Source organism: Podarcis muralis, chromosome 5 (assembly GCF_964188315.1).
Source record: "Podarcis muralis chromosome 5, rPodMur119.hap1.1, whole genome shotgun sequence".
Lineage (NCBI taxonomy): Eukaryota > Metazoa > Chordata > Lepidosauria > Squamata > Lacertidae > Podarcis > Podarcis muralis.
The window spans coordinates 29,677,048-29,937,839 of NC_135659.1; the positions used below are offsets into that span (position 1 = coordinate 29,677,048).

At 42.9% G+C, this 260,792-nt stretch overlaps 2 protein-coding genes and 1 long non-coding RNA gene across 7 annotated transcripts; 1 reads left to right on the top strand and 2 right to left on the bottom strand.

Moving 5' to 3' along the window:
• Nucleotides 1-661: 661 nt before the first annotated feature.
• LOC114598335 (uncharacterized) lies at nucleotides 662-9,691 on the bottom strand. The gene is made up of 2 exons (XR_013392767.1): nucleotides 9,103-9,691; nucleotides 662-861 (listed from the first exon to the last, which is right to left on the bottom strand). It is a non-coding gene; the product is annotated as an uncharacterized LOC114598335 (long non-coding RNA).
• A 3,990-nt stretch (nucleotides 9,692-13,681) lies between these two features.
• TGFBR3 (transforming growth factor beta receptor 3) lies at nucleotides 13,682-146,186 on the top strand. Its single transcript, XM_077928476.1, has 17 exons — nucleotides 13,682-13,835; nucleotides 34,198-34,374; nucleotides 65,655-65,839; nucleotides 89,624-89,761; nucleotides 107,590-107,773; nucleotides 111,727-111,895; nucleotides 113,470-113,617; nucleotides 117,967-118,156; nucleotides 119,461-119,771; nucleotides 120,361-120,510; nucleotides 123,059-123,199; nucleotides 124,473-124,643; nucleotides 129,455-129,751; nucleotides 132,668-132,788; nucleotides 137,485-137,526; nucleotides 139,901-140,008; nucleotides 142,892-146,186. The coding sequence occupies exons 2-17, from the start codon at nucleotides 34,314-34,316 to the stop codon at nucleotides 143,008-143,010; spliced, it is 2,535 nt and encodes an 844-aa protein (XP_077784602.1). The 5' UTR covers nucleotides 13,682-13,835; nucleotides 34,198-34,313; the 3' UTR covers nucleotides 143,011-146,186.
• A 67,174-nt stretch (nucleotides 146,187-213,360) lies between these two features.
• Nucleotides 213,361-242,626, bottom strand: CDC7 (cell division cycle 7). Of its 5 annotated transcripts, XM_028732810.2 has the most exons (14): nucleotides 242,477-242,623; nucleotides 241,699-241,790; nucleotides 235,321-235,380; nucleotides 234,415-234,501; nucleotides 230,184-230,267; nucleotides 228,426-228,561; nucleotides 227,206-227,299; nucleotides 226,977-227,119; nucleotides 225,780-226,029; nucleotides 223,989-224,084; nucleotides 221,981-222,153; nucleotides 220,844-220,926; nucleotides 217,631-217,780; nucleotides 213,361-215,163 (listed from the first exon to the last, which is right to left on the bottom strand). In XM_028732810.2, the coding sequence occupies exons 4-14, from the start codon at nucleotides 234,488-234,490 to the stop codon at nucleotides 214,772-214,774; spliced, it is 1,677 nt and encodes a 558-aa protein (XP_028588643.2). In that variant the 5' UTR covers nucleotides 234,491-234,501; nucleotides 235,321-235,380; nucleotides 241,699-241,790; nucleotides 242,477-242,623; the 3' UTR covers nucleotides 213,361-214,771. The 5 variants fall into 5 exon arrangements, with proteins under 5 accessions (XP_028588643.2, XP_077784604.1, XP_028588641.2 ...); XM_077928478.1 differs by lacking the exon at nucleotides 241,699-241,790 and having other exon boundaries at nucleotides 223,989-224,082; nucleotides 225,940-226,029; nucleotides 242,477-242,626; XM_028732808.2 differs by lacking the exon at nucleotides 241,699-241,790 and having other exon boundaries at nucleotides 242,477-242,626.
• Between the last annotated feature and the right edge of the window lie 18,166 nt (nucleotides 242,627-260,792).

The following is a 260,792-nucleotide window of genomic DNA, read 5'->3' on the forward strand; positions in this document are numbered from 1 at the left end:
AGACCACAGCACCACCTGCGTCCCCAGTTGACTACAACCCATGATGACCCTACAAGCCACACTTGTCTATAGCTATTCTCATTGCTTCGTGGAGGCAAGATTCTCCGCAATGTTGGTGCAGCCACTGAAAAGGTCCTGTTTCGTGTCATCATCAACCTCCACTCATCATCTTCCACGCAGGGATACAGAAAGGGTACAATTCAAGCCGGTAAAATTATTTCTGAGTGGCAGCCGTCTACAAACTGTGTCCATGACCAGGACCTGTGTCTTTGCTCCCCACTGCAAAACCCACACTGAGGAATTGAAGGTGTGGAAAATAACAGGCCCTCCTCATGATAAAAACATCCACGACTCATTCATTATGAGAAGAGAAAGAAAGAGATTGTATGCATCCTAAATGAGAGAAATCCTAAATATCAGAGCTAATTCAATGGGGCTTATACCCTGGGAAGCATTTCGGCCCAATGTTTCTCTTAAATTCCTTGTGAGCTAGTTTAACAAAAAACACTTATTAGGAAAATACTTTACGTCTTCCGCAACTGTAATCCTATATCCTAGCCCACTACCAAGAACAAATGAAATTAAACGTCCCCATAGACGTTGAGATATAAAATGTTCTATATAGCAATCATGAACCAAACCAAACAGCACACACAAGAAATAGTCTGACATCAGGCATTTAATAGGTAATAATATGTTACATATTGTATATTGTTGTGCGCTGTGATTCCCCGAAGCCTTTCCCAATGACGCTGAAAGCTGATATGATGCATTCTCAGCAATCTCCCCCTTTAGCGTTGATCATCAGCCTGTTAGAGAAGGAAATCATAATCCCCAGGATGATGAACTCACATAGATTCCCTGGAAAAATAAATATCCAACATAAGGCATCAATCAGCCGAGCAGAACTTTTAACCTTTGACGCATACAACTTGAGGTAGGAACAAATTGCATTAAAATTCGTTCACCAAAGGCGATACAACTCGTTCTCATCATATCTGTTGTAGAGTTGACAGTTTCAGTTAATTATCATTTTGATAAAAACCTGTAGAAGACTGGAGCATGTTTAAAGTTTGGAACAAGTTGGGTGAGGCTTTCGGTGATGAGAGAGCAGGCTTGGAGCATCTTGCAAAAACCTGCTCCCCCCCTGCCAGTGCCACTTCCCAGATCTCTCTCTCTTTTTTTAGACATTAACTACGGTGTCGGGAGAATGGGGATGATTTCATTGAAAGCATTGCAAGGAAGAATGTGTGTCTGCCTGCCTGATGTTGGCTGACCCAAGACTTTTTGCTGCTTGAGGTGAAAGTCAAGATAATAATAATAATAATAATAATAATAATAATAATAATAATAATAATAATAATTTATTTATACCCCACCCATCTGGCTGGGCTTCCCCAGCCACTCTGGGCGGCTTCCAAAAAAATATATTAAAATACTGTGCTACGTCAAACATTAAAAGCTTCCCTAAACAGGGCTGCCTTCAGATGTCTTCTAAAAGTCTGGTAGTTGTTGTTCTCTTTGACATCTGGTGGGAGGGCGCCACTACCGAGAAGGCCCTCTGCCTGGTTCCCTGTAACTTGGCTTCTCGTAGTGAGGGAACCGCCAGAAGGCCCTCGGTGCTGGACCTCAGTGTCCAGGTAGAACGATGGGGGTGGAGACGCTCCTTCAAATATACTGGGCCGAGGCCATTTAGGGCTTTAAAGGTCCGCACCAACACTTTGAATTGTGCTCGGAAATGTACTGGGAGCCAATGTAGGTCTTTCAAGACCGGTGTTATATGGTCTCGGCGGCCGCCCCCAGTCACCAGTCTAGCTGCCGCATTCTGGATTAGTTGTAGTTTCCGGGTCACCTTCAAAGGTAGCCCCACGTAGAGCGCATTGCAGTAGTCCAAGCGGGAGATAACCAGAGCATGCACCACTCTGGCGAGGCAGTCTGCAGGCAGGTAGGGTCTCAGCCTACGTACCAGATGGAGCTGGTAAACAGCTGCCCTGGATACAGATAGTTCTCTCCCTCCGCACGACAGAAACCAACTGAAGTGGCAGCTGAATCTTTCCTCAAAACTGGCTACAAGACAGCATCCTTGGGGGGGGGGGAATAGCTTGGCGGTGGGGCCCCGTGCACATTTGTTTTAGGGGGCGCTGCTCATTTGGCTCCTTACACTACCCTTGCCAGCCCTGTGCCACTTTGTGAGGTTGGGATCCGATCTTAATGTTTTGCCGGGCGAATACTGTAATTCAGATCATATCCCAGCCTCGCAAAGCAGGGCTGGCAGGGCAGCATGAAAAGGGATGCCACAGCCATGCGCCCTTTGATCCCAGCCTCACAAAGCTTCCTTCTCATGCCATCCTGCCAGCCCTGAGCTGCTATGCGAGGTTGCGGTGATCCAAGGGATGTGTCAGCGCGGCCACACTTGGCTTTGTTTGGGGGGTGCATTCTGGCAGCGTTGACAGCAAGGGCTGGGCTGGCATGGAAGGCTCTATTCACCCTCCACCCCCCTCCATGGTGCGTGTGGCCTCCCTGGGCACTGGCAAACTACGCAACACCACCTTAGAGTAGCTGGCCCATTCTCTCGTATTGCGTGTTCCTAAAAGATACATACAGTGGTACCTCAGGTTAAGTACTTAATTCGTTCCGGAGGTCCATTCTTAACCTGAAACTCTTCTTAACCTGAAGCACCACTTTAACTAATGGGGCCTCCTGCTGCTGCTGTGCCACCATAGCACGATTTCTGTTCTCATCCTGAGGCAAAGTTCTTAACCCGAGGTACTATTTCTGGGTTAGCGGAGTCTGTAACCTGAAGCGTATGTAACCCGAGGTACTACTGCAGTAGGATTCAACAAAGGAGGCTCCTAGGCCTGTCAGATCATCCTGCCTCTTGGTTACCTGCCTAGAAGCCGAAAGGAGTAAGGGGAAATTGTGTCTGTGGAAAAACACCACTGACAGACTCCATCAGCAAAGGGTCGGGCATGTGGGAGTTGTAGTCCAACAATGACAACAACTAATAATGATGATGATGATGATTTTTTTGATTTAAATCCCACCCATCTTGCTGGGTTTCCCCAGCCACTCTGGGTGGCTTACAACAATTATAAAAACACAACAAAGCATCAAATGTTAAAAAACAAAATATACTATACGAGCAACAAAAATACCTAATAAATCAATAGAAATCAACAACAACAAACAATAATACACTAGAGGGCCACCGCTTCCCCACCTCTGATTTAAAACAGAAATATAGAAATAAAACAGAAATATCTTACCATGGTTGGGAATACAGTGGTACCTTGGGTTACATACGCTTCAGGTTACATATGCTTCAGGTTACAGACTCCGCTAACCCAGAAATAGTACCTCAGGTTAAGAACTTTGCTTCAGGATGAGAACAGAAATTGTGCTCCGGTGGTGCAGCAGCAGCAGGAGGCCCCATTAGCTAAAGTGGTGCTTCAGGTTAAGAACAGTTTCAGTTAAGAACGGACCTCCGGAATGAATTAAGTACTTAACCCAAGGTACCACTGTACTGCTTGGGTAAACTTATCTGCTTGCACAGTCTGCTTTTCAGGAGCTGCCTGCTTCATTTTCGGCTTCTTCATCCATGGAAAGTAAAGACTCTTACTTTCTTATTTTATTTTATTTTAAATTTTGGTCTTTAGACTGCCCTCCAGCTGGAGCTTGTGTGGGGTGAGGAACCTTTGCTGTACTACAACTCCCATCATCCCTGGCCATTGGCCCTGCTTGCTGGGGCTGATGGAGGTTATGTAGTTCAACAACACCTGGAGGGCCAATTGTTCCCCATGCCTAACCTAGAGATGATGCATTCAATCAGAGAATCATCCTTGGCCAGTCCTTCAAATAGGGACTGTACTCTGTAAAGTAGGAACCTGGTCAACTTGCTTTTTGTTTTAATCTAATTTTTGTCCTCCGTTATCATCCTGTGTGTTATCTTTCATCCTCATTCCTTTCAGTTGTTGCAAAGGTCTCAAATAGTTTACTCTACGGTAGACCCACTGAAATACTTTAATAAGCACTTAACATTTATTTCGCACCCTTCACAGAAATGTCAGCGAGCACTTCACACTTGGAAACAAACCACGTTAAAAATAGCTGAACAAAATGTCTTCATGCCGGGATATATACTTTCACAGTTGACATGAGTGGGACTACTTTAAATAAAGTGGCACATATTATGCATTTAGGTATATTAATGTATGCAGCAATATATTCCGGTTTGATTTTTATTGGGTTTTTTGTTTGATTTCTGTTGTAAACTACCTCAAGAAAAAATATATACTAAAATTGAGCATTTCTGTATTATAAATACTCTGTTGAGCCAGTGCAGTCTTTGTCAATCTGGTCCTGTTCCTCTCCCCCCCCCCCAAGGGTTTTGAACTACAACTCCCATCATCCCCAGACAACCTGTTTAATAGTCAGGGATGATGGGCTTTGTAGTCCAAAACATTTAGAGGGTACCAGGGTGGCAAAGTTTGGGCTGCTGGCTTTGTTTTCGGCTTCTTCATCCGTGGAAAGGTGGAAAAGTGTGCCTCTGTGGCTGTCTCTTGAGTAGTTAAAAAAAAAAAGGTAAAGGACCCCTGGACAGTTAAGTCCAGTCAAAGGCAACTATGGATTTGCGGCTCTCATCTTGCTTTCAGGCTGATGGAGCCAGCGTTTGTCCACAACACAACAGAGAGCTGGAAAGGTTATTATTTTGTCCCTTTGCTGCTTATGCTGAAACATCTAAAGGTCAGGACTAGATGCACACAGACATTCTAGTTTACCATGAGATATGTCACAAAAATCTGCCTTCTTCCACATAGCATACTACTCAGAGAGGCGGGTGGCACTGTAGTCTAAACTACTGAGCCTCTTGGGCTTGCCGATCGGAAGGTTGGCGGTTCGAATCCGCGTGACAGGATGAGCTCCTGTTGCTCTGTCCCAGCTTCTGCCAACCAAGCAATTCAAAAGCACACCAGCGCGAGTAGATAAATAGATACCACTGCGGTGGGAAGGTAGGTGGCATTTCTGTGCGCTCTGGTTTCCGTACGGTGTCCCGTTGCGCCAGAAACGGTTTAGTCATGCTGGCCACATGACCTGGAAAGCTGTCTGTGGGCAAACGCCGGCTCCCTTGACCTGAAAGCGAGATGAGCACTGCAAACCCTTTGACTGGACTTAACCATCCAGGGGTCCTTTACCTTTTAGCTCTACTGATGAAACGGGTGACTTTATATCCCTGATAATAAATAAGCTGGAGTGCTGATTTTTGATGTGATTCATGTGTGCACTCAAAAGACATCAGAGCCGAAGTCATTTGCATGTGGTCAGCAACTTGTCAGATTCCGAGTTCATACAGAACAAAATTATGCAAAGCCCTTTCCTTTATTTCATTGCTTTTTTCTTTCAGGATGAATTCCTCAGGGAGTTTTTCTTTCCCAGGCTGGTGTTGCTCATTTGTGGAACTCATTTGCACCTTTTAAGATCAGTAGCAATGAGAATGTAAATCCATCTCTCCGGCTCTCTTCTTATTGCCCATGCCCCCCCTCCCACTGCTGTCCCAATTTCTTCCAACATCGGCTCTTTGACATTTAATGAAAGGCATTATATAAAAGGAAGGAATTGTTCCGCTGTCATGCTATGAATTCCAGCGAAATAGTGGCATTCTAAAGTATTCTCAGTTAATCTCACTTATGACAGACAGCTTTGTGTGAGAACATGTTCATTAGTTAAAGGTGAACTTGAGAAGTGCACCAGTTTCAAAATGTGCTCAGCTTTCACAATGAGCATTTAATTTGTTTCTTGGGGAGCCTCTTCTGAGTGCATATTTCTCCTCTCAGTGATGTCACTCTCCCGTGCAAATGCCATAAATCAGAACTGATCCTATGCGAAATACCATATCTATATCTATTGCATAGCCTTACTCATTTCAGACGGCAAAAGCATTTTTTTTAAAGGTGAGGAGGTCATGGGAGAGACTCATTCATGCTAAGAAAGAACTATTTCATTCCTAGAATTGAGCTTCAACTGAAAATAAGAATTGAGAATAGTAACAAACTGTACCTTTACTTGAGCAGCTGTTTATACAGTATTATAACAACAATATGTAGCAACTGTCTTATGACAACTGAGTCTGTCAAGCAATTAGATAATTTGTACAGTGGTACCTCGGGTTACATACGCTTCAGGTTCCATACGCTTCAGGTTACAGACTCCGCTAACCCAGAAATAGTGTTTCAGGTTAAGAACTTTGCTTCAGGATGAGAACAGAAATCGTGCAGCAGCGGTGCAACGGCAGCAGGAGGCCCCATTAGCTAAAGTGGTGCTTCTGGTTAAGAACAGTTTCAGGTTAAGAACGGACCTCCAGAACAAATTAAATACTTAACCTGAGGGTACCACTGTAATTGACTAACCACCTGCTTTTTAACTCCTTAATCATTTGCAAAACCACCATTCCAACACATGTATATATATATATATTGGCATATTTATTCACTTGCCTATACAGTATTTATATTTATATTTATACTTATGTTTATATTGGCTACCCAATAACATAGTTTTTATATCATAAAAACAATTGCAGCATAAGAATTTCTGGCAGAGACACGCCTAAAATCAAATTCACCAGATAACTAAAACTGCTGATTTTAAGACTATAGAAGTAAGTCCCAATGGGTTGTGTCCAATAGTACAGCTCAGCTAGTTGTATGGCTTCTGTTAGTGGACCATTAAAGGAAGCAATTTCGGTGATTTCCCCTGCAACCACCCTCCCAATCCCCTAGAGCAGGTTTAAGTGGGATGGGGAATCACCAAAAATTGCTTACTGCCCTGTTCCTGCAAACCATGCCATAAGCTCTCCATAAGAGAGAGGATGCCCTAGCTATGTAAAAGTTTGGTTAGGAAATAGAGCTTTGGAACTTTAATGGTTGTTTTCCATCCCCTTGCAAATAAAGATTCTGGGGCTGTCTCAGACCTGATCACTTTGGCACACACATTAAGGCTGCTGTGCTAAAGTTCACAATCCAGTTTTGATTTCCCAAACATGACTCCCCTTCCAAAGGATTCCAGGAACTGTAGGTTGTTAAAGGTGCTAGGAAGGATAAACTACAGGTTCCAGGATTCTTTGGGGGGGGGGAGTCATGTGCTATAAAAGTACATTAAATGTATGGTGTTTGCAGGACCTTAAATTTGACCCAAAAACGTGTTGATGGCCCTGATATTTAGGAGGCAGGTTTTCACGGAAAACCTAAGAAGGTCCAAGAGGATTAAGTGATAATTCGATGAAGTGACTCATCCACTTTCCAATACCTTCTAGTAGGCGGTGTGGGTTGGGTGCAGGAAGATAACTGTGTGAGAGAGGAAACTAAGAAGATTGCTGTTTGAATGAGACACATCAACAGCAACAAACTGAGTTGAGTAGAGATCTTTGGGTGCCTACTGTGTCTCCCTGGAGATCTGATGCCAGAACAGTGGACTTTAGCTGTCTGTTAGAGTCTGTAAGCCATGTAAGCCTAGGCTCAACCTATATATTGGAAAATAAAAACAAATATTGCATATTCCCAGTAAAGCCTGGATCATTAAGACAAATGGGGCATTGCCCCATCAACATCCATCTCAGCCTGCCCCCCACCTGCCTGATTTTTTTTTACTTGCAACTAGTCTAGGGGGCAAGGGACGCGGGTGGCACTGTGGGTTAAACCACAGAGCCTAGGACTTGCCGATCAGAAGGTCGGCGGTTCGAATCCCCACGACGGGGTGAGCTCCCATTGCTCCTGCCAACCTAGCGGTTCAAAAGCACATCAAAGTGCAAGTAGATAAATAGGTACCGCTGCGGCGGGAAGGTAAACGGCGTTTCTGTGCACTGCTCTGGTTCACCAGAAGCGGCTTAGTCATGCTGGCCACATGACCTGGAAGCTGTACGCCGGCTCCCTTGGCCAATAAAGTGAGATGAGCGCCGCAACCCCAGAGTCGGCCACGACTGGACCTAAAGGTCAGGGGTCCCTTTACCTTTTTAGTCTAGGGGGCAGCACTGCCTGTTACCTTCCTCCTGCTCCTTAGTCCCTTAGCTCCAGGGAAACCCAGCCAGATGGGTGGGGTATAAATAAATTATTATTATTATTATTATTATTATTATTATTATTATTATTCCATGATTTCCAGGCACGTGTCCACTACTTTCCATAGGGAAAATCTGCTGTTTACAGCTGAATGGAACAAACATCAAGAAACAGCGGGTTTCCCCAGGGAAAGCATTTTAAGAAAAGAAAGATGTCTTGGACCTGTGCCTAGAAATCAGAGGGCAAATGCAAGTGTGGATGAGCCCTCTGTGTTGCCCCTTGTAGAACCCAGCAGGCAGGAGGACGAGGATAAAACTTAAATCAGTTGGCTCTATGTGTCATTGGCTCTAGCGCCACCTGCTGTTGGCCTCCTGGCCTGCTGCCCATTCCCAATTGGCACCAGCCATCACTGTGTATTCCAAGAAGCCTCCAGTAACCTGGGGCATCCCAAGTTTCGAATTAATGGAAAAACTTCGAGTTGTGACTTTACTCTCAACAAGCACTTGGATCTTTTCCAGGAATTCTGTGAGTAACAGTTAGGACACAGTATTGGAAGTGAAGTCAATTTCAAGCCAGCAAACTGTGTTCCCGTCCTCTGGGCTCTGTGCCCTGATGCACAAATAAAGCTAATCCCACAAAATTCCCGAAGTGGAGCAGCCACAAACCCCAACTGAATTGAGGCAAGCACAGGTGCCCTTTATTAATTGCTCCAACCAAAAGCTATAGCAGTTTTACAACTCACAAAAGCATGGAATGAAAATATGCCTGGATCATCATTTTTGCATTTTGATCAGAAATCCTTTACAGGATTCTTCTATGGAAGAAAAAGCAATGGTATTGTCATCAGTCTCCATTTAGGCACACACACACACACACACACACACACACACAGAGAGAGAGAGAGAGAGAGGGGGGGGGGAATAGTATTTAAATTCAAATCAGATTTCTGAGTATCATCCAATTTCCTTCAATGGGCTTACCCTCTCGGATTACGGTCCTAGAGGCTAGAAAATATTTAACATTTAAATGTGCAGATACAGCTGCAGCTTACCCTTTTCACTTTAAGTTCAAGGGACGTTCCTCTCCCACACCTCTCTGGTCACACAGAAAGATTATGCATCCTAAAAGTAGCAGAGCAGTGATAAGGCAGAGCAGTGGCACGCTGCAACATGCAGAACGTTCCAGCACGTTTAAAACAGAAAGTTGAGAGAGATTGGCCCCAACTTGTGCCCGACCCTCGTTCTGGCAGCATTCTTGCTTGGGCTTGTTTTATTCACAAATCACACCCTGAGCACATGCCTGCTATATGGTATTCCTTGCCCCAGATTTACCTAAGAGTTTAGAAGTATGAATCTGGGATGATGTTCCCCTGCTGATTCTGCAGAACAGGAGACACGAAATGAATGGAAAATATTGGGATATATGTAAGTGGAACCTGCATCAGTTCTGCTTAGGGTTACAGCCAGTCATGCCTTATTCCTGATAGCAGAGCCTGAGACTCTGAATCTCAGGGTCGTGCGTTCGAGTCCTGCCTTGAGCAAAAGATCCCTGTATTGCAGGGGGTTGGACTAGATGACCCTGGTGGTCCCTTCCAACGCTACGATTCTGCAATTCCATTCCATTTTCACTCCCCTGCTCAGTCACTCACTGGCCACAGTGTACACTCAGTTCTCACTGTGCTTTGTGAGGAGTTCCCCAGCCTAGCTCCCTCCCTAAACTGAAGACAATTTTGTACTCCTTCAAACCTTGGTGTTTCCCCAAGCCTGCTGACACCTTCCCTCTTGTTTGCAGGTGCTGCTGTTTTGGCTACATCAGAATCTCTTCCCCCTGAAATGATCGTTCTGTACAGATATTCCAAAACAAAGCCAAGCCAAATCCAAGCAGCCTGGCTATTCTACCACACTGTCTCTCTCAACATCAGCCATAAATGAAGTTGATCCTGATTCAGAACTAGGGTTGCCATTTTTCAAAAAGTAAAAACCAGGACACCCAGAATGTTGTTGAGCTTTTTTTTTTTATAAAAACGCTAAAAAAACAACCCCACAATTTTTCAACTGACTTGCCTAAGATCCAGGACAAAGCCCCAAAACGCTCAACACTTTTCACTTTTGGGAATATGGCAACCCTAATAAAAGCATTTGGGGGGTTCTGGATTAGAGCAATGGCATGGGGGGGGGTAAGGTTGGATCCCCCCCTTCTGTACCATGGACCTGATCCAAATAAGGTTGGGGAGGCTCTGAATTTAGAAATAAAATTATGTTGGGCAACCCAAACACAGAGCTCCAATGTAACATGTCGTTTGGACCTTACTTCCAAATAAATAGCCACAGGATTGGGCTGTGCATGGCATGCCTGAGACTTTGTGCATTATTACACCGGAAAAAGGCTCTCTGCCCAATCTGGGAGTTCTGCTTGGCAGCTCAAGTTCTAACTGCTAGACGACGTCCGTTCATTTACTCCTTCATTGCTACAAAATAGGAGCAGTGAGTCATTCACTTAAGATGAGTCAGCATAGAATTGATTAGAAACAGGAGCCTCCCCAGGAATTTGGCTTTTATACGTACTTGATTTTGAAACTCGGCAGCAATTGCTGTTCTGAGTTAATTTCCTCCTAAGTGAGATTTTAATGTCATATTCTTCTTCCAGAGCTAGGGCCAGTGTGGTGTCATCGTTAGAGTGTCACACTAGGACATGGGAGACAAAGGCTCAGGGTTCAAATCCCCACTCAGTCAACCAGGTGACCTTAGGCTTGTCATGGCCTCTGCCTAACCTACCTCACAGGGTTGTAGTGAAGATAAAACGGGGAGGAAGAAAACTAGGTTATGCCACCTTGAGCAGTTTTGGAGGAAAGGTGAGATTAAAAAAGTGCAAGGAACAAATGGTCCTGCTCCCGGCATCTGTTCCTTCAAAACTCTGCCTAAGAAAGTGGCCAGGAGTTTCCTGGTCTTGGGGAGGGGATAATGAGAACTGCTTAACGCTGGATAAATTGGGATGCAATAACAACTGGATAAATTAGGGATGCGAGTGGCGCTGTGGGTTAAACCACAGAACCTAGGACTTGCCAAGGTTGGCGGTTCGAAACCCCGCGACGGGGTGAGCTCCCATTGCTCGGACCCAGCTCCTGCCAACCTAGCAGTTCGAAAGCATGTCAAAGTGCAAGTAGATAAATAGGTACCACTCTAGTGGGAAGGTAAACGGCGTTTCCGTGCGCTGCTCTGGTTCGCCAGAAGCGGCTTAGTCATGCTGGCCACATGACCCGGAAGCTGTACGCCGGCTCCCTCGGCCAATAAAGTGAGATGAGCGCCGCAACCCCAAAGCCATCCACGACTGGACCTAATGGTCAGTGGTCCCTTTACCTTTACTTTAACACTGGTTAAATTGGGACACACTGGGTGGCAAGCTTCTATGGCAGAATGCAAAGGAGCACAGCAGGCATGCTTCTGCCATTCAAGTTAGGGCAGGCATGCTTCTGCCATTCAGCATGAGGGCCGCATTCCCTTTGGGACAGCCTTCCGAGGGCCACAACTCAATGGTGGGCAGGGCCAGAGGCCAAAGTGGAAGACCTAGTGTCAATGTTACCTTTGTAATATAGGCTAGTTTCCACACCCCTTCCTACCTTCCAAGCGAATCACATTAACAGATTTCAAGGATGCATTTTCAGCCAATGGGTTTTGAGGGCCAGGGAGAGAGGCTGGGAGGGCAGTATTTAGCCACCTGCCCTGAGGTTTCCCATCCCTGCTTTATTGTACAGGTTGACTGTCAGTATTATATTTAAGTTTATATTATATCAGGGTCCCATTGAATACTTTTGGGTGTAAAAGTTAATGGGTTAGGCATTCTAAGGATTACCTGGAGCACCTGATGGAGAATCTCAGGGCGGGGGGAGCAGGAAATCCTGTCTTCCACCATCCTCTGTCCTATCACTCCACTCCTTTTATCTATTTGTCAATTTAATTGTGTCTTTAGGGATTTGGGCATCATGAGGTTGGGGCTCTGAAAGGGTGGCAAGATGGGAAGAGGTGAGAGACACCGTTTCATGACAAAGGGTTGTGGAAGATTGGATTTATTATGTGGAAAGGTTCCAGGAATATAAGTTGTTGTATTAGATTTAAAATTTAAAAAACTGAATTAAAATAAAGAGAAAAGGCAGAGCGGGGATTTGTAACAGAGAAACAAGGGGATGATTCACTTTGTTCTGTACTGGGAGTAACTAATTGTCCCTATTGCAACTGGAGAAATCTTAACGTGGTGGTGGTGGGGATGCGAAGAATAAATCATGTTTAAATACTTGCAGTCTCGGTTCTGCATTGTCATGTACGATCCAGCTGTTAATGATTTGAATCTTTTGTTGCGTGCAGTTCCTGTCTGGGGGAGTAGCAGTTATGCAACACTGTTAGGATGAAAATCCCATTGAATCCTGCAGGAATGCAGTGTTGACTTTAAAGCTGCAATCCTAAACCGCCTTTCTAGCAAGTTCTCTTGAACTTAAGTGAGGTTTGCTCCTGAATAGACATACATAGGATTGTGCTACACAGGAAGCCACCAAGAACCAGTCTAAAATTCATTGGTCAGGAATGAGTTGGATCGCTGGCGGAATATTTCCTTGGGGGGGGGGAGGGGGAGGGGGCAGTCGGTGCAAAGAGACGAGATTTTTTTTTTTAAAGCTGAAGAAATTTGTTGGTTTCCACAAAGCTCCACAATTTTTGTGGTACCCTAAAAAAAAAAAAAAGCTCCACAATTTTTGTGGTTTCCTTAAATTCTCAACAATTTCAGCAACTCCCCCCCCCCCCAAAAAAAAAATCTCAACAATTTTGTTGGGTTCCTTAAAAGGCAGAAATGACGCCTGGGGGGAATTTCTGAAATGTGGCTCTTTGTCCTGGATCTTAGGCAAGACAATGTGGCGTTTTGGTAAGAAAAAATATATCTCAACAATTTTGGGGGTTTCCTAAAAACAACTTTTGGGGTGATTTTGAGAAGCTTTGAGCCTGCTTTAGGGGGGGGTGACTTCGGGCCTAGGCGGGGTCACCTGTCCTCACCTCCTTCAGTATCCTGGTTTTTACGTTTTGAAATATGGCAACTCTACTCAAACCTGGCAGCGGAATTCTGCACCAGCTGGACATGCCCTGGTGGGGAAAAGGTGCAAATGTTGCAATGACAACTTTCATAAGTTTTTGAGTTGGAGAAAGTGATAAATCCGACTTGTCCGGCGGCGACTTTTAACCTAGAGAGGTTCCCGCTGGGAACGGCTAGGGAAACTGTCCGGATTTAGGAAGACTGAGCTGAAATACATATTGCACAACGTGTTTTTAAACAACCGGGACCGGGAAGAGAGGGAGGGAGTAGCGGAGGAGACGCAGCCCCAAGCCGAAAGACCCGGGTCTTCCCACGTTTCCTTCCGCCACGCGGACCCCATCCCCCCCCCCAAAAAAATAATAATCTGGAGGTCGTGAGGAAACACCACTGAGAGTGTACCATTACCCCGTCCACCCTCCGGGCTCCCCGAAGGGGACTGAATGACCCGCCGAGGCGCGCGAGGGGAGAAAGAGCGAGAGGGGCGTGTCCCCCGCGAGCCCCGCCCCGCCCCTCCGCCCAATGGGAAGCCCTCTCTGCTCTGAGCGGCGGGGCCGCGCGCCACTCCCGTCCGTTCCTCCGGCTCTCCTCAGAGAGGCTTCATCGGAGAGTCTTCTCCGCCGCTTCCTCCGGACTGAAGGGGAGGCAGAGCCGGGAGGAAAGAGGAGAAAAGGGGCATCGCGCTCCGAGAGGAGAACTTCGGTTATTTGCAAGGTAGGAGCCCGGCGTGTGGGGGGTGTTTGTGGGGAGAGTGTGGGGCACGGCTGGGGGGGGGGCAGGGAAGCGGCGCCGCCGTGTGGACGCAAATGCGGGGCAATCCCGGGATAGAGACGTTTTTGAGCCGCGCGGTGTGTCCGCTTCGGCCCACGAACCCGCCTCCTTCAGCCCGTCCCGAAGACCTGAAACCCCTCGGAAGAAGCCGGCTCTTCTCCCTCCCGAGAACAGCATAAGACGAGGAAATCCTCCCGCGAAGAAAAGTCACGTTTTGTGTTTCCACCCTCGCGGGAAACATGTCATGGTAGCAGGGGTGGATTTTTTTTTTAATGGGAACAAAATCGGAAACCCCTCACGAGTGGGGCAGTTTCATATATAGGTTCGTTTCTGAGAGGAGCAAGCGGTTTTGGTTTATGCGAGGCGACTTTTTATGCGCCGAGAGGAGTCGCTTCCTTGGCGCAGGAACTCTTGCAGGATTGGAGATCCGAGGGAGACAACAAACAGCAGCAACAACAACAGAAAGATCGTGCGTCCTAAAAACACACACACGACAACAACAACAACAGAAAGACGGTGCAACCTGAAAAAGAGAGACAATGCACTTTTGAGAGTCAAGAAAATCTTTCATGAAAATAAACCTGTAAGAAAAGACAACAGCGACACACTATTGGATTTAGCTAAAGCCATCGCAAATCCAGTTAGAGATCCGACAAACAAAATGAAATAAAAAGTAAAAACCGGCGTGTGTGTGCGCAACATATCAGATCAGTCAGTCCCCTTGCACAATCTGCAGCATGGTCTTTCATGAAAGCAGCAGGAATACTTTTAAAATAAACTCCTCTGCCCCCCCCCCCAATGTGCATCGACTCAGTGGGAGCTTTTGGGCGAAGTTCACAGTAGGAAATTGTCTGTCTCTGTGATGGAAGTTGATCTTTTACATCATTTCATTTTTTTAAATTTGTCTTTTTGATTCGGTGCAGTTGTGCATTCAGGCACGTGCCCAAAGCAGTTCTTATGGCGTTCTGTGTGTTGTTTACTATTGCGCAACTGCTACTATTATGCTTCTGAGTTTTTGGCTATGATTTCCCTTTTGATTTGTGAAGCATCTGAACTATGCTGCTCTTGCTGTGTTTACATTTTGATAAAAAGTTTCTGGGACCATACTCCCATATAACAGCAATACATCACTGTTTTCAAATGGTGTAGCCAAAACATCTTAGCGTAATGCTGCATTTTCTTTACTTCTTAAAACACCAGTGTTAGGTGAGTTTTGTTCACAGCTTGTTGCAGGGTTTTTGTGTGACCCCAGGAAGGTTTGTAAACTTTGTGTTGTGGGTGTGGACCAGGAATAAATTAAATCAAGTGGATGAATACTATTGAAGAGCTCTGGATGGACGGAAACTTAGGCTGCACACCTACTTGAGAATAAGCCTAGTTGAACTTGCTGGGGCTTGCTTTTGGGTAAACTTGCATAGGATTGGACAATTGGACATGTCTTTTAACTCTCCTGGGAGCAACTCTCCTGGCCTTTAAATGAATGTGGTCAAGAAAGTTACACTCTCAATCTCATGTACACTTACTTGGGAGTAATATCCACTGAATACAGTGAGTTATTTGTAGTAAACTTGCATACAGCTGGGCTGCCAGGCAGTGTCATTCCAGGACGGCAAGAGCAAGTTTGGTTTATGAATTTTCGAGTGTAGGTTTGCCATTTGTGGTTTTGTGGTATTGACTGAATTGGACAGAGCAACAACCAGCATAATATGTCGTTTGGACGAGTTGTACAAAATTATATCCTTTTGATTATTGCTGTTTCATTCTTGTGGCTACATCTTTCAATGCAGAAGGATAACACTTTAAGTTAATACAGCTTTGCATGTCTGGACTGTTTGTATCAAAAGTTTGTAGCCAATGTATGGTTGTTGAGTGTTCTGCATTTAACCAGCTGATTCTTTTAAAAGGCTGTCCCTCACTTTAGCCCATTTCTTTGTCATGAAGTGTGCATAAGAGGGAATCACTGTTTTCCTGTTTAAAACAAAAACAAAACTTAAATTGATTTGACAGTTAGTACTCTTGAATCAGAGTCAAGTAGGTTGTATTATTACTTGACTCCTAAATGTAGGTTCAACAATCATACTTTTTTGCTGCCCCCTTGGGATATTTTGCAACTTCACTGAAGTTGAAGAAGTTTGTAGTTACAGTCAAATCATTACCAACTCTTCCCTGAATGTGAACCAGATCACTATGTTTCAATCATTCTTTGTAGCCTGATTTTAGTGCACAACATCTAAATGCCCTTTACTTTCCTTTATAAAACAAAGCTGAAAAACTCCAGTAGCAAAATTTTCTGTGGTGTTTGGTCCTTGTTGTGCCAGTTAAAAATGCTTAGGAATGGCGTGTGTCAAAGTCATTAACAGAATCATCCCATGTACAGTATGTCTACTCGGAATTAAGTCACATTGTGTTTAATGGGGCTTACTCAGTAAGCCACATTGAACTAAATATGAATCAGTCCTGTGCACACATTAACTGTATGTAAGTCCTCTTGGAAACAATGGGACTGAATTCTGTGTACTGTACTTCAGCAACACACATTGGCACAACTATGTGCATGCCATGATATCCCCTGTTCCTACTTTTTACTATTAAGCAGCATTATTTCCACTCTAACTCTCAACATACATTCATGCAGTGAGGAACAGCAAACCAAGTTTCCTTCTAGTTAAGGTGAGAAGAGTGAGTACATTTCAGCTGTCTGACAGTGAAAACCTGATTCATGGTAGCTGTTCTCACCATGTCACACTTATCCCTACAAAGCAATCCTATTAGCATCTGTTAAATATAATAGTGCAACTCAACAGACCCCTGAACATTCACATCAGCATCAGTGCAGCTGCTTTCAATGCCAAAGTGAATATCATACTGTCACAGTTACTATGCATATCAACTGTGCTGTCCTAGTGTTATTAAAGTCAGTGGGAGTTGACTTTTGAGTAAATGTGCATGGGGTCAGATTGTAAATGTTTGGATGGAAATGATAGTTAGGTTGGTTTTTATGACGCCTAAAGAAAGCAGTGTTCAGTGTGATGCTTAAAGATGGGTAAGGGCTGTAGCTTGGTGATACGACTTTGTGTGTAGAAGGTCCACGTCCAATATATCAGGACTGATCCCTGAAATTTTTATGCTGCTGGTTGTATCTTGTACGCAATTTGTGTCCTCTAAGAAGACAATGCAATCAATGGTATTTATTTATTTTAGTTGGGAGGGATTGTGACTCAGTGGAAGAGCACATAGTGGCCCACTTCCCCAGGTCAGGAAGGCTGGAGCTTGAAGCTATTGCTTCAGCAATGAAGCAGCTCAGATTGGGAGCTTATATATAGACCTGGAGGCTCCACCTCCTTCCTGTCAGGTGCTGATCCACAGAGGAGTTTCCTTGTGCTTCCGCCTCCTGAATAGCCTTACAGATAGCTAGCAAGCTCCTTTGGTAGCCACTCTTAAGAGTTCTTTCATGGCTCATCATCTCATCTGCTCTTGTGGTCACAGGGGAGGTCTGAGAGCACGCCAGGAACCCAGGCAGCTGGTGGGGAGATCTTCAGTCTGGAGTAAGGATTTCCAGGTCCAATGGTTCCTCAGGATCATTGGTGGTATGGAGACATTCTGGAGGGTCCTGCTTCCTTGCTTATCAATTGAGGAGACATTGGGGGTTGAGGTCTGGGCAGGGTTGTATCCTGACTTTGGCTTTGTGCATAAAGAAGGTTTAACATTCGGTCCCTGGCCTCTCCAGTTAACATAATTATTGTAATAATCAGGTAGGTAGTGGCAAAGACCTCCTGCTGCACATTAGGGAGCCTTCTGAAACTTTGTGTCCTCCAGATGTTTGTTGTTGAACTCCAGTTCCCACCAGCCCAGCCAACATGGCCCACGAGCAGGGAATTTAACATTGGGTGGGGGGTGGGGGCTCACCACTGTTAAAATTTAGCATTTACCCCAGAGCTTAGATGGGACTGTGGCAAATCTGCTTTTTAAAAAGCACGCAGATGTGCAGTTTGGGATTGAGAGAAACTCCATTTTTCCCAGAGAAAGCCTGGGAGAAAAGATAAACTTTGCAGCATGCCCTAAAGGTCACTATCCTTGTGCTCTAGTGACCAACTGGGGAATGCAAGTTCAAAGATGAAGATCCTTTGCTACAACTTTCTGTTTTGCAAGGGCTGTAAGGCTGTAAACCTATACCTACTTTCTTTTGTGTAAGCACCATTAAACACAAAGGGGCTTGCTTCTGAGCATACATGCATAGGATTGCACTGTAAGCCAGCAACTTATTGGCTTTAATTTCTCAGCTGCTTTAAGACTGAGGCACCATAATCGTGGAACAGAAGCAATCTTTGCCACAGCAAGGAACTGAATGCCTGGCAACGGACACGTTAAATGGGAGCTAGCCAAAATAAATACTATTGTTTTCCCATAGATATTTTTTGCAATTAAAATGTTAGAGTTTTAAAAAATTTAAAAAGATGTAAAGAACAGCTAACACTGTGAGCTTATTACTATATCTACTGCATATTATCTAAAAGGTATCAAGTGTTATTGGGGGGCAGGGAACTAAATAAAGGCAGCAAACTCATTTTTTTAAAAAATAAAATAGTTAAGTACAGGATTGTGGCTCTGGATGCCTTGATAGAAGAGCAAGGTAGGAGTGCTGAATCCATTATGTTAAAGCAATTATTTCCCCTCTGCTTTGATTCTGAAAATCAACCTAACAACCTATTATAAAATTGCTTTTAATCAAGTAACCAGAGGGGTAATGAGATCTCTATTCAAATATTTTTGATATAGTTCAACAAAGGTCTTGACACCTGGAAAAGCTAAGTTGTGATTGGAAACACAGAAAGCTGCTTTTCACCAGATCAGACTATTTCCCAATCTAGCCTAGCATTGTCTGCTCCCAGCCTTCCTCAATCTGGTGCCTGCTAGATGTTGTTGGACTACAACTCCTATTATCTAAGAGTTGTAGAATGAGAGTTACCGGTAATTCCTTGCACTCATAATAAACACTAGTTACAAGTTGCACACAACCTTATGCTTGTATCAACTGGGAGGGGTTGATCTGACTTCGGCATGATCAAGCCATAGAGTGTAGTGGGCCAGAGGGAGCTTTTGTCTCTCCAACTTCCAAGAGTAGCTCACCTCTTCCTTTCAGAACATGTTTTACGTCTGTGCCTAGTAATAAAGCCAGCACATTTTCCACCAGATTTCTGTGATAGACTCTCAAGACCCTGCTGAATGTAGTTTAAAATTCCACACGATTTTAACTAGTGTTGTAAATCTTGAAAACTACAAATGGTGCTTACTAAAAAAGGACAATAATCTCCAAATGCCACAGTTCTGTTCATCAAGTGTTATTGAACTGACATGATGTTGACTTTAAATGTGGGTATGTGTCACTAGTAATCATTTGTCATGTAGATCTATCCTGACCTCCTACCCTTCCTTGGCTGTTGTTTTGACTATAAAATACTGATGTTCTAGAAAACATAGTTTTTGTGATCTGCTTTGACGATGATTGTTGTTCTCTTTGATTATTTATTTATTATTCTCTGTTATTAGAATGGGAGGGGTACAACACAGTTGTAGATCACATATTTTGCATGTGTAAGATCTCAGGCTTCATCCTGAGAACCTCCAGTTTAAAGTTTCTTAGGTAACAGGTGCTGAGAGACACCTTTGTCTGAAACCTAGAAAGCCCTTGGTAGTCAGAGTAGCCCAGGGGCGAAGAACTTTCTTGTTCTCCAGATGTTATGGACACCAGCTTCCAGCCAATATGGTCAATGGTAAGAGACAATGGGATATGTAGTTTAATATATGGAGGACCACAGACATACCAAACCTGGTCTACACCTTTAAAATGTGCTAGCAAGGCAGTTTGAGGACTGATTCCCTAGAGATTGCACATTAATTCAGGGAACTCCCCCCCCCCCCACACACATATGTTGAGGGTTCTGGGTACAGGCAGGCAGTTATTTCTGAAGAGCACTGGGAACAGCTTCCCCCTTAATTTTGTACAATGACACTAGCGCTGATCCAGCACTTGTAGCTTGATATCTGTAGAAATGGAATGGGAGGGAAGAGAGTCACTGTGGGAAGAAATGCTTGTGCATTCCTATCCTAATTGCAGTTGATTCTTCTAGCCTGGCAAGTCAAGGGGCTGTTGAAACTGAGAAGACTGAATGGCAACGAGATTCTAGTCAGATCAGTTTCACTCTTGGCTTAGGGGAAAAACTGTCCTTGAATGACAGAGCAACGTTTACAGAGGCAGCCTTGCACTGCTTCTTCACTTCTTTAAAAACAGCTGCATGTGTATGAGAGTTTGCAAAAGAATAAAAAATGTGTGTGTGTGTGTGTTGTGTGCAATGGGCAGCATCCCTTTGCAAGAATGGGGGGATTGTGAAAACATTTAGCAGTCCAAAATGCATGGTTGATGGGCAGTGCAAAGGCTGGATTGTGTGAGGAGACAAGGAGAGTGTCATTGTCGCTAAATTGGGTATTCTGGCCTATGTGAAATGTGTTTCAAGTAGCAGCTTTTCCCTTGGAGTTGAGTGGGTTTATATGTGTGGCTTCAGATCATTGTGGGTTAATGCGTGTGTGTCTGTGTGGGCTTGAATATAGCCTACCACCTATGGGGACCACAGATTGGAAAAACATTTGCCTCCCTACCATAGTGCCTCTGTAGTGGCCATCATTCAATGGTATGATGACTTAAGTGCAATTAGCTCTTTTATAGCTTCAGTGGACTGAAAAGCAGCACAATGCTGAAGGCACTTTGGGGATTACCTTTGGATCAGTTTCTTGGTCTCTTTCCATCAAAAATGCCGTTATTTTCTCTTTGGGAGCATCAAGTTTTAAAATCTATGCATTGCAGCCGAAAGCAGTGCGTATCCTCCTAGTGTAGCTGTACGCAAAGTCCCTTATTCATCATTTAGAAGGTTATTGTGCTGAACTTTTTGCGGTATAAGCAAAAAACTCCTAACCTTCAACTATACGTAGACTATTAATGCCAGTTGCAGTTCTTCATATACATTGTGGGAACACTTCATCTCAACAGCATATGTATTTTTTCAAAGGCAAAAGGTTTTCACTCTGATAAACGTCATTTTCAATCGGAAGCATTGAACTAAAGCTTAAGCAGATGGCCCGGACCAGTTTCTCAGTTTCTGCATGCAAGGATGGTTTAGTGATAAGAATTTGAGATTAAATTTGCTATGCCAGACCTTGAAGGAGACCTGTTTAGATTGCAAGAGAATAGCTTATCTGAAGGTCATGATCTGCATCAAGTTAGTTTTCTTTTTTCCTTTCTTTTAAAAATTGCATTTCTGAGAGGCTGTGCCTCACTGTTAAGTCACGACAGAGGAGGTTTTGGCTATGAGTTTACTTTGGCTGATTTCATCGCAGCTGTGTAGATTTAGTGAAGGCTTGATACTGGCTTGATATTTAGTGAAGGCTTTTCCCATTGAAGCCAGTGGCTGTTGGGGTGGTGGTTAGACGGAGACAAGTGAATCACTATGAAGGCAAAGTTCACATATTCAAGATCTGTGTCCAGAGATCTATTCTATAGGACCTTTAGGACAAATGCAGAGCAGCCAGGAGGAGAGGACACAGCTTGCCTATGGGAGTATCCATGTAATACAGGGATGGGGTACCTCAGGAATCCTCTCTTAACTGGACCCTAGCAATTCTTCCCAGGCCACACCCTCCTCTAGCCTTGCTTTGTACTCAAGTATGTTTGCCTGACTGGAATGCGCCCTTAAAGTCTGATAGTGCATCTCACTTTCCTAGATTGAGGATAGAAAAGGATGTGTGACTGCATGTAGAAATTAGTGTATTGTACGAAGGTAGAAATAACATTAATTGTTCCCCCCCCACACACTATCACCTCTGGACTCACCCACCACCTTGCGCTAAAAAGGGTCCCTGCCCCTGATTTAAGCTGATGGTTTAGCCATCAGGGGAAAGCACTAACAGCAGCTAACTTGCTAGTTCAGGGTTATCCAGCCTAGTGTCCTCCAGATAATTTTGCTATTGGCCATGCAAGTTAATGAATGATGAGAGATGTAATCCACAACATTTAAAGGGCACCATGTAGGCTTCTTCTGTGCTAGTTAGTTTAGATCTTAGGCGCTGCGGTTAACTCTGAATGCAGATGCAGATGATGAAGATCCGACTTGGTTGGCCCTTCTCACTGGACCTGCAAGGCAAAAAAGAAAGCTACCGGTACTTCCTCATACTAATAGTTTAGTATTTGTATTCTGAGGCTCTAAGTGCCCTTTTCTCTAATTCTGATTCGCTTATATTTTGTAGAATAACAGCAGCAACAACAAGCTTTCAACATATAGTGGTACCTCGGGTTTTTACTTAATTCGTTCCGGAGGTCTGTTCTTAACCTGAAACTGTTCTTAACCTGAAGCACCACTTTAGCTAATGGGGCCTCCCACTGCTGCCGCGCCGCAGGAGCACAATTTCTGTTCTCATCCTGAAGCAAAGTTCTTAACCCGAGGTACTATTTCTGGGTTAGCGGAGTCTGTAAGCTGAAGCGTATGTAACCTGAAGCGTATGTAACCCGAGGTACCACTGTATATAAAAACATTATAAAACATTAAACATAAACAAACTTCCATATACAGGGCTCCCTTCAGATGTCTTCTAAAGGTTGTACAGTTACTTATCTTCTTGACTTGGGGGGGGGGGAATCACATAACTCCATACTCTCCAACATTTCTCTGATGAAAATAGGGATGTCCGAAAGAAAAGTGGGACATTCCAGGATCAAATTAGAAACCTAGATGGCTTCTGTAAATCCAGGACTGTCCCTGGAAAATAGGGGCACTTGGAGGGTCTGTAAGTTCCGTGGCAAGTTTTTGTTAAAGACGTGCTCATGCAGAGACTTTAGGAGGTCTTCAGCTCCTGTCTTGGGATTCCCCTTCTTTCTTGGATGGCAAGACCTTTCAACCCTCTTTCTGGGCGACCTTTGATATAAGCATCCTCCTCCTTTTCCTTTTCTTGCTGTCAAAGCGCCTGTTTCACTTCCAGGCCTGTAAATGATTAGCTCAAAGCATAGTTAGATGGAGGAGGGACTTCTATGCAGAGGAAGCACCTTTTGACTCATTGTTTTAGAGGTGTTGTGCTGAAAAGGCTTTCCCACATGTGTGGGAGAAGTTTCCTAATTCACTTATGTGCATTTAGCGTCTGGGTTATAACCTGTATTGAAAGTTGGTTCGCTTGATCTTATTGTTGAGCGTCTTCTTCTTAATCACAGAAATAAAGTGCAGTTTTATTTGTTACAGGCATGAAAGGACTATGTTTCGGTTCCATAAACAAACCTCTAACATTTGTGTGTTTTGCAAATGCTAACGTTCAGCACATCTTGCCAATGCTCATGTTCAAAACTAATTCAAGTTGCAAAAAAAAAAAAAAAGAAAGCCCAGCCCAATTCACATGTCTCATCCTCATCTGTGAACTTCCTTTGTGTGAGCCTTTGCACTACTGCCTTTTTATTCCTATAGCAACCTGGCCTCCTTTCTGATTTCAATCTGGTAGAGATTAAAATGGTTTGTTTTCTGATAGGGAGTTTCCCAGTGAAGCTTTATTTAAACAATCTTAGGAGCTTTTATTATCTCTGAAAGCTAATTACATCAACCGTTAGGAGGCAATGCCTTAAAAAGGACCTTTTCACCCCAGGAAGAAAAAGCAGTAAACTGTATCCCGCTGCTATGACTTTGCTGATTTTGTTATTCACAAGGTGATGGATATCCAGATCCTTTGCTGTGTATTCTTATATTCTGAATACAGTATAAGGCATCTGGGATTGGGTGATTAACGAATTTAGGTGTGTACAGCCATGGTCTGAGCCAAATCAAATAAAAGGGTAGTGCAATTTGTAGCAGGCAGGTGTAGTTGGAAATAATGTTGGAAAAGAGGGCGAGCCCCCTCCGTGCCAGCCCTAAATAGGGCAGGCCACGCCCCCCAGCCAGCCAGCTGGTTGGCTGGCTGGGGGGGGGCCTGACCCGACCGGGATTCCCCTGCTCTCGCGGGGGCTGGGACCAGCCCCCGCTCATGTGGGGTGGGCGTGAAGCCCGCAACCCCACCTCCTGGGCAGGCTGGAAGTGGCTTAGTTGGAAATAATGTGAACCTTTTTCTGTTCATGATTTTTAGACAAAACTTCAAGTTGCTTCAGCGAAATAGGAAACAAAGTGTAGAGGGATGTGTGTGTGTATCATTCTTCTTATTGCATTGTATAAAACATTAAAATTAATGAACTCTACCAAGTTAGGGCAATTAATTTCAATAGATCTGTTCTGGTCAGCACTTAGTTGTGTGCAACCCAGTTTCTCTTCTAGCCACCCTTTCATGCAATAGTGGGGCAGCTTGCGCCAAGCCTACATATTTATTTAAATATTTAATGGTATGTTCCCTTTAAGTTGGAGATAATGACTACTAGTTTGCATCTGTTTGCACCAAACCTGACAGCACATCTGTGACAGGCTGTGTCATACTCCTTGCACAGCCTTTGAGGGGCAAGCTGGGGGTGTGGGCATTTGCTGAAAAGATTTTGTAAGGGCAGGGCTACTGAGAGAGTGGCTACAGAGGGTATTGACGTGCCACAGCTAAGAACATGAGTCAGGTTTTCTCCCCACAGCAAAACCATCCCTGAACTGTTATGTAAGGATGTCTATGTAATGTGTTGGAAGAATAGCAATGAGGGAAAGCGGATGTTCCTCCTAGCATTTTGAAATGTCCTAGCTACACATGAAGTTTGCCTTATAGTCTGGCCTTCGAGCTCTCTCTTCTTCAACCAGAAGGTTAGGACTTGCTACCTGACCTGAAGTGAATCAAACCAGTGACTTTAACATCAAACTCATTCCTCTAATGTTTGGATTAAAGGTCAGTCTCAGGTTGAAAAAAGTTGAATATTCCTGTTAGCTCACCAGGTGCCTGGGGCATCTCTAGGGTCTCAGGTAGAAGTCTTTCCCAGCCAGGGGTGGCTCATCCTGTTTTTGCCACTTGAGGCGAAACCGGAATTGTCACCCTGCCCTGCCGCTTCCACTGCTGGTGCTGCTTCCCAGCAAGTTCTTGTGTCCACCACAAGATCTTGTGAGATTTCGCTGAAATCTCGTGGGAAATTAGTGCTGATGCTGGCACCACTTCTCTGCCAGCCATGCAGGCAACAGGGCAGGTAGCAGTGCTCATTGGGGTGCTGCTTCAGGGACTTCCACTGCCTGAGGCAGCGGCTTCATCCTGCCTCATGGTTGGGGCAGGCCTGCTCCCAGCTCTACCACCTGACAACCTTAGGAACCTAGGATGCTGCCTTATATTGCACCATATTATTGGCCAATCTTGCTCATTATTGACTACACCGATTGGAAGCGGACTGGGGTGTTTCCTAGCTCTAACTGGAGACTCCAGAGATTGAACGTGGGGCCTTTTGCATGCTAAATGTGTTCTCTAGCACTGAACTATGGCCCTTCCTCACATGTTAACTGGTAAATTCAGGTGTGCTTGGAGATTATGTGCTCTACCCTTCATATATTGCTTTCAAATAGACTTTTGTTAAACTGTCCTTGGGATGGCTTGTCAAATTAGATTCAAAGTGTGTGTTAGAGAACAAGATGGATTTGGTGGCTGTTTGCAGGCAGTAAAAAGTGAAAGCTGCTTTCCTCTTCAGGATGTGATTATGTATATTTTGTGGCTTCCTGTAATTTGATGGAGCACATAGTAATACATTAAGCAAAAGAAAAGAGCAAAAAAGTTACGAGAGTCACGTGGGAGTAGGAGGGGGCACAACTGTGAGTGACATAACACATCTAATCTTGGCATTTCTCCAATTCCCATAGCCTTTAGCCGAGATTTGTAGAAATGTCCTGATATGCGCAGCAGCAACATGTCAGTAATTCTTAGACGTCAGAGCAACCCATCGGGCAAAACCAAAAACCTATTTTAGCTCCCTAAAAGTGAAATGCTTTTGTAAAGCCAAAGTTCAGTCTTTCTTCCAAGAGCTTATGAATCTGTTTATGTTTTGAGTGATAAGGCTCATGGGCTGATTATTATTACTCCCTGAGAATCTTCCAGTAATATTTGAAAATACTGTTGTTTTATTTCCCTATTATAGGGGTGGGGAATCTGTTTGTCTCTTTGGGCCTGATCCTCATCAGGATCTAGACTTGCAAGCCAAACTTCACAAGTGGGGAGGGTTTCCCATTTGTTAGTCACCTGATATCACAGTAACATCAGGTGATTGAGCACTTTAAAATTCTGAAGTTGGGACTTCAATGTACCACATGCAGCCCACCCAGGAGATTTTGGATGTGTGAGGGACTATCCCATGGGGAACTCCCTTACGCATATGATCAAACAGACTTTGCAAAGAAAAGTCAAAATAGCAAGATTGCTCGGGCTATTTTGCTCCTGAGGCAGAAAATCCCAAAAGTACTGTACCTCTCCCCATCCCTGAGAGCAAAAATAAAACAATAAATTAACTAATAATTTGCTGCCCTTTCATGACACCCCAAAACAGCTGTCTGAAGCAAGTACATTACTATGCCCAATGGTAGGGCCAGCCCTGCAAAATAGCTTTCGAATTTTAATAGTTTCTCTTTGGGGGAAAATAGCTTTTACTTTAAAGGTGATTCACATGTCTGCATTCCCAGTAATAATTGTATTTTGAAATAACTAAGAGTGTCGAATTGGCATGCCAAATGCAATCCCAGTTTGGAGTAGGCAAATCACATTCTGAAGATAATCTGGATTAAATTTCCCAGGTGAGTGCTGGAATTTTAATAGTTTCTCTTTGGGGGAAAATAGCTTTTACTTTAAAGGTGATTCACATGTCTGCATTCCCAGTAATAATTGTATTTTGAAATAACTAAGAGTGTCTAATTGGCATGCCAAATGCAATCCCAGTTTGGAGTAGGCAAATCACATTCTGAAGATAATCTGGATTAAATTTCCCAGGTGAGTGCTGGAACTGGATTGGATGCTGGCTCTGGCATTCAGTGATTATCTCATCATCTGTGAAAAATAGGGCCTGCAGGACAACACTTTTCAGATCAGATACCCATGGCAAGAATGTGTATCGGAAGCTTAACTTTCCTAAACACACTGTGCTGCATTTTTTATTTGGCTTTCTGTTTTAAGAATTTTGCAAATAGGTCAGATGCTGTAGGATCTGAAACTTGTTTCTAAATCTAAAGCACTGTGTAGGGAAGAGGAGATGTACACTGGGATCAAAAGCTAAGCCATTCTTTTTTCTTTGTTTAAAATAATGCCTTCCATAGTCATTTTTACATTTTAAACAACTAAACATTTGCATTCTGCACATGAACTCAAAAAGTTTCTAAGGTCATTGGAGCAATAAATACACTTGAGAACTTTGCTGGACCTCAGCTCTCATAATCTCTGACCATTGGCCATGCTTACTGTGACTGATGGGAGTTGTAGTTCAACCACATGTGGAAGGCCACACATTAGCCACCCCTGCTTTAGATAAAACACTGAACAACTTTATTTTTCCCTTTTAACAGGAACTCGCCTTAGCTGTTGGGTCTTTATACTGAATGTGTGGTGCCAAGGCAGGGGCCTGTTGGTGTAATCCGATCTCCCCCACCCCAGTGTGGCTCCTGCTTGCCATCTAAACATGACTTCTGAATGCCTTATTTCTAAAGGCAAGAGGAAATATTAATGGCAGTGCCACCCTACCATTTAGAACAGTGGGAGAAAGGTCTAGCTCCCCTGTCCCCTTTTGGAGGGTTTCCCATAACCTTGGCCATTTTGGGAAATAGGATGCTGGATTAGATAAATAGGTCCTTGGTTTGATCCAGCAGTGCTCTCTTTGCTTTCTTCTGCCCCTGCCCTCCATGCAATCATCTGAAGCTCTGAGCAGAATTTGTACACGTACAATTGTACATGCACAAGAACCCTGCAAAAAGTAAGGCCTCCCATGTGTATTGTCTCAGTTCAGAGGCCAGGGGTGGGGGCTGCCCCTGTGATTCATCTCCCCCACCTCTTCCCCACACACAGTGTACCCTGCTGGTCATCTGAGCAAGACCGTAGGTCGGGATGCCTTCCAGATGGCCAATGGTCAGAGATGCTGGAAGGCATTTGGATTGGCAACACTTTGGAGGCAAGAAACCTTGTCAGAATCTCTGTATGAAGCAGCTACTTCACTTTGCTGAAAGCTGATTCTATTTTTTAAAAAATAGAAAGGCATTAGAGGGCCATGAGTCAACAATGTCACTTAAGTAATGTCTGTGAGTTCAGCAGAGTGACTTCTAAGAGGAAAGGTTTGCTTTGAAGTAATGTTAAGCTCAGAGGTGGCCAACTGTGATCCTCCACACGTAGTTGGACTGCAATTCCCATCAGCCCCAATTAGCATGGCCAATGACCAGGGATGATGGAAGTTGTAGTCCAACAACATCTGGAGGGTCCACAGTTGCCTACCCCTGGTTTAGCTTGTCATTGAATGCTGGCAGAATGGGAAGAGCCTTGCGTTGTGCTGGATATTTTCTCAGTCGAGGCTGGAGGTCATGAACACTGACAGGAAGCGAGCCTTAGGAACTTGCTGTGATAAGGAGATCAGGAATAGGAAGCTGTTTTTCATGCCACAGAGAAAAAGTTAGACTGAGAAGATGATAGAATGCAAATAGGTGGAAAGCAAAGCAGGGAAATAAGTGGGACGGGAAGGAGATAATACAAGAAACAGATGGTGACATTTGGGGAACGGCACAGAAAGCGGAGAATGAAGGACCCAGTAGGACAGTTATGCCCAGTTCCTGTTAGAAATGACAAAAAAGGTTGTCCGGTCAGTGTGTAATCTGAAGTATATTTATTGTTCTTTTTTGTTTTAGAACATTTGGAGGAATAGGAACAAGTAGCCATAATCACTAGAGGAAGGAAACTGTGAAGGCTTGAGGGACTTCGTTTACGAGAACAGAATATAATATTCACGTTGGTTGGAGCTTGATGACATTCAGAAGGTAGAAAGACTGCCTTTCCGCAAGTTTTTAATGTAAGACAGCACTTGGTGCTGTCTCACCATTTTTCACTTTTTCTGGCTATAGACAAAAGATGAGATTTTCAGCATCATACAACTTTATCTTGAGAATACAGGGAACTGGGGAACCTGAACGCTTGGCTTATAGCAGATTCCTTTAATATATAGTACACAGAAATACAAGGTGCCATTGTAGTCCATGCCGCTGAATGCCATGTAATATGTACTGGATTGAGATACTGACATCTTACTTTTACATCTTAATTTTTGTGGGGTTTTTTGTTGACCATGCTATATTGCAGACTCTCTTTAGGTTTGATGAGAGGAAAGAAATCACTGGGGACTATGAACGGGTCCTCTTGTAGAAATGTTGTGGCATGTGAACAGGTCAGAGATTGGCAGACCTTCTTTATGAGAGCTATGTAACCCTCCAGCGCCCTCTCTTTCCTGTGCAACGAAAGACTGACTTCGGCGGTAATCCTAAACACATTCACAAGTAAAAGCCCCATTGATGCCAACTGCTGCCAGGGTTGTGCCCTTTGCTACCAAGAGACGGAGTTGCTTTATCTCCCATGACCTCTTTTTTGTCCACCACTTCAGCAGGCTCTCTGCACCACAAAGAACAGCATTGCTGGATTATGTACTGACCTTAAGGAAAGAGTGATCTAACCAACGGCTACAATTTTCCTATTCAGGGTGTCCTGTTTAGCGCGTCTGTATCAAGTGATTCTTGGTTCCCGGTTCTCTTCTGTTCATTGTCTGGGCAACTGGTCATGGGTGTCAGTTTTAAAAGCTTTCAAAATGCTTTATTCATGGACTGTAGCATGTATGATAGCTGGCATTTTTGCATTATTCAAGGAACTGTGAAGGTTGCTTTGGTAATTGTGTCTTTGCCATTTCAACAATTCTTTCTTCTTGCATCATGAAGGCCCACCATTCCATGTATCTGATAAAGTGAACTCTAGTCCATGAGACCATTTGCCACATGGGCACTGCAGTCCAAACCCCATTGGCACTTGGCCAGGGGAGGCCTTGGATAGAGCAGATGTATCCTTCCACCCAGATCTGCTCGCCTCTGCCCATGGTTTGAACAGATGGGCATTTGGAAATGGCTCCAATGGAATCACCACAACGCCAACCTGCAGAAAGCCCTGAAACACAGTGTTCCAGGTGCGGGGAGTGGCTGAGCCAGGATCTGTTGGATTCCAATCTGCCCATAGTGCCAATACACTGGGCCCAATCCTGACCGAAGACTGGTGCAGCAATTGGTCTGTCCTTCCACCTCCTGTCTTTGCCAGCGGGTGGATGCTGTGATGACCCTGCTGTTTTCTTTTGCCCTGCAGCAGTCATGATTTGGATTGCACCGTAGATATATAGTTTTTAGAAAGCCTGCATTTTGCTGTAACAAACACAGCTATCTTTATTGAATTGTGTTGTGGCAGTTGGAATGTCGAATTGGAACCCCGAAAATTTCTACTCATAATGAGTCCCGCTGTATGGCCTGAGGCAAGTCACACTCTCTTAGCCTAACCTATCTCAGAGCTATTGCAAGGATAAAATTGGGCGACTCTTTGCTACCATGATCTCCTTAGAAGGAAGGTGGAATATAAATGCATTAAATAAATAAATAGTACTGCTAACCTCAGACACATGTGTTAAAAAAGTTATGTCAACCAAAAGAGTGCAGGAAATAACTTTCTATTTTGACCTAGGAGTTAATTGTCCATGACATTTGCCATCTTGCAACTTTTTATTTTTTATTTTGTGTGTGTGTGTGTGTGGTTAAACTGCAGAGCTTAAAATGAATGCTGAATTTGAGGGAAATGCTCTTAGTTCAAACAGAGCTTAGACTTTTCAGAGTTTCAAGATGAATGCTGCAATATTACTACTATTACTATTACTACTACTACTACTATTACTACTACTACTATTACTACAGCATTCATCTTGAAACTCTGAAAAGTTTTCGCAGCCACTCTGGGTTGACTTACAGCATACCTAAAAACAAAATAAAAACATCAAGGATTAAAAACAAGCAAGAATAGCTTTCATTATAAGTGTGATGCTGGTTGGACCAGTAAGGCGGTGTAGAGATGTATAGAGTTTGCACTCTGGTGAGACCACTATGGATTCACACTTGCCCTTTTCTTTCGTAAGGAATACAGCCTTCCTCATATAATTGAGTTACAGAGCAACTGATGCTTCCTGTTTTCAGCAGAAACGCCGGCTGTGCAGAGTGCTGATTGGTTGGCCTTTGTGGCAATCACAAAGCCTCATCTCTCCTTCCTTCTTGCTGCCAACGTTTTGTGGTTTATTTTTGAACAGCATAAAAACTGGGTAAAAAGCCAGGCGCCTGATTATTATTATTATTATTTACAGCAAGCCAAAAAACCCAGCTGAAGCATGGGGAGGAGACATGAAAATCAGTGCTCGATTAGGAGCCCGATAAGAGTGTGATTTAGGGGACTGGTGAGATTTGAATCTGCCTCATTCAGCAACAGCAACAATATATACTTGCTCCTATAGATAGATACATACATATACACTGTAACATTGCAGATAATTGCTTATGTTTTTCCTACTTGAATACATTTCTTCCTTTTCTAAAACATTATTCCAAAATAGCAACTTTTCCTCTTTTGTTTAAATTTACATTCCCCTTCTGCCTTGCAGGAGTTTTGTAGAGCCAAGATAATGGATGATTACATTCCAGTTTAGGGTCATCACATGCATAGTTCTTTAATTTCAGTGACACTTGTACAGAGACGTTACTGATAGTGTGATATATCACTGCCATGAAACACTTGTGCGTTTTCAGATGAGAATTAAGACATTCCTGCATTGAGTGGTCAATAACATGTTAAGTCCATCCCTTTAAAATGTAAGTGCAGTTGATTCCACACAGAGTTGGAACTTTATTCTGCTGAATAGTTTGATAAATTAGAGGCTTCTCTTCTGGGCTCGTAAACACCTTAAAAAGTCATTGCCAGCTCTCCCTGTAATTTATTATTATTAATCTTTATTAAATTTGTATACCACCCTTCATCCACAAATCTCGGGGTGGTTCATAACATAAAAATGCAATATAAAAAAAATACAAAACACATAATAAAAACATGAGCAAAAACAAATCAATAATTTCCCTCAACAACACATTTAACAGGGTATCAGGTGTCCATCATTCAAAGGCCTGGTTGAAAAGTAACATTTTTGCCTGGCGCCTAAAGGTGTATAATGAAGGCGCCAGATGAACATCCGTGAGGAGAGCATTCCACAAACGGAGCCACGGCAGAAAAAGTCCGTTCTTGTGTTGCCACCCTCTGGACCTCCCGTGGAGGAGGCACATAAAGTATTGCAATTTGTGGCTTATGCCCTGAATGCTTGACACAAGAGAGCCTACATGTAGTATCATAAATCACAGAGCTTTCTTAATATATTGCCTAATGACTGTCTTGGGCAGGAAAAGTAATCTTTTTTTTAAATGCACAGTCCAAAAGAACAATTAATATTAGGGGCTTAGAATTGTTTTCCAGAAACCCACACTGTAAGTTTATGACAGCGCTTTAAAACTTCTTCTATATGTGCATGTATTTGTTTCTGATTTGGTCAGTTGATTGACTTTAAGTCTTGTTATACGGAAGAGGATTTTACGTTTCCAAAGAAGAAGAAGAAGAATCTGGCCACATGTAGCTCACATGTTTTACTTTTGGAAACCCATAGATGAACTTCCAGTAAATCTGCGGTTACACATTGGAATGGATTGTAAAGAACACATTATTTTGTTCCAAAGTCAACAGCAAAGTGTTCTTCTACAGAATACGTGCAGTACTGTGGTTTTAATTTGTGTGTGAGTGTGTAGGAAGGAGAGAGAAAATCTGGAAGCGTCGGTTAACACGTCAGGGAGAAGGCTTGCTTAAAAGCACTTCTTCCTGACTTGTACGCTTTCCATATGCAAAGAGATCTTGGCGCATGTGTGTGTGTGTGTCTATGCAGGAGGAACAGTTTAAAATATGAAACACTCAGACCAATGTTGTTCAGTGTAGCATTCTGTTAACAACAGTGGTCAGCCTCCGGGCATCTGGTGGTCTCTCTGTCTTCCTTTACTCTAGCATGGGGGTAGACAAATTTGCCAAGATACTTTCTAATCACATGGAACCTTACTCTGGAACAACAAAATATGGACTAGCTGTTGGTTATCAACTTGATTGCTTTTCAACACTACAATGGGTGGAAGCCTCATTCACTGCCCATGAATTATAGACACATATGGAACTATACATTTATAAACTATTTAGGGTGGTGGATGGGCAAGATTGTTGAGGCAGTGGTGACTGGTCAGCTTCAAGTGTGGTTGAAGGAAAAGGGTTATCTGGACCCATTTCATTGTGGCTTCAGGCCTATTTTCAGAACCGAAGGAGCCTTGAGACACTTACTGATGACCTGGAATCATAGAATTATAGAGTTGGAAGGAACCCCCAAGCCGTCTAGCTCCTGCAGTGCAGGAATCTCAACCTCAAAGGAAGAAGAGTCCACCACTTCTCATGGGAGTGTGTTCCACTGTCAAACTGTTCCACTGCTAGCTGGGGCTATAATAGGAGTTGAGACCCAGCAACAGCTTCAGGACACCCAAGTGGGTTCCTCATACCCTAGCAGAATGCTCCTCTGCATCTCATAATGGCTTCATCTCATTTTGAGAGGTGGAAACCCTAAGGCAAATCTTGTAAAATGTATTGGAGGGATGTGTGTGTGAAAACCTGAGAAGTACCGATAATTCTGTAAAGCCTCTGTGATTCTCAAGATTTTTGAGGCACCAGCTGCCATCATTGATGGTAGACAAAGTTAGGCAGCTTCTTGGCACACAATCATTTCAAAGTGAGTATAGTCAAGGCCATGACATGGTTTGGTTCGTAAGGAGGAGTTGGCTCAAAGTCTGCTTGAATTGGTCTCTAGTGATTGTGCTAAATTTTGATCAAAGGCTGCCCACCCATGATCAGATTTATTCTGTGAGTTCCAGAAAGATGTGCTTCTAAAAATTAAAAGGGGGGTTCTTGGGATTTTGCATTGGAGGCTCTGGCTTGGAGCCAAATAGAGTGAATGAGTGACTGGAATGCAAAATGAGTGATGGGTTTGGGGTTACACTGGGAGAGAATTAAACCTGTGACTGTAATATAACTCTTTTTTCTTTCATTGTTCCTCAGTATAAAGGCTTTCTTTCTTTTTCTTTTTTTAAGGGTGCTGGCTTTCTCTGTGTTTAGTATTGTGTAGAAAGTCATTTCTCTGTAAGACATGCTTTTACAAGTATTATTTTAAAATTTTTCTTTGCAGGGAACTGAAGACTCTCTATCAAAGCACCTATAGTTGTAACATATTCCCAGAAGGGTGCCCACTAGGCACAAAGAACTACAAAGAAAGTTGATCCGAAGACCCCTGGTGTGGCAAGAATGACTTCAAGTTGTATGATTCCAGTGTTTGCTTTGATGATTGGGTGTTTAGCCTCTGCAGGTAAGTGGCCTCAACGTCAATTTGGGCTTCCAAATGTTGCAAGCACTTGGATTTAATTGCAGGTTGCATTTTTTTGTTAATCGCCGGGAGGCATTTAGTTCAATACCAATGTAAATGTTCCCTGGTGTGACTGCATTAGCAAGAAATAATATTGGGAACCTTGTTATGGTCTACTACTACAGGCAAAACTGTAAATTGTAACAGAATGGGCGTGTTCGTATTATGCCTGTGGGCAGTTGGTGGCTTCCATGGGAAATGTGATATAGAACGATATAGATGTTTGGTCTGATCCAGCAGAACTGCTCTTTTGTACTCAGAATGGTCCATTTCCGCCCATGTGTGCTTGCTGTTCATTAAGATTTGTTGGAGCAACTCCCCTTCACATCCCATTCAACATCTGAGTTGTGTTTGCCTGGGACACAAGAGAGACCTTTCTCTGTAGTAATGCCTAGGCTTGGGAACTCCCTTCCGAGAAACGCCTGCCTTGACCTCTCCCTGATTGTGAGCCACCGGAAGGCCAAGGCATTTCTCCTTAGACGGGTGTTAGATCAGCCAAACTGCTCATGTTTTTAAAGTAATTGCTTTTGAGTTTTTAATCTTTGCTGTCCTGGTACATTTTCATCTTTTTGTTGGCTTTGTGTTGGCCACATTTGCACATAATGCTAAACCAAGATCTAGTGCTAGCTGCACAAACAGGAAGGAGCCTGAGTGAAGCACCAGGCTTGAGAGCTTCTGCCTCCCTTCCTGTGCTGCCTGAAGAACTTTGCTAGTGTTTAGTTTCAGGTTTCATTAATCATGGCTTGTTGTGCTGTGCAAACCAGAGAGTGTCCTTTAAAACAAACACTGGTCAGTTGCAAAGCAAGCCAACTTCCCACCCATGGCCTGATTTTCATGTAACACCAAGGCAAGGTTAATGGAAGCCAAGGTATATAAACCAACAAACCATGGCTCATGAGTGTGGATTTTGTAGTTAATAAACCATGGTTAAGATGCTGGGCCAGGTTTTGACAATCAAATTACATCATGGTTTATAAACCAGGGCATATGCAAACTGGGCCCATGACTTGTTCAAGTAAGCAGATTGTTTGATGTATCACAGTATTTTAATATTCTTTTGGAAGCCGCCCAGAGTGGCTGGGGAAGCCTAGCCAGATGGGCGGGGTATAAATAATAAATATATTATTATTATTATTATTATTATTATTATTATTATTATTTGCGTTAATATGCAATGTTAAGCCAGGAATCTCTGAAAGTAAATGCTAGTAAAGTCCTTCTCCAAGCTGGACAGGAGGAACAGGACGAGGGCAGGGGAGAGCCCTGTGGCTTTGGTCGGGCTCTTTCCTGCTTGCACACATGACACTATACCTTGGTTTTAGAGCAAAACTATGAAAATACATGCCGGCTCAAATACATACCAGCAGCAAGTTCATATGTTTTCTAATCCATGGTGTTCTGAAACTGTTTTTGAAGTCCACAAGTGGTTTTTGTTCTGGCACAAAAGTATAGAGTCCAGCAGGGAAGTGTCCAAGATGTCCAAGATGATGTAGTGGGGAGACAGTGGACAGTGGATGGATGTCTCGTTTAAATATGAGATGTTCTCATTGTGGAAATGGTGACCAGCTGCAGGGAAAGGCATGTCTGACCAATAAAGTGCATTACAAGCTGGCCTCTTCTCTCTCTCTTTTTTTTCATCAATTGCATGGAAAATAATACTCTTTCAAAAATGTGTTTAAACCTTCTGGGACTTTCTCCAGGGTTTAACTTCAACGAAGGCGTCCAGGCAGTGCTTATTTTGATTCGTTAACATGATGTGATGCCTGGATGTTGTAATGATCTTATTTGGTGACAGATAAATATTTAAAAGTAGGCCAAATGTGTCTGAAGGTGATGTGCAGGATATTGATAGTTAACAGCAATACTTAGCATTTTTAACTGCTCAAAGGGCTTTACACACATCATCTCAGTTATCCTTATGGCAACTTTGAAACATTAGCCAGCATTGCTCGCCCCTACTTCAGAGAAGTTGGTGGCTTATCCAATGCTACTAGCTGAGTTCATAACCAAAGTGAGATTTGAATTAAAGTTCTTTTAGGCTGCAATCCCATTCTCACTTATGTAAGCCCATTGAACACAGTCAAGATTACTTCTGAGTAGATATATCTAGGGTTCCAGCCTTAATTATTATTTTCTGCTTGCCATTGCATCAAAAAATGATTTAGTTGGCTCAGGTAGGATCTTACTCGATGATTTTGGAAAACAGAAGTTGCATTTCATCAGCACAAATAAATTAGTGGTTGTTGGGGAAGGGAACGAAGTTCACCTCTTGGATATATCTTGAGCATTATTTTAATGAATTGCTTCCCATGAGACATCCCAAAAGGATTTGCAATATTTGCCCTCTCTAAAACAATCTTGGAGGTTGTGGACCTCGGCTGCCGGGGAGGAGTAATCATTTAACTGGTACAGTTTTTGGTCCTCAGTTTCCCAGCTCATTTACAAAGGTCACCAGTACCTTGAACATAGCCTTACAAGGTGGTTCTTAAGAGGATAAGGGGGAAGGGAAATCCATGCTTGTATGCCATTTTGAGTCCCTTTGAAGAGTGGCATCCTTTAAGACTTTGGCCTCATTCATGCAGCAGTTTATCCAGTTTTCCTGATGTTTCCCTAAGTGCTACCAATCATGCTGGCTCTGCACTATTTCCACCGCCAGAAAAAGCAATGCTTCTGAATACCAGTTGCTGGAAACCACAGGAGGGGAGAGTGCTCTTGTGCTGGGGCCTGCTTGAGGGTTTCCCACACATATCTGGTTGGCCACTGTGAGAACAGGATGCTGGACTAGATGAGCCATTGGCCAGATGCAGCAGGCTCTTGTGTTCTTACATTCTTGTTGCATCATTTCCCCAAATGATTGGTACCAAACAGCCTTCATGTCTTATTAGATAATACTGTATAGTAACAGTATTACTATTATTAAATAGCAACCGTATTACTATGTGCTATTGAATAATACTGAACAGTGGGTTTCCCCCAAACCGGTGGGATAGTGTCCTCCTCTAACACTAATAAGGTTTGTTTCTTTTTAAAATTGTCTGTGTATGAAAGATAATCATATCTGTTATAGCAGGGTTCTTTTAACAACCGATAGTAATGCTTTCCCTTTTTGAAATCTGTTTTCCCTCTTTCATCAATTCTGTTATTTCGTCCTGATAAGGAAACTGTGTCGCATCTCAGTTCTAAAGTCGTGCAACACCATGGTGACGATTGGCATGGAAATGGACAATAAAAATAAACATCCCATCTATGGCTGTGATGTCTTTTTTTTTTTTAGCTTTGCTTTTCTGGGAGGAAAATCCTCATGGGCTTCCTAGAGTGGATTTGCAAAAGAAATTAGAAGTTAAGATAGTAGAAACCCCTTGAACAGCATTGTTAATTGTATCGTGGGAACTGGATGAAGATAAGGAAATGTTCACCCACTTGTTCTCTCTCTCTCCCCCATGCTGAGCATCTTCCAGGTTCAATAAAGCTCAACAATTTATGTCACTGTTTCCTTCATTATATTTAGTCAGATTCCATTGGAAAGTAAAAGATACAAACTTGTTTCCTTTCTTGAGGGGAGAAATAGCATGTGACTGATCTTACATGGTTTACTTAATTTGAACAACTTGTAAAGACTTGAGGTTTGTTTGTTTTATTATTTTTATTTATTAAATTTCCATGCCACCCTTCATCCAAGGATCACAGGACAGTTTGCAATATAAAAATACATAACAAGGTAACAATCAAAAACAATATCTCCCCTTTACTATTTAGGAAATAGTAATGTTTTGCAGGGTGCTGTAAAGAGAGAGGTATATTTTTAACATAAGAAAAAAGCACACACAGAGAGGTTGAAAGGTGATAAAATGAATGGGTCAAATTGTACCAGTTTTGGTACATCGGGTCATCAAATGCAGCAATAGAAATGCTCCAGAGGTAATGAACAAGATGCCCTCCAAACGTTGTTTGACTACAGTTCTCATCATCCCTGACCATTGGGCCTGCTAGTTGGTGCTCATGGGAGTTGTAGTCCAGCTACATCTGAAGGGCACCATATTGGCTGTATCTTATACCTGTATCTTGAAGCAGATCCATAAAAGACGATAACCATCAGACTCTAAGGAACCTGTAGGCTATTGAATCCAGCATTTATAGCTAATCTGCCCACATCACCAAGATTATTTTAACTTCTAATATCTGTAATCACCTGCCTTAAGTATCTTCAGAAGTTGGAAAAGAGGTTTAGAAATGATATAGAGAAGTGTTTGTTTTCCTTGGAAGCTAGACCTCTGTATTTGAAGATTCTTAAGTCTGAGTCCCCATGGTTTTCTGATATTGCTTGCCTGTTCATATGGTTCTTTCACTGGCCTCTTTTAAAGCGTGTATTAAAGATTTCTCTCTCCCCCCCCCCCCAATTTGAGGTTGTTGGTATTGTTTCTGTGTGTCAGAATTGTGCAAGTTATGTCTTGTTTGGCTTTTGTAAAGCTCTGGTTTGCTAGTGGTATATTCTGGGCAAATGGCTCTTGACAAATTCCTCTGTTTTTTCAGAGCTTGCCTGCAGATTTGGTCCCCTGTGGCTTTGATGCAGCAGAGGATGAATAAGAATGCTCACTGAGTAAACATGGAAATTGGGCATTTCATTAAATCTGACACTAGATTGTGCTAGATGAATTCTCAAAAGCATGATACTACAGGGCAGTAGAACATCTACAGTGGGGTATGTTCAGGATTTGGAATTCTGTAGAACTAGGTATTCAGTGTGTATTATTAAGCTATCCAGAGCACCAAGCCAAAAAAGATGTTCTGCATCGCATTCTTAGGTTTTCCTTTTCTACTTTGCTGCTGTTCTTCTGTTCCACTTCCTATACTGTGTGAAGTATGACTTTGTGCCAAAAAGAAATTTTTGCTGAGGTTTCCTTGAGTGCTACTGAAACTCAAGCAAGAGGAGATTTCCAGAGAGGAAATGAGTTGTGAAATGCTACAAGCCTTTGTACTATGTAATTGCCCTCCTTGATAGTTCTGCTAAGTGATACACTTGAAGATGCAAAACGCTCAGGTGCAAATAATGTGTACTTCATTATGTTATTCTGACAAAAAAATCATGGTTTGTTGTTAACTAGCAAAAATAAGAGAGCATGCATTTTTATTCATTTATTGCAGCATATCTCTATGATTTATTTTTTTTTGAGGAAGGGGGAATCAAGGTTAAAAACAAAAATAGGCACCAGTAAAATCTTACCATCAAAATCAAACTCCAAAAGCTCCCCCACAAGTGACAGGAAAGCAGCACAGTGAAAATCAATATAGGGCATGGCAAAAATAGTCGGTTTTCAAATGTCAGCTGAAATAGAAAAGTTTTTTACCTGCCTATGAAAGGGCAGCAGGGGGGGGGGGGGCGTTGACAATCTGCTTCTGAGCTATGCTCAAGATGCTAGCAATAACTTACAAAACCTTAAAACAATTTGGAACCTGGGCATTTCAAGGACTGCTTCTTCTTGTACTGTTCTGTACTGCAGCTTTTTCCAGGGAACGTGAAGCTGCAACACTTGCTTCCTGGAAGATAGAGGGGCCAGATGGTGAGGTCAGCACACTGCAGACACATAGGCAGAAGGCTGGATTAGCTTCACTGGTGCAATTGTGGAATGCTGGATTGTCTCCCCAACTGTGGAATGCTCTCGCCAGAGAGACTCGACAGGCTCCATGTTTTTATCTCTATCTTCCATCCATGCAAGCAAGAGGCATTATCAGAGTTCAAGGACCTATTCCAACCAGGCAAGAACTCTCAGGGAGGCTGCAAAGCAGGGCTGGTAAGGGATATGAACTCAGGGGGAGGTGTGTGTCCCGAGGGGCTGCCTTTGGTCCCCGGGCCTGAGGTTCCCCACCCCTTCCATAGAGTATAACAGAACTCTGGAATATAGCACTATATTTATAAAGTGCCTATTTATAATACAGAAGTTGCAATGCAATTTATCCTATGTAACTTACAAAGCAACCCATCAAGCACCAGGAACCTTAGTCCCACAGGAAAAATTAGACCTGGCAGACAGTTATCCTATTATTGTTTAGGAATCAACAGCGGTTGTTTTCCCCAAGCCACACCCATGACATCAGGTGTGGGACATGTAAAGATGCAGCTGCAAAGGAACATTTGGGAGTCTTAAAGGATGCATCTCATTGTTCCTTGGCAAATGGGCTTTACATTTGGCCCGTTTTAAATTTGGCATCAAATGCAAGCAAGGGATTGGCTTCATTTTGGGAGGCAACAGTGCACATCTTTGCACAAAAGCAAGACCAGTTAAGCTAGATGGACTTCCTCCCAGGCAAGTGGATATAGGACTGAAATATAATAATAATAATAATAATAATAATAATAATAATAATAATAATAACAACAACAACAACAACAACAACAACAACAACAACAACAACAACAATTTCATTTCATGCAGGAGTGCAGAGCCCTTATCCAGAATGAATAAATGTATTCCTTGCTAAAGGCCTATACTTCTTAAAAGAATCAGTACAAGAAAAACAGCCATTATTTCTGGCCAATAATGTTAACAAAAAAATTCTAGCCGATAATGTTAATGATAAAATTAGGTTTTAAATCCACAAATGAAGCAGGCGTTCAGTTTTTGATATTTACAAAAAAATTCTTTTTTTAAAAGAACAGCTGGTATCTGTGCGCTCGATGCCTTTTATACTTGCCGTATAATCAAAACCTTGAGCAGTGACAACAACAATGTTGGCATAGGCAAATATATTCCAGTGGAAAAGTTTATCATATGCAAGGACTGTGGGAGTTCAATAGCATTTTTTAATGAGCACATCAGGACAGCAATTGTTTTTCCAACAGCAGATGCTTCATTTCTAGCCAACACACTTGGGGCTATATTTTTTACACTACTTCATGTGTAACTTCATTCCTCCTGCAGACAGTCCAGCTGTTTGATAGGTGTGTGTATTCCCCTGTGCGGTAGCCAGTGTTTTACAAGCTGTCAGTTACTTGCGTATGTACTGTCACCATGCTGGTCTCTTAAGCATTTGTCCCCCATGCTGTTTGTTGATCACTTTCTAAGCGGAATATCCCATTTTGGTGTAATATTCAGTCAAGGGTTCATGGCTGGGAAAAAAGTATTTTAACAAGTGAAAAGCAAAAGCTCCCATCTCCAATTCTTACCAATATACAAATAGCATCGGTGAGGTTTGTTGAAAACTCCTTCCAGGCCACTTAGCCTTGCCCATTCATAATGTTGATGTAAATGATAAACAGAGGAAATATTGTTGCCACGATGGAAGGGGCTCAGCAGTGGAACACACTTTGGTTTAGCAAGAAGAGAACTTAAGCATGAGCCTGGGTTCAGGTGGCAATTGCAGACCCTCCAAGAGTCCCTATTTTCTAGGGATAGTACTGGATTTACAGAAACCATTCTGGTTTCTGATTTGATCCTGGAATGTCCCACTTTTCCTTAGGATGTCCCAATTTTCATCTCAGAAATGTTGGAAGGTATGTGGACCAGAGGTTCCCCTAGTGCTGCCATACACGCTTGACTGGGAGTGAGCTCTGTTGAACTCAGTGCACTTGGCTTGGGAGCAAAAATGACCAGGGAGGAGTACAGTGATTGCGAGTGAGCTCCTTTGAACTCAGTGCACTTGGCGTCGGAGCACTGAGTTCAGTACAGTGATTGCAAGCTCCAGAGAGTAGCTTACTGTGTTGTGCAAACTAGACCTATAAGGGTAACAGAAGCATAATGTAGAAAGAAAGCACTTAGGGTAGGTTGAAAGCTTCCCCAAAATGCATTTTGTGACTGCATTCACAAAATGTCCAGAGACTGATTTTGCAGAAACATAACTGACTTTCTACTGTGTGTGGCAATGTGAGCAAGCGCAAAGTTTGCGGCTGCATTATAAGGAGAATGGTGGACCAGATAAACCTTGGGATGCTCCAGGAAGGCAATTACCACATTCTCATGTATTGCATGCACTGTCATTTTTATGACGCTCTGTTTACAGTTGACCCTGGTCTTCTGTTTTAATAGGCAAAAGAGAGAAGCGAACCCAGTCTGGAGGTCATAAATGCCATAATATGATATGTATTTGCATTAATGGATGCATGTGTTCCAAGTGAACTGTCCAGATTTGTGTAACTTGCCTGGCAGATAACAAAGTTGAAATGTGTCCCAGTGTCTTTGATTTACAAACACCCCCCCCCCCCGAGCCCAGCTTAAGCTTCATATTAAGGATTCTGATGAGGACTTAGTTGTCTGGGCCATCCATCTGCTTCTGAATAAATGTCAGTGTTAGGACATCTGAGTATTTATTAGTGGAAAATTTCCCAAACAGTTCATCCCGGGGCTGCAGTTATCTCATTTAATTTGGCTTTGAAGAACAATGTTGGAGGTAGTTTGTTTGAAGGTTTGTGTTTGGGTGCTAATGCATTTTAAAGCAGCATTTAATTGTTTTGGGGCTTCCCTTATGGTCTTTGAAAATTCATCTTTTTTTATAAAAAAAAAAGCCTGTGTTTTGTGGTAGTGGTGATTTGATTGGATGCTGCCTCATGCCAGTTGCTGTTTTTGGATTACTACCAACAATTTTCCTCTTTGAAATAATGTTCTCAGCCATATTGTTCTCATGGCTTGTGGCCACCACTGAACTGACCCTCCCTCTGGGAACCTCAGATTTTCACCCTGGCACTTTCAGGGAAATGAATTTGGCATAGTACTTATCAGACCCTAGAAGAGTCGTAATTTGGCATAAACCTGTCTAACGGGAAAAGGACATGCCAAGCAGTCAGTCTTTAGTCTCTAGTGCAGGGGTCTGCAACCCGCGGCTCCGGAGCCGCATGTGGCTCTTTTACACCTTTGCCACGGCTCCGGGGCGGATACTAGCGAGGGGAGGAGGCGCATTGTGTGCCCCGACACTCCCCACTGTGGCGGGCGCTGTACTGGCTGTGACGTCGCATAGGGGTGGTGCGTGCGTTAGTCACGCACCGTCCCGACGTCACCTTCCCGCCAGCTTTCAGATCGCGGCTCCGGAGATATATTTGCTTTAAATATCGCAATGGTTTTGCGGCTCCCAGATTTTTTTTCTTCGGAAACGGGTCCAAGTGGCTCTTTTTGTCTTAAAGGTTGCAGACCCCTGCTCTAGTGAGTGTCAAGCATTTCTGAGTCCAGGTTTATGCTCACAAGTCCAGTTGGGGGAGAGAATGAGAGTCTGCTGGTCCACTCAGGACAAGGGTCAGCTTGTCTCTCTGATAACACATCAGATCTTCCCTCAAGCACTTGGAAGCCTTCACTTCGTTAGAACATCAGCTTTCAGCTCGCTTTGGCTTGTGCCTGGCTTTTATCTCTGTTCTGCCAGATGTTCTACCTTCTGACCTCCTGTTGCTTTGCTCCTGCTTCAGAGCAGGTTCTATTAGCAAGCCACTTTGGACTGGGCTTTCATAAAATAATAATAATAAAATATTTTCAGATAATTTTTTTTTAATGAGCGCCTTCACATAAAATAAAGGACAGGCCCTGTTCTCAGGATCAGTCTCAGATTCTCACAAAGTGCACATCCTTCATCATTTCTCTTATGAAAGTAGGGATGTCCTAAGGAAAAGCCAGACATTCCGGAATCAAATCAGAAACCGGGACAGCTTCTGTAAATCCAGGACTGTCCCTGGAAAATAGGGACACTTGGGGGTGGGGAGGTCTGAGAGTGACAGGAGCTGTGTTAACCCTTTCTGTTGAGGGACACATGGTTTGGAGTTGGGCACAAGAGGGTCATAGCTGGGGCCTTCATTATTATTGTCCTCTCTGCCATCTCTTAAGTTCTTTAACCACTGATATCCGATCTCTTCTCAATCCAGTTACCTTGCAGATTTTTAGAAGGGCTTTACAATTATTATTTTTTTGGCAAAAACAAAGAAAAAGGTAGCCATCTTGCTGTTTTACCTATGTTCTCTTAAAAATGCTTAGGCATGATGTGTTATGTAACTGGTTAAATGAGTATGTTCTCCTCCCATCTTTTTCTGTAGCTCCTGCTACATTTTCCTTTGTCAATGTAAAGGATTCAGAAGTACTGGAAAGAGAGGCTGCTGTATGACGAGAAAAATGGTACCAGCAAACTATTAGCGTTATCTCTTATCTGTGAGCCAGTACAGGAATCAAAACAAGACCATATCAGAAGCCATTTTTCAAAGTATTGATATAATAAATGTTCTGGCCTTTGCAGTAGCAGTGTTTATTACATTCAGTCTTTCTTATTCCAAGGACATGGCTCCATTACAATCTAGCTTTGTGTTCACACTGTAACCCTGTCATGCAGGCTAGGTTGAGAGGCCGTGGTTTGTCAAAGGTTACTCACTAAGTCCTGTGGCTTAAATAGGAATCTGGACCTACCTCTCTCAAGTCCAAACCAATGTAGCCAATATATCTCAACATCTGCAATATGCTGTCTTCTTGATGATTTCCATTTCCATCCATGCCTTATGTTTACAAGATCAAAACTGTACATCTGCAGCAAGAAGCATGCGAGTAAGTCAACACATGAACACCAGACCATCCTTGATTTTATTGGTATGATTTAGAAGAAAAGAATTCTAATGAAATGTTTCTGAGTGCTGCACCGTTTAATGGTGTTGTTAAAATCTTATAGTATGTAGCAAAGGCATAACAGGCCTCCCCTGTTTCTTCTTCTTGTCCATTTTTGAAAGTTTGCAGATCGTACGGTGTCTGCCTGCCAGGAGTAAGTTTATTTCTGCCTATATGTGTCCCACTGCACATGAGCATATATGATGAGTGAGTTGGCCAGAAAACATGACCTCTGCATTCACTTTTCGTTAAAAGTTTTCCAGAAGGTATAAGCTAGGACTCTTGACCTAGACAACGCCACAGTTAGTGTTAGTGAGAACCCTATTGGAGCAGACCGGGATCCTGTCCCCACAGTGCCAACCAGATGCCCATGGGAAACTTGGAGGCAGGATCCGAGTGCAATAACATTCTCTCTGCTTGCGGTTCCCTCGCCCCTGAGTTAGTGTGCTACTGATGGAAGTAGAACATTGTGGCCTTATCCTTCATGTTGTTCAATCCTCTTTTAAAGCCATTCAATATGGTGGCTATCACTGTGGCTTGTAGGAATGAGTTCATTTTGTGATTGTGACCCCTTTCTAGTTTGATGATGATGATGATTTATAGGCCAAGAGAGAAGAGAGAATAAGACTCATAACACTAATTTAGTCCCCCCAAAGATGGAGTACTGTCCTGAATTTACTAGGATGTCCAATCTGCAGCCAAAAGAGATTACTCACTGGAAAAGTCCAACAGGGCAAGGATGAAAACTCGTGCCAAATAACTTTGAGGTGCCACAAAACTTTTTTGTTACATTTCCTCCATACTGTTTCTCTCTCCCGTGCTGCTGGTTGGGGGAGAAGTGGAGTTAAGAGAGAACAATAATTTGATGCTACTCTTTCTTGTGTGTTTCTAAGGTAGCTGGTGAGGACTGTAGGCCGCAACATCCGGGAGGCACCGGGTTGACAAAAGACTACTGCAGGGCAACAATTCCTGGGGAATATTATTATTATGTGACATTCAGATTAAATTAATTCCTTGCTCAGCTTCTCAGAAAACGTCTCTTGAGTGTTGCCATCAGAAACACGTGTCAGATTTGTGGGCACTGCTCCCCTTCCTCCTTGGCTGTGCTTGAACTGCCAGTAAATAGTAATAACTGTGTTGGTGGGGTAGGGGTTTGGGTTGTTTTCGTTTGCTACTACGATACATATTTTTGGGTTCACCTGGGATAGCTCAGTTGGTAGAGCATGAGACTATTAATATCAGGGTTGTGGGTTCAAGCCCCACATTATGCAAAAAGAAAGATTCCTTCATTACAGGGGTTTGGACTAGATGATCCTCATGGTCCCTCCCAACTCTACAATTCTGTGAAACTGTGATTTTAAATTGTAAACCGCCCTGTGATCTCGACTGAAGGGCAGTATAGAAATTTAAGAATGAATGAATGAATGAATGGAACACAGCCAAGTGAACACAGAATGTCCCTAGCCTTTTGATCCAAACTCAGTGTTTGAACAGCATGGCAGATCGGGGAAAGAGCATGCATGAGCTCAAGACCTGCTCCTGATATCATTTTGAGCAGAAGCTGTGAGGGAATAGTGAATAGGTTTCAAAGCACTCTGGGTTTACTTTATGACTTCATCAGTTCATTGTACTGTCCTAACAATGCTGTGTAATGCAAGGGTGGGGGACCTGTGACACACCGGGTGTTGCTGGACTACAGTTTCCATTGTCCATGACTGTTGGCCATGCTGACTGGGACAGATGGGAGCTGGAGTCCAACAAAATTTGGAGGGCTACACATTCTCCACCCTTGGTTTAACAGATAGGCCCTTGCTTAAAGAGGCTAGTTTGGGGGTGGTTGTAAAAAGGGGCAGAATTAATGTTTAGATTTTGTGCTGTGGCTACCTCCCATCCTGATCTCAAATTACTTTCCATTGTCTTCATTGCTGCCATTTAAACAGAGTCCTCATTTCTGCGTATCAAAATTACTTAGGTTGGAGGTTATAAGCAGGATGGGGACAGCAATGTGAGCTAGTAAAAAGAAGAGCTTTATATCTAATGTTAATATTCACCACCGGCATTTTTTGCATGTGAGTGTGGGGCAGATCTCCGCTTCCTGCTGCCAAAGTTAATATATTTGTAAATAATGTAAGTAATGTAAATATCTCCCCATACTGATTTTTCACAGAAATCTGTTCAGAGTCCTGTTTTTATGTCCTGCAATGCCTCTAATTCATTTGTGACTCTAAATGGATGTCAGATGAGACCGTCTTTTAAAAACAATTGGCCCAGTAATCTCTTAGATAATCTCATGGAACATTAAAGCTCAACATTGTAGTTAAAGCACAGCTTTCTAAAATCAACAAGAAAGGACTGTTTTACATGCTGTGAAAAAGGGATTGTTTTGTATTTGGTTTGGATCCCTGTTTCCCGTCCTAATGAGTGAAAATTACCCTTGGCTTTATTAAAGGCAGTGATGTTGGTCAGCTGTTTGTATGAGCTTTTGGCTAGGGATTTTGTAAACTGTACATTTCATTACTATTCTATTTTGTATAGTGTTGATGTGAAAGCTGCCTTGTGTATTTTTTGTGAAAGGTAGTATATAAATTCATGAATTACCTTTAAAAATGCATTATATTTTAGTACATCAGTTATACAATTGTCATCATTTATCTTACACTTTGACTTCCACACACATTCCTCTGCCGGGTTTTATTTACCGTATTTTTCGCACCATAGGACGCACTTTTTCCCTCCTAAAAAGCAAGGGAAAATGTGTGTGCGTCCTATGGAGCGAATGCAGGCTTTCGCTGAAGCCTGGAGAGAGAGGGGTCGGTGCGCACCGACCCCTCTCGCTCTCCAGGCTTCAGGAAGCTATCCACTAGCCATGGGAGACCCAGCTCTCCCACGGCTAGCGGAGCGCTGCATTAATCCCGAAGCTTGGGGCGTGCGGAGCTCAGCGCGCCACAAGCTTCTGGGTGCCGGAAAGGTCTCCGCTAGCCGTGGGAGAGCCCCGCGACGTCGCGCGGCTCTCCCACGGCTAGCGGACCGCTGCGCTAATCCAGAAGCTTGGGGCGTGCGGAGCACAGCGCGCCCCAAGCTTCTGGGTGCTGGCAAGGTCTCGCTAGCCCTCGGAGAGCCCCGCGACGTCGCGGGGCTCTCCCAGGGCTAGCGAAGCGCCGTGCTAATCCCGAAGCTTGGGGCGTGCGGAGCTCAGAGCGCCCCAAGCTTCTGGGTGCCGGCAAGGTCTCGCTAGCCCTCGGAGAGCCCCGCGACGTCGCGGGGCTCTCCCAGGGCTAGCGAAGCGCCGTGCTAATCCCGAAGCTTGGGGCGTGCGGAGCTCAGCGCGCCCCAAGCTTCTGGGTGCCGGCAAGGTCTCGCTAGCCCTGGGAGAGCCCCCAGCTCGGGGCTGTATTAATACACATTATTAATGTGTATTAATAAGGTTATGGAAATATAAGTGACAGATAGAGTGAAACTGGTTAACCGTAAATGTTCACAAGCTGCTCCACTACAGCAAAGGGAACAGCTGGCCATTAAATTAACAAAAATCAGATTGAGTTTTTAAAGTTACATTTTTGTCTCCTGTAAATGTTGTTTTCATCTTGTTATGGAAACGATGTGTATCTAATTTTAAGTGGGTAAGAGTAGAAGAAGGAGGCAAGCATCTCCTTTCATATGCACTTAATAGCTGTGGAAGTGGGAGGTATTAGCAGCGAGTACCAAAATTGATGCTGCAGTGATTTCTAAACAAAACACGCATCAAGGAAGATGGAAAGAGAGAGTGTCGGTTTATTCCTTACATGGCTTGTTTTTCAAAGATCTGACTTCCTTGATAATTTCTAAAAAGTAGTTTGTGTTGGAGGGAGTCACATCCCCAAACAGGAAAAATTTACTTGCATGATTTCACGACCAATCCCCCAAAGGATTTTTGAGATAATTACAAGTTAAGCTGTGTTTTTTTAATGGTTAGGGTTTCCTTTTCAGTTGCTTCTTTTGTGTAAATATACCATTTTCTGGTGCTTGCAAATGAATACAAACTAACTATATCTGGACCTGCAGAAATTGCAAATCCTATGCAGACGTTCAAACCCTGTGTGTGTTAGTAGGGAAAGTGGGATTGTAGCAACCTAACGCTCCATTTTAGGCTAGTTCACGGGACTTCACATTTTCAAAAGAGCCATATACATGCAATTAGTATACAGGTGGAGTGGACCGATGTGCATTATTGTCTGTTCTAACTATCACATCTCCGCCATTTTGAAAATCTACAAGTAAGCCCCGAAGTTCTTGTTTGGTTTAAGTTTGGCTCTGCTTCATATTGGTCAGTTGGATTGAGAACCATCTTCCTGTTTCAGTATTTAAGGAACCAAAAGGCTAGGTGGAAACGGAAACAACTGTGGTTCTGAGGTTGTCTGCCAGATTTGTTGGTTTATTATGTCAGGGGTGGGGAACATCAGGCCTGGAAGTGGACTCTTCCCAGGCCACATCCACTCTCCTGGCTCACATCCCTCAGTTCAACCTGCTTTCCATCCTTCCTGAGTGTTTTTGTTTCTTGCTTGCTTGCTTGCTTGGATGGATGGATGGAGGATATAGAAGGCTGTGTGAATGTGGATAGGAATGAGCCTACTGTACTAATGTATATTTCATATTTCTTGTTCTTTCTACCTTTTCCTCCAGTAGGTTGTCCAAAAGTAAATGTGACCTTTGGCATGGAAAAGGTTCCCTTTCCCTGGGTTATGTATATTTCTTCTATGTTAGAGTTCAGGAGGTTCTAGTCAGCCTGCTAGACACCCACCAGGCTTAGACTGTGTTTTCCTTCAGCAAGGTTGCTGCGTAAAGGAGCTGTCAAGCAAGCCAGGTCAACCACAGGGCAGGCATATGCATGGGAGGCATGGCATGCAATTAGCTTTTTATTAACAGAAAATAACAACACAACAGAGTCCTCTGATTCGCCTTAATCTAGCTGAGATGTTGCTGAAACTAACCACTAGCTTCGTCTTTCCCTCTCTAGACTTTCCCTCTGCATTCCTCCCAAGCAGACGAAGGCTGTGTCAAGGGGGTGAACTCCTCTCTGGGCCTATCTGGCCCATTGCTCAGCAATGTGCAGGACTCTTCTCAAGTGGGGTGTCAGAGGGAGAGACGAGCCAGTAGGACTGAGACTGTCCTGCTGCTGTGTAGCAGGGGCAATCTCTGACTCCTCTCTGACTGAGTCTGCACTCACACTGTGACTCTAAGCCTCTGACCCTATCCTGAGAGGCCCTCCTTCTGGCTCCTCTTGAACGCTCAACCCCCCTGCTTCTAGCACCTCCCAGCTCATCCCTTCTGCAGGCTGCGCTTCAGTGTCCCACCACCAGGATCCGGGATCTAAGTCTTCTTCTTCTGTGGCCTCCCTTGGGGGGCACTTGGGCGGGGGGCTCCCACCACTTTTCCTTATCCAGGTTGTCACTGAAAGCCCTATGCCTTCAGGCCAGGTTGTGGGAGGAATTAGGTTGATGGAGTCTTTCCTTTGAGTCAGTTTAGAATGGACTAGACTAGTGCTGTTGTCACCCAGGTAGATGAAGGGTGATATCCAGCTATGATCTCACTGCACTTTCTAGTTATTTATTTTGTATTTATTTGTAGTTACTTATAAGAGAGTTTAGACCTGATACCGTCCATCCTATATGAGACCTTGGGTCAGCATAACTATAAAAGTAAACTTATCAACTCCAAAATAATAAGCAGTTGTAAATGTGAGGCCCTAACATGAAATAAATAAATAAATAAAAATCCATGAACCTTTCTGTGACTTTTTGTTAAAAAAGATTCCTTTGTTTCTAGCATTGGGCCTCCATGTGGGATAGGTTTGGCTGCTTGTCATGACTTGAACTGTGCTCAAAAGAAGGCAACATGCTATGCTACAAACAGCCATTTCCCCGCTGTACTGCCTGTCTTAAAACCTTTGTTTCCCAGTGAATTTATGTGCTACATCATATAATAGAATAGCCGTCTATTACATAGATAATAGATCAATGACCTTGAGCTGTGTCATCCCCCCCCACCCCCGGTAAAACATAATTTTTTATGGCTGCATCATTATTTTCTATAATGTGAGTGGGCAATCAGTGCATGTCCCGAGGTTAAAAACGGTACGCATTCCATAATCAATCAAACTCTCTACGTGTTCCAACAGCGTTGGCTTACACTACTGTATAACTCCTACTAATTTCACCTGCCATTTCTTCGCTATGTGATGCATTTAATGGTATTCTGCCTGCCTACCCCCACCCCCGGTTTTATGGAGAGGTGGTGAGTGATTTTTTTTTTTAATATAACAGTAAAAAGAAACACACTCTGTTAGGTAAACAGGAATTTAATTGGATGTCTTTAAATGTAAAACCATTGAAGTAGTTGCCTAAGGAGAAACTGCTCTCATTTTGGGATTAGTTTTGCCTCGTAAGTCATAAGCTTATAGCAGCAGGCAGCCACTCCAAGAGGCCGTTGGTGTAGCGCAAGTTGAGTGTGCAAAACCCAAATGTTTGGCTTTCTTTGAAAGTGACATGGATTTACAGACCCCGTTGGCCATTGTTTAAAGAGCAGATATAATTGCCAAGCTAATCAGAAGCCTAACCCTAGCCCCAAAGAAGAGAGAAAATTGAGTAATTTAGGTTTGGCATCTCAGAGCTGTGTGCGGATGCCACAGAAGCACTGGGAGGTAATTGCTGATTTGCAAACGCAGATAAATCTTGTGGTACCTTGTTCCTGAGAATGCAAGTTAGGTAGGACATTAAACAGAGCTTTGTCCCCTCCCCACCATGTCAAAACATTTCTGCCTGTCGGGTACCATCAAGAGGTGCTTCAGCGCAGCACAGGGTTTCTCACGCGGTGGACCCAGTGGGCCATTTTCAGGTGGTCCTCAGTGCCACAACCTGTCCAAAGCTACCTCACTTGCCTGCCAAGCAGTGCCATATCCTTTGGGTTTGATCAATGCCAGTGGCTCCTTGCATGCTTAGTAGTGGCTGGGAGACAGAGAAGTTCAGGGTAGAGGTGGGGGCAGGGAGATCTCCTTCCATCATCATCATCATCATCATCATCTGAACTGGGGATAGGAAGAACAAGGAGAAGAAAGGGAAGTTGTTACAGCAGGAAAAGATGACAGTAAAAGTTCCAGGGAGGAGGGATGGAGGAAGCAACCAATTGCTGAGGGATGGGAGGTCTGTGAAAGGAGAAACGGAGAAGAAATTAGAGGAGATGGGTTAACATATTTTTCAGGCATGTGGAGGGTGGGAAGGGGAAGGTATAAAAGAAAACAACCTTTTCCACTTAGAGCCTCTGGTGGGCCTCAGTAATTTTCAGCTGCCTCAAGTAGGCCCTACGGTAGAATGATGCCCCTGATGTTAAGCAACTGAGATAGAAATCAGAAGTTTCTAGTTCTACTTACTAGGTGGTCTCAGGCAAACCATTCTCTTTCAGCCTCACTTTTCCCATCTGCAAATTGAGGCTTAATACTTACTTACCTTGTAAGGGTTACATCTGAAGCACTCTGAACATTTGAAAGTGCACCTGGGTTTGGTTGGCCATCTGTCATGGGTGCTTTAGTTGAGATTCCTGCATTGCAGAGGTTCAGACTAGATGACCCTCGGAATGCCTTCCAACCATACAAATCTAGGATTCCATGATTCTATGATTGTACTGTTTTCAATATCTGCTAAAAACGTTTCTCTTCGGGCAAACCTATGCAGACATTTCATCTGATGGTTATATTGTTTCTAAGACTGTTTATTTTACCTATATTTTTGAAAAAAATATTGTCTGCTTATGAAGTCTGTTGATTTTATTGGTATTTTCTTAGCAACGTTTTATGTGATTTTATGTAAACTGCATAGTGTTTATTTTGATCAAGTGTTACATTAGATCTTGTTACATTTTTTTTTTTAAAAAAACCATTAGATATTAGGGGTGTTACATCTAATGTGACAGTAGATTTCTGCCACTGCTAAGGGTGAATTTAACATTTTCAGAGACAAAACTGACCAAAGCCATAGTAGGAAAACACTTTGTGGAGAAATGCCAGTCTTCTGTGATTTCACACCAATAGAACCAATCTGTATGTGATTTACAACCAGATTAATTTTTCAATTAAATATTTCGTCAATAGCTGTTTGTTTCTGGCACATGTATCACCAGTCCCTTGTCTGGATTCATTTTTCGCACGAGGCCCATTTTACTGAGAGAGGCAAATGGGAGCGCCATGGGAACTGTGTTCTGTTTGTTACAAAATGAGATATGTCAACGTCAAGCAAATTGCATCTAGGAATAAAATGAAGCTGGGGAATAAAAGTGCCTCTAAGAGGGGGTGGGGGGAACTAACCACTACCAAGGCAAACCAACTCTGTTTAGGCCTCATGCTGTTCTCAAGAACCGTATCCGTTCATCTTATAGATGTTGGAAAGTAGCCAAGGTTAAGACGAAGGGGTTCTGTCCCACAAGGCATTAAAAAAGATTCTCCCAGATGGATATTTACATGTAATAAAAGCTCCAAACACTTCATATTCCTCCCCGCTCCACCCCACCCAGCAGATTCCTCGAGCTTACCTCCTGAGAGTAGAATGATATATATGTGCTTGGGTGTAACATAAATCACATGCTCACTAACAAGAATGCTTAAGCGACCATGTTTACTAGGGTAGAAACAAGATTTCCTATCTGTCAGGTGAACAGCTGTAGCTGTTAACAATTAGTGGGAGATGCAGTTTTATAGCTCAATTGTCCAAAACAGGTGCAAGAGAAGGCAGCCTGGCCCTGGCCCAGTATTTCAAACAGTGATAAGAAGAACGGGCCCCATGTTGTCGAAAAAAGGCAAATGAAACCCCCAAATATCTGGACAATATATATTTTTTCCCATTGGGCCTGTGAATTAAAATAGATAGGCTGAAGTCCTCTAACTTGGCATAAAGTTTTTCTGTAATTGAGCCTATATAGTATCCATAAAATAAAGTCTCTTCCCCACCCCCTTTTCCATCTACTAAAATAAGCATGGCTGAATGCTTACCAGGTCAAAATGGAAAACCTACATTCTTTCCCGGTTCTGAATACACTAAGCCAATGCTAAGCTATATATTTTCTGGCAGCCTTCCAGCAAAGCAGGCTTTCTAATTGAAAACAACCCCTGCTTATTGCTGACCTTCAAAATATTCATGGTTTTGCTGGGAATGTGGGCCAATGTTTGTTGTGCTCAGGCACTTAAGAAACACACAGTGTCCACGGGGATTAAACTGTGGTGGTAAATTCTGTGGGGAAGGGATATTGCTATAGTAACCCGACGGTGGTTTATGCTCCTTCTCTCGTGGCTCTTCTACTGTAAATGGAAAATACAGCTGTGGCTCTAAATATTTGTCCGCGTTTTTGGTGTTTCTAAACTCAGATCACGGCATCCTATTTTGCAGTTTACCCTGTCCCTAAAGTGAGGACTGAGTACTTCTTAATGATAATAAAGATGCTTAAATTGTGTTTCAGGGATTGCAGCATATGGCCTAAGAAAATGCCCTTTCCTATGTTTTATGATGAGATGGCCAAGAACAGTGTATCAAAGAACAAGCATGGTTTGTTATCTGAAGGTCCCTGTTAATAGAACTGTTTAACGTTAACTATAGACCAGTCAAATCTGCAAGTGACTTAAGCATGTTTGCATATATCACTGAACAGAGTGAAACCTTGCAGTTTTTGGCTTTGTGCAACTTTTAAAACACTTTAAAAATTATGAAGGGTTTCGGGGGGCATGGGACAGGAGAGAGATGTTCATGATATTCCAAATAGCTGGTTTATTTGGCAATGAACTGCTGCGTAAACTTAGCATTATATATAAACTACTTTACAACCAATTTTACATGGGATTATGCATGTTGTTATTTTTGTCATCTTGATTTTTCCTCAGCTAGACTTTTTTTGCTAAAGATATTGGAAAAGTGTTAAAGCAAAACAGGGGCATTAAATCTGTAGAGACATAAACCAGTCTATGTAATAGCATCACTGAGGTTAAGTGAAGCTTAAAGCTGTGTGTGTGTGTGTGTGTGTGTGTGTGTGTGTGTGTCTGAAAGAGAGAGAGAGAGAGAGAGAGAATTCCACTAAAGGATAATTCCATTCAGTTTTAGAAGTGGGAAACTGAAGCTCTGAGACTTGCCTGAGGCTACCTGGAAAGTCCATGACTAAGTTGGGACAGCTGCTTGGGCCAGACCGAAATCTGCACTCTTTTTTCCTAGGGTGATAGCTACTACTGCTACACTTTTGTGTAGCCTAAGAAACTAAGATAGATGTTTCCAACCTTTTTGAGTCCATGGCTCCTTTGACCAACTCCATTCTTTCTGCAGGCCCCCCTGTGGGGCTCAGGAGCCCAGTTGTGTCACCTCTTGCCTGCAGAGCCAGCAGCCTCTCGCCCTTTTTCAAACACTCTCCCTTGTGGAGTGTTCCTTCAGGCTCCTCTCTTCTCCCTTCTCCTTGGGAGTCTTCTGGGCAGCAACTGGTATCTGAGCCACCCCATGCCCCAGAGAGAGGTGCCTCCTCACACTGTCCCACAGCTGCCTGGGAAGCATCCAGAGGCACCATTCATGTGGGGAGCTTGTAGCCAGAGATGCTGCAACAAACAGCTGTGCAAGCCTTTAGGAGGCAGAGACCTGAGAGGGCATCAGAGGAGGGAAGGAAGGAAAGAGGGACAGAAGCCAGTGTTGCCTGCAGCACCCCTGGCCATCATTCAAGACACCCCAGGGTGCCACGGCATACTGGTTGAAAAAAACTGGGCTAAGATACAAGTGGGAGTGGCTAAGTAAAGCAGGGGTGATGGAGCTAAATGCACCAGAATACGACTCATGCACAGGATGGTTTACTAAACCCATACTTCATGACCTAGTGTTACTTGTGAATGCAGCCCATGTGGCTACCATTGTCTTACCCAGCATAGATCATGCACTTCCATCTGCGGATCTAGAGTTGTATTCAGCTAACTTCTACTCAGAGCAAACCCACTGAAATTAATGAGCATGGCTAAGGTAGGTCTGTTAATTTCACGGAGCCTACTCTGAATGAAACTGGGTTGAATAATGCCCACTGTCTTTGGACATGCAACTACAGAGCTGGATTGTGCCCAATAAATTCTGGACTCTTGAAACAAAGCAAAGGCTTTGAATGCAGTCTCAGATTTGTATTCAGGAAATGTGAGTCTGTTTGTGTTTCCATCCATGATTAAGAATTCAGCCTTTCACATCCTTCCTCCTCAAGCTTAATAATGCATCTAGTACACACATACATACATGTGCAGAGAGAGAAAAGGACATATCCAAACATATTCTTTGTTCTTTTCTATTTCCCAATTAATTTTATTTTAAAAACATTTCTATATTTTGAAGGTAGGTGTGTAACTATAGATATAGCTAGCAAGGTGTGAAAAGCAGCTAAATAAAACAGAAATCACAGTTAGTACTTGAAAGCATGTGGAATATGGGCTTGCTTGCATAAATTAACTTATGATAAAAGGATGAAAGAAGGCATTACAACTAATAAAATTTGTGGAGAAGCAGATTTTATTAGTGATTGGAGCAACAACTTTCAGGCTAATATATAGGTCCATTTTCTCGGTTTTGATTTCTACAAAAAATACATTTTCATTGCAGTAAGGGTGGATGGGGAAATAAAAATAGCTTTCTTCTACCTTATTTTTGTTAGCATTTTTTAAAATTTAAAACCTTACATGTCAACACAGAAGAATTGTGAATAAGCATATAACATGTCTTGTTTGTTATAAATAAAAAGTTACAAAATAAATGCAACAGGACAGCTAACTTTGGTTATTGGGCTGCTGGACCTCTGAGCTGGGTTAATTCTTCTTTTATTTCACAGCGGAGATCTATTTTTTTATAATTTGGTGGTGGGGGGTGGTCATTGTTTTGTTAACTTTTGGCCAAACGTTTTCTCAGAGACGAGGTTAAAGCTTGGAATATTATAGAGAGGGAGGTTTTGTTTTGTTTAAGCTCTTGAAACAAGATCAGCTTTCAGGTTTGGTGTAATGAGATTGGCGAATGGGAGTTAACTCCTATTTAAAGGGTCAATTATAGGAATTCAGCCTTCAGTTGAACTTGGAAACTTGTTATTATTCATTAGAAAGCTGAAGCTATCTCTCCTCTCCCGTTCACCCAGGGAGGCTTCACCCACACACCCATGTGGCGATGTATAGGCTTAGCGGAGAATCTTTGTATTTTGGAAACCACAAGTTGTGTAAAGCAAAGTACTGGTTTTCCACAGTCTCTCTGCGCCTGAAAACTGCCATGAGAGAAGTGGTCCTCCTCCTTTTGCCATCCAAAGAACCCACCATACTTGTCAACTTGGTAGCAGAATTATGACATGTAGGCTGCATTGGGACAGCACTTTATTCTGTTTCTCTGACATTCCCTTACCAGATAATGGTGTACTTGGGTGCACATACTTCCACAGAGGCCTTCCGTGGGGTCCATAGCACCCTCTCCTTGACTCCTCTCCTGCCCCTCCCTCTGCTGAAATAATGTTGCTGGACTAAAAAAAAGAAAAGAAAAGAAGGTAAAGGATCCCTGGACGGTTAAGTCCAGTCAAAGGCGACTATGGGATTGCAGTGCTCATCTTGCTTCAGGCCAAGGGAGCCGGCATTTGTCCACAGACAGATTTCCAGGTCATGTGGCTAGCATGACTAAACAGCTTCTGGCTCAATGGGACACCTTGATGGAAACCAGAGTGCATGGAAATGCTGTTTACCTTCCTGCCGCAGCAGTACCTATTTATCTACTTGCACAGGCATGATTTCGAACTGCTAGGTTGGCAGGAGCTGGAACAGAGCAATTGGAGCTCACTCTGTCATGGGGATTTGAACCGCCGACCTTCCGATCGGCAAGCCCAAGAGGCTCAGTGGTTTAGACCACAGCGCCACCTGCATTGCTGGACTACAACAGCTTCAGCCTGTGGTCAGGGATGATGGTATTTCATTGTATTCCTGCAAAAGCTAGAGGGCAACATGTTGGCTAACCTCACCTCAGAGGCTGTGTTGTGCGGAAATAAATTATGGATATCAGAGTGGGACTTTGTGAAGGTTGAAATACACAGCTGTTAGGTTTAGGTACGCACAACCTCCATTTGTACTCTTGCTGGGCATTTTACCAAACTAGACAAATCCTGTGATCTTCCCTTATCTTTTGTTTTTAGTTTCCAGTGTCATGTGTTAATGGCTGCTGGCTGCAGGACTGTAACCACAGTGCAGAAAGCGAGCAGCTACTTTCTCTCCCTTTCTTTTTTCTCCCTTTTTAAGGATAAGGAATGTACAGACCTGTGCTTATTTCTGCAGCCACATAGAGAGACTTGAAGCTCAATCTGTGTTTACTTTTGTGTGTGTGTGAGTTTTGTTTGCTGATTTATGAATTCCTGCACAAATTGGTTTAAAAATAAATACACATCCAGTCCTGGACTCATGCCGCAGGTTTTATAATGTCTAGCATTTCCTTACTTATTGTCTTTTAATTTACCAAATGAGCTTATTATGACTCAGTTTCAGCAGTACAATAAACAATACTACTACGCATTGGGTCGAGGCTTTTTGGTAGTATTCTGTTAAAATACAATGGCTTAAAAAATCCGTTAAGGGTTATTTATACTCTGTATAGAGATAGCTCCGTGGAGTTTGGTTTTCTTCTCCCTTGAGTTTCAGTATGGAAACTTGACTGTGCAGCTAGCTGAAAGTTTCCTGCCCTTGTTACTTAAACAGAGCACTTCCATCCATTGTTTTCTGTCCAGCTTCCTACCCTTTCTGTAGTTAAGAAGGTTCAAATCAAAGACAGATTTATGGGTTATCTGTAGGTGGGGGTTATATGCTTGTGTTTGGTTGGGGGGGGGAAAGGCTTGACACAAACATTACACAATGAGTCAAAGCGATGAGTTAAGTCCAGCATCTCTGCTTTTATGAGCCTTTTCACTTTCTTGACATTTCCTGGTTCGCCAATTCATTGCAGTAAAATATTTTCAATAACTGAAATGCTTTGCCTCCTCCTCTCCCCGGTTTGTTTTTATTGGGCTCTTGAGGGTAAATGGGTGTTGCGTTTCAGAGTCTCCAAAATCCTTCTATTTGCAGGAATGTGACATGGAATTACTTCCTGCACATATCATGATTCTTGGTTACAGGCAGTCCAGTGTAGCATGTCAAGAGGAGAAGTGATTGAAAGGGTTGGGGGGGGGGGCAGGAACAGAGAGGCAAGTAAGGGGGAAAGCCCAATGTAGCTAAATATTGGAGGTTCAGGACAAAAGACACTTACTGATTTAGGCAACGATGACTTGCTACCACAGATAGCTAGTAGCATGCATGCCATTGCTCTCAAAAGAGTAGCCACTAGGAGACAGTTTGTCTAAAATATCTCACTGAAGTCTGGAAGGATTGAGAGAAGATGGAACCAGAAGAAACAACGTAAGGAGAGCTGACAGCATGTGTGTGTCATTTGTTTTCAGAGAGTAAGCCTGTTAAAACCATCTCTGGCCTGCTGGCAATTGCCATTTCTCTCTCCCCCCCCCCCCCCCAATCTGCCTCCTGGATGAGGCCACAGTGTTATGGAGCAGCATTGCAAATGGTTTTACTTCTGCGACCTACAGAGAAGCAATGAGTTGTCTTGACCACGTGAATCCTCATCCCAGGACCTGTCAACCTTGGACAGCAGGTTGGAACTGAGCAATACCAGGATGAGATAGTCTTATCCAGGGATTCAGGCCGTCATATTATTGAAACACAAGTGTCAATGGATCTGAATATTGGTTAGCCATCTGGGCCAACTCGTGTCCCATAGGTCGTCTGTTCACTCCCTGGAGCCAGCCCTATGCTCAGATGAACTCGCTCACTTTTTCTTTCTTTTTTCAGTTTAGGGAGTGACTCTTGCCCGAATTATCCCTTTACTGCATCTGTAGCTGTTATATTTATCAATCTTCTTCCAGGTTCTAGCGATTCTTTGCAAATTTACTATTCATTCCTGCAGAACTGAGTTTTGAAACTTTTTGCCCTTAGGCTGGCAAGGCAGAGCTGTGCGAGATAGCATCTGAGCACATTTACGGAAAGTGCAGGGATATAATCCTGAGAAACAGCCAGCAGAAACATAGTGAACATAGGAATTACAGGTTTTTAAAATACAACATCAAATAAGAACAGAACCAAAGGCCCATCTAGTCCAGGATTCTGTTTCCTGCAGAGACCAACCAGATGCTTATGTGGAGCCTGCAAGCACTTTCAAAGTAATTTATGAACTCCACAACAGTGCAAAGAGAGGAGTGCCCCAGTATGGAGCATTGTGCATCTGCCCCCCAAGACTTCTAATTACTTGCTACAGATGTTGCATCTTGGCCTGTATTGCATGTGCAGCACTCAGCAGAAGTTGCATCAATCAGGTTTCTTATTTGTTCCCGTATTTTTTTTTTGTGTGTGTGTGTGTGTGTGTGTGTGTGTGTGTGTGTGTGTTGTCAAACGTTTTAAATAAACAGCTAAACTGCAGTTGTTCTCTTTCTATCTAGGTTTGTACTGTACTGTGTATGTTGGCAAAGTGTTTCCTGTTTCAGCAGAAATGGCTTTAAAAATATAATGAAAGCCTTCTTTGGATGTGCTGTTTGATTGCTGCATTATGTGGGCTCCTCCACAGGAGGTTTGTTCTCCTTTTAAGCAGAAACTCCTTTTGTTTGAAAGGGACCTCTTTTCAAATTAATAGTGTTGTGCCTTGGTCCGTAAGTTATCTTCCCCCAACTTTGCTTGCTTGGCACTTTGTAAGTAAGGGATGCTGTGTGTAAGAAGAAGCAACATTCTGAAACTCCTCTAGGTCCAAAAAAAAATTGTAATTTGTCACTATTTCCACAAAGAGGGCATAGCAGCAGCTGATGATAAGATTAGACCATTTTAACCCTGGCCCATGTGTGTTCCTATCAATTATGGCCCGCTGTGGAGGCAAACATTATCAGAGGTATGGTTAGAAACGGAGATTACAAAAAGCTAATGTCTTCCTGAGACAGACTGCAGTTGAGTTGAGAGCCAGTGTGGTGTACTAGTTAGAGTGTAGTTAGACCTGGGCGACCAGGGTTCAAAACCCCACTAGCTCGCTGGGTCAGTCACTCTTGGCTTAATTTACCTCACAGGGTTGTTGTGAGGATAAAATGGGGAGGAAGAGGAAACCTGTATGCCACCTTGAGTTCCTTGGAGGAAATCGATAATATTACGGTGTGTGCTGGGAAGGACAGTCTAGTAAGTGGAGAGAGTTGGACAATTGCATAGTTCATGGCCACAGACCGTTAAAACAGCCTTCCCCAACTTGATGTTTTGGACTACAACTCCGTTCAGCCCCAGCCAGCATGGCCAATAGCCAGGAAGGATGGAAGTTGTTGTGCCAAAGATCTGGAGGCTACCAGATTGGGGGAAGCCTGCACGACAAAAGCAAGCACATATACAAGTTAAGCTCCCCTTAGCTTTCAGAATGGAGTTTCAGCGGATATTGTGTACCACAGAATACAGTGGTACCTCGGGTTACAGACGCTTCAGGTTACAGACTCCGCTAACCCAGAAATAGTACCTCGGGTTAAGAACTTTGCTTCAGGATGAGAACAGAAATCATGCAGCAGCGGCATGGCAGCAGCGGGAGGCCCCATTAGCTAACGTGGTGCTTCAGGTTAAGAAGAAGAGTTTGGATTTGATATCCCGCTTTATCACAGACTCTGCTAATCCAGAAATAGTACCTTGGGTTAAGAACTCTGCTTCAGGATGAGAACTAAAATTGTGCGGTGGTGGCGCAGCGGCAGCAGGAGGTCCCATTAGCTAAAGTGGTACCTCAGGTTAAGAACAGTTTCAGGTTAAGAACGGACTTCCAGAACAAATTCAGTTCTTAACCCGAGGTACCACTGTAATAATAAAAAAAGGTTAGTGAGGTCTGGAATGGTGTTGATTCTGGTTGTATTAAAGACTTGGTGTTGAATCCACTCTAGCGAAAGTGGTGGGGGAAGAATATTTCCTGCAGTTTCTTTTTCTCCTTATGACACCCACCCCACCTCCTGCCGGGAGAGAGATGGATCACTCTTGCCGGGGGTGTAAAGTGCTCTCTCGCTCACCCAGTCGGGTCATGACAAGCCACGAGTACATCCAACCCTGCCCATAGCCTCTGGGAGAAAGCATTACATATATGCACATAAGTAAGGATATAAAGACAATGTTTTTGACAAGGCAGAACTGAGACAAAAAAGAGGGCCATGTTGCTCATATGCAATTGCATTAGTCGAGGGAGAGGCGCAGTATAAAACGACTTGTAATCCAGCATATCTTTCTAGACAGTCATTGCCATTTAGTGTAGATTTATTTGTTTGTTTGCAGATGAGGGGTGGCTTATAGGCATGAAATGCCTCCAGTACCTTCCAGATCCCCAAAGGCCCATGAATTGGGTAGATGGCAATTTGTAGCTTTTCAAAAAATAACACTACAAATATCCCTGGTGTGCCTGAAGCCTGCTGTTTCCTGTTTTGCTTTAGCAGCTGAAAGAAAGCTCTTGAGTCTTGCATGCGATGCACACAGTATGGCATTTCAAATGTTCTCTCCTCTGCAGTTCTGCTAATAAACATCTGTGGTTTCTTCCTGTGCTCGCTGGATCTCACTGGGGCAATCTTGGAGCTTTGGGGGAATCCTGTAGAAAATAGTTACCACGCTCTGGAGGTTGCAGCACATAGCCATGCAATTTGTTTGACTTGGTCACACTTTTCAGCTGACAGCCTTGAAGAGTTTGTTCTCTGTGGAAATAGAGCGCACTGCATACTGGCCTTTCTTAAGAGTTAGAATCAAGTCCGCTACGGTTACATGTTGACCTCAAGGTTGTAAAATCCCTCCTCTTCCCACATTGTAGTTGCTTTATTACAGCACAACACACGTTAAACATTAGTGGCCTGGTGATATGGGAAATCGGGGTGCTAAAATTAAATTCAATAATTTCCAGATGTTGGTATGAGAACTGCATGTTTTTATTAGAAGCACATAGTGACGGGAAGGGGGAGAAAACTGGTTTTCTTTTAAAAAAATGTTTTTTAATAAGGCAGTTCTATGGGATTTTATCGCAAACAACAGTAGTGGCTTGACTTGACTAAGGCATTGTTAAGCAGCAGAGCGAGGTAGGGCTGGTTCCCTAAGTCTTTCTCATTCATTGAGCATGAATTGCGGCATAGTTGATATGGATACAAAGGGTATAGAGGTAGAGGGAGCCTGCCACCCTGCATTTTTTTACAGAAGCAGCAGCATTGCATCTCTAAAAATTACATGCTGGGAATTTTAAGCAAGATTATATAAGAAATCCTATCATAGTCACACTGCTATTTGACCAAGAGATGGGTTTGGCTAAGGGCAGCGGATTCCCCAGGGCTTTTCTTTTAATACACTTGTCATGTTTCTAGTTTTATAATTTGAAAACACCTATATTAGGTATCCTCCTAATTGATTGATTAATTAGATGAATTAATTAAAAGAAAACTGGCAAAGTGAAATTGATGTTTGTTTGTTTTCTGTTTCTTCCATAGACTTTTTTTTAAAAAACTCTGCCCTTTTCCTAAAGTTTCCAGGGTGATTAGTAACATGTTTGTAGTGACATTCTTTCTTTAACCAGGCAGCTGAACTTCAAACATTTTTGAGGATAGCCAAAGGAAGCCATTTCCACCGCACTGAAATGGGTGGGTGAAAATCAAATGAAGTGCTAGTTATGATTTGCTGAAGCCATGAAGGCACATTGAGCTAAGTAAAAAGAAGGGTTTTCTATGAATGGTGAATATGTTTTGGAAGATGCCAGTGGTTGTGGATGGTTTAGAGGGGGCGGGGGGAGACCAGGATGTGGTGTTCAAATAAAACACTGGCACATTTTGCATAGTAGTTGGTTGATGGTTTGGCAATGGACAAGGAAGCTGATACAGCATGAAATGGTTTGTTTTGATGCTGAATGCGCTTTGCCAAGGGAAGATGACTCAAAGGCTATGGAACTAAATGGCACAGTGTTGTGTCTTCATATTTATCTGATTATCACTGTTAGCCGGCTCCAAATCAATCGGAGAGTGAGTTATAAGGAAAAGTCACAATGCATGTGAAACAATACAAAGAACATGAACTTTGAATTTATTTTGCAATGAATCAAAATCAGGGCAGGTTTCTACACATGTTCCAACCAGCTTAACTAAACACCAGAGTGTTATTATAGTATTTTCATATTATGGTACACTGAAATGCTTAAATGTTTCTTTGATTGCCCTTGGATCTTCCTGCTACACTTGCCGTCCTCTCCTGCCACACCATTGTGATGTGCCACACCCTTTGAGAACCACTGTCCTACCCACTGCCAAAACATGGAATGGGAGAGATAAGTCACTGACTGCTGTTGCCTTCCTCCTGAAACTCAGAAATGTTGCATCTTTCAACATGCCTACTTGAGTGAGGGCATCCTGGAAGCACCACTGCAGAAAAAGCTGAGCGCTCTAAGAGCAGAAGTCTTTTGGAAGCGATATGTGGAGTATACCTCTCCAGATTATCTCCAGTGCTGCAGATGTGATGGGAAGCTCCTATGGGCGGAGGTGGTTCCTAAGATTCAGCTATGGCTTACACACACACACACACACACACACACACACACACACACTTGTATTCAGCTATACTGAATAAAATTCTAATTTACATTGATGTGCGCCTGGTAGGAGCTCAAACCACAGTACTTCTTCAGCGACCTCTGGAATGAAAAACATACAAAATCTCTGGCTATCACTGCAGGCTTGTGCATAGATTTGGAGACACAGGGCTGTTTTCCATAAACATTTGCCTTGCTTTAGCTTCCTGCAGATGTACTTTATATGCAAACCCCTCCACACACGTCAGCTGTCCTGCTATCTTGCTATACCACAGCCATAATGCTCTATACACAGCGTGAAAGTGTGTGGTTCTATACCGTGTTGTAGAGATTATTTGCAAGGATATACCCTGCGTTTTGGGCGAGAGGGCTGTTATCAGCTTAGGCCAGTGTTTCCCAACCTTGTGCCTCCAGCTGTTTTTGGACTACAATTCCCATCATCCCTTGCCACTGGTCTTGCTAGTCAGGGATGATGGGAGTTGTAGTTCAAAAACAGCTGGAGGCACAAGGTTGGGAAACACTGGCTTAGGCAATTGCTGTCAGATACAATAAACCAGGCACCCAGACATGTCCGTTTGTTTAGTGATAAAAACAGCATTGTTGCATAGGCGGCTTAACCTGACTGGTGTTTTTGCGTTCTAGATCAGTGCAACATCAAAAGCGATACAGTGAATATACAGTGTTTTTGCAGTTATTTGTTCCGGATTTGCAATGAAGCTATGTGATAAATAACCATTTATCTTAGTCATGCCAAGACTCACTTTTAAAATTCTAGAATTTTGCCCTAAATTCATTCACTCAACATTGGTTTCAATGAAAGAAGAGTATGCTTGATTTCCCCTCGATCACACCCTGCTTCTTTAATTCATATTAACGTTGTTGTTTGTAACTTGTGTATTACCAGTTTGAAACCTTGCGGCAGCTCAGATAATAACAGAGCTTGCTATCCAACAGTCAATGAGAGAACTGCCTAAATGTTGCCCTAATCTAGTTTAGCCTTTCCCCTCAAAATCCTGTTCATTTGTCGTTTACTTTGCAGGTCCCGTGCCTACGAACGAGTGTGTGTTGTCACCTGTCAATAGCTCCCACCCAGTTCAAGCCTTGCTTGAGAGCTTTACGGTTTTATCCGGCTGCGCAAGCAAAGGGACCGTTGGATTGCCACAGGAAGTTCATGTCCTCAATCTCAGGAGTCCTGAAGAAGGCCTTGGCCACCATGAAAGAGAGGTAAGAAGGAGAAATCGTGCTGTTGCTTATGTGCGGCTTTCGAGGTTTCATTTTAAACAAATGATATTTTAAACATCTCTTTCAAATTCATTATACATCATTTCCCAGTAAGCTTTAAGCTTAGTGCAAGACCACCACATATGATAGAAAGTACCTTCTTTCTCTACGCATTTCCAACACTTATTTGATTTTGATATATACATTTTTGTCAGTTTACTTGGTGTTAGATACCATAAATGTAACATTTTCATTAGAGATCTTAGCATTATCGCATGGGATTCTGGGACACCTCTCATGTTGGATTCTGCAAGGTCACAAGGCTGTGCACTGCATCAAGTACAAACCAAGGTGGCGACATTGACCTTCAGAGACTTGGCTCCTTAACCGATCTGGGCCCAAGCAGGACTCTGAAGTCAGTCACAGTTACTCAGCAATATATTTTTATCTCACTCTTCGTCCAAGGAACTATGGGTGTGTTAATGGCATCCCATCCCCATATTTGATCCTCCTGATGAGCAGTAGCCATGTGTAAGAGGCCCTGATGACATTAAGTTTTACCAACAAGAAGGTGCTTTGGGAAAGGGGGAATGTAGAGGAGGAAGCGGTAAGGAAGAGGGATGCTTTCATTCGTGTGCTAGTCACCATTTCTTCTCCCACAAACACAAATGGGATTCTTCCTCCCCAGCAGAGATTCAGATGTCCGTTTGCAAAGATAGGGGGAGATGGAGAGGAGAAATGGTAGGTAGAATCAAGCATTCTTCTGCTTGCCACTTACTTGCTTTAGATTCCTTGTTCCCAAAGCAACTTAGTCGTGTCCATTAATTTCAATGGGCCTGCTTTGAGTAGGGCTAATGTTGGATACAACCCAGTGGATCTGGCCTCTCTTCTATGTGTTTTCCCATTGTCAGTCTGTGGCGTGCTGGTTAGAGTGGCATACTAAGACCTGAGAGACCAGGGTACAAATCCCCCACTTTAGCCCAGTCACTCACTCTCAGCCTAACCTACCTTTGCAGGGTTGTGAGGATAAAGTGGGGAAGAGGGGAATTATGTACACCACTTCGAGTTCCTTAGAGGAAAGGTAGGATAAAAGTGCAATCAATCAATCAATAAAAACACGAGAATACTCTGATAAATATTCGGCAATCATCTTCCAGGCAGAGGGCCTTCTTGGTAGTGGCACTCAACCAGTAGAGCAGCCTCCCAACAGTCAAAAAGATGAGTAACTATATATATAACCTTTAGAAGACACCTGAAGGCAGCCCTGTATCGGGGAACCTTTTAATATGTAATGTTTTATTATGTTTTTTATATATGTTGGAAGCCACCCAGAGTGGCTGGGGCAACCCAGTCAGATGGGCAGAGTACAAATAAAAAATAAGAATAAAAAATTAACTCCTTTTACATGCTCTAGGACTTGGAACTCATCAGATTTCCAGAGTTGCTAGTTCATTCCTCACTTCTAATATGTTTAACTTCATTTATGATACGAGAAAGGAAAGGGTAACAAGAAACAGATTTTTAACAAGAAGAGGATTTTACTTTCTTCAAAGCCAAATTGCTTATGTTGTAAATTATCCTGAATGCACTTGGAGCTTTGCTACAATCACTATAAACAAATCTTTAAGTTCATATGCCTTTAGCCTTGGTAATGGATCTTCACTGCCTGTGAAGAATGGCGTTCAGAAAGCAATTGCTCCTAAATTCAGTCGTTCTTGTGCAATGTGCAAATGAGTTATTAATTTAGACGTCATATGGAGGGATTAGCAAAAGAACTTTTGTTCTAGTTGCTATGAAAAAAATAAAGCAAAAAGAAGAAATGTTCTTGATGTTAAGCTTGCTCAGTGTTGTTTTGCTCTGAGAATAGATCAAAAGAGAATTGCTGGAGAGAAAGAGAAATATCTCATCGCATGACAGCTCACGTCGCTAGCACATGCCCTAGAAAATACTCCATGATGTAGCTGTATGTATTAGCTGAACATGAAGTTTTTAAAAGTAGACGGGGGAGAGAATCAATTGGGAGGAGGAAGCAAAATTCTCAGCAGCCCATTACCCAAAAATAAATGCTTTTATCTGAACCCTGAGCCGAAAAACTTCAAAGTATGCACCCCACTGCCTTCAGGAGAAGTTGCTTCCAATTAAGTGTCTGTGCCAGCACAATGCCACAAACAAGGATATTAATTATATACTGGTGTTGCAGGGACTTTTTTTTTAAGTATCACCAAAAGATTTGCCAGCACAAATATGTAGGATGGAGATGGACCAAGGCCAGAGCCACACCATGTGGGCATTCTACCCCTATTGACTTTTGGATTCTACAAAAATATTCCATCATTCTACCCAAATTGGCTTTTGGATTTGTTCTCTTAGTAGCTTTTCTTAAAATAATAATAAAAAAATAAATCCTTGTGTTTGGTATGGTACATTTGTATGCCACAACATGGGTCTCTGTGAGCTGAGACAGTGGATATGAATTTTAGCAATAAACAAATGGAAGAAATGAAAAGCAATCCAAATTGTAGTCTGACTTCTTTTTGACCATCATTTTGATCGGTAACCAGAAGGTCCCAGACATGCTACTAATTTCTGATCAGAATAGTGTCTCTCAAGTATTCTCATACTAAAAAACACCAAGGCCACAATCATTGCATAATTTTGTACACCTCTAACATGCTGGGTCACCTTAAGCACACCCATCTCTGTGTTAGACTGCGCTCCAGAGGATCCTTGGTTAATGCAGTGACACTCAAGAGGATACTGAAAGGATGGGGGATGAGAGAGAGGGAGAGAACAGCAGAGGAACATAGGAAAATGCCATATACTGAATCAGACCACTAGGTAAGGTAAAGGACCCCTGGACAGTTAAGTTCAGTCAAAGGTAATTATGGGGTTGCAAGGCTCATCTCGCTTTCAGGCCGAGGGAGCCGGTGTTTATCCACAGACAGTTTTCCAGATCATGTGGCCAGCATATCTAAACTGGTTCTGGTGCAACAGGACACCGTGACGAAAACCAGAGTGCACAGAAACACTGTTTACCTTCCCACCACAGCTGTACCTATTTATCTACTTGCACTGGCGTGCTTTCGAACTGCTAAGTTGGCAGGAGCTGAGACAGAGCAATGGGAGCTCACTCCATTGCGGGGATTCGAACTGCTGACCTTCCGATTGGCAAGCCCAAGAGGCTCAGGGGTTTAGACTACAGCGTCACCCGTGTCTACCTAGTCCACCCAGACCACTAGTCCACCTAGCTCAGTATTATCTGCACTGACTGGCAGTGGCTCTCCAGGGTTTCAGGCAGTTCTTCCCCACCCTACCCAGAGATGCCTGGAATTGAATTTGAGATCTTCTGCATGCAATGTTTGGCTTAGTATTAGATGCAAATGTGGCCACTCTCACCCCTTTCCAAAACCTTTTAATTTTCAAGCAAATCTACAGCCCGTAAAGAGTCTCCCATTTAATTTCACTCTCTTTGGAGCAGACAATTTATGAATATTCAACTATAAACCCACAGGTTGATATCGAGGACAAAGCAGCTGCCTTGCTTTGTAGTAACTCACCTAAGTGGGCTTTTCCAGAAGTGTTTTCCATTTCTGTTTTGTTTTGTTTTTTAAGAGTGTTGTTTAGTGGCCTCTTGTGTACTCCGGCATAGCACATTCCACATCCGCAATCTCTGCTTTATTTCCCGTATCCTTCTAAAAGTGGGGTTGTTGTAGCCTTTAGGGATGGCTGCTGAGAAAATGAACAGGAAACTAGGAAAAGGCTGGCTGGCGACAGTGGAAAGCAGAAGGCTGTAAACAATTGAGCTAGATCAGAGTTCTTTGCTTCTAGGATACAAGGCTGAAAACAAAGCAGAGCAAAGGTTATCTTCACCCTCATTGTAAAGAACTGAGGCTTAATGCCCAGGTTTCATTCAAGGAAAACCACAGCCTCCATCACTTTGTTTTGAGCATAGAGATGCTTCATCCCTTGAGTTGTTTCCTGCTGCCTGGCATTCTGTTTAGAAAAGGCAGAGATTTATAAGTTGACTGTTCAGTGCGTCCAAGATCTTGGCACATGAACAGTATTTTCCATTCTGTTTTTTCTTTGTATACCCTGCTAACATGTAAAGTGGTGGCAAACAAGCTCGCACATGCACCTGGTGATCTCGGGAGCATGGTGAGGACGCTCTTATTTGAAAATCCATTTCACCAGTTGTCTTGTTAGAAGTGTGTGCTTTGTTTGTTCCTTAAACTTGTTACATTACAGGTTCTGCTAAATTACAGATGCCTTTACATGCTGAGAGGGAGTGCAAATGCCTTCTTGCAACAAATCCCTCATAGGCCTCATGCATTAAACATTCTTCCGCCGTTATCCTCGTTCTCATAAATATGCAACATGTTGTGGTAACGTTATTTTGACACTCTCTCCGAATATGCGGAAATAGAAGTCTGTCAAATGTAACCACTTGGGGGCATCGATGATGGTGGTGGTGATGATGATATGTTGCAAGCAGAGAGGTCGTGATAAAATTAATGGAAATGATTTTTGCCCATGCAATGTATAGCTGAAGTATTTGCACAGTTGCATCAAAAACGTTTGCTGGGTGCTGAGACGCAGGTTATAATATCTACTCTATGGAAATCCAGCCCTGGCTTTTCCAGGTAGGACTGTGAATGTCCCCTGTCTGAGAGCCCAGAGAGCCACTGCCAATCATAGGCAGTATTGATGGACCATTGGCTCTGACTCCGTATAAGGCAGCTTCATATGCATGGCTTTCAGGCTAAATATTTTACAGCACTGCCTTTTCCACCTGATTTCCTTAGTTTTGCAGCTGTGCTGAAAAAAATGATAGAATTTGGAGGAGGAATAAAAGTGGTTTTTGTTTTGTATTTTGGTTATCAAGATTTAAAATATTTCTTAGACTTGTCAGCTGTGTAATTATATACATGTCTGCTCAGAAGCAAAGCCCATTGAATTTAGTACGATTTACCCTCAAGTAATTGGGTATAAAATTTCAGAATATTTATTATTATTATTATTATTATTATTATTATTATTATTATTATTACTGCTACTGCTTCTGGCTTAGTAACTTTGGGGCTGGTGTTGACTTATTTTGCATTTGTATATCTTGTAGATGTTGTGTTGAATGTTTATTATGTAAGCCACCTTGGATGAATTGTACACAGAAAGGTAGCCTACAGAGATACAGTGGTACCTTGGTTTTCGAACATCTCTGTTGATGAACATTTTGGAACTCAAACACCGTAAATGCTTTGGTTTTCGAATTTGCCTCAGAAGTTGAACTGGAAATGTGGCTTCCATATTGAGATTTCCGTTTTGAGGCTTCCGTTTTGAGTTTTCAGTTTTCGAATGTTTCGGAACTTGAACGGTCTTCTGGAATGGATTACGTTCGAAATGAGGTACTACTGTATATGTATTTTTTTAAAAAGACTGTTGAGATCTCAGGGATGTGAATAGGTAGAATTAAGGCACTTCTTCCTGTATAGGAACCCATATGGTAGTGCCTCTGTTGGTTTTAGAGGCACCCTTTCTCTTGCATCTGAGAGGGAAAGCTGGCAAGTTAAGGATGTGTTTTCCACCATCACTTCTCTGCCTGTATTGCTTTCAGCTGTTCCAACCTGGGTATAACCCCTCTGATTGCCCATTCTCCGGACGGTTAGATATAACTTAATACCTTAATAGGTTGTGGTTGTTGAGTGGGTTTTGGCTGAAGGGGAAATGGAGCGTCTTCTGGGATTCTCATGAACAGGGAACTGAGCTGTGGAGGGAGAATATACTATAAATGTCCCAGCTCAAAACAGGTGATGCCAAGATGACCATGAGACGCTCACAAGCAGCACTTGGGTACAACAGCACTCTTCCCACCTGTGATTTCCAGCAACTAGTGCTCAGAGGCATAATGCCTCTACCTCTGGAGATAGAGCACAGCCATAGTGACTAGGTGTCCAACAACATCTAGGTGCTTCCTCATCCCTGCTATATAGAGGTTTGAAGATCTAGCCTGCCCACTGGTCTGAGCAATTTGGGGACCCTACTTTTACTGGTGGCCACAGATATTGTTTTTGGCTTTCTTCTCTGGGCCTTAGTTTCTCACTACCTCACTTTGCCTTACCCACCCAACTTGACTGGAGTTGGGTCTCACAACAGTAAGTCCTTCACTATTTCTGTAGGAAGAATATTGATAGTTTACATTACGCCTAGTTTGTGAGCCTTCTTAAAAAATCTTGAACAGTTAATCCTCTTACACGTTCGAAATGTTGCCCGGGAATGTATTGATTCAATCCACTTGCCTAAAGTCTCAGATTTACTGACCTCCTTTTCTCGGCAGGTGTAAGGAATTTCTAATAACACTTAACTTTTCAGTAGCTGCTTAATGCTTGGGAAAGCAGTGTGATACTGTGGAGATTGACACCCAGGAGCATAAATAAAATTTACCACTGAGCTGCTTAAAGATTTAAAGGTTTCTTCGTTCTTTTCATAAGGATGTGTTTCTAAATCTTCCTTAATTACAGACAGAAAACTTGAATCAGTAAAAAGCAAATTCAACTGCCTGGAGCTTCAAGCAGACAGCTTATTATCAAAACGAGAAAAGGTTAACAAAAATATTAATCTCTTATGGGCAGTCTTAAAGAAAATTATGTGCTTATACATATGGAAACTGTTCAAACGTTGGCAGCTGAATTACCTAGAATTGTGATCATCCTCAGCATGACAATGCTTAATGTATCCCTTCAAACAGGATGTAAAAAGCCAACAATAGAATTGATCCTTGATATTTCTGGTGAAGCAGGTAGCAGATGCTTATTTCAGAAACTCCTATACAGACAAATTTTCTACCATCTAAAATCCATATATTGCATATATGAACTTGAGAATATAGCTAATACTGTTGGACCTTTGGTTCATTTTGCACACATTTGCCAAACAAGGGCCTTTTCTAGCACGTTTCCTGAGATCCTTTTAATTAGAGAAGTTGGGGATTGACCAGTTTCAAAAAGCTGAAGGAGCTACTGGGTGTGATCCTGTGGTCAGAAATACTCAATGAGAAGGGAGTCCAAGAAGGATGGGAGTTTCTAAAAGGAGAAATATTGAAGGCCCAAATGCAGACAATACCAACAAGAAAGAAAAGTAGGAGGCATCTAAGGAAACCGGTGTGGCTGCATAAGGAGCATGCAGATGAGCTGAGAGTTAAGGGCATGTATAAGAAATGGAAGAAAGGAGAAATCACAAAGGAGGAGTATATACGAGTAGTCAACAGTTGCAGGGGGAAAGTCAGCCTGGCTAAAGCTCAGAATCAGCTCAAGCTTCCAAGAGAGGTTGAAAATAATAAAAAAGGTTTATTCGGCTATGTCCGAAGTAAGAGGAAGAGCAAACAAGTGGTAGGCCCTCTGTGTGGGGAAGAAGAAGAAGAAGAAGAAGAAGAAAAGACAGAGAAAAGGCAGAACTACTCAACACCTACCTTGCCCCTGTCTTCACCCAAAAGGAAAGTGATACCCAACCTTGTGATAACAGAATAAATAATGTAAGGAGGGAGCTGCAGGCCAAGACAGGAAAAGAGGTAGTAAGGGAACACCCAGCTACAAATCTCCAGGGTCTGATGAGCTGCATCCAAGGGTACTAAAGGAGCTTGTGGATGTAATTTCAGAAACTTTGTCTATTATCTTTGAGAATTATTGGAGAACAGGTGAGGTTCCTACAGACTGGAAGCAGGCAAATATTGTCCCCATCTTCAAAAAGGGGGGAAAGGAAGACCCAGATAACTACCGACCAGTGAGATTGCCATGTGGACTCTCCTTCCTTGGAGGTTTTTGAACAGAGGTTGGATGGCCATCTGTCATGGATGCTTTAGCTGAGATTCCTGCACTGCAGGGGCTTGGAGTACATGGAGTAGATTGGAGTAGATGGAGTTGGAAGGTACCCATGGGGTACCTTCCAACTCTACAGTTCTAAGATTCTTTGACCTGGGGACCTTTTGCATGCAAAGTCTGCTCTGCCGCTGTGTTGTTGCCCTTAGCGCAGTATTTCAGCTTTATATTGTTGAATGACACAGGCAATCTTCGAAGTGTGAATATGATTTCCCAATGCTTCTAAATGATAGGAACGCTTCTAAAGATTCCTCTAAAGATGTATAGCTTCTAAAGATGGGAAAATAAGAAAAAGGGCAGAGCTTCTAGGCAGATACACAAAGAAAAACAGAATAAAAACATACATATTTTCCTCTTTTGAGGTAGGAATTGAATTGCAAAACTATGAAAATACGCTTTTTGAAAGAGATTTGCATTCATGGTATGTTGTGATGGGGAGATCCAGGATACTAATGAAACTATGGAATCACTGCCACCCTACAGATCAGTTATAACATCGAAAAGAAAGAAGAATAAACCCAAATTCCAGGAGGCAAAACTCATTTCCAGTATCTAAACATCGTAGTTGAAGCAGCATGTTGAAACCTATCCTGTAGCACTTGTCATCATACATGTATCCAGCTAATTTCAAAGTGTTACAGCTTATTTCACTCATGCAGTAATTAGGAAATATTGTCTGATCTCATTCAGAATTGCAGCTAAGTTTTTTGCTATTATCAGGACAGCAACAGCTAGTCCTGTGATTCAGTTAATGATGTCAGACAGTTAATTGCCTTGATTAGTTCACAGTGTTTTTTGGCAACATCTATATATTGAAGAAACAACCATCTATAGCCCCTTTTATCCATTGAGTAAGTTGCAGTATTCCTGCCTACACAGAAAATTATGTCTTGTTTAATGTGGCATCTGCATCTTATTTACTCTGGACTGAAGTCTCTTCTGGGTTGTTTTCTAAGACTGTTCAGAAAATTACTGGTCATTTAATTTGAAAACTCTTTCATATTTACCAACCAGAATTTTCAGAGGAAGTTGTATGGGGGCCAAAAGACTATTTGTTTAGAGCTTCATGTCCAACAGAAACATGGAGCTAATCATAGTTTACTCAAAAAGAGATAATAACCAATTATTTTCATGCAGAGTGAACCCCAGCTGGGTTTCTCTCTCTCTCTCTCTCTCTCTCTCTCTCTCTCTCTCTGCAGTAGAAATTGCATACGAATCGTGTATATTTTAAAGAAAATGCTAGAGAGGAGTATGGGATCATACACAAGCCCAAAGAGATTTTTTAAAAAATTGTTTTGCATATACTGATTTGCTTCATAAAGCTTGGAACTAACATTAAGATCTGGTCAAAAGTAGGAGATAAGTTGAACCTGAAAGATGCACAAGAATATAGTGAAACCGGGAGAATCACAGTGATGTTAGACGCTACGATAATCCATTTACTAATAGTTAATTAGAGGTCTAGTCATGATAGGGTGCTGTGAAATAACACTTTGGCCTAATTCAGACCGAAACAACAAACCATGGTTTCTTGTTGCCCGTGTGAAGCTTGGGCACAAAGGGAGAAGATTTAAAGCTTCCATTCCTATTTCCCACTTTGGCCAAACTAGGGAAACTGTGGTTTGTACAAAACCCAGTTAGTTAGCAAGCCAATATATCAAGGCAGAATAAAAACCGAAAACTGCTACTTAAACAAACTAAGAATGGAAGCCTATAATCTCCTCCTAAGGGAGAAAGGAAAGTGTTTGAGCACAAGCAAAACATGGTTACAAGCAGTTGCTGACTTTACAAGCAGTGTGCTCACTTCTCTCCTTCCTTTGTGTGCAAGGGGGAAGAAGCTTCTACTCACTGGCAACTACGGTATGCCACTGCTTAAACCAAAGTTTGCCTGCAAAAACAGCATTCCAAACCATGGCTATGGATTGGGATGCTTGTTTGCAGGCAAACTCTTGATTAGATGAAACCATATTTGCTGTGCTTAGATGTGCGGACTGTCAACTAGAATCGGAAACTACTGATTATCTCCACCCTTTGCATGTGTTGGAAGGAGGAGTGGCAAGCAGAAACTGTGTGCCAACTGCAGTCTCACACTTGCAAGTGCCAATAGCGGCACACCCTGGTTTGCTGTTACAAAGAGCAACTAGAAATGCTTTGAAATTATAGCTCCAAATAACCCAAGCCTGAGTTACACAATAAAGGGCTCATCCACACTTCCACTTGTCCGAGCGGTTTTCCACTTGTCCCATACTTTCTAGGCATTGGTCCAAGCGGTTTTGCTGCTTTCCCCAGGGAAAACTCGCTCTTTAGTATAAATCGGAACAAACAGCAACCCGCTGAAAACCTGATTGCCGTTTGCTCCAATCCAGTGCTAAACCACAGGTTATCCCAGAGGAAAGCTGTGGGGCAAACAGTAGTATGGATAAGCCCAAAGTGAGGGAGAATCAGTAGAAATGCTGCAATGCAGCACAAGGCTTTTACTCTAACATACACACCACATTTTTTTCCATTCTGTAATACCTAAATATAGACACCCTTACTAGGCCCCAGTCTCTTAAAGCTCCAATGTTTTCAAGTCCCCTATGACTCATATACCGGTACTTCTTTTTCATACTGGCTCTGAGAGAGAGAGAGAGAGAGAGAGAGAGAGAGAGAGAGAACTTTATTTTAGCAGCATAGCATTTCATTTTAAATTGGACATTTCCTGCATTTGACTGAGGTTTTTCTTTTTCTGAAACACACACCTGTAAAACGATCTACCTCTTTCATACACAGCTGGAGAAATGTATAATCTGTTGACTGACTTGACCTTCGGTGTTTCAGAAATGCAGATATTCTTCCATGGGACTGTCACTTAAAAACGCTATTTTGCAGTTAACCCAAGACAAAAATTGCTCTTTATTAAGTGGCCTGTCAAGGGGTATTAGTTAAAGTAACCTTAAATTATTCAGCATTTCACACTTTGTAATGGAGTGAGATTGCAAAGCTACACGAACTTCCCTAAGTCTGATTGAATATAGGAAGAGCTGAGCCGAATCAGAGCAAATGCCTTTCTATAATAATAATAATAATATATATATATATATATATATATATATATATATATATGCAGGTTTTGGTGTCCTCGGGTGTCTTCCCGTGTAAAAGTTGGGGTGTCTAGGCGACGTTTCGACGAGGTCTCACTCGTCATCTTCAGGCTGGTGCTTTCGGCTTCTTGTTACTGGAACAGAGCAGGATCTCAGTGTTTGAGTTCCTATAAATACTGTTGAGGGGTGTGGTGTATAGCCTCCAATGTTCTGGGCCGAGAGGAAGTTCCCAGGCTAGTGTGCATTTTCTTCTTTTGTTCCTTAGTTGCTTGAGGGATATCTTGAGTGATTTCTTGAGTGATATCCTGAGTACCACTTAGGTGGGTCATTAGGTGTGGATTAGTTGCTAAAGCCTTTGTGTCTTGACCTCTTGAACTTTGTGAAGAGTTTTTCTGAGAAGATGGCTGTAGTTGTGCTCTGGCTTGGCTTCGTGTATAGGGGCGAGCTGTGGTTTTGTGGCCTGTGCCAGCCAGATCTGTGTAGGGATGGCACCTCCGGATGCTGCACCCCCCTGCAATCCCTACACAGATCTGGCTGGCACAGGCCACAAAACCACAGCTCGCCCCTATACACGAAGCCAAGCCAGAGCACAACTACAGCCATCTTCTCAGAAAAACTCTTCACAAAGTTCAAGAGGTCAAGACACAAAGGCTTTAGCAACTAATCCACACCTAATGACCCACCTAAGTGGTACTCAGGATATCACTCAAGAAATCACTCAAGATATCCCTCAAGCAACTAAGGAACAAAAGAAGAAAAGGCACACTAGCCTGGGAACTTCCTCTCGGCCCAGAACATTGGAGGCTATACACCACACCCCTCAACAGTATTTATAGGAACTCAAACACTGAGATCCTGCTCTGTTCCAGTAACAAGAAGCCGAAAGCACCAGCCTGAAGATGACGAGTGAGACCTCGTCGAAACGTCGCCTAGACACCCCAACTTTTACACGGGAAGACACCCGAGGACACCAAAACCTGCATACCTATACCCGTGAAAATCTACGAAAGCATATATATATATATATATATATATATCCGGCCCTCCCCAGCCAAAGCTGGGCTCAGAGCGGCTAACAACAGTAAAATAATACAGCATTCTAAAATCAGTTCATTCTAAAATCAGTTCAAATCAAATTGATGGCAACCATTGGGCTAGAGTTCTGTGAAGAATTACCAAAGGATTACCAAAGGCCTGGTGGAACAGCTCTGTCTTGCAGGCCCTGCGGAAAGATGTCAAGTCCCGCAGGGCCCTAGTCTCTTGTGACAGAGCGTTTCTAGTCTAGCACCCTGTTCTCACTATGGTTAACCAGGAAAGGGACTCAACAGTAGTATTTCCACTTGTACTCCCCAGCAATGGGTATTCAGAGACATACTGCCTTTAACACTGGAGGCTTATCCTTCATGTCTAAATCCCTTTTCAGGCCATTCAGGTTGGCAGCCAAGCATTTCACCAGCCATGAATTTTAGTGAATTGCATAGTTGTACTGTGTGAAAAAAGTTACTTTCTGTCTTGTGACCTGCCTCTTCCAACATTTAACTTCATTGGGTTGCTCCAAGTTCTAGTATTATGAGAGATGGAGAAAAACTTCTCTCTGTCCACTTTCTGTGCATACTTTTATACACCCCGGTCATTCTCTCCGCATTCATCCCTTCTCTCTAAATTATAAAAGCCCCAAATGTTATAAACTTCCTCTTAAGGTAGTTGACCCAGTTCCTTGATCAGTTTGGTTGCCAGTTTCTCTGGACCTTCTCCAGCTCTACAATCTCCTTTCTGAGTTGTGGTGCCCAAAACTGAACTCAAGTATGATCACACATCATAGATTTGTAAAGCAGCGGTGTGATATTGGCAGTTTTGCTTTCCTTTCCTTTTCTAATTACGCCTAACATGGAACACACCCTTTACTGGTGCTCACTGGGTCAACATTGTCTTTGAGCTATCCGTTGTGATCCCAGGATCTCTTTCCTGGACAGTCACTTCTCATTGCAGGCCCCGTAAGTGTCTATCCCCACTTTGTTACGTGTCTAGCCTGTAACGTACATGGCACGAAGAGGATGGAAAGCCGAATTGGCTCGGATATGCCATTGGAAAGCTGGCTTTATCAGAACGATAACATCCCCTTTGCCACCGCTGGAAACTGCACTAGCAAATGGAACAAACTCCCTTGCCGTGTTTACACAATTTCTTAATGGGCAGCACTGTCTGAATTTTTGTCTCTAAAAACATACCTGTTCACAGAGATGCTTCTGTTTTCCAAGTAAAGAATCCTGTATTTCTGCCGCAACAAATCTAACTGTAAGACAGCTTAAGGAGAGATCCTTTCCCCCACATAAACAACATGACTGCCAGGTCTAGAAGCTCCAGATGTATCAACTTTTTATGTTCAGAAAGCACCAGGTACCTTGCAAGTTCTGGCACACAGTCACTGGGTATAGCATGTTGAAAGCTTCTGAACTCTCATAATTCCTATTAATGGTGTCATTCTGTGGCCGGTACGATTTTTAATGACCTGATAACCTGGGAACAGGGAACCTGCAATCCTCTGGGTGCTGCTGGACTAGAACTCCCATCATTCCTCACCATTGGCCATGCTGGCTGGACCTGATGCAAGTTGTAGTCCCTCAATATCTGGAGAGGAATAGGTTGCCCACCCCTGTCTTAGGAGGTACTACTACAATTCTGCAGAACCGCGCATAGGATTGAAGGCCTCTACAGTGCAAACCTATACACAGGAAGGAAGTCCCATTGCGTTCAATGAGGCTTACCCGCAAGTAAGTGTGCATAGGGCTGCAACCTAAATCTAATAGCACCTGGAAAGATCTACATCTTCCTTGTCATGGATGCTTAGTGTGATTTCATGTCAGTATCATCTTCGTTGAAGTTTAATTGCCAATTATTTGAGAGAGGGTGCAGTCTTATTTATTTAAATAACTTACCCCCATCTTTCTGTTCTGGAATGTCCACTGCTAGGGCTGTTTTGTGGTAAAAAATGTTTTGCAAAAAAAATATGAGATGGCCAGGCCTCATGCTGTAGCTTTTGAGAGAATAGCCTCTTGATCTCTGTGGGGTAGCTGGCAAAAGTTGGCCTTGTGACTTTAAATAGAATTAAAAGAAGCTAATGGGTTCTTTTTTTAAAATGTGAAAGAGGCAGCCCCTGACTCCCAAGGATGCTTTTGATTGTGCAAAAATCCTCTTGACCTCTGTGCGCTGTGGTGAGCCGAGACACACAGATTGCTAGGGGTTTTATATGCTCATTTTGTAAACCAAAAGATTTTGCAGGAGATCTTGTTTTGCTTTTCCAAATCCATATCTGTATTAAGGCTCAGAAGCAATGGATTTGGTAGTCTCATCTTCAGCTCCTGGCCTCATATATATATGTAGAGTTTGTTCGGTTAAAAAACCCCATGATTATACAGGGCAGCTGGATGAAGCTGGACTAAGGCTGCAGTCTTACTTACTATGCATGCTTCTAGATTTGCTCAGGTTATACTAAAAAGCTGGTAACCATTAACCCAAAGCTAGAACTGCTGCAGGACTGTGTGTTTTCTGTAAATCTGCAAGCATAGTATCTGCTGAGGAACTGGAATGTCAGGGAACTGAGATGTCAGAGTTTTTAAAAAGCTAATTTCTTATCCTCAGTGTTGCAGTCAAAAGCAAAGAAAAATGTAGGCAATGGCTGCGGAAGGCCAGGCTAGCTGCCCCAGTGCTCAGAGCAGATAATAGCACAATTTTTACTCTTTATCCTCATGTTATGGTACTTATTTCTGCCTCCTCACTTTTGCTCTGTTTCTGCTAGGCATCCTATTCTACCATTTTCTCCATTTTGTCTCTCATTTCCCCACTCCTTTCTCTCAGTTACAAAGAGAAGTTCTCTAAAATAATTAGGTTTGGAAAGAGATGCAATTATGCCAAGTATGTTAATTGTATGCATCTTTAACTATGCACAGGGCCAAATCAATAATGTGGCTTTCCTTAGGCTTTGGCTTTTTCATTATTACTTTTTGCATGCTTTTTATACCAGACCAGATTAGTGTGCCCAATGTAAAAGGCTGTGTGAAGATACTGTATAATTTGGCAGATCTCTGGTAGTTTTTGCAGAGCAGGTGCTTGAAATTGGAAAGCAGCTGAGGGCTAAAGAGATTGGCAATATTGTGTGGCAAAATTAGGACTTAGCAAGTCTATGTTTCTGCCAGTTCCTTTAGCTTCCTTACTTTATAGGAGCCCTAAAACATTTCCAAATTTTAATTTAAAACAAAAGCCTACAAAAAAAAAAACACACACCTTTGATTGATGGTTCACTCAAAATGTGGCAGCAAAGTGGGATGTAAATTGTTTAGGAAAGTAGTTTCCAAAGAATGATCCTGGGAACTTAGACATTTGTGGACGCTTCCAGGGCTTCCAGAATGAGAATGGCAGTCATGAATGGCAAACCACCTCCTTCTAAAAGGCCACAATTGCCAGTCTTTTCCCATAACGTACCACTGGGAGAATACCAAGTACATTTTAGAGCTCATTCTCAATTATGATGACCGAAAGAGCTGGCCATCCCACCCCTCTCTCAACCGAATGCATATTCTAGAGAAGGCTTTCCCAAACTTGGGTCTTCCAGTTGTTTTTAGACTACAACTCCCATCATCCCTAGCTAGCAGGACCAGTGGTTAGGGATGATGGGAACTGTAGTCCAAAAACAGCTGGAGACCTAAGTTTGGGAAACCCTGTTCTAGAGTAGCCTTTGCCAAGCTCTCTAGATCATGGGTAGGGAGCTAGAGCTGGCTGACAGGCCAGATCCTAATCTCCCCCATGGGCCAAATCCCAATCTACCGACCTCTCAGTCACCTGATGTCATAATAATGCCAGGGGACTGACACTTATCAAAATGCAAATAAGGTTGCTCACAACCAATCCGAGGGCACCACTGAATGACACTAGGAGCACACCTTCAAAGAGGTTCCTAATCAGCTGACTGTCAGTTACAAGGGAGCACCTTTGAAGTCTCTGCGTAGTGGGGAATGCTCCTAAAACAGCAGCATTTCCCCCTCTGCAGAGAAGTTAGTTTGGATTCAAAGCCCTTTAAATGCAAACCACTTCTTCTGAAAAGAATTAAATGCTAGAGATAGTGCTTTGAATCCAAGCCACTTCCTCCAGCCCCAAAAGAGAGCTCTCTAGTGCAGGTGATCCCAGCTGATGGTTAGAAGGTCAGCTCTCCAGGACTCATTTCTTTGCTCCTCCCCCAACCTGTCATGATTGCCCCATATTGCAGTAGGCATGCCTGCACACTGGCAGCCACGTTAACTGCAAAGCACGTCAACATTGTATGTTCTTAGATATGGACATCCAAAGATATGAATCCAGATCAGATCATAATAATTTTTGGGTTCCAGTCATGTCATATGTTTGGGGATGCTAAGCTGTAGTTTGAGGGGGTCAGGTTTTATTGTTTCCTTCCTCCTGCTGAATATATAGCCATGTCTCCTCGTACCAGTTTTGTAGTCTTTTCAATAGCTGGCTAAATTGGGACGCGGGTGTGCGCAGAAGGGATCACATGGTTGTGGACCGCTCCATCATGAACACATCACATCCTTTTCCTCTTGCACCCAGAAGAGGAAACACAACACCTTGGCTCTAGCTGTGTCTCAGCAGCTTAAAATGGTCAAGGGAATCCACTTTTAAGATGATGGGATTGTATACAAACAGAGGTCGGCCCATGATTTTGGGCAAGTTGGCGGTTGTATCCAAAAAGAATTGCTAAGTGGTGTTCAGATAGCTACTTGTATTCATTATGACTGATGCCTATACAGTGGTACCTCGGGTTACATATGCTTCAGGTTACATACGCTTCAGGTTACAGACTCCGCTAACCCAGAAATAGTGCTTCAGGTTAAGAACTTTGCTTCAGGATGAGAACAGAAATTGTTCTTCGGCGGCACGACGGCGGCAGCAGAAGGCCCCATTAGCTAAAGTGGTGCTTCAGGTTAAGAACAGTTTCAGGTTAAGTACGGACCTCCGGAACAAATTAAGTACTTAACCCGAGGTACCACTGTACTCCTTAGTCCCTGCAGCACTGGGACAGTTCTCATGCATAGGGATTCTTGCTGTCCTGCAGCACCACTCATCTAATGGCCAGAGTGGGATACTGTAACTTATCAGCTCTGCCAGACCAAATGATGGGGGGAGCCAATAGTAGCCTGGCAGGATCCTCCCCTTTCCCTTGCAAGGCCTCCTCCAGGTTTTAGGGGGCCTTTGGCATAGTGCCCCCTGATGGTCACCCATCTCTGTTAGTGGAAATATGCAGTAACAGCAACAGTGCTCTAAGCACTGCCAGGTAGATGGGTCTTAAAAAGGTAAAGGACCCCTGACAGTTAAGTCTAGTCCCAGACTACTCTGGGGTTGCGGCGCTCATCTCGCTTTACAGGCGTTTGTCCATAGACAGTTTATCCAGGTCAAGTGACCAGCATGACTAGCTGCTTCTGGCGCAGCAGAACACTGAAACCAGAGCAGCGCACGGAAAGGCCGCTTACTTTTCCGCCGGAGCGGTACCTGTTTGTCTACTTGTACTTTTTGGCATCCTTTCAAACTGCTAGGTTGGCAGGAGGTGGGACTGAGCAACGGGAGCTCACCCTGTCACAGGGATTCGAACCACCAACCTTTTGATCGGCAAGCTCAAGAGGCTCAGTGGTTTAGACCATCTTAATTTTTCACAGTGTCCCTGATAGGGGGCTGATTTGAGTTTATAAATTAAAAGGGCAGCTGAGTCTCAGCACTTCTTGGCATGGGAAGCTGGAGAAATATATTTTAAGGGGGCCCCAGGACATGTATTATGGGCTCTGCCTAGGCACTGGGGCTTTGGCACTAACTTAAGGTTGGCAGGTGTTGGCACAAGCTTTCTGATTGCTGTCTTTTGGATCTTGATTGCACACCTGCCTCTGGTCTCTCTCATATTCCCCCCCACACACACTTTTCTTGATGTTGATTTTGCACTGACCTCCTTGGAAAGGGACTCTTACAGCCTTGCCTCCGTGAGGCGCTAGTAATGTTTGTGTGAAATGCATCTCTCTTTTTTCAATTATTGTGGGGGAATAATTATCCTATCTTTTGCGTCTTCAATTTGCCATGGTGCAATTTGTCTATCCAATAGGCACTTGTCAAAATGTGGGTTTCTTCTTTCAGTAAACCATCTGTTTAAAGTTAAATGCAAATGCTATTCTTTCCACATATGGAAATTGCATTCACATCGTGGTACAATGTGTTTCTTGCTATACTGAAAGATACTTTTTTCTATAATTCTTTCAAGGCTAAAGTATTGTTAGCAGTTCACTTTGCCGTTCCATGACTGGTTTGGGGGAGGTTACATGTGCTGGCAAGATGAACAGCGTGGGCAGGGACATGTACGTTTATGAGTCCTTTTGTTTGGCTTTGGGGTATTTTGTGTGTCTGAAAGAATCATCAGAGAATAATGGGATTTAGAAGAAAGTGCACAGATACTTCATTGACATACCATAACTCTGGAGGTTTCAGATTCTACTAAATATTTTTTTTTAAACCATAACCTGAAGCTCTACAGCAACAAAAATGTAACCCAATCCCAGAGCAGATTATAAGTATTGAATGCTGTTAATCTACCATCACCATCTAGATCTAAATCAGGGTTTCCCAAACTTGGGTCCCCAACTGTTTTTGGACTACAGTTCCCATCACCAACCACTGTTCCCCAACCACTGGTCCTGCTACCTAGGGATAATGGGAGTTGTAGTCCAAACACAGCTTGGAGGCCCAAGTTGGGGAAAGCCTGATCTAAATGAATGGAACCAGAATTATTTGTGACACATTATATAATGCAGGGACGCGGGTGGCGCTGTGGGTAAAAGCCTCAGCGCCTAGGGCTTGCCGATCGAAAGGTCGGCGGTTCGAATCCCCGCGGCGGGGTGAGCTCCCGTTGCTCGGTCCCAGCGCCTGCCAACCTAGCAGTTCGAAAGCACCCCCGGGTGCAAGTAGATAAATAGGGACCGCTTACTAGCGGGAAGGTAAACAGCGTTTCCGTGTGTGGCTCTGGCTCGCCAGATGCAGCTTTGTCACGCTGGCCACGTGACCCGGAAGTGTCTGCGGACAGCGCTGGCCCCCGGCCTCTTGAGTGAGATGAGCACACAACCCTAGAGTCTGTCAAGACTGGCCCGTACGGGCAGGGGTACCTTTACCTTTACCTTTATATAATGCAGACATGAATTCAGGATATTATGTAAGTTCTGTAAACAGAACAATTTAGGGTAGTAAGGGTTGGCAGTTGATGCCGCTGGCCTAATGTTTGGAAGGTGCTGTTAACCCTTTCCTCCATAGCCTGTCTTCTTTCCTGTCTCCCTTCTAGGCTTCTTGAAATTGCTTGGAAGGAAAGGTCTTCCAACAGCTAGGGGGAGCACAACCATCCTTATAGCTGTTTCCAAACTGGGATTTTGTGGGAGTCTATGGGTTTATAGGAAAAGAAAAATAGTAATCAGTTGAAGAAGAGGGACCACAACTATTAAAGGTGCAGGAGACCTCCTGCATGCTCTCTCTCTCTCTCTCTCCCTAGCCATTCTAGGCAAAGCCAACCTTTCTGCTCCCATTTGAAGCTTCTGGTTGGCTACATGCACCATCAGTTTTCTTTTTTAATCAGTTGGCAGCATAGAGAACCTGTGAAGCAGATCCATATAAACTACTGTTGTTGCATCTTTCACACTTGAAACCATGCTATGGTTGTTGCCCATTTAATTTTTTTTAATTGTTCACCTTTCAGCAGCTCTGTCCAGTATAAAATAGTACACTTGCAGGTTATGAGGGCAAAAATGTGTGACTGAACAAACAACAATAAAAAGAAGAACTGAATAAATAACTTATTAAGAGCAATCATTGTGAAAAATCTAATGTATAGCTAAATTAAAAGTCAGTAGTTGGAGAAGCTAGGACCAAAGCCAGCCCCTGAAAACCAGTTTCCTCCCAACTCTCAAGTTACAAATTGAAAAGGAAAGAGAGGGTCATGAAGAATGGCATGGGGCTTATGAATATAGAAATGATATGTTGGCAGTATGTATGTTTTATTATGAGTTGTGGCGTAGCAAACTTGTGACAAAGGAGGTGGCATTGGTGAAACTGTTGCCAAAGTGTGAAGAGACAGGGTTTGAAAAGCATTGAAGAAGTGTGGCAGACTTTATGAATATGCCCTTCAGATTTATTAATTTTTATCACAACTCCCATCATCCCTGACCATTTGCTAGGGCTGATGGGAATTGTAGTTTAAAACATCTGGAGGGTACTATGCCGGGGAAGGCAGTTTTAGAGACTTTCCCAGAAAGCATTGCAATTGATTAACTTTCTGTTTGGCACCCGAACAGCTACTTAAATTTATAAAATGCTTATATTTTCAAGACATATAGTGCTGTAGTAGTTTTGTGATCTGAAGATACAAAGCAAAAAAACTGCATTCATTTTGAAAGTCCATTTTCTCTCATAATGCTTTTCTGAACAGCTGCCTCAATATGGGTACTGTAACTTGATATATTTTTGTCCTGGTTTATTAGCACAAATTTGTAATGGTTGTTTTGGAAAAAAATGTGCTGAAAATTAATCTGGATCCCTTCACACTACAGTGGTTAGTTCAGCATTACAAAACCTTGAGCATTAACTTTCATAACGGTCTTTGTAAGCGTGTGATTTGAGGCCTTAAAGTCAGCAAAACCAAATTATACTTCAACAGTGCTTTTTTCTTTGATCATTTTTCAATATCTGTGCCCCCAGACTGTTCCTATAATACAAATTACTTTGCCAGAATAATGGGGCACGAGCCCATTGGTCTGTTTTTGTAGTTTGGTTGCTGTGGTGATCCTCAGCCTTCCATAAAAACTGGTATCTCCAGGGAAACTGAAAGTTTGCAGCTGTCTTTACCTCCTTGATATTGTATGTGTCTGCAACGCTCTTTCGAAAGAGTCTTAATAACTGCAGAGGCATGCAAAGCCTATATTGAAAGATTATTCACTTGATAATGCCCATTTTTCATGCGCTGTATGTATTAGCTACAAAATGCTTTCAGTGAACTCTATAACATTCTCTCATAACTAGGCCTTTCTCTTTCTTATTGACTGCTATATCTATAGTGGAAAAGAGGAAACGAGTGTTTTCTGAAACTTCCATTTCCATCTTAACCAAAACTACTTGTATCATCCTTTGAATGATGGTGCATGTGGGTTTTGGTTGTTTTGTAAGCACATATTATTGATGTTTTCCTGATTGGTGCATCTTCAGAATACCAGCGATGGATTGCATGATAGCTGGCCTAAGTCACTGTGCCGCCTGAGGCAGGGAAGTCTCCGGCTTCTTCCCCAGCCTGCCTTTGTGAATTGCTTTGCCAGTACATTAGCAGTGGCAATGCTGGCAGTCCCAGACTTGAGGCCATCTTCTCTCTCAGTGTCCTTTCCCAGAAGGAAGCAGTGTTGGAAAATAGCCCTAAAGAGTGCCTGTGCCGCCATGACTTTGCCATAACAGTGGGTGGCAGAGATAAGGGAGGAGGAGAGGGAGTGTGTGACCCTGCAAGGAGGCTAAGCTTGTTCACATAGCATTAAAACAAGGCTAGCTAATGTGGTTCCCTCCAAATGGACTCAACTCCCATCGTCCCTGACCATTTCTCTTGCTGTCTGGGGCTGGTAGTTGGAGTCTCAAACCTCTGGAAGGTGCCATATTGGCTACCTTTGCACTAACTGGTGGTATAACCTTTCATCTCAAATGTCATTCCCAGTGGAATCGCAGACACTTCCTGTACCTTCAGGTTGCTCAATTTTCCACTTTTTCATGGCCACTGTCACCTGGTGTGTGCTTGATTTTTTAAGAGAAGTGAGAAGGAAGTTAGATTATCTTGTTTATACAGCTCTCGAAGGAAATATGTTAGTACGTTGTGGGGTGGGGGAAGAGAATTTGGAAAAATATGCCCAGTATTCCAAACATTGATAAGTTCAAGCCAGAAAACTATGATTGCCCACTTACAATGAAGGAAGAGGTTTTAGGATAATGGTTAAACTGAAGTATTATTTACTGCTGAGCAGGTGTCTTTCTAAGTTTGCCCGAACACTGTCGCAAGATCCAAAATATCTCATCTCTTTCCTGGAATTGTTTTCATTAGCAGACCTCATCCCCGAGCTTGCTAGACTTCTCCAAGACTCCTTCCCTAAAGGCTGTCCAGCGCACACTCCAGACTTTGCAACAGAGAATCGCTCCTGCCTTTTCCTCACAAGGGCTCACAAGGCTTGTGCCTCTGTGGGTTGCCCAGGGCCCATTCATCCAAAATATCCAAACCTGCCCACAGAAGTGTGTTAACAACAAATTTAGAAATGATGGGGACCATATGGCAACTGAGCTCCGTGGAGCCAGGAACCCATGGTGGCTTTTCCCAGCAGTGCAGAACAGCTAATAATGACATTGTGACTGCACTTAATCTGTGGGTGTCAGGGAATGTAGTATTGAATTGTCAGTGGCTTTGGAATTGCTGTGCAGACTCGGTTATTTGATGAGAAAGTGGGCACTCCTGAGGGTTCGGTCCTCCCAGTCAGAAACAGGTTTCCTAGCTTCCCTGCCATTTATGAGGATTAGGCTCAGGAATGCAAAACTGTGAACCTGGAAATTAGGGTTCAAATTCCACCTCGGTTCTGAACTCAGTAGGTGGCCTTAAGCATGCCTCTGCCACAACTCTACCCCCATCTGTGAGTGGTAAGGGTGTTCACACGTTACGTTTAAAGAGTATACAAGCGGTGTACTCAATAGTTGAGCTGCACAAAGCAGCGAGTGTACACTACGCTCTTTTACGCAAACAGTTGCACCTGTGTTCAGTGTAAGGTGTGAAGAAGTCTAGAGTTGATTCCTCTCCCAACCACTCTCCTCACTGCTCTTGCAACTGTTTCTTCGCCAGTCCCTCTGGGCCCAAACCAACCACAGGGAGAGGGCCAGGCAAGCAGAGGGTGCTTCTCCATCCCCTTGCTTCTGTCACTGCCAGGGCTGCCATACATCCAGGTTTTGAGATCCAAGAAAAGTCCCCAAATGTGTGTTTTTGGGGGGAGATGTCCCCCCCCCCAAAAGCTCAATAACTTTGAACAGCAACCCTAACCACTGCTAACTTCTTTGGAGAAGGTGGTTGCAGGCAGCAACAGTAACGAGGAGGAGCGAAGTTAGGGGGCTCTGGGAGTTGGCACTTGGTCCCCTGCCCAGCAGATGCCCATGACTGGCCATACGATCAAACAGAGCAAGGTGGCCATCTTAGGCTGCTGATTTTGGGTTTTCTTATAAGGGCAGCAAATTGCTGCTAATAATAATAGATAGATAGTTGTTGTTGTGCTGGTTGTTATTAGCAACAGACACTGTTGTTTTACTGCCAGGGAGGTGGAGAGGAACTTGTGGGTTTGTGTGTTTCAGGTGCCAAAATAACTTGACCAGATTTGAGTCTTGTGTGCATGAATTTTTTTTTGCTCTGCCACAGATAGCAAAATTCCTTGAGATGGCTCTGCAGATGTACACTATTGCTAACCCCTCACCCCAGCCCTGGCAGTGCCTAGGACATTACTATTTCAAATTTCACATCAGTCATGAACTGAGCAGGTGGGCTTAAGCACATTCCTTTTCCTCAGTCCCATCTGTAACATAGGAAATCATCGTCGTCATCATCTTATCAACTTATCTGTGTATACGGATTACTGAGAAAATGTACACAAAGCACTTGAAATCCTAAAGAAGCACTATATAAATCCTAAATATTAATTATTTTTGGAATATTTATCAAATAATGGCCACATTTTAATTGGTTGGTGTGTATTTGTGTTTTTTTACAGGTCACCTTACATTTGAATCCAATTTCTTCAATTCATATTCACCAGAGGCCATTGGCATTCATACTGAACTCTCCTGTTCCCTTGGTATGGAAGGTGAAAACAGAAAGACTTGCCCCAGAGATTTCGAGGTTTTTCACTGTAAGTATTGAGAGCTTTGTAGCCAGTTCATAATGGACCCTACTCAGTTAGTTGGTATTCCTTTCGAAGAAGGGGAAGGGAAAGTCATGCCGATAGAAAGAAATGTTAACTAGTTATCAGGTTTCAGAGCAAAGGCTCTTGGTGGCTTGTGGAAGCAATTTGAGTTCTCTCCAGTTATTTATTTGAACTTTTGTTTAAAATGGGGTTTATGGCATTGCCCTTAATGTGTGATCATCGATTCTAGTGGGCTTCCTATTCTGAGAGGCTGTGTGGCCTTGTGACAGATCATAAGCCCTGGAAGGCATGATAGGAGCAATGCCAAAGGCAAGAGCAGGGAAGAAAATGTTAACTAACAAACAACTTGCTTTCTGTGTGGTCTGCAACCAAATCTCTAATCACTTTGAGACGAGCCTCTTGGTGCACAGTGGAAAGTCTTTATTATTATTATTTGAGGTTTTGTTAAAGGTACAAAAAACTAGGCCCAGGATGAAGTCATGTATGTGCTTCTCAAATACTGGCATGTTGCTCCTGGAGAAAGATCCAGCTATTACCTACTGTTTTGTAAATTACTCCTTCACAGTTTGCCAGGACATTCAAATTTGCTGTTTGTAAAGCTGAGCAGACTGGTTGTTTGGATTGCATTTTTAGGCTATGATATCATGTCTCATGGTGTGTCCTTAAAGCTTCACTATTTAACATCCTAATTTTGGAAACAAACATTTCTGTTGCTGGTTGTAGAACAATTGCATGGGGTCCAGTCCTGCTTTATAAAGCACAGCCCACAACATTAAATAGGGCAAGTGATGTTCATCCTGAATTGGAATGAGAGAGAGTGAGTGTTCTCAAATTGCATCTGGAACCCAGTGGACAATCCAGAATGTAGTAATGAGAACAAATGTTATTACCACATGTACTAAACTCATTGGAATGCAGTTTATAGTGTAGTATTACACTATTCCTGCTATGAGCATGTGGGACAGAAAACTCTGGTTCGGGGCAGCTAATCTGGAAGAAGAGTTGTGAAGTGGATATTGTCTTGTGAGCTGAGCCTGAGACCCAGTCCAAATATTGGAGGGTCAGGGGGAATCACATTGCTCTGTCCTCCTGGTGCTATACTACAGGATTCAAAGATCACTTTAGTGCCCTGTGTATCTTGACCCTGAGATGGCCGTTTGATCCAGAGGTGAAGTATTCTGATTCGCAAGTCCTAGGCTCTGTGGTTTAACCCACAGCGCCACCCGTGTCCCTTTCAGAGGTGAAGTATTCTGTAAGTTTTTGTTTCTCGCATCTTTCCCTTTTCCCAATATTAAGTTCAGTTTACTACACACTTCTGTGTCAGTTTGCAAAATAATATGTGTGGCCAGTTCTTAAACACATTGAAAATTTCTCCTTACTAGCCAGAGTGTTCAGAAATGTCTACCCTCAGGCTGGATTGTGCTGCCCTCACAGTTCCTCCAATGTCTAGGATGCAGAATTATTCAAGCTTACTCTGACCCTTGTACTGAATATTTTCTTGCTTGATTGCCAGACTTTCCATGCCACTACATCCTGGAAAACATAGTATTTTGAATCCTTGCACGTTCCCGGTTTGTTTTATTTTTTTTAATTTTGAAAAAAAAGTCCATTGTTTATAAAGAGAAATATGTGTGTCTTACATGATGTACTAATGTCAGAATTATTGTGTCTGTCTCTATGGAAGAATTTAGCTGGATGATTCATAGACTTTCTGGCTTCTCTTGCTAATGTAAAAGGACATTGCTTTTTCATTAAAAAATGTGAAGAGGTTATTTTCCATCAAAAACTCAATATTTTGAGATGAAGCTTCTCCTAATAAAAAGATGATGAACTAAGAGGACCTATACTTTAAGGATTGAAAGAAAGGCATTCTGGAGCAACTGGCAGCCAAATTAAAAACTTCCAGTTAAGTTGCCACATAACAGTATGAGAGCTGTCTTAGTGGAAAGCCAGTCTCAGAGGCCATCTGGGTACCTCTCAGAACCTCTTAGCTAGCTTCTCCTGTATTTTGTCTCTAGCATAAAATAATCAGAGAAATCAGCTTTGAACGTGGAAATTCCATTTTTTGTTATTGTGGTTAATAGCAATTAAATGATACCGTGTTCAAAGCCCTTCACATGCATATGTAAGGTAGGCCAGTTCTTTGTGGCCTGGTTTTCAATGGGATGGTCAAACCTGTTTCTGGAAGAAGAGTGACTAGTGGGGTGCCACAGGGTTCTGTCTTGGGCCCGGTCTTATTCAACATCTTTATCAACGACTTGGATGATGGACTCAAGGGCATCCTGATCAAATTTGCAGATGACACCAAACTGGGTGGGGTGGGGTGGCTAACACCCCAGAGGACAGGATCACACTTCAAAACGACCTTGACAGATTAGAGAACTGGGCCAAAACAAACAAGATGAACTTTAACAGGGAGAAATGTAAAGTATTGCGCTTGGGCAAAAAAAATGAGAGGCACAAATACAAGATGGGGGACACCTGGCTTGAGAGCAGTACATGTGAAAAGGATCTAGGAGTCTTGGTTGACCACAAACTTGACATGAGCCAACAGTGTGACGCAGCAGCTAAAAAAGCCAATGCAATTCTGGGCTGCATCAATAGGAGTATAGCATCTAGATCAAGGGAAGTAATAGTGCCACTGTATTCTGCTCTGGTCAGACCTCACCTGGAGTACTGTGTCCAGTTCTGGGCACCACAGTTCAAGAAGGACACTGACAAACTGGAACGTGTCCAGAGGAGGGCAACCAAAATGGTCAAAGGCCTGGAAACGATGCCTTATGAGGAACGGCTAAGGGAGCTGGGCATGTTCAGCCTGGAGAAGAGGAGGTTAAGGGGTGATATGATAGCCATGTTCAAATATATAAAAGGATGTCATATAGAGGAGGGAGAAAGGTTGTTTTCTGCTGCTCCAGAGAAGCGGACACGGAGCAATGAATCCAAACTACAAGAAAGAAGATTCCACCTAAACATTAGGAAGAACTTCCTGACAGTAAGAGCTGTTCGACAGTGGAATTTGCTGCCAAGGAGTGTGGTGGAGTCTCCGTCTTTGGAGGTCTTTAAGCAGAGGCTTGACAACCATATGTCAGGAGTGCTCTGATGGTGTTTCCTGCTTGGCAGGGGGTTGGACTCGATGGCCCTTGTGGTCTATTCCAACGCTATGATTCTATGATTCTATGGATGAAATTGTTCCAAACTGCAGGTGGGGGCTCACATAGCCATGTGATCATCCACACTAAAAAAACAAAAGCCCTTCCACATAGATTAGGGCTGTCATACATCCAGAATCTCTTGGAAATAACCAGGATTCGCCTGTTGGAAATGGCGTCTGGGGAAACCCGGGCATATGGCAACCTGGAAGTGTTGGGTTTTTAGGGCGAATTTCCTAAAAAAATAGCTCAAATAATTCATTTTATTTTTGGAGATTTGGGGGGGGGGGGCTCAACAATTTTTGTATCCAGATGGCAACTGTAAAAATGGCTCTAGCTAGCCTTTCCCCTCCCACAATGGTTTTCTGAGTGCAGGAATTTAGGGAGCCTTGTTTGGTCCTGCTCAAAGAGAATACAGTGGTACCTCGGGTTACATACGCTTCAGGTTACAGACTCCACTAACCCAGAAATAGTACCTCGAGTTAAGAACTTTGCTTCAGGATGAGAACAGAAATCATGCTCTGACGGCGCAGCGGCTGCAGGAGGCCCCATTAGCTAAAGTGGTGCTTCAGGTTAAGAACAGTTTCAGGTTCGGACCTCCGGAACGAATTAAGTACTTAACCCAAGGTACCACTGTATATGTAATTCCTCCGTCAGCGATATTGCAAATCGTATCTTTGATTTTTCAGTGACATTAGTTCTTATTCTTATTTTATTTGTATTTTTATCACCCATGCTCGTAAAATCTTTCTCGGGCGCTTATTATCCCTTTTGTGCGTCCTCTGTGAATAGACAATGTTGAAGAGGACTGACTAGAACTACAGCCTGTCGACAACTGTACTTTTGAATGTGATTCACGAGGGAACAAATTCATAATGATTTTGGAGGATTTTTAAAACCTGTTTTGCATTGGAAAAAAACTGGTATGTACTTTAGGTTGGTTTCTTCCCCTCCACAGCCCCTCACATCTTGTTAGGAAGTGAGTTATGTTCTCCTCTACTAGGGGGATTAATTTAATAGCAGGAGTAAATCACTGTGAAGGGTAGATTGTTTGAGGTCTTTGGTGACTTGTTCATTCAAGCAGTGCTGGAAATGAAACACACGCACACATACATACAATCCAAATTGGGGCGCATAGGATTTCAGCTTTAGCCTTATAGGAACCTAGGCGGACTTATTTCTGGGTAGAAATGCATAGGATTGTACTAGTTCACATGACAGAACACTGTTCCATGACAAAACACTTTCTTCCATGCTGCCTGTTCACCTACTCCATTCCTGTAGAAATTACCACTTGGAACGGGGAAATATCATTCATATTTGAGCATGGACTCACCTGATCCCTGTAAATGGGATCCTGCTTAAAAGTAGGGTTTGGATCACAGGGTTTATATGCCTCCATGGAACATCTTTCAGAGCCTTCTGGAATTTTGCCAGTTTCTGCCTTATTTCTTCCTTGAAATTCCTTTCTTGGACTTGACTATACAGCTGCAAATAAAACTTTTTAAGTGTTGTAAAGTGCAATATACAAGTGTTTACAAGTGTTGTAAGTGCAATATACAAATGTGACACTAGATGGCGACAGTGAGCTATGGCAAATTCAATGTATTTTTCAAAACATTTTTTAGAAAAGCATTTTCACAGCGTTCTTTTAATATGTGTGTAGATTCCACCTTACTTTCCAAATCTCACTTGGAACAGAGGTGGATGTAAGTGTGTAAGTCTAATCTGAATAGACCTACTGTAAAACAACACTGGGAATGCATGGCCAAACTGAATAAGCCTCTGCTGTTCCCATGTACCACTTTAAACACGTAACCTGACCCTTTGCCAGATTAAGGATCTATAATGTACTGCATTCACATACCCATAGGAGGAGAGTGTTCTGGCTTCTCATCCAGCTGTGGCAGATTTCTTCGCCATTTAGCATTTCAGTTAAAAGAAAAGTCTTTGCACAAGAAGGAAAACAATTAAACATCTGATGCAAAGCGGTTTCATTAGCGATGCCCTTAAACCCTAGAGATACTCGAAGGCAATAGGAGAGAAAGCCATTCCTTTCCCCCTCGCAGGTTTTAAATATCTCCAACCTGCTGTTCCGTCCTGGAGGGTAAGGGAAATCCCAGCCGCACTATTGCTAATTCCTCTCCCTCCCGCTTCAAGCAAGTTTCCGCATGAAGGTATTGGCAGGAAGCCATGCTTTTTTTATTTTTTATTCTAGTGTCGAAGAGGTGGCCTTTGCAGGTGTTACTCAGCTGGTGGAAACTTTTGCTTCAGGAGGTAGCCCTTTGACTTTCATGGCTCGAGATCTTTCCTGCTGGAATGCGGCTGTTTGTTATGGAAACTACAATGAATCTTCCTTAGATACTTCATGCAGTCCGTGGCCACAGAGACATTAGTGGGTTTAAACATTCAGCAGAGGGCATGTGCAATGGTTTACTATTTTGAACATTCTTGACACAAAGCCAGCGATATTTATTCAAAGGCCTTTATAGCACACCCTTCCCCCTATGGGACCAGGGCAGGTTACATGCAGCTCAACACAATTAAGCCATGTAACTTCCTCCATCCCCCAAGGTTGTGCAAAAAAGTGCACCTTGACCTGACTTCAAAATGTATACAGTGGACGCTAGGGTTGCGAATGTGATCCGTGCGGGAGGCACGTTTGCAACCTGCAGGGTTTGCAACCCGCAGCGCTGCGTCTTCTCATGCGCGGGTCACGATTCAGTGCTTCTGTGCATGCGCAAAGCGTGATTTAGTGCTTTTGTGCATGCGCGAGCACCGAAGCCCATAAATAACCCATTCCTATATTTCCGGGTTCAACGCAGTGCGCAACCCGAAAAACACGCAACCTGAAGCGTCTGTAACCCAAGGTATGACTGTACAGCGATGAGATGCACCTAAGGAGGGGAGGGCTTTCCAGAATGGGGACCTTCAAATTCTGTCTCTCTCTTACACCCCCCCCCCCATTAGCTTCATATATGTTGTGGGACTGAGGACCGTGATGCAAGTCCCTACCTGTCACTAATATCATTGGGGTGGGATTCATGAGCATCCCTGCCATACCCAGAATTCTGGATCAGGGCATTTGGCTGCATGACTGAAACAACTTATTCCTTGCTCATGAGTATTGATTCCAGAAAGGTTATGTACAAGGGCTTTTTCAGGGTTGGGTCCCTTAGGATGCAGCCCTTTGAGAGGTGTGCAATCTACCATTGGTTCCTAACTCTATATGTTTGCACAGGTAAGTAATCCCACTGGCTTTAAAGGGATTGCTCGTGGTGCGCTTGGTGATCCAAAGCACACACGTGCTGTGGCAAAGAATGAATGGTTACTCTGCTTAAGGCTAGCAATTAAAAGTCCTGTATCCATTTCTAGAAATATAAAGTGAAGCTGTGTCATTATTTCTGGCGAAGCTCGGTTTGCTTCCTTCTCCCAAGAATATGTTTCAGAAATGTTGGGCCCTTGCCATCAAACCACAGACCGCTCTTTGGTGTGCACTGGATTTTGGATGGCTGTCAAAACTCACTGAAAAACAAGTGCTATTTCTTTTCCTGTGCCTAGTGTTTAACGGGAAATCAGGAGGCTACATTTCCAATCACTTGTTAAATCAACCCAGATGTGAACGGAGCACTAGGCTAAGAGGAGAAGAGGGTCGGATAGGGTAGGAAACGTAGAGCTAGTGATAAAACGTGAATAAATAGTGACCTTCATATGATTTCAAGTCAAAGAAGAGGACGGGGGGCAAGTTTCCTAAAGTTTGTGTGTGAATAATTTTATGGGATTTTTAAAAAGTTCCTTTTGTGTCCAAACCAGAGAGTAATTGCATTTTATTTATTTTTTTGCTTAATTGATTTGTCAGTTCATTTCTTCCCACCAACTTATGCTGCTTTAGAGTATGTGGAATTAGCTGTTTAAATTCCTGTTTAAAGTAAAAATAATTCCTCTTTAAAGTGAAATTAAAAGCCACTTTCTTAGGCCACTAACCATGGGTCATATCCAGTGTTTGTTCTACTCAGAATAGACCCATTGAAATTAATGGGCATCACTAATTTCCATGGGTCTACTCTGGGTGAAAGTTAAGTCGGCTACAACCCAATATTTTGAATATCTCCCACTAAACTAAGGATTGCAGAATGCAATCCAATTGGGATTTTATTTTGCTCTTGGATTCATTAAACCTGCCAAGAATAGTGGAATAGAACTAGGTGGGGAGAGGGTTCATGGCTGAGAAATTATGGACTTGTAATTATGTTAGGTTCCAGTTACAAGTAACATATGATGCACCAGCTTTTGTTATCTGCTTAAAAAAAACAAATAAACAAAAATAAGCAATTGTTGCTGACTGATGCACTGAAATTATCATTGCCCCAAGCATTTTTACGACGTACTGCATGTTCAGGATATTGACTGTCATGTTAGAAATATGACTGCAACTAGATCAGCGTGCATCTTACAGTGCTTTGACTATAAAGCACTTCTATATTTACATATGTAACAGACCATTTACTACACACATCTACACATTTTGATATATGGTAGATCTCTCTTTACACACAGCACGACAAATGAGACAGCCAGATTACCAAGGAGTTGCCTGCATATCACAGTAAGCTACCAATTGCTAAATCACCATCTATATCTACATCAAAGCCACCTCAATGCCAGGAGGAAGATGTTCTTTTCCAGGAGTGGAGAACATCTGGACAACGTATGTTGCTGGACTACAGTTCCCATCGTCCTTGACAGTTGGCCAGACTGTCTGGGGCTTATGGGAGCTGAGGGTCTAGTAACAACCAGAGGGACATAGGTTCTTCAGCCCTGATCTATCTCTCCTTATCCATGTTTACTGGGACCTCCAGTCCCGTCAGACGTTGCCGTAGTGCAGGGCTTGCCCACCTTTCTGGGGTCAGTGGACGCATTTGGAATTTCGAGAAAGTGCTATGGACTTCCATCACAAAATGACTTGCTGACAGAGAGAAGCTCTTTGCCCATCTTTGTTTGGTACAGCAGGGAGGGAAGGGTGCACAGCTCTAGCATCCACTGAAATGTTGGCAGGGTTAAGGGATGTTTTCGACATCTGAAAGGCTGAGTGAGTACAGTCAGAATCTGAGCATTATTCATGCATTTTTTTGAGTTTTGAGGAGATATTTCAACTTTTTGCTGGTGCTATAAGCGCTACTGGCAGACACATTGGCACCCATGGACACCACATTGTCAACCCCTGCCTTAGTGCAACCACCTGCAGGTTTGGGTCATATAATACAGTACTTCTTGGGAGCTGGAACAAATCAGACATTCATGAATGTTCGCACTGAACTGTTGTTCACTTAACATTGCTGTAATTTATATAGAAAACCAGCAGATTTGCTGGTCAACGCAAACAATTGCTCCACTTTGGTTATTTCCCACCCCCCACCCCTTCTTCGCTGGCAGGAAGCACTAGGCTGGCTTCTTAGTTTAATTAGATGTAATAAGGAAGTAGAGATGGGAGGATGAGCAGAGATAACATAAATGGAGGTGGCGGGGGTGGGGGTGGGAATCGGATTACAGAAAGGGCCACCTTGAATATTATAATTTTTGCCCCTCTCAATTGCAGTGCTTGGGACACAGCCCAGTGAGGTGCTCACTTTGTCCCTGATCAGGGGATCTGCACCTTCTTGAGCAGGCTTTTGCTCATCAGATAACTCAAGCAGAAAATGGCCTTCACAGTCATGCAAGAGCAAATCTTCTGTTCATCTGCATACTTTAAAAACCAGATTATGGTAAGGAACATAAACAACCATAGAGTCAAGGGCGTAGATTATTCTGTCTCTTTCTGGGGAAATTAAAGATAAGTCAGCAATGAACCCTAGTCTGGTATGAATTTATGATATCTAACTGCTGGGGGAAAACATGTGCTGGTTTGAAATAAACTTTGTTTCCACAAACATTTAACTTAGCCATTTTTCATCTTTTCAGGGATCTACAAGGAGTTTCTGGTTAGTGGAGGAGAAAGTGATAGATCATGGAATCCTATTAGTTTTAATTCCTAACAGTCATTTCGATATTGTTTCCCTTTATTTCTGTAGCTTTCTATTCAGACTGGTCATGTCTGTTAAGCAGCCCACAGCACCCATTCCAGCACCCATATGTCATGTGTATCTCAGGAAGTTTCTTCACATATTTGAGAAATTTCCTTTTATTTCACTCTTACTTGTCTAAGAACTGTTTTGGTGACCCCATGAGATTGTCACTCTCACCTTTATAAGTGCCATGGAAAGATCATGGAGATGGGGTGGTCAGATCCTGAGGAAGAATGGGAGAAGCTTAGGGAATTTGAGCTTGATGACACAGGTGAGGGTCCTAGTGGGATGAGGGGAGTGAAATTGGGACCCCAATAGGTGTTCGAGTCAGGCAAGAAGCCTGGTGGTTTAGGGGATGCAAAGTTGGACCTTGGAGATGGCACACCCTCTGACACATATCTCTTCCAGTGTGGTGTAGTGGTTAAGAGCGGTAGTCACGTAATCTGGGTAACCGGGTTCGCGTCTCCGCTCCTCCACATGCAGCTGCTGGGTGACCTTGGGCCAGTCATACTTCCTTGAAGTCTCTCAGCCTCACTCACCTCACAGAGTGTTTGTTGTGGGGGAGGAAGGGAAAGGAGAATGTTAGCCGCTTTGAGACTCCTTAAAGGGAGTGAAAGGCGGGATATCAAATCCAAACTCCTCTTCTTCTTCTTCTTCTTCTTCTTCTTCTTCTTCTTCTTCTTCTTCTTCCCGTGGCACCTTCCTCCTGCCAGTGAGGAGACTCCTCCTTTGTAGCAGGTGACTTGAAGTAAATCAGATACTGATCCGCTGATGAAACTGCCTCCGTCTCCCAGGACACCTCAAAGACCCAACACACTTGAAGGAGTGCCCAGTTCCTTGTCTACTTCTGAGACTCCAGCCATTTGTTGCACTAAGAGCTATGGCCACCCTGCTCTTCAAAGGAGAGGTGCAGGGACGATGTCACTTGCTGCATCAATGTCTTAGCTTGAGTTTAGCCATGCGCCAATACCTCTTTACACATGTTCCTTTGTGCAACCTGAACTTTTCCTGTGCACTGATTTGATTTGTACGTTAAAAACCTTGACAGAAACGGAATCCGTAGTTCAAGTTCTTTGCCTACCAATGAGGGCCAGGACACTTGGAACTGCCACAGAATGACTTTAAAAAAACTTACTGATCCGTTTCCATGTTAGAATCTCGCTTATAGTAGCAGTCCTCCCTTTATTCTTTTCTTTACACCCCAACAGATGCTTCTTCCTGGGGAGTCATACACATTAGTTGTTGAGGTAGTCAGACCTGGATAAGCCTTTCTCACTTAATTCATGTGGAATTCCAACTTGCCGCATCTACATTCATGTTGCGTGAGAGGTGGCAAAAGTTTTAACAACCCCAAATTGCAACACTTAGAATAAAAATCTAGCTTGCTTGGCCTTTCAGATACAGCAAAGTCCATTCTATGTGCCTCAGTTATTGGAAACTGGCTAATCCAAGGAGATGTCACAATTCCTTGTGGGTAAGGAGAAGTTACCTACAGAATTGTTGGAAATCAAACCTGGTTTCAGCAGCGATTGTGTCTTAGGGGAGGGAAAATGCATTTTAGAAACCTCATCGCCACAGTTAGCTGAAAAGCTCAGGCCGCTTCAGAAGAATGGGGAATAAAATATAAGAATAATTCCAGTGCTGTATACAATTGGGAGTGAAGCGTAGCATAGTTTGAAAGACAAAACCTTTCACCCTGTGTACATTTTTAAAGTGTGTCTCTCTGCTGTGACACAAGTGGAGCTGAAGCTGCACACAGGAGCAGAGGGGGATGACAAAGGCTTGTCAAATGTTGGAAGCACCAAGATGAGCAGGAAGTCCCCAGTCAGCAGAGGTGTTGAGCATCAGCTGAATTGAGAAAGACATCTAGCAGCAGGAAGAATACACATTGCCCCCAAAATTGTGCATATGAAGACCATCAATTCTGGTCGGGTTGTGAGACTCTTAAGATCATTTTAGTCACTTTATTTCTTTGTAACTCTTCCATTTTGGGGTAACTACTTAGCAATGCTTTGTTTTGAGAGCACAGCATCTCATAAGTATTAGGCATATGTTAACAAAAGGAATAAGAAGCACAGACATACTCATCATCTCATATTACTAGCTAAAGAAGCTAAGAAAAGAGTTTGTGTAGAAGGACTGCTGTTAATGTGTAGCTTTTATCATGTTAGTCATGTTCAACGGAATCCATTTTCCCCCAGTGGATTAATATTTTCAAAGACCGTCCAAAGGTTTCTGATTCATAGATTTTTGTGTCAGCAAAGACCAGCCAAAGTTCTCTGATTTAGAGAATTTCTCGTCTGCAAAGGGTCAGCTGCCTCATTTTGGGAAGGAGAACACTTTTGGCCAAAAGATCATTCTGAGAAGATCAAATGAGGCAATAGGAAAAAGAATAGGGAGGAAAAGCAGAATAGGGAGGTTCTTACATGAGCTGCTTCCTGTGTAAAAACTGCCCTTATCTGGAGCTCAGTGTGATGACTGGTGTGTGGTTACATTTGGTAGGTGCATCATGTGCCCATTTAGAAATGAAGATGGTGCCTCTATGGAGTTGGTTACAGTGATTGGCAGAGACATTTTCATAACTACAAGCCTTGGCAGAGGGATTGTTAGCCAGCCACCTGACTTGGCTAGGAGGTTCATTAACCTGTGACCCCGAAATTCAGGATACCCCCCCCAACTGATGCCAAAGTTTTGTGCTAGTTTTGTGCTGCCAACCGAACAAGGTTGGGTTTTGGGGTGTCCTTATAGCCCCCAGTTTGAGTGTCAGTTACTCAGTTTCAGGGGTGGGGGTGGCACAAAACACAGGGTTCACAGCACAACACGGCACTAAACTAGCACAAAACTTTGGTATCCGTTTGGGAGGGGATCCTGAATTTTGGGGTCACAGGTTAATGAAGCCTTGGATAGGTAGTCTGCAGGTGAACAGTCTGTGTACCTTCTGTGAGTCAACACAGGATCTTGCTGAATTCGAGAATGTTGGGCTCCAGCTGGGAAGTGAAGTGTGTTAAAATTAAGAGCCTCAGCATACCATAGCAGGATTCCCTCTACTCTATTGTTGTATAAGCTCCCTCATACCTGTTTACTTGGCCGGTAGGGGATCAAAGCAGTATGGGTAGGTGGGAAACGTAATTCCAGACACAAAACATCCCACTGACTGCACTAGACCTGGATTTGAATGTTCATTAAGATTGTGCTTCCATGCTGCAAAGTTCACAAGTCTCTCTGTCTCCTGCATCCCTCCATCCTGCAAAAAGGAAGTTTCATCCTCCCTCTGTTGCTGCAGATTTCCAAGTTTGCACCCAGTGCAAAGTTCTCGATCTGCCTCCCAGCACATGGTTTTAAAACAGCATACTCTTGGGGTGATAGCCTAACCAATTCCCTCGGTCGTTTGTTTGTTTGAGCAGGTATTCAGAAATGCTCCTCTGCCATCACGTGATATCCTCCTCGCCTCTGTCAAAAGGTGCTCAGGAGCTTAGCCAATCCTTAAGCACCTTCCTGTTATTTCAGGCAAGTCCAGTTGTTGGCTTTGGAATGCTACCTTCACAATTCACGTGTACCTTCATGTCCTGGATACTTTGAGAGCAGCCTCACTCTCCTGAAACAGATCCGTTCTATAGAGGAAGCAGTTAACGTTTGACGAAAAGTGGTGAAACAAAAGTGACGGCTGCCTTTTCTTTCCCTCTCTGGAAGAGCTTCTTGAACGCAGTCCAAAGAAAATAACGTGCTTGGCTCATTGAATGTAGCCTTAAGCCCTCATAGTAAAACTTTGAGACCTGGCAGGCACAGCTGAGTCCTCCTTTGCTTTTGCTTCCTCTGCTTGATTTCAGACTGCAACACTTCGTGCATTTTTTTTTTAAGCAAGCCATATGAAGCTTTAATTAATTAGCATCAGTTAACCTGTAATTCCAGGTTGGAAGCAGCAGCACCGAGCCACGCTGACTGTGCATGCAGGAGTTTTCTCTCTCTTCTCCTTAGTCTTAAAGGGCAGGTGGCCCTTTAAATAGGGTGAAATGAGAGGATCATGTGCTCAGTCAGTGTGTTGCAGTGCTGTGCTTACAGGCCAAAAACCAATAGTTCCTTCTGCCAATCTTATCTTTAACTAGACAGGGCAGGTACTCGGGATGCCATGTCAATGATGGGCAGCCAAGGGTGAGAAGCAGCGCAGGTAAATGAAGCAAGAGATGAGTAATCACCCCACAGAATTATTATTTCCAAGGGAGACTTAATCCTCCGAATGGTAGGCAGAAAGTCCTAGCAAAATATCAGCTAGAGCTTACTCACTTAGCTCGGAAATAACTTTGCCAAAACGCACCCTCGGATTTCAAGCACTGAAGAATACACTACTCCAGAGAACACACCAAACTGATTGCGGCATCTGATTTTTAAAAGGCAGCTCTTCTAGGCAGCAGCAAAACAAATATTTCAGTTTTGCTTTCCAAATGGACCGCGTGGTTCCTTCTGTATGCTCTCTGTGAAGAGGAGTAGGCTCAGGTAACATAATACAACGCAAATGTTAGATGGCAGTTTGTTAAAACCTTGTTTGCTCTCATAGATTGCCCTATACAGGATCAAGCTGTTATTATTAATACGTGGTTTATGTAGCCAGCATAACTCCCTCGGAGCCTCAGGCTATAGCCACATGTAGCCTGGATCTCTGGATGCCTTAAGGCTACTACTTGATTTGTTTGCTTTCCGTCTGATGCTGTAGCAGAATTTGGACATACTCAATTGTTGGGAGCTGCCAGGTCTAAACTAGAAAGCCGTGGGCCTGTTCATAGCTACTGTGTATGGTTAGCTGTCAGGGCTTCAGCTTTGAGCAAATCCCCTAGACGGCAAAGGGCTGAGGTTCTGGACGGACTCTGTGTACTCAGGCTAGACGTTGACTCTTTTCAAGAGGACGGACTATAAAAGACTTCTTCTTTATGGTGGAATTTTGGCTGATCAGCCACCATCTCTCGGGCAGGTTCCAACTTGATTGTTGTCTATGGATCAGGTTTAAACAACAGCCCCCTTCCCCAAATACACATTCTCATAAACTTTGTATTTGGGGTATTTCCGGTGCCAAAAATGTGTGGTAGGGAAAACCATGCATGCTTCCCAGCCCCCTCCTGTTATAGGAAAGGCTTCCTACATGATAAAAGTCCTGGAATACATGGAATTGAAACAAAAGCTAAAATAATTATAAAAAGGAAGAAGTGTCACCACCATGTTTCAGTGGGGAGCCCCTTGAAGCTGCAGATGAGGCAGGTTGACTCATGTTGCATACCGGGAAGTTCTCTATGTTGGGATGTAGACCTGCACATACCTGTTCCTGCCATGTGGTCTTCAGACGTACTTATGATTTATCCCCACCACCACTCCCCAGTACTGCAGTTCCTTCACAGACCCCCACGCCTGATGGCAGCTACAGAAAATGAATGGTTCACCAAGGCTTCCATTCCAGAGATCTCTCCATAAGTGGAGAAATGTTCACGCCACACATTGTCGGGGCTTAAGAAAGACGTGTTGAGACTACCGGGTGATGCACTGCCAGAAGATGGTTTAATGAAATGTAGAACAGTGACATTTGGAGCCCTTGCTTTATAGAAGACAGGGTATACTTATGTAGTGTCCCTTGTTAAAATGATGCATGAAGCGTTACAGCGAATAGATTTTTTGTTTTTTTTAATGACATGTTTTATGGTGGTCGCATGACCAGCGGCAGCAAATGAAAGGAATCATCGAGAGTTGAAACAGAGGTTAGTTTAAAGTTTTTGGAACTATTCTGGCAGGAGGCGAAGGGTTCTTAAGCTGCTTTCTGTGATTTGTCTGGGTGAAATGAACTCTGGGGATAAGAGGCATCTCTTCACAAGACAAGCTGTACAATAGGGCCCCAGTGGAGACGACCCATAATAATAGAATGCTGGATTTAAAAAAATAAGTTCACCAGTGAAAGCTCTAAGCAGGATTGGTCATATTTGGTCATTCTGTGCCTAGTATAGAATTGGGAGTATTTCACACTTGACATTTTTCTTAGGCTCAGGGTCAAGCTATACTTTACAAATACGTGTAATGTGCAACATCATTTCTCGTTGTGCGTGTTTAATTACAGCTGAGTTATGAGCCCAATTTGTCATCAGGATTGCAGGACACAGAGAGCAGAGATTTATCCCTTCCTTCCCCAGCTATGAACACCACCCACAAGCATGGCTACAAAGCTTTTTAAAACAAAAAAAAACCTCTTTCCTTTGCTTCAGTTTATGGGCATTTGTCAATAATAGCCATAAGGCCAGACAAAAGAGCAGAGTGATAATATGCATTAAAGAGGTCGGGTAAAAATTATTAATTATTAACCAAACAAACATGGATTGTAAAAATGCATATTCTGGGACACCATTTGTGAATTATAGATATCCATTTTTAATGGCTGATGGTGTTAATTAAAAAATTAAATTGAAATATCTCTTTAAACATAACCTAGCTTTTACTTGTGTGGAACTATTTTGTGCTGCAGCAACATCCAACTTTTTTACAGTTAAAAAGTACCCTGCAGTTTTGTGTAAACAATGCTTTGCTGAAATGTATCTATTGTTTAAGAATACATCTGTGTTTTTCCAGATGAAGTCAGCCAAGTGTTTTCAAATCTGTTTGCAACATGTTGTTATTTGGAGCAATACACAGTTGACATAGTTGTCCGGGAGATATTTGCAACTGCCGTGGCAAGTCAATTGGTCAGGGTGCTTAAGAAAATGTGTCTTCTGAAACAATTGCATCCCTCTGTCTTCCTTTGTCAGTTCTGTGCTCTGCTGGAACATAACAGGTCCTACTTTCCCACTGAAATAAGTTTCCTATGATGCAATCCTTCACTCTGTGAGATTTGACAACATGAAAGACAACTTATCTATTTTCCTATATTTTCTTCCTCCAAGATAGGATGGAGCTGGATTGAATAGCTCATAAACTGCTGAAAACGCAGGAAATGAGCTCCCAGTATAGCTTTTAAAATAGATAACCCATGTGCCCTGTGTATAACCTCCTTTGAATCCCATATCTGTGTTTAGCTTTTGAAATAAGTGATCCGCAGAAGTGATAGTCAAGTTTTAGAGGGCTGCTCTGGTGCCCACTACCTCCCAGTACTTTTTCAACCCTTTGTATTCTGATCCAGCTGTTTGCTTAATCCACTATGAGCTAAAAGTTTATACCATTCGAGATGTGAAGGAAGTGGCACGCTAGGTAGGAAGCAGTGAAGCCCTCTTGTGTTGCCAGCAAAGCAACATATAGCCTAATAGGGTCTTTCTGGCATATCTATGCCATCAAAAAAATTCTCTGCGAGTGGACATCAAAATGTGATTCAATATAAGCCGTTGTGAGTGGTGCACACAGAGGCAGAAAATATCCTAGCTTCACATATATGTTAATGAAGTTTGAGCTGACGGTGACTGACCGGGAAAGGGATTTTGGATTCAAGGTGAATAGGTCAATGAAAATGTCAACCCAGCTGTGAAAAAGGTGAATTCCATCTTAGGAACCTTTAGGAAAGGGGCTGAACATTGCTGATATCATAATGTAGTTATACAAAACTATGGTGTACTTAGAATACTATTGTCATGTACTGGTCTGGTGCTGTATCCCATGGAGAAGGCCGTGAAGTTAGAAATTGCAGGACCACAAATAGTAAACAACTTGCTCCAACAAAGGTTGAGGGCAGCCCGAGCCATTGTAAGCTCTTGCTCTCAGACTGCCTCTCTCAGGCATTGCTGCTAACCTTAGATTCCTAAAGGGCCAACCCTCTGTCCTGAAGACTGGCGCTCCTCCATTGTATACCTTCCCAGCTGGTGTGCTGCCAGACAGTGAGGTCCTATGCAAGGTTTCTTAGTCCAAAGGGAAGAGCCCAGACTCTGGCCTTAAAGATATGGGAGGCTTAGTGGTCTCTTGATCTCCAGCAGCAAGCTCTGGAGTCCTGTACCTGGTCTAGTTCCTTAGCAGGAGACTCTTCAGCCTCAGAGCCTTGATTGTTTCTGATGGGGAGCTAGATCTGTAGCTGATACTTTTCAAGTTCCATCCGCTTCTTTTGCATGTAGTTTTCATTACATAAGATACTGCTCAGTTTCACAGTACCTTAAAGGCTTTCTGAAGTGGGATCTCCTGTGTCCCTTGAAGTAATGAGTGAAAATATCTTCTCTGGATCTTCTTTGTTGAGTAGTATATGTGTGTTTTTGTTTTGTTCGTTGGTTTAAGCATATGGTGGAGGAAGGCCTATGAATAATCTCTAAAAATTTGGCTTACATGTTTCAAACCCTTACACAACTTTGTTTTGGTCAAAGTAGCAGTGATAGTTTTTCCTATTTTCAACGGAGCCTCATCCATACAACAACACTTTTGTTCTTCATCACTGTCAACAAGACAAGGAGAATTCAATCCCATGTTCTTTGTTGTGATGTTCTGTTGAACGTGAAAGTGCATTGTACAAATGGTTCACGGTATTGCCTGTTTAGCAGATGTGACGGAAAGAACCCCTGTGAGAAATGGGTTTTGGTGAGACAGGTTTAAATGACTTTTTGTGTGGGTGAGAGTTCTGCATCATGTGGATGTCGCATTAAAAAGGTGTTTCTATTCTCCTCAGGTATCAGCAGGTTCCATTGTGCAGTTTGAGAAAGAAAATTTCTCCTTGTCGGCAAAAATAGAGGAAAAACCTCTCCCTCAAGGAAATAAGCATCTGCTGCAGTGGGCCCAAAAGGAATATGGGGCAGTAACATCTTTCACTGAACTCAAAATATCCAGGAATGTTTACATCAAAGTGGGTGAAGGTAAGTGTCTCCAAACTAGTAAGATTGTACATGGGGAATTGAATTGCAATCATGTCCGTTTTTGAGAAAGAATTCCCCCATACACAATCCTTCTTCATGCCACAGTAGCTGCAGACTCATTATTTGGATATTAGGACTGATCCTAGCTTCTTCCTTCCAACTTGCAATTTGTGACCACCAAGGCAGATTTCGCCTTGAGCAATTCATACTAAAGGTATTATTAGTGTGGTGTCAGTCTTCACTTAGTTACCATATTGCATTGTTGCCTGCACTTTTCTGCCCGTTCAGGTCTGCTGGTCTTTCCCTTTTATTTGTCTACTCTCACATTTATTCTGTAGCTTTTTCTGACTTCTCCTTCTGTCTTCCTACCAAAGCTCTGTTGCACAGAAGGATTTCACAAAGCATTAATTAGTTAACAATAGTTTGAAATCCACTACAATTAACTTATTGTTCCAATTTCAGAGCTGAAACTTTATCTCCTTTCAACATTTGGTAGCTCCTGGACAGCAATCCCTTTGGTACTCCATTATCCTAGACTTAAACCTTTTCAAAAAAGAGTTCCAGCTGGGAAGAAATCTTACCGCTGATGTATAGCCCTTGGCAATAATAATTTATTGAGGAAAGCTGATACATGATGAATGGTTCTGATATATTCATAAAGAGTGTCCTCACATTGTCAAGCCAAAAGCACTCAAGATTGCTCCAACTTTGGATCGTGTTGGCTGGGAATCTGATAGTAACACCTAATTTGTATAGAATGAAGCAAAACACTCTCATCCCTATTAAGACAGAGGTGTGACCCAAAGAAACTAGTAGGGTTCAGTATACAGGTCTTGGTTGCAGGCAAGCAAGTTGGCAGCATACATAGAAGACAGAAGTATCTATTACTGTATTTACATTACAAAATTCTAGTGCATTCTCTGGCAATTGTTCCTCCTACTGTCTTCCTATCCAAATCAGATACCATGCTATTTACCATTCTTTACATACTATGATAGGAACTTCAATTCAGTGCAATAAAGAAAGCCATTTAGCTCAGTCTTGTCTATGCTGATTGGCAGTAGCTCTCCAGTGTTTCCCAGCCCTACCTGGAGGTACCAGGGATTGGACTTGGGACATTTTAGATATAAAACATGTGCTTTACCTAGGGTTGCCATATTTCAAAAAGTGGAAATCCAGTCACAAAAGTTGTTGAGATTTTCCCGGACATGATTTACACCCGGACACTGTTTCTGATGGCCGAATCCCAGCTATGTCCAGGAAATTATGGACGTTTGGCAACCCTAGATTTACCACTGAGCTATGAGTCTGCCCTACAAGTTAGCTAAATGGTATGGAAATTGGAAAATATCAGCAATATTTGATCTCAAAGAGTTTAAATGAACAATTGAAAGAAACTGAAATGCTGTTGAGACCCTTGCTCGCTTTTGACGGTATCAGAAGAGATTGCCGAAACACGTACAGTGGTACCTCGCAAGACGAATGCCTCGCAAGACAAAAAACTCGCTAGACGAAAGGGTTTTTTGTTTTTTGAGCTGCTTCGCAAGACGATTTTCCCTATGGGCTTGCTTACAAGTTTGTTTCCTTTTTCTTAACACCGTTAATACAGTTGCGACTTGACTTCGAGGAGCAACTCATAGAATGTGGTGTGGTAGCCTTTTTTGAGGTTTTTAAAGACTTTGGTGATTTTTGAAGCTTTTCCAAAACTTTCCCGACACCGTGCTTCGCAAGACGAAAAAAATCGCAAGACGACAAAACTCACAGAACGAATTAATTTCGTCTTGCGAGGCACCACTGTAACACAAATGCAGGAACTCTTTCCTTTTTTTAACCTGTGTTCCTCTTCCTGGAGAACTGGTTGGCAAGCCATTTCTCAGTTTAACAATAATGACCTTACTAGTACTGGCGAATTACATTTGCATGGCGTCTTTATGTACATTAGTTTGAGTTCAGCATGGTCAACCTCGGGATCACTTTCCCTCATTTGTGTGGGAGGAGTTGGCAGAATCGGGACTGCTTTTGCATCCCATCTGGCAGGGTACTTAACAGATGTTTGAGGAGTGCTCCGTCAAGCTGCGCAAATAGATTTCATCTCTCATAGTTCACATAGAAGGATCCTCTAGAGAAGAAGGCAAAGTGAGCATTCAGATACCGCTTAGTGTGGAAAGGGATGGGGGGGGGACCCCCCTGCCATTAATGCCTTTATTATACATATCTATGATGCAACTACACTTGGGAATACCGTGTACAGATCTGTTCGCTGAGCCTAATAAATAAATGAATTGTGAAGCTGGAAAAGGTGCAGAGAAAGGCAACCAATCTGATCCAGCAGCTGGAACAATTTCCCCAGAGAAAGGATTGTAATGTTTGAGGCTTTTTGTTTATTTTAAAGGAAAGGTGGTGACATGATAGAATTGTATAGAATTGCGCATGTTGTAGAGAAAGTGGATAGAGGGAAGTTTACAGCCAGTCCTTCATCATGATAATATTTTACTATAGGTTGTGGGGGTTTTTAATAGTTAGGTGTAAAAAAACAACAACCTACAACTGCACCATGTTTAACTCAGATTCTGCACCAGGAAACACAGAATTTTGTAACTGACATATATTATGCAAAAAATCATGTCACAATTTTTGTTTGTGAAAGTATCACTTCTAAAGTAAAAAAAAAAGTGAATGAAATGCTGAAACTGAAAATATCAAGAAATAAACTCCTCTCACACTGTAATTATCACTGTTTTAGAAACTTGCCTTAGGACATGAACAATAAAACAAAATTTGAGATGCAAGTAGAATTGCATGACTTGTCAAAACACCACTTTAACGAGCATTTTACAGACAGCTTTTGAACATTACTGTAATTTATTATACTTTATTAACATCATAGCGGGTTATCAGCTGTGCACAAAAGTACAGAAAGGGCTTAGAATGTGGTTCTGACCACAGCACAGCTACTTGAGAGTCTCACAGAACACTTATAATGAAGAATGGGGAGGTGTGGAGCAAAAGGTCGGGGCAGGTTTGGGTTTTGTTTTTTATGGGTTGTGGGGTTTTTTTTTTTTTTTTTTTGTTTTTGTTTTTTTGCCTGATCAAGCCCCTGTCTAGGAAATGGTGTAGCCTAGGATCCAAGGCAAGCCTGGTTTCGTCTCCACAATCAGGAGACAAGATAATTGATGTGGCTGTGAAACCATGGTTTGACATGGGCTTGCAAGCTATAGTTTGTTAACCATGGTTAACTACTGCCTCCTGTATGTGCCCTTTATGTGCTTAGCTTAATATAGAGGTACAATTTATTATTAGAGATGTGCCCAAAAATCCATTAGAGTAATGGTGCATTGCCCTCTGAACTGGGCACAATTCGAAGTAGGATTTTGCACCCTTCTCTATCACTTCCCTATCAATCCCCTCCCTGCAACCTCTTTTCCCAGGCAAGGAAAAAGTCCTTATCTTGGGGAGGGAGTAACAAGTGATGGAAGATCCACTTCCACACAGGAACAGCCCCATAAGGTCTCTGCTTTGCTGCAAATGATGTCCTGCTAGGTATCTTAGTGCTTGTGGTTAGAAAACCAAAGACTAATAAACTCCCAGTTGGAAATTATGCTTAACCCCATCTCAAAGGAGGATGGATCTCCCTTAGAATGAGCTCATGCTTTTTTGATTGTGAGGAGTTGACATTTCTTTCTCCCACCTCCCATTTGAAGTCTTGCACCATTCCCAATGAACATGGTTAAGCATTATTCCTGCTTTGGGCTTTACTGCTCCTATGGCAACTCTAAGCCATTTGAGGCCACATTGAAAGGAACAATGGAATCAAGGTAGTGCAATGGTAGCCTTGGTGAATGGGGAGCCCTTAAGCTGGGATCCAGCCAGGAAGGGCACATGGTAGCTTTAACCTTTACAACCGTATTTTATCATCTAAGGATGATTTGTTTTATCTCTTCTTCTTTTTTTAGATCAGTTTTTCCCTGCAACATGCAATATAGAGAAGAACTTTATTTCCTTGAACTACCTTGCGGGATACCTGCAACCCAAGGCAGCAGAAGGATGCATTGTCTCCAGCATGGATCAAGAAAGAGAAGTTCACATAATTGAACTAATCACACCAGACTCTAACCCATACAGGTAAAGTGCTTGTTCCTATTTCTCTAAGCCAAGAATATTGTTTATTTCAGCCCATCCTGCAGCTTTAAAGGAACAGATCCTCCGTCTATGAGAAAAGCAAAACTCCGAAAAGTTTATTTGACATAAATACTTTTAGATTGCGGCACTTTGAAACAAAAGTTTCAGTATGTCTGTTATTTAGCACATGGGGGTGTCAAAACAGGTCGCAGAATTTGTCTTCAGATTAGAAATCAATGTGTCAAATTTTATCAAGGTCAAAGAGGCTGCTTACAGGGAGGGCAATAGCTCAGTCAGAGTGTGGTGCTGATAGTGCCAAGATTGCAGGTTTGATCCCCATATGGGACAGCCGCATATTCCTGCATTGCAGGCGGTTGGATGAAGTATACTCGGAGTCGAGAGTGGATCTCATGCTCTTTATTCAGCTCATAGTAGTGAGGAGGAATGGAAGTTCCCCCAGAATGTGTGCTTTATATACATTATTTACACAATGGGTCCCACGTGATTGGCTAATTCTGGGATTCTCCTGTAGTCCAATCAGGTTGCGGATTCACTTCCACCTGGAGCTGGATTGGGTGGCTCCTGTGGACCAACCAGACTGCTGCATTCTGGATCCTATTGTTCTAGGACCAATTAGACTGCTGCATTTTGGATCCTATTCATCCTCAGGACCCTTCCAACTCTACGTTTCTATGGTTCTATGATAAAGTTGGGCTCTGACCTAAATATTTGAGAGGATACCTCAGCTGATCATGGGCTTACGGGTCTTGTTCAAGTGCTGCTTCACCCCCCATTATCAGGATCGCACCCTGAAATACTCATTAACTTCTACCTCAGCAAGTATCGGAGGTTGGGGAACACAGGAGACCTCATCTCACTCTTCGGGAATAAAGGAAGGGAGGGCACTCCAGATCTAACACAAAGTGTAATGTGAAGAGAACAGATGCATTTACATTAAGCTTCCATTATCCTAAAGATGAGCAGTGGGCCAAGCTAATAACTGCGTTTTGAAAATGTCCCCTTCTTCGTCACTGTCCAAACATACTTTGTTTTTTTGCACATTCCCCATTGTTTTCAAAGCTCAGCAGACCAGATGCATTTCTCTCACTTATTATTCCATTTTCCCTTCCGTAACAATGTTGCCAAGCTATAATTTTGGGGTACAATAAGGTGACATGTGCTCCAAATTAATGGACTAAATTGGATAGAAATGTGCATTTAAAATTTCCTGAAGAAATGGGGAAATAGCGGGGGTGGGAGAACGAGCTCCGAGTGGTTCTCTTTAACCAGCACCAAAGCAGTGGCAATGAGCAACCAGCAACCTCTAATTGAGAAAGCAAAGCTGCTGCTGGACAGTAATTATTAGCCTAAAAGCATTTTTGTTTCCATTGTTATGTAAAATTGTTTTAGCATGTGTGGCGTAACAGTCTGTTTTGCACATGTTGTACGGTCTGGGATAACCTCCAGCATTTTAATCAGCTGGCCAGACACTGGAAACATGATGGATTGAAAGAAGGTTGATAGCTGAAAATTTCTGGCGTGCTGGGGCCTCACTCTTTTTTATTTTCCACGACCAGTGCTTTCCAGGTGGATATCATCATTGACATTCGACCATCTCGGCCAGACACCACACTTGTCAGGGATCTTGTACTTATCCTCAAGTGCAGAAAGTCTGTCAACTGGGTCATCAAGTCCCATGACGTGAAGGGGAAACTGGAAGCAATTGTAAGTAGATATGACTTGTTGTAAGGGAGGCACGGGTGCCGTTAACAGCTCAGGCTTTTATGTGAAGAAGTGAGCCCATGATAACAGACATATTCTCTGAGTATCTCCTCAACGTTTGCTATTAATCCTGGTTGTTGGTTCTCCCCACCCAACCTGGGTACTGAGTAATGTGCTGCTTGATTAAGAGGTGGTGCATTGCATCTGTCACCAGTGCTATTTTTCTAGAAAAAGAGATGCCAGAACTCACCATGAACGCCTCCCTTCTTTCTCTTATAATGGCAATGGCGCCCACCTGAGAGATGCCGGGACTGAGTCCCAGCTGAGAAAGAGCCCTGTCTGTCATTCCCAAATGTTTCATGAGAGTAGCATTGCATGCTGTTCTTCACAACCAGATGAAGACAGTGTTCAAAACTCCCATTGTTCTAGGCACATTTTGCAATAGGGAATTTCATTTGCGCAAGCCGTTTCTGAGCTTTGGGTGCAGTACTGTGCCTAAGATTTCAGATTAAAATTGCAGAGTGGAAGGAAAGGAGGACCTTTTTCTGCCTCCCCACTTCCAGCCACTCTCTGAAGATTGGAGAAAGGACCCTCATAAGAATATGCAGTCTTCATATGAGGACTAGACCATGTAAAAAACGAACGTAAGATTTTAGCTGCAGTTCGTTCATTTCCAGCTTTGTATTCTTGCTATTAAAAAGCGCACCTAGACATTCCATTGTTGCGCCCATAATCTTGGTTTAAGGTGCCATTTACCGTAGCTCCTAGCTTTCGTATCTCACTGGGTGAAGATTTTCACTTTTGGTTTTCTTTAACCCCTCATTCTAGCCGAGGGTTTCTTTTATTAAAAAAACAAAAACATGCCCAGAGAGATCCGATGGGTTAAGGCAGAGCCATGGAACCTTTCCATTCTGGTGGGCCAAGATTCTTATCTTCACAAACCCCACAGGCAAAGTTTGATGGTTGAGCAGGGACCCTGCCTGTCATAATGGCATTAGTTGACATCTACGCCTTTGAAGTCTCATTTCAAAGCAGCTTCACACTTCACAGTTTAATTCCCTCCACATCCTGTGAGCCGCTGAGCACTGAGAGACAGCACTTTGAACTGTGTTTCCAAGCAGGTGTTTTTTGGAAACACATGTCAAAGTGAAGGCCGCGCCTCTACCTGTCTCCTACCTGCCATCACCTATGATATCAGAGGTGTGGCAGGTAGGCATGGTTTGAGGGAAATGGCCCCACGAGCCAAATTAGGACCCCTTCTGAGCCTAATCGGGCCTGCAGGGTAGAGGTTCCTCGCTCCTGGGTTAGAGCTCTTGTTACGCAAAATTTCTTGACATGTTCCCTCTACAGAATCATAGAAGTCCAAGGGACCTAATGACATCAAGGATCCTTCCACACTGCCTCTCCCCTCCCACCCTCAGTTTCTGGCAGCCACCTCTGTGTTGGGAAGCTGGGTCAGCAATACCCCCCCCCCAGTCCACTTCACATTACTGGGCCCTGCTGGCATGCTGCCAAGTTATGGTGTCTAGTTATACTCCTTAAAATGCATTACTAAAGTGTACTGTTGCTTTGATGCCCCATTCAATGCTTCATACCTTGGAAGTATTTTACTGGCCACCGTTGGAAACTGGATGCTAGACCTGATGTTTGATCAGTTCCAGCAGAACTTCTTTTAACGTTCTTAATTAAGTTGTGCTTCCAATTATTTGTTTATTAGCTGGACCGGTTTCACTCCTCTGCAATTTTGCTCATGTTTTTTCACTCAGTGGAAATGGCAGGGGTCCTGAGAGGCAAAATTAAGTTGCCTGTAAAGAAAGTTAAAGGAGTTAATTTGGGCTGGTTGTGCTCTGATGTATAGAATCATAGGAAAGAATATAGACAGGAAAGTCCCATTTCTTTTAAGTTTTGAGGGAGCCTGTGATCTCCAGTTTCAGCTACAGCTCTAAACATGCTTTTGTGTGGGATGCACCTTCAAGTACACACACGATTCACTGAAAGTTGTGATCCGTTGCACACTTACCTTGGAGTGAGCCCCATCGGATGCAGTTCAGCTTCATTTCACATGTAGGTTTGCACTATTGATCACATACAATTTTTAAGTACAGAATGTACTCTGGAAGGAGCCTTGAGCCAACAGCTCAAGCAAAGTCTTACATTGATGCCCGTTTGGCTGAATAAGAAAGTGTCTTATTCATCCCAGCCACAACTGATCGTTGCTTGAAGGTGGTGCTATCAGCTCACCATGTAGAACAGAGAAAACTAGGGCAAAGGCATCAAGAAGCTGGGTAGAAATGAATCCAAATTTTGAATTGCCTTTTTTACTTTCCAAATTTGTTTTGATTAGCCCTAAGCAATCCCATCTGCAAAAATACCAGTGGAAGATGAGAGATTTAAAAAGTAACATTCCAAATTCAAATTAACTGCATCTGACCCATAGGAAAATCCGTGTCTAGTTTGAGAATATGTATTTTTATTTTATATTCAAGCGTCCCAACATTATGTGCCAGAATAGTGCCAGAACATAAACATAGACCCTGTATGCTCCTATTTGTATACATTAAAACTTAATGGGTCTATATGAATAGAGAGGGACACAGTCCTTTAAAACGGGCAGGTTCCAGTTATGACAATTATATTCTGAAAAATATTTGTTCAGCTGTTTTATCTAACATTTAAAAGAGAGAGAGAGAGCAAGAAATCCGGAAAATTTAGGGATCGTCGTAATCTCAGGTCAATCCAAACTTGCCTGCTTATTTGAAACATGTGTAAAAAAAAAATTGTATCCAGATTTGAGTCCACTCAAAAGATAGTATTATAGAAACAGGGCAGGCAGGCACAGCTCAAGAGCAGAAGCTCCTCCTCCACCCACTCCCCAAAACGGGATTTGCTACCCTTTTTGTTAATGGATCTCCTTTCAGTACCACCCGCAGCAAACCATTCAAACACATAGAGATTTCAAGATTGCCTGGCATCTTCTGTAGGAGCATCAGAGGAAGCTTTCAAACATGGGCTTTGAAAAGTTCCGTTTCTTCTTCTTCAGATGACAATTCATATTGCTAACATTAATCGTCACAAAAATGCAAATTATTCAGTGTACAAAGAATCAGGCATGGCCTTTTTAGTATTTTGCGGGTTGACCCATGTCCTGATTCTTAAAAGAGCATTTTGACATGGAAAGGGTATCTTTTCCCTGCAGCTTTTACTCAATAAAGCTGGCTTCCATATACATCCCCCATAGGCTACTGTTTATTATGTGCTAGAAAATACTGGCATCTTATGCAACAGTATATAGTTTACTGACTACTTAACATCGCTGTAGTTAAAATAAATTCAGCAATGGGCCTCCATATAGCCCATGTGTGTATGTAAGATTGTGGAGTGTCCACACTCCTTTTTAGCCACATCCACAATTGCATGCACCCCTGAAAGCCTGTCCAAGGGTGAATGTTGCCCTTGGAACCAAAAAAAGGTTGGCCACCCCAGTGTAAAATCAAGGGCCAGTCTAAACATTTCAGTTGCCTAAGGAGGGCCGGTGTGAAGTTGAAACGTTTTCAGTGTAACATTTCCAAACTCAGTTATCTTCTGGATGATCTTAGATTACCCTTGAGATTACTGAGGGGTGCTAACTTGAATAAAATATTGAATGCCAATGACCATTAACTTTGGGTGGGCCTGGCTGAAGGGATCTTGGCCCTAGGAGTTGGCTCCTATGGGAGTACTAGTCCAACAACTTCTGGAGAACCCTTGACTCGTCCAGCGCATATTTCAGATTTGCTACATCCAGTAGCAGAGTAGAGGCCATCCATGCAATGAGCCCCTTAACATGTCATGACGGCCAGTGGGACAATCCCCAACATGGAAGTTGTTTCAATTAGCTTTCATGTAATTTCCGTTACACGTCAGCCTCTACGAGCCCTGGATATGCTTTAGCTCTTACAGCTACTTACAGTCCTTGTTATCCTTCCACATTATCAAGAACTTTTGTTCTTTATCTAAAAATCATTGTATTGAGAAGCAAAGGGGGGGGGGAGAAACAGGCTGTTGTATTTTGACATGATGCAGTGGCTCTAAGTGATTATACTGTCCCGGCAAAGTGTGGGGATTTAGCCTCATCCATGGCAAACCTCTCACAATTCTGTGGTGGGAAAGGATTTGGTCGTGTGGATGACAAATCAGTCTGCCTGGAAGAAAAGTTCGCTGCAGAAATGATGAAAAGAAGTTGTTGAAAAGAGTTCCTTTTCATATTATTTTTTACCCCAGAAAGGGGTAAAAATATCAGTTTCCTGACATGGTTTTACAAGACTTGGAAAAGCCTCATCCAGAATCCTAATGTTATCTCCTTTTCTGCGCAGGCAGCAAACAGTGTTGGCTTTGGAAAGGAAACGGAACGCTCGATGGTGATGACTAAAAACATATTTTCCAATATTCCCTCCTCTCATGAGAGTTTGATTACGTGGGCTTATGACCATGGCTACCATCCAGTTACTTCCTATACAAAAGCACCTGTTGCTAATAGGTTCCATCTACGCCTTGAGGACACTGGTAAGTCCGGAGGCTGGCTTGTATCAAGTATGCAGCAATTTTCTTGAACTCTTCTTGGTCCTTTTCCTCCCCTCAAGAGCCTTGGATTCACTAAAGCTTTGAGAGTTGTAATGGGAGATATGCTTTGATCAGGAGATACTAGGTTGAATCAAGACTTCCAGGGAGCAGAACCCCATCTACTGGATGCTCCAAATTGGTGCTGGGGGCTACAGGGGGAACGGGAAATTGGTGAAAATGGTCTCCAACCCCTGTTTCTCCAGTGGGAGCCTCTGCTGGATTGAAGGCCCTTCTGCAAACAGAAGCAGCCCTTTCATTTGCAGGGGGGCAAGTTTGGATCTAATCCCCTGGGATGAATGTTACATTGGTGAAATAAAGTTGCTAGCCTTGCAGTTTGATTTTTTGGGAAGGTCACCAGCTTCAGCTAGGGAAACCAATGATATCTACTACCTTCTGCAGACTTTTTTCTCGCCCCACACCCCGTCTGCTATTTGCCTCTGAAAGTGCTTCTGGGGGCAAACAGCAGCTGCATGGGATCTTCTGTAAGAAATGGCAACTCTCCCTGTTCACTGCAGTCCCAAAATGTATTGGAAGCCTCCCATGCTTCTTTGTTAAGAAGGAGAAGTGGCAGGTCCTATCAGAGTGATCTAATAGCATTTTTGACATACTGCAGGGCTTGCCAGTGTGGTGCCTGTGGGTGTGATGGTACCCCTGATGTCTTCCCCTGTCACCCACAAAAGTCTCTGAACCCCCTGCCACTGCCTCTTATTGTGATAGAATCACAGGGTTGGAAGCAACCTCCCAGGTTGATCTAATCCAACCCCCTGCAGTGCTAGAATCTCAACTAAGGCATCCATGAGAGATCGCTATCCAGCCCTGCTAAAAACCTCCAAGGAAGGAGAGTCCACCACCTTCCAAGGGAGTCCATTCCACTGTCGATCAGCTCATACCGTCAGAAAGGTCTTCCTGATGTTTAGTTAGAATCTCCTTAAAAGTAGATACAACTGAAGGAGCAAGTTGGAAGAGCAATGCTGTTTCTTACTTCCTCTGACATCTCCATGTGTTTTCCAAGGCTCAGATTATTTCCACTGGATCCAACTTTTAACCATATCCCTTGGGAAAGTAGTGTGTAATCCTGCAGGGGAGATGTGAGTGGAGGAGCGGTGCACAAAACACTTACTCAGAAATCCCAAAGCACCCACAGGCTTAAAAAGGCTGGCAACCCCTGATGTCATGCGTAGCTTAGCTCAGAGTCACAAGAAACTAAGGGAACGTCGTAACGTCTCCAAATTTCTGTCTTTCTCTAGAAGAGATGAATGATGAGGAAGACCATTTCCCACCAGAGCTGAAGGAGCTGCTGCGTGGTGTTAACCCGCTGCCAGCTCCACTCGCACCCTCAAGCGAAGGCGTTAGTTTTGACTTCCACTTCCATCGAGATCATGATGGAAACTTGCCATCAACTGATATGGTGGACACAATTAGGACCAATCGTGGCTTTGAGCACCTCCTTCCAAAAGTCTCAGAACCAGAAGAAGTTCAGGGTAGCGTTCATGTTGCCCTGACGGTGAAGTGTGATGACACGTCCATGATTGTAGCTGTAGCAAAAGACTCACTGGAGGTTGGTATGATTTCTTAATTTCACATTGGAACAAACTAGGATAGAGTGATTTGACTATTGAATAAACTATGGAGTGTGTTGCATATTAACCCCACAGCTACAAGGGAACATATGGTTGACATTATCTGCCCAACCAGTGATCAGTCCTATGCTTTTGTCCCAAGGCTGTCAAAGGACTGCATTCACTGCAGCTGGAATTGTGAAACAATTGTTCCCGTTTAAGTCAGAGCCAAAACTTAAAGATGATTAAAATATGCTCCAAAATGCATTATCTTCTTTTCTCCCTTTGGAAAATAAATCATCTAAAGTTACAGACAGTCATCTCAGCGGGTCTCTCAATAAAATGAAACACTGCAATGGTGCTCTGGTGTTTTATTTTGTGCATGCAATACTTACCTCTCCACCAGACTGAATATTCTATAAATTGACTAGTCTGCACTTTTGGAGGGCAATATTTTAATACAGAATTTTGCAAGATGGTAAATAAAAATGCTTTATAGTCAGACTGTTAAAAAACCAACGCTGTCATTTGGAGCCCTGATTTGTAGTTTGGGGTGTAATTTTGCATTGTGATCTCTCCCTTTTTTAGGCTAGCGGTTACATCGGGACACAACTCTCTCTGCTGGATCCTACATGTAGAGCTAAGACAAACAAGACCCATTTTATTTTGGAGTCATCGCTGCATGATTGTGGGACTCAACGGATAGCCTATGCTTTGGATAACGTGTATCTGAACTCTGTGAGTCTATTATAGCAGAAATAATTGTCTGTATCTTGCAATCATAGGGTTGTTGTTGTCCTGGTGATACTTTATTTATTGTAAAAAAAAATGTAATGATAGAAAGGCAGGCTTAACAGCAAGAAGTCCCTGTCTTTTCATGTATATGAATGCAATTTCAGGCATATTTTCTTGAGTGATGGCTTCTCGCTTTTTTCCCTACTTTAGGAGGTAAATTGCTTTCCACAGTAGATAGAAAGCAATGAACTTACATTGATGGAGCATGGGCATCCATTTTTTTCTCTTATGGAATGGGAAAGCAAAAGTAGCTATTCATCTCCTTGCATCCTGTGTCTGTCCCAGTTATTCTAGCAGAAATGCAGAATCCAACTTCAGTGTATTTGCCCAGCCAGATAAACTCAACTGGGCTAATAGGCTCTGCTTCCTATTGTTGGGAAAGAAAGCAAGGCAAGACCTGCTAGCTGTTACTCTGTGTTTAGAACAGAACCCACTACATTTCAGAGACAAATCTGGAGGGTCCAAAGTAACTACTAATCTCCATTTATGTAATGGGTAGAGAGACAGCCCAGTGTGGGGCCTTCAGAACAGAGAGATTCTGTGCTGCGCTGGGCATGCTTAACTGATTTTTCATGCTCCCAGAAGGGAGGTGAAGAGAAACAGTGCCACTTCCACAGCAGAAGTCCGGTTACCCATCAAAGAGTACATCTTCCCCTTTTCTGCAAGAGTGCGAGAGAAGGCTGCAAAGCCAGCTGTCTTGCCTGAGCGTCTAGAGGCAATTCTTCCAACCATGAGAGTGGCTATTTACAAGCCTGGATTAATGTTCTTGAATCTAGTGGTGTTTAGGATGGAAATAGACAGCTTGCATGTCTTATAACATCTAGTTCCTTTCTCAGGATCAGGCTAGATCTGTAAGAGTTTTCCTATTGTTGTTCAAGCCAGTTGTTGTTGTTTTTGTTACATATGAACAGTGGTTCAGTAAGTAATAGCCTGTTTGAGGGCCTGAACTTGGCGCATCAACCTGGCAGCTCTCAAATAAGTTTCCATTGTAAAGAAAAATGTATGGCATGGTTACCTAGCACACACTAGTTTTTGTTAAGTGCATTTTAAATTACGGTTAATATATGTTCAGCACCTGAAATTTGAATCGCAAGTGCATAATCTGATTTTCCAAGTAGCTAAGCAGGTATGCAAGAAACCATACGCCACTTCTAAGATTTCTATCTTCAGCACTAGCTCAACATTTTCACTACGATCGTGAATAGATGTTGGCCAGCTCAGGTTAACAGAAAAGGACATCTCTTGGCTTATGAGATTTCAGCACATAGTGGCAATTTTGGCATATGCTGAAGGGCTTATTGTCCAACTCAAATACAGTGAAGGCAACCTGATCAGACATAACCTAGTCCAATTTTAAAAAGAGAGAAACTCCAGAAATCCTTTATTTGGCCAGACCTTCTGGCTGTTGATCTAGAGATGTACCCAACCAAAAACCATGGATCAACAGGCTGTGGAAAAATGCACATCTGGATCTCAATTCAGCAGTTGCCCCGCCATTTTTAATGGTGGGTTAACCCAAAATATGCCAAAACTTAAGTTTTACTCAAGATCCAAAGCTCAGATATATTTTTTTTCTGAGTACTGAATCTCAGGCCAGTTTCAACACCATCAAAGCAGATATAGAATTACGCAGTAAACGCCTGAAAACAGTAGAACTGCTCCTTTGGATAGCAACAACCCCGACATCTGAGCAAACAGATGAAATTGAGTTAAGGAAAAGCTGAATAGTCAGGAAATGCAGAGGAACGGAATATGTGGGGAATGTTTGTGTGTGAAAAGTGGGCAGGAGATGCCTAACACAGCCCAGTGTGGGAGTTATAGCAGGATACAGAAATGAGAAGGAAAACTAGAAAGCAAAAGAACTATTTTAAAGGAAGGGTTAGAAATGTCTGTACGTTTAAAAAGAAGAAGAGCTACCATCTCAAAACTCTTGGCTCAATTGTATCTTGTGCTGATTTACTGAAAAGTAGGGTGTATACCAGTCCAGTCAGCCATTGCTTGTTAACAATGCTGAGTACATAGCTTTACCAGAAGCAGAGCTGGGGCTGCTGGTATCTTCATCTACATACCAGTGCCCAGACTGCAATACTTTTATTGCTCAAGCAGGCTCCAGATTTGGAAACAAGCTGAAGGCATTTCCTTTTACTTGCTCCAAGCTTGCCTTTAGAGATTCAGTGGTGGGCTTACTGGAAAGATGGGGGTTCAAATCCCTACAAAGTCAGTGGTGATCTCGCACCAGTTACTACGTCACAGCCTCACTTACTGCACAGGGTGTGAGGATAACAGGGGAGACACCACCTTGGAAGAGCGGGATGCAGATGGGTTAAACAGTAATCCCTGTAAGGGTGCCCTGATAACATGATTAGCTTTTCCCACCAGCAACGTTTCTTGATCCATGTTTCTGACTCAAGGGGGCAAGTGAGGTGGAACTCCTCCCCGAATAGTTTTGATAGAACGACAAATTTTCTACTCTTTTCTTTCTTTGTCAAAGATTGTTATCCATGTGCCGTCACCAATTGAGGCCAGTGGTTGGGCGGTTGACTATGAAGACATGGAATCAGGGGATAATGGGTTCCCTGGGGACACTGATGAAACAGACGTCGTCATTTCCAGCAGGACTGAAATTGTTCGGGTATGTAACAATTATCCACAGTCTGGCTGCATAAAGAAAATTTGGAACAGGGACGAAACTCACTATGATCTTGACTCTCAGTGTGTGGAGTGAATTGTCCCAGTGGTGCACAGGCAGTTGTGAGCTGAGACACAATCTTCTCCTGATGCTTATGCAGTATATGCCTTCATGTACCCCCCCCCCCCAAAAAAAAACGAACCAGAGAAGCGCAGGAGCCAGAGGAAGCAAGCCTTTTTGCTTCCTTTTCAAAGCAGCTCTAGAGGCTTTCTGTCCATGCCCTTCTTGCATGGTGAGCAGTAACAACTACCCCATGATTTTATCATTTTTAATCCTTTATAAGCCTTTTGTCCTCTTCATTGTGTGCCCTAAGAACCTCAAAGCATGACATGAGCCCATATTGATTTAGTCCTCCTTTCTGTACCCCTTCCCTGCAAAAAAAAAGAAAAGTTGTCCATTGTTGGACTCTGGAGGAAAGTGAGGACCCTTAAAGTTTCTGCTTTGTTCTGCGTACGTATAGACTAGATGGAGTGATTTTCTTTTATTGTGAAAGAGTCAGAAATGTTAGATTGCTGTAGAGGAGTGTGTGGGGTTTATTGGGGGGGGGGGGATATCATGGTAGTACCAGGCACGGGCAAATTAGAGAGCCAAGCAAAACAGAAGGAAGGAATCACTTCTGAATCAAGCACTGGAGGAATAGTTGGGCCTTGGCAAAAACTTTGATTTTTCTATTTTTGTGAACCACTATTTATTTCCAAATATTGAAATACACACTTCTATAGACCTGTCTATATCCTTTTATGTGAGTGTGCTGCAGCCGATGATTGTATGTATTGGCAAAACACTATGGGTGTAATTCAGTGTCGTGCTCCTCCAGTTGTTCTGTCTGCGCGAGCATTGCAGCTTGCCTGGTGGAACAATGCCACTTCTCCTCCCCAACCCCCATAGAGCCCATTCCATGGGGTGCACAGGGGAAGGAGAGGAGGAAAGCCCAATTGCACAAGCAGAAGTCATAGAATCGTAGATCAGAGTTGGAAGGGACCTTGAGGATCCTCTAGTTCAGCCCCTTCAGTGTAGCAAAATGCAGCTGTCCCTTATGGGGATCAAACCTGTGACCTTGGTGTTATCAGCACCATGCTCTATCTAACTGAGCTATTTGAAGTCCCTACGCAAGACTTCACTGATGATGAATCCCTCTGTCCCTATGACTGCCCCACAGCCACAATGTTATTTCTCCTCTCTGCATCCTTAATTTGTTTTGTTTTGCTTGCTTTAGTTCAACTGCACATTCCATCAGCTGAAAGCTCCTAAATCTCCTAAGTACTATTCACCTGAATCGCGCATCGGCAACGTCACCTTCAGCATGGAACTTTACGAAACAGGCCTCTTCCGTACCCCAACCCAAGGGTTCTTCTCCGTTGCAGAGAACGGCCAGATTTTTGTTGAGGTAATGAACTGTGACAGAAATGGAAATCCATGAAATGTTCTCCGAGAACATGGGAGCTCGGCTAAGTCTGTTCTTGCCTGCCCTGAGCTGCAACTGCGCTGTCGCCTCAGGCAGACAGATGTATTCTCTTGTGGTTTCTGAAAAGGGAAATTGTAGAGATCACGAGAGAGAGGGAGAGAGAGAGAGAGAGAATGCTTTTTGTAGCAGAGACCAAAGACTCCTCTCAGCGTGGGCAAGCTCAATGCAAATACATGTGTCACCCTCGTCGAAACCTCTGTGAAAGAGCAGCCATTGAAGACCGTTGGCTCTTTGGCAAAGCACAATCAAAACATTTTTCTAACATTAGTACAAAGAGCCATCGGCAAAGCATAAGAATCCATTTTGTTTAGCAGTGTGGCTTAATTCCACCTGCAAGAGAGCGATATTATCTGTCCCAGACCTTAGGCAAAGCTGGATTAAGATCCAGATATTTATAATGCTCTTCCCCCAATGAGTTCCCTGTTGCCACTCACACCCTTGTATCCTCATATCAACCCTGGGAGATGGATTAGGCCGAGAGTGAGAGGGACTGGGCTTTGCAGATGTAACCAACCCTAGTTTGGTTCTAACCATTACACCACACTGACTCTTGTGCTGTTGGAAAGTTCACACAGCTGCACTGAGCTAGAGAGAGACGACAGGTACAAGGCAATATACCAGATCTGGCTCCGCCCACTATGGATTTGGGCGTGGAAGTACTTAACCAAGTATATGTCCTGCTCTTACTACTGTAAAGGTAAAGGTAAAGGGACCCCTGACCATTAGGTCCAGTCGTGGCCGACTCTGGGGTTGCGGCGCTCATCTCGCTTTATTGGCCGAGGGAACTGGCGTACAGCTTCCCGGCCATGTGGCCAGCATGACTAAGCCGCTTCTGGCGCATAGAAACGCCATTTACCTTCCTGCCGGAGCGGTACCTATTTATCTACTTGCACTTGACATGCTTTCGAACAGCTAGGTTGGCAGGAGCAGGGACCGAGACAGGAGCTCACCCCGTCGCAGGGATTCAAACCACCGACCTTCTGATCGGCAAGTCCTAAGCTCTGTGGATTAACCCACAGCGCCACCTGCGTGCCTTCTTACTTCTGTACTTCCTTACAAACTGGAATGGGACACGTGTGCACGTGGAACAAGTGTTTGCACTGCTGTGGTCTTGACTTGCACTGGCTTAGTGATGTGCTCCCTGAATGTCTGATGTCTCCTTCATTTCCCATGTCTGACTGAACATCCCTACCCAGTCACACTACTTTTTTTAGTGCTCTCTCTCCTCTCTCCTCTCTTTCTCATTAGAAAATAGACAGAAAAGACTCCAGGGAGTCGCTGAATGGTGGGATTTTTATGAATATGATTGCGGGGGGGAGACAGACACTGCGAGGATACAGTTTTGGATTTTAGAGCTCAGAAAGAAATGGTGGAAGGGCTCTGCCTCCCTTGCAGTTGTGACCATCCTCCCATGATGGCCCCAGGGATACTCTCCCAGGCAGGCCCATGAAGTGGGGCTGGGCAGCTGGGGACACTTGCCCCGGGCCTCAGAGGGATAAGTTGGCGCCCCTGCTGGGGGCTGCCAGACTTACACTGTCATGTTTGAGTTTACAGCTTTATTCTAACAAGACTCTCGCCCCGGGGCTCAGACCAGCTCCACACACAATTGTGACCCTTATTGGAAATCCCTTTAAATGCCATTAAATGCATTAGAAGGAAAATATTCACAGGAAGGACCGCTCCCACTTTTATGTTTGGGTGCACTTTTAACTTACTATTATTATTATTATTACTACTACTATTACTACTACTATTACTACTACTACTACTACTACTACTACTGTTGTTGTTGTTGTTGTTATTATTATTTGTATACTGCCCTATACCCACAGGTCTCATGGAGGTTCACAGGATAAAATCACAACCTAAAAGCATGAAATACACAATCAGAATAAAAATGTAAACAACCCAATAAACAACCCATTTACCTACTTTAATTGTTTCCTTAGCTTCCAGCTATACAAATAGCGTGTACCACTGTGTCATGCAACTAGCAATACTTTTGTGGGAGCAGTTGGAACGGCCCCTGGGGAGGAGCTGCATATTGGATGCTTTCTTCTTCCCTGTCGCAAGAGCTCTAGTCCATCTTGCCATCAGCACCAACAATTTGTTGCATGGCAAATGGGCTCTGTGTTCTCCCAGGCTTTGAATACGCTTGAATTTTGCTGGGACTCAGCTTCCGGCTCTGGCATAAAAAGTAGTGCCAGGGCAATGGAGAATGTGTGTGGATTGTGCCCTAGGTCAGAAAACTGAAGCAGCACTGAAACACACTTCGGATGGGCCGGGTGTTTTTTAAATGGTTTGTTTTTACACTACTAAAAGTGGTGATTTCTTTTGTCATTATTGGATGAATCCCACTGACTCCAGATCTCCAGTTGGCCCAACTGTTAGTTCGTTGGACAGATGTTCTAATTTTTTCATCACCTGTCCTGGCACAAACTCTGTTTTCGTCTTTCTACACAGTGGAAAATTTATATCTGTGCCTGACATCTGTTCCCCATCCCACAGTGACAGAAATTATTTTTTTGTTTTGTTTTCAAAATGCTAGTCTCTACAGTCAATAAATTGTCCGTGATATAATCTGCAAGGTCTGTTTCTTTCCTCTGCACAAACACTTTGAACAGATTGGGTTTCTTTGTTTACACGCAGTGCACCTCTGCTTCACTATTCCTGGAATAATGGCCTTTAATATGTGCGTTCCTCAGTTTCTTTTATTTTGAGAAAATTTGATTATTTAAATTTATAACCTGAATTGTCACAAGGGCAAAGGATTCGTAATAGCAATTTTATGTACAGTTCCTCTCACTGATGGGCTTACTCTCTGTATGAGACAGAGCAGAGAGTTTTGGGCCAAAGTAAAAATTTAAAAGTTAAATCAAATAATATGGAAGTAGGCCATTGGCAGTTGCCATTTTTTTTATGGACAGTAGTTTTGCCCCTTTAATAACTGTATGAAGGCAAAAATCCACAGAATGCACACCCCATATTTGCCTTTCAATGAGAGACCGTTCCAAGTAGAGGTATGATAGTTCCCCATTGTAGTGTGCTACTCCGAGTAACTCTCAAACACAGAGGTAGCCAATGTGTTCCCCTCCAGAAGATGTTGGAGTACAACTCCCATCAGCTCCAGCCAGCATGGCCAAGGGTCAGGGATGATGGGAGCTGTGGTCCAACAACATCCAGAAGGCCCCTTATTAGCTGTACCTGCTATTTCAAATGGGTCGATAGCATGCAGTCTTCAGGCTCTTGTTTGCCCCTATAAGAATACCGCATGTTTTAATAATAATAATAATAATAATAATAATAATAATAATAATAATAAACTCACCATAAGTTTCTAACTTATTGTTGCAGAGAAGTGCTTAAAGAAAATAAGGAAGCAAGTAAATATAGGCTAAAACCTGTTAAGTGTTATGCACTGCCATCCTAAGCAACTTTACTCAAATAAGTGCCGCTGTGCTCAATAAGGCACACTTACTCCCTAGTTAGTGTGTTTAGGATTGCAGCCAAAAGCTGTCATAATTTCTAAATCCTATGTCTCAAGTTTCCTTGAGGATGAAGTGGGTTTTCTCTTCAGTTTTCCAAAGTAACGTTTTTTATTTATTTTTTTGAAAAACTGCCATTTTTTGAAACAATAGTTGGGCATCTCATGTGGCATGTCAAATACCCATGCCAACTAGTTATCCTTAGCAGCAACCATCTGTCTTGTATTCTGATTCCAGCATAGAGCTTAAGGCTGATTAAAGTGCCCTTTCCTCTAGGTGCTCTTCCCTGGATGTCTAGTATATGAAGGTAATTTCATATTCAGAGCACATCTGGCACCATAATTACAATGGTATGGTTTCACTGTTGGGTGTAGCTCCAATACAACTGCCATTCCTCAGGCAGTGTTGGGGTATTTGGGGTGGTATGGAATCAGTTGTCAAGGCACAGTCGCTACATTAGCACACCACATGAAGCCATGCTTGTTTTAACCATGGATTAGACAACCTAGGATTAAATCTAACTGACAAACAGAGTGACCGTAGCTTGTTTTGCCTACGTTTGGTTTTGTTATGTTTCTTGCCTTGCACTTCCCTAGTCATGTGAGCCTCTGGAAAGGGCCACCAAAACAAACCAGGATTAAGCAAAGTTCTGACATTACATGAAGCCATGGTTAATGTAAGCCAAAATCCGTAACCAATCTTCAGGCTCTGGTGTGCCGAACACAAACAAGCCATAGTTGGCTGCAGTGGGTTTAGATATGTACAGATAAACCAAAATGAAGCTAAACAAGCCATGGCTTAGGGTTATGTGTTAACCAGGCCAGTGCAAGGTTAGTGTGTGTCAAACACACCTAGCCTAATCTCTGCTTTTTATATATTGCTACAATCCCTTTTATTGGACTCCTAGCATGAATAAGTTTGATTGCATTGTGCCATTCAAATGTGTTTACAGACACCTTGATTTAGAAAGGTTGTTAGTGCTAAGAAACCATTTCAAATGCAACAACTTTTTCACCGTGCTTCCGCATTCTGCTATTTATAAAGTGGAGATTAGGCAAAGGTGGAAATATTTTCACTGGAATTTCCAGGTAGGTCCAAGGAACCAAATATAAGCCAAGGCCAGCAATCTCTGATTTACTTTGTTACTGTTATCACACCTGCACTGCAAAGCATTAAAAATGTTGATATTTCTAAGAAAAAGCCAAATGTAACATATTAATTACAAATTCTGTTTTCTTCCTGCTGCAGATTTCTGTGACCAAGGCTGAAAAATCCCTGAGCTTTGCAATCCAAACCTGCTTTATTTCTCCACATTCATACCCTGATAAGATGTCGGAGTACACCATTATTGAAAACATTTGTCCTAAAGATGAATCCGTAACATTCTACAACACCCCAGCTAATTTTCCAATGCAAAATGCACAAATGGACAGAAAGCGGTTTAGCTTTATGTTTAGGTCCGTATTCAACACTTCGCTTCTCTTTCTTCATTGTGAGGTGACTTTGTGCACAAAGAAAGAAAAATATACTCAAGAGCTGGCCAAGGTCAGTATTTGATAAATTTCCTTAAGATTTAGACCACTCAGCTTGCATTTAACATAGAAGACTGTGGACATGTTGGGCCTAAACTGAAAGACACAAATGTAGGTTAAAGACTTCTAGGGTTGATCCAACAGCTATAGACTGGTACCTATATGATTGAGGTATAGTATGGAGGGATCGCTAACAAAACCAATTAAGTAGGGTTGCTTTATTCCCCAAAATGGGAAAATCAGGACAAAGTTGTTGAGGTTTTTTGTTTGGTCAAAGTTGTTGAGCCCTGGTTGCCATATGTCTGGATTTTGCCAATTCTGCAGAAATACGCCTGGATGCCATTTTTGCAGCCCTATTCCCAGATGTGTTGGGGGGAACCCGGACGCATGGCAGCCCTAAATTAAGACGAGTACAGTAGTAAAACAAGGCTCAGGTTTACTTCTTCAGAGAGGTGAGGAAGTGGTAACTGCCCAGTCTTATAATCTGACAGATTCAGCTGCTGTAAAAACGGTGACAGCATCGGTCGCCATCTAGATATGACACATCTGCTTTGCATCAGGGTGTGGCATGTCATGCCAGGACACAGAAGCTAAGCGTTGGTTTATTTAAGGGAAATCCGTTAACAGTTACACAGGGAAAGGCAAATGTAATGAAATAGTTTGCTTGCTTGCAAAATTATTTTGCTTGCTTGCAGAAATTATTGGCCCATTTCACACATAACACTAAGCCAACCTGTGGCTTGGTGTGAACAAACAAATGTGAGAGTTTCCAGAGTGAAGATTGTGGCAGAGCCATGGTTTGACTGAGCGTTACATGCTCACCTGGTCACCAAAAGAGAAATTGGCAAAAGGATTCCCTTTTGGACCGTTTTTACAGCAGCTTTTCATTTTAGTCATGTTGGCAAATAAAGCTTTTTGTTTAAGAAGCTAAGCTTTCCAGAATAATCACGTGAAGCTATATTTCTGGGATCTCAGGCTGTTAAAACATAGAGGTGTGACTTCATATGATGGGAATTTAGTTTCCTGAAGGCATTTTGGCTGACATAGACGACTGCTTAAGGGGAAATGTCACTTCTGCAGCAAATCTTTACATTGGAATTGTGGCTGCCAGGAACCCTTTGGCCCCCGTCGCGTAACAATAGGTTGCTGTTGTTGCTATAGAATATTTTCCTTTTTCTAAATGCTGCATATACATGTGGAATAGGACCATATTATTTTATCCCTATACTAAAGATAAAGAGCTGAAGCTGTGAGTTAGTTGCGTGCCTATGTTTCACCAGTAAATTCGAACTGATCACTTGCAAGCTCACAGCTCATTCTCCTAACCAATGTTCTAGTTCTCCATAAAATATGGTGACTGAAGCTTTTGTGCCTAAAGTGTCACAGGTACGCGGAAGTATGTATTCTAGATATAAATGTAAGCATCTCCCTCCACCGCAGCAACCCCAAAATAAAGTAGCAGTCAACCATATATAAATATTAATTCATTTATGAATGATTGCAATTAGCAGCACTGGGAGAGTATTTATTGAGTTTTTCCCTGTGAGAACTGCTGTGGCTCTTGACAGCACGATGAGCGTTTTCTACTAAATGGTTACAGGTGATAAACAGAATTTGCTTTCCACTACAAGAGTGGTCCAGATTTATTAAATGCTCATGGCATTAGCTGTAAACAATGCATTAGCATTAATTTTCCAGATCCTGCTGAGATATAATAACACTATTGTTTTTGAAATTCCATGTGTGAATTATTAGGTTGACCTGCCTTGTGAGGATTTTGAAGGGAAATAGATGAGTGTTTTGACTTGTTTTCTGCATTCCTTTTATTGCTTATCCTGCATTTGCATAGTAAATTCATTGCTATGGAAGCATTCAGCATATCTGTGTGGAGAAGGGATTTTTTTTTCCTGAGGAGGAAAGCTTTTCATTTGTTTTAAGTGGATAAGATCACCCTTTCTCAAATAAGTATACTTGGATATCAATCTTCTCTGGTTGTGTCATTTGGTAGAATTTGTCATAGGAGTGGGACCCTGACATTGTGAGTTTCTCTGCCCTTAAGTAACATCAGTAGCTTTAGCTGGCAAAGATTTGGGGAGGGGGGGCGTGTAAAATATCCCTGCCCTGACTTGCATAGTAAACTGTGCAAAAACAAGATGCTGACAGGAAGCAGGGGACAGAACACTTTCTAAGATAAGGTCAAGGTCAAGGACCCCTGGACAGTTAAGTCCAGTCAAAGGCAACTATGGGGTGCGGCAGTCATCTCGCTTTCAGGCTGAGGGAGCTGGCGTTTGTCCGCAGACAGCTTTCCAGGTCATGTGGCCAGCATGACTAAACCGCTTCTGGCGCAAGGGGATACTGTGACAAGTGCCAGAGTGCAAGGAAACACTTTCTGCCACAGTGGTACCTATTTATCTGCTTGCATTGGTGTGCTTTCAAACTGCTGGGTTGGCTGGGAAAGAGCAACGGGAGCTCACCCCATTGCACGGATTCAAACCGCCGACTTTCCAATCGGCAAGCCCAAGAGGTTCAGTGGTTTAGACCACAGCGCCACCACATCCCAGAATGCTTTCTACAGCATTTCTAAAGCAACATCTGGACCAGTTTCTTAATTGGGCACAGAAAAAGCTACACCAGTAGCCCTATCACAAGATTGCATTGCATGGAGGAGAACCTTGGCAACCTCGATGACTGATGGGTCTTCTAAATAATCTAAATATTGAGGCAGTGTTTACATCTTGAAATGCAGCTGCTGGGGCTTCCTTGGAGTATGATTGCCGTGACTTGGGGTTGTGATAATACTTTGTTGACTATTCCTTAAACATCTCTGACTGCTGCTGATATTGAAGCAGCTGTGCGCCTATTCTGATAATGTAGCAGTTTTAAGTGAGTCCCTGATCTCACAAGCCACTTGTTCTCTTCATCCCTCTAGTGCATCCCTCCTGACGAAGCCTGCAGCTTTCTTAGTGTTGATATGATCCTAGCAATGATGCAGAATAAGAAAACCTTCACCAAACCCCTTGCTGTGATATCTCATAAAGAGAAGCCAGAAGGTACTGAATACATTTTGAATCTATTAACAGAAGTGCATTTCATTAGACAATATGCTAATACTTGATTTAATCTTTTTTTCCTCTTTTTTTTTTTTAAAAAAAGGCTCCAGGCACATAGAGTTTTGTTACATGGCGTTATTGTTCCCAGGCTACAGGGCGCCATCATCTTTGAGCGCTAACATTTGCTTGCTCTTTTATCTCCCATACATATTTATGAAAATACAGTTTGGCTGGGAAAGAAACGCATTTCTGATGCTTTAGAACAATATGGGATTTGTAAACATTAAATAATTCTGTGCAATTGCTTCCAGCAGTTCATTATTGCTGAGGCCCCTAAAATTGTATGTAAATATTTATTTAGGCATCATAATTACATTGAAACCTCGAATGTATTAAAAATATTAAAGGATGGTACAGTATATTGTTGGTAATATACCGGTACAGTATATTGTTGGTAATATACCGGTACAGTATATTGTTGGTAATGTACCGGTACAGTATATTGTTGTAAAGCGGGCAGCCACAGGGAGCATGGCTTCACCAGCCAGAGCCTGGACGGCTTCCACATTTTTTTCTCCCTATAGGAAAATGAGCTGCTTTTGAAACGAGCTGGGGACTTTCAAAAGCAATTTTGTGTGATGCAGGATGTGATTCAAATAAAATAATTAAAAGGATATTCAGCCCTTGAGCCCTTCTAAATAGTTACTTGGATCCTGTCCACTGTGTGCAAGTGGGGGCTATTACAGTGGGCAAGTAGTTTATCGTCTTGGATGTGTGTTTCTCCTGCACACACTTTTCCCACAAGCCAAGTGCCATTTGTGTGTAAGACCTCAGCCTGTTTGGAGTTGCAGAAGGTAAGTATTGGGATAATGCATTTTAAATGTTCTGATTGTCCTTTGTGGCTGATGTGGCCTCAAAGGGAAAAATAACTTACTATGTCAAATTGTTCACCAGTGGACTCATGCTTCAGGGCCTTTCTTCAATTTTTATTCTTATTTTTTATTAATTTTTTGCCATAATTGACCATCTGTGGGTTGTTCAGGGAATAATTTGTCCTGCTTTGTATGTTAGAATGTCTATAGCCTCCACCTGCTTGTCCTAAAATGGTCCCATTGCAGGGCAGGAGTGTGGGACTTGCTGTCATGACCTCCAGGACTGAGGCCAATTTTCTATACCACCAATTTTGATAATTTAAGTTAATCCTTTTGTTCCATTCACTTGAAAGGCACTTTGGTGATGTCACTCAGAACTTAGATTCCAACTGGGTCTGTTGCCTGATTGAAGGAAACTTACCAACTTTGCTGATTTAGTTGATTAGTCAGTCAGTTAAATCTGCACACATTTGCATATGAATAATGCCATATTTTCCTGGAAGTCCCAATTGTTTAATTCTAAAGGATGAGGGGAACATAGTACTGTGAAATATAGCACCGAAACTCTGTCCACCGATACATCTTACTTATGCTAAGCATAGTTGAATTGTTACTTCAAGATCCCATTCTTTTACCACTGCTTTGTCCCAAACATAAAATGGTCTGGAAAGAAGGCAGTGCATTCCTGCAATTGGAGGAAAATTGTGACTTGTCATCACCTTGGCCTGAAAGCTATGGAAAAACTACTTTGCCACCTGTCAGTTTCATTAACTCTTAGTGGGATCGATACCAATATGTCCTTTATGAAACAGAATATCATTTTTACTCGAATGCAGTGCACCTTTTTTGGCCAAATTGCTCCACCAAAATTAGGGTGCGCATTAGATTTGATGGCGCATTTACATACGCCAGCAAATACTTTTTTGGTTTCAAGGTTTTGAAAACGGAGGTGCGCATTTGATTTGATGGCGTGTTAGATTTGCATAAATACACTGCATAATTTTGACACATGATCTCTCTCATAATATACATTCTTTTCCGGTTCTAGAATCCTTGCAGCTATTTAGCTTCCAGCATTTCAGATGGGCAAAAATGCAGCGTTTGTGTGGGTAGAACTGACGAGAATTGTAAAGGGACTCTTGTCTTCCTCACTTTGCTCTTGCTCTGTCTTTCAAAACGACAGCATCAAATCATCTTGACATATGGAAACTGCTAATTTACTATTTATCCGAACTTGCCAGAGATCTGAAAAACTGGAGGAGCCATAGATTCGTATTAGTCTTAAAAATATCCCAAGTGTGATTGTTTACTGGCATGTATGGGGTATTAGGGAGGGGACACGTCATGCTCCTTCAGGGATAGTTTATCCACCTTTGGTCCCCATTCTGCACTCAGCTCTTACCTGTGGCTCCTAGAAGCTGTCAGCGTGCAACAGCAGTCACACCCCATTGTATTCCATGTTTACACTATGGCAAAATATCCTTTCCTTGGTCCCCTTTGACAGCAACAGCAGCAGGGATGCATATTTAAACTTATTTTTAAGACCTCTCAGTAAGCATCAGCCTTGCCTGCTCTTGTTTAGTGTTCACATGGCAGTTTAATTAGAGGGTTTCCGTGGTTTCGCTTGGAGATCAAAATCTTTCACTTGCATGCTAGGGCTGTTTGAAATTCTGGAATGCTTTCCAGGGAGATTTAAAAGCCGAGGATCAGCACTCCTTTAACCTCAGTCCTGCCGAGCGTGCTTTTTGGACGTTTCGGCAGTTCATGGGACACTGTAGAGCATTGCTTGGGGGACTTTGAGGAGCAACTGTTTCTGTTTAGCAGCATGAGGCTGCACTGAGTCTTGCAGCTTTTTCTTTTCTTTTGGTCTTAACGCAAATGAATCCAACTGAGGATAATGCCAAAATATTTGATCTCCAAACAGTAGAATTAAAAATGCATGGCTGTTTAAATCTTTCTAGGCCTGCTCTGCATTGATTTCAATAACTGGAACAATCCACTTGGGGATGAATAGTAACTTGGGTGGCAATTCTGACTCGCGAAGGAATCTAGTGCTGGGCTTTTTCAGTTCCTTGCTATTTTTAAATGTATTTTGCAACTAGATAAGAAGACAATAGTGTGATACAGAACATGGTGCACAGAGGTCAGGCTGGATTAATTGTGAAATGTTTGGTGGAACGAGTCCTGGAATTTTTCAGCTGTCCAGCGTGGTGGGCAATAGCGTATGGATAATGTTTCTTCGTTGGCGTGCATCTTCTCTATCCTGAATCAAAGCATCCTTTCTTGGGGTTAACTGCCCTTGTAAACGAACAGCAAGCCGGCAGGAAACGAATGGTATTAGGTCTGCAAAACTCCTAAGCAAGAGCATCTACATCTCCAAGAAGTTGATTATCATCTACTTTGATGCAAAGCAGGCCAGCTATTGTGTGTAGTGTTGTACTGTATTATTGGATCCATTCCTGTTAAATCTGCACCAGAAGCCAGGCTCTGTAGACAGGGAGTCGGAACAGAACGTCCAGTTCAGGATGTCTGCAGTCCCCTCCGCAAGTCACGCACGTGACACCCGTTAGTACTGATGGGGTGGTATGTCGCATGTCTGGGAGAAAACAAACCCTGCCAGGGTTTGTTCTACAATGCTGTTTGCTGCAGGCTCAGCTCCCTGCCTTGTGGAACCAGATCCCAATGGAATTCGCCAAGCAGTTTGGTCCCTCTGACACAGAGCCTGCCCATGGCTTTCTTTAAACCATCCACTTTTGTAGGATTCCTGCATCCTAGTATTTCTCATTCCACACTGCAGCGGTGAACACATGTGAGATGATACGGGATGTTAGCAAATAATTTTGTGATGCAATTAAATAATCACATTGCAGCGGAGCAAAAACAATGCAGGAATTTTGATAAATTGGCACGTCTCGTAGGTGGAAAATGAAAGACAGCTGTTGCTGTGATGGTCACCTATTGATCCGTTTCCATAACACAAGGAACAACAATAATTCCCTTAATACAAAGGAAGCTCCTTTCCTTTAAGCGTGAGAATTTTCAATCATTTCAATTATTCTCAATCATTTCCTTGCTTAGCCACATAAATGCTGAATTAACTCCTTAAAAAACAAAATTAAAAGTCCGCCAGGTTTAATATATGCAAGGCTACCTTGTCTCCTATGCATTCTTTCCACTTTAAGGATTCCTTCTTTTTGAAGCATGTTCAGTCGCACTCCCCAGGATTGACAAAACAGCTCATATTGAGGGTTGTTTTTTTTAATAGGACAAATAAATTTAGGCTACGGCAAGGTTTATTTGAAAAGTTGTAGGATCACAGTGAGCAGGGAGGTGGCGCTGCAAGGAATGATGTGTCCCATTGTTCTTCACAAATCGTCTTGCCCTTATTTTCCGCAGATAAACAGTATTGTGTGGGTCGGCCATTATGTAATAGGTATGGATTGCCGCTCGAAGCCTGTTATGCTTAGAAAGAGCAAGGTGCATGAGGCTCCTGCTCCTGCACACAGGAAATGAATAAGATGGTGGTCCCAGATCCATCATCATCTCGAAGGAGATGCCAGCAAAAGGGGATGGAGAGCTGTTGCAGGAGAAAACCAATAGCAGTTGGATGGAGATGCTTTCACACCACCTGCTAAACCTATGTAACACTGCTGTATGCACGTTTTGAGAGGGAACTTGGTTTTCTCCCTGCACACCCTAATCCAGGCTGAATCAGTTCTGACTGGGTTTCATAATATATTGCAGACTCTGCATTGGAATTGCTGATGTTGTGTATAAAATTTGCTGAAGCGAGGATCATTCATCTCTCTCTCTTTTTTTAACAGATAAACCTCCTTCTTACTCGAAACCTCCTGAAGGATTAGCACGTAAGTTAAACATGTCTCTCTCTTCTCCAGCAATACACCAGAGCGTTCTGGTGGTAAAGTGTCGAACTGCTAATCAACTGAAATCTTTTGACTTCATAAGGCGTTCATTTGCATTTTAAAGGACCTAGAATCAAAAGTAATTACTTGCGTGTCTGTATTATCTATCATTGGAGAGGGATCCCACTGGTGTTTAGTCCTGAAACTATTCACAGCAGAGGCAGAGCAAGTAGTTTTTATGGAATATGGTACTTCTGCAGAAAGCCATTCTGGAGAGGTAGCAAGAGTGTTAGGTTTGGAAACAGAGGAATCGGGTTCAAATCTCCATTCAACCATGAGCTTCACTTTGTGGCACTGGATCACACAGAGGTGTTCTGAAACTAAGGGCCTAACTACTTATTACAAGGATACAGAACTTCTTCCCTCCCGGGAATTCACTCAAAAAGAGAGAGAGAGAAAGAGAGAAAGAATTTTTAATTTTTTACTCCAAAGTGGCTTTTCCTAGAGAGAGATGAAAGAAGAGAGGGCTGGATATTGAGGTTCAGTTATGCATATGTAACATGTAGATGGGCCCTTACAAGCTACTCTGGATTCCTTGGGAAATAAATGAGCTATAAATGCAGGCAACAAGCAAATACAATCAAGAGTAGTGCAAAAAGGAGCTTATATAACAGGATTCAGCAACTGGCCTGAATCCAGTTCTCCAAGACAAGGGCATGGAACATGTCATTGAACTTCCACTTCCATCAACTACAGCCACCATGGGAAACAGTCAGGGATGATGGGAGTTGTAGTCCAACAACATCTGGAAGGCCACAGGTTCCCCATCCCTGCTCTGAGAGGAGCTGCTTTATGCTCAGGTGCGCATGCGCACACACATCAGTATAGATGTGGACATTTATGGCATTTGAGGGCACAGAATTGTCTGTCTGGCATCTTTGGTGGCACAGGAACTCGTACGTTAGAGTGGCCATTCAGGGAAGCTAGTTGCAAACGTAAAATATATAATAAGGCTTCTGGTTTCTTGATTAGCTCCAGATGCAGTAGTTAACGTATTTTGTCACTGAGCCCTTAGTCCCTAGAAATAATACATAATAAAACTGAGTCTTAAAAGAAATTAATTAGGATTGCATCATGTACATGTGTCTGTATGAAAGAAGTAAAAGATCAGGATGAGTGGAAGTTGTTGTCGTTTTCCAGCATGTGTTCAGAGCGATGCATTCAGGGACCAGATGCACTCTCGTACAAACTGCCCTGCCTCTCCTGTTGGGAAAGCTCAATATTATGGGCTGGAACTGATTTCCATGATTAAAACATCTGCCAAAAGTGGGGGAAAACCAATTGTTTCTATTTATGCATTTGCTGACTTTCAAGCTGGCACCGCCTCCCAGCTTAACAGCCTTTCCGCTCCCCACCTAATAGACTGAAGATGCTGGGGAGCAAAATTGGCAGGGCACTGGTTTAATTATTTTTATTTTTAAATCCCTCCCTATCCCAAAGGCACATACTTGAAGGATATGAGAATTTAAAAATAAGTCTGCTAACATTAGAAAATAAGTTATTTTAGTCCTACAAACTGAAAACAAGCGGCAGCTAGCAGGAAATGTAGTGGGCCTACAACTTGAGATGGCTTTAGGTGGCTCAGGGCCACATTTTCGGCCGCATCTAACTTCCACGCTTTGTTCCCATGGCTCATGCACCGTTGTCACGCTGCCAGATGTGCTGAGTTCCGGAGGTTAGTCTTTCCTTCAAGTTGGCATTGGATCCAGAAATATTGGTGCACTCTTGAAGTGCAATACAGTGGCTCGTTTCAGCAGGCAGTAGGGGTTGGCAGACAAATCCTATCTGCTCTCAGAGTTGCCTACCAGCAGTTTCCCCTGCATTACTGTATTTGGTGCTATTTTTCTAGAAAAAAAGATGCCAGAACTCACCACGAACACCTCCCTTGTTCTCTTCAAATGGCCACGGAACCCACCTGAGAAGTGCCGGAACTGAGTTCCAGAGAGGAGGGGCTGAAAATAAGCCTTGACTCTGTTTATTTATAAAAAATATTTGTATGCCACTATACAGTTAAGAAAAAGAATAATTGCTATTTACCATACACAGGGAGAGACCAAAGGCAGGTGGCCATGAAAGGAGGCACAGGGTCTGTTTTTAGCAAAGGAAGGAGGAGGAGAATGAATTTGAGTTCGCAGTTGATGGGCTCATGGGCTACTAACTGCTGGGCACTGATAATCAAAATGCATAGGGAAGCACACTCACACTTTTTGTTTAGAATGCGCTCTCTCTCACTCGCTCTCTAATTCCTTTTTTTTAAAAAGCATTCTAAGTAGAAGTACTTCTTGATTTAATTAATTTGTTTTCTCCATTTTCACAGCTGTCTTCCATGGCCTGGACACTTTGACAGTCGTGGGCATTGCTTTTGCAGCCTTCGTTATTGGTGCGCTGCTGACAGGAGCACTGTGGTTTATCTATTCTCACACAGGTGAGCATGAAAATTCTCTCTCTCTCTCTCTCTCTCTCTCTCACACACACACACACACAAACAAACACGCAGATCACATAATAACATAATACATTGACTGTGGGTCATCTGCTGGTAGCAGCCAAATGGAAGCATGTTGAGTCAGATTGGATCCTTAAAGTCTGGCATCTACCAATCATAAATAAACTGCCACAACAAACACTAGCCCAGCAGAGGCTAAAAAAAGCTGAGGAGCAGTGGCATAGCCTGGGTTGCCAGTACCCAGGCCTACACGGAGGAGGGAAATGTATGGAGTACACATGTGCCTTCAGCTGCCTAAGGCATCCATGTCACCCAAGAGATCACAGCCACAGAGATAAGAAAACAAGAGTCATTCTGTTGTCTGGAGAGGTCACTTCCTGGTTTACATGGAGAAGCCATTTTCAACGGAGCCCAGTGATGGAAGTGTGTATTGAGGCAGCACCAAGTGCAGGAATTTTGTACCCCTAACAAATTTTGCACTCAGGCCAAACCCCCCACCCCTTCTCCCCCATGCTACACTACTGGTGGCCCGTAACTATGTTTTTGGTTTGGACAAGGCTAAATAAGAATGAAACTATTTATGTTTGAACTGAATCTGTAGGAGGAATGGGTTTCTATTTGACTTTTCTGTATTGTTTTTATTTTAAGTGTGAGCAGCAGGGAGGAAAGACTTGCAATTGGGTTTTATTTTAGTTGTGTGCCTTGCGTGATTTGTATATTTTGGATGTTTAACTGTTTTATAAAACTGTAATAAAAATCTAAGTTTAGCAGCGGGAAAGGGTATTAAATCAAAGCAGGTCATGTTGAGCCAAGCATGGCAAGGGAGGGCTTGCTTTGTACTCTGAAAACTGAGGATCTGTTTGAATGAACAGAGGTGACAGAAGGAGACTAAAATGTGTAGCGAACATTCATTGAGAAGCTGTAATTTAAAAGAAAGGGGAGAAAAATAATTATAACCATGCCCCAGGTGTCTACCAGTCTATCCAATTCCTCCTCTTAAACAGAGTGGCAAAAAAAAATGGTGGAGTGGCAAAAGAAGTATTGTCAGAAAGCTGAAAAGAAATGGAAGCTAATAAAGAGGGGCACCTGCAACTTTCCCCTAGGAGATTCTCTCAAATGCCATCCACCTTCAGAATTGGTTTAGGGCTGTTGTTACAGCAACCGCCAGCAGGCCTATCAGTTCTCGATCCCTCTTGTATGTTTGAAAATCCCAATCTCCCAATGGCAACCAGGGAATGAGGCATGTGCCAAAGGAAAGATAGGAAGGCAAAGCTGAATAGGGAAATAGGGGGAAAGGGATTGTCAAACCCACTCATTCAAATTCAACCAATTTTTCCAGCCACATTTCCCACCAGTTGGTGGGCATCTCACTAGCCGGTGTAGATTTAGGGCTGCTAGGCTCATTCCGTGTACTGCTCTGAATGGATGGAGGCCGAGGTGCTGCAGTTGGAGGCCGTGGCAAATAATGTTCGTTCCACAAGCAGAGAAAAACTGAGTTCTCTTCCCCACCCCCCTTTGGAAGAGGAGGAGGAGGAGGATGGAGAAACGATTTAATCTCCAGCAGAGAATGGTGCCACCGAGACAAGAGGGCATAACCCCACACTTGAAAGGGGAAAATGCATCTGTAGAAAGCTGTCCGGAGAAAGGAAGAGGCGAAAGGGAGGGAGGGGGAAGAAAAAAAACGAGACGATATATTTTTGGCATTCAGACTTTGACAGCTGTGCATGCCTTTTCCCCTGAAGACGAAAAGGTATTCATTCTGCACAAAGTTAAAACAAAATGTATACAGATCATATCTGGAGCGCTGTGGTTGCTGCACAGCTCTGTGTAATAGTGGAATGGGTGACAGCAAAACTGTAATAGGACCCAGCAGCTGGGAATATAGGCCAGTTTTGCAGTTTGCAGAGCACTTTCCTGGCAGAGGCTTGCAGGGGCCCTATTAAGGGAATGGAAGCAACTGTATTTTCTGTGTTTAATATGGAAATAGGGTGGCTTCCCCCCCCCCCCCAGTCGGCACTCAATGTTCCTAATTTTTAATGCAGGGAAGCTCCCCACCCCAGCTTCCTTAAACATGGCTTTTACAGAGATGGCTTTTGCAATGTAAGGGGAAGGACGTACAGTTAGATAAAGTACATACAGGATAAAGTCACCCATTCAAGTGAGGAACTTGAGAAAAATCCCAATATGTGGCACGAACCCAGTAATTTCTTAGAGGGCTTTCTGCTAAAAGGCACAGCAGTACATTATGCTACAAAAAAGGATCAGACTAAATTCTAATCTGCATTGCAGGAAATGTAGGTGTTTTTATGGATTCACATCAATAAAACTAACACATTTAAATAAGTGTTTTGGCATATCCACCTCCCACAAGATCATTCCTAATCTAGTCCCTCAAATAAGTGTTTCATGAGAAAGATGAGGCCCTTCTCATGTCTTCAGTCGGACCCCTGAGATTTTCCCCTATTTCTACTCCTTGCTATCCCATCCCTTCCGGAGGCCTCTTGTGGAAATAAGTCACAGTTTTTCATTTTACTCACTATGGGGGAAAGGGTCACTGCGATATAGTGCAGCAAACAGAACCTAGAAAAGTCTGTACCAGGGAGACTTGCGTTTGCATTGTTGAGCTTTGGGGCAGTCCTATATTCTTAACACAGGGCTGTTGCGAGGACAAAATGGAGGCTATCTTTGAGCTCCGTAAACCAATAACAGGATATGAATGATATGCACATACATAAATTAGAATTGTAGAATTGGAAAGAACCTTGAGGGTCATCCAGCCCAACTGTGATGGCAAGAAGATTGTGGAGATGTTCCTTGTAATACCAAACTCTTTCTCCCTCCCCTCCTGTTTGTTTCCTCCAGGAGAACCGGCAGCAAGACAGCCAGTCCCCACATCCCCGCTGGCCTCTGAAAACAGCAGCGCAGCCCATAGTATCGGCAGCACACAAAGCACCCCCTGTTCCAGCAGCAGCGCAGCCTAACCCAGGGGACGTGATGCAAGCCCCCAGAACCACGTAGGGGAGCAGAGGTTCAAAAGGAGCTGTTTGTTGCCATTCGCTTCGAAAGGATTGGTTTGGATTCTTTGGCAGAACGAGGAAGGATTTCCTTCGTGGTCCTCGAACTTCTTGCAGCATGCTCTAGGCTCACACACGACAAAGCTACTATTTGCAGGCAGCTGTGGATTGCGCAGAAAACATCCGCAGGCTCTCGACGTGAGACACTAGCCGGTTCCCCCACCATAAACGCTGCATTGTCTTTACAGAATCATAAGCCCTAGGTTCCGCAGACGTCAAGGAGACACGAGGGGTGTAAAGGGATTTCAGTCTCATAAGCTGGGGGAAAAGGTTTTGTTTTCTGTCTCGTTTGATCCGGGGATTCCACCTCACCAGAACGAGAAAGCTTCCAGCGCAGAGGATTACCCGTTGCCATTATCGCAATATATACATCTTGATCGTTTCTGTGGTTTTTGAGCTTAACTCAGTGCTGTGTTTGGCCCACCATTATCTTGTCCACCACATCAGGGATTTGCCTTTGCCAACCTTTAGCAAACAGAAACTAATGTTTCCATACATAACATGGCGTGTGGGACATGTGTTGATTTGATATTCCTGATGACTTCCGTACACGTCTGTTTATCCATCCCAAAGCCTGCTTGGAAGCATAATGCAACACTTAGTGCCATTTCAGTTTCTTAATTTATTTTTTTATTAATTGGAGCCACCAACCTTTGCACAGGACTTAGCCCAAAGTCTTTTACAGTACAGTGTCTGCCGCCTGCTACAAGTAGGCCAGCAATTTGCATACAATTTGCATGCAAAGCCACATGGCGCCAATGCGCACATGCAGCTTCTGCACGTACAACAGCTTTTCTTTTCACTGCAGCGCCAGGCACTGCTTCCTATGAGGATTTCCATTGTGTGTGCATAACCTTCCCTGAAATTATGGTGAATGAGGGGTACCTGTATATGCCCCAAGTGCTGTGTCCATACTGAAAAACCCATGGGGCTGTAACTTGGGGTTATTGCAAGTGATATTAAAACCACATGTGAATGGTGAGCACTTGTGTGCTCCAAGGTGGGGTTGGTTATGGACCAGTTTTGAACCTTTGGCCCCTGAATATACTTCTGCAAATGTGGTCATTGCCAAAATTCAGGAAAATATAGATAAATATAGTCCTATTTGTTGTAGGACTAAGCCTTTGGGTTTTTTTTTGATTCACAGTGATCTAGAAGCACATTTTTTAGACCTGCTAATGAGTGCAAGTGTTTCTAGTTGTGATGTGGAGACAACTACAGCTCTGTGTTTTGGGCCCGGTCCACAAAATATACATAGATATCGTTGTCTTTTTTGCTGTATATAATCTACAATTAGCTTACTGTTTATCGAAAATTCTTAGGTCAGAACTTCATTCTTTGCTTCTTCTAAGTTTTCCAAAATTTTGTGGTGATTTTTTTTTTAAAGCGTCGAGAGGAGAAAACTATCGAGCTAATTGTTCTGTATGACTCACCATGAATAGGAATGGAAGGGTTCCTTAAAAGCCCCTTTATGGTTTGTATCCAGTTGCTTGTTAGTCATCGCAACGTTGCAATTGGATATCTCCCAAAGTAGCATTTGGAATGCAAAAAAGAGCAAGCCGGTACTAATTTTCATAATATTTTTTATACATCTCGCCTCCCGCTAGCCTTAAAGTACCTCCCAAATGAAAACCAAAGGTTGCAATTTGAAACTGTAGGAATATTGAGTTGTCGTTTTGTGAGCTGAAACAGAGTCTCCTGGATCCTCCTCCTTGAAAACAAAATAAGAGATATTCTCCCTTTGCAAACAGTTAATATAACCTTCAATGGATATGGCTTTTTTGTTTTGTTTGGCCTTGCTGTAGCAGGAAGCACAGCGGGGCTTTTCTGAAGCAGGTCTGATCTCTCCCCTCGCTTCCGGGGGACCAGGGCCCATCTGAGAGGTGGCGGAACGCCATTGTGGCACGTTTCAGCTGGGGGGAAAGCCCTGCCCATATATAACACAGGGCCAGTTCCTCTGTTGCCCTTAACCCGAACCACCCTTTTAGCCTATTGGGTTTTACACTGGCAAAGGTGACAAAACTTCACAGGGGCTGGTGAACCGACAGATAAAAAAGGCTCCTGGCCTATTCAGAATATATCAAAAATAAATAAATTTGAACTTACATAATTCACATTCTCAAAAGTGTTTGCGGGGTTGGATTAGTGGGAGGTATCTGGATAAGCAATATGCTACCTGTGTATTTAAAAAGAATGCGCTTTGCCTAACCTTCAGCTGAATGTATTAGATAATCATATTCTATGTATGAAAACCTTTAAAATGTCTTCAAAGAAGACTAGAGTCTTTTAAATCCATCATAGCTATATTTTACTACATTAAATGTGGGCATAAATATAAATATATATATATTTAAATATAAGTGGCTTTATATAAGATGTTTAATTTCAGTTACTGTGAATTCTACGGTTTTATACGCTATTTCTCTGCCCTCTTCTAACCCTTCCCCCCCCCCCCCCCAAGATTTTATTAAAACCAGAGATATTATTGGAAGTATTATAAACTTGGTTGTTGGAATGAAAGGTTACATTTTTGTGTAAAATAATTAAATGTATATTTTTGAGAGAAAGAGATGCTGCATTATCAATATTTCTATCAAAATTGACTCTGAAAACCTGGATCTATATTTACAGACATACAAAACCAAAACAGGCAATATTTACAAGCAGAGAAATGACATTTTTCTAGGCTTATGTTCAAGATTATAATTAATTCATTGACCGTGATGCACTTAATTGTGAATGCTTCAGAATGCTCACTTTATTATATACTGATTTTTTTTAATTATACTTACTTAAAAGGAAAGTTATGGAGCTAATGGAAAATTCCTGTTGGTTAATTGACAGTAGAGCAAATGCCAGATGCAAATGATATCCCTAAAAAATTTATGCTGTCTACGCATCCAGAGATATGCATGCACTAGGATGCATAAGCACATCTCTGGTTCCCATGGGCTGCTCCATTAGACTGGAGGAGCAAAAGGCATGTGTGCATTTCATGTGTGGTTTGGATTCATTCCTGGCAATTAAAAGGAAGTTCTTGTGAATGAGAGAATTCCATACCTGCATTGCAGCTCTGTGCTCATCACTGGTAAAAGGTGTAAACCACAAAGCCATTTGGTCCAAAGTATTGCTGTTGTTTTCCAGGGTGAGCTGTCAAGTCCTTATATTAGCAACAGTGGAGGGCTGAATTATGCTTTTGTAATAAACCAGGCATGTACTGAGAAAGGGAATTTATGAACAGATACCTTTGCCATAAGAGAGAACAATGGTTTCTTCCAGTGCCATTGAAGTCTATTTTTATGCTACAAATGTAAGCTCTACGTTTTGAAGTCCTTTATTATTTTTTCATGCAAGCTTCTTTTCATGTTTGATGTTGTGTGCTATTTCATTTCATGTTGTATAGTAGTGTTTTTGAGAACTTTGCATTGTCTCACTGACAAAGTGTTAAACCAGGCACCCCCAAACTCGGCCCTCCAGCTGTTTTGGGACTACAATTCCCATCATCCCTGACCACTGGTCCTGTTAGCTAGGGATGATGGGAGTTGTAGTCCCAAAACAGCTGGAGGGCCAAGTTTAGGGGTGCCTGGTTTAACAAGTGGCCAGCCTGCACCTCAGTGTGTTCAGTGTGTCTGAAAGGAAATTTCTTCCATTTTGAGTTTCACATTTCAGAATGATTTTGGAAGTTCAAGCATATCATAGCTTCTGGGTCACCTCTAACTACAGGGTTTAGAATTCAAAGTAATTATGAGGTTAGTGAGGCTGGACGTTCCTTTGCAGAAGCCATACTGTGTCTTCTTTGACAAAGCTTGTTCTTCAGTATATCCAACAAACTCAATGTTAATATCATCTTCTAACGGTTTACTTGTCTAGGGAGACAGGTCTCCGATTTCCTGGTTTCTCCCTTCCTGTTTCCTTTTTTAAATTGCTCTTGCGTCTGCTACCTTCCAGTTTTGAAGGCTGGTTTTAATAGGCTGCATATTTTTGTTGAAAGTGCGGACATTTCACATTTGAATTCTTCACAGACTATCAGGTGAATGCCCGGCCAACTTGTTAATTTGGAATTTGTCAGATAGCTTTAAGACATCAGCTTTTGTTGCCACCATTTGCCATTGCTTTTCAGGCACCCTCAATAAAAAGCAAGGCATGTCCCTCACAACACTTTCACGACCGACACAGATAGAAAGAATTCCTCCTGTTTTTCGTCTCCTCCTCCTTTCACACCCTATGACATACATAGCTCATTTCCTGTTTCAGATACATTAACAGATCAAGATATTGGATTTTTTATGCTATAGCAATTAGCTCCTCATATTCCTTGTTTGCTTGCCTTATCATCAACTTGCCTTTGCACAATGCTTGCCAGTCCCATCATATAACTTAAGCTACTAAAATTGGGAAATGACTTCTCACTTGTAAAGCTGTTTCTCCTCCCAGAACCTGCATACACACCAGATTATTTTGCTTGTTTTCCCTTACAGTATCTAATCACTCACGTTTGACTTTCCAGACATCTTTGCATTGAACAGCTGTTACTTTAAGGTCATGTAAAGCCAACATGTCACGCATTGTGTAGGGTGGATCTAGACACAGGTTTAAAATGCTATAGATAGGTAAAAAAATTTTTTTACAAGAGAAGAAGAAAAGCCCATGTAAAAATCCATATAAACTAATTTTTTGCTCTCTGGCACCATCTGGTGTTGGATGTTTATAACACTTTCAAAACGTATTATTGTGACGAATGTAGCCGAGTCCAGAGTTCTGTGTATTACTTTGAAAGAGGATTGTATGTTGATTCCCACCCCCTACCCCCCAAAAAAAATGTTTATGATGATGTGTTCTTGTCTTTTCTATGTGCATCTACCTCATGCTTCAAAAGAAGACCCTACTGCTGATTGTAAGTGCAATCCAACAGGTATGGCAGCTTGGCATCCACCATGCATTCCAATGGGAATTATGTCATACTCTTCTACAAGGCCCATTGGAATGAATGGAGGAGCCACAGCAGCCGCCTGTCTCGGTTTGCACACTGTGTGAGAATAAGTGTAGATTTGTTTTAAGGAGGCAACTCTTGTCCTGTTTTGTTCATCTGTCCTGGGGTGTTCATGAAGCAACTGAATCTCTATCCGGACTCTGCCATTTCCAAAACACAATACGCTTTACCTTTTTATATATATATATACAAGGATATAACTTTTTTTAACTGAGCGGGAGAAATATACCTGCTAAATCCCTGTGGCCAGTATGAGCACCCCATTGTCTTTGTTTCTGTAGTTTGTGTGTATCTCCAAATAAATAAATAAAAATCTATAACTGATAAGTTGTACAGTTTTGATAATGCCCATGCCATGTTACCTTGGATCTTCACTGCTTAATAAAGGTATAACAATTATTAATAAAATGTGGTTTGTGTGTGTGTGTGTGTTTCCCTAAACAACAAACTGTTCTGAATCATTTTGAGCTTTACCTTACTGAAAGAGAGTTATCAAATCATACGTTTTGCTTGAATGTTAATAGCGGATTTGAACACTCCATAATGTGTTGGAATAGCGAGTGGCACCATCTTCCCCTTAGTGAGTTGTGTTGAACTCTTTCTAGACCCAAAAGGGAGTTACAATTAAGCACATCTTAGCACTGTTTGGTTAAAGACCACAGCAGCATCCCTTTACATTCCCAACAGTTTTTTCTATTACTTTTAAAAAAAAATATCATTACAGTGGTACCTCGGGTTACATATGCTTCAGGTTACATACGCTTCAGGTTACAGACTCCACTAACCCAGAAATAGTACCTCAGGTTAAGAACTTTGCTTCAGGATGAGAACAGAAATCGTGCTTTGGCGGCGCGGCAGCAGCAGGAGGCCCCATTAGCTAAAGTGGTGCTTCAAGTTTAGAACGGACCTCCAGAACGAATTAAGTACTTAACCCGAGGTACCACTGTACAGTACTTTCGTCTAATACTTCTGAAGCCCACAAGGGTGTCTTCATTCATGTCAAGCCAACGAGGAACCATTTGTGCAGAAACTCCTTAGGCACATCAAAACACGCTCCTAACTAGTCACCGGGAGCCTCGTGTGAATGGCAGAGTCACTTCTGTGATTGGCTGCCATTACAGAATAATGATGATGATGATGATAATGATAATTAATAACAACAACGATGATGATTTATTTATTTATTTATTTCCCGCCCATCTGGTTGGGTTTCCCCAGCCACTCTGGGCAGCTTCCAACAAAATATTAAAATTCAATAGTCCTTAGATATTAAAAGCTTCCCTAAACAGAAGCTTCCTGTTTGAAGGAGAAGGTTGTATTAGGGTTGCCATATTTCAAAAAGTTAAAAAAAAACACCAGGACAAAACACCAAAAAGATAATTGTTAGAGCTTTTGGGGGGCTGGGCATTCAAGTACAGCCCAGGCAACATCAGTTTAGATGGCACTGAGATCACTTTCAGCTAGCCACATGTTTCATTTAGAGTCACTCATAAGTCGCGCTGATTTCGACACAGCTTGCTTCCACATTGCGGCTCTGCATTTAAAATGTTTAATCTAGGGCTCTTAGCAATGTGCTTTCATGCCGCCACCCCGATGAATCATGGAAGTTATTTCATAATAAGTCACAGACCATTGTTTGTGTAGAGTTATAGCTCACAGAGGCACAGAAGATATATACGAAATAAACATGGGAGGCAAAGGAGCTATTTTTTTCCTTATTAGAACATAGTTTTCTTTTCCAAGTTGGAATTACGATAAAACATAAAGCCTGTCCTTCAATTATCTTGAAGACTTACTCATTTACGCTTTTAAGAAAGGTTGTGTCATCCATTGAAGGAGAAAAAATATTTGAATAACCAGCTAGTTTTGTTGATTGCGTGACTCAAAATGTTATAAATTGAAACCTCAGTATATTGCGAAAAGAACGTAATTTTTAAAAGTGCCGTTTCCTGCCAGACACTTGTGAATGAAACCAACATTTTGGATAACAAAGACTATTAACTTAGTGTCAGTTGTGAGAGGAATATAGACCAGACTCTTTTCACTCTAAACAAATATATATACCGTATATAGCAGCACAGCCAAGACCAAGGCAACATACGAGGCCAATGCTTTTTTCTGATAAAACTCTAGAACAAGTCATTCCGTAATTGTACAGCTGAAATTTATGGGGACTGCTTGCTGCCTTTGTTTTTGTTCTTTATTCCCAGTGCCTTAACCTCAGAGCAGACCTTCTGAACTTATGTGCCTTTACGTGGATTGCATAGTGCGCCCACGAGCAGAAACCAAATTACGTCACCCACCTGCCTAAAAAGGTCAGAGCTTACATTTCTCTTTCATGGATTTTCTCATTTACTGGAAACCATAATGGAAATCTTTGCAGCCAGTGTGGAAAAGGAGTTTAAGCCGAAGCAACATTTTTTCTCCTGCGATGGCACAAACAAATGATTTTTGCATCTCGCCCGCCTCTCATTTTGTCCACTGAGTCATTTTCTTATCACTTCGATCCATGTTGGAAAACAAACGCTTAACAGAAGGTTGGGAAAGCCAGTGAACTGAGTTGCCATGTGATCGTTCTTGTTACTATCAAGTTCTCTTGAGTATTTATATCTGAATCTTAGAGGGGAAAATTTGGATGTAGTTCTGTTTTCTTTTATAAACCTTTTGCTGGTTGCTTGTTTTCCATTATAGATTGAAAACAAGGTTCCAGTGAATAAGCCACACACTCCACTTTAAAAATATTGTTGAAACAAATGCAGGATTCTATTTCATTAAAAAGAATAATGGACGTTTTTCAGTGGGGGAAGGGGGCAATCCTAATTGCTAGGCCCTCAGGATTCCTGAATGGCTAGGAGCTGCCAGTCACACACTACGGAACTGCAATATAGTCCATCCCCTTCAACATTTTGCCAATGAAAATAGGGATGTCCTAAGGAAAAGTGGGACATTCTGGGATCAAATCAGAAAGCGGGATGGCTTCTGTAAATCAGGGACTGTCCCTGTAAAATAGGGACACTCATACCCTCCAACATTTCTTCGATGAAAATAGGGACGTCCCATTCCATAATGATAATTTTACTATTTATGCCCCGCACATCCGACTGGGTTGCCCCAGCCACTCTGGGCAGCTTCCAACATATATAAATACATAATAAAACATCAAAAATGAAAATATCTTCCCTATACAGGCTTGCCTTCAGACGGCTCAGGGGTCAGATAAGTCCATACCCTCCCAAGATTTCTCCAATGAAAATAGGGGCATCCTAAGGAAAAGTGAGGGACGCGGGTGGCGCTGTGGGTTAAACCACAGAGCCTAGGGCTTGCCAATCAGAAGCTCGGTTGTTCGAATTCCCACGACGTGGTGAGCTCCCGTTTCTCGGTCCCTGCTCCTGCCAACCTAGCAGTTCGAAAGCACGTCATAGTGCAAGTAGATAAACAGGTACCGCTCCGGCGGGAAGGTAAACGGCATTTCTGTGCGCTGCTCTGGTTCGCCAGAAGCGGCTTAGTCATGCTGGCCACATGATCCGGAAGCTGTACGCCGGCTCCCTCGGCCAATAAAGCGAGATGAGCGCCGCAACCCCAGAGTCGGTCGCGGCTGGACCTAATGGTCAGGGGTTCCTTTACTTTTACCTTTTAAGGAAAAGTGGGACATTCTGGGATCAAATCAGAAATCGGGTTTTCTTCTCTAAATCAGGGACATCCCTGGAAAATAGGGACACTTGGAGGGTCTGGAAGAGTCTAGGCCTTCATAAAACCATATTTTCTATAATGTGCAATTTTCAGCATTCCAGGTGGAATCTTGTTGAAGCTTACTCGGGAGTAAATCTACACGTCAAAACTTCTCGAAAGGGTTTGCACAGAACCAAGAAGAGTGTTGGGTGGCAAAAAGCCTCAAGGGGGGGGGGGAGAGGAAACCAGAGGGTCTTGGTTGATCTTATGGAAAAGCAGTCTTTTAATGATCCTGTGTCCAAATAAATCAAATTCAAAACCTGACCTCAGATAGACAATTGCTGCACATGACACATGACAAACAATTTGCTTTTAATGGAAGGGATGCTGATTCTCCCTTTGGTCACAAAGTCACAATACTTCTTCGGATTCCTTTGTATTCAAATAATATGTTCACCTTCTTTTATGCCCTTTACGAATAAATGTGTTGAGGTGTTTGTGTGTGTTTGTGTTCATATGCAAAGCCAGAAAATCAAGACAATCGTTCCTTGGAGAGGGCTGTCTATTCCAGCGGGCAACTCATGGGGTTGCCACATTTCAAAAAGTAAAAACCAGGAGCTTTATTTGAGCTTTCTTTTAGGAAGCCACCAAAATTGCTTTTTTTAGACAAGCCCCAAAGTTTTTCAGCTCCCCCCCCCCTTACTGGGTAATGTCTGGACATATGGCAGCCCTATTAAAGGCAATCTAAGTGAGAGCAAGTACTTGGTGAAGGAAAGAGTGACACGGGCTTTCTATTGGCAGGGGGCAGAATGGGTTGGCACCCTGTCAGTTCATGCCTACCAGAACAGATGTTAGGAGGCAGCGATTTCCATCCCTTCCTGTGTTCATCTCAAATTACTTCTATTCTGCTGGAAGGGACACGGGTGGAGCTGTGGTCTAAACCACTGAGCCTCTTGGACTTGTTGATCAAATCTTGCTGACGGTTCAAATCCATGCAATGGGGTGAACTCCTGGTGTTCTGTCCCAGCTCCTGCCAACCCAGCAGTTTGAAAGCACAGCAGCACAAGTAGAGAAATAGGTACAGCTGCGGTGGGAAGGTAAACGGCATTTCTGTGTGCTCTGACACTCGTCATGGTGTCCCGTTGCACCAGAAGCAGTTTAGTCATGCTGGCCACATGACCCAGAAAGCTGTCTGTGGACAAACGCCGGCTCCCTCGGCCTGAAAGCCAGATGAGCTCCGCAACCCCATAGTCACCTTTGACTGGACTTAACCGTCCAGGGGTCCTTTACCTTTATTTTATTTATTTTTTTACCTTATTCTGCTGGCGTTTGGCTTCTGCTAAAACCCACATTCTTGGTTTTGCTATTGTCTGTGGCTAAAAGCATTCTAATTCCAACAGGAGCGAAATGTAAAAAAAAAAAAAACGAAGTTGAAAATAATTCCATCCTTTACATAGCATTTCTGGATGAAAACAAAAACCACCAAGAATGAATATTGTTTGCATTCACATGTGTGGCTTTTGGGATTTTTTTACATTGGACGTGAATGCAAATTGCGGCAATTTGTGCTCCCTCTTCCATTTCGGATAGAATTCTTTGACATCGTCCCTGTCACCTCTGATACTCTGCAGGAGGTTCCTGAGCAGAGAATTCTTGGTAGAAAGAGTTCTCCAAATGTAGGAAGCTTGAAAACTACTCCATCTGTCTTTAGCTGGAGGGTCAGAGCCACAGCTGTCAACATTTCCCTTTTTTAAAGGGAAATTCCCTTATTCCGAATAGGATTCCTCGCAAGAAAAGGGAAAAGTTGACAGCTATGGTCAGGACTCAGTATTGGGCCACAGCCTGGCCCTTAAGTACCGTAGATTGCATCAGCAGCACAGAAATACATTTAAAACATAAAACAGTTGGCAACTTCTTGAGGACAACCCCATGGTCCAATGGAATTGCTGTCTAAGTGTATATTTTTATTCCTAAATACGTCATGCTTAAAATCAATGCACAGCTGCTGTGGTTAGTAGTCCATTCCTGATATGCTCACCACTGAGTTAAGTGGAAAGGCAAGGGAACAAACTGTTCACTGCTCATCCGGATTTTGGGGTCTGCCTTAAAAAGCTCAAGAACTTTCTGAACCAGTAGAATAAAACCGGATTTTCTAACGGCGTTAGTATATAGAGGAAACATTTAACCAATAGTCATCTTTATACAAACATTCAAGTGCAGCTGTTTAATGAGGTCTTTAAAGTTATGGCAAGGAAATCTTTAAAACGCATATTGAGGAAGTTGTGGAAATGCAGGGAAATAGGAGAATTAAGGTCCTTGAAGTGCTGCGTTAAGAGAATACATCATAACATGCAGGTAAATTCTAGGATAGCAGCCCAAGCCTATGGTGTCATTAATTACAAACCCCAAAATCTGGGATCCCCTCAAAACTGGTGCCAATTTTTACAACCATTTTGCAGTGTTTCGCAGCAAAAAAACCTGTGTTTTGCAATGCCTCCCAAATGAAGAAATGGATGCTCAAACCCAGGGGATCACAGGATGACCCAAAACCCAACGTCGTCTGATTCACTCCAAAACAGTGCCAAATGTCGGCAAAAGTCTTGCAGCAGCTTTTTGCGGCTAAAAACCAACGTTCTGCAGCAGCCCCAAAACAAAGTCCTCGACACCCTAACCAGATTAACAGGGTCATGCTAAACCCGATGTTGTTTTCGCCGTGAAAGGCTGCTGCAAGACTTTTGCCGACATTTGGCAGGTTAGGGGGCCAAGGGCTCATTTTGTGGGGAGCCATAAAACGTGCGCTTTTCACCGCCAAACATTGCAGGGGGGGCTTTTGATGGTGCTTTGCGCCGTTTTGGAGTGAATAGAACAATGTCAGGTTTTCGACGAAATCGTGACCCACAGTTAAGGCCCTGAAGGTTCATTTTTTGAGCTGCAGTGAAACATAGGGTTTTCCCTGCAAAACGTTGCAGGGGGACTTTTGCTGATGTTTTACACCACTTTGGAGTGAGTCAGACGATGACAGGATTTTGCCGAAACCGTGAACCCACAGGTTAGGGCATCGAAGGCTCTTTTTTCGGGCCACAGAGATATCTGGGGTTTTCACTGACAAACATTGCAGGCGGCCTGTTGCTGGCATTTGGAGCCTCTTTGTAGGGAATCAGATGACATTTGGTTTTCGGGATGCAGCAATGACAGTGTGCCCTAGAAGTGGACTCTGGGCCTGAACGATTAAGTCCCAACATCCACAGCATCCACACACACACACACACACACACACACACCCGCACTCACACACTCCCAATCGCCCTGGGTTTTGTTGACAGACTGCTTCATTCAGGAGACACAATGGCCTTCTTCATTTGAGCTCCAGATGCACTTTAGGGAACCAGACGTTCCTACTGGGTTTGGAATTCTGTTTTGCTGGCAGCACCTGTGCACAACGCATCATTCCTAACTCATTTGCCATCTATTTTGAATCAACGTCTCGTATTGGGTAAGCCAGCTTCCAAATGTTAAAAGCATTTACTTTCTGTCCTCCTGGGGCACAGACCATCCTCTCCTATTCCTCCATCTACTGGGCTTCTTCTTTTTCTCTCTGCATTTTGTATTTCAAGAAAACCTAGGAAGGTTTACAGATCATCACAGCTGGAGATTATTTCGGACATACCCTGGTAGTTTGCTGGGCTGGCTCTCTCCTTCTCCTTCTCCTTCTCCTTCTCCTTCTCCTTCTCCTTCTCCTTCTCCTTCTCCCACCCAGTTCCTCCCCAGATAGCATGGTGCCATAGTTTAGTACCATACAGAAGCTACATCTAGAGTGTGGGTTGGTGGTGAGTCCTTCTCAGGGGTGCCGACAGACCTGTAGTTTGAGGAGCGAATCCTAAGTTTGGAGAAGGGGAGAGTGAGGAAAGAGGCACAATGCTCTATACAGCTTGGAGCCAGAATGCTTACAGGATAATTTCACCTCTTATGCACCTCACCAGTCACAACACTCTGCAGGAGAGGACCTCTTCTAAATAGCATCTCACCAGGAGGTCTATTCCATACAATGTAGGAATCAGGCCTTTAGGGTGGTGGCTTCTGCGTTTTGGAATGGTCCATTACATATCAGGCAGGGGATAGTTCTATTATCTTTTTGACCCTTACTGAAGACTTTCTCCCCTTTTCAACAAGCCTTTACCCTTATCTCAGTCTGTGTCTAAATTGTATGCGATATAGAAAATTTTGGGTGGGTGGTTTTTGCTGCCCAACTCCCCAAGGGGATGAGTCCCCTAAGTCCACGATTGGTCAGAGATGAATGGATGGAGGCAGGATGCAGCGAAAGCAAGGCAGATCTCTGCTTTTCTGTTGCAACAGAAGTTCCCTCCCCTCCTAGCAAGGAGGCAAGAGAGATTCAGAACCAAGAAGAAACATCTCATTTAAGGGTTTGCATTTTGGCGTGGAGAAGAAGGACACCCCCTATACAAACAGTCAGAAATTACATCACACATAAGGTGGGGTTACTGTGGCTCAGGCAGGTCCTGAGGATTTAGCAAGTTTCACATAGTTCCAGACACAGTTTACACACAAAAATAGCATTTGATAAGGCAATCAGGATTCCCAGTCAGACATCCCGCAATGCAGAGCAAACAATGACAATTAATACGAAGGAGGTTCATAGATATAGGAGAGGGGGGTTAAGGAGGCAGAGGAAATATTGAGAGTCTCTAGGAGAGCCAAGATGGCTTTTGGATGGCTTTCCTGTACTCTTTTAGACCTGTGGTTTATATACTTATGTATGTGTGTTTACCTTGTGCAATTACCAACATTAATACTATATTTGAGACCTTGGGATTCCTATAACATATGCACAATTGTTTTTCATTGTCAGTGTGTTTATTGATAAATTGCTTCAGGGTGTCTCAGCACAGGAGAAGCCGTTCATAAATAAAATAAAATGAAATCAATAAAGGGCTGGGAGGTTACTTTTCTGTCTGGATCTTGAAGAGGGAAAGCTCCGGCTATGGCCAGATCTCTTGGACATGCAGGAAATGTAAGAAATGTAAGAAATATGGTCCAGGGCATTTATAATGAAATGCAGTCCAACATGCTCCATCGGCTGCACCAAATACAGCAGCACCCAGTCCCAGGGCTGTGCACATAACAGCACTAGTTCAAGACTAAGACTCTCCCAAGAATAAGAAACTGTCATGGAAATTTAGGGATGAAACAGGTTAAACTGTAGAGATTGTTTACTATTTTGGGTGTGTGAAATTGTCACTTTGTTCTCTCTGGATTCAGCTAGCTTGGTAAAAACAAAGCATTTTATATGCGTTGTATATGCGATATAACATTGTGACACCAGATGGCACTGTTTGAGTCCTGTCTTTCCCTACCGGATTTCCCTGTATGAGTTTACAATGCGTTTAACTGAATCGCTTCTTCGATGTGTCTAGATCCAGCCTCTGTATTTAGACATATCTGAATATACAGTAACCATGATTATTTCGGAGATGAAGCAGCAAGTTTGGGTCTATGTTTTAGGTACAATTGGAATCAAGATGGCACACCGAACCATTCAAAACCCCATGAATTGCTAACCACTGATTTCACAATAGCATTGATTTTTATTATATTTTATTAGCCTCTTAACATTCCTGAGCAATACTATAAACCTACATTTTGTTTAGATTTCTTCCTAAGGAACATAAGCAATACAAACCACTGTAAGCAAAACAGGACAGAAGCAGGTTGAATGCTCATTGTCATATAACTTCCCTGTAAACAAACAAGAAGAAATGCCCCATAAAGATTGGGCACAGGCTAAGCACCATGCAAGCAAATCAGGTTGAATACTAAATAAGCAGCTTGTCTGCAGGAAACAAAGGAAGCTGACCAGTGATAGGAACTCAGATATATTAGCTAGGCACCAAATGGCTCCTTAAACCAGGGTTGCAGTAGGCAAAACTGAGTGCCTAGTTGCCATTTTGGGGCCAGGCGGTTCCCAAATTGCCTTTTCCAATACAATTTGATGGTTCCTGAAACGCATTCTGACTGTGCAGATAAAACACCGCGGATATAATTCTATAGGCGAGATCCAAGGATCCCCAGGCACGCACCTCCAGATGGTGGAGACGACAGGTGCCATCCTGCTACCTGGACATCTTCGCTTGGTTGCAAGTGGCCGATAGCCAAGTACAAAATGCAGCTGGCGAATTTCGAACACTGAAGCTGACTTATTCTGAGTCCGATCATCCACCCACCTAGTTTAGTGTTGCCAACAATGACTAGCAGTTGTTCTCCAGAGTTTCAGACAGGAGTCTTTTCCTGGCTCGGCCAGGACCTGTCAAGGATGGAACTGGGCATCTTTTGCTGAAAAGGCATGTGTTCTACCACTGAGTTGCAACCTTCTGTTTGCCTACTGTCTCTCCAGAGTGACGCATGCTCTGGTTATCTCCCGCTTGGACTACTGCAACGCACTCTACCTGGGGCTACCTTTGAAGGTGACCCGGAAACTACAACTAATCCAGAATGTGGCAGCTAGAATGGTGACTGGGAGCGGCCTCCAGGACCATATAACACCAGTCTTGAAAATTGTGTTTCCGAGCACAATTCAAAGTGTTGGTGCTGACCTTTAAAGCCCTAAATGACCTCGGCCCAGTATACCTGAAGGAGTGTCCCCAACCCCCAACGTTCTGCCTGGACACTGAGGTCCAGCTCCGAGGGTCTTCTGGCAGTTCCCTCACAGCAGGAAGTGAACCAGGGAACCAGGCAGAGGGCCTTCTCAGTAGTGGCGCCCACGCTGTGAACGCCCTCCCATCAGATGTCAAGGAAATAAATATCTGACTTTAGAAGACATCTGAAGACAACCCTGCTTAGGGAAGTTTTTAATGTTTGATGTTTTATTGTGTTTTTAATATTCTGTTGGGAGTTGCCTGGAGTGACTGGTGAAATTATTATTATTATTATTATTATTATTATTATTATTATTATTATTATTACATTTACATCCCACCTTTCTATGAACATGTAACCCACAAGACCATGCATGTGGTTCCTAGGTGGTCTCCCATCCAGATGCTGACCAGAGCCAGACCTGCTTAGCAAGATGGTGGCCTCATGTGTCTCCAGAACATAACCTGGGTTGTGGGAGAGACGTCCTTGTGCTTGCTTGTCTTTCTTTTAGTATCTCCCTTGAAGGTTGATTGAAGATTCTTCTGGGACTTTTTTGGGCCCACATCTTCCTATCGAAAAACTGGGGCACACCCAGGTTTGAGCAATCAGGTCTGGCCCCCACTGTGTGCAATCTGAGCCTGAGAAACCATTAGTAACTCATCAAGTTGTCCAGACATGCTGAATAAAATCCCCGAATTACTCATCGATGTTGTACTCGTCTAGCATTGTGTATCCCCAAACATGTTCTCGTTCCCGTCCAAAACATCTGCTTTTATTTAAATCATTTTGCAGCTTTGTTTCTTTTCTTTAGACGCAAACCAAACACGCTGCCCCCCTCCCACCCAAGCAAGCCCCTCCACCTAAGGCTGCTGTTCTTTAACAACGTCCGTATTCGGCTGCAAAACATTCTAAAAAGAAATGTTTTCTTCGAGTTTGGTTGCCTGGAACCTACGCAGCTACAAAAGGAAGTTTACCCCAGCGTAACAGGGTAACTATTCCTGAATCACTTGTACTCTTCTGAGGGCTGTGTGTGGTTTCAGGTTAAGGGCAGCGGCGGCATGCCAGTCAATTAGTGAGTAAAGTCTTATTCAGAAACAATTTTGAATGGGCTTGGCCTCATATTCAAAATGGGCCCTGGCAAATCAGAAGCACATGGGCTGTTCCATCGCTTGAGGACTGTTTTCCAGCAGCAGCAGCAGCAGCAACGAAATACTGAGCTGAGCACACAAGGTTCTCGTTTACTCCACAATAGTTCAGACCGAGACCCTAATCCTAATAGCATGTGAGCAAATCTTGACACAGGGCGAAAAGTAGAGCTCCCAGAAATGCTCCCCAATTTACTCTGCTTCCCTGTAAGTTTCCAAGAGAATATAAGAACTGCCTTTCTGGAATACAACAAGGTCCATCTTGTTTAGCGTTTGGTAGGGCGTTGTGGGTTAAACCAGAAGGTCAGCAATTCGAATCCCCGCGATGGGGTGAGCTCCCGTTGCTCAGTCCCTGCTCCTGCCAACCTAGCAGTTCAAAAGCATGTCAAAGTGCAAGTAGATAAATAGGTACCACTCGGGCGGGAATGTAAACGGCATTTCCGTGCGCTGCTCTGGTTCGCCAGAAGTGGCTTAGTCATGCTGGTCACATGGCCCGGAAGCTGTACGCCGGCTCCCTCGGCCAATAAAGCAAGATGAGCACTGTTTACCTTCCCACCGGAGCAGTACCTTTTTATTTACTTGCACTTTGATGTGCTTTCAAACTGCTAGGTTGGCAGGAGCAGGGACCGAACAACAGGAGCTCACCACGTCGCGGGGATTCGAACTGCCAACCTTCTGATCGGCAAGAACTAGGCTCTGTGGTTTAACCCACAGCGACACCCGCGTCCCACCATACAATGTGTAGCTAGAGCATAATTTTGTGCTAATTCACAAAATTAAATATTTTAGCAGAAATACAATGCTGCTGTGAACCTCGCGGACCAAACTGCACGTTGCTTTTATCATCACCGAATTGCAACACACGTTATAAGCTCAGGGACATTGCACACAGAGAGCAAATGACCTAAGTATTTTTTTTTTTATGGAGATGTCTTGTCCAAGGCCATCTAGCAAATGGTCCTTGGTTTTGGCACAGGAAATGCATTAGTGAAACACATGCGCATTTACTTCAAGTGCTTTGAAGATTTTGTTCTGTGTGTGTGTGTGTGTGTGTGTATATATATATATATATATATATATATATATATATATATATATTCCAGATTGTAAATCTGGTTCTCTTCCAATATTTCAGCTCAGAATGCTCGCAGAAGTCATATTCAAGGCACAATTGGTGTGGCCTAATATATATCCATTTCATGACTTTGATAGTTTGTTTTCTTAGTGGCAGGTTTTTACCAAACAAGAGGAAGAGGGTCTTCTGCGTAGACCACCAGGAACCTAACCTATGGAAGGTCTTTTGTCAAGTTCAAGGTTCTGGCTTGGTATTGCCTCAAGGCAACCCAAAATGATCGCCTCCCTCACAGAAATCCGACACAAAGGCCCATAACAATATGATCAATGATCCTAGGGGGGAAACGATGTTATTCACAAGATAAATAATAACGGGAAAGGAATGACCTAGCCTCAAAACATTAAGAGAAGTTTGCTGACCTTGTATTCTTAAACAAAGTAGAAACATTGCCATAATGACAAATGAGAAGTCGGCTTTCTTTTAGAGATGCATGTAAAGAATTTCCCCCAGCTGGGTGACTGTTTTTCTTTTAAAAAAAATTAAACAAGTATTTTAGGCTCAGAAACAGAGATTGGCACAAACATCTTGTTTGAACAGGCAAGCCATGTTTTGCAACGAACACCTGCATATGCTGAGGGACTGAGGGGATAGAACAGGAAAGGGACGAGGGGAGAAATCTCGCCTGCCAGCCTTGCTGATTTTGGAAACCATGACAATTCAATTCAACATACCAAAAGGCCTGAGAGTCTTTTCCTCTTTTGGTCTATTTTCTAGGAGGAGAAGTTACACTTTTGCACTATAAACCGTGATATCGCTTTTTGTATGACACAAACCATGTGCCTTCCAAAATGGCTTGCCCTTTAGCGGATCTTCTCGGCTTTTCATTAGGTTTACCCAAGCTCTACCATGCAGAACCAGGTGCGAAAGATACCGAATCAAAGCAAAGGGTGTGTCTGAGCACATTCTGAGTCTAGGACATTCTGGCTGAGGCCACCATCCTTTTGCACATCCTCTTTGCTACTGTTAAACAATTCGGACTCAGAAACGCCTGCTAATGGATCTACCAATAGATCCTGATATCCTTTGGTTCATCCTTCCTCTGGGAGTTTACAAATCAATACATCAAATAAGACAACAAACTATAATTAGGATTCCAAGCTCCTTGTCACGTCACCAAACCAGTGTATAGTCCCAGTTCAAGGGAGCTGACCTTTTTCTACAGACAGCTTTCCGAGTCATGTGGCCAGCAGGACTAACCCACTTCTGGTGCAACAGGACACCGTGATGGAAGCCAGAGTGCACAGAAATGCCACTTAACTTCCTGCCGCAGTGGTACCTATTTATCTACTTGCACTGGCATGATTTCGAACTGCAAGGTTGGCAGAAGCTGGGACTGAGCAACGGGAGCTCACCCCATCGCGTGGATTCGAAGCGCCGATCTTCTGATTGGCAAGCCCATGAGGCTCAGTGGTTTAGACCACAGCACCACCCACTGTCTGTCGACAAACGGTGGCTTCCTCGGCCTGAAAAACGAGATGAGTGCCGCAATCCCATAGTCACCTTTGACTAGACTTAACTGTCCAGATGCCATAAGAGCAGGACTTGGGGGCAGATGTCGAGGACCCACTCAGAGCTAGCTTGCCCCATCTGATGTACAAGCTAGAACCCGTTCAGAGGACGGAGACCAAGATGACAAAGGGTCTGGAAACCTAGTTTTATATGGAACGGTTGAGGGAATTGAGTATGTTTAGCCTGGAGACTGAGAGGAGGTATGATAGCCATCTTCAAATATCTAAAGGGCTGACACTTGGAACAAGATGGAACAAGCTTGTTTTCTTCTGCTCTAGAGGGTAGGACCTGAACCAATGGCTTCAAGTTGCAAGAAATGAGATTCCGAATAAACATCAGGAAGAACTTTCTGACGGTAAGAGCTGTTTGACAGCGGAACGGTCTCCCTCAGGAGGTGGTGGTCTCTCCTTCCTTGGAGGTCTTAAAGCAGAGGTTGGATGGCCGTCTGTCATGGAGACTTTAGTTGAGATTCCTGCATTGCAGGGGGTTGGACTAGAGGACCCTAATTGTCTCTTCCAACTCTACAACTCTATGATTCTACAAAATAATCCACACAGTAGTGTGTGACACGGTAGGACAACAGGTTTATCTTCTGTCAGTCACGTCACTATTGCTTCTTCCAGGAGGTGGAGAGGGCAGCAAAGGCTGGCAAGTGTGCTGGTGTGAGCACCAGATTGGCTCATCTGGGGCATTTGCACTGCACCAACCTTGCTGCTAGTGATGTATGGAAGTGAGAGCTGGACCATAAAGAAGACTGATCGCCGAATAATTGATGCTTTTGAATAATGGTATTGGAGGAGACTCTTGAGAGACCCATGGACTGCAAGAAGATCAAACCTATCCATTCTTAAGGAAATCAGCCCTGAGTGCTCACTGGAAGGACAGATCCTGAAGCTGAGGCTCCAATACTTTGGCCACCTCATGAAAAAAGAAGACTCCCTGGAAAAGACCCTGATGTTGGGAAAGATGGAGGGCACAAGGAGAAGGGGACACAGAGGACGAGATGGTTGGACAGTGTTCTTGAAGCTACCAGCATGAGTTTGACTAAACTGCGGGAGGAAGTGAAAGACAGGAGTGCCTGGCGTGCTCTGGTCCATGGGGTCACGAAGAGTCGGACACGACTAAACAACTAAACAACAACAACAACCTTGCTGCCTTCTTGACCCTCTACCTCCCGGTAAGCAGCAGTGATGCAGCCAACCAGAGGTCCCTGCCCCAGCATGCCATTTGTCACTGAACACACATTTACCATCTCATGAGGGGAGGAAAGCCAGACCATTAGGTTTAGCCCCTAAAATGACCTAACTGCAACACTATGCATGTTTGATATAGGATAGCTTGGTGAAAAAGCATGCGGGACTCCTCAAATTTTAATTGTGCAGACAAGAGAATCTCAGCAGGCTCAGCTGGTCATGCAAGCTATGGCTGTTGCATTTCCCTCTTCCACACAATGGCTAAATCTGCAGAATACGTCTCACCTTTCTGCACCTTGATGCTTCTGGGAGGAACAAGACCGGACCCAGACTTGGGCCTCAGCTTGAGAAAAGGGTCCCTGACTATCCTGTTCCTTCTCCTCTGCAACTGCTGGTGCTCTCCTCCCCATCTGCCTTCTAGTTGCAGCTTTCCACCCCTGCCCACTTTCTGACTCTCTCTTGCCTTGCTCAGTTTATTGTTTCTGAGGAGGCTTCCTCCCATCTCTGCTCAAGGGAACTGACCTCTCACAGAGCAGACGGCTGCTTCTCAGGGGACTCACCTCCCCCAACTCAGACTTCCCACTTCTTCTGTCAGCCCCATCAAGGACCTTATTCCCATACCTGGAGATTTTGTCAATGCAGTGGCTTCCCCTAATTCTGTATCTTCAACCTTGGAAATGTTTGTTGGTTCAGAACCATAAACTGGGCTAGTGCCAAATTCTGTCAATGACACCGTAACCAGTATTTAGAGGTTGTAGACTTTCTCAGCTATTCCCAATAGGAGTAGGGAGTGTACAACTCATGTGTTCCTCCCCAAAAGTGAAAATTGGCCAACTTATTCCATAGTACAGGATGCATACTGAATAATGTACATTGCTATGCATATAATAGAGACGTGGGTGGTGCTGTGGGTTAAACCACAGAGCCTTGGACTTGCCGATCAGAGGGTCGGCGGTTCGAATCCCTGCGACGGGGTGAGCTCCTGTTGCTCAGTCCCAGCTCCTGCCAACCTAGCAGTTCAAAAGCACCTCAAAGTGCAAGTAGATAAATAGGTACTGCTCCGGCGGGAAGGTAAACGGTGTTTCCATGCGCTGCTCTGGTTCGCCAGAAGCAGCTTGGTCATGCTGGCCACATGACCCAGAAGCTGTACGCCAGCTCCCTCGCCAATAAAGCGAGATGAGCTCCACAACCCCAGAGTCGGCCACGACTGGAACTAATGGTCAGGGGTCCCTAGTACAACAGAACATTGTTTACCCAAGCAAGATTTTCAGGAGGAAAAAAGTGATTAAAATCTTCTGATTTCTATTGGGACAAAGTATTTGTAGCAAAACCACATCATTTTAAAGTGTTTTCTGTGAATGGCCCTGAGACCTCCGGGTATAGGGTGGTATATAAACTCAAGAAACAACAACAACAACAACAACAACAACAACAACAACAACAACAACAACAACAACACTTTCCGCCTAGGGCTGCTGAAGAAAGGGGCTCGTGAAACATTGGGAAGGCAACAGTCCACAGGTGGTGGACTGCATCCAGCTAGCCAGATCACGACTGCAGCACATTGGTTTGTAGAAAAACTGCATATCCTTTCTTCCCCATCTGTTTGCAACGCCTAGCGTAGAATAGCACCATACCACACAATGCTTTTAATACCTTCCTTTTCAGTTTGCTTGGATCGAAAGGAGGGCAATTCTTTGGGGTGGTGCACAGATCAGTTTGCGTAACCTGATAGGCCCAGTAGCTTACATTTGCAAATATTTCTTGCTAATGATGCACACGAGCAGAAGGGAACCTCAGCTCATTTCCTTCTTCGGCAGAACGGCCCTCTAAAACGAAAGAGGGGCTTGAAAAGTTCTTTCTGACGTGAAGATCAACATTGAACAGATGGCGGCACGCAAAACGGATATGCAAGCCAGTGCCATTTAGCGTCCGAGACAAGTGCTGGCTCAATTCTCCCAACTTAACTCCCTCGATGCAAAGTCAGTTTGTGCAGGCATTACGGCGGGCACGGGTTCAGTTTGGAACACTGCCAAGGTTGTCAGTACCCGTCCCTTTAAAAAACAAAACTTCATATATATTATAAAACATAGATGAGTTCTGCATCCGTCAAATGGGAAAGTGCGCAGAAGGATTAACTTTGCAAACCGAAATAAAAAACGTGGAATTGGATACATTTTTGGAGGCCGGCGATGGTACATAGACGAGACTTGGGTCACACAGCAGCTGGGAGATGAGATGAAGTATTTTATCCATCCCTCAACACCAATAAACTAGCGTCTCCCTCGGACGCCCTGGTTTTTCGTTAAGCCCTCCAGTTTGGTTTCCTCCCTGCTCTCTCTTCACGCAGACTCTCCCTCGTGGCTTCTGCAGCAAAACACATGCCTAGCTGTTGTGGGGGACTGAGGGGAGATGAGTCCCTGAAGATGATGTCATACCTTAGTTTGAGGACATGTTTGGAGCGAATTAACTGGGATCCCCAACAGGGAATGGTAATCAAAAACTCCATAGCCAATGCCTTCTGACTCCCCGCCCCCCCTCCACCCAGCTTGGCTCTCTCTCCTGGCAACAATGAATGAGTCACCTCCGTGATGCATCTGGCAACTGCTCATCAGCCCTGCTAATCCTTTATCCCATGAGAGTTTTCGGCAAAGGAAAGCACAGGTTTGTGTCAACGCTAGCATTGTGACAGGGAGGAGTCGAAATGACCCATTTCCCAAGGAAGACCCACCATGCCCAGCTTTTCAACACAATCCTTAGCACGTCCCTATTTCCATTGAAGAAATGTTGGGGGGTATGGCGTTATCCGACTCCCGAGCCATCTGAAGGAAATCCTGTATAGGGAAGTTTGTTTAAAAAATGTTTCATGTTTTAGTATGTTTTTAAATACTACTACTACTACTACTACTAATAATAATAATAATAATAATATTTTTTATTTATACTCCGCCCTCCCCAGCCAGAGCCAGGCTCAGGGCGGCTAACAACAGTAAAATTACAGTAAAAACATAATGGGGGGGGATTTAAAATACAGTGGTACCTCGGGTTAAGTACTTAATTTGTTGAGTGGCGAGTCCCCCTCCCCCCTTGTGAAATAAAGACAACGGACTCGTTATTTAAGGTTAATGGGCGTAAAAGGCCACAACTTTATTGATTGCAGGAATTGAGTGGTATTGGCTTAGGCATTGGTTCCTATCAACTGGCTTCCGCCCAATTGCATTGGTTAACCACCAATGGGGGGGGGGAGTCCTGCTGAGGTACGTCAACTAGGATCCCCCCGGGGTCACCGCTCGGGGGCGTGCCTTAGGCCCACACCTCCATAGGCTTCGGACAGGGCAACCCCACCCCCCTGGAATCCTTTACCGGACTACCGTTTTACCTTGGGGGAAGGTGATGGCGCTTCCTTCCTCCCCTTCATTTGCATAACAATACCCATACCAATGCCTAACCACCAATACCGTGAAAGTTGTGACATTTGCTATGAGGTAGGTGAAAAAACCAAATGGCTGGTGCCAATTTGCCAAGTGGAAAAATTCCAACCAGGCCCCTTGACGACAACCAACCGTAGTCCATAGCAAGGTCAAAGGACTAAACCTAAGGGAGGGCGGGGTGGGAAACCGGAACAGCTGGCACGGGAAACAGAGGAAAGTCCTCGGGCGCGCCAGTCTTAAATGGCCCAGGCCACGCCTCCCCGGCCAGCCGATTGCCTGTGACGCGCCCGAGGATTCCCTTACTCTCACAGGGGCTGTAAGCCAGCACCCGCGGGCATGGGGAGGGTGTGGGCCCGCAACCCCACCTCCTCTCCAGCTCGGAAGTGGCTTTCCGGAGGTCCGTTCTTAACCCGAAACTGTTCATAACCTGAAGCACCACTTTAGCTAATGGGGCCTGCTGCTGCTGCAGCGCCACTGTCGTGCGATTTCTGTTCTCATCCTGAAGCAAAGTTCTTAACCCAAGGTGATATTTCTGGGTTAACGGAGTCTGTAACCTGAAGCGTATGTAACCCAAGGTACCACTGTACAGGTTAAAATGCAATTTAAAATGCAGCCTCATCAAAACCATAAGGGGAGGGAAACATAAGGGTCAGACTGAGTCCGAACCATAAGCCAGGCGGAACAGCTCTGTCTTGCAGGCCCTGCAGAAAGATGTCAAGTCCCGCAGGGCCCTAGTCTCTTGTGACAGAGCATTCCACCAAGTCAGGGCCAGTACTGAAAAGGCCCTGGCCCTAACCACTTTGCGACCTGGGACCTCCAAAATGTTGTCATTTGTGGACCTTAAGGTCCTCTGCGGGGCATACCAGGAGAGGTGGTCCCATATATATGTGTGTGTATGTGAGTGTGTTGGAAGCTGCCCAGAGTGGTTGGGGCAACCCAGTAAGATGTGTGGGATATAAATAGTAAAATTATCATGATGGAATGGGATGTCCCTATTTTCATCGGAGAAATGTTGGAGGGTATGCAGCTGCAGGCAACAGCAGGATACATTTATATGGGTCTCCCCCCAGTGTGTACCCACATTCAGGGAAAATGTAATGTTAGGAATGGCCTCCTATTACTGCCTTGGACCTGGGATCATGGACAGATGAAGTGTAATGTTATTTTTTGGAATAGAATGTCAAAATTGGCAGCCTCCCGTGCTTTGTTTCCCTCCATATGGAACACATGACCCCAGCGTGCCCCAAATGCTTCATTTTTCAAACGGTATATGAGGGGGGGGGTGCCACCTTTCCAACAGCTATTTCTAGGCTGTCTGCAAGGTAGGTGGACAAACAGCTTGCAATCCCCAGCTTTTAATGTTACAAGCACGTAAAGTACAAAAGCTGTTTTGACTAGGCTGTCATTTCCCTGTGCTTAATGAAATGTATGGCGTTGTAACCAGCTTGGCATTCCGTGGAATTGAGAATAAGCCATCTTGCCGTTCTTCCCAACAAAGCTTGTCGTTTGCCATTCTACCTGACAGAGGCAACTCGGAAGCTTGTCTCTCAAGTGGGTCTTATTCATTTAGTCAAGAAAAGCAGGGTTGCCATATTTCAAAAAGTAAAAACCATGACACCCCCTCACCGAAAGTTGTTGAGCTTTTGAGCTTTATTTATTTATTTATTTATTTATTTATTTATTTATTTATTTATAGAAAGACCCCAAATTTGTTAAGCTTTATTTTTAAGGAGAACCAATTTGTCTCTGGACCTTAAATTGAGGCTCATACAACAACAAAAAATATATACAGTGGTACCTCAGGTTAAGTACTTAATTCGTTCCAGAGGTCCGTACTTAACCTGAAACTGTTCTTAACCTGAAGCACCACTTTAGCTAATGGGGCCTCCCGCTGCTGCCGCACTGCTCCGGAGCACGATTTCTGTTCTCATCCTGAAGAAAAGTTCTTAACCCGAGGTAATATTTCTGGGTTAGCGGAGTCTGTAACCTGAAGCATATGTAACCTGAAGCGTCTGTAACCCGAGGTACCACTGTACTTAGAAAATAAGTACAGTGATTGGATGAAGACGTATACAAACCCGCAACATATATATGAACAACTTGTGTATAAACACAGACTTGCCATGGACAAATTCAGTGATTTTTTTTAATCCATTCGTAATAGGTTAAGATCTGGTGAAGTACAATAACAACTTTGTGAAGTAAAAAACAAAACAAAACACACCAAAACACCCCATGATTTTTCGCCACCTCGGACATCAATTCTGGACATATTGCAACCCTACCCTAGACAAAGATGTTTCCTCACCATGAAAACCCTTTGCTTGTTCCTCCTGCTCCTTGGAGTGTTTAAGTTTCAGCATGACATTTAATACGTGTGCAGACTTATTCTCCTGTACCAATAATGTCTGTTTTGACAAACACATGGTACTATATCTGCACCAGATGCTAACTAGAAACAGACAAGATAATAATGCAGAAGCCCTTCGAATGCAGTCTTTTGGTACCCCTCTCTAGCTGGTGTACATTATTTATAAAAAAGGGGGGGATCATTTATGTCCATATATCATTTCATCCCTTCTATCTCTTTTCTTTTAATTGCTGGTCTGAAAACCAAAAAACCAACCCTCTGATCCTTATTAAACTGCCTCGTTTAGTTATAATTCACAGAGGAAATGCCACTAAATATCTCAGCGAGGGGGAAATTTCTGCCCAGGCACTGTTGACAAATGCCAGGGAAATGTCCGGGAAATTCCAGATGTATGGCAACTCAAGGCTACCATCTGGCCTACCTGCCTCCTCCCACCTTGTATGGGTTTGTTATGAGAACAAAATACTTCTTTGAGTCCCTTGGAGCAAAAGTGAGATCCCAAGGAGAATGAGCCCAAACGATGCTGCATTAACCTCCACAAAAGTGGAGTTGATCGGTTTTCTCCTGGTGGGTTCCCTACAGCGGAACATGTGGTAATCACATGTTGTAGATAAGCAACAAAACAAGGAAGAATCCATGTGGATACATTTACTAGGACGGCATCTGGTTATTGTCTTCTGGGAGAATCGTGGTCACGAATATGAGTTTGTAAACATGAATATGGATTCATTTACATAGAAGAAAATTTGGTATTAATTTTGTTTCTCTCACTGGTGGGGTTCTTGTCTTTGAGAAAGTGTATTCTTTCTTTCTTTCTTTCTTTCTTTCTTTCTTTCTTTCTTTCTTTCTTAGGAGCCACCATGTAGCGAAATCAAGAAAGGCGCTTGTGGCATCGCAAAAGCTAACTTTTAATCTAAAACTTAGTAAAGAGGAAGTGAAAGCAACAGACCCAAGCATTCACATCTGAATACTCTGCCTCCCATTTGGCCTTAGGGGGGGGGGGGGTTTCCCTGTTGCATTTCCTGTTAGGGTTGCCATATGTCCTCTTTTTCCAGGACACGTCCTCTTTTTCAGGGGTAAAATTTCTATTGGGGTGGATTTTTAAAATTTGCCAAAATGTCTCTGGCTATACTTTCTGGATGAGACACAGACATAACTGGCGGCTGAAGACTTGCTTTCCTCTTCTCTTCGCCTGCCCCCTTGAGCAATATATCACAGCTTCTATAGCCTACATATAGTAGGGGTATTTAAAAGGAGAGTTGTCATTTTAGCATCCTATTATTTTGCTCTTCAAAATATAGCAACCCTACCTGAATGCAGCAGGGAAATGAAATGAAAAAATAATGAAATGAAAAAATAATACTAGGGTGCTTTGGCAACTGAGCACTAATACCCAGCCTGCAGCTGAAATGTTCAGAAATCACTAGCTAATACCTGAAAATGAAACTACTGCTCAGTCGGTAGTCGAAAGGTTTGCATCCTTAGCCCACTTCACAGATGTGTCATGTAAAAGGGAATTATACACATAATGCTACTGTGCTATTGTCCCTGACCCCAAGATTGTGTGGCACAATTGGCCCCATCCTGTAAGGGATGGAGGTCCCCACAGTGAGCTTCAGAACGCAGGAAAGCATAGAGGCCTATGTCCATTGGCTTTCCCTTAAAGCAGAGCTTTCCAAGCTATGTCAGGACACATTATTGTGTCATCTGCAGTGCGTAGGTGTGCCGTGCGAATGTTCCTTGTGCTCCTCCCGGGACTGGAAAGGGGCTAGGTTAACTTCCAGTTCGCTAGTAAAACTGAATTACTGTGTCGCAAAATGATGCATGACTAAAAATGTGTCACCAGCATAAAAAGTTTGGAAAGCTCTGCCTTACAGCCTTCAAGACCGAATTCATGGTTGTTGGGGTTGGAGCAAGCAGTACCAGTCAACCTTAGGGCCAGAGGCCTAGCCCTATTCTAACCACAATTCCCCTTTATTCACACATGCATTGGGGTTTTGAGGCAGATAAATCTGTCCTACTACATGTTTCAAAGTCACGCTTTCCTCACTGGGGTGGAATCTACACACGTATAAAAAACGCTGTGAAAGTGTTTTTTTTTAAAAAGTTTTGAAAAATGCATTGAATTTGGCGTAGCTCATTGTCGCCATCTAGAGTCTCATTTGTATATTGCTCTTTACAACACATTTAAAACGTTTCATTTGCAGCTATATAGATGAGTCCTGGGTGTCCTCTCACAGCCTGGGAGTCCTTTCTCCCAGAGGTCAATGTACTGGTTTTGCAGCACCTGGGGCACATGGAGGAAACAGGAAAGAACAAAAATAGGCCGCTAAAGAGTTATTGGTAGCTGTCAGAAAGGAAAGGATAGAAGCATGCGAGCGAAGCTTTTATTGAAAATGAGATCTCAGACAAAAGGTCAGCAGCAGTGAGGGGTCTATTGTGGTCTCCTCAGCTAGAGGGAGTGAGGAATTCCCACTAGAGTTCAGAAGATTTATGCACATAAAAGCACTATGAAATGATGGGAAAATAGACGGAGGATGTTAAATTCCACTGGTGTATTAGAAGGCAATGCAGAGCGTGGAACCCTGGGGTTAGGCCGCTCCTATGAACAGAAAGAATGTCAAAGACTGTCCTGTTGCTATGAAAAGAGTCTACCAGAGGAATGCTTTCTTTTATTATCACTAATAATACATGTCTGGGGAGTTTTCCAGAATGAGCACATATTTTTGCTGGTGTGGTAATTTTTAATTTAAGTCCTCCCTCCCCCATCGTCCAGAGAATGCATGCTTCCGAGACATATTGAAGAATGGGGTTGGTTTTTTTAGGAAGACCCAAAAGTTGTTGAGTATTTGTTTGTTTGTTTAAAACAAACCGCCAAAAAAAGCACGATTTTTTGATTAACTGACAACTGGCAACTTTAGTAGAATCCTTACCTTATGGCCCAGGACTCCTATCCCTTGCAGAGCTGACTGGAACAGAAATTATTTATTGTTTTCTTAATATGCTTATTTATTACAGTTATATTCCACCTTTCCTTCAATGTGTTCTGAGCGCCGTAGATGCTTCTCTCTTGCTCTCTTGGCTGCTGCTCAGACCATGACGACAGAAGTAAGGAAGAGATAAGTCACAGCACCCTCAAAGCTTGGAGTAGGCAATGGGAACGACATGCCTAGCCACACTAAATGCCACATTCCAAGTTTAAAGAGTCCAAGATCAGGCCAAGGCACAGAAGTGCACAGAAGCAAGGGAGTTGTCCCAACAGGTTGCTCTGCTCACCCACCAAGCTTTTAAAGGCAAAGTGAGCTTACTTGAAAGACTTGTGTCCCTTGTAGGCAAATGGGGGAGAATGGGCCTGTTCCCAGCAGTGGAAGCACCACCTGGTTCTGGGTGACCTGACTGTCCTCTCCCCTTCTGACTCTCGTTCTTCCACCCTTGATTAATACCCTCCCCAGACCCCATCAATGCCTCTCCCTGGGAGGGGAGAGCTGGGGTTTCTGCCTCCCCACCCAGACCTGCTGGATTCTTGGAGAGGGGAGTCCCCACCTCCATTCCCTGGTCTCAGCCCCCCGTCCCATTTAATCCTCCTCTTCTCCCTCCTTGCTCTTCATAGCCTGCCAATCCAAGGCCAAGCCTGATGCCACCTTGGGATTCATTATACCTTCTTCATTTTATCCTCACAACAACCCTGTGAGGTAGGTTAGGCTGAGGGAAAGAGCGACTGGCCCAAGGTCACACCCTGAGCTTTACTGCTAGGTGGAAAACTGAACCCTGGTCTTACAAGTCCTAACCACTACACCACGCTTCTTCAACCTCGGCCCTCCAGATGTTTTTGGCCTACAACTCCCATGATCCCTAGCTAGCAGGACCAGTGGTCAGGGATTGTGGGAATTGTAGTATCAAAACATCTGGAGGGCCGAAGTTGAGGAAGCCTGCACTACAATGTATTCATACCATCCGACGTTTCTCCAATGAAAATAGGGACATCCTATTCAATCACCACACCACAGCCTCTATAGCCTACATATCGTGGGTGTATTTAAAAGGAGAGTCATCATAGCGTCCTCTTTTTTGCTCTGCAAAATATGGCAACCTTATCGCTGTTGCTAAATACATCTAACATGCTGTGCTGGTCCCGAGGGTTAACCATGCGGCAAGGTCTGATTCCAGTCTGAGGTCAAGGGTGCGGTATGGAGGCTGTCCATCAAAGCTGAAGCTGGGTCCAAGGCAGGGAGTCGGGTGAGGTCAGGAACTCTGGCAGAAGAGCAGGACAGGATGCAGGCAGGAACAAGCTACCAACAATGTTGCTCCCACAAGTTGGGACTGGGGCTGGATGGCTTTTATCTGCCCCAAAGCATAGGGTGGCCCCGGTCCACAGGTGACTCGCCTCTCCTGGCCTGGAGGCGAGCACTCCTCCTGCAAGAACTTAGTTCCCTCCGCCTCTCTGCCCTGAGCCTATGCAGCTCAGGAGACGCTGGAGGGTTACCGAACCCAGAGGCAACCTCAGCTTCCTCTCATGGGGCTGAGAGTGGAACACCTGCAGGCAATGGGTCTTCCATCACCTCAGGAGCCAGAGCAGACTCAGCTGGTGCCTGCACCTGAGGATCCAGCACAGGTGAGGGCCCTTCATGCTCAAGCCCCAGCCCCGGCTCAGCTGGTTCTGGAGTCGGGGACTCCTGTGCAGGCTGGGATTCCTCAGGTTCAGCCTCCGAGTCCAAATCCCAGACCATCACACATGCTGTGAACTGGGCACAGCCAGGTGTACACAGAAAAGCAGATTACCAAGAAATAAATATGCAACTTTTTTAAACAGGTTGGGTGTGGTGCACGGGAAGGTGGCGTGGAGAGGGCCGCTCTTTCACCCTCTCATGTCTCTGTGTTTATTTTCCCTGAAACCTCCCATGCGGTGTGTTTGTTTCTTGCCGCAGCATGCTTCCTGCGTGTAAAAAGATGTTTTGTCAGCAGTTTATTGCCATTAGCTTGCTTAAGCTGGGAATGCCTTTTTATGAGCCAGCATGGAGCTCTCGGCATCTCCAGGGTGCCCTAGGAAATAGAGAACCTGTGTCTAATGGATGCGGGGATGTGGAATTTACAATCAAACATGAATTTTGTGTAAATAAATGGGTGGATTCGATGCACATGTTCCGTATTAGGTTTCATAAGTAATGAATGCGACTCTAAGCAAGGGGGAGTGAAAGAAATGTTGTTTATTAGGCGTTTTTTAGGTTTGGTAATATAAAACATAGCAGTATAGTGCAAGGGTGACCAGATGGTCTGATATTATGAACCACGTACTGAAACCATTAAAAACCCAGTGGTCATTTAAAATCCCTCTAGATGTTCTAGTCTCCACCTTGGCTTTATGGCTGTTCTAGGGTGTAGGCCCCGTAATGTCTGTCACATACTTTCCTATATAAGATTCATTTCCAGCCGCAGCCAGTTGATATATAAAGTGAGAGGAACTTCTACCAAGGTAGAATCTACACACACATAAAAAAACTCTGTGAAAATGCTTTTTTAAAAAAAAGTTTTGAAAATTGCATCAGATTTCCATAGCTCGCCGTCGCCATCTAGTGTCACATTTGTATATTGCACTTTACAATGCACTTAAACTGCTTCATTTGCAGCTGTGTAGCTGAGCCCCAAGTCAGGCTGTGTGTGCACCACTGCTTACTCCACATCCAGTGCGCTCCAATACCCTCCAACATTTCTCCAATGAAAATAGGGACAGCCTATGGAAAAGCGGACATTCAGGGATCAAATCAGAAACCAAGATGGCTTCTCTAAATCAGGGATATCCCTGGAAAATAGGGACACTTGGAGGGTCGGTCTTTCCAGGTTTTTGGAGTCGGCCTTTGCTTATGAGGAAGTGCTACAAACTGTCTCCAAAGGTTCCAGGATGCGGGAGGTCATGAGAGCAGCACTGTTACTGCTATCACAACTGGCCTCGTATTTTGGGTTTTTAATAGGAGAAGGACGCGTCAGCAAAAACCCTCTGCCCTTCGGCGTTCTCTCCAATGCATTCCTTCTCCAAGTGAGCCTCGGATAGTTTGTTGTTGTTGTTCAGAAGAATCTGAGGCATCATCAGTTTTGCGGTGCGGATAACGCTGCCCTCCGAGCACTTTGACCATAAGTCGTAGGGGAGTGTGTTTATTCATTGGGTGACAGAAAAATGAGTTGGAGAAAGGGAGGTGGGATAAAGTTGACTGACTGGGGCTCTTCCTCCTGGATAGTTCATTTAAACTGTTCTGCTTGTTTTGTTACAGCACATTTTTGAGATTATCGGTGAGGCACGTATTTCATTTTTTTAGGCGGCCTCCTCAAAATCCCCATTAGGACTGTATCCTTAGTTCTGTTTAGGAATAGTTATCTTATAAAGAGTTGTGATTTACTGTATCAGTGAATGTTTGCAGGCTTGCGGAGAGATGGGATGGCCCTCGAAGTTTACAAAGTGACAGCCGTTATCTTTCCAGAGGGAACGGATGAAACCCTCATAAGCCCTGAAATCCTTTCCTTGAAGCTTCCATACTAGGCACTTTCCGAGTTCCTCGATATTGGTTTTTCTCTAGACTTACTGATCTAATGCTAAAGACTTCCAATTTACCTCTTCTGCCATTTTAGTCCCCAAGGGCTGCTCCCCTTTTGTAATGAGAAACACAAGAGAAGTCTTTTTTTTTTTTTTTACTCTTTCAGCCTATGTGCTGGGTTCCGTTTTAATAGTCTGATTTTATACAGCTGTTTGTTTCTTTGTTGCTGCTTCTACACTCTTCTTTTATTGAACTGATCTCCTCGGTTCAGTGGAAGTTTTAAATAGTCTAGCCAAGATGAGAAAGGCTCTTTGTATTAACTGGCCACGATCTGCTGCACAATTGCTATCAATTAAGTCCTAGAGAAACAAATAACCCTTGTACGTGACTAGGTAAAGGTAAAGGACCTCTAGACGGTTACCTCCAGTCAAAGGCGACTATGGGGTTGTGGCGCTCATCTCGCTTTCAGGCTGAGGGAGCCAGCTTTTGTCCACAGACAGCTTTCCGGGTCATGTGGCCAACATGAATAAACTGCTTCTGGCACAACGGGACACCGTGACGGAAACCAGAGCACACGGAAACACCGTTTTACCTTCCCACTGCAGCGGTACCTATTTATCTACTTGCACTGGCGTGCTTTCAAACTGCTAGGTTGGAAGGAGCTGGAACAGAACAATGGGAGCTCACTCCGTCACAGGGATTTGAACTGCCAACCTTCTGATAGGCAAGCCCAAGAGGCTCAGTGGTTTAAACCACAAGCATGACTAAACCTGTGCTGTGTTGTGCGTGACTACTCTTAGGAATCTTTCTAGAGGGTTGCCATATTTCAAAAAGTAAAAACCAGGACTTTTTTTAGGAAGACCCCCAAATGTAGTGATGTTTTGCTGGGCGCCATTCATCACCACAGCCCCTACTTCTGTTGGCAAGGTGCCCCTGCGTGGCATGCTGGCGGATCTGTGCATGGCATAAACATTTTGGTTCTTGTTGTTTTTTAACCCAATTGTTGCGTGTGAAGACCCCCAAAACCACCCCCAAAATAAAGACACAACAGGCACAGAATTTAGTTTAAGGTTTTTGGCATTAATTTTGGCCACAACTTTATTGATTACAGCATGTGTGTGGTTGCTTAGGCATTGGTTCCAGACTACCTGAACCTGCACGGTGGCAGGAACAGGACTGACACTGGGCACCACCATATGTCAGTAAGGGAAAGCATCCTGGAGGAGCGAGAAGCTGGCTTCAATCTCACAGCTCACCCCAGATGCTCCCAGGGGCTCTGGCGTGGCCCTAGCCCCTTGACAGGGTTCAGACAAAAGCAAGGCGAGCCCCTGGATTCCTTTAACGGAATTCTCTAGCAGCAGTGATGGAGGGGCAGGCACAGCCAACTGCTTCCCCTCCGCAAAACATTGAACCAATGCCTATCCGCCAACCTTACAAAGTTGTGATGATTTGCTACACGGTAGGCAAAAACCAAATGGCAACAGCCAACCAGCCAAATGGCAAAATTCCTACCGGGCCCCTGCTCCAAAACAGAAGACCCCTGGACAGGCATAGCAAGGCCAAAGAACAGCCCTAAATATAGTGTGGGAGGGCGGGTGATCCTATGCATGTTGTAGGAAAAAGAAAGTTCCCAGCAACATGCAGCAGCTTAAATAGCCCCTTGGTAGCCAATAGACGACCCAACACGCCAAATTTCTGCCCCAGCAACCGAGGGGCAACCAATGGGGTGTTGTGGCTATCCAAACAGTCCCGCCCCACAACAGGGAGGCAGTTTAGGTATCTCACCGCAGCACGTGCCCTCCACGATGGAGGACACGATTTTTGTGCAAGCCTGGTATATTAGGAAACTTGTGCTTCGAAAATTACAATTGGTCATGCACACTGGGTCTGAACACTGTGCTTTCCTGTTATTTGTAAGTTCAACTTCTCTGTCGTTTATCATTTTATTAGTATTAATATTCCTTAAAGTATTTCTTGAGAGAAAGACGTTTTACAGTCAGAAAGGTATATTTTAGCTGTTAGCTTGGAGGGGCCAATTTTGATAATGTTGAAAAGCATAGGTTGAGCTTTTTCCTTTTCCTTTTCCTTTTTTAATACAAAAACACCCCAAAAACACGATTTTTCGATGGACTCGCCTAAGATCCAGGACAAAGCTCTACCTTTCGGAAATTCCCCCCAGACGTCAATTCTGCCTTTGAAATCGCAGTAGTGTTTGGGAAAATCCAGACCTATGGCAGCCCTACTTTCTAGGAATCTAGATGTGAAAACAGGCATGAGCAATACCACCCTTTGGCCTTAATATTTGAACATGGGGGGGGGGGGGACACTGTCCACACCCCTTCTTGCAAAGATGCAAGGCATCTCAGTTTGAGTCCCAGGTATTGAAATGAATGATGGGAAATGGTTTCAAATTTCCTTTGGCAGAAGTGCAAGCCCACAGGAGGCCAAGGTATCCCAGGGTAAGGGATATTATCTGTGTCTCATATCGTCATACAAAGGGGGAGAGCCGAGGCTTACATTGCCAAGATGTCTTCCCATTTCTTTTTGACAGTCTGGCAAGATGCCACCAACCCGAGAGAGACTGAGCAGCAGAGCAGATAGAGCTTTGCGAGGCTTACGAAGGTTGTCAAGATTTCTGACAAAGCCCGGATCTCATCAGATCATCTGCTCATTTCCACCGATCTTCTTACAACAGCACTGCATCAGCAACATGTTTCCAATTTGTAGGCTTCATGGGGCTTTAACTGCACTAACTAAAGATTTGTCCGGCTCTTCTGTTTCTAAGGAAGGCTGCTGGCCTCGTTGCAACTGCAGTATGTATAGGTATTTAGGTGCAGGGAATGAGAGCCCACAGATTCCAGGTGTGAGGTGCCGTGGGTCTCAGACCACAGCAGGATCTGAAAGGACCGCTCATCCAGTATTTCGTGCCCCCAAGGGGAAGGAGGAGAATTATGTTGCAACAAAGGGTAAGTACTGGTGCACAGGGCAAAGTGTGTCAAGAGAAATGGTGGGGGAGAACTTTAAAAGCCTAAATAAACACAGCATTCTTCATGGCTGGCTCCCAGGTGTCTTGGGCCACTTCCAACTGTCACTATTTTCAAGTGGGGTGTCATCACACAGACAGGCAAATTCAGATTGAACAATTATAACTGACTGGGAGATCTTGCACAACAGCACAGCGACTTGCTCAAAAGATTGGAATTCCATTTTTTGCTATAAGCGCTCCTATTTTCCAGGGACAGTCTTGGATTCACAGAAGCCGTCCGTGTTAAGTTGTGGGTGAACATATCAGTCGACACAGCGATTCTTCAAACAGCTCTTGTTTATTCAGAGGCCAGAACAGAACTGAACTGAAGAGCTCAGTCAGCCTGCTTATATAGAGCTCCAGAACAACCTAACTGTTGCAGCTTTCTAAAACTATCCAATCACTGAACATCACTTTCGATCCTTCATTTGCATAACTATCTACAGTATCCCCCTGCTGGTCCAGGGTGAGAACTTCAGTACATAACACCCCTGGTTTCTGATTTGATCCCTGAATGTCCCGCTTTTCCGTAGGATGTCCCTATTTTCATCGGAGCAAAGTTGGAGGGTATGATGTTACCCCCAAGCCAAGGAGATAAGTAACTATATAACTTTTACAAGACATCTGAAGGCAGCCCTGTACAGAGAAGCTTTAGAATTTTAATGTTTTATTATGTTTTGATATGTGTCGGAAGCTACACAGAGTGGCTAGGCAACCCAGTCAGGTGGGTGTCATCTTCTCAAGATGATTGAGGTGGCCTTCCCACTTGCAGAGAGGACTTTAGCCATGATCAACCAAATGATCTTACAATCCCACTTCAGACCTCCCTGCTCAACATGGGAGGGTCAAGGTTGGAGGAGACGGGATGGCACACACACCCCTCTTATTGTTTGTTCACAGTAGCTTTGTCAATCAAAAAACCGTGTTTTTGTTTTTAAAAAATAGCTCAACAACTTTCCAGTTTTCCTTAGAAAAGCTCAACCGTTTGGGGGTCTTCCTAAAAAAAAGCTAATGCAACCCTAGGAAAATGCCTTACAACAGCCCGTGTTTAACTTACTGTCTGTGTATAATAAGAGAAGAGGAGACTGGTTGCCGTATAATTGCTCACAAAGTTGCAGCCATTATTAATCTGAATTTGAAATATACTCAGTCGAGTGTGAATTTCATGCTCTTTATTCAGCTCATAGTAGCAATGAATGAAACTTTCCCCAAAACGTCTAGCTATATATACATTATTTACACAATGGGCCCCGTGTGATTGGCTAATTCCAATCAGGCCAATCAGGCAATCCTGCAGGCCAATCAGGTTGCTGATTCACTTCCTCCTGAAGCCTGATTGGCTGTTCCTGCAGGCCAAACAGGTCGCTGATTCACTTCCACCTGGAGCTGGATTGGGTGGCTCCTGCGGACCAATCAGACTGCTGCATTCTGGATCCTATTGTTCTAGGATTCCGCTCAGTACATAACAGAATTGTTGTCCACTGAGTTATTAATCACATATAGACACTGACAAGGGGTGGGTAGCACTGTGACTGGGTCCGCAGTGGACGCTTATCCCTTCCTGGGTGGGTGGCTGTTGTGGCCTCTCACGCTCAGCCGCCATCCCAAGTCACTGAGAGCACAGAGCACACGGCCTCCCCCCCCCCTTTTATCGTTAATCTTCTTTATTTTCCAGGTCAGTTTCATTGTGTTCCAAAATGTTTTCTGCCTTTCAGGTTGCTGCTTTAACAACGCTCCATTCCTTCATTCATAAGTTGCTTTCTTGGCTGGGGGGGGGGGGGGCTCCGAAATAGATATGAAACAAGAACAAATGATGATGATGATGACGATACCACCGTATTGGCCCGAATATAAGCTGCCTGTAAATAAGCCACACCTTTAAAATTCAAGGAGGGGGGAGAAGGAAAGACAATACCCAAATATAAGCCACTCCCCTAAAAATTCACAGGCACTCACACCCGTTCTGTTTTACCGTATGTCTGTTTCAGCAGCCATATCGTAAAAGCCCATTTTTGCAAGGTTGCAAATTTAAGCTGCACTTTAACTTTTCACAGTTGGAATTTGGGAGGGGGGAATGCGGCTTATATTTGTGCCAATACGGTAATAACATTATTTAAATCTTATATATCTTAACTTTTACTTCCCTTTCACTCTTTTCATGGTGTCCTTTTAACTGCATTTTCTTACTTTACCAAATTATTTTCATTACCTTGCAGAATCTCATGCTATAACATCTACTGCTGAGTATTTCCCCCCGACCTGTTAGGATTATATTCTAGTTATGGTATTTCTCCATATAACCCATATATCATATCCAGTCCTCTTTCGGTCTCTTACCATCTTTATTTCTTAATCTATTCAACATAACGGCTCTTAGTCTTTCTCTTTTGAATAGCGGAGGGTTGTATGGCTGTTTTTAAACTTCACCTTTCATCGAACTAATGAAAGATGTAGTTACGGCAAGTTTAAAGAAGGCCAAGCTGCTCTTTTTATCAAGCCACTTCACCAAATATTTACTAAAATAGGGCAGATGCTTGTAAAAGTAAAAATAGCTGGTTACTTATTTAAATAAAAACGATCCTTACAAACCTTATTTGGTATGATCTTCTGATAGTGTTTATCGTTTGGGTGTGTGTGTTTTTTTTACAATTAGGAGGATTTTTTTCCATTGTAGATTCTAACAGTATAAAAAGAAAAGAACGCTGCCAGAAAGGAATAAGTTATCTCTCCTATAAAAACTTGATGCAAAGCACACAGCTTCGTTCGGTTCTGAGAGGCTATAAACATGTCAGCCATGAAATTTGTGAATAAAATATTTGTTTAGTGGTATGGACGCTGGAGTTTGTTGTGTGCAACAAATGCATCATGGCTTGGGATTTTTCAAATAGCATGGCAGTGAATTTTTAATGTATAAGAAGTTGCCTAGGGCATGTTTTCTTTTTCTTTCCTTTTTGAAAAAAAGTTTTCGTGTCAGACTAGTTATTTTACATGGGCCAGCAAAACTGTATCTCAGAGATTTGGATGGCATCTGTTAAGCTGTATGTGTAAATTAAGATACAGTTGCTCATTGTATTGTTAATGTTACCTGATTGTATTGTTTTGTTAAATAAAAAAACCACTCTCCTCCCAGGGACATCTAGTCCTCTGCAATGCAGGAATTCCAAGACATAGTCCCCCGTCCAGTCTGAAATCATACCAGACCTTGCTTAGCTTTGCAAAAGTGCCAGCAGTTTTATTGCTGCAAAACAACTTATAACAGCATAAAATACAAAAACAGTTAAAATGAGTTAAACACTGGAGAACAAGTGACGTAGATACAAGTACAGTGGTACCTCAGGTTACAGACGCTTCAGGTTACAGACTCTGCTAACCCACAAATAGTACCCTGGGTTAAGAACAGAAATCACGTGGCGGCAGCGGGAGGCCCCATTAGCTAAAGTGGTACCTCAAGTTAAGAACAGTTTCAGGTTAAGAACGGACCTCCAGAACGAATTAAGTTCTTAACCCGAAGTACCACTGTACCTGTTGTTTCTGTGTTTTAATAGATTCGCTCGCCACCTACAAAAGGAAAAGTATTTACAGAGTTGCCACATTTCAAAAAGTAAAAACCAGGACACCCCAAAATCAGTCAAAGTACCCATAAAATCATAGCTAGGAGCATTCTGTTTGCTCGTTATCAAATTGCCTTGTATTAGTCCATAGAATTGTTCGTTATCTTGGAGTTAATTTGCATCTTCCAGGCCTGGAATGAGAGGTTTCTGGGTTAAAATTGACTGCGATGTGCCTCAATTTATTTATAAAGCTGGTGAACCCTAAGATGGGGCGGCTCCAAATCCTGGAAGGTAACTGTGTCTGAAGGCTTGAGCTTGGAAAGGATTGTGAACGTCTTTGGGGATGAGGAGATAAATATCCAGCTGTGTTTACAGAGATTTGATGTGGGAAACGCAGTTTGGCTGAGCAGAGACACTTGAACTCTGAGCTGTCTGTCTGGAGGCTTGGATGTCATGTCTGGACAAGGCTGGCTGCTATTTTCGAGTCCTGGTTGTGTAACGCTTAGTCCCCAATATGCTGGACCTGCTCTTCAGTATTCCCACTGGCTTCCTTCCATCTCAATAGCCTCAAGGGAACCAAATTCTTGCTGGACCAAGAACCGGCTGCTTTCTTAAGAAGAGCATTGTTTTGTTTCCAGATGGAATCCTTAGGTGAATTTTGGGCAGTGGGCATCATCAAGGCAGGACTTCAGGGCAGATATCAAGGGCTTCACTCCGCAGAACATGTTCAGCATAGTGATTTAATTCACTGAAATTCGGAATGCTTAAACGCATTACTGTGTGTTTAATTCTGGAATGTTCCCCAGTAACTCTCGTGTGATTAGTTAACTATGGTCACATGGGAGGCATCTTATTACAGCTTCCATTTTGTTGTGTGTGTGAGTGGCTTGACTGTAATGGCTACATCTCCATGGACACCGAAGAAGAGATAGTGGTGGAATCTACACACATATACCGTATTGGCCTGAATATAAGCCTCACTCCCCCACCCCCCAAATCCGACCGTGAAAAGTAAAAGTGCAGCTTAAATTCACAACCTCGCAAAAATTGGCTTTTACGATATCGCTGCTGAAACAGACATATGGTAAAATGGAATGGGTGTGAGTGCCTGCGGAATGTTAAGAAAGCAGCTTATATTTGGGTATTGTCTTTTTTTCTTTTTCCCTCTTGAATTTTAAAGGTGCAGCTTATATTCAGGCCAATATGGTGGTATCATCACCACCACCTTCATAATTTGTTGTTGTTTCATATCTATGATATCTGTTTGGACACCACCTGTTTGGACTGTTTCCGACTGGAAAGAAAGAAAGCACTTGGCGCTTTTAAGGAAGCCCCCCAGCTACGAAAGCAACTTATGCAGGATGCGGAGAGAGATGACATCACAGAAAACCTCTGGGATTCATTATGAGAAGTTGTGGTGACAATGGCCATTAGCCTGGATGTTTCCAAAAACAGACTGAGACAAATTCATGAACAAGGAAAAGTCTGTTACTGCTCGTTCTTCTTCTCCAGCGTTTGGAGAGGGATCCATGGGCAGTCAGCATCAGGGAGAAGCAAGGAGGAAAGTAAAGGGAATCCCTTCCGCTCTTTGCTCCCTCCAAACCACAGAGTGACAGCTGGCTGATTACCTCCAGTTTCTTTCCACACGTCCATTTTTGTTGCTCAGTCTTGTCTATGGTTGCTCAGTTGGCAAGGACCAGCAACGAAGGACAAGGATTGTGTACTGGTGAGACTAGCTTCCAAACTCCACTGAAAGGGAAAATGGAGTGTCCTACCCCTCCCTCCCCCCCCCCCAGTTGCCCTGGGCATCCTAGATGTGCCAATTTGTCCAACATCCAAATGCTATCAGAGCTAGGCCTGAGCGATATAACGATATATCGCCCAGGACCAGTGTGAGGAGCAGACCGCGATGTTGGCTTCACTCTGTGGTACATCACTGGTGAAACCACCCCCGCTCCTGAGTCCCTCTGCCAGCGACACTCGTTGGAGGAAGGCAAGACTCTTTTCCCAAAAAAAAATTTTTTATTGGTTTTCCACAAATTTTAAAACACACAAACAAATAAACTAACAAACAAACATAAATCTTAACCTTATTAAAACTAATCTTATTAACATTGTTAAGCGACTTCCTCGTACACCCTTGGTTGAATTTCAGTGTATATCATTTTAACGGTTTTCCAAAACCTATATTCTCTTAAATTAATTTATCACTTAACATCTTTCTTTCTTCCCTAATCTAAATTTCAACATATTAATTTATCATATTACGTATTTAAATCCTAAGCCTATCTGGTATTTGCAAGCTTTTCCAATTAATTTAACTTAACATATTTAACTAAATAATCTTTAAATTTTGTCCATTCTTCCTGGCAAGACTCTTGACACCCTCCAGCAGCACAGTTCCACCAGGAATACACCAGCTGAGTGAAACCGCCATCCCACTCTGCCCTCACACTGCGCAGAGGGAGAAAGAAGATGCATCAGTGAGGCACTGATATACAGCCTGTCCCTCCCTCTCCATCTTTCAACTGTTTCGCTGAGGAGTGTACGGTTGCCGCTCGCCTCAGCCAAGCAGTTAAAGGATCCCCCAGCCTGGCGCTGGCTCCCACGCAAGCGGGGAGAGCTCCAGGGATGACTCTGCCAGGGGTGAGGAGCCTTGCAAATCAGCTTCATTGTCCCAGCCCGCTAGGCGCTGGAGTGAAACCGCCTCAGCTCCCGCAGTGAGAGCTGCGGCAGTTTCACCCAGCGCCTTGTGGGCTGAGGTCAATGCAACTTGTTTTTTAAACATTGCCAGACCACAATGTTTGGCTGGTGATATACCGCAGTGTCGAAAAGCTGACATCGTCCAGCCCTAATCAGGACAACACCCAGCCATTTATTAAGGGGCAATACTAAAGAGTCCCGAGTGCTTTTGGGACCTTCTTGTTAGGATATAGTTCCGTTCCACCTTAAAAGGGAACAGGCATGACTGTTGTGTGTCACATGCCTGTTTACTTCCAGCACAGGCTTGCTAGGAACTTCCATTTGTATATTGCTTTTGCTTTACTTGCTGTTTGCTGGGGATGAAGGGAAGCAGACATGTTTTCCCTTTCTTCCTGAACTATGCTGAATAAAAGCCTGTAAATAACGCTTACACATGTCTCTGTCCACCACTTCCGTTGTGAGGATTTATTCACTCTGCTGATAAGAGCGTGCCGAGTCTCTAAACACATCTGAGGCTCATGTCGCTGATTGATGCTGTACCGGAGATCACCCGGCTGCTGGCCGGTGGCTGGAGCCAGCTGGGGGCCTCCCAAATGCCCCCGTCTCCCCGGCAGTATCCAACACTTCTATCTAGTCCCAAATCTTTCTGTCCCACATCTTTTCCAAAAACAGACTTGGGTTGCTTCTAGATATAGGCATTGCATTGAATATGGGTCTTTAGAGTAAGATTTTTACATGCGCGATGGACACATCAGCACATTCTGCCCAACCAGTCATGGCAGGTTGCCCTCAGAAGGTTGGCCAACAGCAAATATGGGCCTTTGGCCAAAAAGCTCAGCCACCTCAGACTAATTGGGTAATTTCAGTACACACTGCTGCAGCTGTTTTGTTCTGCTTTCGAATAAATTGTTGCTGTTGTTGTGGTGCTTGTGTGGACTTTGATGCACAAGCGCATACTCAGTATATTCTAATCAGACCAGGTAGATGTGATTCCAATCATTTGCAATTTCTCACACTCACATGGTTTGTGAATGAGAGCATCTGTGCTGGCTAATTTCCCACAAATTAAAAAGAAATGTCAACTTAAATGCAATGCTGCCTGTTATGTACTGAAGTTCTCACCCTGGGCCAGCAGGGGGATACTGTAGATAGTTATGCAAATGAAGGATCGAAAGTGATGTTCAGTGATTGGATAGTTTGTATGCAAATGAAGGATCGAAAGTGACGTTCAGTGATTGGATAGTTTTAGAAAGTTGCTACAGTTACGTTGTTCTGGAGCTCTATATAAGCAGGCTGACTGAGCTCTTCAGTTCAGTTCTGTTCTGGCCTGTGAATAAACAAGAGCTGTTTGAAGAATCGCTGTGTCGTCTGATATGTTCACCCACAACTTAACACTGTCCATCTTTGCTAGCGAAGATGAACAGCTTCTCCTTTTTCAGCTGCTGAGTGGATAACGGCATGTGATGGGCAACATTGCATCTGGTAGGTAACGTTAAACATACTGGTGTATTTTAAAGATGCTTGCTTTTATAATATGTGACATGATCATGTCCTAAGGAAAATTATGAAATTACTGTGCCTATAGAATTATTATAGACAGTGAAGTGTTTCATATACAATGCAGATTTTCACAATAAGAAAGTAGTATCCAATCTGAATTATGTAATGATTTATGAACTGTGCAAAAAACAGCTCCAGCAAAATCTAGGAAAGATGCTGACAGGCATTGTGCAATAAAGACATGATTGGATTTAATTAAAGAAGATGAAATAAAATTTCCTTTTAATTGAAGACATCAGGCCACACTCAGGGGAATGTAGTAACAAATTTATTTTAAACCACTGAAAATGAGACCATCTAATGGTTCTTGGGGAGGCCTTTCCCGAACAATAATCGTTCCCAACATGCACATATGGGGGGGGGGATTGGTACACGTACCGCACGTTAAAATCTAAATGCAGTCCCTGTACCCAAATGCCTTTTATGAAGAAATGATATTGTAAGGCTGAAAAGTGGATAGCGCAGCCTGAAGGATAGCAAAACGTTGTATTAGATATTCAGTTTGTCATTAATGTTCCTTGTTTGTTGGGCGAAATCACACTGAAAACCAGATCCAAATCAGAAACCGGGACAGCTTCTCTAAATGAGGGATGTCCCTGGAAAGTAGGGATACTTGGAAGGTCTGCTGTGGGAATCTACACCATTGGTCATTCATGCTATGCCATCACTTAATTTTATATGTGAACTGAGTCATTGTCAATGTCCTGTGGAGGTTATGTTAACTGTCTCTTAAGTTAGAAATATTAAGATTAATTCTCACCATCAGATAAGCTATTTAAGTAGGGTTGCCATATTTTGAAGAGCAAAAAAGACGACACATTTGCTGACTTTTAACTATGGATTGCTATGACGACTCTACCCTTGAAAAGGAGGGCATGTCCTCGAAAAAGAGGACATATGGCAACCCTGCGTGAGCTGTTGTAGACGTAGACCTATGTGTACACACAGATGGCAGGGGACATGTGTGTGCTCTGTGTCATTGTGCAAGGCCTGAATGTGAAAGAGAAAAAGGTGAGGTCACCTCTCCCCTCTGTCTCCTAGATCGGAATCAATTTTCTTTAACTTTTCCTGCAGTAGAATGAGGAGTCATGTGGTTGTGATGGCTACACAAGGAATATGAGCTAAGTCTTGGACCCAGCAAACAGATCAGTCCTCTTGAAACCTATCCTGGCATTACAAATAATTTCAAGGTTGTTAAATCCCAGAAGAGATTCTCTATTTGAACAATTGAGGTTTTCTAAATGAAAGCTAAAGCTCGTAAAAGCAGTATGTTAATTAGATTAGAGGTTAGTTCTTTAATCTGTAAAGCCTACCTAGATGACTCCCTTCAAAACAAATGTAACTCAAAGCAGATGAATGGAAAAATCATTAATTGGGGTTCTGTCCGTGTTATTTCAATATCTGCAGAACAAAATGTTCCAAGTATCCATTTGATGCAATTTTACTGGAGTGAAAATATTCTGACATGGTGCTACCGCTGGATCAGTTTCTTCAAGGAATATGAACTGTCTGGAGACCAAGCCAAAAAATGAAATATGCCTTTCAATAAATAAATACAGCACAGAGGCCATTGCGGCACTGAGAATTCTTGCAATTTCTCATTTCTAAGTAGATTGTCAGCCGGTTAATACACTGACAAAAGTGGCTGGCAGCAGATCCTTAGCATTTGTAGCCAAACATATTAATCTGAATAACATAAGATGCAATCCTGTACTTGTGAAATGCAACCCTGTTTAACTCAACAGGTAATTTTTTTAAGGAGTGCAATTCTGGCTTCATTGGGACTTAGGTAAAGGTAAAGGGGTAAAGGGACCCCTGACCATTAGGTCCAGTCGTGACCGACTCTGGGGTTGCACGCTCATCTCACTCTATAGGCCGAGGGAGCCAGCGTTTGTCCACAGACAGCTTCCGGGTTATGTGGCCAGCATGACTAAGCTGCTTCTGGTGAACCAGAGCAGCGCACGGAAACGCCATTTACCTTCCCGGCAGAGCAGTACCTATTTATCTACTTGCACTTTGACGTGCTTTCGAACTGCTAGGTTGGCAGGAGAGGGACCGAGCAACGGGAGCTCCCCCCGTCTTGGGGATTCAAACTGCCGACCTTCTGATCGGCAAGTCCTAGGCTCTGTGGTTTAACCCACAGCGCCACACGCGTCCCATTGGGACTTACTTGGTAGTAAAAAGGTAAAGGACCCCTGGATGGTTAAGTCCAGTCAAAGGCAAGTATGGGGTTGCGGCGCTCATCTCGCCTTCAGGTCGAGGGAGCTGGCGTTTGTCCACAGACAGTTTTCCAGGTCATGTGACCAGCATGACTAAACCACTTCTGGTGCAAAGGGGCCCCGTGACAAATGCCAGAGCGCACGGAAACACTGTTTACCTTCCTGCCGGAGCGGTACCTATTTATCTACTTGCACTTTGATGTGCTTTCGACCTGCTAGGTTGGCAGGAGCTGGGACAGAGCAATAGGAGCTCACCCCGTTGCATGGATTCAAACCACTGACCTTCCGATTGGCAAGCCCAAGAGGCTCAATTGTTTAGACCACAGCTCCAACCACGAGACACCACCCAATGAAACAAGTAGGGACAGAGGCACATAAGACCAACTTTCTAATTATCTCTTATCAATGTTTACCTTTGTTCATTCAGCCTTTATACAATAAAAATCATAAAATTACCAATCTTGATCTCTAGCTAGCTAGCTAGCTACAGTCGTACATTTGCTCCTGAATGCCTTGGTACTCAGATGCTTTGGCTCCCGAACGATCAAAACCCGGAAGTGAGTGTTCCAGTTTGAAAACATTTTCTGGTACCCAAATGTCCAACTGGGCTTCCGCAGCTTCTGATTGGCTGCCGGAGCTTCCGGCAGCCAATCAGAAGCCGCGCTTTGTTTTCCGAATATTTGGAAGTCAAAAGGACTTCTGGAACAGATTCCCTTTGACTTCCAAGGTATGACTATATCTATCTATGCTATGGAGATATGTAACCACTCAATAATGGAGAGGGGAATTTGTAATGCAAGATTTGAAAATGTTTATGGGGATTAAGGCCTTAGAAACAATCATGTCCACACCTTCAAAGAGAACGAAACTTCCACGTTGGTAATCTGCACTTTAGTAACTGAACATAAGTGGCCATCATGGGACGTGCATTCAGAAAACTTCACCACAATAACCCTGCAAGGGAGGCTATATGGGAGACAGTGGCGGACACAAGGTCAGCCAGCGAGCTTCATGGCTGATTGGGGATTTGAACTCTGGTCTCCCAGGTCCTGGTCCAACACTTTAACCCCTGCACCATCCTGGCTCTTGTTTCCTTTCATGTGGCTATGTGCCATTTCCTTTCACATGACCAATATCAACCTTGGCTGTGTACCCCAAGACAGGTATGATTTTAAATGCAGTGAAATGGTGCTTATGGACAGTGTGTGTGATACTAGATATCATTGACTGGCTGAAGTGGTGGGAGGCGCCAGCTGGGGAACCCCCAAGGGAAAACGGCTCAGAGCCTGGGTATTGGTGGTGAGATAATGATGGGTAGCGAGAGAGAGAAGAGAGAGTAGACTGGGAGGTGGAGGTGTTGAAGAGGCAACAGGCTTTAGTGAGCTGTGGCAGAGAACAGTCCAGAAGCAGAGGCAGAAGCAGAGGCTGGAGGGGGGGGGGCAGAGGCAGAGATGAATCTGGCTGGTGAAGAAGAAGCCAGGGTGTCTCCTGCTCCCACTGCAACCAGCTCCCCTTTCCCCTGGTCTTCCAGGACCAGAAGAGGTATGAAGAGGAGGAGCAAAGACAGACACAATGACCGAGTCCCAGATTGCTTGGGAAGGACCTAGGGAAGGAGATATAGGAAACTGTGGGAAGGCAGGGAACTTCAGCCCCCACAACCACCTTATAGGGGCAAAATCTACCAGGACAAGTTGCTGTGCTCACTAGGCCTGGCCTCCTGAGGCAACCTTGTCTCCTTGAATAAAGAGTTTACTGACACCATGTGATTTATTGCTGACCTGGCACCCGGTCCTGACACTCCTCACCACACAGGAGTCACCAATCTGTTTCTGAAAGAGTTGTTCCTTTACCTTGCATAGTCAGGGACTGTGGGACCGCAATGCTGTGTATAGGAGTGCTTTACAATTATTAATAGCTGCTGGTGTATTTATTTATTTATTTATTTGTTTATTTATTTATTAAAAGATATTTATTAAAGTTTTAAACAATAAAACAAACTTCACATTCAAAACAGAGTAGAAAAAAAGAAAAAGCACCCTCACATTCAATCTAAAAAAGAAAACAGAAAACAGAAAAACACAGTAAAAATCCCACTATAAAAAATAGAAAAAGAAAAAAAGACATAAAAAAGACATAAAAAACCAATTTCTGTGTTCCCTTTTACACAATCATATTCAGCAATGCCTCACCTTCTTTCAAATATTATTTTATATTATACATTTCAACTATTATGTCTCCAATGTTACCCTTTATTATCAGTTTATTTAAATTTGACATACTATTATTTTAACTTCACCTTAATTCTTATAAACCATTTTTTACATACTCCTTTCAACTATATCACTAATGCCATATTATCTTTATATCCTGCATCATTCTAACATTCATACAATTTGCAATACTTTTGCAAGTAGTCTTTAGCATCAGTCAATATTTAAATTTCTTCCAGTCCTCTTCCACTAGCTCTTCTCCCAGGTCTCGGATTCTGCCAGTCATTTCTGCCAATTCCATATAGTCTATCAATTGCATCTGCCATTCTTCCAGAGTGGGCAAATCTTGTGTCATCCAGTGTTTTGCGATGAGTATTCTTGCTGCTGTTGCTGCGTACATAAAGAAAGTTCTGTCCTTTTTTGGCACCATTTGGCCAACGATGCCCAAAAGAAAGGCCTCTGGTTTCTTGGGGAAGGTATATTTAAATACCTTTTTCAGTTCATTATAGATCATTTCCCAGAAAGCCTTAACCCTTGGGCACGTCCACCAAAGGTGAAAGAATGTTCCCTCAGTTTCTTTACATTTCCAACACTTATTATCTGGCAAATGATATATTTTTGCAAGCTTGACTGGAGTCATGTACCACCTGTATATCATTTTCATAATATTTTCTTTCAGGGCATTACATGCCGTGAATTTCACACCAGTGGTCCATAACCGTTCCCAGTCAGCAAACATAATATTATAGCCAATGTCTTGCGCCCACTTTATCATAGCTGATTTGACCGTTTCATCCTGCGTGTTCCATTTTAACAGCAAGTTATACATTCTTGAAAGTACCTTAGTTTTAGGTTCTAACAATTCTGTTTCTAATTTCGACTTTTCCACCTGGAAGCCTATTTTTTTGTCCATATTAAAAACCTCCCTAATTTGACGATAATGTAACCAATCTCGCACTTTATCTTTTAGTTTCTCAAAACTCTGCAATCTCCAAATATCTCCTTCTTTTTCTAATATCTCCCAATATTTTGGCCACTTGGCCTCCATATTGAGTCTTTTCTGAGCCTTAGCTTCCATTGGTGACAACCACCTTGGGGTCTTGTTTTCTAATAAATCTTTGTATCTTGTCCAGACATTAAACACTGCTTTCCTGACAATATGGTTCTTAAATGCTTTGTGAGCTTTAACCTTGTCGTACCACAGATATGCATGCCACCCAAACACATTGTTGAACCCTTCCAGATCCAAGATATCAGTGTTCTCCAGAAGCAGCCAGTCTTTCAACCAGCAGAAAGCTGCTGATTCATAATACAGTTTCATGTCTGGCAGGGCAAACCCCCCTCTTTCTTTAGCATCAGTCAATATTTTAAATTTTATCCTGGGCTTTTTGCCCTGCCAGACAAACTTAGAGATATCTCTCTGCCACCTCTTGAAACAATCCATCTTGTCCACAATCTGCAAAGTCTGAAACAAAAAGAGCATTTTTGGCAATACATTCATCTTTATAGCAGCGATTCGACCCAACAAGGAAAGCTTCAGTTTTGACCAAATTTCTAGATCCTTTTTGACTTCTGACCAGCATTTTTCATAGTTATCTTTAAATAGGTTCATAGCTGCTGGTGTATTTAGCCCCCTGGGAAGAGTGAAAGACTCCTAGGTCAAAGCACCAATGATGTTGATTCCCAGATAAAGTAGGTGACTTTAGCAGTTCACATAATAAAATCAAGATATAATACCACAAAATACATAATAAAAATAAAAATAACAACCCAATAGCCCCCTCCCACCCCCAATTTTTTTTTTTTGAAAGGGCATAGGATCAACCAGAGGCCTGGTTAAAAAGGAACATTTTTGCCTGGCGCTTAAAGGTATATAATGAAGGTGCAAGGAGAACTTCCCTAGGGAAAGCATTCCACAGACAGGGAGCCACTGCAGAGAAGGCCCCGTTCTCGTGTTACAAGCCTCTGGACCTCTTGAGGAGGCACACGAAATACAAGTTCTTAATTAGAAAATTGTGCCTTGAAAATATAGTCACAGATCAAGCAAGAACATTTTGAATTAACTTTCTATGAAGTGGTAAAGGCAGCAGAAGCAAATGTTGGGACAATAAATTGGCCTTGAGCCTCTTATTCACAATATATTAAGTGCCTGGGAGCCACTGGAGGACAGTTCATTTCCTCACTGTGAAGCTGTCATCACAAGCTGGGGGCAATATTCCTTGTTAATGTGTCCTGTTTCCAAAAGAGGTGATGCTGTTGCGAGCTGCATTTTACAGAAGGGATTCAAGTGCTTACTGGAAGGATAGGTTTGTGCAATTAATGGAGATCAAAGCACGCTGTCTCCCGAGCATAACGACTCAGTTTAAAGCAACGGGCCTTTTGACGTTTGGAATGCAAATGAGGAAGAATGCAGCAGAAACGCTCCTTGTAGCCGCTTTTTTGGTAATCCACTCAAAAATGTTGTTGAGCTTGGCAAAGTTGTTGGAGGGCGGGCAAAGTTTTTTTTTAAAAAAAAAATTGACATTTTTGAGCTGCTTTTAAGAAAAATCACCCAGAACGACACTGCTGACATGCGTTGCCGTTTTCCCAGACATTTTGCTGATTTCTACCTGGACAATGCTTCTGACTGCAGCGTGGTGTAGTGGTTAAGAGCGGTGGATTCGTAATCTGGGGAACTGGGTTCGCTTCCCCGCTCCTCCACATGCTGCTGCTGGGTGACCTTGGGCTAGTCACACTTCTCTGAAGTCTCTCAGCCCCACTCACCTCACAGAGTGTTTGTTGTGGGGGAGGAAGGGAAAGGAGAATGTTAGCCGCTTTGAGACTCCTTCGGGTAGTGATAAAGCTGGATATCAAATCCAAACTCTTCTCTATTCCCGACGTATGGCAATCCTAGTAACCATGCTGAAAATAAGTCAGAATGAATGCTAAATAAAGACCACAGAGCAGCTAACCTCCTCATAGGCTCTGTGCAAATAAATCAGGATGCATGCTGAGTAAATAGGCCATGTGGCTTAGCCCTTAAAAGGTGAGTTGAGCCCCATATACGAAAATATGTTTCGTGTTCGAATGAAACACTAGATACTAATGGTCACTCACACAAAATTATTCCACCTTCTGTTGAGTTCAGTTGAAAACAGAGCAGGTTCTGCTTCTCTCTCTCTCTCTTTTTTAAATAGTATTTATTAAGGTTTTAAGTTTACAAAAAGGCAAAAGAAAAAACACCAAATTAAACAATAGCAAAACAACACATCACAATAAAAAACAGAAAAATAAAGACAATTAAAAACAAAAAGAAAAAAAACAGATCGAACCTTCCCATAACTTATCTTTCATTTGCTTGTTTCCCTGACCTCCTCACACCTCCCTTTTTTGTATTCTAAGTCAATTATCCATTTCAGCAAATCCTTTCCCTCTCTTCAAAATTTTTATCCTGAAAATTTATCTTGATCTTAATATAAGTTTACTTTCCCTCTTTTCACCAATTAACAGTCTATTTTTCTTAAATCTTTGTTAGATTTTTGCTAAAATCACATAGATTCATTCCAATATCATTCTAACATTCATTAATTTTACAATGTTTCTGTAAATAGTCTTTAAATTTCTTCCAATCTTCTTACACCGACTCTTCTCCCTGGTCTCGGATTCTGCCAGTCATTTCCGCCAGTTCCATATAGTCTATCACCTTCATCTGCCATTCTTCCAGAGTGGGAGGTTCTGCTTCTCTATAAATACACTTGAAAGCCTGCTTTCCTCCTTCAGAGAGACATTTCCCCCAACTGTTTTCATTTTTGAGGTGGAAGTATCGCACATTTTCGAAAAATCAAATCTTCTTGGACATTCACATGTAGAGCTATCTTTAAAATTATATGTGTAAAAATACTTATGTTGTGAACCCACCAGTTGAGGCCACCAGTTTTTGGAAAACCCGTTCTCACTTAATTTCAGAACAGGGAAGTACTAAAATGACGTACTGCTGGAAGATGGGCTTTAACTTCCTGAAGTTTTCACTCTAGAACATGCAGAGAATCACAGAAAAAAACTTCTGTGAAAGTACATGGTAAAAGCTTGATGCCCCAAAATTGTTGAGCTTTCTTAAATGAAAACCCAAAAGTTGTTGCATTTACAAAACGTGATTTTTCAATTGCCTAAGATCCAGGACAAAGCACCACATTTCGGAAATTCCCCCCCAGACGTCATTTCTGCCTTTGAAATCCGGGTAATGTCAGGGAAAATCTGGACATATGGCTACCCTATTTTTGCATCTGTTGTGACTATAGAAATGACCCCGGCTTTTGCATGCATTTCTACACAATGGAGAGATTGCATGGAAATAAAGCAAACCCTTCACATATGTGAATTATCCCTATAGTTATAAAATTATTAAGAAATGTGAGTAAGACCTCTGGTCAACACTTTTACAGCAGGTTGTTTGAAGATGAAAAAAGTTAGATCTGTAAAGTGCTTAGTATACTTTAATAAACGGCAGTGCCATCTGATGGACATCTGCTCAGGAGAAAGACTCGCTGGGTTGAGTGGGGTTTACTCCCAAGTAAGCAGACATAGGATTGTAGCTTACACACAACCTCTGAGTGGTTGATTTTGCCAGTCTTGTGAGCCATTGCAAAACTAGTGCGTGAGCTGTTTCGAAAAAAAGAAGAAACGCCCACTGATTATTCTACCAGGATGCTGTAGTTTCTTATTTCACTTGCCGCAGCTAAATGAATATCCAGATTGGTTACACATGCGCATAGAGAGAAAAAACAGCTTTTGCATACTTCATGGAAGAAGAATGTATGTATGTATATATGTATGTATGTATGTATGTATGTATGTATGTATGTATGTATGTATTTAAAGTTTATTTTGGGTTTTCAGGTTTACAAACAACCAGAAGGAAAACAATTAAGACACAATCAATAATTCCCCTTTGACTTCCCTTCTCCCCTTGTGTAGATTCTTACGTCAACATTTTCTCCTGCATCTCATCTGTTATTCGAATTCTATCTTGTATTTCATTAATTCAGCTTTTAGCTACAAGTCTCATATCAATCCTACTAATACTTTTAGCTGTTTACAATAGTTTTTTTAAAAAAGATTAATTATGTATTTCCCCTATTCCTTATTAAAAATTAGATATTCCTGATTCCTAAAACTTTTGGTCAGCTTTGCCATTTTGGCGTAGTCCATCAGTTTTATCTGCCATTCTTCTCTGGTAGGGACTGGGTTTTTTCCGTCTCTGAGCTAACAAAGTCCAGGCAGCTGTGGTCGCATGGATGAATAGTCTCTTCTGGTCTCTTGGAATCAGAAGAAAAATGTATTTAGGTGATTTGGGAAACTCATGAATTCATCGCCCGCTTTCCCTAGCCATCTAAACAATACTTTTATGAAACATTAACAATGTTATCGCATGACTAGCATGTTTGGAAACTCCTCAGATATCACCTTAAGGGCAAGGTTTTTCTTTTAACGAAAAGTTTTTTATTGGCATTATAGGTTAGGGATAACAGGAACAGCTGACTCAAAAAAACATTCTACTTCTTGGCATAGTCTAGTCATACAGAATAATGCAGCTTATGGACTGTTTGTTCTAAAACAATTTGTGGAATGGTGTTTTCATTTTACTGGTCTTAAACAATTTTTGGAATAACTACAGGCAAGTACAGACCCTCCAAGTGTCCCTATTTTCCAGGGACATCCCTGATTTAGAGAAGCTGCCCCAGTTTCTGATTTGATCCCAGAATGTCTCACTTTTCCTTAAAGGACCCCTGACCATTAGGTCCAGTCGTGACCGACTCTGGGGTTGCGGTGCTCATCTCGCTTTATTGGCCGAGGGAGCCGGCGTACAGCTTCCGGGTCATGTGGCCAGCATGACTAAGCCGCTTCTGGCGAACCAGAGCAGTGCACGGAAACGCTGTTTACCTTCCCGCCAGAGCGGTACCTATTTATCTACTTGCACAGGACAGGTGCCACTACTGAGAAGGCCCTCTGCCTGGTTCCCTGTAACCTCACTTCTCGCAGGAAGGGAACCGCCAGAAGGCCCTTGGAGCTGGACCTCAGCATCCGGGCTGAATGATGGGGGTGGAGACGCTCCTTCAGGTATACTGGGACGAGGCCATTTAGGGCTTTAAAGGTCAGCACCAACACTTTGAATTGTGCTTGGAAACGTGCTGACAGTGTGAGATCGCTTTTTTCACGTCTCTTTTCACTGTCATACAGTGGTTCCGCTCCTTCCTCCTGGGCCGTGTTCAGAAAGTGGTGGTGGGGGATGAGTGTTCAGACCCCTGGGCTCTCACTTGTGGGGTGCCTCAGGGTTCTGTCCTCTCCCCCATGCTTTTCAACATTTACATGCAGCCGCTGGGAGAGATCATCAGGAGGTTTGGGCTGGGTGTTCATCAGTATGCCGATGATACCCAGCTCTACCTCTCTTTTAAATCAGAACCAGTGAAGGCGGTGAAGGTCCTGCGTGAGTGTCTGGAGGCGGTTGGAGGATGGATGGCAGCTAACAGATTGAGGTTGAATCCTGAAAAGACAGAAGTACTGTTTTTGGGGGACAGGAGGCGGGCAGGTGTGGAGGATTCCCTGGTCCTAAATGGGGTAACTGTGCCCCTGAAGGACCAGGTGCGCAGCCTGGGAGTCATTTTGGACTCACAGCTGTCCATGGAGGCACAGGTCAAATCTGTGTCCAGGGCAGCTGTTTACCAGCTCCATCTGGTACGTAGGCTGAGACCCTATCTGCCTGCGGACTGTCTCGCCAGAGTGGTGCATGCTCTGGTTATCTCCCGCTTGGACTACTGCAATGCGCTCTACGTGGGGCTACCTTTGAAGGTGACTCGGAAACTACAACTAATCCAGAATGCGGCAGCTAGACTGGTGACTGGGGGCGGCCGCCGAGACCATATAACACCGGTCTTGAAAGACCTACATTGGCTCCCAGTACGTTTCCGAGCACAATTCAAAGTGTTGGTGCTGACCTTTAAAGCCCTAAACGGCGTCGGTCCAGTATACCTGAAGGAGCGTCTCCACCCCCATCATTCTGCCCCGACGCTGAGGTCCAGCGCCGAGGGCCTTCTGGCAGTTCCCTCATTGCGAGAAGCAAAGCTACAGGGAACCAGGCAGAGGGACTTTTCGGTAGTGGCGCCCGCCCTGTGGAACGCCCTTCCAGCAGATGTCAAAGCGATAAACAACTACCTGACATTCAGAAGACATCTTAAGGCAGCCCTGTTCAGGGAAGTTTTTAACGTGTGATTTTATTGTATTTTTGGTTTTTATGGAAGCCGCCCAGAGTGGCTGGGGAGGCCCAGCCAGATGGGCGGGGTATAAATAATAAATTATTATTATTATTATTATTATTGTTGTTGTTGTTGTTGTTGTTGTTGTTGTTAAAGAAATTAGTTTTTAGGGCTTTAAATAATACGGACTCTATCTGGTCTGGTTTCAACTTTGCACACTACGCCTTGTGCTGGTTTCTTGCATTCATGAATGCATATCTAAATTATGTCCCATGTAATACCCTGGGTAATCTAACCTAAGTATTATGAGTAGTGTTTTGTTTAGAGCATGCTGTTGTGCGCAGATTCTGGAGCAGGAAATCGGTAGATTTATTTCAGATTTCTCCTGCTCTCATTATCCTGTTTCCTTTGCATGCTCACCAGATGCAAGAGGGAAAAAGCAAATAACATAGTATTGCCATTAAAACTCAACATCCGGACAGAAAAGTTGGTGAGCCTTTTCTCTCTTTTTTAAAAAATGTATTTTTATTAAAGATTTCTTGGTTTACAAAAGTATGCGCAATGCCTCTTTTTTCAAGTTACATTTTCTACAGATCAGCTTCATTTGTTGAGTCATTAGGGTTACATTAGGAAGAAAAGGGGGGAAGAGGTGGAGGGGGGAAATGATGAGTGGGAGTGGGGTCAGGTGGGGATTTCTATTTTACTTAATGTATGTGTGGTGTTTTGTGTCAGCGTCGCTTGTGCGGGTTCTTTGCTATTCGCTTGTGTTCTTTTGGTAGTGAGAGAGGTTGGGGTTGGCCTAGGGTAGGGGTCAGCAAACTTTTTCAGCAGGGGGCCGGTCCACTGTCCCTCAGACCTTCTGGGGGGCCGGACTATATTTTGAAAGAAAAAAAATGAACGAATTCCTATGCCCCACAAATAACCCAGAGATGCATTTTAAATAAAAGCACACATTCTACTCATGTAAAAACACCAGGCAGGTCCCACAAATAACCCAGAGATGCACTTTAAATAAAAGGACACATTCTACTCATGTAAAAGCACGCTGATTCCTGGACCATCTACGGGCTGGATTTAGAAGGCGATTGGGCCGGATCCGGGCCCCGGGCCTTAGTTTGCCTACCCATGGCCTAGGGTGTGGTTGTTTGTTTGTGATTGTGAAATATACTTGGAGTCGAGAGTGGATCTCATGCTCTTTATTCAGCTCATAGTGGTGAGGAGGAATGGAAGTTCCCCCAGAATGTCTGCTTTATATACATTATTTAGACAATGGGCCCCACGTGATTGGCTAATTCCTGGATTCTCCTGTAGGCCAATCAGGTTGCGGATTCACTTCCACCTGGAGCTGGATTGGGTGGCTCCTGTGGACCAATTAGACTGCTGCATTCTGGATCCTATTGTTCTAGGACCAATCAGACTGCTGCAATCTGAATCCTATTGTTCTAGGACCAATCAGACTGCTGCATTTTGGATCCTATTCAACTCAGTACATAACAGATTGGCTGTGTTGAACTTCGTTTTCATGTGTGAGTGGGGTGGGTGTTTTTGGATCAGATTAGCCATATTGATTCGTATGCTGTTGGTGGATTCTTGTCGTTGTCTTGTTGGGCTGCGTATGTGATAAACTTTTTTGAGTTTTGCCTAAAATTGCTAAGCAAAGAAATTGCTGACTGGGGCTGCCATTTTCCTGAGCATTTCGGCGATTTCTGGCCGGACACTGCTTGCGGCTGCAGTATTCCAGATACTGAAATTCTGGACATATGACAACCATAATTAACATCTCTCCAGATGAGTTAAGAGGCAGGCAGTTATTGGACTGAGTGGGATGGGAAGGGGCACTGAGATCAGTTCCTTATGTTCATTGGGGATGGGGGAGTCAGAAATATATTTCATCCCATAATAGCTTTGTGTAGGGTTAGGGTTCAGCACCATAATTACTATGAAGATTCTGGGTGGGCAGCAACAGGGGAATTTGAACTATACGGACCTCTCTTTGGATCCCTTGCATCTTATAGGAATTTAAGATGGTGTTTCTGTGCTATCTCATGAAATGAGAGAATTTAAGAAGAGTCCTGCTGGACCAAACATCTAACTAGTCCAGTATCCTCTTGTCCATGGTGGTTTATAGGAAACCGACAAGCAGAACATGAGGGCAATAACTCTCTCATACTGTTGTTGCCTGCTGTCTCTGATACAGGTGACAGGATAATTGGTAGTCATTGCAGGTCCCTTTGCAAGATACCAGTAAGCTGAGCCGTAGCCTCCCAGCACCTGAAAATGACCAATAGCTGATATTGTTTTGTTGTTGTTCAGTCGTTATCGTTTTGTTGTTGTTTAGTCATGACCCCATGGACCAGAGCACGCCAGGCACTCCTGTCTTCCACTGCCTCCCACAGTTTGGTCAAACACATATTCGTAGCTTCGAGAACACTGTCCAACCATCTCATCCTCTGTTGTCCCCTTCTCCTTGTGCCCTCCATCTTTCCCAAGATCAGGGTCTTTTCCAGGGGATATTGTTTTATCGGGTCCTCCCTTAAAGAGGGCACGTATTGCGGTGAGACCTGGACAACCGACACCCTGTGTTGTTGGTGGGCACTACTGGTCAGCCACAACACCCGATTGGTAGGTCCCTCAAAGCTTGGTGCAATCTGGCCAATGGGACGCAGTCCAGACGGTTCGAGGGACCTATTTATGCCCATGCACGCGACCCAGAGCTTCCTCTTTCAGTGTGTGCATTCGGAACAACTGCTCACCTCTTCCTACTTTTAGGACTTTCGCTTGACCTTGCTATGCCATTGTGTGTCATCTGTTGTTGGGACAGGGGCACGGCAGCAATTTTCCCCACTTGGCTGATTGGCTGTTGCCATTTGGGTTTCGCCTGCTGCGTAGCAAATCGTCACAACTTGTAAGGTTGCGGATAGGCTCTGGTTCAGGTGATAGGGATGGGAGAAGGCTCTCGCCATCCCTATGTGAAGGGTATTCTGTTAAAGGAATCCAGGGACTCGATGGTTTGGTCAACCCCTGTGAGGGGGTTGTGCCCGTGCCTGAGTCCAGGGGGACACTGGGTGGTGGACATAGCCTGTTCCCAGCTTTCCGCCTATCCGGGTGTTCACCCTTGGCTGACCTAGGCTGGTGCCCTGGGTCAGCGCTACCTGCATGGCAGGGAGCTAGTCAAACCAGAGCCTATGCAACCAGCCACTTTCTGTAATCAATAAAGTTGTGGCCTAAATTCTGCCAAAAACCAAAACCAAAATTTGAGTCATGTGTGAATTTATTTAGGAGGGAGATTTCTGGGTCTGAATACGCAAAAATGGGATTTTGTTGTAGTCATTGCTCCTTTATACAGATTTTTATCAATTTATCGTGACCTACTCTGAGCACCCACGGAATCAGAAGCTGGGGAAAACATTTCAGTGATGTAGATTTTAGTATTTTCAACTGGATTGTGTCCATACAACCTGGCCAAAAAAGTAGAAGTCCTTTGACTTCAGTAGGAGTGAAATCATCACATGCTTTAACCCTCTCTCGGCAAACTTTATAGCATTTATAGCAACATCCCTACCGAGAGAACATTTATGACCAACATGATCTACTGTTTTCATCCTGTTCCTCAGAGCATCTTCAATTTTTTTCATCGCTGGAAGCCTCCTGCCCTGAAGTGAAGGAGCTCCTGCCAAACAGTGCAGAAGTCTTTAATTTTCAAGCCTTTCCGCCTCTAGCCATCTGAAAGATAAATACCCTTCCTTCAGCTTCTGTGTCACGTTCAGCTTGTTCTAATTGTTCTACCTGGCATTTTCTTCCCATTGGCCCCTTATTAAAAGGTTCCCATACTTATTAAAAGTAGATTCCAGGAGCACCCCTTAAGCTTTCCAGTAAAATAATAAGCATGGACTTTGCTTTTTCCAAACCCTACATTGTAACTTTGGTTGACACCACTTAGCCAATAATTCAAAGAATATGTGCTTGGCTGGAGCAAGCCATAGATATTTTCCTCTTTTTGATTTCCCCAAATCTCTCCTAATCATGCTACTGTTTAAGTGGGCTTCCACTAGGGATAGGAAGGGTATTACTAGTTAAGGTCTGGTGAAGCTTATGCCAAGTTGGGCGAGAATGGTCCAACTATTCTTAGGGTTGCCATATCCTCAAAGGTGAAAATGTGCACAAAGTTGTTGAGCTTTTTTTTTTCTTTTCTTTTGGAGGTGGGTCAAAATTGTTGAGGGGAACATCTGCCAAAAAAATATTAAGTCTGGGGGCTTTTCCCTAATTTTTATGGATATTTTTTTTTTTTTAAAAAACACCTCTTGCTGGTTTTCCTGGACATTTCGCAGATTCGGCAAAAATCCACCCAGACACCATTTGGCTGCCCGAATCCCAGACGTATGGCAGCCCTAACTATTCTTGACTACAAACTCAAGCTAGATGGGTTGAGAGTTTGCCCCACCTAAGCATCTCTAAAATCCTGACACGCCCCCCCCTCCGTGACATAGAATTCTTATTATTCAAAAAGTGAACTCCTATTCACGTGGAGGAAGCCTAAAAGGCCATTCAAGGTTAATAGCTCATTCTCAAATTGGTTCCCCCCCCAAAAAAAATCAAATTGCCCCCCTGTGTGGCATGTGGGAACCATGGCTCTAGCTGCTCTTGGACTCCAGTTCAGTTTCCGTCAGCTGCAGCCAACATAGTTTGTGACAGGCATAGGCAAACTCGGCCCTCCAGATGTTTTGGGACTACAACTCCCATCATCCCTAGCTAACAGGACCAGTGGTCAGGGGTGATGGGAGTTGTAGTCCCAAAACATCTGGAGGACGCCACGTTGGCTGCTCCTGTTGTGTGAGAATTATAGTAGTCAGAAGCCCCAGTCTAGACAGTCTGACCATCACAGGCTATGTATAGTGTAATGCAGATACAAAATAAATTGTCCCTCCCATACGGACAAAAAATGTAAGAGAAGAAGAAAAGCTCCATGTGCATAGAAATGTAGCACATCAGGAAGATTAACCTAGCATTCTTCTCCTTGACATGCTAGCTTTCCAGAGGCACTTCCATAATGCAAAAAAGAAAAGAATTAAGCCTTTTTATTATGGGATGCGGGTGGTGCTGTGGGTTAAACCACAGAGCCTAGGACTTGCCAATCAGAAGGTCGGCGGTTCAAATCCCCGCACCGGGATGAGCGCCACAACCCCAGAGTCGGCCACGACTGGACCTAATGGTCAGGAGTCCCTTTACTTTTAATCACATTGATTGCAACAGGTTGAAGAGTTCATCATTCTGCGTTAGATTGTTTTTGACTTGGGACTGCACTGAAGCATGCAATTGTCCATTTGTGACTTGAAGTGACATCCAGGAAGCCTTCTACCACTTGATATTTCCAAACACATAACTGATCCTTCAGAGTGAGCCTCTGTTTCCTTTCATTTATCAAAGTGCTTATTAGCCGCCTCCCGCCCCCCCCCCCGAAGACTCAGTGAAGTAATACATATGCTGCAGAACGTATTACAAAGCTTTCTAAAACAAAACCATTATGGCCAAATGAGATTCAGAAGCATCAGGGAGTTAGGTAAATTTGGCAGACCTCCCTGCGTTCATGTTCTATTAAAACAGCATTTCTCTCACTTTTGACTGGCAAACGAGATTTACCCGGAAGTCAGAAGCTCGTCTTTCTTCAGGGTTGCTATTTAAACATAGGGGAAGTTCTACTATTCTACCTGGCTTGTCTTTTCTTATTTTCTTAAATGCAATGAGAACTGGTGTTTTGTGGACATTCCAAGGAACAGCATGTGGTGGATGGAGGAAGAAAATCAACAGAGACATGTTTATTCTATATATTCTAGAGGACCACAGGGAGTGGCATTTCCTTATGCTTGGTGAAATCCCTGGACCTAATTTATTCGCCAGTTTTATTGTACGTCATACGCATTTCATAGTTAATGGAATGCAAGTGGAGCATTTTAAATGGTTTATTCCATCCTTACAGCCAGGCACCCCCCCCCCCAATCACACTTATTTTTTTGCACGTTGTTTGACACTAAGCCAGAGAAAGCAGTTTTGGTCCAGTAGTATCCGAAAGAGCTTGAAGAATGTTTCGCCCAACTGTTCCCTCTGCGGGAAAAGTTACAATATTTAAACGATTGTACATTCCGCTGTACAATATACCGTATTTTTCGCTCCATAAGACACACTTTTCCCCTCCTAAAAAGTAAGGGGAAATGTGTGTGCGTCTTATGGAGCGAATGCAGGGGGGAGGCAGGCAGGAAAAGCCCCCAAGAGCCGCACGCAAGCTTCATGTGGCTCTTGCGGGCTTTTCCCCAGGAGGGAGAAGGGACTGACGCGGTCAGTCAGTCCCTTCTCCCTCCTCGTAGGAGTCAGTCCCTTCTCCCTCCTGGAGAGGTTGTGCACGGCTAAAGAGGAAGCCAAGACAGCAAGCAGGATGGATCACGCTCGCTGTCTTGGCTGCTTTAGCCTTGCACAGCCTGTCTGCTGCTCTTTGGGGCTGGGGGGGGGGAATAATATCCCCCCCCCCGATTTCCCCCTCTAAAAACTAGGTCGCCTTATGGAGCGAAAAATACGGTACATCCTTTACAAATGGGCCGATTTCTGATGCAGTGCTGTCATGCAGTGCTACCATATAATATTTATGGTATGCAAGAAAAACTTTACGAATGAGGGGGCAGAAAGAGAAAGCAGAACCTTTGGGGCAACCTTTTGCATTGATGTCTTCATCTAATTTCAATATGATTCAGCTGCACTCTGTGGTGGAAGTGTGTGAATTTTAATTGCAAAGCAACTTTTGCCCCGGTCACTTTAGTTCTAAGGGAAGCAAGCATGCAAGCTTCAAAAAGTACGCAGATGTGCTAATTAGAACAAGAATACACACTATTTCAATATATTATTAGATAGCAACTCCATGGCACATACAGTATCATGACCTCTGGTCCATTGCATCTTTAGTGTTCCCAAACGTCCTGAATTTCCCGGCCATACATGGAACATTGCTGTCGGAAGCAGTGTTCGGGCAGAAATCAGCAAAATGTCCGGGGGAAATCTGGACATATGCCAGCAACACAACTTTCGTGTCCAGATTTTCACTTACTGAAATATGGCAACCCTACTCTCTACTCAGCAATAGCATTTGTTGTCATTTACCTCGATTTGCTGTACTTTCAACACAGTCTTTTGTTTAATTACAGAAGCAAAAAACCAAGGAGGACAAAATTGATCCCAGAGGCGTTTCCACTGTTGACAAATGTGTGTGCCAAACGTCAGATTCCACTCGCTGCGGAAGTGCTCCAGCACCGCTGGAAAAGTCTTATTTGTGGGTAGAAATGAACACAGCAGGCCTTTTGATTTTTGCCAGAGTATTCATAAATGCTGGTGTCCCTAAGGCAGAAAAAAAAGAAAGAAAAAAGCGTCTGGTCGAAATTCCATTTGCAAAAAATGTATAAGCTTCTGCTGTTGGCTTCTTGATTTGGTTGGCTGTCCAAATTTAGCTGCTAAATCCAAAAACGGTATTAGTCATTCTTGGGGTGTCACTCCATATGTCGTCCATACTGGTCTAATAATAATGCCACCCCCATTTTAAAGGCTTTCATGGGCTTCTAGGTTGGAAGGGACCAAAAGGGTGATGTAACCCAACCCCCCTGCAATGCAGGAATCTATTGCCCAACGTGACTCGAAACCATGACCCTGATCTCAAGAGCCTCTTGCTCTGCTGACGGAGCTATCCCTGGAGCTATTTTAATCTCAGCTACAAGAAAACATGTCCCATTGAACTGAGTGGCATTCAAGTTGTGAATGACCAAGAAATGAGCTCGGCAGAAATGCAGAAATTCATGGCCTAGGACCCTCGTACCTATGAGACCGCCTCACCCGGTATGCCCCACGGAGAGCCTCAAGGTCAATAAATAGCAACACCCTAGTGGTCCCGGGCCCTAAGGAAGTTAGATTGGCTTCAACCAGAGCCAGGGCCTTTTCAACACTGGCTCCGGCCTGGTGGAACGCTCTGCCTCATGAGACCAGGGCCCTGCAGGATCTGATTTCCTTCTGCAGGGCCTGTAAGACAGAGTTTTTCCGCCTGGCCTTTGGCTTGGAGCCAATTTGATTCCCTCCCCCTCTTTCTTTTTCCTTTTCCTTTCTCCTTCTGTGATGAGACTGCATTTTAATATTTTAATGTTTCAATATTTTAATGTTGTATTTTAATCTTGTTTTTAAGTTGTATTCATTCAACTTGCTTTTATTATTGCTTGTAAGCCGTCCTGAGCCCGGCCTTGGCTGGGGAGGGCGGGGTATAAATAAAAATTATGATGATGATGATGATGATGAAAAGGATGCTGGGTTTCCTAAACTGCCTCTCTTTATAACTTCACATTTCCATCTACCTCTATAGATTACGTATATATTCTCAGTTGAGGAGCAAGCACTGTTTCTTTTGGCATCCTGGTTGAGCGGGAAGCCTCTGTGCTCATCAGGGGATGAAGCTGACTGGGTGGTCCCCGAGAAGCCATTCTGAAACTAATCTTTTGCAGCTTTGGAGGAGGAAAACAAGGCTATGGTGTAAGAATGCACATCAAAATAATATTTTTTGCCTCAAGCGAATACATCGTCTTCCTCATTACTTTTTTTTTTCAATTCACATTTTATTTATTTGTTAACATTCTTATGTTACATCACTAAACATTGTCATATTACATTACAGGACTTAACTATAATATAATTTCCAACATGCATACAAAAATTATATACAAATTCTATATACCGAATTTTTCGCCCTATAGGACGCACTTTTCCCCCTCCAAAATGTGTGTGTGTCCTATGGGGGGAATGCAGGCTTTCGCTGAATGCAGGCTTTCGCTGAAGCCTGGAAAGCGAGAGGGGTCGGTGCGCACCGACCCCTCTCACTCTCCAGGCTTCAGGAAGCCATCTGCAAGCCTTCGGAGCCCGTGGGAGTTCCCGCCGGGCTCCCAAGGCTTGCGGATAGCAGCCTGCATCCCGAAGCCTGGGGCGCGCTGAGCAGCGTGCCCAGGGCTTCAGGCAGATATCCGCAAGCCTGGGGAGCCCGGCGGGAGCTCGGGCTTCCCCCGCCCCAGCCCCGCACCTGGGGGGGAATAAAATGTTTCTTTATTCCCCCCCAAAACCTAGGTGCACCCTATGGGCCGGTGCGCCCTATAGGGTGAAAAATACGGTACGTAGAAAGATAATGAAACAAACAAAAAAGAAAGAAGAGAAAAAAACAAAAACATTCCCCCCCAAATCATATACACCATATGAATACCAACACATTAACTTCCTGTCTTTCCTGTTGTATATTCCTTTTTTACAAATGACTGTACTCTTATTACTGTATATTTCTTTACAAATTATCTAATACATTCCTATATCAATATGTGCTCTTAGTCTTATTTCTCAACTCAGTCTCACTCACTACTACTGTACCTAGCTCTTGGTCTTTCTTTTCTTGTATTAGGCAATTCCTCGCAGGTTATTTTTATGGCCATCTGTAGGACTGGCATACGTCTGGACATGACCAGGATTTCAAAGGCAGAAATAATGTCCAGGGGCAAATTTCTGAAATGTGGCACTCTGTCCTGGATCTTAGGCAAGTCAATCGAAAATGTGCATCTTTTCGGTAAAAACTTTTTTTTTGTTTTTCCTCAAAACAAATTCCTGGTTTTTACATTTTAAAATACGGCAACCCTATGGAAAGCTTCCTGGATAGAGTAGCCACACATAGCACAGCACATGGTTGTTCATTTCTCTAGGGTTTTCCTTAAAAAGCTCAACAATCATGGTGGTTTATACACACACACGGGACGCGGGTGGCGCTGTGGGTAAAAGCCTCAGCACCTAGGGCTTGCCGATCGAAAGGTCGGCGGTTCGAATCCCCGCGGCGGGGTGCGCTCCCGTTGCTCGGTCCCTGCTCCTGCCAACCTAGCAGTTCGAAAGCACCTCCGGGTGCAAGTAGATAAATAGGGACCGCTTACTAGGGGGAAGGTAAACGGCGTTTCCGTGTGCTGCGCTGGCTCGCCAGATGCAGCTTTGTCACGCTGGCCACGTGACCCGGAAGTGTCTCCCGACAGCGCTGGCCCCCGGCCTCTTGAGTGAGATGGGCGCACAACCCGAGTCTGTCAAGACTGGCCCGTACGGGCAGGGGTACCTTTACCTTTACCTTTTATACACACACACACACAAACAAACAAACAAACACACTTTGAAATATGGCAACCCTACCACGTGTGTTTTGAGCTTTGCTCCAGGGGGAAGCATTTTGTCAGTCTTAATCTATTGGGTGTTATATTTATATGACTGAGGCTGCAATCTTATACCCATTTCCTCAGGAGAAAGGCCCACTGAACTCAATACATTTTGAGCAGACATGTATAGGATCCCACTTTTAAATTAGGAATCAGAATGTGTGGGAAGGGGGGCGGGCGATGAGGCCTGGCCCAATTAGACACATTGTACCAGAACTTTCCAAACTTTTCATGCTAGTGACACACTTTTTAAACATGTATCATTTTGCAGCGCAGTAATTTAGTTTTACTAGCAAAGTGGAGGTTAAACTAACCCTTTCCAGCCCTGGAAGGAGCGTGGGGAGGATTCGTGTGACACAGCTACACACTGCAGACGACACACTAGTGTGTCACGACACACAGTTTGGAAAGCTCTGCATTATACCATCACGCAAGTACTGAAAAAGAGTTATCTTTTTGCTCTGCTTTATAGTCCTGCTTGTTTCTTGGCTTTTCTTGAAAGACACTGTAGCTGGCTTCCCAACCTCCATATGCCTTATTTCTAAGGCTTTTTTTCAGCCGGAACTTAGTTCCCGGACCTCTCAGGTGGGCGCCATTGCCATTCTAAGAGAACAAGGGAGGCATTCATGGCGAGTTCCATGAAAATAGCATTGCTATATACATGTACAGCCACATGACTTCCCCTAAAGAATCTTGGGAACTGTAGTTTAAGGGTGCTGGGAATTATAGCTCTATGAAGGGTAAACCAGAGTTCCCAGATTTCTTTGGAGGAAGATGGGCTTTAAACATATATGATGTGTGACAAATCCATCTAATTACTATCTAGCAGACACATTAACTTCTGTATTAAAAGATTTCACGTCTTCAGGCAGGACCTTTTGATTGACAGGGTCCAAAAGGAAGAGAAGTGAGAGAGAATTGGAAAGTCAGTGCAGGAATAGCTGTTCCTTCACTGGCCAGTTGATGGAGCTACGTTGGTCTCCTTGCCACAATGTTCTTCCTGGCTGGTGGAAGAAGCCGGAGAAAGGCTTCCTTTAGTTCTGCAGTCCTCGCAACAGCATTCTAGTACAAATCTAGAGTGAGAACCGGTCAAAGGTATGAAATATCAAGGATGCTTTCTGTGCTTTCCTCTTTGGAGCCAGTGTGGTGTAGTGGTTAAGAGCGGTAGTCTCGTAATCTGGGGAACCGGGTTCGCGTCTCCGCTCCTCCACATGCAGCTGCTGGGTGACCTTGGGCCAGTCACACTTCTCTGAAGTCTCTCAGCCCCACTCACCTCACAGAGTGTTTGTTGTGGGGGAGGAAGGGAAAGGAGAATGTTAGCCGCTTTGAGACTCCTGAAGGGGAGTGAAAGGCGGGATATCAAATCCAAACTCTTCTTCTTCTTCTTTGGGCCCATATGACAGTTTAGGGCCTTTCGTTGCCACAGGAGACCAATTTCCTCCATGTGCAGTGCAAGGCTACTTACTATACTGTATTGACATTTCCTGGAGCTCGAAGAGCTAGTCCCAATTTGTGGTTTGGAAGCGATCCAAGGCTTGCTCCCAAGGCAGCTTTAATAAATAAAATATCGAAAGTGAGGGCTCCAGTCACATGGTCTCAAATAAAGATAGTAAGCATTTCACAGGAACACCACAGATTGTAGTCTGCTTGGATATAAGATGGGATCTTCAGCAACTCAGCAGGAAACGGTTTTTTTTTTTTTTTTGCCAACATGACACCCTTGTGCTGGCTAGGGCCAATGGGAATTGTAGTCCAAAATTAGGCTTGCCATACATCCAGATTTTCCCGGACATGTTGGAATTAGCGTCTCCAGGGGGAATTTCCAGAAATCAGCAAAATGTCCAGGTTTCCCAAAAAAGCTCACCAACTTTGGGGGAGTGATTTCCCAACTTTCCCGGATTTTTACTTCTCAAAAAGATGGCAACCCTACCAGAATGATCCCTCCCAACTTGTGTGATAATCTTCTACATAGAGGGCACCAGTCTGGTGAAGTGCTAGGTGGTTTTTTTTGTTTGTTTCTCATCCTGCTCTTTATGTCTATCCATTTTTGCCCTTCCATTTGGCTGTTTTCTTTAAACACGATAAATAAGAAGTTATGTAGGACCAAGCTACTTATAATGAAGGAGATCTATGCTCATCTCTTGACGTTTTCATTTTGTATTAACAAGCTGCTGTAGGAACTCAATATGCGAGTGAAGCAGCATTGAAGGAGAGCCAGAAGATGGATGGGGGCGGAGAGAGGTAAGGTTCATTTAATCCTGCGCTATTTTCCTGACCTACATCAGCCCCTGAAGCTGTTTTTACTTGCTTTCGTGGTGGTGGTGAATACACAGGGGGCAAAAATAATAGTAATTTCACACTCTTTTTCATACAAAATGTATTTCATATTACATACTGTTTGGAAACAACAGCCTGGGGAAGGGAGAACCATTTAGAAGGGACATTTCCCAGAGCTTGCATTCATGTCAACAGATCTCCCACGTAACATGTAGTTTCACCATAAAGACACACTTTGTATGTTATTATAAGGGATTTCCCCCACCAGTTAAAAATGCTGTCTGGTCCTAGCATTCCCAAATCTACCGTTTCAAATCTGGTTCATTTCTTGCCATTGCTTTTCCTTAAACCTACCTTAATTACCGTATTTTTTGCTCTATAAGACTCACTTTTTCTCTCCTAAAAAGGGGAAATGTGTGTGCGTCTTATGGAGCGAATGCAGGCTGCGCAGCTATCACGGAAGCCAGAACAGCAAGAGGGACTGCTGCTTTCACTGCGCAGCGATCCCTCTTGCTGTTCTGGCTTTGGAGATTCAGAATATTTTTTTTCTTGTTTTCCTCCTCCAAAAACTAGGTGCGTCTTATAGAGCGAAAAATACAGTAGACTGCAAGCTGGTTCACATTAGCCAGTACTGCACCTACAAGAACTTGATAATTTAGTGTTGCAGCACCAAGACTTTTGGAAGTGTTGGGGCTGCAACCCATCAATATCCGACAGGTGCCTTCAGCGTATTCCTTTTGTTGCCTGCTAAAGACATTCTTATTTAGACAATCCAACCCATACATGTGAGTTTTGTTTTAAGTCTATTCTATTGCAGTTTTAATTTAATGTTTTAAAATCAGGCTGTAATGTTTTTTAGTGGTCGTTTATTGTCTTACCTTTTTTGTAAGCCGCTTTGAGGTCATTTCCCCCCCCCCCCATACAATCAAGCAGCATATAAATTTTATGGAACAAATAAAACAAATACACCTCCTAATGAAGAAAGGAATGTGCCCTTCTGCCTAGTTTGAAGTTACGAAGAACAGAGCCGTCTCCCTTGTACCCAGCAGCCAGTACTTGAATTAAGACGAGAAGCAACTTGTTAAAAATATCCTTACTTTGCTCCATTTTCAGAGAGGGAAGCTGTCTGTAGCACTAGCACCCACTGTTTTTAAGGCATCAGTTGCTTGCTTATTCAGACAACAGCTACTCTGTCCTGACTAGGCAAAAAGCAGTTAATTTGAAAAGAAAAAAAATGGTGTTGCAGCTCCCCATGACATGTTATGGGGAAAAGGGGGGACTGCTTCCTGCCCTCTGCTATCTCTGTGATCTAAGAGCAAGGCAAGGTTAAGTCAGTTCTGCAAGACTCTCCTGCTTCAGTCATCCAAGAAATCTGTTTTTATTGCTCAAAAACAGGCAGAAAGGGATTTAACTCCACACTCCCCCCAACGAGGGAGCGATGGTACTTGAATCTGTCCAGATGCAATTGTATAAAAACATCACATGCCCAATTTTGGGATATTCAGCCAGCCTGAAACTGGCAACATTTCCATATGTAGAGAAAAGACCAAAGGCAAAAACACAAACTAAAAAACAAAACAACTCACACCCCCCCCCCAATTATTCAGTTTTGAGAGCTTAGCATAGAAAGTGGTCCTTTTCGCTTGGTGTTAGCTAATATTCTAGCAAGGCCACAGACACAATGCAAGAACATAGGAGGAAATAATACATCTACAAACACTGGCAGAAGGCTCAGCTTGCCAAATTTGGCCACAGTTCCTTTAGATAAATAACTTCTCAGTGACGTGCTGCGCTGAAATTACATAAACAGCAGAAATTGCTAAGACGTAGGCCCCAGGGTTTTGTGGGTTTCAGGACTTTCTGCAATCAATATTCTGACATCTGCAAACATTTATCTCTAACAGCTGGTGCCAAAAGCAGTAAAACACACACACACACACACACACCAACAACTTACCATCACTCTTCCAAAGATCTTGATTCGAGTATCGTTCCATTTAAAAGCTGCTTTTCATCTGCAGCTTGGTGCAATTATTTTTTTTCTGTAATAGAGACCTTATATGGAAAAGGTTTTGTTGCAAATGTTAAAAAGTGTGGGAACATGTAATTATGTAAAAAAAAAAATTAAGCCTGCAGACCCATGCACACTTGCTCGAGAGCAAGTCCCAAAGAACTCAATGAAACTTACTTCCCAGCAGACGTTTATAGGACTCTGCCATTAGTATTCCATATTAAAACAATTTTAGGGGGAAATCGTGAAATAACACAGAAGTTAAACGAATATATCTTTAGCACAAGGTGACAAAAGCTAAACATTCAGAGGCTAACCTCTTGGGGAAGCAGAAAACCCACTACTATGGTATTCAGTTCTGCCAATTAGTGCTTATGATGTAATTATTAGCTTATCTTACATTGCCTTTAATGTAGTGAATGATGTAGCTTTAAAAGCGGATTTGGCAAATTCATGAAACATTAAAGCTATCAATGGCTCATCATGATGGTTGTATACTATCTCCAGTATCAGTGGCAAGATACCTCTGTCATTTACATGTCCTTTTTTTCTTTTCTTTTTTCTTTTGCAACCAAAGAAGAAAAACAAGACACACACCCCCATACTATAACATATTGTTGTGCGATAATAATATCCATTTTTATAGTGTATGAAATATAAGTTTACTTTTGGTCATTCTAGGAAAATCAAACTGTTTTGACAATCGTACACATTATACATAGTAATGTAAGCTAGTGCTTGACAAGCAAATACACAGGTCTTGCATATGTAGATATTACGGCACACAGTGCAGAGCAACTGGTACCCATCTCAAATGCTAGCAGAGCAGGGAGGAAAGGTAGAAGTTTTCAAAGAGGACAAAAAGAACACAATCCATATTTTCCTTAAACTCCAAAAATTTGGAGGCGGCGGGGGGGGGGGGGCAAAATCTTTATGGCAAGCACTAAGCCTTATTAAGCTGAATGGCCATTTAATTATATGAAAATTGTTCAGTCTTGATAGTGACATGGATAGGGAACAGGAATGGCTGGCAGGGAGTGACAACACTGCAGATCCGGCCAGCTGGCATCAGTAATGCTGATGTGGGTGAGGCAAGGGAGCAGCAAGCTGAGAGTGGCATGGCTGCACCAGCAGGAGTGGCAGGTTGGCTCCACTGGGGTGCTGGCACTGCCCTGTCCTAACCACCATTCTGCCCGAAATGTTCCAGTAAGCGACAGAAATGCTGAGGCTGGGAGGCCGCATCTGCAGGGGCATCACTCCCCACCTGCCAGCTCCTGGAAAGAAGGGAAACGTGGGTCTTTTAAGCTGGCTAGGATTGGGCACACTAGAGTAACTATGTTCACAGCTGCTTCTCGTTCCACCCAAAATGCATGCATTCAAAAGCTGTAGTCCGAAGCCTTTAGAAACTACTGTTGTGGGCTCTCAAAACTTCAGAATTCTCCATTTCTTCCTCTGGAGAGAGAATGTGTTTTGATGACTAGGACAAGTTTTCAAGTATACTTATCAGGCTGCGAGGCTAGAAGTACAGCGGAAATCTTTTTTCTATCACAGTCTCACATTAGCACCCTTCACATAGTAAATGCACATTTGTACAGGTATTAGGAGCTGATTATGAAGAAGCGGTGCTCCTAGAAGTCAAGAACGAGGCAGCCCAAAGGAAGCCCATGCAGGTATCGTGCCAAGACCAGACTGGGACCACTGTGGGTTGCAAGCTGGTTCATGGAGGTTCAGTGCATCTGCAGATTGCACCATCAGGGACACAACAAAATTAAAATAATTTAGAAATGTATGGGGAAAAATATGTCCCAGTCTGCCTTTGATTTGGACTTCAGTATGTTTAATAGCTGACAAGGTTTTTGTTTTGTTTTGTTTCCGCAAGTTGGATGTAGCTATGAAGCAATTTAGAATCATAGAATCAATTTGGAGGAAACAATGTCCCTCTAGGGATTCTGATTTTGTTTAAAGATAAGGAAACTATGACTTCCAATGCTTCTGGTGGTACAGAGCCGAGCATCTTTTCACTGCTTAATATTTTTGAAGAAAGGATGAAGCAAGGCATCCTTTGCAGTTATTCTTGTAGCAGGATTTAGGTCTAGCAGTTTATCCAGAAGATCATAGGCCTCATCAGGGACTTTGTCCCATCCCAGATCAGCTGGCTTTTCAGAAGTTCTAATAACGAGTCCATCACGTTCATGACAACTTGGCTTCTGATACTGTAGGTGCTTTTTAGATGTCTGAACTGCAGGCTCTGAAATGTTGAAGATTTCAGCTTGTAACGCAGGTTCCTGAGAAAGGTTGATCTGCCCATCACCTGTCGAGATGTCAAAGCTGGTTTTGCTTCCCCTCAGCCTTTCACAGAGCATTCGTAAATCCTGCGCTGGGATATCTTTACTGCACAGTATTGATTTACCTGTGTGAAAAGCACTGTGGTTAGAATGGATGCTCGACAGCTTTCAGAAGACACATTATAACACTGTAACACAGACAGTGGATGTACACATAGAATACGTTAAAGCAGTACTGATGACCTTTCAAAAAACATAAGCTAGTTTGTCACTTAGCAAACTGGTTTGCACTTAACATTAAAGCCATAATTTTAAATAAACTATGGCTTAATGTAAATGTGCAGTGTGCTAGTGAATACTGCTCAAATGTCCCCACTTCGTCCCTACCTGTGCCATGCTTGGATGAAAAAACCTGCATCACTGGCTTGGCATTGCATGTGTACCAGAGCTCATTGTTTTCCCCAAAACCATGAACAGGAAGCCCATGGGTTCTGCTTGTGGTTTAAAATAGAGAAAGAAACCAACAAGAGTGGGCTTGCACACAACATTAAGGCAGCACTGTGAATTGTTTCCTGCAAGCACAGCACAGGACGTAGGAGCCAACTCCTAGGGGCTGTGTGGGCTTTGGCCCCCAAAATAAAATATTTGAGGGGGCTGGGCCCCCACAAAGTTGATGGGCATTCCCATTCAAATGGTGTGTGTGCACTGTGTCATGTGATCAATTATGTAGGGCCCCACAAAATTTTATTCAAGTTAGCACCCCTGGCACAGGAGTAAGGAGGGACTTTTGAGCTAAACTGGTGTAACGTTTGGTTAACCAAAGCTTGCAAAACAGACTTCTCTCTCTCTCTCTCTCTCTCTCTCTCTCTCTCTCTCTCTCTCTCTCACACACACACACACACACACACACACACACACACACACCAAGAGATGAATCTGCCATATTGCTATTTTGTAATGGAATACAGAACAGCTAACAGAATTGAGTTAAATCCTGACTAAGTCCAAAAGAACTTTTGATTTGTGTGTTTTGGGGATGTGTGGGCATGCAAAGAACCCATGTTGCACCCCTGAATGAATAGGGATAGGAGGAACACAAGAAGCTGCCTTGAACAGAGTCAGACCATTGTTCCGGCAGCAGCTCTACAGTTTTCCCAACAGGGGACATTTGCAGGACTACCCGGGATGCAAAGAAGATGCTCTGCCTCTTAGTCATATTCACACGTGTGAATCTGTGAAAGAGCAGTTCTGGTGACACTGGAAGTAATTCCCACTGTGAATACATGAAGCACAGGTACATACTAAGACAAGCAGGGCATATGGCTGGAAGACTAGGTTATGAGGCCAGTCGTCTGCACACTCTCAGCTATGCTAAGAGGGAGACACCTTTAGAAAATATGCAGCAAACTACTACGTGCTTCAGTTTAGGGGGGAGACGGACAGCAATTTATTTCGAGGGACACTGCAGCCAATGCTGTGGGACATTCCTCATCAGCAGATGAGAGGCAGGAGAAAAGACTTTTGGGAAACAGGCTCAATTCCCTCAGTTTTCCGGATTCGCCAAGCAGCAAGGTACCGACGGAGTCACTGAAAAAAACCATATACCTGCCTACTTCCCCCTCCCCACCTCGGAAAAAATTCAAAGAGTAGGACTAAGATACATGTATGCACTCAGGAACAAATAACAATTGAGAGCCCCACATTAACATCAGTGCATCACAGAGCACCCAAGGGTGGGGTCCATTGGCTCTAGCGTCCCTCTCTTAAATCTACACTTTGGGTAAGGCCAATTGTTCTTTTCCATATATTTCATTAAAAAAATAATAATCGAATGTTAAGTAACTGACAGCAGCAGTTTTAAGGTGTGATTAGCCTATGTATTACCTGTTGCTACTTTTATTTGCATGTATGGACCTTGAAACACAATCTCTTAAGTACATACCAACGTATTTGGTTGTTTGAACAGTTTCTGAAATATCAGGAGTAACAGATACTAGATAAATATTTATATGATGATGAATGAAGGAATAACTTCTGTGAGGAAGTAGTGGTGATGACAATGAAGGCGCTTGCAGCTATTTGCTGGACTGCCTTCAAGTCACCAAGGGATGAGAGGTCAGCCGGTTTTGTCCTAACAAGTGCCAGGACAAGCACACAGGGCTTAGGAAAGGAAGTGGCAGGGGTCCAAGAAGGCAATCAGGCCCATGGGAAATTTGCAGGGGGCAGTCTAGGGCAGGAGGGATGAAAGAGGAAATGGTACAGAGGATTGAAGCAAGAAGGTAACTATATGGGAGATTTAAGGAGAGGAAAATGGGAAGAATTCAGAACAGTGGGCTGGACCAGAAGCTGCTAGAAAGCAGACATTCACATCTTAGGTAGAATTCCTCTATGTCTATAAAGCTTAATTTCTACTGGGATTATTTAAAACTAACTTGAGGTCAGCCTGATTCTGGTGTTTAGACCAATAAATTCCAATGCCATTCGAAAGTCTCTGGGAATATAAACACAAATTATCTACAGAAAGCGGATGGCTACAAAACAGTCTGAACGCACACTGAATTACAAAAAAATATAAACACAAAACCTGCACACCAAATGTTTTAGCAGCTTGAATTGTCTCCCTGGATCCACGAATAGTCATAATCTGTGCCAAAGCTGTTAAATCATCACTTGCTTTGTAAAATGGATACCGGCCACTCAGCAGAGAAAGGAATATGATTCCTGCAGACCACATGTCAATTGCTGCAATTAAAAACAAACTTCAGTTACAATTACTTATACTCCCAGTGTGTTTGAAAGACTGAGTAAAAATCGAAAGCTGATTTTAATTTACATTTGCTCGTGACAATGATAACTGGTATTATAGAAAGTTACTTTCAGAGCTAGACTTTCTGCTCAGCATAAAACTGCTGTATTTACAAAATGGGACTGCTGTTATAAAAGAACAAAGTTAATAGGATTGCCATATTTCAAAAAGTGAAAATCCAGAAACAAGAGTTGTTGAGCTTTTTATCACCAAAAAACCCACCGACGTTTCTGAGCCAATTTAATGGAAAATCAGTAAAATGACCCTGCCAACATGGGCTGGTGTACATCCAGATTTTCCCGGACATTTTGCCGATTTACGCCTGGACACTGCTTCCAACTACAGTATTCCGGGTATGTCTGGGACATTCCAGACATATGGCAACCCTAAAGTTATAGCTGTTTTTTTGCTTTTGTTAATCTCAGTAACAACTGCAGGTGCACTGAACAAAACAAGACTCAAATAGATCCCTGAACTGAATCAGAAAAAGCTTTGAATTGGTCCGAGCCAAATCAGGCTGTTTCATGAGGGACCACATTGGGGTCTCAACCGAATCTTGTGGTTGGTGCATACCTCTAAACCAAAGTTTTGCATGTATGGGCTGCTTTATTCACTTCAATGGAAAGGACAGTTCTGAACTCTTAAAGAGATGCTCCCACATAAATGGGAAATCACTTGAAAGCAAGAGCACATGGGATCCATTGCAATGGACAAAGTATATGCTCTAATTTGCCATGTCGTGCCATCAAGCTCTATGGGTACTGTCCCAAGCTAAGTATGTCTATGTCTCACTGACTTCGGTGAAAGAGAGCTAAAAGTACATGCTTACAACTACCAATGAAATCACGTCAATGGAACTCAAATGTGCTTAATTTTTGCTAGTGCTGTATTGCCATATGGTTACATCTGAAAAGCGAGATGAGCGCCGCATCCCATAGTCACCTTTGACTGGACTTAACCATCCAGGGGTCCTTTACCTTCACGTCAAGCCAGTGACATGCGAGTTGGTGAAAGATATATATTTATAAGGATGATCAACATCAAAAAGAAGAGGTGGAAAAAACCGATGTGTCTTAAATACAGTGGTGCCTCGCAAGATGAAAAGAATCCGTTCCGCGATTCTCTTCGTCTAGTGGTTTTTTCGTCTTGCGAAGCAACCCTATTAGCGGCTTAGCGCTATTAGCGGTTTAGCGGCTATTAAAGGCTTAGCGGCTTAGCTGCTAAAAGGCTATTAGCGGCTTAGCAGCTTAGAAAAAGGGGAGGAAGCGGGGGGGGGGGGATCACAAGACTTGCAAGACGTTTTCGTCTTGCGAAGCAAGCCCATAGGGAAAATCGTCTTGTGAAGCAACTCAAAAACGGAAAACCCTTTCATCTAGCGGGTTTTCCGTCTTGCGAGGCATTCGTCTTGCGGGGCACCACTGTAAACCGGGTTGGAATGGATTAGTTAGGGTTGCCATATTTTGAAAAGTGGAAATCCGGATACAAAAGTTGTTGAGCTTTCCTTGGCACAGTTGTTGAGATATATATATATATATATTGTGTGTGTGTGAGATCTATTTTTAAAAATGAGTTTTTGAGCTATTTTTGATGGAATCTGTCAAAATCTACACCACTGTTAGACTGGGATTTGCTGAATTGCTGCTGGCAGGACTGAACTGGTGAGGGGAAGTTCTGGCTTCCCAAGCAAGGGAAGGTTCTGTTCTGGCTTCCAATGCCTACCCCCAAACCTTCCTAAATGCCTCTTTCTTGGGGCCCATCAGAGTGTAGTTGAAGTAGTAAGGGTGCAGAGAAAAACCATTAAAAGCAAAACAAAAACAAACTCCTAGACTTCACAGACCTTGGCTCTTGCCTATTAAACAGGACTAATCTGGAAGAGCAGGATGTTTCTTCCCCTAGCCAGTCACTTGACCATGCCTTCCAGTCGTCATGAGCAGATTTCCATCTCACTTAAAAAGATTAAATATCTAATGTCAGCTTTTTCATGTAATCTTTTTTAAAATCTGCTGCAAGCGTATTATGTTAGTTATGCTTGCTCTAAAAGAATACAAAGATGGATATGATCTCTCACAATCCCTGAAGAATAAGCAGGGGGGAGGGATTAAAAAATTCTTCGGCTGACGCAAAACCCTCAGTGCTGGAACTTTCTGCCCACTTTCCACCATTTAAAAGAAAAAATGCTGCTAACTCCCAATTTCATAGTAAATATCTATGATGTTCTTCTTTGGCAATCACTTGTCTTCCATGAATATAGTCTTAACAGTGTGTGTGTAAGTGACCGTGGAGGCCAATTCTGGATCTACACGTCCTTCCACAGTGGGGACATAAGTTTCTGGGTGAGAGTTGATAATGGCGAGGCTTCCTCCTTTTAGCTCATTTCTCCCTTTCGTCCTGAGTTCATGCTTCTTCGAAGTCCATGACACCTTTAGCAAAAGCTGTTCTCCAACTGGAGCACTTGCAGGCTAGTGTTTCCCGGTTGTCGGTGTTTATATTATATTTTGAAGGGGTTTGCCTTGAGAGCATCTTTAAACCTCTTTTGGTGGCCACCAGTATTTCGCTTCCCATTTGTAAGTTGGGAATAGAGTAGTTGCTTTGGGAGACAATAATCAGACATCTGAACATGACCAGTCCAACCAAGTTGATGTTGAAGAATCATTGATTCGACAATGGTGATCTTTCCAGTACGCTGACATTAATTCACCTGTCTTCCCAAGTGAGATGTATAATTTTTCAGAGACACTGTGGATGGAAACTTTCAAGGAGTTGGAGATGGCATTTATAATTGGTCCATGTTTCACAAGCATACAGTAAAGTTGGTAGTACAATAGCTATCTATGTTAACTAACCTAACTTGTTTTTATTTCAGGTAAGAAGCTTGGAATAAAGAAATGTGTTTTATTATAATAGCTTTTCTTTAGATAACAGTCCAACTATATAAAGTCTGGAAGACCTACTCGTATCTCGTGCATGGAAATATACATTTTCAATTTGTTATACTGCACCTGTAGTTTGATTCGGAAACTTGGTTAACACTTCTGGTGCTCTGAATCCTGGTGTACCAGCCCTTGGAGCAACCTGCTGGCGTCTTGGGGATTAAAACATGAAAAGCATATTTAGCAAATAACAGCACAGTTTGAGCTTTTAGGGGCCCAACAGTAAATAAACCAACAGCTATGTCTTTATGTGGTAACCTTAGTAAGCATTTTGTAAAGTAATGGAATGCCACTCTCGTTAATTCCTCCCGATGAGATGGCTGCAACACCTTTCAAATTTAGAACTGGAATCATATTCCTCCAGATACCAGAGACTGAGAACTACGTGTGTGCAGGAGATTCACAGATAGCTACCACACCAGGATCACAAGGAGTCTGCTTATGCATGCAGATCCCATTCAGTTTCAGATGGCTAGCAGGGCACAAAACATGAGAAGTACATCTTAAACTGTTGCATGTTGCCAGCAGAGATCTTTGACATAGTTATATGACCTAGACCACTGGTCTCCAATTAGCGGAGTACAGAGGACCCCCTATTTTTCAAACAGCCAAGTCATGAACCCCCTACTTTTGAAACTTTTGATATCACTGTGGTAGTTTTTGTTACGTGAATGGTGCCATGGACCCCTTGAGTGGGATATGCAGACCCCCTGGGGTCCACAGACCACCAACTGGGAACCACTGACCTAGACCCATTTACAAGCCAAGGCATAACAACCGGCCCTCTGAACCTGTGACACTACATTGTGCTTCCAACTCCAGTGAGTGTTCTATAACACTGGACCAACTTTCTGGTGTGAGACACCGTGGAGATTGTGTCACAGAAGAGAGTTGAACTTAAAAGGGATCAAGTGGTTTTCTGCAGCCTTGCACAGAAAGTGTTGACAGTATTATAAAGAAAACCCTCTGCAGAAAACATTTAAACAAATGCACTAAGTCAGAATTTGTGGGTGCTGAAAATCTAGTTGTGAAAACGAACACCTGCATGAAATAGGCTGCCCAAAATGAGCTTTTGGAATATTTATCTGCTGTTGCATTGCAAAGATCTAATATTATCTTGTGCTTTACTAAACATGGATTAATTGGACAAATGTTTTTTCTTTAATCATTTCTTGCCAGCAATGCGATTGCATGAAAGCTAATTACCTTGAAAGACAAACACTGCAGACTCTATCTTTTGCATAACAGTCACAGGTCACGTTAGTTGGATAACTGCTGGCAGCTTTCTTCACTAAGCCATTAGTCACAGCTGAAGTTGTCTTCTTCTTCGCCAATATTTTTCTAGCTGCAATATCTGTCACCCTAGGCTGCTTTATGAGCTGCAATATAAATTATATTTTTTAAATCCAAGACACGTTTAAACACAATTTTGACTCTAGCTGCCCTCAAAGACATAAAAGTTCTATTAGGTAGCATTTTTAAAGGCAGGTTGCCAAATTCAGGCTAGCGAGCGATAAATCCCAATGGCTATTAAACCTAACAAGGTATTATAAGAATTCTAATTTAGTGGGTTTCAAGGAAAAGGTCTATTGTGTTAATATCTAGAATACGTTAATAAAGTGGTACCTCGGGTTACATACGCTTCAGGTTACATACGCTTCAGGTTACGGACTCCGCTAACCCAGAAATATTGCTTCAGGTTAAGAACTTTGCTTCAGGATGAGAACAGAAATTGTGCTCCGGCGGCGCGGCAGCAGCAGGAGGCCCCATTAGCTAAAGTGATGCTTCAGGTTAAGAACAGTTTCAGGTTAAGTACGGACCTCTGGAACGAATTAAGTACTTAACCTGAGGTACCACTGTATTATAAAATTACAGAGATGTAAACTCCAGGCCAGTATCTGAACAAAAGGTTAGTCAATTTTACACTAAAGAGCTTTATACAGGAACCAGGTGATGCTCAACAGAGGCTGCTGCCAAAACCAGAAATCCAATCTCAAGAACCATTGTTCCTCCATAATGTTCTATATTACCGGGTGCCAGTAGGGTGAGTAAACACATGACTTGGGAATTTACATGTTATGGGGAAAAGTAGGGGGAATTCAACACAAAGCTGCCATTTTGTGGCCATCAGCTGTCAAATCTATTTCAGAACTATATCTGTGGCAAAGTTTTCTCATTGCTTTCAAAGGGACTTAAGTGTGACCAGCTTTTTCTGTGCTGGGGCATCATGCACCAACAGACAGACGAAAAGGGGAACTAATTCTCTCACAATTTACAAGAAGTGTCATACCTCTTTGCTTAGAGGCAATTCTTATTCATTAGGTTAGCAGTTATTGAATATTATTCAACAGGAATATTGGTGCTCCTGTATTATCTCCAGTTGTCTACAAAATACCTCTCTCTCCTCACTTTTCAGGCCATCAAAGTGTGTCTAATGGCTAATGTTGATTAATTTAATAATAATAATAATAATAATAATAATAATAATAATAATAATAATAATACTTTTATTATTTACACTCTGTCAATCTGGGCAGCTCCCAACAGAATATTAAAAACATGATAAAACATCAAACATTAAAAACTTCCCTAAACCGGGCTGCCTTCAGATGTCTTCTAAAACTCTGACATCTGATGGGAGGGTGTTCCACATGGCAGGCGCCACTACCAAGAAGGTCCTGTTGAGCCATGTGGACGACACGCATGATAATCAAACTGTATGTGGGCTGGTAACTTTTGTATACTCAATTGCAAGACTGCTCTACTGCAGAGTAAAAACATTCCTGACAAAGTTGTCCAATTCAGTTCAGTGGATCTGCGCTACTTTGTATCTGCGTCATGTCTAGCAAAGCAGAGCAGAATTATTATTAGACCTTTCGCCTCTGTGTTAAAGGGCGCTCACAAAATACCATTTCACATGCCTGATCGTTCTTAGCTAGACGAGTACATTGCTTGAACAACAACAACAAAGCTACAAAGAAGAAAAGGTTCGGATGAGAAGACATGCATGTTGCAAGCACACCCACCGGCTTTCAAGCGGTTCGGGTAAAAACCACCACCACAGTAATACAAAATAGGCATTGTGCCAACAAGCGCAGTTCACATTCCACATCTGCCTAGCAAACTTGACCTATGTAGTCTTAAAAAATGATAAGCACTGAACGTGCTGCTGAATATGCAGTTGATTTATCTGTGGTTAACCAGCAATGCTTACTTTAACTGTGGAATTGTCTTGAGATGCAGAACTGCGGACATTGAAATTCCTCTCCCCAAAGACAGAGCGTTGAACATGAAGGCTCTCAGGCCCCTCCTGCAGTGTCAAAAAGAAGACAATAAGGATTCCATCTTTAACACACAGTCAATTGTGGCATAGCTTTTAAAAAGCGAGATAGCGCAAAAACAAAAAAGCTGCATATAAGCTGTCTCACGGGACTAATTTACTGCAAAGAGAACACAGTCTAGGGTGAATGCTTACTCATCCAGATTCACGGTAGTCCTCCAGCAAGATTCAGCTGGGTAATGCTATGGGTAAGGATACACTTTCAAAATTCTGATAAATGACTTCAGAATGTCCTGACCATTTGGAGAAAGGAGGCTGAATTTTATGCGGAGAAATATTACTGTTGAGATAATGGAGCTAAACTATAAATCTAAAAATTTAATCTAACATGGTGACAGAATTAGCCCTCTGCAGGGGAGAAGAAAATTCATTTGGGGAATGAATCAACTTTCTAACTGGCATGTAAATTCTCCTTATATGGAGATGCTCAGTCAGTTAAAAGGGCTTAGCAACACTAAACACACAACGGCCCTGACTTTCTGATTTCCTAACACTGCATTTGTGGTTTTATACATGGATACATTTTGACCCCCACCCCACCTGCTCAATCTACTGAACTAACAGATAAGGGTTGAATCCCCCACCACTGTCATCAGTTCAGGGACGGAAGAAAGTTACCTAAATCGAAACATTCAGTATCATTCATAAATATCAGCTTGCACATTAGGGGCTTACAGTAGAATCCTAAACACGTCTACTCAGAAGTGAGTCCTAATGAATTCAATGGAACTCCCAGGTTAGGTCGGGCTAGGATTTCAGCATTAGGAATTTTTTATTATCCTACGTATACTTGCTTTGGAGTAACCCACTTTAAACTCAAGAGCACTTACTTATGAGTAAACTTGCTTAGGACTGTATTGTAGCAAACCATGGCAATTAAGAGCATTAAAAAGCAGATCTACCCACAAAGTTCTCTTAAAAATAATCTTAGTAAGATTATTTCTAACCTTAGACCCGCATTTTGAAAACAGTTTAGGATAACTGATCTGAAATAATACATACAAGGCTACAAGGAAATTCTAATAAAATGTAACCTGGAAAATTCATCCTCCTGCTCTAATTTACACTGACTGAACAAGCAGCAAGATAGTTAAACATATCAAAAGGCCAGCTTATCCAGAGTTAGTTTATTGACTGAAGATGGGACCTGGGGTTGGCATCTGAGCACAGGTGTACTCTTGTCATATCTAATGCATCTTATCATGCCTATGTACAGCCTTCCCACCATTCTTAAATGGCAAGAAGCTACAAGTAATTACAGCTCTCCAATGTGCACATGCAGTTAAGAGAGAGCGAGAGAGAGTGTGTCACCTGTTCATAGCATACACTCAGTCAAATGTTGTGCACCTGACTGTGGAAAGGTGTTTGTGACAGCAAGAACCAGCCCCATAATTTTAGTCATTCCTGCAATAGCTAGTCTGGAATACAATCTCTTGGGCAAGGCCCTCACACAAAAGTTGTGCAAAAACCACTTCCGCACAGAAACAAATTCATATTTTGTAAGTTCTATGGGTTTTTGGGGGGTTTTTAAAAAATTCTTTACATAAGCACAAAGATTTCGAAAAAGGAGACTGAAGTTTCATTTTGGTACTACATCTCCCCCTGGTGGATGAAGCGGCTCATTAAACGAATTCACGCAACAACATTAAGGAAGAAGCACAGAACCTTTCTTTTCTGTCCTTGTTTAATCTGTGTTTGGGAAAGGGAACAAGGCCTTTTATGAGCCGTTCTTGCAGCTGGCTGACGAACTAGCTGCCTAGGTGCTCTAGCAGTAACTGAAACCTGGGATCCCAAAGTTATCTGAGGCTTATTCCATGCACAACTTTCCTGCTGGGCTTCCGACTGGATAACTTTGAGAAGTTCTATTTTTGTGTCAGGAGTTCCTTGCGCCAAACCAAAGTCGACCAGGGCATACCTAAAAGACAATTTGAGAACACACAATTTGTAAACGATTTAATACATACCTCAGTTGCAATAGTGTTGTGTTAGAACCCCATGAGCTATAGCTGCTATCCTGAAGGAAGTTTGGTTGTGCTATAGCAGCATGTAAAAGGGGTGTGGCCTGCATTCCTGTGTTCCAAGGATTTTAACACTTTTTTTAAAGTGCACATAATTTGGCTCCTTAATTTGAACAAGGGAGCCCTCTCCGTTTTGACAAGGTGCATTATCTAGACTAGAGAAAACTACTAAAGAAAAGCAGGAAGCAGCAAACCCTCAACAGAGGCTATAGTAAAATACACACACACACACACACACACACACACACACGAGAGAGACATTGCACACACTTTTGTAAATTAAGAAAATCTTTAATAAAAAAGCAACCATAAAAAACAACCCAGAGGCTGTAGTAGCCTCTCTCTCACTGACTAGGGTGGGAAGCACCCCAGCATGGTCTTATATCCTACAGAAGATGTGACAAATATATATTTCAGACCCAATGTGAGAGCCTCCTTTGACAAATACAGTGGTACCTCAGGTTAAGTACTTAATTTGTTCCGGAGGTCCATTCTTAACCTGAAACTGTTCTTAACCAGAAGCAGGTTCCAGACCAGTATTTGCCGCATCTAGTGGTTTTCGGGGAAAGTAGTGAAAGAGTTAAATATGTCCTGCTGTTTCTCTGCTGAACACCCCCCCCCCCCAAAGTTTTATAAGTACAGTAGTACTTTGGGTTACATACGCTTCAGGTTACATACGCTTCAAGTTACAGACTCCGCTAACCCAGAAATAGTGCTTGTCACTGAATATATAGTACAGCCTTTACATGGCATACTGCTGGACACTAGGAAATGGCAGTTTGTTACGTTTAAGAAATGTATTCCTACAGAAGATCATAACAGTGTCAAACTTGGGCAGACGTACCGTTTCATTTGCCTGTTGTACAAGAAGTTACTGGGTTTGACATCACGGTGAACAATGCCAAAGTAATGAATACGCTTCAAAGCTTTCAAGAGATTAAACATATAATCTCTTACTTCTTCAAAGGAGAGAGAGTTCAAGATGTCCTGTAAGAATGCCAGAATAAATAATTGTGCAGCAACTTGCAATTAAGCGTGTTTAGTTCCTATAACAGAAGGGATTTGTAACTCACCAAAAAGGATTCGTGTTCCAGGTATGGCATAACAATAACCACATGATCGTTTTTTCTAAAACAGTACCTAACTCCCATGACATTATCTTGTCCCCTACAAGGAAAAAACACACACGAATCCTCTCATTAAGTCCATGCATTCAACATTTGCTAGCATTATTCTCTCTCTATACTCCAATTCTTAAAACCTTTTAGAAAATTCTTAAAACCATTTAGAAACAGTTATATCTAACACTTAGTTACTAATCAGTAAAGGTAAAGGGACCCCTGACCATTAGGTCCAGTCGTGGCCGACTCTGGGGTTGCGGCGCTCATCTTGCTTTATTGGCCGAGGGAGCCGGCGTACAGCTTCTGGGTCATGTGGCCAGCATGACTAAGCCGTTTCTGGCAAACCAGAGCAGCACATGGAAATGCCGTTTACCTTTCCGCCGGAGCAGTACCTATTTATCTACTTGCACTTTGACGTGCTTTCAAACTGACAGGTTGGCAGGAGCAGGGACCAAGCACCCCATCGCGGGGATTCGTACCGCCGACTTTCTGATCGGCAAATCCTAGGCTCTGTGGTTTAACCCACAGCACCACCCGCGTCCCAACTAATCAGTACATAGGGCTATATGTATGCTATGACTCAGAAAGAGTGCAGAATGCCATATTAGATGGATGTCAACATTCACTCCCCTTGAGGTAGGGCACAAATTTAAAATAATGTAATTGTAGCTCTGAAGATGGGCTTGGACAGTTATGTGGGCAATGCTGTGTTAGGAGTAGAGTTTTCCTGTGTTAGGAGTAGCATTGGCATACAGTGCCCAATATATCACCTCGTCATGGCAAGCAGAAATAAAAATGGTGATGCAAATTAAAGTGAATTACAGCACGAACTGTGTAAACAAAGTGAGTCATGCAATACAAGCATTTTCAAAATTATAGAACCTTGATTTTTGAAGGAGTAGGATTTACGATAGTTTGCATTAGCAGTTTCCCTCCCCTTAAATGGCACACTAAAAAACGCAACAGCCCTACATCGTAACATATTTCTCTGGAAAACTGATCACTTTATGAGCCACATTTGATGTGATGTGAGCATGGGCCCACCACGTTATTAAAATTTCAGGAATGTTCCTCTACAGGTAGGCTTCCTCAGATCATATAAGGCCATGTGATTGGGCTTCAAAAACAGATTCTCCTGTAAATTTAAGAACTTGGTACCTTTCTGAACCTACCCTGCTATTATAAGACACTGAAGTTCAGCAGCAATTCGTACAGGATGACTGGTAGGAATCAAATGCTTCAAAGCCACTTTTTCTTCATGGCCTCCTCGTAGCTGGGCTATGGCCAGGTAAACAGAACTAAACGTACCTGCAAAAAGGCAAAATTTCTTTAGTATACATTGAACTTCTATGAGCTACAAGAAAAAGCAAATTTCTTATAAAGCAGATCTGCTTCCATGCTGACAGTCCACAGTTTCATAAAGCTACAACTGGGGTACATAATCATGAGAGCAGCGGTATTTAGAGACAAGGCTTTGTGAATGTTGAGCTGTTAGGGGAACAAGCTGTTTTAAGTGAATAGTTACATTTTGAATAAAGGTATTTCAGAAATTCAGAGCGATCATTAAAAAGGAATACCATCTGAAAAGACTGAATAATTTATCTGTTGGGTTAAATGTGACAAGAGATTCTCAAGCGGGGCAAAAGCTTTACAAGAATCTTCAAAGGGAGTATCTTGTGGAGAGGTAAAAAAAAAAGGTCTTTTCTTATAAAATAAATAAATAAAGCATACTATATGCTCAGTCCATTTGACACATTTGCGTAGTCCAAAGCATTTATTATAGCTTACAGGAAACTAGGCCTAGAAACCTCTGCATGACTGGAGATTCTGATGACACAAAGTTCCCAATTGTGGGGAGGTTTCTAAGCACCAGGAAGGTCAGGAGTGGAGCACACCAGGACTATTGAGGGTGGGGACAGCACACACACAATTTCTACACACTTTACACCTTCAAACATTCTTTGAATGCCTGGACGGGGCTAAAGGTACCACTCCAGCAAAATATGTATGTTGACATCAGTTGCGGATTGAATTGGTAGCACAAAGCAGTTAGGTTGCTAGACAACTGTCCCTCTCCTATATCTAGCACCTGTTGACTAAGTAATTGAGAGCTAGAAGACATACTTATCAAACAGAGGAACCAAGATGCTCCCACATCCCTCCAGAGTTGTTGGCACTTCCTCTTCCCCATGCTCATCTAAAGCAGCCTTTCTCAACCTGTGGGTCCCCAGATGTTGCTGAACTACAACTCCCACCACCCCTAGCTAGCAAGGGCAGAACTCAGGGATTATGGGAGTTGTAGTCCAACAACATCTGGGAACCCAAAGGGATCTTTTTTAGCAGAGGCAGCAGAAGATAAGGGAGGACATCTAAACAGAATACTGGGGTTCCAATACTGGTTTCCAAACAAGCAACCATTCACACATCCTGTTGCTGCTGCTGGATGTGAAAAATGATAGCAGGCATGAAGCTGGATACTTTGCAACCATATGCATTTTTCCAAACATTCTTCTCATGGGACAAGCATTAGGACAACCATGTGGTCTGGCCCTCAAAAATGACAGATGAAATAGTTAAGCCTCTTTCTGGACCATAGCACCTCCAACTGCAAGTGGGGGCTTACACGGGCTCACACGTGGCTGAATGCTCCACAAAAAGATTCCCTTAATGCCCCCAAACAAACTATTCCCTGCATACAGGGAACTTTTCTGTATGAATAAGGATTCAGTCACACACCTGCAGCCCAAAGTGGTCAGACCGGGTGGCATTCAACTAAGTTGTATTTGGAGTACATCTACTGAAATTAATGAACATGACCAAGTTGGGTCCCTTAATTTCAAGTCTGAATAAAACGTAGTTGAATACCACCCACAAGGACAGGTTAAGCAACATTTTCTCAGATAAAAAGCAAGAATTATCATGATTATTACCTTCGCCAATTTTCCCCTTAATTCTGAACACATTTGCAAGCTGTGGCACTGCTTGATAAAGCTGTTCAATATCTGTACTTGCTCCTGTTGAGAAATTAAAAAAAAAAAACTTTTTCATTAATATGTTACATATCATTATTGCAAAGTGAACACTTCAATAGTGAAATTAAATATTAGTATAAACTATCTTAGTCCTAAACAACCCAATACTGCATATAACACCAATGTTTCACAACAAATCTAACTGATCTGTAGAAAATGCAACCTGAAGAAAGAGGCAATGCATGTGCATTGCAAACGAGGAAAATCTTTAATAATAAATTAAAGTAAATAAATAAATAAATGAAAAGTCTCCCATGGATTATATGGACACGTGACTTTCTCTTTAAAATAAATAAAACCGTTACAACACTTCCACTGCGTGCACATTCCATTGGAATACTCATCGCACAGAACAAGAATGTCAGTGGCTGACATCTGAAAATAAGTGGCCAGTTTTCTTCTATCAGCACGGCTCAAGGCACATGCTATATACCTCCCGTGATGATGGGAGAGGCAGGAACACGAAACCTTCCTCTGGTATGCAGAACAAACAGTAATAATATTAATGCACAGCACAATTCTAAACAGATTTACACACAAGCAAGACCAGAGTTCAACAGGGCTAAGTGCCAACAGGTAGGAACCCTGACTGGGCAGCAGCAGCACACTGGCTGGCTGGAAGGTTCAGGGCATGCACATCGCTGTTCCAGTCTGTGGTTGCCTGATGCCGTAAAATGATAACAATGGGGCAGCTTGCGCCCTCCCTGTTTTGGGTTTACTGCTGGCAATACCTGCTTCCCAATTCAGCAGGTGGGAGTGGGGAACTCCAATGCCAGCAGAGAATGGTGTGCTGGGAAGAGAGACACCTCTACCTAATTCCACCCCAGCCCAGTGCGAAGTGGACTTTGATCACAGCCTACGCGCACAAAGGACTGTATTCTTAGTGATCTCCACTTGACCGTAGATAGAAACACCACAGCATACTTTACTCAATGAGTACTCATGGCACCCACTTGCTATATAGTTCACACAAAAATACCATTAGTTAGGAGTTTGCTATTGTTCAATAAAGCGGTAGAGAAAATAGCAAACCCTTTGCAAGCTACAAATAGCGTCAATTAAGTTTTAGGAAAGACAGGACAGGAACGCAATGGAGTGTTAATTACATCCATTCAGTACACAAATTTGAGCTTCATTTTTCCTTCAAAGAGTGAATCAATGTTTAAGATTATTTTGTCTATAGTTTGATTAGAACTAATTGCTTAAGAACCTACAGCTGGGTCCCCAATGTGGCACCTATTGGCACCATAGCACCCCAAGAGTTCTCCCTTGGTGTCTTGCCAAGGCCCACTGTGCCTCCCAATTTTTTACGTTTTTAAACTGAGATTATTTGGAGACAGGCTGCAGGCCTTTTCTGTCTACATTTCATTTGCTCTGTATGTGAGGATGAGGGTTATACCAGTTTTTCTTTTTTTGCCTTCTCACCTTGCATTGCAACTTCGGTCCAAAATAGCAGGGTGCAATGGCAACAACTGTTTTCTCTGCACTTCTATGAGCTATCAGGTTGGTAGATCAGATTACACTAAACAACATCTCTATCGTCTATGTTACCAGCACACAACAAACTAAGCATCAAAGGATGTCAAGGACCAGACTACGTCAATCACTAAAAATATTTCCTAGAGACAAAAGGTGGGCTTGGAAACAAAGCAGGCAGCAGATTTGCACTATTACCTAGAGCTGTTGAATTCAAAAGCTAATTCAAAAGTCACTGCTTTTCATACTCTTTATCACTAGATGGCATGGCAAGGATGTTATATTGCATTTTCTGCAAAAACCAAGGCAACACAAACAAGGTACTCTAATTCTGTTCGACAACTGTTCTGTATTACATGGCTGTTCTCTGTAACACAATTAGAGCAGGCTAACCTGTGACCCTTCCTATGCTGTTGGACTACAAAATCCATCATCCCTGTCCATTGGCCATGCTGGCTGAGACTGATGTTGTCCAACAACATTAGAACAGCCTTGCTTGACCAGGCCAGTAGCCCACCAAGTCCAGCATCCTGTACTCACAGTGGCCAACCAAGTGCCATGGGAAGCCTGCAAACAGGACCCTGAGCACAACAGCACTCTCGCCTCCTGCTGTTTCCAGCAACTGGTATTCAGAAGCATACTGGCTCCGAACAGGAAGGCAGAGTGGGGCCATCAACAGCCTTAAAGGCCATCCATAAAAGTGTCCTTGAAAATCCTCCTTAAAAGCCATCCAAGTTGGTGGCCATCATTGCCTCGTGTGGGACCAACTTCCATACTTTTTAACTATACGCTGTACTTGCTTTCCTCGTTCTGAACCTTCCAATAAATATACCGATTCATTTGATGTCCATGAGTTCAAGTGTTACGAAGGAGAAAAACTTTTCTCTGTCCTTTCTCCAGCCATGCATAATGTTATATATTTCTATCATGTCACCTCTTACTTAACTTTTCGCTCAAGTAAGAAGCCCCAAATGTGGTCATCTTTCCTCATAGGGCAGTTGCTCCAGCCTCTTGATCATTTTGATTAATTCGCTACTCTTGGAGGGCCACAGATTAGCCACTCCTGGACTTAACATTACTCTTTCTAAAGTTTAGAAAAATGCTGTAACCCTGTTATCTTACTTGCATACTGTTATTTTACAAAGGGCTGTTGGTGTCATACCAATAGAGTTAAATGAAAAAAAATCTGAAATAAAAATATACATATACTTTCTCTCTCTCTCTCTATATATATATATATTATTAAGGACATGGGGGGTGCTATGGTCTAAACAACTGAGCCTATTGGGCTTGCTGATGAAGTCTGAAGTTTGAATCCATGCAACGGGGTGAGCTCCCATTGCTCTGTCCCAACCCCTGCCAACCTAGCAGTTAGAAAGCACACCAGTGCAAGTAGATATACAGGTACCACTGCAGTGGGAAGATAAACGGTGTTTCCGTGCACTCTGGCACTTGTCACAGTGTTCTGTTGTGCCAGAAGCAGTTTAGTCATGCTGGCCACATGACCCAGAAAGCTGTCTGCGAACAAATACCTGCTCCCTCGGCCTGAAAAGTGAGATGAGTGCCGCACCCAATAGTCACCTTTGACTGGAATTAACCATTCAGGGGTCCTTTTCCATACCTTTTTTATCTTTACCTATAATTTTGGTAAAATGCTTTCATCTGTGAACCACTTGAGTGTCACTGAATTATACTTAACCAGCTGAAAGTACTGAAAGTTGTTTATAAATGCAGTGTTCCTGTTCTGAGGCTTAGCATGCTGCAATGCACAGCTCTTTTCCACAACAAATCTATTTTTGATAAGCCAGGCTAATCCCAACCCGCTTCAAAAGATACCACACACATTACATCTTCAGCTGCAGGACAATGTACACACTTTTCGCATCTGCTCCCCCTTAAAGGACAGCTTACTCAGTTGCCTGGCACTAGAGCCACCGGGCAGTCTCTCATGCTGTTATGAAGTACACTTTTTATCCTCTGTTGGGCTGCTGCAAGCCATGTCCACAATTACTCCTCACGCCCCACAAAATTGTGAGTTAAAGCTAGGGGCCAGGATCCAAAGAACCATAAACCTACATCTGCTATGTGAGCCCAAAGGGGTTTTAGACTTGCATTTCTCTACCAACATCCCTCTACTCTCTTGCTTTAAAGCAAATTGCTTTTGAAACTGAGGGGCATTTCAGAAAAAGGGTTGTGATATAGGGATCAGTTGTTCACCATCAAAAAACCAGGCAGGTGAGTGTAAGCCCCTTGCATGATCCCAAGCAGTTTCCTGGATCCTAGCCATAAAAACCTAACAAAACTCTCTCTCTTTAACCTCCACACAGCTCTCGTCTAGCTTGAATGAGATCAATTATTTAAGGAAAAACAAGTTTGGCTGGAATTCAAAACAAGAAGAAACCTGTACATATGAAGCAACCAAGTACATCAAATGTCCAACTTCTTTCTGCTACAAGTTCCTCTCCAATAGCATTCACCAGATCACTTCTTGGCTCTGATAAAGTTAACATCCATTTATCATCTTAAGAGAACCTAGCAATCATTGCACAAACTAGGATGCAAATGTGCAACAATATGAAGACAGGAACAGGGAACGGACAGGGGAATTAGTAATAATATTGCAGAGAACGTTAAGATGTGTGACAATGTATACCTGACAGTTTCTTGCTGTGGTCGTATTTCATACGAGAGTCTTCACAATGCAAGGGAGGGTGTTCATCTGCATCCATCACAAAACTACCTGTACGCAAATAGGGAAGCAATGATAACGAAGTTCAGAATAAGCAAGCTAGGCTTCGGAGGACTAAACAGGTTTAAACACGTCTAGTCTCTTCCAGCTGTATAAAGAACAGTGATGTTGTATGAGAATGAACGTTGGATAATCTGTACTGTACAGTCTGATCCTATGCATCAGAAGTCCCCATGAGGTCAGTAAGATTTACTATAAAGCGTGCATAAGACTTTAAAACTGACAGTCCTTATTGAATATGGAAATATATTTGCTTTTCTATTCAACAGTAATTAAAGAGATATTAGGAATCAAACTTTTAACCAATTATCAGAAAGTATTGGCCAAATGTTGATTTTTCATAAGGATAACAAGCAATGCACACCAAATTTTGAAGAGCCTATTGAAGAGCTTCCCCACCCTACTAGCTAAATATAGTTTTAAAATCACATTAGGAGACATTAATGGAAAATATGCAAGTAATAAAAATCCACAAAATGGTCAGATTCTAAGCTATGACGTGCATTAATAGCTGTATGTACACAAGAATTCTTCCAAGGGTAGAATTTATTTCCCACATTTTAACTTCCTTTAAAATGTCAAGTAGATGTCACCCTCCATGTCTGAGTAGTGTTTGCAATTATCCATTACATTTAACACCTCCAATTAGGGTGGAATTGAGAAGCTGATCCTGAAAATACGTGCTATTTCTATTTAAGTATGCACATGCACAAAAAGCTCAAAATTGCACATTAGGAAATATTGTTAACAGAAAGCTGCCAATTACTCATAATTCCCACAGATAACCACAAATCCCTTTTAACTACGTACCCTCACATTGGGGTGTTCAGACCATGTACCTTTCACAGGATGTTCTTGTGTCTTGATAACCTATAACACATTAAAAGGTATTAAAGACAGTGATGTGCAGGCATTAAGAAGATTAAAAGGCCATGTGGCAACCATTTTCAAAATATCTGAAGGGTTGTCATGCAGGTCAGCAAGGCAGTAGTGTCAGACAATTCACTGGAACCTATCTATTGGGAATGGCATAGTTGCACCCTGCTCTGCAGATTCTGCATTGCGCTGGACTAGATGATGCCAAACATCCCTTCCATCTCTTAAGATCCTATGTTTGAAAACAGCAGGCTATCTTGTTCATTATCTAATCACTTACAGCGGTTACAGTAGTACCTCTGGTTACAGACGCTTCAGGTTACAGACTCCGCTAACCCAGAAATAGTACCTCCAGTTAAGAACTTTGCTTCAGGGTGAGAACAGAAATCACGTGGCGGCGACAGGCCCCATTAGCTAAAGTGGTGATTCAGGTTAAGAACAGTTTCAGGTTAAGAACAGACCTCCAGAACGAATTAAGTGCTTAACCCGAGGTACCACTGTAATTCCATATGCTTCAAAGGAAGAATTTTACTAGCACAGGACATTACTATAGCACTCCATTCCTATATTGATGAATAACTGGATTTGTTTTTAACAATAGTATTAAAACATTGTTTGTGGTTATTGAATATCTCAGGAAGCATATGATGAAACAAATTCCTTTACCTTTCATTCTACATACAGCTCAGACCCCATCACCTGGAAAGCATCACTACCCAACAGCCATTGGGAAGATTTTATGCAATCACTTGATGGGCTCAGTTGATATACTAGTAGTCAAGTGATTACATCACAAAGGACATTATCTTAACTGTTAATAAAAGACACACTGAGTTGAATCCAACTGTCAAGAGTAGGACTCAGTTTGACATTTCATTTAATCAGTGGACTTCTTGTTAGTCCCATTGATTTCAATTAGTGTACTCAAGAGTATGACTTCAACCCTTGATATCTGAAGATTGCAATTTTATATACAATGGGTCTATCTTTTTTTTTTAATGGCTTTTAGAAACTGATGGACTTTACTCTGAAGATTTAAAATTCTAGTGAGTGATTAAGTTCTCAGCTTGGTAAAGTTCTTCTAATTTTATTTTGAAGACATTTTTTCAGGAGAGAGATTAACATAACATTTTACTTGTTACTAAGGTATTTTTTTTTTTAGTTTGCTGTTATATTATTATTATTTCTGGGGAAACTGAACCAGAGTAATTCAAAAACAAATTCTGTTCAGTTACTGGAATTTAGGGAACAGGCTTCTATAAAATAGTTGGTAATATATCTCTTATACTCAGACTCACCTATGTATTCATCTTTGGATTATGTACCATAACTACATCTACTTTTTATTCATTTTTTGGGGGAGGAAACCTATAGCAGACAGGAGGCATTTCCATTAGTTAAAAACCATAATAAAAGTGATAGAATGAGCTTAGCTGCATAGCTTTGCTGATCCTGCAGCTTTTAGAATTCTATTACAGAAATCAATATAGTTATCAAACATAAAAGAATTCTCCCACTACTCAATGGGTCGTGAATCCTCGTCTCTGGAGGGCTGTGTGTGCATTTTGCAGGCCTTCTGTCCAGGGAACCATAAGGGTGCTGCAGTTTGAACTTTTCATCTCTCATTTTTTGTACTGCACTCCACAACAGTGCCTGTGTACAGTCTGTAGCTTAAGGGGGCTTAAAGCCCTTTGCATGAAGTATAACTGGTAGCACCACTGGGGCAGTTGCTGCCTGTCACAGAAGCAGATGGAAGAATAAGCAGGAATGTGTGGTGCCATCATATGCATTGTGATGCAGGGAGATGTCCAGGGGCAATCGTCCCATCAATTCATGGGTTTCTTCTGTGTGCTTGTGTCAACAGCACAGACTTTGACTAATTGGCACTGAAGATGCTTCCACAGATGTTAAGGGCATGGTTGCTCTTTTGGGATATGGTGGTCACTGACTCGTGTTGTAGAGGACTTTCCCTCCCTTTCACAACTGGCCCATAGAATCTCTCAGTAACACTCACCTGCAGGCATAGGGATATGGGTTCCCATGGCCAAGGGGGAAATTAGTCAAAAGAACCTCACCACTTCTATCACCCCTTTTGGCAGGAAGGTAATTGTAAGCTTAACTAAAAGGATTCAAAGCATCAAAGTAATGCACGACAAAACAGAGTTTAGGAACCAAAAGCAAAGCTTACAATGATAATTAAGTATTTCAGAGAATGACCTGAATAAATGTCATTTATATCCTGAAATTCTGATAAGCCATCATTCCATTAAAAAAATTTCAAGAAATCAATAAACAAAAAGATTGCATATAAGGAGTCTTTTATTAAGCTCTCTTTATTTCAGCCCACTACAAGCTTGAACAATTATTGACCGTTTTTAACAGATTTAGGAATCCAGCATTCAGCTAATTGATTGCAAGAATATTGAACAAAATATGTAATAACAGCTATCTAGACTGCTTTTGTAAACAATGTGAAATAGCTGCCAAAGTATAAAACAATATCAAATTCAAATTATACTATTTTTTTCCTTTTATCAATATTAGATTAGAGATCAAGGGCAAATTTTAATACCCTTTGAACAATACGGTAACTGCAGTTAAGTTTTTGTATTTTCTCATTTCTTCTTGCTGGACGAATATACCTATCTATTATAGCTCAAAATGTGGAAATCATAGTTCCATGATCATTGCTTGAGCTCTATCAAATCATTGGTCTGGAGAGAAGAACAACATCTGGGGCTTGTCAGAGCAGGTTAACTTTACAAGGTAGCTCCTTGTAGCAAGACTCCTGGTCAAATACAAACCTTCCACTGCATTTAAACTGAAGGTTGCAAGCATAAATATTAAAATAACCAAGCACAAGCTACCTTAAACTTTGTCGTTTAGTTTGTACATGATGTGAAACTATTTCTAAAAGCACTGAATGGAATGCCACCCAACATACGGAATGCCCAATACTTTGTGTACAATTTTTAAAGTCATTTCAAATTTACATATTGATCTTAAACATAGCTTTAGATTATTTGTTAGCCTTTTGTCATGAAGCCCATACAGTATGGCACAGTAATTTTAAAATTACTTAATTGTACCACATGCTGATCTGGTACACAAAGCAAAGATGGGCTTTGGTCAAAGCAAGATATTTGCTATGATGATTTTTGTAAAAAGAATATTTCTAGTTGAAGATTTGACAGTGTCTACAATTATTTTAAGAACCCCCCCATACACTGATACAAAAAGCAAACAATTGTATTGCTTCCACACTCAAAAAAAGAAAGTTTTATGACAAAAGTAATCACTAACTGAAATCTGTGCACAGTAAAAGCTCTCAGAATTCATCCATTATATCATACAGTTTTATTTATTCATATTTACTTATATCTAATATTTCAATCTCAGGCTTACTCAGAGATCCCACTGAGTTCAAAGGGATTTCCTGGTAAATATGAGAAGTAAAAGGTAGAATTTTTGGCCCTTAAGAAAAATGGGCAGTATTTTTATTAGAACAACCAAAAAGGCAAAAATTGTGTGCAAGTTTCAAATGGTAAATACTGTATGCTTGGTTTGCAGTCTAAATCCTACTCTAACCAACAAAGCTTAGTCCCAAAGGTGGGGGGAAGGGAGTCAATGGCATGCTTTTCAAAAAGTATAATGCACATCTTGAAAATAAATTACCCCCTAGTTATAAGCTTTTACTAACTGTGCGAAACTATGTTCTTAATTCACTTACTTTGGAAAAGTTTCACTGAAGTAAATGGAGCTGTTCTATACTTACTAGTTCAAAGTACATAGATACAGATGGGTTATTTACTCCAGATTTATTATCTGTTACTTTTGCAAATGTATTAACAATGGACATGGCATTTTATAAAGAAAAAAATGATAAAATTTCTGCTGTGAGCTACTTGCATTCTGACCCCGCCCCCCGGGGGGAATTTTCTGTGAAGATAGGTGGCAGGGATAAAAATGGGAATAAAATGCATTTAACACTTACATGTACTTAGGCTTAAGTTTAGTAGAGTATAGGATTGTGAGTTATGCAAAAGGCTTCATGGAAAAGAGCTTTGAAGAAAGTACCGTAAGGGTGGTAGTATCACAGAGATGTTCTAGCCTGCAATTTCACACATAAGCAGCAGCCAGGAATAAAAGACAGAATTGTTTGAGGAAGCAAGACACCTTTAGATGACTGGTGGAGCGGAGACCTTCAGAATCCAGTTGTTAGAACCAGAATCCTGGAGCTGCTGAAGTCAATGGCACAATTAAAAACTAAGAGGCTTTTTTTAATAACTAAGAACTAGTGTTCCACCTTTTTGCCTGCTCCCTCATCATTACAAAGAATGCCTATACCCAGAATTACTGGATACTTAAATTAATTCAGTATTTATTTAGCTGTATAGTCTTGCTTCTTTTTTCCTTAACACAAGTCTCTTAGCAATTAGAGTACTTTAAACAAAAATAAAGTAAGAAAAGATGCAGGAATTGTGAGAGTAATGAATGGAGCTTTTAGGCAGGCTAGCGCTCCAGTCTTTCATTTCAGAAACTAAAGCTACAATCTTATGCCCACTTACCTGGAAGTAACCACCATTAAACTCAGTGGGACTTATTTCTGAATGGACACATAAATAACTGCACTGTAAGCTATGCATACTCCCCCCCCCCCCGGGGGTGGGCACAGAGTGGGGAAGACACAAAGATCCACTGAAAGGTAGGATCTTAAAGCAGTATGAGCCTTCTTTTTTTGAACTGGCAATCAAGACCTGGGTGGATTGAATAATACCCTGACAGGGTACCTCCACTGATCCACACTGTATTTAAGGGAGTAATAATATTCACACTACCTCATCATTCCATGAGGTGGGTTTTATTTTTTGAAGATGGGAGGATGTGAGCTGTCTTGTTCTACTGTACTTTTAATGCCAATTCATTCTTACTTTGACAAAATGTTAATTTAAATGCTTGATTGCAATAAAAATATTTTAAATGGTTTACAAAAGGAATGAAAGATTTAAATTATCAATGAAACAATTAAAAACAGGTAATGGAAACTTTCAGAATACAATTAAAATCAACAGCAAGGTAAAAATAGGTTAAAACATATGTGAATGTGTATTAGAGTAGAACGTCACAAGCAACAACAGGGCACATGGAGGTATTAGACTGCCAGAACTCATTATCAGCATTTATAAGGGGTGGAGAGTAAGAAGAGGACAACCTGTGGGGAGTTGTTAGGAAAGGGCTCAACTTTAGCAAAACACTGAATTGAGCACCTGGAGGAACCACACAATGAGGTCAGAGCAGAAAGAACCTCAAAATCAACACCCCTTCCTTTTTAAGAAACAGATTTCAGATGGTAGCTGAAATTTACAGCACAGTTCTAGTTATGTTTACTGGGAAGTAGGTTTCAGTATGTTGAAGCTGAAACCATAGTCATACCTTGGAAGTTGAACGGAATCTGTTCCGGAAGTCCATTCAACTTCCAAAACGTTCAAAAACCAAGCTCCTGCAGCCAATCGGAAGCCCCGTCAGACGTTTGGCTTCCAAAAATAATTTGCAAACCAGAGCAATCACTTCTGGGTTTGTGATGTTCAGGAACCAAAACGTTCGGGAACCAAGCTGTTAGACTTCCAGGGTACGACTGTACTTAGGGATGGGAAAGCATTCCCAGCCACAAAGCAGGGCCAGCATGGGGAAGAATCCAGGATTTCCATAGTTGGCCGTCAGGCCTTTACTGGGAAGAAAGTCCATATGCCTTCAGCAGGATTTCCTCCCAGGTAAGGGCACAGAGGATTGCAGCCATGCAGTGCAACACTGTGAATGTTTACTCAGAAGCAGGGCCTGCTGTGTTCAATAGAACTTACTCTCAGACACGTGTTATAGGATTGCATCGTTATTTGATTATATATGTCACCTTAAAAGCTATAATCATGTATACTTGTATCAAGACCCTCAGGATGTTTTTTTTGTGGGACGAGGGTGTCTTATTTAGGAACACATGCCTAAGGTTGGGCTACAGCACTTTCGGGTGTCCCACAGGATTCAAATATTGCATGCTAATTCTTCTAACTTAAATTAGCGATAGGAAGCAGAACACCTCAGGAGGGGCCAAGCAAATCCAAGGAAGGGAGATGGGTTGAGTGCAGGTCCAGTGATCTCACTGGGCCAACTAGACAGCCAACCACAAGAACGGACATTTGAATGGCACAGCATTCTAAAAATTAGTTCTTGTTATATCTTGCAAATTTCCAACAATATTTTACTTTTATTCTACACCTTCAAAGCAGCTTCTCAAAGCCCAAACTTGCCAAAACTTACCTACACTCAACCACGCTGCAAAAGAGACCAGCTGGCTTGGCAACTAATGCCAACTGAACCTGCGCCAGTCCTGAAGAAACTGGTGGCCAGACCTGCAAAGCGAGATTTTGACGTGCTTTTTAAGAGACTTTATTTATTTATTTAATTTATTTTATTTCTATACTGCCCTATACCCAAAGGTATTTAAGGAAGCTAATCGGAAATGGCTGTATTACTTATTCTCGCAATCCGGAATAAATTTTGCGGTTTCAAGTTTTTGCGTTTCCTTACAAGTTTTTGGAAACTGAAGTTACGAAAATAAAAAAAAACTGGGGGAGCAAGTAGTTAGCCTTGCCTAGGGCGCAAAAGAGCCATTGCACCGTGAAATCCAAAGTGAAAACCTGGACAGAAAAGTTGTAGAGCTTTCGGGGAGAGGGGGGGTCATTGTTTTTGAGCTACGTATTTTTGAGAATGGGCAATAACGACAAGGGCTGCCACACGTCCGGTGTTTTCCGGGCACATAGGCGATTCCCGCCGGGACATTGCCGGCTGCCGTGGTGTTCCTTATGTGTCCGGGAAATTCCGGAAGTATGGCAAACCCACTCCCCCCAAAAAGTCCCTCGCTACGATGCTGATTAGGGGCTCAAGGAACGACCCGTGTGGGGAACTCTCCCTTCTCCCTTCCCAACGATTTCAGGCAAGAGCCACCCAAAGCGCTGGGCGGGAAACCCACCCTCTCAGCCTTCCCGCCCTAAGACGCGGATAGACGGTATCCGTTCGGAGGCTAATCCGGGGCTACCTCAGAGACAGGCCGGCCTCTCGCTCTCCCTACCGGGAAACTTCTCCCTCACGCACGCGCGCCGAAGTCCGATTTCTCCCTCCGCGAAGCGCTTGACGGTGCCGCCTTCCGAAGCCTGCTCTTGGGCGGCCAATCCCCATCGCCCGTGCGAAGCGGTCGGATCAACCAATCCAGCCGCCGCCTTGAAAAACGCGAAGGGGGATTGGCTAGGCGAAGTTGCTGACGCGCCCAACGCACGCGCCGCCCTTCTCGGTGCTGGGGAGGAAGGCGAAGAACGGCACCGAGCTGCCGAGCATGCTCGCTGGCAGAGGCTGAAGCTGCGCTGCCCTTAAGTTGCCCTCACTTGCCCTATACAATACCTGCTTCATGGGCTAAGGCCTAAGCAGTCAAAAGTGGGGTTTTGTTGGCGCATCATATTTGGGGGAATGGCCTGGGCTTTGTGATCCTACCAAGACAGGGAGGTCGAGAAGGCCCAGGACATCATAATCAGACTGACACACGCAGAGAAAAGGAAAATAATTAGGGCACCTCATTTGGAATCCTATGGAAAGTTAGAGGAGGTTATTATTAGCTACACAGATGGTTATCGCTGAAAATGCAGCTGCTGCGATTGATAGACCAACCAAAATGTAATTGGATGTCGATTAAAATAAAATACAAAGACCACAGCAATATAAGAACTGGACAAAAAACATTGATCAAGGAGCTCAGGAAACCACTTCGGTTAAAATCTGCAAAATTGGAATCATTTTGATATTCATTGGAATCCATATAATTGGCAAAACTGTGTAAATATTGGAAAATTAATTTTAAAAATATTTTTAAAAGAAAGAAAGAAATCTATCACATCTCCAAATAGCTATTCCCCAGAAACTCCCATTTTGTTATTCTGAACCTTTCCCCATTTCAGAACAGTTGATCTTCAACGGGTTTGCACTGTCTTTCAAAGTGGGGAGGGCAGAGGGGAGCTGTTTCTAGTTTAAATGGCTACAGATCCGGAGGAAGATTTTGTATTTATCAGAACATGGGGCAATTGCCTTAGATTTCTGAAAACAATTGTTCCCCCCGCCAACATTTCTGCAGTGGGGAGGGAAAACCCGACTTCAGCACCACAGGATCTGTCAGAAAGAGGCTTATCTAATTTCTAGAAATTGATAAAACTTCAACCTGAAAAATGCCAAACATTAAAGGAAGCAATATACTATTCTTGATGTTAATTGCTGCTCCTCTGCTTCATCACTTCTAGCAACTGCTTTTTTTGCCAGTTATTTATTTTGTTAATTTATGAATCTCCTTACATGTGAGTCTTAAGCCATTTTAAACACATGCCATTAAAAAAACAACTAAAATAGTTTTAAAAACAATGGCACTGAGCGGGTTCATTCTGTCCGGTTTATACTAATTGATACCATTCATGTGTAAGAATTTGTGTTTTCTGGGTTCATAGAGACTGCTTTCTACAGAATTGGAGCAGTAGTCTATCAGGCTCAGTAAATAGGTAAAGGTAAATTACCCCTGATCACTGCAGATGGTGACAGCAGCCACGAAATTAAAAGACGCCTCCTTCTTGGGAGAAGGGCAATGACAGGCCTAGACAGCATCTTGAGAAGTAGAGACGTCACCTTGCCAACAAAGGTCCATATAGTTAAAGCCATGGTTTTCCCAGTAGTGATGTATGGAAGTGAGAGCTGGACCATCAAGAAGGCTGATCGCCGAAGAATTGATACTTTTGAATCATGGTGCTGGAGAAGACTCTTGAGAGTCCCATGGACTGCAAGAAGATCAAACGCATCCATTCTTAAGGAAATCAGCCCTGAGTGCTCACTGGAAGGACAGATCGTGAAGCTGAGGCTCCAGTACTTTGGCCACCTCATGAGAAGAGAAGACTCCCTGGAGAAGACACTGATGCTGGGAAAGATGGAGGGCACAAGGAGAAGGGGGCGACAGAGGACGAGATGGTTGGATAGTGTTTTCGAGGTTACCAGCATGAGTCTGACCAAACTGCGGGAAGTAGTGGAGGACAGAGGTGCCTGGCGTGCTCTGGTCCATGGGGTCACGAAGAGTCGGACACGACTAAACGACTAAACAACAACCACAACAAAAATGACCCCTGATAAGTCCAGTCAAAGGTGACTATGGGGTGCGGTGTGTTAGAATTCCTGATCTTTCATTGCAGACATGGGATTTCTGTCTATCACATGACGGTGTATGCTTTGACTCCACAGAGTGGGAAGTGACGAAGACAGGATGTTTGTGTTCCGTGAAGTGGGACTATGGTCCTTTGTTCTTTTTCTGTTTGCTGTCTGATACTAGAGAGAGAGGGAGCCATGTTGCGGTGCTCCGTGTGTGTTTATATGTAAATAAAGTAGATTAGCCAAATTGCTGAGTTGCTGAGGTCTGTCACACTCAAGTTGCACAAACTCTGCAGATCCCTAAGTGTGCTGGTGTCGGTTGGCATCGGTCACTGTGATGTTCGGGCTGAAGAAAGCTTATGAAGCTTCCAAACGATAGACCCAGGAGGGAGGGAACATGCCAGTCGGGCATGTGTCTCTGCCAGGGTCCTTCTCAAGTGTATGCTGAACACCTGACAGGCTGCTCATCCCGCTTCAGGCCGAGGGAGCTGGCATTTGTCCACAGACAGCTTTCCGGGTCATGTGGCCAGCATGACTGAACCGCTTCCGGTGCAACAGAACACCGTGACGAGTGCCAGAGTGCACGAAAACAACGTTTACCTTCCCGCCACAGCGGTACCTATTTATCTACTTGCAATGTTGTGCTTTTGTACTGCTAGGTTGGCAGAAGCTGCGACAGAACAACGGGAGCTCACCACCATCACATGGATTCGAACTGCCGACATTCCGATCGGCAAGCCCAAGAGGCTCAGTGGTTTAGACCACAGCGCCACGCATGTCACTATCTGGTTCCGTATTGTCTACACTGGTGGATGGTGACTCTGCTCACTTTCGGAGAGGAGTTTTCCCCCATATTCTAGCAGCTCTTTTTCGGGGGTGGGGTGGAAAGTGATTCACTGATGGTCTGAATCATTACCTACTTGGCAGCCCCTAGATTTTGTGCTAATTCAGCAGGAAGTTAAGTTTTTGTCAATATGGGACTGTTTTAATTAATTCAGAATGCTGTAGGAATGCATCACATATTTAGAAACCCCGCTTGGCCTTAGAGTTCATCCGCTTGGCCTTTTTAAAAAAATGCTTTCCTCTCACACCTGCAGAATTCCAAGAGTACTTGCTTGTTTTTCTCTTTTTCCTATTCATTCTAATACTCTTTCCAATGCATAACTTCGGTTTCTGTTTATTTTCATGGATTAGCATCTGGTCCTTTGTCTTCTACTATCAAATAAGGTTTTGAATCTGTTCATATTATCCATGTTAATTCATGCATTGGACTCTGTGACTATTCACACAAATATTGCAAAGCAGGATTTGGCCTCTCAGTCACACTTTTGCAACAGAAGATAAGATGAGATGTTAGAAAATCTCAACTTATGACCTTAATATTTATGATAGTGTCAGGACTGCACAGTAAAACTTTATATTATTTAATTTTCAACTCTGACACTAAAGCATCATTTCATTTATATGCAAATAAGAAGAGACTCTGCTTTTTCTTCACGGTAGAAGCTGTTTGAATTATTCACATCTTATTAATAAAGCTTCATAAATGCATATTTTTTCACTCAATTGGTAACGGCCAAGGGAGAGAATCTATATATCAAGCCTTTGTTATTATGAGAGCTGTAACAAAATACAAAGATTTAAGGAGTACATAATTGTAGGTTATAGAGTTATAATGGAAACAATGCATTATATAGATGAATTTTTTACCCCTTTCATTATCTTGTTGCCATTCTCCTTAGTCCTTGGCAGAGATATCTTTTGGAAGGTAGATTAGAAAGAATTAAAGTTCCATATATTTAGTGACTGAAACCATGCCATTTAAGGAGAATATTTAACACTGTTATATCATTTTATTTCTTTCTGTATGAACCTCATAACGTTTATTGGCATTTCCCAATCTAGTGTCGACAGTCATTGGGCACATGTATGCAGCATTATCATTTTTCTCCGCTGACAAATGAGTCTGACCCTTTATTGATGTGCAGCGGGTGGGACAAAAGTGGAGCTGGGGAAGTTTTTGTTTTGTTTTGTTTCCCTGAGGGGATACTTTATTGTAAGGTGCATAGGTTGAAAATGAGGTGTTTGAAGCTTCCTCTCAATGAAACAGGAATGACCACTAGGCCGTTGTGGTGTTTCACAAAATGATAAGCCAGACTTTCTGTTTTATCATGGTTCTTCCAATAAGCTGAGGGGTAGGTTATGCAGCAAGACGGTGATAGGCCCAAGGTCACGCAGTGAGATTCACAGCGGAGTGGAAATTTGTACCTTGGTCTCCCAGATCCTAATCCAACACCCTAGCCCCTATAGCGGCAGTTTCCCATCTCCCCTCACCCCCACTACAGACCACTTGAAAATCACTGATGGTATTGACAGCTCACTCAGTGATTATCTTTTTCTGCCCATTGTCACAATTGTGATGCTCTGAGCTAGACGCCGTCTGTTTCTCTAACGGCATTTTTAGTGCATCTTTTCGTACGTGGCATTTTTTCGTGTTACGATTTGCACGGCAAAGAATTCAAACGGTGAGGCGAAGGCATGCGGTGTAAGAAGTGAAGTAAGCGATTAAAAAAAAATAGCAATTCAGGATCTATATGGATATTGAATGCGGACCACCTGAATGAAGCTTGCGGAGCACTGGTGGTCCGTGGTCCACACTTTCAGAACCTCTGTGCTTGAGCACTCTGCTTCTCTGCACCGCAATGCCTTTCTTTTAGATGTTGTGTAAACCTGCCAAGTGTGGCTCCCTCCTTGCATTCACAGTGCTGTCGCCTCCGTTGACGCCAGCTCTTTTTCTTCTTTAACACCAAAGGAACTGGCAGCAGAGTCAGGCCCTTTGTGCACTGAATAGACAGCCGTGGCAGGAGGCAACAAAGGCACTGCGCCGGTATAGTTGCTCACTTTATCTGCCATTCTTTCAGCTCTAAAGAGCTACCAGCAAGAACAAACCCCAACGATTCGTAAGAAAAACTACTTCATACTCCCGACACGGAAGAACAAAGAAACGTATGCTGAGAAAACAGCGCTTCTCCCCCGCCTCTCTTCAGTTTCTACGGCCCAAGAAAGGTGTGTGTGTGTGTAAATCCCGACGGGCAGAGCAACCCGTTCTGGTGCCCACAGCAGACAGCAGCATTAGGGCCTTGAAACGAAAGCAGCCCATCAAAGGCAGGAATTCTGTACTGAATGGGAAAGGAATACATACAGCACTCAAGGCATCTGGCTTAAAATATTAAAAAGGAGGACAGCCGAATGGAAAGGGTTCTTTTCTTTGAGAAAATTGCCTGTGGACTGTCTCTTAGTGTTCTGAAGCCGCTCCCTGAAGCTGTTTTATATAATACCTAGTTTTCTCCTGTTTCAAAAGTGCTAATGATTCCGTGGTTGCAGAATCGGAGAAAGCTCCTGGTCCCTCCTTCTGCCCCCTTTTATTCTCTTGAAGTCCTATACGCCAGCAATTGTTTTAAAGTTGGATGGTACTGGGGGCAAAATGCCCTCTAAAGTATTAACTGATACTTGTTCTGAAGGGGTCTCATTTAGAAAGGGGGGAAACGGGTAAGTTAGGTATATACTTAAAGTCTATGTTGTCCCTTAAGAGCGTTGGTAGAGAACTGAAGGAAAGTATTATTCTTTCATACAACTGCGGAGTTAAATTGCTGTTTACTCATTTAATATCTGTATCCTCTTCATTCCCTGTCTTTAATTGCTGTGCATATCCTTTAAGGTAACTATAGCTGTGGTTATGATGAAGGTCTGTTGTGGAGAAGATTTGGTATGTTGAGAAATGAAAAGTTTTAGATTTGTTACCCTGACCCCTCCCTCCTAAAATATGAAGAATATTGCCTGATCCAATTAAAGCAAGTATTCTAGGGCAAATTTCAAATATACAAATATTTCCCTACAATTATGCAGCACATATCATCTCTATACATAAATCATACTGTTTTCATACTGGAAAACATATGCTTATATTTATCCCTGCAATAAATAATACTGCAAGAGAAATATATTGAAATGACATTTTAATAAAATATGCAAAATGTAACTGAAATTTCAAAGCAACTGCAGCTTGTGAAATCTTGTCTTCCTAGCCTCTTGAGGAATATTCACCCTGAGAGCCTGTTCAGCTGGAAGTAAATCAAGCTTTCTTCTCTCAAACAAACAGTTTTGAGTTTTATAGTTAGTCTTTATTTAGACTAGAATTGGTGGCGGGCCTGGAATATCACCAGCTGCAGCTTCTTGTGCGGTACACAATTAAAGCTTTTATATTATTTGGATATTTACATACTGTTCTTCCCTGTACATTCACTGGGCAACATATTAAAGCACACTGATACATGTTTCTGCAACCAATGAAAACATCAGTACAAACTACAAATGGCATAACATAAAATAGCAATGAGTAAAATACAAAACTGACTTCGAATAAATTTTAGCTTCTTAACTCCAGAAATCTAGCATAAGTGTGTTTCTTCAGCATCTTCCCATAAGAGTATAATGTCCAGGTGAGATTCACCTTAAGTGTAGAGATCATTCCAGAGTTTTGGAGTTTTCACTGAAAAAGCCCTACCTCAGGCTGCTGCACTGCTGACCTTGCCCATTGCTGATCTTAAAAAATGTGCAGGATGGTATGGGAAAAGATATTCTCTATTTGGGTCTCCCACCATTCCGGGTTTTAAATGTCAGCATAAGCACTGGGCTTGGAAGATATTGACAGCCAATAGTCCATCCTAAAGTCCTTGAGATAAGAAGGGTTATAATTCAATGTAACACAGCTCAAAGAGACTATTTAAGTCATAACATAGGAATGGAGCCTAGGTTTATTATATCATCTCATTCTATTTACAACAGCAGTTGCAGAAGTGACCAGACTATAGTGTGGATCGTATGACTCAACTGTACTGTGGTGTTTATGTAACAGACAACCAACGAGTGGTACAAACAGAATAGGCTGGATGTGCATCAGTGTATAGGTAATGCAAAACTGCCCAGTTTGCGCCAGTGCAGATGTACCTAAGGAATCTGTAAAATTGTTCAGAGGACAGCAAGGAGTTCAGGAAAGACGTACAGCCTGGGATCAGCTGAAATATCAAATGCTTTGTGTTAACAGACCCGAACTTTTGGATCAAACTCTTAGCACTCACTCTACTGATTTCCCCCCTCCCTTCTGTTTACTCAGGACCCAAATAATTACCGCCCAGTCAGTCTGACATCAATACCAGGGAAGATTCTGGAGCAGATCATTAAGCAAACAGTCTGTGAGCACCTAGAAAGGAATGCTGTGATCACCAATAGTCAGCATGGATTTCTGAAAAATAAGTCATGTCAGACTAACCTGATCTCATTTTTTGACAGAATTACAAGCCTGGTAGATGAAGGGAACGCAGTGGATGTAGTCTACCTTGATTTCAGCAAGGCATTTGACAAGGTGCCCCATGATATTCTTGTAAAGAAGCTGGTAAAATGCAGTCTTGACTATGCTACCACTCAGTGGATTTGTAACTGGCTGACTGACCGAACCCAAAGGGTGCTCATCAATGGTTCCTCTTCATCCTGGAGAAGAGTGACTAGTGGGGTGCCACAGGGTTCTGTCCTGGGCCCGGTCTTATTCAACATCTTTATCAACGACTTGGATGATGGACTCAAGGGCATCCTGATCAAATTTGCAGATGACACCAAACTGGGAGGGGTGGCTAACACCCCAGAGGACAGGATCACACTTCAAAACGACCTTGACAGATTAGAGAACTGGGCCAAAACAAACAAGATGAATTTTAACAGGGAGAAATGTAAAGTATTGCACTTGGGCAAAAAAAATGAGAGGCACAAATACAAGATGGGTGACACCTGGCTTGAGAGCAGTACATGTGAAAAGGATCTAGGAGTCTTGGTTGACCACAAACTTGACATGAGCCAACAGTGTGACGCGGCAGCTAAAAAAGCCAATGCAATTCTGGGCCTCATCAATAGGAGTATAGCATCTAGATCAAGGGAAGTAATAGTGCCACTGTATTCTGCTCTGGTCAGACCTCACCTGGAGTACTGTGTCCAGTTCTGGGCACCACAGTTCAAGAAGGACACTGACAAACTGGAACGTGTCCAGAGGAGGGCAACAAAAATGGTCAAAGGCCTGGAAATGATGCCTTATGAGGAACGGCTAAGGGAGCTGGGCATGTTTAGCCTGGAGAAGAGGAGGTTAAGGGGTGATATGATAGCCATGTTCAAATATATAAAAGGATGTCACATAGAGGAGGGAGAAAGGTTGTTTTCTGCTGCTCCAGAGAAGCGGACACGGAGCAATGGATCCAAACTACAAGAAAGAAGATTCCACCTAAACATTAGGAAGAACTTCCTGACAGTAAGAGCTGTTCGACAGTGGAATTTGCTGCCAAGGAGTGTGGTGGAGTCTCCTTCTTTGGAGGTCTTTAAGCAGAGGCTTGACAACCATATGTCAGGAGTGCTCTGATGGTGTTTCCTGCTTGGCAGGGGGTTGGACTCGATGGCCCTTGTGGTCTCTTCCAACTCTATGATTCTATGATTCTATGATTCTATGATTCTTTCTATTCCCCAGGAAAATCAGAGGCATCAGTAGAAGCTAGAAATTCAAATTCCAGTGTTGAGTGCCTGCTGAAGCTCATCTACCAATGAATAAATATTCTCTCTATGAGAGCGGTAGCTGGAAGGAACGGTTTGGCATCCTGATTTCTCTGAAGGGAATTATTCTAACGGCGTGTTTTCCTTGATTCTCCTGCTGTCTCTACTTATGTTGCCCAAGGAGACATGCCTGTCTTAAATCCTTCCACCACAGAAGCCTCTGCACCTTAGAATATAGGTTGAAGGTTACCCTATAGATAAAAGAAGAGAGGGTGGAATTTAGACCGTAGGAATTCGGAGAATAATAGAAAAAAGCAAATAAGGGCAAAAGATGTTGGGGGTGGGGACAGGGAAGGACAAAGAAGCTTATATTCTCAAAAGGTAACAGTAAGTAGATTATGAAGGGAGAAAAATGTTTTTGAGATCACAGTGGCATATAACAAACACAACATGTATGGATAGTAAATAATAAGCCCAACATTATGATTGAGGCATCATTTTCCTGGGTGTGAATTTTAGACAGTGCTTGAAATTTTGATGGGCAGTAGTCATATGAGCATTATTTTCTTTCCTTTGACTTGGTGTTTAGCTGCAGTGGTGCAAGCAGTGGTTTAGGGCCTTGCATCTAAAGCAATACCCTAAGCTTGAAAAGTACAATTCAGCAATACTTAAGTCAAGAATCTCTCACTACCCAAAATTTGGGGCATAGGTCTATAGAGTTTGTTCAGATCTTAGGATGTCATGTGTAGGAGAATTAGTTGCCTTCCCATCTTTTCTATTCCATGTAAACGATACAAACTTTATTAAGCTAGGGTGATGAGGTCCATTTCCTCCATTTCTGATGTTCAGGCTATGTTTGTCATGGAGCAAAATGGTCTCGGCAAGCTGGGGGCGAACCCAAGGTTTGCAGAAATACAAAAAAACCTGGGAGGAGTAAGAGCCCCATGGGAACCCCAAGCTGCCCAAATAGAACTGAAGGTGCATGGTCATGATGGAACACTAACAAACTGGAACAGAATGGCTGGAATCTTGGACTGCACAGTCCACGCTGCAACATTTTGTTGCATGTCGCACTTGCATATACTTTATCTTTTGTTTTGCTGGTGACCTTATGTTTCAAGTGGAGCCGTAATCAAAAGTGACATGAATCATGTATGTGTTCACAAAGTTCTCACAACTAGTATTTGAATAATATATATACCCAGACACGTAAACATCTGGAACATGCAGTTTTCATAGGCAGCATTTATTTTCCATATAAGCAGCACACTTAAAGCATTTGCATTTTAAAATCATTGTGCGTCCTAAGTAGTTCTACAGTTTTCCTGCAAGGTGAGCAGGGAGTACTACTTTGGCAACTGTTACATCTGTTTAAGTATGGCAAAGGAGAAAGAAAGGGAAAGGATTAAGTGATATACTTCACTGAAATGATGATAGTGACAAGTTACTCTTGGGTAATTTTGATCTTCAGCATTTGCTCTTGCATATCTTCTGGCATTGCTCAGGTAACATAATAGATTTTGATAGGGTACAGGCAAACAGTATGACCTTTGCCGAATACTTATGACAAGATATTTATGTGATGTTAATTTCCTTCTTATGAATTCTATTTAAAAAGCAAAATCGTGCTGCAGAAATCCCTCTGTTTCTGCCTTCATGCAGCCACTATCGACAGCAATGCAGGATGTCAGGACAGTTGTGAGAACGTTGATGTGAGGTGTAGTGCTCACAGCAATCCTTTGACCTCTATAGCTATTCTATTTGGAAGGAGCATCCTGACCCTGTGTAGGTTTGCCCTGGCCTGAATCAAATCCCATCCAGTTCAGAGAGTCTCAGTTCCAGAATAAATGCTTATAGGATTGCAAGCAAAAGATATGCATGTTTTCTCAAAAGTACCATCATATATGCAGTGAACATGCATAGAATCATATATGGAATGGAAGCTTTATCCTATTTCCATTGAAAGTGCAGGCTGAGATCCAAAGAACTGTAAGGAACCCTCCAGAGCTTGAGAAGACCCCAGACTCCTTCTGTTCGTCCCTTTGACATGTGGCTTTGGGGCTACTTTGCAGGAATTAGAAGCTCAAAGGCCCCTTAGATACATAGCACTACTCATGGAGTTCTTTGGACTGGAGCCTCACTCGGCCCAGTACTATTTGAGTAAAGGTAAAAAGGTAAAGAACGACTCTGGGGTTGCGGCGCTCATCTCGCTATATTGGCCAAGGGAGCTGATGTTTGTCCGCAGACAGTTTTTCCAGGTCATGTGGCCAGCATGACTAAGCCACTTCTGGCGAAACCACAGCAGCGCACAGATACGCCGTTTACCTTCCTGCCGGAGCAGTACCTATTTATCTACTTGCACTTTGGCGTGCTTTTGAACTGCTAGGTTGGCAGGAGCTGGGACTGAGCAACAGGAGCTCACCCCATCACAGGGATTTGAAACGCTAACCTTCCAATCGGCAAGCCCTAGGCTCAGTGGTTTAGACCACAGCGCCACCCACGTCCCTTTCTGAGTATTTGAGCACAGCTGCCCAAAGAAGATCAAGTTAGGGGGCACCCAGGGCCCACTGAAAAGAGCAAAATATTATGCCCTTCGCTGCACAGAGACAGGAGACAAGACACATGGAGAGTATTGCGCACTCCCAACACTCATTTCAGTCTCTTTGCTTCTTGAGGCAGTTCTTGTCCCTGCTCCCTTAGAGGTTGGTTCCTTGGGCAGCAGTGAGGGGGAAGCAAAGAGGGCAAGACTATTTGGGGGGTTGTAATGGTCAATGGTGGGTCCCTTGCTGCATTGTGGGCAGCATCGGATGTTGTGGCGGGGCAGCACTGCTCACCTGTCCTCCAGTGAGTTGTGTTGCTGCTGTTAACTGGGAGGTAGAAGGTGATGGTGAGCAGAGCCAATTCAGTGCTTGTATTGTGTATTTGCCCTGCAGCAACCTCACCGCTGCCTCACCTCTCCCTATCTACCTTCTGGGAAGCTGCAACGATGCAACTGACCGGAGGTCAGGTGAGTGATGCTCCCCCCCCCATGCAATCCTTTTCCTAGCATTTTCTATCTGAGCTCCATTAACAGTCCAATAGCATCCATTAGTGACAATGAGCTCCAATTACAAGACTGTCTATTCTTTCTGATTTGTTAGGGAAACGGGAGGTGATATTTTTGTTTAAGTACTATTTTCCAGCCTTGCCGTTAGTTTGGAAAGAGAGTCAACACAACACAACAAATTCTGGTGGGAATTTCTGAAAGGAGTCGCTTGGTCCTGGATTTTAGACAAGTCAATTGAAAAATTGCTTTTGACGGTTTTGTAAACAACTTTGGGGAAAGCTCAACAGTTTGGGGGGTTTCCTTAAAAACGCCTTTGGGTTGTCCTGATTTTTACTTTTTGAAATATGGCAACCCTAGACAAGGAAATAGACAAGGGAACAGAGGTGGAAAATTTCAAGAGTGGGAGAGAGTACATAATATTTCCCCCCTAAGATGCTGGTTATCAGGTCTTGTTCTGAAAACAGACAATATCATCATTTGTTCTTTAATTTAGGCCTTGTTCAGCTGGTGGAGGAGGCTTTCGTCCATACACCTCTTGAAGAGAACCTGCTAACAGAAAACTACTGTACTCACATCCTTGTTGACATTTGAGAATAATAAAAAAGAGAGTAAAGAACTCCATACATAATGTTATAAGAATTATAACAGAAAGGTAAAAGACCATAAGCCACTGCTCTAGATTGAGTATGCAAATTATAAAGTTTACCTTGATGGGTTTTATCCAAGGAAATGTTTTAATAACTTTATCAACGTCAAAGGTGTCATCTGATATTTCTCGTGAAATCTCGAGACTATCCTTTCATCTGTGTTGTAAACACATCAGCAAGTATGTAGCATGTCTTGACTTTGAAATGCTGTCACCTACTTTCTGTAGTGTTGTCAGCAGTCATCTTGTTATAAAAGTGTTTCGTTTCCAGCTCCATTTCCTTTTGGTAGCGTCGACGTACCTCATTCTTCTGCTGTGTTCATAACCTCTTCTGTTTTTATCAGAAATTTAATATGACAGAGTTTCTCTTTCCTTTTGCATCATGTTGTTTTTCTTTGGTCCTTTGCTGTCACCAAGGCAGTTGTGCTACTTTGAGGCTACATTGAGAGTGTTTAGCCAAGTATCTTCGCTGTATTTTGCCAAAATCGCTGCAGGGATTTGAACACAAGTAGATCCTTGATGGTGTGATCTCCCGAAGTTTCAGTCAGCTATTTTCTTTTAATTTAGAATATCCCCAAGCATGAATGCTAAAATGGAGCACTTACTTTCTTTTGGGTAAATTGCCCACTTGAAATGTGCACATATAGTTACAGGCATTTAAAAAATACATATACATGCTCACAGAACTATGGGGCTCACAAGACTGTATGCTCTTCCAAAGATATCCATGCAGATAGAAAATTAGATGCCAGGGCAAAATATATAGAATCCTAGAATTTTAGACTTGGAAGGGATCCCAAGGGTCATCTAGTCCAACCTTCTTGTAGTGCAGGAATCTTAACTTGATCATACATCACTTCACCCCCAGAGGTTCACTCCATTGTCTCTTGAGACCAGGTTTTTTTTCCCAGCTGGAACTCACTGGAACTCAGTTCTCGCACCTCTCAAGTGGGCGCCAGTGCCATAGTAAGAGATATAGAACATTTTCTTTTATTATATTTAAAATTCCAAGTGACCTGACTCAGAATAAACTGTTTTTCTTTTCTAAATTGACTAAAAACTACTTCTGGGTTTGAACCATCTTCACTCACACCTGCACTCTAAGGAGTACAATTGTGGATCTAATTTTTTCACCATAGATGGCTTAGATGGGGGATGGCTTAGATTTCAGGGCATTAGGAAAGCATCAAATGACAAATCTCTCTTGGGGTTAATCAAGTTGAGAACTAGAATTCTTTCCAGCACTGCAAGAATACAAAGAACATCCACACAGGTAGGTGATACTCCATGAACACTAGTAGTTGGTTGGGTTTTTTTAGATACACACAGCAGTTTAAAACAGATCCTAAGCATCCCATGTATGCATGCTTTTTGCATCCACACAATGTCGTCATCCAAGTGACAGCCTGAATGTCCTCCCCGTTTAATTTGGATTTTCTCACAAGCTTTCTTTGTTAGGCATTGCAAATATAAACGTAAAGGTACCCTGACAGTTAAGTCCAGTCACGAACGACTGGGGATGCGGCGCTCATCTGACTTTACAGGCTGAGGCAGCCAGCGTTTGTCCACAGACAGTTTTTCTGGGTCATGTGGCCACTATGACTAAGCCGCTTCTGGCGCAACAGAACACCGACACCAGAGCAGCGCATGGAAACACCATTTACCTTCCCGCCGGAGCGGTACCTATTTATCTACTTGTAATTTCTGAGGTGCTTTCGAACTGCTAGGTTGGCAGGAGCTGGGACTGAACAGCGGGAGCTCACCCCGTTGCGGGGATTCGAACCACCAACCTTGTGATCGGCAAGCCCAAGAGGTTCAGTGGTTTAGACCACAGTGCCACCCGTGCTGATCTGTGGATAACATGATAAGGTGGTGGTGGCAGGGACACAAATTCACAAATTCAGCATAAAATAGCATATTACCCAATGTTGATGCAGTGAAGTGCAAGATGGTGAGTCTTCTTTAAAATGAATGTAGTGATGTTTTGCTGGGCACCATCGATCACCACAGCTCCTCCTGTTGGTGAGGTGGTCCTCCATGGCCTGCTGGCGGATCTGGGCACAGCATACACATTTTAGATTTTTTTTTTTTTAAAAAAAACACAATTGTTTTGTGCAGGCCTGGTGTATTGGGAAACTTGTGCCTCGAAAATAACAATTGGCCATGGACAATGGTTCTGAACATTGTGCTTTCCTGTTATTTGTGAGTTCAACTTGTCTGTGGTTTATCATTTTATTAGTATTAATATGGCTTAATGTATTACTTGAGAGAAATATGTTTTACAGTCAGAAAGGTATATTTTAGCTGTTAGCTTGGAGGGGCCAATTTTGACAGAGAATGTAGAAAAGTGTAGGTTGCCATTTTTTATTTTTTTTTGAAACCCCTCAATTGTTAAGCTTTTCTCTTTTTTTACAAAAAAGCGCAATATTTTGATGGGCTCGTCTTAGATCGAGGACAGAGCGCCGCCTTTCAGAAATCCCCCCTGGACGTCAATTCCACCTTTGAAATCCCAGTAATGTCCAGGAAAATCCAGTCATATGGCAGCCCTAGTGGGGGGGGTCCTAAAAATGAGAAATAGAATGAACTCAAAGCCATTTAGAATACTGGCTTCCAAACTTGGATTTCCTAAGTGGGCATGAGTTAGTGCAGTGCTGCATAAAATGTGTGCTCAGCCTCTGGAGAGGAGAATGTCGCATCACTCCTGGGAGATTCCCTCTGGCTGACATACAAACAGTATTGGTGGGGTCCAGAGGGACCTGTATTTAGTTCTCTTAGGGCCCAATTTGGCAAACGCTTATGCACTTGACTAACTTCAGGAGAACTATTTGCATGCGTAAGCTTGTTCAAGTGCATAAGTGTTTGCAGGACACAGCGATCAAAGGCCGGGTAATAAGGTCAGTAAACATCTTTTTTTTAAATGGAAACAGGGAGAAGATCACTCCCTTTTTCATCCAAGCAAATGAACTGTATTGCTTGCATTTTATTTCTTGTAGGAGCTGTAAAAAAAATGCAGGGAACTAAATTTTTAATTTTTTTCTCCTTGACTTGAGTTGCTGTTTTTCGTTTTAAAAGAAACTTGGAAGAATGGTGTTATGTACTGAAGTTCTCACCAACAAATGGGTCATTAAAAAACCCCAAAACAAAACAGGGCCTGAGCGTTCAGAAGAAGACAAACTGGAGAAAAGCTATTCAGGTAGCAACACTCCACTGGAGAAGGAAAAAAGCAGGCAAGGGATTCTCCTAGTTTGCAGGTTTTCTCCCATAGCCGCAGAGTGCAAATAGTTACTCCCTTCTCCCTTGCCAGCAATTTTTGATAGGGTGGGGTGGGGGGGAGTTTGCTTATACCCGAGGTCATGTTGCAATTTGGACATATTGGCTACACGAAATAGCGCTTTAAACTTTTAAGTAGGGCTGCCATACGTTTTCTAAGAAAAATCTCAGCATACCAACAATCGCCCATTACTGTATAAACATGCAGGGAGGAAAAACACCCAACTATTTCAAAACAGTTATGTGTAACACTTAGTTTAGGGCTGATTTCCCCAGAAAATGCCCGGATTTCAAAGGCAGAATTGACGTCTGGGGGGGACTTCTGAAAGGTGGGGCTTTGTCCTGGATCTTAGACAAGTTAATCGAAAAATCATGCTTGCTTTCTTTTTTTTTAAAAAAAGGTCAACAACATTTTGGGGTCTTCCTAAAAATAGCTGAACAACTTTCGGGGTGTCCTGGTTTTTACTTTTTGAAATATAGCAACCCAAGACAAGGGTCTCCCACAGATGAGGGGAATAGAGGCGGAGAATTTCAAGGGTGGGAGAGAGTACATGTTTTTTCTAAGATGCTGGTTATCAGACAATGTCATCATATGTTCATATGACACCATAACAATAACTGCTACCTAGTAATTATCTGCACGAGAAGGAAATGATCCTGTTAAAGGTCCCATTTCTCATTTATTTTGTTGTCATTATAACTCAATCAGTGTTTTTTGGTGTTGAAAAGAGCCTGTGTTTCTTTACTCAGTGGGAAACTTCTTCAGAACTTCTCAGGCTTTTAACAAATTTGTACTCGAATGGGACATGTCTCCTCCTATTGTTGCATGGACCATTGACCCATGACTGTCTGGTGTTCGTGATTTTTCTGGTAACATTGCTCCTGAACATACAGGTTTATGGCTTGTTATGTGATCTCTGTGAGTCAAAAAGACTCAAAACATATGGCTGATCAGATGTTAGGCTTGGGGGAAATCAAAAATTAAACTGTCTCAGAGCTGTTGAGAGGCTGCTTTGCTATATATTTTATGTGATTTCCGTGTGTTGAGGGAGATGACATCTTGGGAAGAGACTCTGAGGGAGGAAAAAAAAGAGCTCTAAAAAAACCTGAACAGTTTGTATACTCCTTTTAATCTTTAAAGTCTGGTCAGCTAAAAGCAGATGTTGCAGACGAAGATGGAAACTTGCCTGAGGCCAAAAGAATTGGAGAGCACCCTTTCTGAAGGTAGAAAAAGAAAAAAGGCAACTGCTGTCTGAAACTACAGTGGACACGATCCAGTCAAAGTTAAGCACTTTTACATCCCATGGATTTCAGCTGAGACTTTTTAAACTCATGCTTCACTCTCACCATGAGATCAATGGCTTAAAGGTGCTTAACTCTGACAGGATTGTGTCCAGAGAATTTATATACATCATAACTTTATTTTGTTTTTGTGTTTTGTTTTATAAAAGAGTAAGTTTATAATGTTTTATTAGCTGTGGAGTTCATAAAATATAAAAATGTAACAGATTTCAAAATAGTTCAGGTTTTTTGTTCTCCAGCATCCTGAACAACTCCTTGTCATCAGGAACACTTTCTAGGGTTGCCATACATCCTGAATTTCCCAGATATGGATATGGAATACTGCAGTCAATATGGAATACTGCAGTAGACAGCAGTGTCCGGGCAGAAATCAGTAAAATAGTTTTTGCTGACTCCCCGCCTCCCTCCAAAAATAACAACTCAAAAATGGGGTGTTTTTTTTTGCGATTTTGCTAAGAAAAAAAAAGCTCAGCAACTTTTCTGTCCAGGTGGGAGTGGTAACTGTAAGATATTTGGCTTAATAAATCTAAGTGCACGCGCACACACAGTTGGGTTGACAGCTATGCATCTTCATGAAGAATCCAACACGCCGCGCAAAACTAGGTACATATAACAATAAATTCAAAATAGCCTGCTGCTATGTGAAACAACTGCAGACTGATTTGAAGGTACTATGCTTCTAGCTCGATGGAACACCCATATATATCAAGAAGAATGGAGTACATTTATGACTTAAACTGCATGGGATGCAGGTTGCCATATTTTTCAGGGGGGGAACAAAGTTGTTGTTGTTGCTGCTGCTGCTGCTGCTGAGAGGCGTTGATAGCATACATGCTTAAAAAGACTGAAATGGGGACAAATGGTTAAAAGTAACTATAAGGGAGGGAGCGTGAAGGAGCACAGGTGTTGCATTTGGGGCCAAGTCTTGAAGGAAGGTGAGGACAGGTGACCTCACCTAGGCCCGAAGTCACCCCCCCCCAAGCAGGCTCAAAGCTTCTCAAAGCTTTTCAAAATCATTTTCTCAGCAGCTAAGCATCAGAAACATTCCGCTTGCTGTAACTAAAAAGATTGCAACAAGGTAGAGAACAGAGCCCATTGTCTTCTCAGGCCTTTCTCAGAACCACATTGCAACTTGCTTTCTCTCCGGGAACCATGCCAAAGCACAAGAATGAAACAATGGGAACACTCTGAAAACCCCCTCACCCCCTTTTCTGCCAAGAGCCCACAATAGTCCCAAGACAGCTTTCTGTACATGCTCAGGAACCTCAACATGGGGCAGGACTCTGGAAGAAGGAGGAGAAAGGAGGAGGGAACTGGATGGGTATATATGTT

Coding starts and splice junctions, on each gene's coding strand:
- TGFBR3 (XM_077928476.1), top strand. CDS start 34,314: ATGACTTCAAGTTGTATGATTCCAGTGTTTGCTTTGATGATTGGGTGT. Junction 119,772..120,360: donor TAGCAAAAGACTCACTGGAG/GTTGGTATGATT, acceptor TCCCTTTTTTAG/GCTAGCGGTTACATCGGGAC. Junction 120,511..123,058: donor ATAACGTGTATCTGAACTCT/GTGAGTCTATTA, acceptor TCTTTGTCAAAG/ATTGTTATCCATGTGCCGTC.
- CDC7 (XM_028732808.2), bottom strand. CDS start 234,490: ATGGATGCAGATGAACACCCTCCCTTGCATTGTGAAGACTCTCGTATG. Junction 227,300..228,425: donor CAGTGTCTTATAATAGCAGG/GTAGGTTCAGAA, acceptor TTTTCCTTGTAG/GGGACAAGATAATGTCATGG. Junction 227,120..227,205: donor TGGAACACGAATCCTTTTTG/GTGAGTTACAAA, acceptor GCATTCTTACAG/GACATCTTGAACTCTCTCTC.